At 41.2% G+C, this 288358-nt stretch overlaps 1 protein-coding gene across 1 annotated transcript; it reads left to right on the top strand.

The window, feature by feature from the left end:
• Window positions 1-74403: 74403 nt before the first annotated feature.
• On the top strand, window positions 74404-279329 carry csmd2 (CUB and Sushi multiple domains 2; the record flags this gene model as incomplete). The annotated part of the gene is made up of 71 exons (XM_083900294.1): window positions 74404-74578; window positions 93105-93321; window positions 112193-112305; window positions 135872-136066; window positions 140442-140649; window positions 173869-173981; window positions 175539-175616; window positions 177680-177767; window positions 178472-178596; window positions 182559-182680; window positions 185180-185283; window positions 188105-188217; window positions 192758-192940; window positions 195095-195285; window positions 195513-195648; window positions 197931-198125; window positions 199244-199382; window positions 200579-200766; window positions 201428-201616; window positions 202117-202233; window positions 202587-202802; window positions 203563-203751; window positions 205210-205379; window positions 205507-205663; window positions 205815-206006; window positions 209976-210102; window positions 217873-218075; window positions 218233-218424; window positions 219303-219441; window positions 219523-219710; window positions 222407-222601; window positions 223268-223384; window positions 225016-225129; window positions 230854-230949; window positions 231314-231517; window positions 232177-232301; window positions 234775-234871; window positions 235494-235598; window positions 235817-235935; window positions 237518-237587; window positions 238609-238725; window positions 238852-239061; window positions 241120-241308; window positions 243521-243698; window positions 245108-245253; window positions 245338-245418; window positions 245902-246015; window positions 251763-251951; window positions 253211-253357; window positions 255530-255718; window positions 256317-256502; window positions 256915-257109; window positions 257429-257602; window positions 257711-257884; window positions 258220-258393; window positions 262044-262232; window positions 262474-262647; window positions 263652-263834; window positions 265823-265999; window positions 267522-267701; window positions 267803-267976; window positions 268077-268250; window positions 270445-270518; window positions 270893-271004; window positions 271277-271456; window positions 273129-273194; window positions 273849-274010; window positions 275807-275919; window positions 276532-276619; window positions 278559-278691; window positions 279170-279329. The coding sequence occupies 71 exons, from the start codon at window positions 74404-74406 to the stop codon at window positions 279327-279329; spliced, it is 10806 nt and encodes a 3601-aa protein (XP_083756420.1).
• Window positions 279330-288358: the final 9029 nt, after the last annotated feature.

The raw sequence follows: 288358 nt of genomic DNA, 5'->3' as shown, positions 1-288358 counted from the left end.
TGTTATTTGGCACCAAAACATCTGATCAAAATGTGCTTAATTTAAAGATAAAGCCAAAAGCTATTTTAGTTTTCCCTCTTGGAGGAATCCAGCTGTAGAAATTTCACAGACATTAACTAAACACAATAAACACTATTAGTGAAAATTGTTAGTGTTTCTTATGTAAATGTCCCCAAGTCATATATAACTCACATTTAAAAGGACCTACCATATTGTATCTCAAACTTTTCTGGAGAATAATATATGTTTTATTTTACTTCAAAGTTGGAGTAATTCAGTGAAGAATGTCTGTCTGAATACATTTAAAATGTAAGCCTATTGTTAGAACTCCCCTGGGTGTTGTTCAGAGTTTGTGTGAAAAGGACCATTTTTATGTAAATGCGGACAATGTGAGATAATGGTACATAAAAAGTAGACTGTGTAACTTGAAACTTGAATCTTGACGATTCGCAATTCGTCTAATGGTGCCGTATGCGTTCTTAACGGCAAATTCAAGGACTTCACCAACCATGCACAAGGTCACAGGACTCATATCTACTACTACAATTCTGCCTCTTCCTCTTCTCCACGAGTTTTAAATGTAAAACAACAATGATTTGACACCACATCACGTGGGACCGCGCGCTCCCGTCTCATCACCATCGACTTCTGGCACTTCTTAACTTCACACCCCATTTCTTTTAAGTTCCTTAAACCTTTATTTTTAGAGGATTGTTCACTATTCCAGTTTCCTGCCTCCTTGATTGATGTTATGCCTAACACATACCTATCAATAACTAAAACACTAAAAACAACCCCTTTGCACCTCGCACCTCACATGTAAACAGCATAAGTTGAGTTGGAGACACCCTTTTGCACTTGAGATCATCGAAATAGTGACCTGAGTTGTCTTGCAAACCAGTGGTATCGCCCCTTGGTGACTCTTCAATAAGCTGACACTTCCTGGTTAGACTCAACCTGTAAAGACAGATATTTGTCATGTGGGAGTGTTGTTTTGATATGAGACGGCACTGTGCAGAATTGCTGTGCAGTTATTGCACCGTCATTGCATTTGTATCACTTTGGAAATCTGTCTTCTGCACTGGTCCAATTAAATATCTGTTCAAGGTAGGTGATGCAGTGTGTTGTGCTGTAACATTCTGATGAAGAGGAAGTAAGACGCGTGCAGAGGAGCTGTTTGAGGAGTGTCCTCTGTTGTCGAACTTAATAGACGGTCTCATGCATACTATTTAGCTTTTTTATTATTTGTGCTTTTGGGACAACAATCGGAGGTCTTCCCTCAAACAGAAGAGGGGTCACCAAAGTGTCACCACAGGCCTCCTAATGGTTCACGCTGTAGTCAGAATTGCTGTGAGCATTCATGTCTTTAGACGGTCGGCATCATATCTCGCAGAGATTCCATTATAGCAGCAGACTGGAAGCTCGGACTAAAACTCCAAAGAGGTCAGACAAACGTAAGTGAGGTGAGCGTCAGATCAATGTGATCAATAGGAGGCAATGATTGCTTGTAATCAGTTAGCCTCTCTTGATAAGTCAAGGACAAAAGCATGACTTTGCTGCAGTTAACCCGATTATGCTATGGGAAGGGATAATTTAAGATATAGCAGGGTTCTGTATTCTCTCTGTCCCCTACTGTCTGACCATGGATTATTTGTTTTGTTTAAATGTACACTTTGGAGAAATATAAAGATGTTCAAATCAGGCTCTTTTAAAAAAAAAAAAATTGTCCTCTCTGCTTAACATAGTCCTGATAGGATTAAGCATAGGCTGTTTGCTTTGGTTCACATATTTTTACACGTCTCTTTTGTCTTCTCTACTTAGTCCTGTTTTCTTTGCTCCCACAACTGCCAGTAAAGCTTATTTCAGACTTTGTAGTTTGCTAAGCAATTCATCTGGCTATTTTCATACTTCCAAAGCTGACATTTAATGTGCAGCTCCGACCATATGCATATCTAAAGACTGGTATAGATATATATTCAGCAAATTATTGCCCATTGGTGTAATGGTGGATTTAACTGAGGCACAATTTATGTATTTTTTTTCCTATTTAAAAATACTTTATCACTTATGCAAACATACTTATGGGTATTATTATGGGTAATTTCTTTAATAATAATACCTTGTACTGCAGTAAAATGTGCCCAACCCTACTATGATCCTTTCCAAACAACCCTTACTCACTTTATTTACCTTAATTTACTCTATTTCTCTGCACACACATAAATGAAAGCAATTACTTTAACAACAGTGGAATTGGATGTGAAAGTAAAACACATCTTATTTTATTATGTATTATACATAATTTATATTCCATACTGGTATTCCTGTAAGATTTGATGAATTACTCCTGTGTGTTCATGTTAAAATAGAGTTTACTTGTGTTGATCATGAGTGATGACATGATTTACAAAAAGGGAAAGTTTAACAGAGCTGTTGCGTTTGCCCTCCGATGAAGTTGTATTTTTCATGAGCCCGTTTTTTTCAGAAATGTTTCGTGCAGAATTCTTACCATCTGTTGCTTTTCTCTCCACCTTTGTTCTCTGCGTTTGTCCCACTGTTATTAATTAACTCAGCCTTGGATAGCTGTATTTTACATGTATTCACAATATGTATCCCATCTGCCTTGTTGTCTAATGTCAAACCGTGACTTTAAACAACCAATTAAAGTCTTATTAAAAAGAGGGAAGGAACAACACTCACAGTTCTTGTTCATGGGCATGAAATGGCATCACTCTCCCAGAGGGGCCTTTTTTTGTTTTTGAACAAATAAGTGTGCTTCAGAGATCTACAATTCCAGAGTACAGTCAAAAAGCTCTGGTGAGGGAATAAGAAAGTGAAGGCAGTAATGTCTTTTTTTCATTTTTTGGGGTGTGACTGTTTGTGTTGGAGGCAGAATGAAAGCAGAAGAAAGATGATAAGAAAAAAATGTTACCAAACCTTTTCCTCTCCATGAACATGGTTATTTTTATTTGGAGTGTGTGAAAAGAAATGAAAAAGGTGGCCGTTGTGGAGGCACTGAGCTGTGAATTTTTCATCTGCTCCTGAAGTTTCTTTTCTTTTGGTCATACAGAATGTATTGCAAGTGTAGTGCAGATGACCAAACTAATGATGAAAAAAAACCTTCATCCGATCAAACATGTTGTGCTTTTAGTCAGACTCTGACCCCTTTTCTTCATGGTTGTTTCATCTTCCATCCACTCAACCATCTCCCTTTATACCCCGCCAATGAAGGTTTTTCAAGTGTCCCACTTCCACAGGCTTGTTTGTCTGGTAACCCTCAGAAGTTTTGGTTTACTTTGTCCATCCTTTGCCTCCCAGTTATTTTTGACCATGGTGTTTGTAGGGAGTTAGTCACGGCACACTCCACCAAGAATCTTTTAGTCCATACTTCTTGTATTTGTCCTCCTTTAATATTGTGACCCAGCGCGGATGCTGACTTGACCTTGGTAATGACGAGTGAATGCAAACAATGGTCCACGGTATCAGTGGTAATCAAGTGACAATTAGACTGTGATGGTCCGTAATGTAATACTGATGCAAAGCTGGAGTGCACACTCCTCTGAAGGGCATTGTACAATGGTAATGAGGAAATGTAGCTCTGGTTTGACAGTTACTTATGAGTTATGATACAGTGTCAGAGCAAAAAATTAAAAACTGACTTGTTAAGCTACTGTTACAGCTTCACCAGGACATGAGGAAGGATACCTGCCAAGTAGTCAACATTTTGATGTATAATTCATTATTTTCCTCTTCCTAAGATAGTGGATATCTTTGGGTTGTCACGCTTGAGAAGGCTGCGGTGATGACAGTTCTGTCCGTAGATGGGCAGGATGGTGACCTGTGTATATATATATATATTTTTTTTTTATCAAGGAACTGGAGGCAATGTTTTTCAAGTACTGTGGAATCACAAAAAAAGAAGCTGCTCTGTGAAAACAGACCACAGAATAGAAAAGTACAAATGCCCTATAATGACCATGTTCACCAATTTATTCTAATAAGGGGAATGTCGGAGTCAGGTTTTTTGGCAGGCGATGATGACAAGTATGGAGACTGACCTCTGGTCACACCTAATTTTCATGAATGAAAACCCCGTCCATCTGTGGTGGATGTTCTTAATTATTTTTCTGGAAGCGGTCATACATGGTTGGAGTTAATGATAGTTAACAGTGAGAAAACTTAGTTAATGCAATCTGAGCACCAAGAGCAGAATAATACCTGGATGGATTTGCCCCAATTTGGTATACAATTCAGGATTTAGTAATGAATAATGCACTAAAGCCTCAGGAATTGCTAGCTATTATGCAGCTAACAATTCCAGTTGCACCAGACCAACTTAAGCAATCCCGTAGCTAGTGAGTTCATAGTTACTAGTCGCATGAAGTGAACTAAGCTGGCAACCCAACCAGCATGCAGAGCAGAATGTAAACAGTGGTCGTGGATGCTCATCAAGCTGAAGTAAACGTTAAACTATAACATTGCCATTTTGGATGGAATGCATAACATTACCTTTTGAAAACATCCTTGGTGAATGACGGTAGCGAACGAGCGTACTATTCATTTAGATGCTGGCATAAAGCCAATTCCACCTGATGCACTGCTTGGCACAGAGTGGTATTGTGGACTCTGCCTGGACCCCATATCAAAATATCTCAATGACATGTAAAGTTGAAGAGATGGAGGCAGAGCCCCCATTCAGCTCCGATCACGGTACAAGGAATAAATCTAGGTAAAGAGTGGTCTCTCAGAACTCTCTTGCAGATGAGGCTCCTACTTCTGCAGTGACATCATCTCTCTTTATGATCTATTATTCTTTTTTGTGTTTATATCATGGGGAAAAAGTCGAGCTGAAGTAATGTTAAAAGACCTTGTATCATGACCACGATCAGCATACATGGTAAGCAGATCTAAGGTATTACTAGAGAGAGTTTTCAGTAAACACTGTGCTATGAGTCTTTCTCAATCTCTTATATTTAACTTAAAATGTATTTTTTAAAAATACATTAAAAAGTAAATTACCATGAATATGAACAGTAAACTGTAATTAAAGAATGTTTGACACATGCACTGTGGCCTAATGTATCAGTGGAGGATGGTGTAATTAGTGGAAACATTACATTTGTCATCAGACAGGAGATTACCCTGTGAAGAACACTTTGGTTAACTCAAATACCATCTAAGGCCAAAATTACAACTGTGTGGTTCCCTCATTAAGTCATTGCCAACTTGCTTTGACTGCTCATCCTATCTTTTCTCTCTCCTTGTCTCACATTCTCATCCTTTTTATCCATCCCCCCATCCCCCCCCCCCCCCCCCCTTAACTCACTCTCCCAGAGAAAATGCATCTTATTAGCAAAGGCCAAGCTGTAGAATTAGCAGCGTAATAGATGTGATCTGCTTGCTAACATCAACCAGCAAACCTGCACCGAATGCACAAGTAAGTTGTGTCGTGTCATCGGTCCAAGAGTGTTGTGTCACGTGTGCAACAACCTGCTGCCGTGGGACAAAATGTACAGGAAATGGTGTGAACGAATTACATCACCTACAGGCCATACCTGCTATGTATGTATGTACATACAAATGTTGGTCTCAACCCATACATATGTTATTGTGGTTGGACTAAAGCCTCAGCTTTGCAGGATTTACATTTTTTCAGAATCCGTATGAGGTCATTCGTTAAGTACAAGGATAGAAACGCAGAGTTAATAACATTCTCAAGCAGGATGAAAGTCAATTGCCCAGTAGTGGCAGCTGTGAGGGCTGACAGGTGCTCTTGCCCAGCTTGAATGACATTGCTCCTTTTCAGATACATATCAAATTATGATCAGCTGAGGGCTTGCAGTTAAAGGAACCACAATGTGACTTTCAGACTTTCAGTGTGTCTACATGCAGTGGATTACTGGTGTGTCTGTGGTTTTTTTTTTCATCTGACCGTGTCTGCCTACATGTGTGCTCTAAAAAGAAATGCTGACTCGCACGTTCTGAGGGAGCAGGTATTCATATGTTTGAGGTCAGGCACGTTTCCAAAGCGGTGCAAGGCCGTGCGCACCGGTGCATTACAAAAGCCTGTGTAAACCATAAGCTGACAGATAATGAGAACTGTACATTCAGTCCAACGTGTCTCATATTTACTGATCTCATTGCCTCTGTGTGTTGCTTGTTTCTGTTATCTATCTAGCTTCGACATCTCTTAATACCAGAAATTTGGTTTTACTCCAGAAGCACTTAGAAATGCAAGTAGTAGAATGCACTCCTACTTATTGACTTCTACACATTATTGTCTTACTGTATGCCTTTGTGGTGCTGCATTTTTACTAGTTAGGCAATAAGTCCTTGTGTATGTCATTATTTTATATTGTTTTTATGTACGCCTTTTCCCCTTATACATCCGCATCGCCTCTTCCTCTTATCTTCTCAAAATGTGTTGGTTATTGTCTTACACCATCACAAAGCAACAACAACCACAATGTACAGTAAGCTTCTTTGCAAGTTTCAGATTGCTGCAGTCGCCTTGTTCTTGTCCAGGGACCTGTGTCGTTTGTACCCGTTTGAGTATGAATGGTTGTTTTGGACTTTAAGTGGGGGTGTGGTCACGCTCATCATCACTTCAGTGCTATTTCAAGAAAGTGGGAAGCTGATGGGACTTATGGCCAACAAAAACCTTGTTAAAATAAACAAGATGGCACAGTATTTCATTGCTATTTAACCGGCACATTATATAAAAACCTTGCTTGCATAGATGGATGCACAGTGCATACACACTCTGCCTGTTACTGTCTGCAAAATCTGCTCTCATAACAATAATCTGCCAAGGTACACCAAGTGCACCTGGAAAAGGAAATGGAAGGTGACACTCTTAATTAATTCTGCTATTTTACAGGTTTATAATCTGTTTATATGCCAAGTGCAGTAGGGCATCTTACTCACAGAGCTAATAGACTGAGCCATCAGAAAAAAAGAAGACACGAGATTGAAAAGAGGGAAAACCTTGGCTGCCATGGGTATTATCAATTTTCCTTAGTCATTCCTAAGCCAGATATACTAATTTATAGTAATAATAGATTATAAATAATAAGAAAGAGTGGAATAAATGTCGAGCAAAAAATGTAGATGTATAAAAAGAGGAAAGTGTAACTCTAGAGTACTTTGACTACCCCCTGTTGGTTTGTAGCTAAAAAAAGTGGGAGATTTGCATAGATCTGCAGACTTTTTTTTTTTACTGTGCTCAATGCTTCTAGACAGATTTTCACACCACAGGTCGTGGGGTTTAAATGATCACAAAAAAGTAATCAAGTGGATTTCAGCAGGACATTAGCAGTGTGTTCAGAGTACAGATTGTTGGCAAAGGTAAAGAAGACACTTGAAATGCTGTCTTCCTTGTGGAATAGCTAAAAGTTGTCATCTTCCATCTACCAAATCAGCAATTGATCAGTTTTACACAATAATTATACATATTTTCTCGATTCCTAGTAACCTACTAAGCCGTTTCAACAACAACAAAATAGATAGAAGAGAGAGGAGTTGGTGTTGTTATCTTAGGTGACCCTGGTTTCCCCCTGCAGCAGGCTCTCTATAGCTTCTATAGCACAAAAAAAAATAAAAAGTTGCCCCAACCTGCAGGCGAATATACAGCTAAGGCCATGAAATCATCCATCTATATCTATTCTCCTTTTTTTCTCTCTTAAATGTGTGACAGAGGTCACCTTGTAGTGAGTCACTTTTGCACAGCAGAAGAGGCAGACACTCGCACACAGGCATGCTCTCAATCCTTGTTCTGCCTTTGTTCATCTCTAACCCTTCCTCTCTCTGCATCCTCAGATATCCTCTTCCATCATTCTGGCTCTGACCTTCGCTGTCACTACTTTAACCTCGCGCTCATCTCCTCTCTGCCTCCCCCGAGGAACTATTATGGCCGGTAAAGCTTTAAAATACCACCACATTACTAAAAGTCCAGAGGGTAAAAAAAACAACTATTATCATTTAAATGTCCAGGTTTTTAGAGAAGACAAATAATTTTGACCCTACACAATATGAATTGTTCATAATTGAAGTAAATTTGTTCTTAATGAAGTTTAACTTCCATTTCCAATGTCACTTGGTCACCCTCAAAATCTCATCTTTGCGTCCCACCGCAAGTCTCCATGAATGACTGTTACAGTAAACCAATTTCTCTAAGTTAAGGTTATTTTTAATGGACATTTGTATCGTAGCACATCTTGAGGACAAAATCCCTGGAGAAGAACCGCACCTTGCCTTTTCCGCTAACATCCCCGCCTCCTGGGGGAAAACCTGCTGTGTCCTCTGTCTCTGACTTATCGCTTGTTTACAGCTAATATAATGATATCATAATGAGGACGCGAGAAGCCTCTCACAAAAATCTGGTTTGTCTTTATTATCACAGTAAGACCTTCCCCAACATCCTGTGGCTCCACTTGTACTTGCTCCAATACCTGTGTGTATCCCATTAAAATGAAACATTGCATTCAGGAAAAATGAACTAAATAAACCTTTGCCTTGGCTGCTGTGTTATTGTGGAGCCACTACTGTACGAAGTATCTATAACTAAAGTCATACATTAATTAAATCACTTTAATTATACATTATTCAGCAGAATACTCTGCTGATTATGTCCTCTGATACATCTGCCCGACTCGTGACAAGTCAATGTTACCTGTTAATCGTGATATATCAGTGTGTTTTTATAGCATTTATTCAAACTAAACTCATCAGAAACAGTCATCGGTGTGACGGTAACATCTCAACATGACAGAAACCGTCTTAAACTTTAGATTTTCACTTATTTCAGTGATGTTGGATAATAACATGGTTAGTTATATTCAGTGATGTTACACTGATGCATGTACTACAGTACATGTATGTGTAATTCATAGATCTCAACAGTGGAGATAAACAGTATCAGCTTTTGTAAACACAGGATCCAAACATCCACAGAGAATTCTCTAGACTCACAGTCAAAACAGGAAAAATGAGACACACAGTAAATATAGAAGTCTGAAATCACCCTCAAAAACTGCATCCAAAAAAATATTTGTATCTGTCTCATTCCCCCTCCTGACCTTCATTTTTGGGCCTAAATGGTTCATTTATTTCTGCATAGCCCTGCCGACAACATAAACAAACACTGTTTTATAGACACAGTGAATAAACTGCCTGATTAATTGATAGACAAAATTACCACGACTGTCAGTCCTGGAGGAGGCTTTCACCCCATTTGACCTCAATTTGACTTTGTACTAAGCAGCAGGACCGTAAAAATACAAAAGTGGGTTGTAACGAGCCGAATAGCACTAGGACAACTAAACTGTTATTGTTACTCCCACCTCCGCCACCGTGGAGTCTACATCAATACTGTGTAGTAGCAGAGGGAGTAGCGGGGTCAGAAACTAAATATCTATACTCAAGCAGCATTCACAAGCCATTCCTCCCAAGATGGCTGAGTTATAGATTCTACTGCTCTACTAACAGTAGTTTTGTGTCTAATATCATGGACGATCAGGAAAATTCCAACTCTTTCTGAAAGCTGAGAAGTAGCACGTCAAAGCCAACGTGTGGTAATTACGGTAATTTCACTCACACTTTTGCAGGAAGCCGGCGAATCGGCGTCTTTCACAAGAGAGCAGAGAGTTGGAAAAAAAACTCCTCTACAGTTGACATTTTTTGGCCTGGTTTTGGACATTGAGACAAAGACTCAAACAAATGTTATATTAAATATGTTTTATATTGTTCAAATGCTAAATTTAACACACAAGTCCTGGTGTCCGTGTAAAAAACACAATTTTAACATGCAGTAAATTTTAGAGAAATGCCAGATATTGTAAGGTATTTTGGAAAAATGAGCAAAAGCACTTACTCTGGCCCATTTAAGGTTAAAATAAGCAACAAAAAAAGTCCAGACGGGCATTTTGAGGCTCAGTTGTTAAAGGGTTAAGGAGGTCGCTTATCAGCAAATGCAGGGTGTAATTGAATAATCATATTAGTGCATGCTTGTACATGTAGGTGCTGCATTTATGTCTTTGTCTATCGTCTTCTATACCATCGCTTCCCTTTTGCCCCAACTTAAATCACACATGCTCGCCCACTGTAATAAATTGTGTAATTGACCTCTTGATTAATTGGTCGATTGCTGCAAATAAAGGGAGTGCAAACTCAGCAAAGTTTCCACCGGTCATACAGTGCATGCATCCGTAGGAGCAGACACACACAGACAGACACACACACCACACCCTGGGATCTTACTGGGGAAGGACAGATGCCCTTATTCAGCATCAGTTAACAGGCGGCGTGTGAAGACATTTAGAGCAGCACATTTAACATCCCCACCTTGCTCTCACCCTATCTTGAGTTGTTTATCTTCTGGCCTTGATAAAGTGAAGGGCCCATTTTCTGTGTGTTTGTGTGTGTCTGTGTGTGTGAGGGCTTGCGCACACATTTTGTGTCATGAACAATCAGATGATACATTTTCAAACAGTCCCAAACCAGATCAATTGATCTTTCACAGACGCACAAACAATGAAGAGTGATGGACAAAATGGGAAAGGAGATCGGCGTCGAGGGAAAAACGGGAAAAGAGAGGAAGTCAAGTCTGTGAGGAGGAGGAGGAGGAGGAGTGGTCATCCATGGAGCAGGAAAGATGACCGGTAAGACTTTCTGTGTGTGATTCCACTGCATTCGTTTATGTTCAACTATTAAAAATAGTATAATCCATTCTATTTTAACGGTTTAACACACTTCACTGTGTGGAGACAGTGTTGAAGTTTCAAAAGGTAAACAGGATTTTAAATATGCCTATTTGTTTTTCCAGACATAAGTTAAGTAATAAGTTGATATAGTGAACTTGTGGTTACACCTGAGAATTCACTCCGAGTGCAAACCTCCGCTAAGTTTCCCAACAGTGTCAATACACTCTTCTATTTTGCAAAGGTAAAAGACGAACATGGCAAAATAACATTACCTCCTTGGGGGTGTTAATGTTTGTGAAGCACACGCCGCTTACTCTATCTCAGCACAATCCAACAAATATTAAGACTTAGTCGGGTCACCAAAATCAGAAAGTGTCATCCTCTGGGCTCTAACCACATCTATACAATACTGAGGTATTACATTAATAGCAGTGAATATTTTATTGATATTATGGCACGTAAATCAAAAGTTGTTGTGATATTTTCGTTTTTTTGCCGAAGGCAGGCACGCTGAAATATTAATTTACAGCACAGAGAAGGAAAGAAAACCAAAATAGAGAAGAAGGTTGTAAGAAGAAAGTGGAGGGAGGGAGGGGGGGGGAGGGAATATGAACCAAAACAAACCAGTACCAGCATTTTTCAAACAAACCCCGAGGACAGTCAGATTTCTTGGCGCTCACTCTCTGAAATCCCTCTAAATCTTTCCCCGATCCGTCCTTAAAAGAAACTGTGAGGATGAGAGTCTGTATGAGCTGTGATCGTCTTATTTTGCCCGTCAACATTCTGTCCCCGCAGTGCACAGGTCATGTGCTCTGAGAGCAGTGTATTTTTGACTCCAAAATGAATTCAGTTAAAGGTCCCATATTATCCTCTATTTCTTCAAATTAAACTAGTTCCCTGGTGTCCTTATGAACATGTCTGGGACATGCTCTGGTCAAAATACCATAAGAGTGAAGGGACAGGAAATTACATCAGGCACAGAACCTACTGGAAGCTAACAGCAGTTAGCATTTGGAAAAGTGATCATTTGCCGGCTCTATCAGGCACATTGCCGTCATATATAACATGTATCCACTAGACAGATACATCCTCTGAGGCTGGAAGTTTGTGTAGAACTCTGTTTCTGCACTGTGGAGCCAAGAATAGAACTTTTCGCGGACCTCCGGTTTTCCGATGCCCTCGTCTGTACTCTCGCGTGTTTTACGGACAAAGCGGAGCTCCGTGAGACAACAATTCCAGGAATTTAATGCATTGTGACGTCCCAGTGAGCGCGGAAGTCAACATGGCGTGTTTTATCTCCTGTACTTAGACTGAGGAGGACCACAAAAACATGAGTCATCTTTTTTTCACGTTTTGGCGACTGGTAGGGCCTCCAGAGTCCCAAATATAAGGATTAAAGTGATTAAAACGTTGATTTTGCATAATATGGGACCTTTAAATAAAACATCTACTCAGTCAAGGTTGCAACGGTTTGCATGTGTGAGTACATGTCCTGGCCAAGTGTCGATGTATATACATCTCCATCAAATTCAAAAGGTGTCGTGGCATATCGCACATGTCAGAGAAGGGTGTAGGAAAACTCAACGCTGCTATTTTCATTTCAAAGATTGGACTTTTCTGTCAAATAAGAGATTTAAAATGGTGAAATAATGAAAGGCAAATGACCCTGGTGTCTCCAGGTGTCTCCATGTGTCAAGCTGCACAGCAAGAAACATCTTTTTTAGGATTCTTCTTTCATAAACCTTTCCTCTCAGACGTGGAATTAAAGGTTTCTGTGTTTCTTCTTTGGTTGGATAAGTTTGATCTCGGGGTGTTAGTTCTTCCTCTGTGGTCCAGAAGCTTTTTCATCTTCAGCTAAATCTTCATCGTTAAACTCTCCGTCAGAGATGTCAGAGTGCAGACATTCTTCTTCTCCACCAGCACAGTGCAGTATTTATGCTTTCTTCATGCATGGCTTTAGTTTCAGCAGTGGTACAACTAGTGGAAATATATTTAAGTATTTAAGTGTGGGACATTATGATTTTGCACTTAAAAAAAGATTGTAGCTCACAGTGTTGGATTAATGAGGCACTAAGCTGTAAAATGCATTATAATGCCGTATATGTTTAACAACTCTATGTTCGGTAGTCTAATTTTTAACAATGCGTCATATTTTACGAGTTTTCAGCAGAATATAGCAATTTTTCTGTGTATGGGTGGAAAAAAATCCCTTGGCTAAGATTTGTACTGTAATAATTTTTGGGTTATTTTTCCCCGAGTAGTTCTCACAGTTTGCTACTCAATTAACAAAACAAAATAAAACAAACTCCTAATTTACACTCTCTCAGAATATTTACAGCCTCAATTTCTGTTTTTCAGTTATAAACACTGGAAGTGATATTCATAAAGAAAGTAATTTTAGAAACACATCAGGCTTGAGAGGATTATTTCATAAACCTGAAAGGGTTTGGAGGAATTAAATCATCAATTTTACTGCCTGCAACTATCATTTCTTTCTCTAGTTGTGCAGTGCGTCTCCTTTAACACCATCTTGGTTTTATGTCAGTCCTGGGGACTGAGGTCATTGGGCAATGAATAGTTTGACTGACTTCTATGGAAAGGACGTTGTGAAGCACTCAACGTTTGTGTCTATAAAAATACTCACGTTTAAGACTTTCTGCTGTTAAAAAAAAAGAAAAAAAAGAAGTGGTATTGTAATTAAAATTCAGAGGACAACCTGCACTTGAAAACTTAAAGTATTACAATTAACGCTCTTCCTAACCTGTCCTTGATAATGAAACGCAAAGGGCAGCTGTGTCATGTCATATGTCACAATAGTAAACTAATAATTCTGGAATTATCTGGAAAAAAAAAAGTTTAATCTTCATCTCTCTTTATTTAATTGCGTTACAATATGACATTTAGGACTCATGGGTGGTCAGTATCTGCAAAGCTTCTGCACATTAATTATCACTGCTTGGATAAAATTATCATCATTTAAGTACATTTTAGTGAATGATCCACCATCATTGGACGTCGTTTGTCTGCCCTCGATAAAAAAAGAAAAAGAAAAAAAGACACCAATGAAAAGATCTTTACAACACACTAGGTAGTGTTGCTTTCACACAGTGCCACACCATCAATCCACGGCATCCATAAATGTCCACATTTCACTGGGACACGTAGCACATATGAACTGTGCTTTGACGTTTCACAAATGTTCATAAGCTACAGTTGGGTTTTTATTGTGTCGGAGTGATCGAGCGAGATCATACGTCACTGTTGCCAGGTGTTCAGTGGCCTTGTGGTTAGGGTTTACATCCATTTATGTTTTGAGATAATGGGTTTTTATTGAATGTCAGAAAAAAAATGTTATACAAGTTCTTGAATAAAAAGGTTGTGTTTACAGCAATTTAAGTAGAATGTTAGATCCCTTGGCTGGTCAACCCTTAGTAAATTTACCCATGGTAAATTGCTGTGTGAATAATTCACAATTCCTTATATGGGCATCCTGGGGTGTGTGTTTATAGGTCAGGCTTCTTCTGCTTTAAAGTATGCATTTTTTTGGCTTCTTATGTGTTAAGTTAAAGTTATGATTAATGTCATATCATTGTTTTTTTGTTTTTTTTAAACAGAGTTGCAATAAATGTGCACAAGTCACAAAATATTAATTATTAAGATTCCCTTATTAGTCCCGCAGTGGGGAAATTTCCAATTTCTGCATTTAACCCATCTGTGAGTTAGTGAACACACACAGCACACAGTGAGGTGAAGTACATGCTAACCCAGAGCAGTGAGCTGCCTGCATTCAGCGGCGCTCGGGGAGCAGGTGCCTTGCTCAAGGGCACTTCAGCTGAGGACAGGTCGAGGTTCGAACCGGCTACCCTCCCGTCTCAAGCTTGAAGCCCTAACCACTAGGCCACAGCTGCCCAATAGACTGTTTTTTCTTTTTTCTTTTCAATTTCTTTACATTTTAAATACTTTTTGCTCAGGTTTGTTGGTGAAAATGAAAACAAATATTTTTTCCTCAGATTTCCTATAGGTTGTGCTGCAAAAAAAGGATATAAGACACTCATTCTTATAGTCTCTGTATACGTCTTAACATTAATCATGGAAAACGCAGTGCTCAATGCTCTGTGTTCTAAGAGTTAACACTGACTTCATTTCCTTGCTAAATTGACTTCACCTTTGGCTCACGTGCTCCTTCCAGCCTGAGGAGATCAACAGGTGCAGCACGACTATCCCCAACAGACACACACACTCAAATGTAAATGGATGGTTTCGCGCCATCCATCTTGCATCCGACCTGGCCGCAGCCCTGTCGGTATCAATTCCAGGTCAAGAAATCACGAGCGCTGCCCTTCTCTGAGAACACTGCTCACTGCTTTATGCGAGCAGGGGGGGGAGACTTCAATATTAATTATTAACATTCAGTTAATAAAAGCTTGACAACTCAGCTGCAGCTGTGGTGTCAGCATTTATACCGTTGATGCGATCTGTAACGATTAAGTCGCTCCTCCTCATGTCCGTGGTCTGTTTGTTTATAGTGTGTTAATGGCTGATGCACACAATGACCTGCATTTAGCACCTCATTAAAAAAATCTCATTGGCAAGTATAGAAGTACCTTGGGGGAGCCTACAGTCATGATTCCTGCTCACATTTACACTCCTTTTACACAGGACGCTTCTACTGCTCTGCAGGGATTTAGCATCTAATATTAACATGGAGTAATGTTCTCAGTCACACCCTGCATTTGTGACACTGTATCTTCCCACATCCTTGTAATTTATGCTATCATAGGGACTTGTGGTAGGGCAACCTTTCAGTGATTTACATAAAATATGAAGGCCGCACGGTTGATGTAGTGGTTAGCACTCTTGCCTTTGCAGCAAGAAGGCCCGGGTGCGCGATACGGTCGGAACAAGGGCATTTCTGCATGGAATTTGCATGTTCTCCCTGTGTATGCATGGGTTTTCCCCGTTTCCTCCCACAGTCCAAAAGCATGCAATATGGGGATTAGGCAAATCGGCCACTCTAACTTGACCGTAGGTGTGAGTGTGAGAGTTGATGGTTGTTTGTCTCATGTGGAGGGTAAAGCGGTAGAAGATGGAGAAAAGGCAATAAGACAATATTTCATAGAAAACACTTAGAAGTTGAGAGAGAAAATATGTTTTCAGTGCAGTGTAAGACATTAGTAACTTTATGAAAGGCAGTAGCAAACAAAAAAGTCTTTACCCATGCTATAAAACTTTTGTGTAATTGAAGAAAATTTAGTCTAATCCAATGTGATTTGTTCAGTATACTTGGTGATTTTATGGAATTATAGTCAAATAGTGATAAAGCGATTGCACAGTTGTTTCACTGTTTCCTATAATCTGAGCTCGTAGGATGATTTAGATGTTGAACAGAAGGGGCCCTAGACGTGATCCTTGGGGAGCACCATACTTTTGGTCCACCTAAAAGTGTAATTACCTGAAGTATTTCCTATCCTTTAAGTCACTTTTCAACCTGTGTAGCGTTGTACCAGAAAGTCTTACCCATTTTCCCCAAGTGTTTTTATGGTGCGGTCAACTGTGGCAAACGTGACTCTGAGATCGAGTACAACTGAGACTGGAAGTCTTAAAACTGTTCATAAAGTTGCATCACTGTAAGCTCATGAACGCTAACATAATCTTAAAGTGTTAACATTTCATTAGCTTAGCTTTTCAGTTGATCTTATCAGTAACATAATATTTGCCTATATACGTCTGTTGTACAGTATTTGACAGATGAATTCATATCTTTAAAGAGAAAGTACCACTGTTGCTATATGATATGATAAAAAAAAAAACCAGAACCATCAATGTCATGTTACACTACTGCCTATATAGTATGTCATTGTCACAAAACGCACCGTGGGATTGTGTAAAACATGTACTTCTACCATATACACAATCCAAATCCTTCACTAATCATAAATCACAGGCCCATGCGGGAGCGATGATTGATTCCATTGCAGTGGATAAAAGGCAGAATCAGCCTCAAATTCGCTGTTTCTCACAACCCCAGCACCTCTCTCTCTCTCTCTGCTGAGCTCGAACTGCCAATCCACGCAGCTACACGGTAGACACCAGTGGTGTGTGTGTGTGTGTTTGTGTTTGTGCATTTCTACATGTATGTCAGTGAGAGTAATGAAGCAATGGATGAGGCTGACATTTGGTCTATCGCATGGTGTCAGCTTGGGTTAATCCTGATGTTATCCTGTCAATATGTGCAATGTGTTACACACTCACACACTCACTCACTCACACACACACACACAGTTGTGTCCAGAGGACGTTGCATTGACGTGCATTAATTTTCCGGCAATTTCACATTATATGATTTTCATTATGGTCGATTTAAAGAGGATTATGGTGTGCGATACCTGGACCACAGCTGTATCTCCTACACACACACACACACACTCTTGCATCTCATATGCTTGACATGAATGTAATTGAGGAAACCACTGCCAATTAAATTTATATTCCTGTTTTTAAGATTAATTATAAGATTAGATTGCCATTTACTGTTTAGAAACCCCTCAAAAACCACCCAGACGAGAAGAAAACATACTTTGTACAAGGTGTCATCTGAAAACGTCAGTAGATTTTGATTTTTTTGTTTTTTTTTACTGTAGAGACAGGTGAGATGTGATAAGCATTCAAATGTGGGGATTACACTGCAGTCGTTAGAGTCTCTCTGAAGGCACAAAGCAAGTGGAATAGTTATGTAACAAAAAGTGAGCCGGTGTCTCTGCCACGTCGGTTGCAAGCGGCCACAAAATTACTCATTTACTCATCCCGCTGAGGTAAATCTCTTAAAATGTCCGACAGTCACATTTGGAAAGGTTAAGTGGTTTCCTAAAGCAGATGAATTTTTAAGCAAATGCTTCTCGCGAGGGAAAACAGTGCACTGACAACTATTTTTAGCCGCAGATTTTGTGCACTTAAGACAGCAATAGAGTATCGGTGCACTAAAGCCATTAGCCGTATCAGGCTTTCTGTCCGTAAGATACTTTCACTGATGGCTTACATTGTTTTATTTCAAAATAAACCGTCCCTCGCTCTTGCAAAGTCTTACAAAGTTGTCTTGTTTTTCTCTCAAATTCATCTGCTGCTGATGGCCTTTCTCGGCCTCTCTGAGTCTCCCCCCTCTCTCTGGCCTGCAGCCTTTCCCCGCATGGGTCGACATTTCCCAGCAGTGCTTGATGTATATCTGACCTTTGATGTTGTCGCTGCATGTCCCGGGGCCTGAAGCCCAATTAAAACTAACAACCTCTGAGGCCCTCCAACCATCCCTCCAACCAACCCTGAGTCTGGGTTTTTCCCCTCCATCTTTTCCTCACTTACATACTTCCTCTCGATCGGTCCGCTCCTGCACTCCTGCACCTCTCCTCTTCTCTTCTCACCTCATTTCTGATTCTAACCCTCTCTCTCTCTCTCTCTCTCTCTCTCTCTCTCTTTCTCTTTCTTATCCTTCATCGGTTTCTTCTTGCATTTGCAGTCCATCCCTCGCATGGGGATTTCTGCCTAGGTTTACAGTCTCTTCTCTCTCTCTCTATTTTCATATGAGAGTTTATCATTTGTGGGCTTCGTCCCATTTGGGATTTGATAGTTGTGCTGGAAACCTCAGAGCTATAATTTCAGTGTGTAGAGTGCAACATGCTGATGCTGTCGCGTCCTATGGGTCAGTTTGTGAGGGAGATTTCCTCTTTTTTCTTTTGTCTTGGTGTCAAACCCAACCCAGGATATCACACATGCACATACTTTGTATTCATTAATAATAAAATAATGCCATTTATTAAACTAAATGAAGCCTTGTTTCCGGACACGGTATATAGTCATACGCCTTGGCTGTAATCGTCTGACAGCCAGTTGACCGCAATCTATTTGTCATGCTCCAATCACAGCCACTCTTATACTTTAATCTGGTCTATATATAATTCACATATAGCACATGGAGATATTAAATGATGTGTATAGCATATACAAACCCTAACAGAATCCAAAATGGTTTTAAGACATTTTTTTTATTTTTTAGGTATCCATTCTGACTGGATATTGATTCTGAATGAAAGGCAGTAAATAAAAAGGCGATTTATTACATTTCCGTTTACATAAGAGACAAACTGAGTACTAAAATAAACCTACATTTCTGTTTCTGGCCAGAGGAGGGCGACCACTGGCGCCGAGCCGAGCCACGCACAGCGTCAGGTCTTCCTGCACCAGGTCTTGACCTGCTGTCCGCCTCTTTGCCCCAGGCTGTTCAATAATGCATGCAGACGGGTCACCTCCCTGACTCCTCCTGACAGCCGTGTCTCTGTATCTGGCTACCACCTGTACTTACACTTTACTGCTGGGAGAGGGGGTGATGTATATGGGGAGTACACATGTAAATGTACAGATATACTGAGAGGTATGGAGATAAACTCTTCCGCTGAATAAACAACACACTTCTTACAGTATAGTGCGGCACAATAGGTTCACGTCCGTCCTTCATATGTTATAGTTTTGCAGCATCAGAAGTGAAGGATTAAGCAGTCTCTCCTTTTTTTTTTGCATGCCCATACACTTTCTCTATATCCGTCTGCCAATCTCTTTTTCTGCATCTGGTCCTTGGGGAACAGTGGGAAACGAGGTGATTACAACCTGGATACGTCTCCCGCTGAAGAAGCTGTCAGACATGAACAGGGTGTTATCCCTTTTTATACGTTTTATTCTGGAGATTACCATAATTGTGTAAGTGAACACGGGCCGCCCCTGCCTTTCATGTTGAAATGTACCTGCTCTGCAATTTTGACTGAACGTATGAGTTGAGTACACTTACTCAGGATTATGGGATTCTGCGTGTCACTAAATCGCTACGTTCACTGTGTTTCAATTACATCAGATTACATTCAGTGCTATAGGCAGCAGCGCTGAACAATTGCTATCAAGTTTATGACAACATAGTTAACAAATTGCAAAGGCTGCACCTTTTTTACATATTCCTTTTCTTTTAATTATTTTATGCCTATTTAAAAATACACTTTTGGAAAAGTTCACATCCACATCACATTAAAGAAGGATCACATAGTAGTTTTGCAGTGTCATGTGGCAATACTCTATCTTGCAATTACTCATTTTACACAAATTATGCAGCACCTTTTCTAAAAAGTCACCTTTTTCGCTTTCTTTTTGTGTTGAAAGTCAAACAGCGTGTCATCTTCAGTGTACCGAAGTCTGTGCCGTATGCAGAGCCCACAGTATCTAGATCTCATACATCACTTGAAAAGTTCCAGGCCATTGCGGGGCCAGAAGTTGCTTTGCCTAAGTGTGGCTGCTCATAGGATTGTCATCCACCCTATGGAGCGCTACGGCACAGGTTCATTCATCTTGCCCCGTGCTGCATTGTGGGAAGGTGCTTTGCATCAGCAGGGGGGTCAGCGGTGATAAATGCAGAAAATCTCAGGGGCTGTCGGGGAAGAGAGGTGACAGTCTGGGCTTTGTGGGACCGGGCATGATGGCAAGAGCTGAGGGAACATGTTGTGCGGGAGCGCGAAGGCTTCCTGCCTCAAGGGCGAGAGGGGAATGTCAGTTCGGCACTGCTCGTGTCTCCTCTGTACCCTTCTCTATAAAGGATGCAACACCCCACTAGTTCTATTTAACAGCCTCGTTCCAAAAACAGAACACAAACGTCGCTATCTTGCCCACATGCACGCAAACACATGCAGTGCCAGCATGGGCGAGAGCATGCATAATATACACCGACAGAGTCTTTCTACCATCTCACAGAAACCCTGCTGTTAGTCCCTTCCCGCTCTGTGACCCCCGGTGAAGGAGTTTCACAGTAGCTGGCACTCATTTACATTCAAGATTGTGTGCATGTGTGTGTGTGTGTGTGAGAAAGAGAGAGTGGTGTGTTTGAGTGATAGGCCATCACATCCAACTACAGACAACATTCACTGGTATCCTTATGGAACCACTCCTAAACCACCGATTCACATCAGCAATGCTAATGCAGTGAGATGCAGGCAGATGGATTCATCATGTACACTCACCAATGCCCACCCTCCCCCCCACCCCCCAGCATTTGCTCTTTCCTGCACACACACACACACACACACACACATAAAAGGGAGGGAGGGTTGTTAAGGGAGAGTTGTTTTAGGCAGAAAAAAAAGTTCAAAGTGTCTCACTGTCATCATCTTTAAATGAAAATAAGAGAGAGAGAGAGAAAAAAGCCCTGCTGTATCTAGATACATGGCCATCATCTGGCACAAAATGACTATTTTTCAAACAAGATTTGAGTAGCTGAATAACATTTTCTTATTTCACGTTCTGCACCAGGAATGCTGCAAGGACATTTTCACATATCAAATATTTTGCAGGAGTAAGTGAGTGGGGAACATAAACTATCGAGCGAGAGCGATGGGTCACAGAGAATGACACAGTTACTTGCCTTTCGAAGGCTTATTGAGATTTAATGGCTTTCACGTAGAATTTGGTATGGATCACCGCTCGTGTAATAATGTAGCCGTGTTTCTTGTTCTTTTTTCGCTGTCCCAAAGTTGTGCCGCTCGCCTCCTAACAGAGTCCTCTCTTTACAGCCTGATATCTAAACCTTTCGATTTGAATCAACATCTGCTTTGGCTGTTTATCAAACCACTTACTGTACTTCATCTACGTGCCTTCATTTATCTATTTATTTATTTATCTGTGCATGGGTTGCGTCATGCAGCACATTGTGTATTTTTTTGGGGAGAAAACTGGAATCCCTTTCTTCATTTTTGAACATTCCGTCGTAAGACACCTCCAGTAATTGAGCTCACATTCGCCAAATATTTTGTATGAAGCCTGGCAGATGAGCCCATGCAAAAGTAGATGTGAAATGTCACGAGCGCACAGATGTCAGGGATGTGCAATTACTTTTGGGTCGCTCACCAGTCGGAAGACTTGAGCATTGTACATTGAAATTCAGCCTGCGAGGATAGCGACCTATGTCGTCAGATGCTGTGCGAGTCTAATTTCCCAGTCCTCATCAGAACTCGGCAGACTTTGGAGGCCTCCTGCTGTGCATGGTATTGTAATTATCAAATACTTCAATTATAGCACACTTTTAATTAAACACTTTTCCCCATAATTACTTAAACTATTTTGGACCACCGTTGCTTATTTTGTTCTTCCACTCTGTCGTCATAACATAAAGTTTCCAAATTGCTTTGTAACAAAATGGTGTTTCGGTGCTTTTTTTGGAACCTTCTTTTTCATGTGTTGCTTACTTACTGTAATGTTTTTTGCTTGCCCACTCGCTGTTTTGCTCTCTCGTGCCCATTGGCAGCACCATGAGAAATCCCACTGTGTCGGTGGGCCATCAAAACATTCATAAAGTTTTTACCGTTGTCGCAGACAGCCAGACCTCATCATAATTTTAGCTGTAGCCGTGCGTCTGCTCATGTGCAGTTCCCTCTTTCACTCCGGGTACCTGTCCCCTGGGCTCAGTTGTGCATTACGGCAAACTGCGACTCCTTTCCATCTCCTTCTACTGCTACATATTGAATGGAATTTTGTGGGTTAAACTGCAAAGTCAAATATAAATCCAGTCCCCTTCCAATTCTCCAGTCATGCTTCCAAATGACAGTAAAAACAGTTCTGTAGGGAGGTTTTTTTATGTGCTTTTGAAAGTCAAATGTGATGCATAATTAAAAAATGACAAATAAGCAAGAAGGCTACCAGAAAAGGCAATTACAGAATATGTGTTTTCTACTTGATCACAGAATAATTTAATGCCCCTTCGCAGCCTGAAATGGTATTTGAACTTTTCCAGCATGGCATTTAGCTCACATTAACCTGTGGTCAAGCAGATTATGTTAGTGACCAGAGTGTGAACATAGATCATGTGCAAGTATAGCACACAATATCTTAGAAAAGAAATATGACAAAAGGTTCATTCTCTCTCATTTTCTCCACTCACTATAACCACGGACGTCTACCTTCATTTTCACATCCCTCTCTCTTTTCTTTTTGCTACATTACTCCGTGGCATCTTGTGCTACTTTGAATTCCAGAGTTGGTAGAAAAAAAAACACCTTTGATGTTCCATTGCAAAACTTCAAAGTGGAGTACTGCTGTAATTGACCTTGAAATAATTAGGCAGTGAATTGTTGATCCTGACATCAGTTTTTCTTGCAGCATGAAGCCTGTGCTGGTTAATGTGAGAGTCACATGGTCTCTGTGATGACGGGTCAGAAAAAACACATAGGCTTTTATCTCTGTACACATTTTAACTCAAAGGAATGTACAGGCCGTGTGTGGACATGAAGATGTGTGTGTGTACTTATAGAATCAGTAAACTGTGTCTGTGTGAGTGTGTGTGTGTGTTTGCTCTGAAAGTGCTGCCCCTATTGAAGTGGCCTCAGTGTCACTAATGAACCTTCAGGCACACTGACAGGGATTAGGGCCAAAGCCATTGTGTGTGTGGCCCATGCGCAGCAGCACGTCACACACAGACTTGTGTTTTTGTGCATGTGTGTGTGTGTGTATGTGTGTGTTTGAGCGATATCTTGTGTAGCCAGTGGGGATGAGGAGGCTGCAAGCTGGTGATAGCACTGGCCTCTGTTGTGCTCCAGCTAATCTACTGAACAGCAAGGCAAGGGGGGGGGTCAAGGAGAGGCCTTGTCCTCTCAGGGCTCGACACAGCAATCTAAAACGCACTCCATGGCTTTGTGTACCCCTCCTTGACTTCCGCCACCAATGTGGAACAAAACATAGGTGATATGAAGCATGTGGGTTAAATGTTTTTAAAATGTATGTAGCCTGGCAAACCAGACCTACGTCAAGATGTTTGGTGTGGCCACACACAATTGACAGGTCTCAATCCGAGGGGCAGGATAAACGGTTGTCTTTCAAATTCCCTCTGCACGCATTAGAGCAGCACTACAACCAATCAGAGCAACGAAAAGTGGACCATCTTTTTGCCGTATGTCGGCTAGGATTGGCACCCGTTCCCTCTGTAACCCTCACGTGGAGGATGAGTGTGAATGAGTAACTTTAGATCTTCTGGATATACCTTCGTTCATAAACAACAACTTCTCACAAACACACACAGACACTTGTTAAGCCCCATCTTCTTCTTCTCTTGGGGAGTAAGCTCCATATCCTTCTGCATGCTTCAAGACAGCCAATCATGGGCATGGTAAGATCTCGGACATAATTGTTTTCAGCTCAGTGACGCTGATGAGATTAACTTCTTCGGTATTTGAAATTTAACATCAAATGACAACAACCTTTTTGATATTAAATAATGTAGATTATCTTATTTAGATACCACATAACTATTGAAGTTTGATACTGATACCTAGTGCACTAAAAGATTAAAGGCTGTGTTCTTGTCAAAGACAGTATATATCTTTGATATGTGTGTGTGTGTGTTGCTTTCCAAAAGAATATATTATACCTGGAGAAATAAGCCGTTTTACTGTGTGATTGGGAGGTAAACAATACAAACTGCATAATTGCTTTGAATAAAATGTGGGTCTGATTAGACAAATTGACTTCGATTTCTTTAATTCAGTCTTGTCGTATTGCCCGAGTCTCAAACACTGGTATTATTGCCTGAATCCATCAAATAACCTGGACGGTCTTACGTCCCCGTGTGTCATTAATTATTCCTCAGAACAATGCAATAATGTATTCAGTTCATTTAAATCCATTTCGCACATCAAAAGAGCATCCTTGCCCGTGACATAATATCCTTGATTCTTCCGTGGCTCCATGAAAGGAAAGGGGCATCTGCCATAATAGCTGCAGCAAAGTATTCAGGCTCAAACCGAGATCATTAAGCCAAGGTTGAAATCAGTCAAGGGCCTTCACTTGTGCCTACTCCCTGCTACGTCTGCTGTGCCCCACAGGAATAGAGTTCAGTGATTAGAATGTCTGTAATTTATCCACTGGTGTGCACACAGTCGCGTTGCGCTTGTGTGTTCAGAAATATATTTGTGTGTGTACAAGCGCAGTAGGTGTGTGTGTGTGTGTGTCCACGCAGCGTCGTTAGCCAAAGGACACCTTCGGTGTAGCTCCTGTGGGAAGACGGTGTAAGTGCTTCCTGTGTTAGTGTTGGATAATTTGACTCCAAGCATTGACACCCATAGGTGTGTGCTGGCAGTTTGTCACACGCCTAAGTATCTGCAAATCCTCTATGTGTGTTCATGCTTGTGTGTGCATACGCACTATGACTATATAGAATGTAGAATACATGAATATGCTTGAATTTTTAAGTATATGTTGGAAGAAGTATGTTACATAATTGAAGGAAATTTGACTAAAGCATGCAAGACCTGGGTGAAGATGCTAATTCCTTCTTTGCTTAGATTTTGGCAGTGATGCATATTCTGAAGAAATTTCCAGTGCAACGCTTGAAGGCCTTGGTATAATTCTGCGCGTCACATTGCACGTTGCATATTACGGACCCTGGTATACTCGCGCGTCAGGGTCCTGTAGTATCCCACTTCACCATCAGGTGGCAGCACGCGCCTGGATCCAGGGAATAGGACGCATTCCTACCAAAGTTCGTAGTCTCTAGTCTGTAGGTCGGCACAACGAGGCTCTAATGACTTTCCTTGGCGACTACTACTGTTTTCAAAATGTTATTTTGTGCTTGGTGGCCATCATGTTATAAATGATATATTTAAGTATACCAGGCTTCATCTTCCAGCCATTACAGTAACCATTTGTATAAATGGTTTTAGCAAACTTTACTTTTTACTAGAGCTGAAACGATTAATCGATTACTAAATTAATCGCCAACTATTTTGATAATCGATAATCGGTTTTAAGTTTTTTTTTTTATTATTAAAACAAGATTTCTGATTGTTTTAGCTTCTTAAATGTGAATATTTCCTTGGTTTCTTTGCTCCACATAACATCCTCATTTCCATGTTTGACAAACACTGATCAACGTTTTTTATAATTTTCTGACATTTTATGAACCAAACGATTCATCGATTCATCGAGAAAATAATCGACAGATTAATCGATTATGTAAATAATCGTTAGTTGCAGCTCTACTTTTTACAGCTTGGGACAACACTCGATAGTATAGAGTATACTCACTAGTTTTAGTGTGAAAGAGATGATAGAACTCCTCACTTTTAATTTTCCTGATCTTCAGCTACCGGACGTGCTGCATATAACTTAGAAGTTTAACTACATAAAAAAAAGTCACTCGGCTCATAATTATGACAGTGTCTGTAAGTCTTTGGGGCTGTTCTGTGCCAAGGCCTCCTGGAGAGCTGACAGTGTGGCAAAAGACAGACAAAGACACCTTGATTAAAGAGGCTGAGCAAACACAAACACAATGTGATCCAAAGGTATTGTGTAGAGACTGCTCGTTTGTGTCAGGGTGCATTAAGATGCTCGTTGTTGGCTTCTTTTGTCTGCTAAAATTACCCATTGCCCGTGTGTGTGAGGCGGCCTCGTTATAGACTGACATGAGCTGTGTGACAGTACAGCAGCACTATGTACCTTCTATACCTGCTGCTTTGCTGTGCATTTATGTGTGTGTGTGTGTGTGTGTGTGTGTGTGTGTGTGTGTGTGTGTGTGTGTGTGTGTGTGTGTGTGTGTGTGTGTGTGTGTGTGTGTGTGTGTGTGTGTGTGTGTGTGTGTGTGTGTGTGTGTGTGTGTGTGTATGTGCCTCTTGCCAAATAAGTCGGTAGCGTGCAAATGAAAAGCTGAAGAACCGTATGAAACATCTGTAGCTCCCCAGCTTCACATTTGTAGACTGTAAATTTGTCATTTCACGACACATTTCTTCTTGTGTCGTGAAACTATTCGGTGAAGTGTGGAAGGAAAGCTTTGTGTGGCGAATTAATGTCGCGGCATAGTCTTGGACATGCATGTAAAACTTTGAATATATGACGCTTGCATGAAGAATTGTCGCACGTTCACAGTGTGCTGTGTTTCAGTTACAATGACATTGTTAATTATGTCATCTTTGTCTTTTGTCTTTGTCAAAACCATAGAACCAGATTATCAAAGACACACATTCACAGACACTTCTCCGAGTATATGAATAAATGACACTCATTAGAACGGAGTGTGCTCCAACAGACATTACACCTCTGCACGTGTCTTCACTGCAGTCCTGTCAGTGGAAATTAAAATTTTTGCATACAAATAGATGTTATGTGCTATATTTAGAGCTTCATCAGTTCAGATCAGATCATTAAGACTAACATAGTCATGCAGTACACTAAAATGGAAGGTCCTCATGTACATGTGGAGACAAATGAGTCGATATTGGTAAGCAATGTGATAAAACAGAATTATAGTTTTGCTCTTGTGAGAGTTGAAGAAACCAGTTAATTTTGGAAGTTTGAAACCACAATTAATTTTCCTCATGTATTATTTATAGTATATTGCACAGCCCTAGTGGTAGTTTTAAGACATAGGTACTGTAGATACTTTTTCAAAAAGTGTTTGCAGTTTGCAAAGACACTTTATTCTCTTTATTGTTATGCACGGCCTGTTTTTTTTGTTTTTGAAGGATAAAGACAGAAAATGTGTTTTTTATAGTTTTAATGCAGTAGACAGTAAGGAGACGATAACAGCAAATCAATTAGTTAAGTATGTTTTAGATAAAGCACACAATGTACTACAAAACCAATAAAGCAGATAAAATCCACATTGTGGCCTAATTACGCTCCATGCAGTAGTTAGTGTGCAGCGCAAAGAATCATGTCGCATAGTGGGAGGAATTAGATCTTCAATAAAATAAGACATTTCAATAAAAAAAAAAGTTGTAAATTGTGAGTTGAGGATCAGAGTATGGGTCAGAAACTAAAAAAGACAGAGGCTGGAGGGAGGGAAGGAGTGGAAAGATGTGAACGATACGGAGTGAAGATGGCCCGTTGAGTATAGGAATGAATGTTTTGGGAATGTGCATAAGTTCAGAGAGGGCATGAACGATGCAGTGCAGTGAAAGTGATCACACCTGAACACATGGTGGGGATTAATGTCTAATTGGACCGCCAAGAGATGGGGGAGTGCAGAGATGGATATCAGTGAATAGGAGATGAGATCTGTTTTAAAGGAATAGCTGAAATAAAGTGGCTATTGGAAATGATTGCAGTCAAAACAAACAAGTCTACTTGTGTGTTTTCCTGCATATTTAAAGATGTACTTACACATAATAGACACGGTATGTAAAAACGTGTAGTGCTGGGATTTCCTGTGGGCCACTGCAGACTCAGGTATGAGACATCAAAGCCTTAAATTCATCCCTAATTACTGTCTCCCTGGGTTGTTGCTGTAACTTCTCTCCTCCCTCGATTCCCTCTCTTCCAACACCTCTGCTGCTTTTGCCGCAACTGAAGAAGATTACATCACAGCGGACGCCGTAATGTCACATTGTAATGAGGCAACAGATTAGAATGGAGGGTAATAAAAGGTGCTTTAATGTGAAGGTTTGCAGAGACTTAGTCGGAGAGATTTGTGTCAACCTCAGGAAACCTGAAACACCAACAAGCAGTGGTTATAAGTGATCCCATAATTACACTCACTATTTTCCGTCAGCCTTACCCTTTTTACTTCCTCACCAGTCTTACATCATAGTCATCTACAACATATTACATTCCACTGCTGCTTTTATGCACATAGAGGATATAATATCTGAACCCTTTAACACCAAAGCCTGCTTATTTTAACCATAAAAGGGCCATAAAATGTCCTGTGAGTAAGTGTTTTTTGCCCAGTTTCCCAGAATAAGTTTCAATATCTTGTTGTAGCATGTTAAAGTAGTGTAATAAACCAAAAATAACATTTGTTTTTCTTTGTCTCAATGTCCAAAAACAGGCCAAAAAATTGAAATTATGTACACGCGATTTTCCAACTCACCGGCTTCCTGCAACAGTGCGAGTGACATTACCGTAATAACCATGTGTTGGCGTAGTTAATGCAGAGTGTGCTTGAACAAATGTGTCGCCTGCGATATATGCTCGGTGTTATAGGGTGAAGTCAACTTGTGACCATCTGGTTAGTAAACATCATTATCCTTCTCATGTTCAACTCTTCATTTTTCTTGTTTTCTCTGATGCGGCGTCTCACCTTAGATCGGATAAATTGAGCTACAGTTGTAGATTTCAGTCTAATTTTAGTTAGGCTAACAAAACTACTTAAATTATCTTCTCAAGTCATGTAAACATACGTAGTACTACTAAGTGATTAACCTTCTCTTTTGCCTCCCCCCCCCCTCTGTCTTTCACCCTCATCATTCTAATGTCCTCGCTTGGTGTGAGAGGGGAAATCGGGGGAAACATTTAACCAATGTCGAGAAGCAATTAGTGCCGCTGACCTGCTGAGTTAGTGTCCAACTCTGCCCTTGACAAGCTCTGACCACACTGTGAACCTCGCTGCAAAACAAACAGCGGGGGGGAGAAGAAACCTGGTGTGAACGATGCGACGCGGCTATGAAGGTGAACGGTTGAGGTGTTGATTCACCTCCTCCTCCCGCAGAGGAGAAACACCGGCGTAGGCAGTGCTCCTTGCACAGATGCTCGGTGGAAGTTGCAGAGGCACCAGCATGCATTAGCGAGCCTGACAAAGCTCATTTAGGTTTGCTGGTGATGAAAGGAGTACACGGCCCCTTCCCACTGAGCCTCGTGAAAACGTTGTGACATCGCAGAGTGATCCACTTAGGTGGGGTGCAGTGGCCCTCAGGGGGTGGCAGCCCTCTATGGTGGCTCTCTTTGCCTTTGTGGATGTAGTGCAGTGCACTAATCGCTCCAGCCACATCCCTCCATGTTCCTCGATGAGTGCACGGAGGACACCACGTTGCGCTGATGGAACCGTGCGGCGAGCAGTGACAGCAAAGGTGGCGGTGGATCGAGTTGTTTGTGTTGTCATTAGTGTGCGTGCAGTAGTAGCGGGGCTTAAAATAACTATAAAATCAACATATTTGTTCTTTGCTTCTATTTTTTACTCTTTGTGGTCATCATCCATCTGTACTGCTGCTGTTTTGAGCCTGCCGAGGGAGAGAGAGAACGAGGACAGGCATGGTATCACCATGGAAGGCTTGACCAGTGCTGTGTTTGTGTCCATGTCGGTAGACTGTGACCAAAGTGGTGAAAATATTGCTTCCTGTACATGTTTGTCGAGCAGGTGGTTCGATAGCAGGCTCATTTACCTTTTTGTATTCTGTACAAACACTGATGAGGGATGTTGTGACCTCCAGCTACAACAACATTCACCCACTGTGTCCCCCATAGGCGCTGATGAGTGTGTGAGTGTCTGTGTCTGTAGTGGGCTGTGAGGACGGATTGTGATTCAGACCAATTATGACAGGTCTTCTTTAAAGGGCTGTTTGGGGTTTTAATGATAGGGTTAGAGTTGGATTCATGTACTAGTTGGGTTCAGGGTTAGACATTTAATTATAATGGTCAACGTCTATGAGTGTCCTCACTAAGGATGCTGTACAAGAATGTGGGTGTGGATGACGGAGCGAGCCCGGAGCAGCTCAAAATGAAACTTAACGCAGTAAATATAAAATATATGCCACTGGCATAAAGGATCCAGGTGATCATGGTGCTTGCTGATCTCTGTCAGTTCTCAGATTGGCGCTGATCTGATACTTGCAAGACTGGGATTGAGACATCCCTTCCTCTTTCTCTGGTTCTTTATCTGCATAAATTAGAACGTTGATGTTTGTGGAATATGCTTTGTGGCTCAGAATGAGAAGCAAAACAACTGAATGTGCGGCTCTGTGCAAAGGTTGGGGTTTATAAATAAACAACTCTAAATTTCAGTTCCAGATAATGTGTTTAATTTAATTTATGACAAAACTGACAAAAAACCAATAACCAGCAATTATATTTTTGTTTGCTAACAATAACGCGGTACATGACACAGACAACTGTGTGTATGGTTCATGTACAGTAAACAGACCAAATCTATAATTAATGAGTTGTCGAGCAGCTTGTGGGTGGATCGTGTTACCTTCAAACAAAGCTTGGCTTTTCTCATGTTTCCAGTCTTAATAGTGAACTAAACCAAGTGACTGCTCCATGTCAGCTTCTCATCTAACACCTGGCAAACGAGCTCCAAAACATGACATTTATTTCATATTTTTTTTGTCTTTTATGAAACCGAATCGTGGACGTGGACGTTTCAAAGTCTTTTCCTCCGTGTCTCCTTCTTCCAGAGGACAGGAGAGTGAGACGTGTTCTATCACGGCTTTCCGTGCGACGCTTGTCGTGTGCCAGGAGGCACAGCGGTCACAGGTGGTGCAGGGGCACAGATGGCAGCACAGGTGTGGCGATGCCACCACATCAAGCACAGTCATCAGCCTCATCTAAACACACTCTGGTGTGCGTCACTTTACACATACACACACACACACATAAGATTGGATGACTTGAAGGCCGTGACTTTAGAAATCCTTCCTTCCTCGCTTCGGTCTATTCTCTCTGACAGCTGACAGGCAGCTGAGCTGTCGGCAGCGCTGTTGTGTTAATAATTAAATCTACAGTGAAGTTGGTGAGGCCGCTGCTCAGGAACATTAAACATTGACGTTGGGAGTAAATGCATCCTTTACTGTAACACGTAACAATCCACTCCTCCAGTTTGACTTTCTTTCAGCTATGTGGATGACTTCACTTTTTTTTCTAAATTCTCCAGCACATCACTCGTTTGTCATTGGAACTGGCAAGCGTGCAGGCATAAATAAAAGTAAGACGGCTTGAATGATGCTGCAAATTGGTGTCGCTGGGGAGAATTTAAAATGGAAGTTCTTGGTTGACACTTGAATATTTTGTATTCTTCTTTTGGAATAACATGTAGAATAAAAAAACACCCCTGAAACTTCCATTTTTGCATTTCCCCCTTTCCCTCGTTTGTTATTGCAATTCCAATGACGTATTTAAGTGTTAATATATCTAAGAGCTGCTAAACTGGTCTCATTAAACATAGTCTTGACCCTTCACTGAGGTGATGAGCAATGGAGCCCCTTACAGTAATGTGTGTGTACTGAGAGCGGCGTTTATAAACCACTGTGGTGGATTAATTACCTAAAAGAGTGCTCTTCATGCTGAATTCCTAAGAGAACAGGGTGATTTGGTTCATAATGAGGCTCGCTCATTACATTGACAAGTCCTCACGGCTCATCAGCCTGACTTTGAGAAGCCAAACCCGAGTACTGAGTCTGCAGCTTTAATTTAAGCTTTTATCAATATCAAATTAACAATAAAAAACCCACTTCCACCTAATAAGTCTGGGAAGTTGAACCTCCTATAGTTTGAGGCTTTATTAAAAGTGTTTTCTACCTTAAGTCAGTGTTTTAATTCAGACCTTGTTTATATTATGATCAAATATTCTGTATAAAGCAATGGGAGTCTTATAATTTACTTGAGTAAACCCTCCTTTATTCTTGCAAACAGGGAAGTAGTAATAATTTTGGCAGAAAAAAATACGGCACAGAGGTTACTGAAATATGCACTCGGGCGAGTTGAACCGAGTTTGCCGAATGACTTCTAACTGCCTTTGAGAAACAAAGCAAATATTACATGTTCATGGAAATATATTGAGAGCAACAGCGAAATGGGACCAGTGTAAGCGTTGCACTGTTTTTCCTCCATCAGAGCAAAGTGCTCAGGCTGAGAGAGAATCAAGGGGAGACATTCGCCGTAATTGAAAAAAAAAAAAAAAAAAGGCCTGTTATTGTGCTGCTCAAAACCTTCAGCCAATTCTAACTAACATAAACCTGTAAAACTGTCCCACCCCAACTTCATCAAAACTGGATTAACCGTCTACCCGTGGTTAAAGGGCGAGGAACACCAACAGAGGAGATTATGGTTTTCCCGCATCACAATGTTAGGTTTTTGTGTTTTTCTAGTCTGTCTTTGTATTTGCGCCGCAATCTTTCTAACTCTCCTCTTTCTCCTGTCTGATTCATTTCACTCTGTCATGCCTCTGCTCTCAGTAAATATCTCCCTCTGCACCCGGTGTAGTGCACCATTGTGGTGGTGCGTTGTATACAGTCGAAGGCTTTACAGTTGTGTCACATAGCAACTGCAGTGGGCGGTATTTTTTTATTTATTTTTTTCCCTGGACTTGAAGTTGCTGTATGAACTGAAGACAACACTTTTATTTCTAACGCTGAGACAGAACAACAGATACTGTACCTAATAAAGTCTTGGCTTCAGTTTGAGTTTAAGGATAGCTGAGAAAAATGCAAGAATATACGAAAATCACATTGCATTTTTAAGTAAAAACTATAAAAACCAATCCTCCCATTCCCCCCACGGGCACAGATACTGGAAGTGCTGCCCACTGCTTCTCCACTCCACTGTGTTCACTACTGGTGTGTAATAAGGATAACTAAAAAGGTAACTAAAGAATAACTCAAACGTTAACTATGTTTGCACAGTTCTCTACACGGCCAACTGATTTGGAGCATTACTAGTATTTATTCGCCCTCTGCTGAAGCGCTGATTTTAACAAAAATCCTGTGTTTCGTCCTAGACTTAATCGTCCGAACTCGGGTTTTCACAGAAAAGTGTTAAATTACACATTTATCATAAGCACTTTTTTCCATTTTTTATATAATTGCATGTTTACAGTTGTAGTCGGCATGTTTAATCCCTAAGCAAGCATGTCTACGCAAATGCTTACAGTTGATTCAAGAAGATTTATTTATCCTGGTTGTGAAACAGTTAAAACATTTAAAATAGTTACAATAACATAAAATAAGTATATACAATATATACAAATCTGTACTATGCAATTAGCAGCTTAAGTAATATCATTATAATTATTATTTAATACTATAGCTGAATTTTTTAGTTCGTTTCTATGGTAAAGTTTCATGGGCAACATAAGGCTCTAACGTCAACAGCTCTCCGCCCCCTAATGTTCTTATATTAATTTACAGTATGGCAGGGATAAACCGAGAGAGCGACAGAATTAATGAAACATCGCTCCAACAGCTCATGCACTGCTTGTCATTAGTCTGATACATTTTTCTTCTTTTTTTACTCGGGTGACATTTGTTCTACTCTAATTGTGAGGTTTTTAGACGTATTCAGAAATGTCAAATTTCAAACGTGTGTTCGCTGCTTATCTCATAAATGCTGCACACAATCACCTGCAACTAAAACAAGAATAGTTTTAGTTGCAGAAGCTGTAAAATCATTAAGTTCTTTTAAATATTACATTCAGTCCACGGATACTTCACAATTAAATGCTCCAGGGCCACATGCACAAAAAAAATCTCATCCAAACATGCTCCTTTTAAATTGTCTTCTTATTTTGCTTCGTCTTAGGATGAGAATAAGTGTTTATGTAAGTCGATGTGGCAAGCAAGCGCTTGTACTTTTATGTGAGGTTTATTTTTTATTTTTTTGTCTTTTTATTTTGTAACCCACCTGCCCTCATCCCCTACCTGCATTAGAGACAGAATTGTCTGCTGGTGTCTTCTATTAGGTCTTGGCCCTGGGAAAAAAGTAATTTGACAAAACAAAAAAGGATCACATACTGTTTTCCACAAACTTTTTTTCACGAGAGCTTTGTAGCATTCGCAGCATGATTTATAAAAACTGAAATAAATAATCTACATCTAGTTCTTAATTCTATGGGAAAAGTTTAAGACACTATTATATCACCATATATTGATGAGTATCCTCCTCACTCGTCTTTCTGCCTCACCCCCTTCTCCCTTTTTCAATCTCCCCTCAAACCCGTATTGATTCCATCGATTGAGGACGGTAACGGCAGAGCATTGTTTGCCATGAGATAATTGGGCCATCATTGGTGCTGTGATGAGTGTTTCACAACCCACACACCCCACAGCCCCCGCTTATTCATTTATTAATGTGATGTGTCACCTGCTCTCCACACTCAACAGGGAGAGCCAGGCAGGTTAAACAACTGCAGAGCCACACTCCATCGATTAGTGTGTGTGTGTGTGTGTGTGTGTGTGTGAAGAGTGAAGAGGGGGGTGTTTTGGGGTCAAAAATGTGGTGCTCTGAATACATATTTGTAATCAGTGGAATGGAAGACCAATTTGTAGGGGAATGGGAAGGAGCAGCGTCAACACCCCCACCTCTACACCACCACCACCACCATGTTCTCTGGGTTATTCAAGTAATAAAAGTATGGAATGGTTTTATTATCCTATTGATTGGATGAATTGTGCTGCATCGACTGAGTGGAGGAACAAGACACCAAACATCACACTTGTGCGACGAGGTTGTGTCGCCCGCGGGTGCTCCTCGCCGTTCGCTCTGCGGTTAGTCAAGACAGACGGGTGTAGGGTTTCAGCGGTTTATCGGTACAAACTGCACACAGACGCACCCACACACTATGTCGTTTTTTTTTCTGTTTATCATCATTGTAAGACGACCATTGATTTTCACTGTTGTCATCTGGATTTCCAGTCACGCTGGTGCTGTCGCCTTGGCAACACCTCAGAATCCTTAGACATGAAATGACATTAATGTAGGAACATATTTTTCCTCACTGTTGGTCAGTATTATTATTTAATTGTGGCTCACTTATTTGTAACCTCTGCTGCCATGATCATTGAGGACAGACGGGCTACAGGAGCAGATATCTTCAAACATTTCCACCCAGCTTTCCTGTTTCCATCACCTCCATTCTGAGCTAAAGCTGATGAATATGCATGATTACTGTAGAGTCCTTTGACCTGGGAATGAATGGCTAATGGCCGCCGTTCACGCTTAAAACAAGGCACGTTTGTATGTCTTTCTCCCAGTGTGCTCTATTAGAGGCCACTGTGAATCAGTGACGGTTGCCGCTCTTTGAAACAGGGGAAGCTCATTTCAGACCCAGTTATTTATATGCAAACGAACAACAAGGACAAGGAAATGCGATCGTTATGTAAAACTGAAATGCTATAATGTTTTTATTTACAGTGTGCACGAAAATGGGCTATATCGTCAAGCAAATAACACACATGTCTACAGACCTCCCTCGCAGAAAAGGCTTTGCTGTGTCGTATATTTCTGCAATGCTGTAGATCAAAAAATGGTTCCACCTGTCCTCCAATCATCACGCAGAAGCCCAATGTCCGTGCCCGCCCACTGCTCCATTGACTCCGAGAGAAGCTGAGCTTTCGTGGAAGTTACTTTTTGCCGTATTTGTCCAATCATCGAAGTAAAAGAACCTTCTCTGTGTCGTCACATTGAGAACAGTTGAAACTGAGCTTTAAGTGGTTTAATGCTGTTATGTTAAGGCTGTTATGTGAATACCATAATCACGTAAGACGATCTGTGATCCGTGATAAACCGGTACATAGTTGATGAAATTTCACACTCGCCACTACTGCTTTCATAAAACATGAGAAAGATTATTTGTCTTCAGTTTAGTTTAACCTTTAACCTTAGGAAATATTTATTATTATATATTGTGTGTGGTTTGGTATGGATGGCCATGAAATGAAGTTATTATACAAATGAAGCTAAGTTTCCCATCTGCTCCTCTGAAATGTGTTCCTGCCATCAAACTTCCCTGATTAAAGCATTAAACATCCCGAAACGGCAAATTCCTTCAGTGCCCTGCAGCAAAGTGCTGTGTTTGACAGTTGTAAAGAAGTAATGACAGTTTCATTTGACACTGATTAGCAGACCATTTTTCGTCTTTGCTGTAGAGTATATGGGTTTTATGACTATAAATACTGTAGAAGAAGCAAAACAAGGGAGGACAAATGACACTTAATCCTGAATCCATTGTCATTTCACAATATACAGCATTTTTGCTAAGCTAATGTGTTCACATGCCACTGATTAATGGAGTACTTCAGTTGAGGGTTTGGCTGAGCTGATTCTTGTCCTGAATTTGATATAAGTGAAAGTTTTGTGCACAAATAGGTTCGATTTTTGTGTGGGTAAATACATTTTTTGGGGCGTTATACGAGGCCTGGGAGCACTAATGATGTTTATACTTGGAATGAATAATGCGGTGAGTTGTCCATCAGCTGATGAGGTTCCCTTAGACACAGATGCTTTAAAGTTGCTTTATGCCTTGGCTCTGTGTAGGCAGAGCTGCTCTTCTTTGTTTGCGTAGGAAGCTTGAAACACATGCTCTGGCTGCTGTATAAGATAGTGACCTCGCCCTGAAGTACCTATAAAAGGCTTATTCTATCGGCCACAAAAACCAAAGATGATCATTTTATAGCAAAGATACATATGTGTAGTATATTCAATTTCTGCCAATACGCCCCCATAAATGTTATGCACTGGACCTTTAAAGACCAAAGCTGAGTGTCTGTGTGTTTATCAACTGCCAGTCAGAGTAAAAGCATTCCCCGAGAGCATCTACAACTTTAGCCCTTGTGCTATTCAACTATCATGCAGCTATAAACCAACCCTCCACCACCAATTCCTGCAGCAGTGAACAACAATGGCAGCCGACAGATAGGTGTGACCTTACAGTTGCTGGGACACAATCTCACGCTGATTGAGGAGATATTACAGATGAAGGTTGGCGGGAGTTGTGCCAGTGCACCAGCTGTTGGAGAGGAACAGTCCCCGGTGCAAGCAGCGGTGCCACCAGTGGCACAAGGGACGACTCGTTCAGTGTGCAGCAACCGGGGATAGATTTCCGCTGCTGTACAGTGCATGCCCACAGTTGTGAGCTGTGTGTTAAATAAGCCGCTCGAAAGAATGAATTCCTTCACTGTGACATCCCTACTTTTAAAACCCCTACAGTCAGTCCCACTTAGTGAAGTAAACTTCCCCACCGAAACACCAAATCAGCCGACCCATTTCATCATCAGGAATGGTTTGAATCAAGAGAGGAGAGAGGGTTTTTTTTTTGCAGTCAAGCAGCTCAGTGATGAGTCCTTACTTCTGTTGGTTGATTACTGGTGACACAGTGGCTAAAAACATTCCTCCTCTCATAATAAACAGTATTCCCTGTCCTTAACACCAGGGGCCTGTTGCATGAAGCTAGGATAAGGGATTAAACCAGGATATGTCTGTTATCCTGGCTGAACTATGCCTCAAGTCCGTAAGAAATAAACGTGATTTACAGTTATTCATGATCTTCTGCATGTTCAGTTTCATTACCCTGCTTTGATCAAAGCATTTTTCATGTATTGCAGTTGTTGAGAGGAGTAGAAGTGTCTGAGGTGGCAAAGGTGGTTTCTGTCACAATGGTGTTCCCATTTTTGGACGATGATTTTGATGATGAAGCTCTGATATTTAGACGGCCTTTTTGACAGGAAAGAGAGTTTCGGTACAGGTCAGAGCCCTTGGCATTTCCTCACAAGTACCTGCATGAGATGTTTTGATTATCTGGAGATGGTATCCAAAATACAGCATCATGCAGCACGGAGCCATGGACTCACTATGTTTTCATAGATAGAGATGTGGAAACTCTAAATAAAGGCATGATTGGACACACTATCTGAGTTGGTTGCGATAAACTCAGTGGCATGTGTATTTGTGATATCTTTGGATATCAATAGACGGGTGTAGAACTTTTAACTTCCATTCAGTTGGCTCAATAACTGTATGTAGGGTACCCTAGCTTCTTCTACAGGCCCTGTAGCACACAAAAGTCACCCTGTACCATTATTAATCGCCTTTCTTGGCCACTTAAGTCTATCCAACATTTAAGAAGGAGATTGCCAGGACAGTCACAGTAGAGAAACTTGTGTTGCATTACAGCTTTCCCTCGTAAACAGTGTATACACAGTATTAAACTCAAAATGAGCTCTGTATGTGTTTATATTGGGCTAAATTTACATTCAGTCACTTCCCCAATTATCTGGCAGACTTGTTCTCTGATCTTAATAACAGTGGCTGTGTTGCCTTTTTTTTTTTTTTTAAACATATGAACTGTTCATCCTCTTCATAAGTTTCCATTATAAGCAGCTGCTCGCTTGGCAACACACGTCTTCTCCGTTTCTGCATCAGTAAATGTGTGATCGACCTCTGCGTCTACTTCAAAAAAGCCCTGAATGTGCACGCGCCAGAATAAAGTTAAATTTCGTTCGACCAAGCCTGCATTCTTGTTTGACGTTCATGCAGTGGACTAAGCTAGAATGAACTTAGTAGCGTAGGTTAAGGCACGCTTTCTCGGATATCACAGATTTATTTAAGGCTAACTTAATGAGCAACCAGTGAAAGCAACAAGGATGGGTTAATAATCCTTTGCTTTTTTTGCCTTTGTTTTTCCTTCCATTTCCTCCTCGACTGTCTTTTTCCTCTTTCATCTTTGCCTTGCTAGTGAATCAGTCATTGTCAGTGGAAAGCTACAGATGATAATGGCTGTCAAAGGGTTGGGTAATATATAATTTTCACGCCAGAACAGCAAGAATCAGCAAACAGCCGAGTTTGGAAATGGCCCGCAAGAGATTTGTGAGAAAGAGACAGGACGACGTCAAACGAGACCCACCGGCAAGCACTGATGCTGTAAGGAATGTGCCGCTTCAGTGATAATGAAAAATTATTTAGGCCGCCTACGCTGAGGTCAAAGGTGGGAGATTTAACAAATCAATCTCGCTGGTTCAATAGGTCCCATTAAGCACAACAGATAGCGTGCATCATTGATCATTTTACACTGAGCACTTAAGTCATTTATTATCTTGTTTTGTCACTTGCCCTCCTGAGGTGAAAGTGATAAATATTCTCAGTGCTAAAAAAAATATATTTTAAAAGTTTCAGAAATGCTCTTCAATCAAAGTGTTCTGTCAGTAAGACTGTTGTGATGACATGGCTGTGATGATTCGCATCATTTTTGGATGTTGCCGTTTAAAGTTGTTCGTTGAAAATATTTCCTCTTTCATCCACGATTCTTCTTCAGTTATGACCGTAGACCGAATATTTTACCAGTTTGCCAGTTGAGGCCAACTCAAAAAAAGATTACGCTGAATAGCCACTAGGGAGGGACTCCTAACCCTAACCCTGTTACTAAAAATAGCTCTGTTTGAATGGAAGTCGATGAGAAAATTAGCCTACTTCTTAATTCTGAGGAATGAATGGTCTCAGTTGCTCGTTTCAGGTCTTCTTCAATATCGTTTTGTAAATAATATTCATATTTAGGGTAAAATAGATGATAATGCACAATACAGATGATATCATCCAATAGGAGCCTGGTTCCTTCCTCTTGGCCTCGACATGCCACTGGCCAAATCACAAATCTTGGGGATCCATAAGGATTGCCAGTTGGTTCCAACTTGAGACGTGAACATTAACTCTACTTAGACACAGAATATGGAGATGAGGACTCTTGACATGTTATAATAGGCCATAATGATTTGGAATAAGTTCTTAATATCCATATTACCATCATGATTTGCGTGCTCGTCAAGCAACATGCAATTTCTCAGATATAGTTCAGTGTGCTACGCATTCAACCTTAACAGGTTGGAATCAGAAAATGAGGCCTCAGCTGGCCTTAATTTTCAACTATTTGAATACTGTAACTTTTTTACATTAACTGTATTACCCCTCTATAACTTATTGCTGCAGATTTGAAGAACGTGAGAATTTCAAACCGAAAAAAACATTTTTGTTCACCACACACAAACACAATTCCCATCTCATCTCAGACTTCACCTGTTCCATTGCACAGCGAAATTGTGATGAGTATAAAAAGCAGTCATGCATAATAGCAGTGTTTGGTGTAGCAGCTTTTGAGAAAAAAACCAACACCTTGAAGGCAAACTAGAAGTTTTCAGTCAGCTCAAGAAACTCAAACCTGAACCTCACCTCACCCGTAGTCCAAAACAACTTACTTCAATTTACTTTAAGTGACCCGTTATAGTACATACATGAGTATGTGAATATATCACCATTTTAATTGTATGTACATTCATGGGTGCACTGTTCCTTGGTGCGTATATTTGTAATTAAATTATGCAAGAGTATACTTCAGTCAGTGATAGCATCATTGATCAAATACTTGAATGAATCACTCTTTTTAGTGTTCAGTGGAAAATCCGGTTGATGGTTGGCCTCCATTACATCCAGTTAAAGGGACACTGTGTAGTATTTATGGGTTTATATTACCCAAAATCCAAGAGAAAGACAACGAGGACGACATTTGACCAGCTGCGGATACCGTATCGCTCAGGGAAAGGAGGGGGTGAGCAGAGGAGCAGTTCTTTGTTGTAAATTTCAGCCTCTCCTCTAGATGGCACTATAAACTACTTACTTCACCTTTAAGTAAAAAAAACTCAACCATACGAACATTGTTCAGAAGTTACATTAGGAATTCAGGACCAGCAATTTCCTATGTTGTGTTGTCCTAATTCTGGAAATTAGAGAGCCATATGGATATGTCGCGTTATCGACTCTGTCATATCACGTCTGTTTGCTCAAAGGTATCGAAACTCGAGAGGCTGATGCTCTCCAGTTGAGATTGTGCGGGGCATTAATATGAAATGACGAACGCAAAATGTCACCGTGTACAAATGTCACACAAATAATGAATGAGTCTCTCACAAAAAAACTATCCTAAAAAAATGTTAAGGAAATTCCACAGTGCCTGTGTAACTTTATTTTCCTCATACTGATATATGAATGTGATACTCAGCATCTAGCCTTTTAGTCGTCTTCCGGTTTCGTCTCCAGTTTTGACAGATCACACGTTAGGAAGGGTAACTGTCCCAAAACTCCTGAGCCATTGATGCAGTAAATCATTAGTGTATAATAGAATTGATTATTGGTAGAAAGCACAGGTACGTCAATAGAAAGCTGTGCTAATTGGCAACACAAGAATGGGAATAAAGCTTTATTTTGTTGAGCATTAAAAAGATGCTGCATATTAATAATAGTAGAAAGACTATTAAGCATAATGTGGTCTGAGCAGCGTGGTGGATTGTGCAGCCTACATGCGTGCGAGTGCGTGTCCGTCAATGTGTGTGTCGGCGTGAAATATTGATTACTGATGCCCATTTATTTTTTGGGTTATCCTCTACTCGTTGACCTCTGTATAATTACCTCTGGATGACTGGGGAATGTTATTTAAACACATTACACTTGTGATGCTGTTTACCTCAGCTCCAAATGTTGGAATTGCAGTACATTGGGCTAATTATTGACCTGGAACACCATTAGAATGTAACATGGGAGATTTTCTCTCAATGTGCCACTGCCAAATGAACTGCAACCACCTGTACTATGTCCCACGTCACCTCTTATATACACTATAAGAGTATTATTTCCAATTTCCTGCTTACTTTGATCGCTGAAGGCCAAGCTCTCCCTAGTTTGATCAAATTAGATCTTGAAGACAATCATCTCCTGTTTGTTCTGGAACTGTGACAGTCATTAAATTAATCATTCCGTCTCCCATGACATTAAAATATAACTGCTAAACACATCTCTCATTGATGGTTCAATGGGTAAAGTAAAAAGACTTTATAGAGATTTAAAATGCGTTTGCTCTTCCATTAATAAGTATGTTTTTGCAAATATAATTATTTGGACAGCTCTACTTTTAGTAAATAATCTCAGAGCTTTTTAGGGAATGCGTGCCTTTGTGCTGCACTTTCTTCTTGACTGTTAATAGTCTTTTTAAATAAAGTAAATATGCAAAAGAACGTCTGGGGTGAGAGAAGAAGAGGCAGCTGAAATGCACTCTTCACGCTTCCTTTGTGAATATAGTTGCAGAAACAAACACATTTGGGATTGTTGGTTTTTTGCTTGAAATGAGAGTCAGTAACTCCACATTTGAGGGATTTGTGGTGGAGCACAAGTACCTCAGGTCCATGTAACGGTCCCTCTGTGAAGCCACAGTGTAATACTTTTTGTATACTAAGCATCCAGATACAAAGACGTGACATTTAGAGAATACTAATTGCTTTGCTGGGGTTCCTAGTCACATTTTGCTGTTAAATACAGTCTTTTATCATTAGCCCTGCAAGGCAATTAAAATGCAAATACCACAGACGCAAGGTAGCCACTGATTTGCTTTATATTTTTCAATTCAGGACACTATATAATTCAGTCTGTTCAGCTAAAAGTTCAAAACTGTAGTCACAGAAAAAAAAAATCCATCGATTGCCATCCTTCCATTGTGCTAAAAGGACAAAAAATGTTCCAAGGACTTTACGGCGTGAATGAAGTCGACACATAGAGGCATATTTGAGTCAATAATAAAGTAAAAAGAAGCAGGAATTGGTCCACAATGTGCCACCAAGAGCCGGGAGTGTGCAAGCTGACAGCCGTCAAAGGTTGAGTCACAATCCTTTTCATGGCTGAAGGCTTCAGAGAAAACCAGTGAAATCATCTGAAGTGGTGTTTGATATTTAAGCTGGCACTGTCCAACAGAGTGGTAATTTGCAGAAACACCCACTGGTTTCTAGCTTGATTGTAATGCACTTAAACGTCTATTGTTTCTAATATACTGATGTTCCTTATGGAAACATGAACATGCAACCATCTAATCCAACTTGTGTGGGCGTGTAGCTGATAGGTGAAAATGACGTGCTAATGACAGTAACATGCAATTTAATGTGGAGCAGCCATTCGTTTCAAAGCGTCACTTTAATAATTACAATGCCAGGCTATTCCAAATATTTGCAGATCATTTAAATTTACCTGCTACAATATTTGCGCACAGTGCGTGTTGTTAGAAGGATAATGGTACAGCGAGGGCAAACACTGCAGGTCAGTGACAGAGGACGGACAAATTGTGGTCAACTAGATTTTGTACTGTATTTCAGAGGCCTTACACCCTTTATTTCTATCTATCTACATAAAGGGAATAGCACATCTTGCAGTTGCACTGTGTGTTATTTCCATATGTGAGTCGAATGTGATATTTCATATAGTCAAAGTGTGGGTAGTATACTTTAAGAGACAGGCTGTGGAGACAATGGAGCTAGTTTGGGCCCGTTTATGTTCTCCTTTTCTTGGTTATTAAGAATGATTTTGCTGAGCTGAACCGACTATGACTCTTGTTTTTTTTTTGTTTTTGTAAAATCATCCCTTATTTAAAAAGCTTCTTCTGGAGCAAACATATTTTAACTTTGTTTCCCCCCTGAGCACTTAGAGGGATGCATTTAAAAACTAAAAAAAAAGAAAAGGCACATCAAGTGCATGGTGGTACCACACAAACAAAAGCCTCACACACAGATAAAAATACATATACAAGGACACACAATAAAGTACATAAAAGGAACCAACCTGACCCATATTTTACTGTAGGTACTTTTTTAAATCCTCATTTTATCCACTTTAACAGACAGGTAGTTTTGTCTGCTGCAGGTTTATTTCTATATCTGAAGCATGTATCTGAAGATAAAAGACGAACGGAGGAGATCTACAAAATATGGAGGACTTGCTTTCAAATGTAGCTGCTGTATCCTTTTGTAAGAATAATCCTCACGTTTCAGAAGACTTTTTCTTGCGTGTGCTGCCTAGGGATGACCCAATTCCACTATTTTTTGTGTTTGTTACAATACCAATATCACAACCTAGAATTTCTTCCAATTCTTATCAGTCTGATTTACCTCATTTAAATAACTTCACTGTTAATAAGTCATTTGTGAATAACGTTGAATTGTAGTTAGGTTATAGTTACAGCTTGATAATGTCATTTTTAATCTGTTAGTGTACATGCACAATGCAGTGATTGGAGGTGAGTGTACAGATTCATCTGTGGTGCTTTTATTTCTGTTCTCTATCTGCCACTTTTTATATACTCCTTAAAACTTAAACTATAAATTTAGGCCCGTTTTAAGAAGCCGTTCAGTGAAGCTAAACACCTTCGCTTCACATTCACCCTCCTCTCTCACAGCAGCACTTACTTCATGCTGGTGAAGCAGCTACAAGTACATTTCATTTTATTTTTTAAAGCTAAAAGTCTCCCTCAACATGAAACAAGAGGTCTGATATCAAATCGATATGTGACTCCCATCGGTTTGGACTGCAAATATAACTTTTAGTGCTTTCAGTTTGCGTAAAATGTCATACAGGAAGGGGATGAGCGTGATTGAGTTGTATGAGTGCATGCCTGCATGAGCTTTTCAGTGCTGCCACGCCACTCTCTCTTGATGGATGGTCATTTTCATTGGCTTTCTCATGCTTAATGAACCCAACAGTTCATGTCTTAATTGAATGCTTTTTATGCCTTCATGTTCTGAGCCCCCCCCTCCCCCCCTCCTTCTTGTTTGTGAAGTAGGACGCTGATGGCTGGTAATGAATAAAGGTTCTCTTATGTTTTATGAGGCCACACTAATACATGCATACATCGACTGATGGGAAATGGAAAACAAAAGAGAGATGAGTCACTGTTGCAACTTCACTGCTGACTTTTATTTAATTTCCTTGGCGCACAGCTCTTTCCGAGGAAAATCCTTGAAAACCATTAACAAGTTGCGACAACATTGTGGGAAAATCATGCTGGAAATGCTATGCTATTTTGTTCGAAGTCGCTGCTTCTATAGTTTGTGGTATTTCACTGGATTTCAACACATACACAGAGCCCATGACACAAGTGCTGTCATCTGCAACAGCTAATTTTGGTGTCACTTGTCACGGTGGCATTTTTTTGTCTGCCTTTATCGCTTTCCCATTTTTCTTCTTGCCATCTTCCTCGTGTATTCCCTCACTTTGCTGTTTTGTTTTCTCTCAGTGAGTCATTATACTCAAAGCAGGTCAAACAGGGTTATTAATCATTCGATTCCAAATGATGTACAAGGACATTCATAATCATAAATGCTGCCCTTGCAATACTGGAATCTTGTTCTCAGTGATTTTAATGTTAGACTTTATGAAAGTTGAGCTTTATTAATTCATTTTTTGATCAAGACATATAATGTTATGTTAAAACATATGGAGCAAATATGGGCAACTGAACCCACAGTGTATCATAGAAATAGTGGATTGAGCCGATACATTATTCAGTATCAGTATGAGTCTGATACTGGTCACAAGCACTGGATGGAATATTGGAAAAAGAACAAATTGAAATCCAGTATCATCCAGAAACCCTATATGTCACATTAATGGTTCATTAAGCTGATTGTAAAAAGAGACGTGTACACCACCAACATTGTGAATGTGAGTGAAGGATGGATTATGGATCACTGCTTTATGGATTTGCTGTACAGTTTTACATTTTTAGCTTCTAACATTCCTGCCAACTTCCACTACTATCTCATCAGCAACTTCTCAATGTGTCACTACACAACCACGCCACTCATCAAATGGCAAAACTGTAGTGTAAAGCAGCTTTGAGTGGCCATCAAGACTAGGAAAGTACTATATAAATACAGATAGGTTGAAAGGAGGGGTACCCTGGACAGGTTGCCAGTCCATCACAGGGCCACATAGAGACAAATAACTTTTAAATCTCAAATTCACACCTACTGTGTTTTACCTAGAGTAAACCCACACACATGCAAACTCCATGCAAAAAGGTCCTTGTTCCGACTGGGTCCCTTTGCTGCAAGCCAAAAAGCGCCAACCACTACGCCACTAGCAGAGTGCCAAAAGATAGAGAGACAACAGCAATTGCATCACAAGTAAACTAGGTGTGTGCGTGACAGAAATGCAAAGATAGAAGATAAGACGGCACAAGTAAGTGCCTTAAGCGGGGGCTTTGTGTTACAGCCTTAATGAAGGAAATGCATTCTTACTGATGACTTCATATCCAACTACTAATGTCGCTCACATCATAAAAAATGAAATAAAAGAAGGAAGTAGACTGATAATGTGCATCATTTTTTCATGATGGATTTGATGATGCCTTTTTTTTGTCAAAATGTTTTTGTCCAGATTACTTGAGTTGATAAAAATGCCCCTTCAAAAAGGTGCCAGTTTAAAAGGATTCTTAATCTTTTTTTTCCCGTAGTGGTGTAGTGGCTTGCATTGTTGTCCTGAAGCAAAAAGACCCAGGTTTGCGACCTTGTTTACATGTTCTCCCCATGTGTGCTTAGTTTTCCTCCAGGTTTTCCTCCCACAGTCCAAAAACATGCAGAGGTTAATTGAACACTCTGGATCGCCCGTGGGAGTGAATGGTTGTTTGTCTCTGTGTGTCTTGGCTCTGCCATGGACTGGCGACCTGTCTGCGGTTGTACCTCGCCATTCGCCCTGTGTCGGATGGGATTGGCTTCACCATCCCCACAGCCCTCATGTAGAGGATAAAGCAGTAGACAATTGTGTGGGGAAAAAAAAATGTCTGATGAGGATATAAAAGCTTGAGTATGAAATGGATTGTTGTTTCTTTGCAAAGAGAGTCAAGATGTACAACACCTCAGAGGTAAGTCAATGTGGCTCTGAGGTACAGAGAAAGATACATGGTTTTTATAGCCAGTTGTCACGTCATTAGCTTATCTGTGTAGCACACAAAAGACGCCCGTAGAAGGGAAAAATGTGGCCCTGGGCCTCGAAACAGGAAGATTAGTAAATCAGTTTTGTGTGGGCATTACTCAGTTTGGTGTGAATGGTTAGACTAAAGTGTTTGAGCTAAACTGTGCAGCTATACGAGTCAATATTAGGAATAAGTGAATGATGACCAAATGAAAATCTTCATAATTCAAATCTGATTTTTTTTTTTTTCGTTTTTGGAAGTTTACAAAAAAACATAAAGTCTGTGCCTATAACAGAAAGTTAGAATTAAAATATTTTACACATTGATATTCCGTGAAGAAAAACAAAGACATCGTAGGCACACCGTCCCTACCTGTTTCTATCTCTATGCAAAGAGCGAGTTCCCTCTTTAAGTGCTTCAGTCTCACCACGTCTTGTTGTTACTCAAATCAGCTGCACCTGGGCCAATATTATCAATTTGAACACCTGCCATGCTGTTGGCACCCTAGTATGTGCGACAACAGCAGCCTTGTTGGCATTCAAATACCAGAGTGTCACAGTAATGAAATGGATATTGCCAAGATGGAAGACAATTTGTCAGGCGCTTACTCAGAAAGTACAGATTTTATTATGGAGATTGGTCTACAAACTAATTGGAACAATGAGGTCAATCAGTAAGTGTCAGACATTTCTTCTGATGGTTACTAATGGTGTCTCGTAACTTTACGTCTTCCTCCGAAATCTTCCTTGGCCGCCTCATATCCATATTAAAAAACGGCTTCTGATCAGATTACGCGGCTTCCTCATAATGACAGGTGGTAATGATGCATCGTGCGATAAGAGCCGCACAAAAAGAACAGACTGAATATCACAATAGATCATTGTCCGCCACACGGCGAAGTGAGCAGCTGTGTTAATCGACCATCAGACGTCGCATCTCGGGTGACACCACAGGCCTGTGAGTGAGTGATGAATGATGTATCTGCTCTGTGTTTTTGATGTTAAGAAATACAATATAATAATCACCCCGAGGGTGTAACACTTGTTAAGTTTTATTTGCAAGTCTGGAACATACCGTATCCTTGCCCTTATCTATTATTCTAATTTATAATTTTCGTTTAAAATATGATGACAATCATTTGCAAATGAAGTCTCAATTGCATACACCGTGAATTATCCCTTCAGTGCCCCCGGAGCCGGTTCTGTCATGAAGGTGCTGAGAGTGACATCACTGGCTCATCAGCCGCGGGCTGATTTCTCTTTAAGTGACAAAAACGTTTAAGACAAAAGTCAGATATTAACCAGGTCCTCTTAAACTTTTACTGCCAGCAAACTTTTCTTATTCAAAGAATAACACTTGACATTTTGAGCGGAGATCATTAGTTGAAGATTATTTTTTTTATGACACGACGGCGCCGTAGAGATGAAGCACAACACTTTTGAGACAGTGCAATTAAATTACATGAGGTTTTAGAAGGCTATATTCAGGTGCTTCCATAGAAATAGACTAACCAAATGAACTCTTTTCATTCTAACATAAAACACTTAGCATATATGTTTTTCAACTTGAAGGCCTCCTGTACAGCTCTTTCCATTCGTCTTCAATTGCTCACCACTTTCCTTCACCTAAATCAGCCGTTTGGCATTTGACATCCTAGCGCAGGGGCGGAAGGAAGAAGAGCCACACAGTTTGAGCCTCTCTAATTTGAATCAAATGAATTGGGATGAGCCCAACCTGCCATTTAGCTCCGAGTCCTCTTATGAATCAATGGCGCCTGAGCCTTGATAATCTCACAAATTGATTGGTTGCCTCATTGATCATTACCCCAGCTTTAACCAATCAAACACCTCTTCAGTAAACAAACCCACCAAATAAAGACATCCCCGGACGTTTCCTCCCAGAGGAGATGCAAGTGATGTGAAGAAAATATATAAACTGAATATCCCCCTTGGAAGAGAATAACAAATCATAGGAGTGCTTAATATTTCACTGACTTGATGAAATATGCATTGTAGCCCAGAATGGAGGGAAATGCAATGATTTGGATGCATAATGTATGAGACGGTCCGCTGGCGAAAATGACACTGCACTGCTGAATAATCGCCATTTCACTATCACCGCTGCACAATGAGATTTTGTTATTACAACGCATCGCTCAATTCATTTGGAAAGTGCATACAGTTTGCATTTTGTATTTAGGGCCTAACTTGTGTGTGCACAGCATACAGATGCTCGCTAATGAATTAGAACACTGCCTGGAAATGTGTCCTTTGCTTCCGCCTCACTTGACAAACTCACTGTGGTTCAGCCCCCCAAAGAGCAGTATAGGTTACCCGGAAGAGTGAGCCGTAGCTGAATGGAGCAAATATTTATTAGGCTGCTAACAAGGACCGAGAAGAAAAAAAAAAAAAGACACCAGGGAATTTTTGTATGGTCCAGTGATGTCCCCAAAAAATAAAAAATAAACTAATTTACCTCTGCCCTGAATAGCAGAAAGAGGGCTGTAAGAAAATTAAATTAAATGTAATCAGTTTTACACACAAATGTACACAATTGTATTTATATGTAAACAGTAAATATCCATGTCTATTTAAGCTAAATGTAGTACACTTTACTGTTTGCACATATAAGGCCACTTGTATTTTAGGTAAGGGGTTTACTTTACAGAGGATACCATGTAGGGATGGGGCAGTATTTAAAATATTATTTTATAATTTGTATTTTATTGGGATGATGATCATATTTTGTGTCAAAATACTTACTAATAATAATCCAAATAACACTGACCAATATGGATTGGGTGCCTTGCTCAGGGGTACTCCCACCCCTCAACCTGAGAGGAATTTGAACTGGCAACCTCCACTTGTACTTTCACCACATGGGGCTTTTATTTTGATACATCGTGTGGCGGCTCTATTTGTATTTGTACATTCATCAGTTTAGGTATTTGTTGTTTTATCCATCTTGCACCAAGGAGTTGCGACAGCTCCCCAAACGAGAATGGTCGAGAGTTGGTAAATAATTGTATTTTTTCTACATAAAATGAAATTGGGATTCACCAGATTTTACAGAAATAGCAGCAAAATGTAGTATTATGCACAAAAGTTGGGGGAAACACTACTTTGAAGCATAGACGGTATTTCCCAAAAGCGCTGAAGAATAACAAGGACAGATTTACACAAGAGGTGCTTGTGTTAGTATTTCTGTTTGCTGTTAAATCTATACTTTTAACATGATCGCTGAGTCTTGGTCCCAATGTCACACGGCTGACGAGCTGCATACAATACATTGTGTTTAATTTCTGTTTTGCAGAGTTTCTCTGGGACTGAATCTGTGACCAAGTGACCTTATTTGACCACATTTAGTTGCATTTTTAAACACTGGCTGTCGAGCCGCTGTCCAGCAGACAGCGTGGCCTTCGTAGATAATTGCAGGTCTTACGAGGGAAGACCTAGTCCAATTGCAAGTGACAGTATTTATTCCACTTTGGATTGAACAGCTCTCATGTCTAGAAATCTAACCAGGTTTATTAGACGGTCAAATCTAAGTCAGAGCTTTGCAGAGTTGCAGTCTTCCACGGTTATATGGGCTCCTATTAAAGCAGTCACCCACTCAAAACCCCAAAGAGACTGTGAGTGCCCCTGACTGCTTATTAATTAAGTCGAAATTAAACAGAAGAGGAGTTGGGAATTAATATAACAGAACCAAAACATAAAAAGACAATTACAAACAGCCTGTTAAATATGTGGTCATCATCAGATTTTTTTGTATACAGTATATGTAATGTATGGATAATGAATCAACAAGTCCCACTTATATGGATTGTCATATCCCTTCCACTTCAGCTTATTAATCAGCCCCATACACTAAACATAGTTATTTCCCACTTAAAAGACCAACTTCCAAGCTGCTTGACACTGCTGCACCACAAGTATCGTCCACAACTCGGAAAGATTATATTTTTCCCACATTAGCTTCTCAGCATTGGCTCCCTGTAAAATCAGGAGCAGAATTCAAAATCCTTCTCCTGACATAGAAAGCCCTTAATGACCGAGCTCCATCGATCTTAAAGAGCTCACAGTACCATAATATCCTAACAGATCAAGCTGCAGGCTCACTTTAGGGTTCCTCGAGCTGAGTTCAATGGGAGGCAGAGCCTTGAGTTGCCAGGCTCCTCTCCCGAGGAACAAGCTCTCAATTTGGGTTTGGGAAGAAGACGCCCTCTGTACATTTAAGGCTGACTCAAACTTTCCTCTTTGATAAAACTTATTGGTAGAGCTGGATGAGCTTTGCACCATTTATGTTGCTGTAGTCCTGGACGCACCGTGGGAACCTTTGTGTTTTTTTTCTGTCAAATCTTAAAAGTGTTGTGCGTAACTTTAAAATACAACCAGTTAGATTCAGACCACCATCAAATGAATTTGTTTTTTCGCAGTACGTTTAGTACGTTTAGATCTCGCGTCACCCTGCGACGCTCTCACACTGCACACAGGAAGGGATTTTTCTTTATGCCAAAAGGAAATGTTTAGCCTCATGTGTATTTGCTCATTTATCATGGCTTTGTTGTTGGAAATGTTTTGGTGCCTCTGTGGGCAGTAAGTCCAGTCTTTGGAGGTACAAGGTCAGAATGTTTGGACATCCTGCCATTTCAGAAACAAGCCAATTTGTGAGTCTTGGCATAATCGAGAGTGCCACGAGGAATAAACGTGAGACGTATGGCAGTGATTAAGAGTCTACAGGTGTAAGCCTAAGGTGCAGTAAACTGTGGCATACGCTACTTTCTTTGGATTTAGAAAGTGCAATCGGAAAAATTCAGACGGTTTTCTGAACGCTAAGAAGTTGCACGTCAAAGCCACCATGTGGTTATTACGTTTAGTACGTTTAGATCTCGCGTCACCCTGCGACGCTCTCACACTGCACACAGGAAGGGATTTTTCTTTATGCCAAAAGGAAATGAGGCAACAGGGAAATTGTGTGAGTAAAGCAATCGTTCGACCAAGTTATGTTTGACTAAAAATACAGGGAAGAGTCCGTAAAAAGTGTCAGAAATGAATGAATGAAACAGTTTAACAGGATAAACCAGTTCCTCCCCCCCATACACTGCTGCTGTATACATACAAATGCTCCCTCAATCAGGTCTGATAGTATTGCTTGACAAAGCCTGTTTTTAGATGGACACGGTGTACAAATAATGTTTTCAACAACAACAACAAATTGATCTGAACTAAATTTACGTAATTTGCAGCAAGCATATACCTATTCTACTGTACGCTTTTCAACAACCCTACCCGCGTATGTTCTTTGTGTGCTCTATTTGCTATACACACCATTAAATGCAATCTGTTGCTTTTAAAGCGTATTCAGCATCCCCTTTAATGCCTTGGAAAGCTGACAGTAAAATGCTCACAACAGCAAGCTCATACACGGGCTTTGGCCATAAAAATGTCTGGAGCACTAAAAGGGATTCGGAGAAAAGCTTCTGAAAATGCTCCTCACTCCAAAAAAATCAATCATAAACCCCTGAAACTGTGCCCCTCTCTAGTCCACAAACTGTCTGTTCACTCATTTATCCAACATGAATGTACTTACCGACGTGATATGTTTTATCTCTAATGAAATTGTTGTGATAAAACATACCAAATGATCATATAAAGGTATGATACTAAACAAGGAGTCATGACAGGGTGTGCTTGTATTTAGTTTCCCTGTTGCTGCACCTGCTGGGCACTCAGTGCAGAGTTGTCAGCTTCTATCTGAGTTGACCACACTAAACCTTTAGTGGCAAGCAGCCACAACATAATAAAAAAAAAAAAAAGAAATCTGGAGATAAACAACTGGATAAAACCAAGAGATGGATGCATCACAGTTCTCTTCATCACAAGCCACAGTCAGCTGCTGTCACATTTGAGTAATTTTGTACAATAACCACTAGTTCTATGAATAAAAGCAATACAATAAAAATATTAAATAAGGCTAATGCATCCAAACTAAATTAAGAAGTATTTGAAGTCTGCACATGGGTCTTTGTCAGCAATTGATAATCTCCTCCCTCCTGCAACGAGTAATGAGTTTAATGAGTTTAATAGGTAATAATTGGTTTGGTATATCCACTCACAGAGCTCTAAATATCAGAGTTCACAAGAGGTTGACAACTTTATTTGCATCTGCTGTTGCAGGTTAATGTGCTAATCTAACATAATATATGTGTGTGTCAGGATGTGAATTAGTTTGCATCTCTTTTGTTAGTATAGATTTCACAGAAAGGTTTTTTAAGTAAAAACCTCAATGCAAAAACTAAACGTGGTCACATTATTGCAAATAGATGTTGGCGTACAAAACAAATTCCACCGATCGTCCTGACACAAGTACAAGTTAAGGATGCCACACGCGGTGATAATCGGCATTAAAGCTGAACAACTTTCTGACGCATTGGCACACAAATCTTTTGGAGAATAATTTAAAACAACAAGTCATTGCAACAAGAGGAGGCTTGCCACATTTTCCCACTGTCTGCTGTGGACTTCTATGCTCAAACTGTGGGTCGCACAAACAATGAAAAGCTCCAGGCTCAAACGACGCAGGGTGCAGGGAGGAGTGTAATTTGATGTAGCATTTCTATCCTGGGTTGGTCTCTTTAAAGGGGCCAGTTTCCTAAAGTGGAATACTCACTGTTTTACAAGAGTGACTCCATAGCTCTTAGAGTTGAGCCTTTGGAGTCAAGGTGGTATTTTATGTTTATTATTGTAAAATCTGTGCTTTTGCAGCTGCCAGTTTCTGGTTTGATTGCATGGCCCTTTGAGATGAAAATGAGTGATTTCTGATACGAAAGCCACTTTCAAACCCAGCCCCAGTGTAGGCACCACAAACCCAGCGAGCCCCACGCAGACTCTTCAAAAGGCATCAATGAATTCATGAGTTGTAGAATGCTTATATTCAGCCTGAATGATTTGAGAGATTAAAAATATTTCTCTGTGAATAACAGACACGTTTAATAACCACAGGAGCTCAATGGAAACATAGAAAGTACTGAGTGTATAAATGGTTTGGCAAATAGCGAATTGATTTTTTCCAACGGAAACTTAAACACAAAAACGACTGGCGCTCAGCCACGTCCCTAAATATCATTCGGAGGCAGTCTCTTCTGTGCCTGATCTCAGGCCCTCCTGAGTGCCAGCATTTGCATTCGTTATTTCTCTGTTTAGCCTCATGTGTATTTGCTCATTTATCGTGGCTTTGTTGTTGGAAATGTTTTGGTGCCTCTGTGGGCAGTAAGTCCAGTCTTTGGAGGTACAAGGTCAGAATGTTTGGACATCCTGCCATTTCAGAAACAAGCCAATTTGTGAGTCTTGGCATAATCGAGAGTGCCACGAGGAATAAACGTGAGACGTATGGCAGTGATTAAGAGTCTACAGGTGTAAGCCTAAGGTACAGTAAACTGTGGCATTCGCTACTTTCTTTGGATTTAGAAAGTGCAATCGGAAAAATTCAGACGGTTTTCTGAAAGCTAAGAAGTTGCACGTAAAAGCCACCATGTGGTTATTACGGTAATTTCACTCGCTGTTTCAGGAAGCTGGTGGATCAGCGACTTTGTCGCCAGAGAGGGAAAAAGTGGGAAAACCGTGTGTACATATTTTACATTTTTTGGCCTGTTTTGGGCAACTCAACAATTGTCATTTTTTAAAATGTGTTTTATACTGTTAAAATTTCAAATTTAACATGCAAAATCACTGTTTTAACATGTAGTAAGTTGAAAACTGCCAGATATTGAAAGTTATTCTGGAAAAATGGGCAAAAGCACTTCCTCACGTGACATTTTGAGGCTTAGGTATTAAAGGGTTAACAGACCCTTTCAGAGGGCTGTGTTCAGCCTGCCTTTTTACTGGTTTCACTGTCAATGAGACTAAGACACCAGCATAAAATGATGTTTTAAACTGTCTTTCCCCATCTGTGGCCCAAAGACTATAGAGCAAATTTCCCTGAAGTTACAATTAGAGGATCATTCTCGGCACGCCGCGTCCTCAAGCTTGCCTCTACCTATCTTGAATTAAGCTTGACTGCACAATAACCGATCCGTGGACTACGAAGAGCTTCTCAATCTCATCTTTGGTTTCTGAGTTGTTTCTGACTGCAGTCTGTTGCTTTTTCATGCCCAGATATTTTTTTTTTTGTATATGCATGTATGTGTGTGTGTGTGATAAATGGACTGAGATCTGCTTCATTGGCATTCATGTATGCATTTGATGTCAAACTGTCTAAATATTTAAGACACTAGAGGGCAAAGGGATGAGACGTGGGAGCAGTGAGAAGATGCTGTATTGCTGATTGATTGTCCTCAATGATCCCAGTTTGCGCGTAGAGTAAAGGGGCTGACTTCACTTTGGCGCATGCTCCTGTTCAAGCGATTAGCTGCATATGCAGTGCATGTGTAGGATTGCGTATGGAAATGTGATGGAAAAGGCTGAGATCTCATTAATATGTATCTCTGGGTGCATGTCTTCACTCATGTCAAAGTAAAGGAATTTAAACACAAGTATTTTAGGCAGGGATAACATTTGGATGCTGTTTGGGATGACAGGGAAATACTGGCCTGGCAGTGTTGTCTTTAATGTTGTCACTTTGATGGTTAATGGAAAAAAAAGATAGAAAAAGAATCCCCTTTCTTGTTGTAACTTCCTGACAGATAAAAATCCCACACTGTTTTATTCACAAGTTCTGTAGCCAAAATCCATCTCTCTCCAACAAACGTCCTGGACATCCACTTTTAGTTATTGGAGCTCAATGGCATCCACTTCATAAGTTTTTTCTTCCATCAGTTTCAATATAGGGTGATGCATTCGCTATTGAAGACAAGGAGAATGCACCACAAATGCACAGGTGGAAAGGGTGTAATGGAGATTTAAAAAAAAAAAAAAAAGTAGGTCACATGAGGTGAGCAGCCCCGGAAAAAAAAGAATCTAATGCCTTTAAAAAAAAACAAAAAAAAACTATGTACCTCTTTTCATTTTCTTTTTTTCCACTTGTTTTCCCAAATGTCACCACTGAACCATAAAATGCCGCAGTGCTCACCTCTCGCCCTGCCTTGTGTCTGACACAGATCGGGTTGCGACAGTTTGACACCCAAAGTCGCCCTCGCCGTTTGTTGTGTAGTTCTGGTTATCAACTCCCGCCGTCAGCCTCAATCCCACATGCTCACTGGAGGCACACAAAAGGTGGCGAGGGAGAAAATGGCATTTGAAATTCGGAGGAAAATAGAGTGGCACAAAGAGACCGCTGATAAAAGTATTGCAGAATTTAAGAGGGATTGAAAAAGGCCTGCACTTCTTTCCCCCCCCCCCATTTCAAAGGCATTTTTGTTCTTGGTGCAACTGAAAAGAGTCGGGGCGATAGAAAACATAATCGAATCATAGAGTTGCTTTTTCTTGAAACATCATTCTGCTGCAACTAATGCTGCTTTTCAGAACCACAAGGATGCAATGAACGGGACTGTTTCCTCCTGGTCTGTTTATCCCTTTTCCTTTATCTTTAAATACTGACTCCAACTTGTGTGGAGAGTAATTTTTTTTCCTGTTTGATGACAGATTGTTGTACTTAAAGTGATTCATGTTTGGCTAAGATCATTAGAGGCTTTTACATTCCCTTTTTGTAAAGAAACTGTTAGAATGGATGTGATGTCTCTGCGGGTTGTTTAAGAGAAGAAAAGGAATTTGAATTAGCATCAGTCAATCAAAGCGGCTACATTTGGAAATGTGCCTTTCCTTGTTGTCACCACTAAAGAGAGAGATGAGAGCTATTTTTATGCACATTTTACACAACCCCCCTTTTAAACACCAAGGTCTCTGAAGACGTGTGGGTAAATCTGTAAATCGGAACATGTCAGTCTCGCCTTATGGTCTGGACAGTGGAATGAAATTTTGGATGCCGGACGTGCCAGTCAGAAGAGCTTGATCTGGGGATCTTGGATCTGGGAGATTTGACCATGGCACATAATAATTCTGCAGACAGCAGAAAATGCTGAACTTTGTGAACTATGTGTATTCAAGATCTCTGCAATTGGTCCCGATTTCATCCATATGTGAATCTGACGGCCATTTTTGTTCATTCATTGTTCATTCAATGCTGTACTTTATTATCTATTTCCCTCTAAAAAGGCAAATAATACTCAAATTGGACATTGTAAATCAAGTGGGAGGTATAGGCTCATTTCCCCATAGGTTTCCATTCAAACTTCCTATGTGCATGGTGTAGTTGATCTTATTGGAGAGCATTAAGGAATAAATTGGATTGAAACCCAGTAATTACCTTTGTGTTTTAGCACATTTAAGCATCGACATGTTTTAATCTGCACAACCATGGATACAGATTTAGCGTTGACATTTCAAGGCTTCTACTTTCATCACAAAGATAAATAAATCACAATATGTTGTTTACAACCACCCCCAGCCACACAGGTGATGTCTGCTATGGGGATTATTGGTATGTCACCAAAAAAGTCACATTTTCACAGGATGCTTTGCTCCACTATAAGGATCTGCTTTTCTGTTGGAATCTTGATAATAACAATTGCCGGTGCAGCTCTTTAACATTCAGACTGCAGTTGCACTCTGCTTATGATAACCTAAATCAGAGAACCAGATAAACACAGGAAATGCTTTGGAATAATCTATTAAGCCCTGCCCTGCCTTCTGTTCTCTCTCTCTCACCTCCTCCATGACACTCTCTTCCTGTGTCTTTATCTTCTCCCCTTCATTTTTCATATGAAATGGTGGGTGGGGACGTTCCGCTATGCCTACAGCACCACCTTGTACTGCAGGGGGCATGTTTACTCATTTAATATGTCAAAGCGTAAGGAGGAAAACTGTCACCTTCTCTCTTACTGTGGGATCATGCAACTCAGGGAAGACCTGTGAATCCAGATTCTATAAGGACTCAACATGTAGCATAAAGAAAATTGAAAGCCTCCTAATTCCCTCCTAATTTACATTTATTTCTGTATTATTCCTCTCCATCTCTTCTGCAACAGTGCCATGTAAGGTTAAAAAATGAATCGCTAGTTTCATCAACCCAGTCAAATCTTTACTCATTACACCAGAGCGAGGCATATTTCCTTGCTAAAAGCCAGAGCCTCCGCGCCTTGTGGCGCGTGTGTTGTTTGAGCAGCTATTTGACTGTTCTGTTTGAAGCTAACTGAGTAACAGGCCCCGCCGGCAACCGCAGATCACCACACATGGTGAATAAAGCTCTTGTTATGAGTTCTCCCTAACTTTTATTCCTCCTCTAGCAGACAAGTTGTGCACTCGGATGATTCTTAGAGAAAATAAAGACACAACCCCACTGTGGGTTCAGCTTGTAGCTCACAGTAATTACATAGTATGAATATAAATGACTGGAGCTGAGTCACACTTTTAAGGGAAGAGTCATGATTTAAAGAACAATCAGCAGGCTGTGGCTTAGACGGTGGCGCCGGCGTGCAAGATGCATTCGCACTCACACTGTGCCACTGCGGAAAATAAACTGATCCAAAGATACACGCTCAGTATTGATACTCAGACACATTAATAACCGTAAGAGTGTCATCTTTGTCCTGTTGCAGGCTGATAAGCTGCTTATTTAACAAAGCGACGTGAAGCTGTGGCAAAGTCACTGATGGCTGGAGACATTTTTCACCTCTGCTGTCACATCTAACAAGCAAACAAAGAGTGTTCAATCTTTAAATATTACATGGTTTGGAAGATAAACACCATAGTTTGTGCTTAATTTGCTTCTGGCATCATGGTGATGCTTCTGGCCATGGATATTCAATATAAATAATATACTTCTTTTTGGTGGGGGTTTTTCCTGCACAGCTTGAATACAAGGGCTACTTTACCTAATTGGAAAAAAAAAATGTTGGAATGTGGCCTATTTATGGATGATACATTTATGGAATTATACATAAAATACTATTGTCTCTGTAGATTGTGATGCTTGTCCTCCGGGTCACATTTGTCTTCTGTAGTTGGCTGTAGGAAACTTGACTTGCCTGAGTTAACTTTGACCATGTTCACCTCTCAATAGGCTGCTTCAATTCACTTCTGACTAACTGGTGGAAAAACCAGAGAGCTGAAAACCTGTCCAGAGAGGGGTTAAGTGAAACGATGCATCTGTGCAATCTGAGTTTTCACCTGAAAAGAGGGTGGCTAAGGTCATCAGAGATTGTGTGAGTGTTGGAGTTTGAATTTTCCTGTTCTGTGTGTGACTGCGAGAGCTGAGGACAGCTCCTTACTCCAGGTTATGTTCTTCCCTGGCCAGAATGCAAGACTCCCTTGTCCTTCAGATGTTGTAGGTGGACAGCTGTATCATGCAGTGGTTGTGTGAATTCCCAAATGTGGAGATCAGGAAAACACTCATTCCATTGTAGTGCATGAACCACATTGCTCTGTTTGTTTTTTTGTCCTGAGGACGAACAAGTGTCTGCCTTAAGGTGTTTTTGAAGTGTACAGGGATGTGGTGTTTGTTAAAGATCCTCCTGAGTTTCTCAGAGACGCTCGGAATACACGGAATAGCACTGTTGTTCTGTGTATTGCTTGTTTTTCCTCCTTTCTCAGATGTTCTCCTTTTGGATAGCCACAGGTTTTTAAGTGTTTTTGATGCGTTTCTGTTCCTTCACCTTTTGTTCTTTTGTTGTGGTGCACAGATTATTCTGGCTTTTTAAATACAGAACATGCTACATTAAAAAAAACACACATTTATTGTCACTGTGAACTTGTGTTAAAGAAGACCTCCGTAGAAATGGAAGCTACACAGACACACGACCTGCTGTAATCATAAGTCTACGATGTCCATTTTAACGTCCTTTCTATATGTATGGCTTACAGTCTCAGTTAAGTATCCTTCAAAATGTGTTTGCTTTTGTACGTTTCATATGGCCCGACAAAGGGACACAAGTCTGTTACGTTTGCTCATTCACCCTCCATTCCATCGGAATGAACGCTACCTCAACAATGAAGCGCTGCACAGGGAGGGCACCCAGACACAGTGACTTCCATTCAAAGTGTGACATGCAAAATACAGACTGAAAAACTGCACCCACTCTATTCAAACCAAGATGAAATAGTAATGTGGCCTCTCATCTTATCCATGCAGAACGTGTTGTCATTGAAGTAGAAAATTATGAGTGCTGGGAGAAGCTGTCTTTTCTAAAGCTCTGCCATTTTGCGTCACCGTATGACGGTCATCGGGGGTTATTATTAAAGACAGCCGACCTCCCTCTCAATTAGGACACACCAGAAACAACATGTGGCAGCATGAAACTCACTGTGACACCACTCACTACCACTGCCAACAGTGGGGGGGTCTCATGGAATAAAATATGACGGAGGGCGGAGGGGAAGGGTATAAGCAGTAGGAGGAAAGATAAGGAATGATGCCTCATTGTGCTTGTCTTATGAGGAGCATCCATCAACGATGACACGGAGGGAAAATAAACCCGATTTTCTCTGTAGTCGGTTACATATCATGAGACGAGTTTTGACAAACAAATGCACCCACTTGTGCATACATGCAAACAAACAAAAAACACCCTCCACTGATGAAGACACATGCACATTCTCACTTCTGATCCACACACACACAGCATATGAGTTATTGTTAGTATCATTCTCACAGAAGAATCTCCACCGTGGAAGATTTATTGCGGAATGGCAGCGCTATTATTTGTAATACAAGGTGACAGTTTTGTGAAATAAAGTGAGAATCAATGGAGGGCTGAGTCACAGCTGCACCGCGCCAAGCCAGACTCCCATGTAAACTACAGTTGGATATAAATTCAGGGACGCAGATTGGGAACTGGCTCAGAATTTCAGGGTCGTGAGCAAATGAGATTGTTAAGCGGCTCCACCTGTTGGACAACGAAACGGGGACATCGGAATCCCTGAAGGACAGTTGGCTCGATGTGTCTGTGCTTGTAAAATTCTGGAGGGAAGGAAAAATCAAACAAGTGAAGGAAGACTGGAGGGGGAGAGAGAAAAGGACACATTCTGAATATGCCTGCATGTAAAAGAATCAATGTTTAACGAGTCTGAAAGTCAACAAAATGTCAACGAGAAGTAGGTGTGAGGTTTTCTCTCGGTGGATAAACACTCCCACCAGGTCGGACAGCCTTGACTTTGTAAACCAGATGAATAAGTAAAGAGATGAGTTCAGTGAACTGTCCGCGTTGAATATTTCAGATGTACAATGGAAGCGAAAGTGGAAAAAGTGCAGCAACATTTTTTTGGGGGGCGAACAATCCGGACAAATTGCTTTGGAGAGTTTCCATAAAGAGAAGTAACAAAAACACCTTCACTGCAGTGTCAAAGAAATGCCAATAGTGCTGAAAAGGTCCCATAAAGTTGTCAGGAGAGTATGGACGGCTGCTTTGTGGCTGAAAGGTCTGTTTGCTGGTTATTCAAAGGTGATAGGTCTTCTTTTGAACCGCTGTGAAGCTCAACTGAATTTAAAATGATTCTTTGCGTCAAATAAGATAGTGGCCATATTCATTATTTTGTCTGCTAACTGTATCTGAAAAAAATAATACGTAAATAGCATTACCTCGTGTGCACACATGGCATCTGTGGACCTATAAAGCTAAAAATGACATTGGTGACGATATCCAACTGCTTTGCTTGTGGTTTACAAACTTGGTGTTAAAGTTATTTTAACTTTCATTTTGAAAAGTTTCCAACCCCAAAAAAAATGAATGTTGTAGTTACCATTACCATTTCTGTGCCATTGCTAAAAAAGCTGGCACTGGCTTGTAATACATTCTAGAATAGATTAAGCACCGATGCTGGCTGGGTGCCTGTGGAAAAAGGTCTACAGGTGGCGCAAATGTTTGGTTTTTGAAACACAATTGGTGCACCCACCTGCTTCTGTGTGCATTTGGACTCAAGCAAGAATGTAATGGTAATTTGTCAATTTGTAGAAAAACATGACACGTGTTGTCATGTCTACTGACGAGTTTCACAAGTGTCGTATTTCTCGAATGAATACATGAAACAAACGTATTTTTACATCATGTTGCCTATAGTGGTTTTTTTTCTCAGACAAGTCTTGATTTCATTATCCTAAAGCATCCTCTTCTCCTGCAAAGGGTTTGATGGCATCTGGCTGGAGAATTGGCACAATAACATTTGCATAACAACAGTGGAAACATTAATTCACTATTCCTCAGGGTAATTTTCTAAACCTCCCAATCACAACATGCAGACTGGGCTCAGCAGTCTGATCACTTTTGTTTACCATCCACAAAACAAAGACTATTTAGGTTAGTTAAAACTCTTGCTTTTTATGTATAATTTGCAATAATAAAGCTATTTTCCTTATAGCTTATATTTTATCCCCAATAGTGCAGCAATAAACATTTCAGTTACTAGAGAAACTCAAATGGAGCAAGATCCTTAGAGGTTAAGCAGCAGAACCAAAAACTTAAAGGATCGCAGCAAAGCAATAAATGGCATACTGCTTGTAGAAAGCTGTGTCAGCAAGCCATTATAATAAAGCCAGTGTTTATTTATGTATTCTTATTTAATAGCAACTCATACAGGCTTATTATATAGATTTGTTTTGGCTCTATATTACCATTATTAGTCATACAATCTAATATCTAGATAAGGACATTAGGAGGGATCCATTTGACAATTGCCAGAAAGAGGAAATAACAGTGCAATAATAATAATAATAGTGTTATTTTTGCATTTTGGTTGCAGAGTAGCATGTCTGGTGTTGCCAAAAACTCACTCTGCACCATTCGCCATGTTTGAGCATTGGGTAATGCCAGGACGTGGGCGAGGGGCGTGGATCCAGAACAGAGTGTGTGGACCGAAGCACAAGCTCTTAAAGCCAAAATCTCCATCACTTGGCAAGTAATCTTTGCGTCGTTAGTGCTGCTCAGCAACTCCCATTAAATCCCCACAAGCATTATGGTCACCTCGAGCTAAAAATCGTGTCCTTAAATGTTGCAAACGCAACTTGGTTTTCCTCCCAATGTTTTTTCTATATTTATATAGATCATATATCAAGGGCCTATGTGTAAGAAATGTATCATGTTAAGATATGACCATGATGTGTCATAAACCTTCAAAGATTATGTTGTGGTCTCCTGTGTCACCCTCTGCCAACATTCTAAAATTAACCAAATAGGTTAATTGTTCATAAAACTGAAACAGACGGTGGGGCCAGTTGTGTTTGGGCATTAAAGCGGTTATTGCCGTATTTTTAGAAAACCTGGCACCTGTGCCCTGCGCAACGTTTTCAAATGGGATTGCGGTTTACTTATATCACCTTTACACATGCCAGCTATATATAGGGGTTAACACGGGTGCTGGAAAAGAGCGAGATAGGGAAGTGATTCTATGATTATGAACACACAAATTGACTGGACCAATTCTGTAGCTCACATGCCCCCTCCTCAAAACCAATATACGTAAATCTCTCAGCGACTATTAGGCCTGGTCTGTGCAAGCAAGCAAGCTCCTTTTCCACCCCCACGGAAACCAGCCATCAAAGGTACTGTGATCCTGTTTTCCTCGGGGTCTATGAAACCTTTTCCTTGAGACCATACACATCACAACACATCAAACCTCATTCCGTTGCTTATTGCACAACATTCCATCCTCTTTAGCTCTGAAGATTGCATCAGCCCGACGACTAAGAGTCCATACATTTGTAGTGAACTGGACACGCTGCTATGAGAAGACTCGCAGGGACGCAAGCATCTCCTACATAAACAAATCACAAACACCCATTTTTACAGACTTTCTTTTATGTATGTCGAATCATTCTTTTATGTTTTCATCTCAGATTTTGTTGTATCTTTATTTCTTTAACTTTCTCTTTATGCTTTTTAAAAGACATTTGGTGTTCTGGGTTTTGTGTTTTTTTTTTCATTGTGTTGTCTTGTTTCTGTCCCCCCGAGTATCCCATTTTACCTTTGCCCATCAAAGCACCATGTAACTTCTATTTTAAGAGTGCTATATTATTAGGGCCCGAGCATGAAAGCCAAGCCTTAAAGTGCAAAGAACGTATTTGTTTTCCTTCAGAATATTATTATTCTGTGGCTTTGCACCAGGGCTCCTTAGCGCCCCCCTAAGGTGAATTCATGGATGGAGCAAGCCAAAACTAAGTTGCACCAAATTTCAGGAAGTCCATTGGGACCATAGCCTCAACTTGGCTATGTTCAAATTTGGTGTCCATCTTGGTCATTTGCACGCTTTGCTACTAGTTACTACGCTTTTGCTACTAGTCTGAGCATGTTAATCAATCAAAATTATTTTTTTTAAGACACAGCAAAGGCATAGTTTTTGAAAGGTTTCATGGATTCAAAAGGGCGTGGCCACGGTAACCATCGGAATTTTTGGTGAATTTTGCTACGAAACAGGAAGTGCCCTATAACTTTTCCATACATTGACTGATCGCCTTAAAACTTCACATGTGACCAAAGAGACCTACCCTGAACACGTCTACAGACACAAACTCAATTTTTTATTTCGCCCCCATTTTGCCACGAAACAGGAAGTACCCTGGTACTTGGTCGTACATGGTGTTTGCAAGCCATGACCTTAACATGGGAAGTGCCCTGTAACTCGCTTCATTAATGAACAAACTTTTGTTAGCATGATTATTATTATATAAGGTTTCAAAAGGGTTTGACAGATTTCGACCATACGACATTAAACAACAAGTGTCCTATGACTTCGCCATGCAGTGACCGATCGCCTCTGAACTTCACACAAGCGACCAACCCATAATATTATTATTATTATTATTATTATTAAAATTCTGTGGCTTTGCTGCATTATTGTGGGGATTAACGAATAAAAGTGAAGACTGAGGGAGACGGTGAGGTCAGAGAACCACTCCACTCCTCGACTTGTCTGGGAGGGACCTGAGGGCCCTTTCATTGTTATTTTTATCATCTTACGGAAAGACGAAAGAAGTAAAAGGTCATTAATTAATCTCAGTTGTGATGCTCTGATTATTTTTCTTGAGCTGTTTGTCTCATCTTTATCTCTTTATGCATTTTCTCAGTTTTGATATCAGATATACACTAACAAAGCACACGCTACAGAAAAAGCCATCTGCCATATAATAACAACAGACCTGTGTATCCTAGCAACAGCGAGGAGACGGGCTTATTAGTTGGGCGAAGCAAGGCGCACAAATGGGGAAAACTTTGGCCCTGTGTGTCTGCCACTCACACACGTATATACATGCTGAAAGGCACGTGGGCTCAAATGCACAAGTCTCATTCCAGCTAACCGCACCTTCTCTCGCATCCCTCGTGCCCGACGGTCTCACAGTTGCAACAGCCCATCGATCAGGCTGTTAAACCAAAACATTTGGCCCCTCACACTTTTTTCTCCATCTGCCAAAAGATGTTTTCTCACTTTTTTGTCAGTTTTTTGGGTGTTTTTTTGTTGTCTTTTTTTTTGAAAGCAGGAGGACACAATTGCCTGCCAATATATGCAAACTCTCCAACACAATAAAAGGAGCTTCACTTAATTATGTAAGTATCTAATATCAAGGATTTGATTACTGGGACACAGGAGATTTAAATCAATACACAACAATGGCTATATGACAGAGACACTCTGAGTTCAAAATGTAGTTACGTATGCAGGTTGGTTGTTCCAGAATGACCTTTTCTTTTAAGAAATAAAGATAATATACATGTAAAATACATATATAATATTCCCTGTGCATGTGTGTGTTCATGTGCATGAGTGCATATAAGAAAGAGAGGAGGGCTTTAGTATCACTGCATCTGAAATAGTTCTCACAACTTTCCCACTATGAACATTTACATGCGTTTCTATATCAGCTGCCAAAAATAAATATTGTTCATTATGTTGGTCTCCGTCACATCACATAATCTCTCTTTCTCTCTCGCCTCCTTGCATCTCATTTCTCAGCTGACACTGAGACCCCCGTGTTGCCACTTCCACTCCGGGGGGAATGCGCATTACAGCTTCTGTAATTATCCTGTTGGATTGGAAGTGCTGAGGCCAAAGAGGCAAACCTCACAGTGCACCAAGCCTCACTGTCACCACTGCGTAAGGAAAGAGAATGTGCAACTAAAAATAAAATGCACGTAGTTCCTGAGCAGATACTTTTTGTTGGACTTTCTACGCTCACTCCAACTCTGTTTTTGAATTTGCTACTTTGTTGTCTCAGGCGAAAGAAATCAATTTTCTGTTTCACAAAACCGCACAGATAAAAACAAAACATTTACATGATTAGTGTTTTCAATTGTGTTGTTCTCGTCCTGTCAGCCAGACCACAATTTGGCATTATTGTCTCTCATTTGTTTACCATTCCAGGCCAAGTTACTGGGTCCATATACAGTCAGGAAATACAGTACTGAGCATAAATATTTACAACAACTCCCAAATTTTGTAAATATCATCAGCTGCTAACAATTCACAAGCATTTTTCCACTTCCTTTACCATCTTGAGTTGTTTATTTTCCTTTTTTAAATTTTTTTTGGTGCTCAAGTCTTTAAGTGTAGCTGCGAGTAAGCTGGCTAACACATGCATTAATTAATTCAGTGAGGCTGGTCATCTCAGCAGCTCCCAGGTTTTGGTTGCTTAGTAACTGCTGATGCAACAGGACTGTGACCCTGAAACACCTCAGTTAAAAAATAAAAAAAAAACACCTCCGGCTCCTTCCACATCATTTCCATGCATCGTTTTTTTAGCGGTGCATGTGAACTGCTCTTTAACCGAGCCTCACTTTGTGCAGAGCTACGGCGCCCCAGACGTGACACGGGAAAAAAAAAAAACACTTGATGATACTCCACGAAAATAAGTTTTGTGGGTTTAGTATCATTCCCATCAACAACTTTTTGTGAATATTTTTGAGTAATAATTGCCAGTAGCTTCACTATAATACATTCAATGTTCTGTATATAATACTACACCACTCAGTTTGAATAGTAAGTATGCTTTTATATAACTTTATATTAATATATCTTGCAAGTGTTTCAACAATGATTTAAAAATCGCAGACGTTCCAATTATCTTTCTGACTTTACTTAACTTGGGTAGTAATGATTCCCTGCGATGCCAGGTTTTGTAACTCATCACACTATCTCTCTCCATCGTGCAGCTTCAGCTCTCTTGCACCCATTTTTGGCTCCCGTAGCTCGGTAATTCATGCGAATGATATTAATATTATTAATGTATAATTCGTGCACACATTATGTCTATGTTGTGGCCACAAATTAGAGGTTATTTTCCCCATATATTATCTGCTGCTGCTACTGCTGCTGCTGCTGCTGCTGCTGCTGCTGCTGCTTCTACTAACAGAATACAGGGCATTCTCTGTGCAACCTTCAGTTCTGATGCTGATAGAAGGCTGAAGGTAACATTTGTTAAGGTTAATTGCATCAATGCTGCGAGCATCACTTCTAAGAACTTCTAATGTATGCACTAAATCATTTCAGAAATGCCACTCAAGCAGCAGCAGCAGCAGCGGCAGCCAGTCTAAACAAGAGAAAGAAGCATTATTTGAAAAAGCCCCTCACGACAATGGATCCTGAGAAGTGCACTTGTTTGCAGAAGCAGGCAAAGATGTTAGAAATGGACATTGCACTTGTTTTATTGTTTTACCGACATGATTTGGCGCCAAAATTTAAGCAGCAGCATCTTTAAAAAAATAATAATTTGATATATAATTAATATAATAATCTTCAACAAACTTTGAAGATATAATCATGCAGTATGTTTCTCTATCTCCTCTTTGCCCAACGAGGGGCAGATGCCTTCTTTTTGCCCTCTTTGACAGTATTAATCTGGGTCCTGGGATGAACATCCACACCTTCGACTGCAATGTGAACAACAAGAGTAGATTAGACTTGTTTCGTTATTTGTACTATCTTGTCTGGCCTTTGATGAGGATATCAAGGTTCATGCACTTACCTTTTGCTCTAATGGCACCTGTCTGTTGAAAGGTCCTGAGTCTGGGTCCCTGCTGAGGGGCAGCTGCTCTCTTTGTGCCTTCTTTGGTACTAGCCCAGGTCCTGCCATTTATATCCACACCATGAACTGAAATATGCACAGCAAGGAGGAGGGAATAAACACTTTAATTATATTCCACATGCTCGGACGAGACACAATTTCACTGGGTAAAACATGGATAAAGATGTCATGGTATATACTTACCATTAGCTCTGATAATGGCATGTCTATGTTGAAAGGTCCTATGTCTGGCTTCATGCTGAGTGGTAGGTGCTTGCTTTATGCCTTCTTTAACAACACTCGCCCAGGTCCTGGCATTTAGATCCGCATTATGTATAACTGCAAATGTTAAGGAAGGTTAAATTGATGCTATACTAGAATCATTTAATGTCTTTGCTGTCGTGTCAAGTGTGATGCAGGTGACGAGCGTAATGGCATTGTTCTCTTCACCACGTGGTTTTAAAACTGTGGCACGTGGTGGAAAAATCATAAATACTGTTCTACTGTATATACCAAGGTATGTGACTGGAATGGAGTTGAGGAATTTTGACCGGAGTGCCTAGAAAATGAAACACATGGCAAAGAAATATATAAAAGAATAATTAGTCACCTTATCTTTTGCTCTATCTTAATCTAATTTCTCTATACAAGTATATGTGAGGAGGAGGAGGGTGATGACAGAGCCCCTGTGAAAAGTCAGTAGCTTATTTACACCACTGTATTTCAGCATTTGCGACAATAGTGTTAACTTTGAGGGATCAATATTTTCCCATGTGGTACTTGCTATAAACAGTTTGAGAACCACTGCTGTACTCTGACTGCAAAGTGCTGCCCGGCAGTGTCCATGCACACAGATGTACAGATAGTCAAATTAGCAATGACAAAATATTACTGCAGTGTGTGTGTCAGAAGCACTGTACAAGCGATGCTCCCGAACCAAAAGTACCACCGCGCACTTGAGCCGTTGTTGACTTAATTCCTATCTGTGTCCACTGCTCTGTTCTGCATCAGCGGCCAGTGTGGAAGCCTCGCCGTGTAATTCACTTTGCCACAGCACAATAATCCCTTAATTATAAAAAAACAAACATTTCCCCCTCCTCTTAGTCATCCGTGCAAGATGGCACTTTTTTCTGCACCACCAATGCAGAATCGCAGTGTTTTGACACCTACACAGAGAAATACGTGGTGTTTGGGTGTGGGTGGACTTGTCAGAGGATCGTGAATGACACAGAGCACTGTCCCCAGATGGATGACGTTGTTCTGACTTGGCTCCTTTGCTGACCACACAAATTCAGTTCAGGAAATAGGTCTTACGTTGAGAAAAAGTATGCTGCTGATGAGGGGTACATTGCAGGATGTAATAGGCTGTGTGTATACCAGGGACAAGTGCTACTGCGTCTTCTGTCTTTAATTAATCAAGTATGCTGTGTGTATGTAACTCCAGAAAGTATGTATTAATGATTATTCAGGCACATTTTTTTTTTACCTTCTGGAAGCTGCTGGTTGTATGTCTTTAGTTCCTCATGTGTGGTAATAGAAATTTCATTTGGGTTGGATGAGCATAACGTTTGATGATCCAACGCAACTATTTGATCATTTGTCCAAATGGAAGTGACCTCATGTGGAACATTTTCCACACATCTCTGGTGATTGTAGTCCAATGTCACATTGCAGTGGTGTGTTGGGTAAATGTGTCTCTGCCCATTTTCCACTTTTGTCCTGGGAATGTCGCACTTTTCTCTCAGTCCTATTGGGTGCAGGTAACCTGCGAGGTTGGCCAGTGGGTGATAAATGTTCACCAAATGTCTTCCCATCTCCTCCTTTACCATATACGGTGTTATATTCACTTCCATCATTCCAGTTCTGAAAAACTCTGGGTTCAGACGAAAATCTTCGGCCTCCATGTGCTGTTCCATGTCCCTAGACGAGAAAAAACAGTGAGTCTGTTTTGCTATATGAGTAACTTCCTTATGGACATCACAGTTTAATTATCACTGGCAGATTTGTATGTAGTGATTGTAGCTTGGTTAACTGGTTGACCAATAGGTTAACTGCTGAATATGACTGAACTTTTATTTAAGTACAATTTTCAGCCGATTTTCAGATAAACACGCTCACCTCCCTGTATGTGTGACGCAGCATCCCTTTTCAAACCATTAATGAGGCTTTTTTTTTTTACGGCCGCACAGCCTGTCAACTGTCGAGCAGCGATGCGGAACACGTGGTCCGGTGAGACCTGGGACACTTATGTTAACGGAGATGTCATGGAAGCTCCGGGTAGCAAAGGAGCAGATGGTGTATGTACATTATTATTATTATTATTATTATTATCAGTAGGTCTGTGACTGCACAGCAAGCCCACCTGATCTGCACTGCTATGCTGGGATGTAGGTCAGAAAACTCTTACATTCAACTCTCTTTTGAATCGCATCGTAAAATATTTGTTGAAAGTTAGTGAATCTATCCATGGGCAATCGCTGAGTATTATTTCTCTAATATGCACATACAATTTTGAAATCCTTACAAATAAAATGAAAAGTTTACTGTGTTATTAACTCAACCTCTCTTGCATTGCCTTGAGAAAAAAATTGATTATAATAGGGTTGTTTTTACAGTGTATTGCACTGTCTAATCCCTACAAAGGTAAATTATACTCCACTGTAAAAGTTGACCATGCATTTACTTTCATAGACCCATTAGAGAACACATTATACACATTACAGTGAATTAACCATGTGATTGATGGTGACTGATGAGTGTCAGGCCCCTGCTGGTGTTTTGGTCCTTACCAGTGACTCAGCCTGCTTACTGAGGAGGCACCATCTTCATTCTGCGGGGACTCTGGTGCACACAGACCTGTGCCAAACCTCTCCTCGACGTACTGTGCTCTGCTCCAGATGATTCTGCAGACGCGGTCGAAATCATCGCGGGGATAACCCCAGGCAGAGGATTCGTCCATGAACTGCTTCGTTTCGTTGATTTTCAATTTTACCGTTTCTGTGATGTCCATTTTTGGCCTTCCTCCTCTCCGCAAAGCAATTAGTTATGTTGTCGTGATGTCTCCTTCTCTTTTGCGCTATATTCACTTATTTGTCTTAAAACCACACTCAGGCCGGATATCTTCTCTTGCTCAAGGGACAGTTTTAAACTTATAAAAGACATAAAAGGACAGGGTTTTTTCAAAGTTGACGTGAACTATAGAACGACATTAAAGGAAATATTGCTTGCCAACAGCGGGAACTTATAAGAAGGTTCAACGCAACTTCTAAAAGACGAAAGGTAAAAGTTTGGAAGGCAGCCTTAAAGAAGACCCACACTGGAAACAGATTGAAAGGAAGAAGTAGCGATGAATGCTAGCATACTGAATGTGGTATAGTAATGCAGTAATACGGATGCCAATTGCTGTTAAACTCCTTGCACAACTAGATTGGGTGGTTGATGGTGGAGTTTAACTGTAGTACTGCCTTATTCTAGATTTCGTCTAATAACTTCCTGCTTGTTGCACACTAAGAAGTGCAAAGTTGTTTGTCAAAGTTCTCATGTCAAAGTTCTCATTCTTCTTGTCCATCTCTGAAGTGTTGCAGTACTGCCTTCTTGGATCCAGTCACGCATTACTTCTCTTTCCTTGTATTATTCTTCCTGCTTACATCAAAGATTAAAGTAACCATGGTGAAGAAAATTGCCCCCCAAAAAAAGAAGCAAATAAATCCTCATCTCTTATTAATTCAAGGGTCGTCTGTTTGTTGCCTGTCCATCGCTCTCTACCCTCTCAATTGTCCCATGGGGGTAAATAAAGTTATCTGAACCTGTGGTCATTTGATGACTTTGAGAAGTGGCCCGTCTATCCAAACTCTAGAAACATGTGCAGTGTTGGTTGCCAACTGGACATTTCAAGAAATAGGGAGCAAAGATTAAAGGCTGTTCCCAGATCAGATCAAAGGCCAAATTCACTAAACACAAGACAAGGCATGAGTCAAGAAAGTGTGTGTAGTCTCACCTCACACTTTCAACTTTCCCACTGGGTTCACCCAGGCTGGAGGAGCTTTGAGAGTGAGGAAGAATCCAGAGGGTTTTAAGGAATGAGGATTAACGAATGAGGATGTTAAATAACTGAAGAAGAAGAACTTCATGTTGCCTCTCTGAGGTTAAAAGAATTGGAACTTAGAACTGTGGAGGACAACATTGCACCTCTTCGTGTGCATCCTGCCAGAACTCGTTGAAAGAATATGAAAAAAAAAAGAATATGAAGCAACAGAAACTTTTCTAGAAGGATTTTGATTTGCGATATGAGAGGCTTTGAACTTCTGTGCTGAAGAATTTGTTAGAAGAAGAAGTGATCCAGTGATGAAATTCAAGAACTGTGAGTTAACTGTGGTTAAGAACTTTGGACTTTGGAGGGTAGCGTTGTGTCTCTCACTGTCGGAAATAATTAGAGGAAGAAGAAGAAAGATAAACAGAAGAATTCAGGCCTTTGAGGAACGTTGCTTGGTTTGAAGTAGGCATGTTCATGAAGAATGGAAAACAACAGTGTAGATTCACACTACCCAAGAGCTGGCTATAGGATCATAGGAAAACGTCTTTGTCAAGCAAAAATTATTAAGGGTGCCAAATGAAAAGGTAGAAATCAGGCCTTGGGTGACCACTTCTGTTGTCAGTGCATTTAGATGCATGTTAATAGTCCGATTTTAGTTGGACTAAGACAATAATTTGGTTTTCTTACTCGGTCCATTTTAGTCGGACTAACAACTGGATAATGTGATTCATAGTCTGATTACTCCTGCATGTACACGCTTAGTCTGGCTGGAGTTGGACCAACATTTCCTCCCTGGTCTTTGACCCAGAGGTAGAAGAAGACTACTTATGGACTGCAGTACTGTTGCCTGAAATCATAGGCTGGCAGCGTCTTTCTTTGGACAACACATCAACCGCTAAAGAGCTATCCATGCTCTATCTGATTTGACTAACATGTACAGCAGTTGCAAAACGATACAGCGCGATCCATCTCACCGCCCATCTTGCTAGCTAGTAGTATAACAACAATCAGGGCCATACGGTTGGTGTAGTGGTTAGCACTCTTGTCTGTGCAGCAAGAAGGCCTGGTCAGAACAAGGGCCTTTCTGCCCCGTGTGTGTGTGTGTGTGGGGGGGGGGGGAGTTTCCTCCGGATTCTCCAGGTTCCTTCCCGCAGTCCAAAAACATGCAATATGAAGATTAAGCAAATTGGACACTCTCAATTTGAACGTGAATGAGAGTGAATGCTTGTTTGCCCCTATGTCAGCTGAGATTGGCACAGCTCGGCTGGAGGGAGTACATGGAGCAATCTGACCTTGGTAGTGAGGGACAGTGCTATATCTCTATGTAGGCCTACTGAAGGATTTGAGTCTGGGAGGTGGACCGACTGTTTACACTCACGGTGCATTGTGGAAAACCAATTACATTGGTCACATCATGTATAAGTGGAAATGTGATTACATTATAAGGATCACTTTTAGTGAACAGGAAGTGGACGTCCATATTAAGCGTCTGGGCATTCCAGAGGTTGGTCATAATGGATGGAGACGATGGCCTAGTTCTCATGGACCACTAAATCATATCACAACATAGTATTATTATTGTTATTATTAGTATTGATATTATGATTATTATTTGTGTTTGTGACCAAATCAAGTATGACTTGTGAATATGTTAAAGAAGATATTTACTGGTGTTTTCTAAAGCTGTGGGCATGTGATAGCCTCCTACAAGAGAGAGAGAGAGAGAGAGAGGGGGAAGAGAGAAAGAGAGAGAGAGACGCGCAGAGCAGGAGCAGGGCTGCAGTCTGGATCTTGGCGTCGCACAGACACTGAGACGACGCGGTGGTGAGGCGCTGCGATAACGGGAATAAGTGCATCGCCTGTACTGTATACTCCTCTCTCTTACAAGAAGATCGCTCACTGCAGAGAACTTAAGAAGCGAGGGGTTCTCTCTTGGATCTGGATAACCGTCGCTCATCGGTCTATAATGAGTTAAAACGTGGATTATCGGTGCCACAGATGTCACTAACTGGAGATATATCACAGAGAAGGACATAAGTGCTGCGGAATAAACTGAAGGAGGGATCTCCCGTTTGTTTTCTGGTGTTTTTTTTTTTTCTTAATATATCAGTTGCATATCTGGAGTGGACGAAGGATTGACGTGTTTTTTTTTCTTCCTCTTTACGCGTGCGAGGCAGCTCAGTGTCCACTTGAATCACGTCTCTGTAAGGTTCGCCTTCCCTCCTTTCCTCTCCGTAGGTGTGAAATCTATCTTCTCAGACACAGACTCTGAACCCCTCGGTCCCCGCATGACATGGTTCAGTCCAGCTGCGAGATCCGAGCCTCCTCCATGCATTGGGATTTTTCTCAGCAGCGACACCGAGTGAATCTCCCTTTTCTGACCATCTGAGAAACTATCGCGCCTGCCACACCAGAGATACACAGCCCTGACCATGACCGCCGCTTCAGATCGGGACGCAGCACCGGGACTTGGACGGAGACCGGAATGCGCACACAGAAAAGGGAACGGAATACGGATTTTTGCTCTAATGAAGGCGGGAGTGCAGGCGCACCGTTGGAGTCAGGTGCTGTTCATATACATGGGACTGCTGGCCGCCTCAGTAAAGGGTAAGTCCCCAGTCTGTGTCGCTGACGAGATGCGAAATGCAGCAGGTTCATCACCACCACCACCACCACTTTCACCGCCTCTACCCTCCCCGATGCCCCCTGACTGAATGCAAATCAGCAGCGCACGCAAACACCCGCAGCCCGAAAGCCACATCTGCGTTATCCCTGCATCCAAAGTTATTAATAGAGGAGAGGTGCCAGGTTGGGGTTGGCTATTTTGGTGATATAGCGCATCCTCCTCCTGGAAACCGCAACTGAGCTTAGTATATGTAATTGACCGTGGCGATGATGCGCGTGTGTGTGTGTGTGTGTGTTTGTGAGAGAGGAGCACAGGTGTGTTATATGATGTTTGTGTGTTGTGTGTGAGTGGGAAAAAAAGAGGTTTTCTCAGGTGAAGAGACGTTAGTTCAGCTGCAGCAGCAGCAGCAGCAGCGTGCTCTGCTCTCATGATGAGGTGGTCAAACAGGCGGTGGATTATTGTGCAGTTCAGAGTCCATGATGGTGTGTGTGTGTGTGTGTGTGTGTGTGTGTGTGTGAGTGCTTAGACTTTCCTAAATGATAAAGATCCACCTTCTAAAGTAAACATATATGCATAACAATTTGTTTCCACTTGTATTTTCTCTCCTTACTTGAGCTCCCCCTCTCTCTGTGTGTCTTTCTATCTCACTCACTCCATATGTGTGTGTTTGTGTGGAGCCTAGTTAAGTGACTGGCTTTTCTGTCCCTGATTCGTTGCAAATGGAACCAGAGCTGGACATTCAACAGATTATCATTACTATTAATTTGCCTTCCACGTCTCTGTAACCTGGTGTAAAATAAAACTGATCCATTTATTTCCTGTAGTCATGGACACGCATTTCTAAAAAGCCTTATTTAGAGCCCATGCATGGCTTTTCGTGAACAAAAAAAAAAAAAAGCTGCAGCGTTGTGGATTTTTTCCTGAATCCTGAACAGGTCCTTTTTTTTTCTTTTTGGCAGAGAAAGCAAACCGTTTTATCACTGTCTTGGCTCCCACAGCGTGGAACGGTGACTATTTTTAGTAAAAGCCAAGAATACTGGATCTGGACCACAATGTGGATTTGACAGCGAGTCGTGGCTCATGCGCTCGCCCACTCATACCTTGGGTCGAACAGCACATTATCCACGAGTTGAGTGGGCTCATTTTTTTTTCCGCATCCAGAAAAGAAAAAAAAAGAAGAGCCCACGGTGCAATGGGCCGCGTCATCTGTGCATGAGCGTGGTTTCAAAACTCTACTCTTCTTCATCATCGGGAACACAGCTCTCACTTCATCTCCCACCATGTTACTCCCACTCTTCTCTTGATCAAACTTGTGTCGTCAACCACCCACGTGGGTTTGGTGAGATGGAGGTTTAACACACACACACACACACACACACACACACACACACACACACACACACACACACACACACACACACACACACACACACACACACACACACACACACACACACACACACACACAGTGACAAACCTCTCTTGACTCAATCACACTGACATATAAGGCCGGACAGTGTCTCCCTGTAACAACGTTGTCATTAATAAGTGCGTTTGTCGGTCTGGTGTTGCGCGTCCCTCGGTGCCGCTGTCACCAGCAGTTGCCCCGTTCTCCCATTGAGCGGCACCAGAGCCTCACAGTATACGCCGAGTGGAAGGAGATAGAAGACCTGATGGGGGCTTCGTGACATTTCTCTACATATTTAAAACCCAGTCCGACCAATTATAGACCATCCACAGTTGATTCATGTTGAGTGGGGGAAAAAAAAGGAACTGCGTCTTTCCAGGGCTGTCTTCGATAAGCACCACATATGTATGCTTTTTATATCCTCGTCATTTGACAACCAGTCTCACTTTAAACGATTCTCAGCCTCCCTTATAACCTTATTATGGTTCCCAAGGGCCACACAGACAGAGATAGAGATGTGTGTGTGTGTGTGTGTGTGAAAGCGAGAGATCTGAAAAGAGCAGTGTTGTCTCCATGGGATCAAAGCCAGCTGTCCCAGTGGACTCGTAGCTCAATAAGCGGTAATCAACCTCAATTCTATTAAACGCACTGAGGGGGAGAGAATGCAAAAAAAAAAAAAAGGCCAGTAGAAGGAGGGTGGAAAAGGACAAGAGCACAGGGGAGGCAGCAGCAGCATGTCTCTCCTCGCCGGGTTCTTGTGTCTCGACTCTCCTCCGCGCTTCATCTCCACCGCTATTAGATCATTCGTCAGCGCGGCGCATGAGACAGTCGCTCAGCACGTTTCCATTTACAAGTGAGACCACACTCTGTCGCGCCCCCCCCCCCCTCCCCCTCCCCTTTATATCGGGAGGACACAGTGTTGTGGTCATGATGAAACTTACAGCAATGCTATGAGGACCGGAGGGCTTGATGCCGCTTTTATTTTTATTTTTTTATTTTTTTTACTTCCAAGACGTTGGCACAGTCGTGAGGCTCAGAGAGAGAGAGAGCAGCCAATGACGCAGCGTGAAAAACTTCAAACACCTCACCCCCCAAAAAATACATGGGTTTAGTTTTAATATCTCGCCTCTCTGCCTTAGAAGTGGTCAGATCTGGGTCTGGATTTTTGAATAAAGAAGTTGTTTTACCATTCATTGTTCTTTAAGGTATCACTATCAACCTCCATAGATCTTATGAAATCTATTATATATATATATATATATATATACTAGAAGTAAATTACAGTGATGGCGAACCTTTGGAGCAGTGTGTATCGTGACCCTCTGTGACACCTTCAGCACCACAGACAGCGACGGGCGCAGCCGAATTCGCCTCTCAGCTGAAACCATGTTCAGCACTGTGGACAGCTCCCCCCAGTCTGCAGCGTTACACAGTCCACTTTTCTCATAATTTCCCTGCCTTTTCTTTGTATAACTCTAATTTAGGGATGGCTTGAAAACACGTTTTTTTTTCCTATGTTTCCAATACAATACCAGTATCACAGCTTTGAGTAGCCACCAGTGTATCACATGTCAATACATTCAACACATGCTTTTGCTTCAAAAACATTGTGGCCCGTGTAAATGGATGGAGAAGAAATAAACAGCCCACAGCATGACTTTGGTTAAAGACAGTTGCTGCTTTTTATGGACATTTTCTTACAATCTGTGCTCAGTGAAGCATTTGATGTTGTGTTTTTCTTGCTGTTGCTCGTTTGTTTTAATTGGATCAGATTGTAGATATGGAATTTTTTCACCAGCATAGACTTATATCAATGTTGAGCGCCAACATGTGCTATCAAATAGTTTAGTATAGTAGTAGTTATTATATACCATTCCTATTTATTTCTCCAAACTCCACTCCATGAATAACTATCATGAAGACATGTGGACGCTAAACGAGTTAGTGAACACAGCTGTTTTTAAAACCTTCATGGAAACAAGTCCGTTTCGTATGTTGATTGTTGCTCATGTGTGTTGATTATGCGTATGTGTCTCGCTTTCCTCCCCCTCCCACCTTGCCTGCTACTCTCAATCTCAAATCCTCTACTACCTGAACGCTCTGTTGCTTCCTGTCTCCCATCTGCTCTCTATATTCACAGTTGAGCAATAAAGTAGGAAATGAGAGCTGAGGAAAAAAATGACATTATCTATTTACTCAAACCTGGGAAATGTGTGGAAAGCAAAGTGCACCATTGGCCATGGTGTATCTTTTCCTACACGTGCATAGGAGAAGCAGCTGTGGCATAGGAGGGGAGTGGTGGTCGAGATGAAGATGGGAATCATGAATAGGTGCCACAGGGGAGATTATAAAAAAGCAGGATGGAACTTACTATAGAAGAGATAATAAGAGTCACAGTAGGAAGACAACTGTTGAAGTAAAGTGGCGATAAGCCGACGCTAGCTGAGAGATAATCTCGACCCTGTGTTTTTGTGCCATTTTGATTTTCTTCTGCTTAGTAAATGACCCATTTTCAAGGCTCATTTTCTTATCAGGCATCAACCAGACTCCTATTTCAACATGTAACAGCATGTAAGTGAGATGCTCGTGGGCACTTGTATCGGAGTGTTTGGAAGAGTGTGTGAGTTGAAACCCCCCCTTTCACCCGGGGATGATTAGCCGGAAGTGTTGACAAACAGGTCATTAGCTTGCTCAAAAGGGACCACTGAGAGGCACACACACACACATGCCACCACGTATGTAGCTTTCAAAGTGCTTTGTTCTTACGAGCACCCTTTATTTCCCGCTCCTACCTGCTAATGTGTCAACCTCCTCTTCTCCCTGTCTTCCCTTTGTACCTTCGAGGCCTCTTCCAGTACCTCCCTCCCTCCCTCCATCACTCCTATCACCACCTCCTTCTTTATCCATCCTTCTCTCTGGTTATTCACACAGTCATCTGTCTCCAGATGGCCAGAGCACCATCACTGTGATGCCATCACCACTGACACACTCATGCACACATTCTTCGTGAGGACACTCATGGACATAAATCAGTCCCGAGTCCATTACCCCAACCTTAACCATCACAGCTAAACTTAACCCATAACCTTAACCTTATTCTAACCCTTACACTAAAACCAAGTCTTAACCCTCAAAAAGCCCTTTAAATATACATTTCAATCAACAGTTGTTCACAACCTAATTAACTAAATCATTAAATGGTCTGTATTTATATAGTGCTTGTCTAGTCTTGATGACCACTCAAAGCTGCTTTGCACTACCGTTTTGCCATTCAGCCATTCATACGCTGCCGGCACAGCCTTCAGGAGCAACGTAGGGTTGCCCGGGGACACATCAGCATGCTAGCAGAGCCGGGAATTGAACCCACAAGCTTCGAGTTGGACGACAACTCGCTCTGCCATTGAGCTACCGTCGCTCTTGAACAGAGTTCCTTGATTGAAGGAACAACTCATTAATTCCCAATACCCCCATAGGATATTGGACAGATTTAAAATGTGCAATCCTATACAATCCAAATATCCTACGTATTGTGTGCTTCACTCAGATAATTTGTTATTGTTATCGAGTTTGTGATGTCGGTATCGGACACCAAAAGTGGTTTTGTGCCATCCCTAACAGAAAGTGACACAGTGTCACTCTCATGTCAACATAAGTGAGCGTTTGGTCAGGACATCATGTCGTCGTCCTCTTTATCACACTGGGTATCAACATTTGCATCATGCATCACCATGTGCAAGGGTGCAGCGGTCTGATGGACGTCCAATATTATCTGCTGAAAGTAAAAAAAAAAAGAAGTGACACACAAGTCAACCGCATTGCACAATATTGTGGTTTTAAAGTCACATTATTCTTTATTTAATGCACTGTAACCAAGTGAGGGCAACACTTTCATTACATTTGAGGCTAACACTTTCAAACAGAGGCATTTATATATCCAGGGGCTCAGCTTGTAAAGTCAGTAGTTCAAATAAAACACAAGTAGGGAAACAACTTGGAGGAAAACAAATGAATAATGCGACATTTTTTTTACCCCCCTTCAACTGTGACTTTCAGTGTGTCCCTGAGCCCAACATTAAAATAATAAATGTATATATTGGCTGCATGACTTATTCCTGGAGTATAAATCTCCTATGAATTCAGCACCGTTGCTCTGTTGAGGTTTGTGCTCGTGCTTCATCTTCATAATGTACTTCTGTGAGCTCTTTTGTTCAAATGCAGCCACTACGTATCGTTAGCATTTCCCGCTTCTTTAAATACACATGGCTGGTGGATTGAAGGTTGTGACAAAGCACATCATCAAGGACACGTTAATAACTCTTGAGGTGGAAGTGGTTTTTATTTGTTTTACCCCTGCTCCCACGTCTCACTATCAGCCTGGTTGTGCATGCATTCCCCGACTGTCGCTGCTGTGAAGTCGTCGTGAGGCAGGATATGTCGGGACCTTGCTTGGATGACTAAATTCTGAAATGAATGATGCAATGATAAAAAATTCAGAGCTTACATCTCCCCAAGTCAGGTGTGTGATTCATATTCTTTTCCATCTGGTGTTGTAAGACCTGAGAATTTGCTTTTACAGTGACCGTAATCCCCTCACACTGAAAGATGGATGTAAATGCCATGTTTGCCTTGTGTAGACACAAAAGCTCTGGCAGGGGGTATCTTCAGCTTCCTGATTTACACTGTTCTTATCAGATATCAGTGATCCTTCGAGATTGAAGATTAGATCCAGGAGGTATCTTTGCCATGTCCTTGACTTTTTTCTCTTCCACTCCCTCTTTAATGTACTGCATCTCTCCTTAGTCAACATATAGGTAATCTGTCAGTAGTCTTTCTCTGAAACAGGCAGAGTCATCATGTGGGGGAGGAGGGGGGGACGCGTTGTGCTGTCTTTTCCCACGTTTTGCAAAGTCCATTTTGTGTCTTGCATTAACTTCACGTTTACTTCTTTCGTGGCATCTCTGGTGTCTACTGCAGAGATGGACCTGGTGAAATTATTCAGAAAAACAGACAAGCAATGAATGCAGGGTCATGGGAAGTCAGTTTGCCTTTGTGACACATGATCAAACATAAAACTTGAAAATATGTGACAGGTGCATATGCCTCTCTGGTTGAACTGCATTAATCGTTTTGCCATTGGCTATTTTAGTCCATGCTTTTGTCACTCTCTAATCAGTGCAAGGCTCATTGTCCCAGACTCCTCACCTTCTTTAATTGATTTATTTATTTGTTTTCCTATTTTTAAAAAAAATAGATGCTGTTGCTCTCTCACCTTTTCTCTCTCCACCACGTGAAGCACAGTGTGAGCAACACCTTGTTAGACAGCCGCAACTCACTGTCAGATTTAACGACCAGACCATTGGGCAGAGTTAGCTGCAGAAGACGGGGGTTTTTGTTAACACTTGTATAGCATTTGCATGCTTGTCAATGAATATTATTATGATGCTTATTGTTATTTGCTGTGATGACCCCCACAGGGAGTAGCCAAAATAAGATTATTAAGATATTTACATGAATTAAAGCGGTATAAGAGTAGTGCGTGTCGCCGATTCATCGTGATATATCCTACATCTGACGCTTCTGAGTCTTCCTGGGGGAGCAGTTAGGATCTGGGTTGAAAGGTTTAAGTATACCACAGTAAGTTGAAGTGGGGCTGATTGATAGTCTGCGAGGATAGCCCTCATGGGATGGTCATGACCTGACCTTTGGATCAGTGCTTCCTCTCAGGTTTAGTATGCACTGCTAAGGCTATCTGACCACACTTGATGCATGTGCAGTGTGTATATATATATATTTTTTTTTCAAAGTTTGGCACAAGTTAGAGTAGCCTATATGTTGGCCCTGCAATGGACTGTTGACCTGTTTAGGATGCAGCCTGCCTTTTGCCCTATGTCAGGCTGGGATTGGCACAAACCGGCCCTGTGACTCTCATGTGGAGGATAAAGAAGTAGATGATGAATGAATGAATGAATGAATGAATGAATGAATGAATGAATGAAACGTTCACAAACACAGAATCTGCTAAAGCCAGGATGCCTAGCATGTTCAGTTAAAAAGTTAAAAAGAAGATAAATTATATACGCAGTGCTACATGAATGAAGAAGTCGGCTTGTGTTTTTAAACCCCTCCTCCTATTAAAAAAATGAATCAATAAAACATGAAAGGAAGAAATTAAATAGTAATGGCATATTTTTCATCCAAACATATGCAAAAATATTGTTTAAAACGTGCAAAAACATAGCTAAGGGTGGGATGTCCAGTATAATCACCTCATTTATTAAGCCACTGCATGACCTCACCTCATGTTGATGAGTCAGAGTCAGTCAAGTTTGTTTGAAAGCTCAAACACACAGCAGGATGTGATTAAGAATGGTTTGTCAGCATAGGCAAGGTTGAATGTAATTCCACACGCTCAGCTGTGAGCGGAATGAAAATGAGGCGGTAATTGACTTTCACTGTATCACATATTAGCATCACACATGATTGTGTTGTTTTTTTTTCACCCCCCATGAGTAGTGGAGAAACTGGAAAAGGGAACAGAAACAGTGTGGGGGCTGTAACATGCACATGTGTGAGATTAATAGTAAAGGCAGATCCATGCAATAATAAGTAACTTAAGAAACCAATTTGTCTCCATATGTGTTCTCCTCTATCCCCGTTGTCATGGAAACACCATTCAAACTTGTGTGACAGGAACAGTGAATGAGTTTCTTTGAACTGCACTCATTTCCTCCTCCCTCTTTCCTTAAAACAAAGCTTCTCCTCATCATTTCAAACATGTACACATACAAACATGAAAAAGGATACACACACACACAGCCGTAAAATTGCATTATCCCATAACCATAACAATAAATGCCCTAAGCACAATTCAAATGTAAATTTAACCAGTTCCCTAGAAATGAGGTTCTGCCTCATTAGGACCAGGTTTTGATCCCCGCAAGGATTACTGTTTCTGATGAGTACACACACACACACAGAGAAACAAACACCACTTTCTTCAGGCATTCTTCTTCTCTGTGTTGTGTGTGGGAGGCAGGCTCACCTTTATTAGTGCTGAATAACCTCTCTCTCCAGCGGAAAAAACAATGGAAGAACATGACACGTCAAGATTCCTTTGAGGGGCGGCTTTCTATTGATCAGCGTCTGTGCGTGGGCTGCTAAGGATCGGCAAAACAGCAACTTACAACGGGATTATTTGAATTTATTGACGAGAAGGGGCAGAGGAAGAAAAGCAAACAAAGAATCTGTATCACGGTTGAATCAGAGTTGTGTGTGTGTGTGTAGCTCCAAGGCTGAAATTGTGTCAAAGTAAGTGGGTGTCTTTTTGGGGGTGGGTGGCTACGTTGCAGGTCCTGTTGGCTGGCAGATAATACCACTGGTTAAATATGACCCAGCTGGAAGGAACTGCCTGCCTCCCCTGCTCTTCCTCTCTTTTTGAGAGAACAAATACTCCGTTGTGCTTTTTTTTTTCTCCAGCCCCGATAGCAGGCGAGGAGTGTGTGTGTGTGTGTGTGCTTGCAGTCGTGCAAGTGTGCATTCCTGCACGTTCGCCCTTTTTTCGTCTTTTAGCAGACACGCCTGTTCTTTGACGGTTCAAACTTTGCACGTGGGTGTTGTTTATGTTTGTACACTCGCAAATTTCACCCCCCAGCGATGTAGCTGCACTTTTTGCATTTGTATGTGCGTAAGTATGTGCCAGTCACAAGTGTGCGATGGCCGGTACATTTTTCCATACGTGTTTGTTTACTCATTCATACAGGAGGAAGCGTCCAATGCGCTTTGTTATGCAAACTCAGCATTTCTGCCTCTTAGCCTTGTAGAAAATGACCTGAGATGATAGTGGTGGGTGGAGAGAGAGTGTGGGTGAGTAAGTGGGAGAGCAAGCCTATCGCCCGTGCCTTCCGCTGCATTTGACTTGTCTGTAATGGCAGACATTGTAGTCCCCGGCCTAATGTGTTGAGGCGAGCAGGATCGCTGAGCTCGCCCATTTCCATTTTAATGGTGGCCATCTCGAGGTTAATTTGTATATGATGCGGTCAAGGCGCACTTATGAGCTGACACATCAAGAGACAAATAGTGGTATTGAGAGGATCTATGGGGCGGAAGAGTTTATCTTGCCAGCAAGGAGGCAGTTACTGACACACACACACACACACAAAATAAAACATCCCCTTTGTTTGAAGTTTATTTGTGGGGGGCACTTGCATAGCTCTGTTATTCAACCCTTTGGGGAATCACAAATAGTTCCTTGTTTGTTCCCAGAGGATGCTTTTTTGCTGTTGCCGTAGTCGCCAAAGGGGTCACACGGATGAAAATGAGGGCTAAGCTGAGCACTGTATTTTATCTTTGTGATTTTATTTATACAGCGCTGCATTATCTTGAGACACTTAACAGGTCAAGACCTTGCAGTGCGATACAAAAAAAAGCAATCGGTGACAATAAAGACGTAAAGAAAAAAAAACAATCTCTGTTCTCAACCCGACCTTGACCTGGAGAAAAATGTTCATCTGGAGAAAAACAAGAAAGAAAAGGAGAGAATAAGGAGTTATATAATAGTAGTTGTATTTGTAGTTTTAACAACTACAATAATTCCCTGTTGCCATTTGATTATTTTTAATATTTTCGCGAGTGTTGCCATGTTGCACTTTCCATTTCAGAAGCAATGTCGCAGATGCTGCGTTGTGTTTAGAAATACTGAGACACGGTGGGACCTCGCTTTAACTTCAAACAATGAGTTTCCTTCTCTGTTGTATTCATTGTGCGCAGCATGACGTTGGACGCATTTCTATAATTGAGTGCAGGAACAGGACAGTCTCTGTCCATCGTCCAAAAAGCAAACAAGACTTGCAAATAAGGGGACAAGCACAGACACAGGAAGGAATAAAGAGAAGGGAAAAAAGGAGATTTTTCAGTTCTATTTCTCCTTCTATTGTTTGTGTCCTTATTGTGTGGATGTGATGTTGGGATTATGTTCTCCGGGAGGGAATGTTCTCTCTTTGAGAGCCTCTGTAGTCAGTAGAGCATTTACATGGGGATAAGAGACACCATACTCACTTGGGGTATAAGGATTACACTCATGCATACGTGGCCAAGTCCTCCGTACACAGATGTGCACACACCTCACCACACTCGAACTTAACTAGAGTTTAGATAAAGCTCAGTCTTACTATGAAAGTCTCACTGGCTGTATGTGACCTCCACGCAGAAGGGCAACAAGATCCATATAATAGGTAAAAAAAAAGAAAGATCTCCTTTAGCAGAGCCTTCGTACCTTTTCCAACGCATTTACTCCCAGTGGCTGTTGCACTTTCTCCCGTTGACCTTCTGACTTCTAGTAAACTTTAATACGACCTCGCTTTCTTTTCTGCTGCTATTTTCTTTTTTTATTTTATTTCCCCCAGTTTGTCCCTCGTCTTCACCTTTTGCTTCTTCACATCACATTTTTCAAATCCATTTTCTCATACATCTATTTGTCTGGTCAGTCAGTCACTCAGCCTTGTGTCTCGCATCGCGTCCACCTCTGCCTCTTTCTACTCTGGTCTCTCCCCCCGTCTCCTTCCTCCGCTGTGAGGGCTTGCCATCCTACCGGTGTACAGCACTGTGACCATCGATTCATCAAAGTGTCACAGCGCACTGCAGCAGCTCTTGTACGGCTGCTACTAAACAAGTGCCCTGGCGTGGCAAACAGTAGCACCCACACACACACAAACACCTGAAGCTCTGTTCCAAGCAAGGTCATATTTTTCCCTCGTACATCCATTTGGCAGCATGCACACACCAGAGGTGGTTCTTGCCAGGTTGGACTCTGCAAGTGGCACAGTGGACTGAGCAGTGGACAACATATCTGTTGAACATCCACAGTTACCATACCGACACATTTTTTCTTAGGTCGCACTGGTGCGCCCGACATTTTGTATATGTAAGCTATGGACTCTCATCTTCCAAAATATCTTTCTGTGAAGCTGGTGTTCTCTATCCATACTTGCCCAAACTCACACTCAAGGAAGGATGACATTATGGCCAAAACCAATCAGAAACAGAGAAGGGGGCAAGTCTTTTATTGGCTCTAATCCAGATATCCCTATGTGTGTGTGTGTGTGTGTGTGTGTGTGTGTGTGTGTGTGGAGCAGTCTCAACGAATGAGACACACGGCATCATTCAAGATGATGAGAACTAGATCATAATGTGATACAGAGTCATGTGTGGCATATAGCCACCAGCTTTACCAATGGAGCTATCTGGTGCCCCATATTAAAGTATATTTAATAAGTTTGACAACCTTCTCAATATTGGACTGAACCTTATCTCAGGGAAGTTATCAAATATCAAATTGCAATGTCTGCCAGAAAAAAAACAAAAAAAAAACAGTTTTTTTTATATTTTACCCAAAATCTTTCAGCAACTAGAAGTAGTTTTCATTTTTGCTGAAACACAGTGAACCCGTTCTGTTCAATATTCATAATGGATTCACCTGAATGTTCACAATTATGACCTTCTGCTCTGATGCGGTGGCCTCGCCGGGGCTAAAACAGCACAGGCAGCAGTCTGTTTACAGGGTCTTCACAGTGTGTCACGGGGTCAACTGCAGGATGGGCTCTGTCCTGGCGGAGCTAATTTCATAATGTACCCTGGGCAAAGTAATTTAGCCCAAGCTCCAAGTGCAGATTAGTTCCCATGTTTTCAAAGCACTGAGAGTATGTCAAAATGGACATAGCCTTCCGGTCTTGAAAGTGAAAGCTGAGGAAGCAGGATAGAAGTGGCAGTTAGTGACTCTAGTGGTTGCAAAAACAACACTTTCTTCATGATGATGGTCTTAATCACTAGTTTCAGGTCTACTTCAATAGCACAAGATGTTATTTTTGAGGAAAATAGATGATAAAGCAAGTATTGTACAATAGGCGTCTGGTCACAAACAACATATAATCTGTTTTGCTGCATTTTATATGCACTGTATATCTTTACCTCAAACCTGTGGTGTCGTTGATGGTGGAAATGGAGAATCTGAGTTAATGTGACGACGACGACACAGTGCAGTGGAAAACATCCGGCAAAACAAACCTGTGTAATGTGAAAATTAAAACCTGGTGAGGCTGTAAATCAAGTCACTAATGCCCACAAATGTGCATCTTCGAGTGAACTACGACGTGCCTGCTTTAGTTCACCTCCATTTTTTTTTTTCGGCAAAGATAAAATATTTCATGCTGCTGCCTCTCTGATCGCACCATCTGAGTGTTTTATCCCAGATTGTGTGTGTCATTATCAATTTAGGAGTTGGTCACTTGGCACAGGTGCTCCCACTTCATTTGGCCTATAGCTCTGGCACGCACGGTAGATTCTTTGTCACAATTTTTTTTTTTTTTTTTTTGCTTAATTGTACTCGTACAGCTTGGCGTCTGCTCTCCTGCTTGGTTGATCACCTGTCATATATCAATATGTGCAGCATGTTCTGTCCCCTTATTACACATGTACTCTGATGATAGGAAACACCTTTTTAGCACCGAGGTGTTTTCACTTCGGCGGCTAACACTTTGGGGGCTTTTAATAACAAAAACATGTTGGTTTTTAACACCTCGCGGGGTCATTTCATAAACCTTTCATTACTATTCAGTCTCAAAACTGATGAGAAATTACAACACTGATAAAAAATATCATCAAAAGTTTGTCTCCTTAACCAGGATTTGTTTTGTAATCCAACTCAGCCCACATTACCTAACTCATTGCCTATGTACAAGTGGTTCACAGTCCACCGTGACCCCTATCAAGCGCCTCTATCATGAGCCATTGATTGGCATTTGTCAGATAGATGCCTTGTAATGAAGGAGATGGTGAGGCGATCATTGACCAGGCTGTGTGTATGAAAATCAGGTTGGGAAGGTGGAGGTTTTACTTGTATATTAGTATTGACCTGATCATAATGACAAAGGGGGGGATACTCTCTTGTTGGGCCCACTTAAAGGCTTTAATGAAAGATCTGATGGAGATTGCTTTGTGTTCTCTTCGTTTGTCTCTGGTAATTAGTTGAAGATAAGAGGGCAGAATAAGAATGAAGTGGTGACATATGAGCATACACTTACATTAACGCAGCCTACTGCATTACAGGTATGTGATAATGGAGCGTTTTGGTCGGCTAGTTGCTGTTAAGAACCTAAAAGATCACAGAGTGTTAATTAACTGACCAACAGTGTCCGTTTCCCTTTGGTTCCATGTCATTTCTTCTTTCGTTTTATACCAGCAGAGGGGGCAAAATCTGTGCAACAGCAACTTTTAGCATTGGAAATAGTTGTAGAGCAGGGGGGGTCAAACTCAAAATGACCTGAGGGCCATCTAGTCTGGTCATGAGTGTTTACAGAAAAATGGGAGAAAAAATAGCAGGTGGTCAATAACACAATATTCCATCATGATATCGGAATAAAGATATTCACGATGATATTCCACAGAATTTCAAAGTAAACATACTTTTGTACTTTTTTTTTTGATATGTTATGATGTGTACTACACAATAAAAACATGTTTATGATGCAAAAATATCTATTAATACCAAAACGCTTTCATTATAACTTGATTTTAAGTGGTGGGCTGCATGCAATCCATTAGGGGGCCGCATGTGGCCCGTGGGCTGCCATTTTGACACCTCTGCTGTAGCATTTAACTGCCAAAGTGTTCAAAACATGGAAAATTACACAGTTACAGACAGTAAGTTGTTGTGGGAAAGGAAGGTGAAAATAAAGGACTGTAAAAACATATACAGTATATATATCCACTAACAATCTGTATGAGAGAGGGAGGAAGAACCTCGCTTTTCTTCTGCCCTGGTCGATATATGTTTTTTAGATTCAAGATTCAAGATTCAAGATTCAAGATTCAAGATGCTTTATTTATCCCGAGGGAAATTATTGTGCAACAATTGGGAGGTAAAAGTGTAGATGTACAAGAGTTAAAAGATACATAAAATAAAATAAAATAAAAATAAAAATAAAAATAAAAATAAAACAAAAAAATAAAGTAAAATAAACAAGTAAGACAAATGCAACAAAGTGCCAAACAGAAGGAAAAACAGTAACTTACAACAGTAACTTAAATGCAACAATGCCACAAAAAGAATCAAAAAAGAATCACAGTCAACGTAGGTATATATAATATACAGCAGTACGCACGGAAATAAAATAAGTACAACTAAAATATGGTGAGCAAAGGGAGTTCCGTAACATTTAGCACAAACCCATAGCTGTAGCTCTCTGTGTTTGACTAACTCTGCTTGTGACCCGGGTGTGAAGATGCTCCGACAAAGCAAGAGTCTGCGTCCTACAAACTTAAATTGTGCTGCCTTTCAATTAAAGGTTGAGTACAATTCACATTTTCTATTCAACAAAACACTAAAGCTTATAGTTACTGATTCTGAATCTCACTTTGCACCATCCCGTTCTGTCCATTGTGCAAAGAAAATCACTTACACACTCAATAGCAAAGAAAAAAAAAAAAAGCTGAATTCTCAATATTGCACGGAGCATACGCTTATTCAAGTGGCCCGGGGTTCAAGTACACACACATTAGCATCTTTTGGAAGAAGTCAAGCACATATGAAGCAGTGAAAAGTGACGGCTGAGAGGCCCCTGTTGTTTTTTTTTGACATGGCAGGCCCCGGGGAGTCAACAGTGTCATGATGGATATACTGTGACTGTAGACGCTGTTATCCTCCTGCTGCAGCCTCTGCCATCCCAGACAGTGTTTACCTCCCTGACATTAAACCCCACACACACCCTCCACAAAAAAAAAAGTAGAGCGATACTGATTTGCTGCCCTACCGGGAACAAAGTCATGATATTGGATTTGTTTTGATGTGGCTCAAAGCCGCTGGAATCTTAAACAACAGGTTTGATTATTGCTGTGAAAACAAATCCAGTGTTTGCTCGTCTGGTTAAACAGGGATTATCCAGGTTCCCGCTCAAGTTTTTTTCAATTTCGTTTCATTTATTTGTCATTTGTTTTCCTCTCTGTACTTTCTTGAACAACAACAAACATTTCATTTATGACTAAGACTGAGAGGAATAATAACAAAAAGACTCCTCATTTCATGTCTTCTCACGCACAGTGCCTTTTTTTTTTTTACCTGCCCTATCTACCCTGCTGCTTCTTTAGTTTCAGAGGGATTTTGATCTTTGGAGAGTGCACACAAAGTAGCAAAGACTCATCTTTCACACACACACAATCAATATTTCAACGTTACATGTACACCTGCAGGGATTTTCACAAAGCAGGCATCACTCTGACTCTTTTGTTCCAAAGCTGCAGCGTTTATATGGCCTCAGGTACTTTATCTCATTTTCATACGCTGATACACTGCAGACATTTTACAACAGTGAGTGTAAGACGGAAAATGAACTGAGCAAAAAAATCACAACAGCAGTTGTTTGTGTTTTTGAATAATGTGGGCCATGCAGATATAACAGATGTCCTCTGATTGTACTCTTCTAATTACATTTTAATCAGGTAGCATAATGATTCAGGTTCATGGCTGGAGCAAACAAAAGGGAGAAATGCACATCATTTGTATAAATTACGTGTATTTGTGCATAGCTTCCAAATTTAGTCTCGCGTGACAATGTTCATGTATGTATGTATGTATGTTTCCTTTGTGTGAATATAACACTACCTTATGCTCGGTTTCTTGTTGAAATGAAGACTTTCCTGCTGACGTACACATGGGCTTTACTGGATGCTTCTGCGATGCATTATCGCTGCACACGTCAAGAGATCTGCAGGGAATTTCTCCACTATTTTACAAAGGATTTGCCTTACTTTGAAAGAGGCACAGAAAGGAATGTGTTTGTGACATATTTGACATATATATACATTACGGCTTGTAACTAAAATGATGATGGGAGTTGAGCTACTATTGCATACTCTTTGTCGAATTTGAGCTTAGCCTGGACACTCGCCGCAATCCCCTGCTAATGCCTGGCAATAATAGAAGTCCACAGAAGAATAAGACAACAGTGATAAAAGCATGGCGAAAAATTCAGGCACAAGACCAATTTTATGCTGTGTCAGCTTTAGGTATTGGATTTTTTTTTTAAGTTAATGGATGGTAGGGAGCAAACTGTCCAGGGTGTACCCCGCCTATCGCGACCCTCCGGTGGAGGATAAAGCGGTAGATGATGGATGGATGGATGGATGGAAGGATGGTAGGGAGACTCAAAATAATGCTTGACGTAGCAGCATGCTAAACCAGAAACGGCCTTCTCATAGTGTTTCGCCCTCTAGTGGAGCAGAGGCAGATGCCACCACTAGGGTTGCCAATGTCCCGATAAGAAAATAAGGAACGGGAATAAATAAAATCCCATGTCCTACTCTGTTGCACTGTTTACATGTTGCACTGATTACACAACCAAACATGAGTTTAAAAATTGATATACTCATATTATTATATTTTTGCCAGCAGTTTGCTTGTGTCACCATTTTACTGTTACACCTCGCCGCGTCGCCATTACTACGATACACAGGACTCTCAGTGAATCGGACGACCAATTAAAAGTGTCCATTTTCTGTTGGGCACTAATGAACAACAGAGATTGAGAGGATGTGACAGCAGGAGGAGGGATTTTATTTTCCCGCACACAAATCGGGCAATCTTCATTAGTGGACTAATCTGTAATTTTCATACTTTTGACTTAATAATCAATAAATAAGCAACAAAGTAACATTCGTTATCTGTTCAACACAGATTTATTTTTTCAAACGTGGAACAAATCCTTATTTTACAGAATGGTTGGCAACCAGATTCTCCACTACTGCTATTATACCCGGGACAAGGGCAGTCTTTGAATTAAATGGCGACTTAATCTGATTACTTTAATCAGATCTGATGAAGATTAGACGCGTTGTTCATCTCCCTGCTTTGTTCCCCACCTGTGTGGCAGACTGAAAACAGCGACTACAGCGATGGAAATTAACCCCCGTGTTACCTACATTCACCTGTTTTGATGAGATATATGAGATGATATGCCAATGAGTGTGTTATTAGTTACCCATACTGCTATTCACGCACATTTTAATTTCTGTGCCGTCAACACTGAAAATCCACACCGACACCGCACTGGATATGCAAGTGCAACGACACATCAGTCCACATTAGTGATTAATTATACCTAAATGCCTAACATTGATTAAAACTCTCGGCTGTGCTCAGATTAGTGGGAGACAGGTCGCCGCTCGCGGAAGTGAAACACACACACACACACACACACACACACACACATTTGCCGCACATTCAGAACTGATAAATGGCAACACATGCAATTAAAAATGAAAGACTGAAGGCAGTATGCCTGGCTGTGAAGAAACATGCAAGATGAGTACAATTAATAAGGCATTCAAGTGTGGGAGTGTGCATCTCACTGTCTCTTACTTTCTCTCTGTGTGTGTGTGTGTGTGTGTGTGTGTGTGTCCTCTCCTCCCCCACTGCCCCCTCATATTCTCACCTCCAGCTATGTCGTGTATAAATGTGGGAATCTATTACTAATGTGGGGAAGGAGCTGGTGGGTGTGTGTGTGTGTGTGTGATGATGGAGGGGGAGAAAGATGGGAGAGGGTGAGCCATTTAGCTCTGCTGTATTAATGGCTTGTGCTGCACACTGTAGGTGATAATGGATGTTGGAGCACATGGTGCAAACTGACTGCAGGTGTGTATTGGTTTGACTTTTATACAGAGATGCAGAGGTTTTTTTTTTCATTATTTTATACAAAGCACTCTAATATGTTGAGTGTCCATCCATCATCTACTGCTTTATCCTCCACATGAGGGTGACATAGGGCAATAGGCGGGATACACACTGGACACATTGCCAGTCCGTCACAGGGCCACATATAGAAGCAAACAACCATCCACCCTATAGATTGTCCAATTTACCTAATCCCCATATTGCATGTTTTTGGATTGTGCAGGGAAGCCGGAGAACATGGAGAAAACCCATGCAACATGCAAATTCCATGCAGAAAGACCCTTGTTCCGACTGGGTCGCAAACCCAGGTCTTCTTGCTACAGTGTGGTGCTTTATGTTGAACATATATCTAATTAATCTTTTTCCTTTTTTCTCTTTACAGCTCAAAACTGCAGTTACACACTTCACAGTCCCAATGGGACAATAGAGAGCCCAGGCTACCCTTACGGTTATCCTAACTATGCCAACTGCACGTGGGTGATTGTGGCGGCGGAGCACAACCGGATACAGCTGGTGTTTCAAGGATTCGCCCTGGAAGAGGACTTTGACCTCCTGTCTGTGTACGATGGGCCGTCCAGCCCGGGAAACCTGCGGACGAGGTAAAGCTGGGCCCTAAATGTTTTACATTATGTGTTTGTGTCCAGAGTTTTACTTGATGTGAATGGCGACAAAACTGAATTGAAAGAAGTGTAGGTTCAAGGTTTGACTGAGCAGTTGTTATGGAAATGATATCTGTTGGTAATAACCTCATTATGGCAAAAATGCCTCTATTGCAATACATAGCAGACACTACAGCAGGGATAAGATTGAGACAGTTGAGCTGCCCCAAAGGGAGGGAAGCCAAGAGAAGAAGAATGATTACATAACCATCAGACTGGTAATACAGTATTAGATATAGAGTGAGGTGTGGAAACACTGTGATATTGCTAAAACTGATCAGTCATTTGGAAGAAGGAATCAATAAAAGCAGTGAAGTTATTATCTAAAATGTAAATGGTAATTTAAATAGTTTCAGATATGACTCACTGTGTGTGTTTGTACTCACTCTGTCCGAGTTGTATTGGACTGAATCTGTTCTTTTTTGGACTGAGTTGGACCCAGAGGTATTGATGAAGGTTACTGGACTGAAAATGAGAAAAGAGGGGAAGCTATAATAGAGATAATAACCGCTGATGCATTCACAGCCGTTTAGGCCAGATCTTTGGGTGACAACACGGCGCCAGGACACAAAGATATTGAATTCGATTCTGGGCACATTTCGTCTCTCGCAGCAAATGTAAATGAAGCGCGCATGGGTGTAAAACCCCCAAAAAATCCAATTCAAAAAAGCAATGTCATCCTCTTACACAAAGCGCTGCCTTGTTCTGTCTGGGAAATTGAGGCCTTGTCCAATAATAGTTGAAAAACACTGTGTTTTTCCTCGTAAATCACAACTTATTTTGATTTAATTTCACCTGAAATAATGTGAGTAACATAGTTAGATAGTGGTGAGCTACCAAGGATGCTGACTTACTGTTTACAGTGACCTAAAACCCAGTTTGTGTGAATGAAACCCAAGCTGCATTAAATAATTTATGAACAAATAAATAAATGAATACCGATGTTCATGTGAACTACAGCATGAACTACACTTCACCGTGCAGGATTGTTTGAATACTACCAACTAGAGTGATTACAAACAGGCAGAGAGCCGATACATTTATGTATTTTGGGATATTATTGCTCACAGTCTAACATCTATCCGAGCCCTTGGCAGTCCCTCTCACACACACACACACACACGCTAACACATTTAGTATCAATTCTTGCATCCGATTAATTGAAACTGCTTTCAAATTCCTGTCACCTTCCTACTATGAGCTTAGCCTTGCAAACGCAGTGCTTTAAAGCGCATGTTGTGCAATCCCTGTGGAGGCAGATGACAGAAACATGCTTAAAGGCTTTTGTTACTGACGCCGTTCTGAGACTCTTGCCAGCCTCTCCGTGTCCTCCAGTCAATAACCTCGCTTCCTCACCTCTTCTCTGCTCCCCTTACCACGTTTCTCACACTCTGTGCCGGTGGTGCCTTCATTGCATCGCACTACTCAAAGTGAATGAAAAAGAGAGAGAGAGAGAGAGACGTGGATCCATTATGGATTGATTGTTTTGCTGTTCTCCTCAGCCCGTCTCCTCTTTGGACCTGTGGGCTTTGTTGGGAAAGCATGTATATAGAAAAATGTATAGGAATGTTGGTAAGAATGAGAGCAAGTGCGAGTGCTGAAAAATTACACACAGATCTCATTTGGTTTCTCCTCTTCTAACCGAGGCATTTTGTAAAAGCCCGACTTCGAGCTTTTATCTGCGAGCAAACACGAGAAGGCTTGGAAGAGGCGCTCCTTTTGCTCTCATTTCCCACTTGTGTCAAATGTAATTCTCTTCCCATCTCTTTCACTCCCCTCACTTCCTCCTCATCTGTTTTTTTTTTTTTTTTAATATCTTAATTTTTCTGTCTCTTTTCCATTTTGTATCCCCCAAATTCAGCATTTGTTGAGTTGCATCAGCTTTTCATGTGTGCAATACTCTATGTTATGTAGAACTTCTTTAATCTCAAATAATAGACAAAAATACTATTTAGCCTCAACGCCTAATACTTTTTTTTACTGATTTTAACCATAAAAGGGCCAGAAAATGAAGAAAAAACAATTTATTGAGGAAAAATAACTGTAGTTGCACATGAACACCAGATATTGCGTGTCAAGTTTGACATTTGAACAGTAAAACACATTTTAAATAACATTTGTTTAAAGTTGAAGTAAGTAGTTTATAGTGCCATCTAGAGGAGAGGCTGAAATTTACAACAAAGAACTGCTCCTCTGCTCACCCCCTCCCTTCCCTGAGCGCTACGGTCTCCGCAGCTGGTCAAATGTCGTCCTCGTCGTCTTTCTCCGTGTCAGCATATGAGGTTCGTGAGGTGAGGGAGAGGGCGAGCTACCGCGGCCGTAGCAGACGAAGCGGAGAGAGAGGAGGTGGGACTTCCGATACAAGTAAATCGACGCTTGATTTGTTCTCTCGCGTTTGTCCTTACAGGCTCCGGTAGAAACATGGCGTCTCGCTGCTAACAGTGGCAATACAACCACGGCCCGCGACCATATTATTTTACATGACTTTTTGAAACACTACGAAAATGAAACAAAAACTATTATACAACGACTAGACAATGCAGGAGCACATAATATGTATAAAAGAGTGGATTTTTGGTCATATAAACCCATAAATACTACATATTGTACCTTTAAGTCTTTGTTTAGATGTCCAAAAACAGGCCAAAAAATGGTAACTATGTAGATGTGCTCTCTCCTCTCTGGTGACAAAGACACTGATTCGCCGGCTACAGTGCAAGTTAAATTACCGTAATAACCACATGTTGACTTTGACGTGCAACTTTTCAGCTTCTCAGAAGGAGTTGGAATTGTACAGATGTCATTTTAAAAAAAAGAAGTCATTTTATTCAGATTAGTTCATCCACTGCCGTCACTGAAAAGCTGACGCGCCTGTATCCAAACACACCGAGCAGTCCACTTCTGTACAGAATGGTGCACAATTACGTGTGTTTCCATTGTCATATTTTGAAAAGGGGACCAAAAATAAGCAGCCCCCTTGCTGTTCCAGTGTTTGGCACCGATCTGTTGGGGGCACCAAGCATGTTGGCCCAGCTCCTACAGGGTGGAGCTAAACACATTGCAGTCTATTGAATTGTGGGGAGACAATCATCAGTTGCGTTCCACTTTTTTTCCGTGCGGCCTATAACCTTCATTCAGAAGGAAACATGACTTCCTCTTGTGATCAACATGGGATACTGAATGTACGTCCACAGTTGCTCTTTATTTACTGTGTCAACTTCTTCTTTTGTGTAATTAATTTTTGCAGCTGAGCTGACGCGTATTTCGTAAATAGCTTTGTAATTTACGTCTTTGCCCCCCCCCCCCCCCCCAAACCAAATGAGGGTAAACTATTCCAAACTGCACCATGGTGACCTGAGCTGCACTGCACAAATTAGTGGAAACAAGACTTGTGTGTCTAAGTAAAGAAGAGTGTCTGTGTGTGTGTGTGTGTGTGTGTGTTCTCCTGCAGTGGTTTATGAGTCACAGTTGCTCATAGGAAATGCATGTATGAGTCAGTTTGCTGTTGCAGCACCACTTGATCCCGAATGACACCTTTCGATGCTGAGAAAGAAACTTTTGCTTGTTTAAGAAAGAAAAAAAACATATATATATATGTATATTGGTATATCCCAATACTAAATCACAGCACGTACCTCCCTTTTCCATTGCAGTTAATGTATTTGTGCTTTAGTTAATGTTCTTGTCGCATACAGGATGGCAGTCATCCATGTCATCCAGCCTTTAATTAAAACCACATAGCTTGATGTGTAGTGTGTGTCTGATTGCTCAGTAATGAGAAGAAAAGGAAACTTTTATTGTTAGATTAATTAGCCCTAATTATTTTGCAGTGCAATATCATTATGGTATAGTTCAACTTACTTTTTTTTAGAGTTTTAAGAATAGCCTTGACTCAATAGCGGTTTGACATGTGTCATCCTTCACAGTGGTGGTGATGCAGCCAAGAGAACCTGGTATATAAACTACCCTCACTAAACTTTTCTTAACGTTAGAGACGTTCACAGCTGCAGTCCCCATGTTTTTTTTTTTTTTTACTTATTCCCTGTCGAGAGGAAATGATTTTACATCAACACAGTTTATCGGTGTGAGGCTTTACACCATCTGGCCCTCAACTCTTTGATGAAGGGGGTACTTAATATACATCAGCTGGACGGACAGTTTTGCACAAGAGTCCAGCTGCATTTCCACATGGCCCCAAAAATGTTCCCTAATTTCCGTTTTAAATCCTCTTCCTGTAACGTCCTCATGTCTGCCGCCATCGCTGTGTTTGCAAGTCTTAATTGCATTTATGCAGATGCATAATAAGTGATTGCCTGACTGTTGAATTACTGTTACGCTATTGTTACCAAACCATAGCTCAAGGCGCCGTAACACAGTAACCTCTCTGTCTGGGGTTAAAAGCAGCTTGTGTTGATGCGAGCACACTCGTCACAGAGACCTACTTACGACTATAGCGCTTGACCTTAAGCGAAACACTGAACCCTCACCAGCTCACTCACTGTCACTCCGAGTGCACATTTCTTACTTGTAAATAGCTGTCTTTTTTCACTTTTCTGTCACATTTCACCTTGTAACTGCCAACTGGGGAACACTGAGTGCATTTCAGCAGAGGGGAAAAAGCTACTGGGGTGTGCGAAGGCATTGCTCTCCACATGCCTTCCTCTCCGTGATGGAGTGATGGAGGGACTTGAGGCACGGGGGGGGGGGGGAGTCTGGCAGGGGCGGAAAAGTGTGAAAGAGGAGGAAGCGTGGAGGAGACAGATTTTCAGCCTGGAGGCTTGGTAGGACCTAAATAAGGAGCACTAGTGCATGATACTGGGAGTGGCACCACTACAGTCAGCCCTCAGGGTTCTGAGGTGTGTGTGTGTGTGTGTGTATCACAGCCATGATATAGTTGCCTTACAACATAAATCATCACGTTTTAAGGAGAAAGAGCAACAGTCGTGATGTCACTCATAAGAATTTTAAAGCCTCGAGATTAACCATATGACCAGTGCTATATGCAGGTTTTGCATCCAGAAATTCACATCCATTACACTGGTGTCCACTCTTTGAATTTTCCTCTAAAAATCGAAAGCACGAAACTAAGGAGTATATAACATTATCAATCAAGTCAGACTTGTTTTCCTATAGTCTTCCAAACTGATTTTTTTTCGCCCCCTGGTGGCTATTCAGTATTCTGATTAGCTTCATCTGGCAAACATTTTATATTGGTGAAGGGATGTTGAAAAGACACAAATCTCTCTCTCTTAGTGTGTGTGTGTGTGTGACCGTGCTCCTCGAGTGCACAAAGGGAGATCTGTGTGTATCGCACATCCCAGCAAAAATGAAAAAAAATAAATCTACAGCTAAAAAGCACACCAGACTCACAGGCACACACTTTTAAGTACTGAGTAAATGGCAGTGTGCTGGAAAACCGTTAGCCCTGTACTTCTTCACAATTGCAGCAGCTTCCGAGAGACGCCTGCTTTTAAGCAAGCTCTTGAACGTGCACGTGCTTTGCGTTTCGCACACGTCATCACACCTCATCTTTTAACGTAAAACTACTAAACTCAATCCCTCCCCAAAGGAAAGTTAACCTGTAGTAAATAATACCAAAGCAGGGTTAGTGTTGAACATAATCTAGACGACACTCACACTCACTAACACAGTCACAGATTAGGATATATAATGGGCTGGGGTCCGCAAAATGTTTCCTCATTGTTTTTCCAAGATTTGTCTCCTTTAAGCTCTGCCGTTGCTCTCTTCCTCCTAAAAAAATATATGTGGCTCTTTAGCTTCTAAATGCTCCACTTTATCAACTAGTTAACTAATTTGTCTATTGTTTATGTGCAGAGCTAGTGAAGAACAGCTTTTTTAGAGCCCCCGGTTTTTTTTTTCCTCTTTCAAAATAGCCGTGTTTTCGTCTTAAAGCAACACTAATTAGAGTGATTAGACTGATTGAATTAAAAAAGTCGCAGACCTCAAGTGCAAATGGGTGAAATAAAAGATGTGAGACACCACTGCGTTGACATGTATGTAAGGGAGGTTCTGGTGATGCATCTCGTTAAGTGTGACCCCTTTATAATTTTAATTTTACTGTGAATATAAACAGTAACGGTTATAGCTGCATACAAAGAACACCTGATCAATAATATACCGGCTGAATAATTTTAATTACTTAAGACAAGGTTGTTTTACCGTCCTGTTAATCCACTCGTTTCCCGCTTTTTTTCCTCGCCGCCGACACCAGCTGTTTACATAAAAAAATTAGATGTATGTGTATTACGTGATATAATGTTGCTGGTGTTTAGCTTCAGAGCAGCTATAATTACTTATTTTTTATCACTTCCTGAGTTAATGCTGCCGTCATATATACAGTCCTTACTGTGATTGTGTATATGCTTCACAGCTTGGGTTTATCACTCGCGGTGCGTTCGATGTGTTCCTGTGCGTCCATGTCCACTGTGTAAAGAACTCTGCAGGTCAGGATGAGAGTGGCTGACGAACAATGGCACCTTCCGTATATATGAGCTCTCGCCAAAGCTATAACTCTTCGTCACTGACGGCTTTCGGGGCCGTCAATCACTCACGCGACGCATATACTTTGCAAAATGACTCCGGTGTCGAGAACATGTGTCTGCAACAACACGTTTTCCCCCACCGATTCGCCGCGTGTTCGTCCCAAACCTCCACGTGTTTTAGTGTTGAAACGTGTGCCAGGAATCCATGTACTGTACATGTGGAGGAGGCGGAGAGCGTACTTGTTTGTAGTTGCCATGATTATACGTTTTACTTAACAGCTTCCGCGTACACATCCATGTACTCTCTATATGTAGATTTGTTGGGGTTTTTTTTTTTTTCCATACACACCCGGGACTGACGCAACCACGCAGACACATTCTGCTGGATTTATGGTTCCTCTGAATCTGGGCTGCTAATGGAGAGACTGCCACTTATCAACGCCAGCTTTAACGACATACTGCTAAAAACAGGGGGAAGAGTGATAGTTTGTTTTTCATCATCTTGCACTGGGGGAAAAAAAAGTGAAATGACGTCGGGATTTATGGCGTCTGCTCACCTGTGAGGCAGAATTATTAGACCCCCGTAACCCCAGATTAGAGAAATAATCAACTAGATGGCTGTGAATTTATACCCTACATCCTGTGCATCGCTATCGATATCCTCCCATCCCTCCCATGTTCTTTACAGGATGCACTTCAGCAGCAGGCATGAAATGGAATTTTCTCCTGCAGAGATAAACGATTAAATCATGCACTCCACTCTTGAAAGAGATGTCATTTTCAGCCCTTTGCTACTCACTCTGCATTATTTCGAGTCGAGGAAATGCACTGGGTTTTAGTGAAGCCGGTCTGTTTGAACCCTGGAAATATAATTACTAAAAACGAGAGGTATAATTATGCCCATGCCGTGCTGCCTGCTCATATTTTAGCCAGTTTGTGTCCTAAAAAAATCCCCAAAACAACAAAGAACATAATTGTACCTTTTACCTCAGCCAAAGTTAATGATCTTTGAATGTGAAGATTTTTTTAATATAAATATATATATCAGACTTAAGTTGGATCTTTATTTTTGGCAGTTGTTTTGAAAAATTCAAAATGATTGTGACAGATTATGTGAGCACTTATTTTGTAGGATGTGATTATGCGGCACGTCAACGGGGGGATTTGTAAATGCATCTGTGCAATAGCTCCAGAATTAGACTTAATCATAAGAATATTGAATTAATTATGTCGTGTTTTGAAAATGTTGTGATCTATGGCCAAATAATACAATTTCTTCACCGCTAAGGGCATTTCCTGTCCTTTGGATAATGCATGCATGAGTCAAAATGTGATTTTTCTCTCTTTTTTTCCTATGTATGTGAACCTAATAAACAATTTTTGTTGCTTATTTTCATTTTTATATAACATTTTGTTTTTGAGAACTTTATACGTATGGTGCAATATGACAGAATCCCATGATATAAATTGATAAAAAAGAAAAAAAACTATCTTATACAGGGATTATGGAAGGCAGATTTTATTGAATGCTTTTCTCACTGCAGGTGATTCATATCACGTCAATCGCAATTGTCCATATTATTCCCAGAGACACGGCTCACATGTGCAGCAGGTTTTAACATGTGCAGCGTGTCTCGATTTGAGTACTGAGTGCAAACATCTTTTGTAATGATGATCAACAGTGACGTGACGATCCATTACATATCTGTGAAAAGTGCTAATTTGTCTGCTGTGCCCTCGGAAAACACAGCACACAACAGTAGCAGCTTTTTACTGTTGATTTGGGTGGAACACTAATTTTCCCCCATTTTTTTATTATTCCCTTTCATCTCTTTTAATTTTTTCGTGCTACACTGGCTGTAGCTCGGCCTACGGTTGGGGATTCGAGCCATAAAAGCGGAATCATTTCACCGACGATAGTTGACAGCCTCTCTGCAAAACCTTTTAACCCCTTTTTTTTTTTTTTTTTTAAATCAAACAAGTGCACAAAATATTCAGGAGACATTCTGCTGTGCATCTGTCGATGTGGAAGGATAATCACGACGGAAAAGTCTTTGAACCATCGCTCTGGGCCACATCGTGTGTTCGTCTGTGTGCTTATTTTAAATATGCTTTTTCTTATTTTCCAGAGTGATTTGCATTTGTGTTCTTTAAACTAAAAGTCGGAGGCGACTGTTTATGCATAATGCCGTCTCTAGTGCACGTCGCGAACACACACCATGCCCTCAAGCCCTTTGCAAACATTCACAGACAGCCATGCAGCCCGAAACAGAAAAGTGACAGTCGTAAGAGCTCAAAGTCAAAGTTCCTTTTTTGTCCCCCCGTAGGAGAAATGTGTCTTGGACAAGAGGACCAACAAAAACCATAAGCTCTTTGTTCCCACAGCATACAGACAAAACAGTTACTCCACATACTTCACTGTATGTGCTGCTGTTTGTCGCCGTGCGTGTCGTTAATGTGTTTCTTTGACGATAAGTGGCACGTTGACATGGAAAATTCAACATAATGATTTCTGCAAAATGTCACAAAAAAAAAAAAAAAAAAGATAGTCTGGGAGAAAACAGTCGGCAAACAATGCAGACTCTTATACCTGCTGAGCAATTGCATTCAGATTCGACGAAGAGCTTTGGACCTGAAGCCCACCTCCTGTGTTATTCTCCGCTGTCTGATATGTCACAGCCAAACAAGGAGACCCCAAATGGCATAAGAGCATCGACAACACCACAGGAATATTCAACAGCCATTAGGGAAACTGCTAAATTACCCAGATGTGTGTATAATATCAGTGTACACTTGACACTTCCCCAGTCACCTTCAAAATTAAAGTCTAATGTCTGAGATTTCAGTTGAAATGAGGACAAATGGAATGGGCATAAATCAACATAATATAAATTATGCCAACAGATTTTGACAGATTTGAGATTAGGAGTTAACATTTTAAGTTTGAAATGACCTTCCTCTTCTTTTTTTCTTCCCTTTTCCTTTACAACAAGGAGTTCTATTGATGCACCAAAGGCAGCGTTGGCAGATTATGCCAACAAAAAAAAAAAGTTATCACAATAACAGATTTTAGAATTAGCTGATGATAATTTTTACAGACAGAGAACAACAAAATATGGGTGAAACATTTCACATATCTGAGATGAAACATTCGTAGCGATTATACCAAACCTTTGTTGTTTTGACATAGATATTGCCTGGCAGAACAAAATGTCTATCTGGCAAAACACAGAGTAGATATTTTGGACTCTTGATTGCTGTGTTTTTGTGAAATCGTTTTTTTCAGACTAATCTGAAGGTGTGAACTGTCAGCAGCCGGGTGTTTTTGACTGCCTCGATATAATTAAAGAACAACTGTTGGTATTTTCTCTTCTAATACTAAATGGCCAAAAACAGAAGAAATACAGTCTGAAATGGACACAATCATGTCAACCCCCCCCCCCCCCAGCTTATAGGTAAATCCCCTGGCAAATTTTCTTATCCAGCCTTTGTTGGTTTTGCTTTTTTTCTCCTCGGTGTTGCTGTTGTTACAGTATCATCCCTTTTTCCCTTTGTTTCCCGCTTGTTCATCCCTGGGAGACACAGAGCATAACGGTCTAATTAGTTACCCAAACACCTTGTGAAATGAATAAAACACACACACACACACACACACACACCACCAAACTGTTGTTTATATCTGAGTGAGGACACAATGCATTCCCGTCTTAACCCTGAAAATATTTTGGAGCCAAGACAAAATATCCGTTTGTCCTCACACACAATATTTGACGCATGTAGGAACAGTTGCACTTTTGGAAACCTCTGAAACTGTTCTATTCCATAGAATCAAAACCATAGTAGAGATGTTGACAACTGAACTAGAAAACATTAATTGTGTCTACGTTAGGGTAGGAGGGAAATCATTATGGACTGAACGGGCCATAAGGGGAGACGGTCAACAGCACACAGACACAAGGCAGATTTCATCAGAGTACATGTACCAGCCTGTAGCTAAATCTAGATATTTTTTTCAGAATTTCAAACACCCTCCGCCCCCACACTCTCCTCCCCCTCCTCCTCCTCCTTATTTTCTCTCTTTTCCCTCTGTTGCTCTTTCATCATCCTTGCCACAGGAACGAAAGAGGACAACAGCATTGGCCGGTCGCTCCAATGGTTGGTCACCGTGTCAGTATTAGCCCTGCTGGCTAAATCAGATCTTCTGCCCGAACCTTTTGTTTTTGCCGTTAGTTAGTGGCATCCCTCAGTTGGTCATATGGGGACTTTACCCAATCCTATCCGATTGAAAACCATATGTATATACTGTTGAGTTTGGAATCGGAAAGGCCCCCTTCCTCCAAACACTCCATGTGCCGTATAGAGTAAGATCTCACAACATCATCTACCGCTTTATCCTCCACGTGAAAGGGTCACAGCACTGCTGGGGCCAATCCATCACATGGGCCACATATAGAGACAACCACACACTCACTCACTCACTCACTCACTCACTCACTCACTCACTCACTCACTCATTCACTTACACATATGGGTTGTTTTCGAGTGTTCAATTAACCTCAGCATGTTTTTGGACACGTGGGAGGAAACCCACGCACACACAGGGAGAACTAAGAGATTATATTTATTGCATGTGTGGGAAAATAGTGACAATCGGTGGAGACTGGTACGACAGGTTGTCGCAGTCTCACACCAGGTGTTTATTTTTTTCAGGTATTTATAGCCCCCACTTCTATATTTCATGTTTAGAAGAAAGAAAATACAGACAAAAAACATTGACACTATTGATGTTGTTTTTTTTTTTTTCCCATGCCATACCACTTCTGTGGGCAGTTTTTTTTTAATCTCACATGATCACAAAGTTAGCCTCAAGTTTGTTCAGTAGGGATTTGTACATTCAATTGTACAAGTATAATCTAGCATGGAGTACATTTACATACTGTATATTTAATCTAAAATCCAATCCTGATCGTCATTCTGTCAGAGTTTCTTTGACTTTGTTTCATGTTTGCTTCCAGTTGAGCCTGTCCTTATTCTCTCCTTCATCATTCATTACACCCTTGTATGACATAATTGCTACACACACACACACCACACACACACACACACACAAACTGGCATCTCTTAGCTTCGTCACGTTCCTGGGGTTGCGAGTGGCACGGCGTTGAATTATTATTATTTTCCTAATTCCTAATTGTTTCCTGCCCGAGGATTAGTGCAGAGCGATTTGTGTAAAGCACAATGGACATGGCGACGTCACCTTGTTTCATTTGTCACCCTTGATTTGTTTGCTGTAAATGTAATTGACTTATTCCCCTACAAGGCAGCAACAAATGAACAAAGAACTCAGTTGTTTGTTTGTTTGTTTGTTTGTTGTTTTCCTCCCCCCCTCTCTCTCCAGTGTCAGTGCATTTATGGTGTTAGTTTAAGCGTCTTGTACCAGTAATTATAATCATCCATTATTATGCCACATATCACGTCTATTAATGCATATTCAGTACGTCAGGGTCTTAGTGGAGACTGCGTTGAGTCTTGAGTCCTCAATGTTTGAATCCAATTAACCAAAGAGGAGATTGAGTCAAGTTGGAGTCTGGCTATGGCTCTTTATTTACATATATTTATTTATATAAAAAGTCAGGGATTTGATTGGAAAGGAGCGCTCCGTGGAGAGGCTTGCACTTGTAGCCTCCATTTCAAAAACGAAATAACGCTCGGTATGTAAATTCTGTGTGTGGGATCATGGGATTTGTTGTCCTGATGTCTTATTTGTTTCCTCTGCTTCATGGAGGGAGGGAGGGAGGGGGATAGACCTTCAGCTGCAGAAAGCGCTGCGAATGTGATCTATTAATGGAAAATACACACAATAAAATTCTGAAAATGACCTTCCTCCCTCTGACATTTCATAGTAATACAAGTACGCTGCTCTCAATAGACCACACTTAACAGGTTACTCATCCCACGTGCATTATATATAATATACTTTACATAAGTGCAATGTACATATACACTATCTCATGTTCAATCCTATTTATACTATAAATACGAAGCCCATACTGTAGATATTCTGGTTGTAGTTTCACTTTTATATAGTCTTATTGTTAATATCTTCCTATAATGTACTTTCACATATGGAAATGCACATTTATTATGTATTACCTTTATCTTTACTGTTTTTTGCTGCCGTGACGACGTAAGTTTCCCCACTGCGGGACAAGTAAAGGACTATCTTATCGTCATTAAATTGTGACCCAACTGAAACAACCTCTTAACCTTAGAGTGTTGGAATTGTTTTGCACACTTGCTCAACAACATGCTGTATGTAACGCGTAACTAAACATATATCTATCAGCAGTATTTACTTTATGTTATGTATTATGTACATACTAGGAACAACAACAGAGATGAATCAGGAATTGAATCCTTCACTGGCATGGCATTTCACTTCTCGTCTCAATGTCCAAACACACAAGAGACGATCGTGTTGTCTCACTGTTTTGCCTAACGCGTATCTATGTTGTCGGGCAGATGCAGATACCATCGAGACAATGTAATTCACTGTTAATGGAGTGCAGATAGGCCTGCAGATAAAGCAGTCACATCATTCACTCACAGGCTGATTGGTAGACACTTTAGAGAAAGTAAGTGTGTGTGTGTGCGAGCGAGCGTGTGAGCCACAACTACACATTTAAACCAACCCTCAGGTAGAAATGGATGGAAGGAATACATATAATTTAAGAGCAGGGATCACGTAGCTCTAGTAAAGCTGCCCCGTACACTGTTCCATAACTCGTCCTCTCTGTCATACAAACACATCCTTTAGTTTAACTGCTGATGACTTTGGTAATTGTGTGCAGCCAGTGACAACTAATCAGTCCCCGTGTTGCCGCCTGTATATTTTCATGGCCCGAACGTGGACACGTCATTCAATCACTCTTGTGTTTTTTTTTTTTTTAGAAAATCATTCACTCTCTGTGATTTCGCTCTCCGCTCAAAAGTTCATGTTCAATTATTTTGCCGATGTAATGTTTGACTTTTTTGGCTTCATCTGATCCCTTACTAATGTTCCTTCTTCCTCTCTCACGCCCTTATATCAAACACTCCCTCTCTCGCTGCCTCCTCCCGAGACACTAGGTTGTTAATGACTTCACTGCGGTTCGTCTCTCAGTTGGCGCTGACTGCGGTTGATTATCTCAACATCAGCATTCAGCGTGAGAGACATCTGAGAGACTCTCCGCCATCGCTGCTCAACCTCAATGTGCAAATACCTTGTGGTGTCGCACACACACACACACACACACAGACACGTGCGCGCGCGCATGAATATTAACAAGCCGTTTGTGATATCTACTCTCAGGAGAAAGACACTGCAGTTAGCCTGTTTGATTCAGACGGATGCCGGTCCTGTTTAAAATGTTGATGCTTGGGTGGGATCTGATTTACAAATTGTTGCGTCCCATAGACCTTCCGGTTTGAAAAATGAAGCGGAGGCAGCGGGACGGAAGCAGCAGTTAGTCACCGGGTGCCAAAAGAACTCCATTTGAATGGAAGACTATGAGACAATGTGCCTCCATCGCACTTGATTTATAATGTCAGGAAACATTTAGTTGATGGTTTCAAATGCTATTTTCGGGTCTTGCCGACACCTGGAAGACGACTTTTCAATGTTACAGTAGGACAGACGGACGAAAAACGAGCAGCAATCTGTGACTCAAACTGTCACACGCACGCTTTTACAATGATGAACATTTTAAAGGGTTGAGGTCTTCTGCTGCACACACTACTAACAAACCACTAATGAATACATTTGCAAGCTTTCACATTTAATACCATGAGTTTTAACCGAAAGAGAGAGAGAGGAGAGAGAGAGAGAGAGAGAGAGAGAGAGAGAGAGAGCGCTGAATGCCGGCCATAAAAAAAGATCACACCCTTGAGGAAAATGATTTGGTGCATTTCAGCTCACCCAGAGAGAAAGGATGGGAAAAGCTGATGGAGATGCAACCTAATTGCTCGCAAAAGTCTTCCTCTTAACTGGGGGAATCAAATCATCTGTGTGGGAATGGAATGACATTTTAACCTCTGCCAGGCTTCACAGTCGGCTTGTTTTTGCCCACTGTACGCAGAATAAGTCGTAACTCATGCATTCACACGCATATATGCAACCTGTGGCATTATTTTTTTTTATGTTTGTGTGTTGGTCATTTATTGAACCAATGTATGCATTAGTCCAATTTAGCATTGGGAGCATTTTCTTTCGCCAAAAAGTAAATAGATGAAGTGGAACTGCCCTGTCCTTGACCAATGACAAGTTACATCCTTGTAGGGTTTTGTGTAGAAAGAGCACACACACACACAGATTTGTGCAGCTATTCTTCCATTAATCCTGACAGCCTAAACACAGAGTTCTCCCTGATTTTAAATGCGTAACCCTAACCCAACCTCAGTTCAAATAAAAAAAAGCACTAAACATAACCAGTTCCTCAGAAGTTAGGTTCTAATTAGGACAAGTTTTTGTTCTCCATGAGTGCAGGTCCTGACAAGGTCAGAAAAAGAAGAGTTAAAGAGTTAACAAATAGAATTGCACACACACTGACTCTCTCTCCCTCTCTTAGCACCGTACATTTATCGGCTAACGTCTTCTCTTCTACTCACCTATCAAAATGTTGCCACTGTATCAGTTTCTCCCCCCCGCCCTCCCTCCTCCCTCTCTCTTTTCATCTTCCTTCCTTCCTCATCCCTCCTTCTGGTGGGAAATCAGCTGCATCAGCACAATCCTTATCCAACACCTCAAGTGCGCACACGCAGAGATACTTATTTTTAAGGATGAACGACCTCATTTAGTCTAAACTCCTGCTAAACTCCTACATTTTCGCGGGTTGTCGAGGTCACAAACGCAAGAGCGTGCATTGGGAAGCGCTCACAGGAACAAAAGGGCGCGTGTTTGTGTGCACACTACGTAAGCATGAATCCCGGAGTGGCCGTGAAAGCCTTTATGATGGAGGTTTCTCTCCGTGAGTCACCCTCGCGCGCTCAAAGTAGCCTCGTGGTTTCTATTTTATCACACACCGATGTGTCTTCCTCACCACCCTGCGTCTCAGCGCCCGCCGTCTCCTCATTATAATACCTCTGCAGAGTTCCTGTATGACCATAGTTCTGCAAATATACTGTCTGTCTCCCCCACCTCCCACCTCCCACCCCTCTTGTTCCCATGGGCATTGGTTGGATAATTGGAAGCAGAGGTTCTTCATTGAGATGATGCTGAGGCTACTCAGGTGGAAAGCCCTCTTAATAGACCTCTGCTCTTTTCACACACACACACACACACACACCTACAGCATAATATATAATCTCCAATGTGAATGCACCTGTTCTTCTTAGAGGTCCCTATTGCTCAGATTACTCAGCAATCAATCAATCAATCCAATAAATGCAATCTTTACTTTTTGAACCAATAATTACACACATAGACACAGGATCGATGACATGAAAAAGGCTTTTTTTCCCCACCCCCCAAAACTGTTTTCCCTCACTCATCTCTCCCCTCCTGTCCGTCACTGCCTTTGATTCAACCTCTATCAATTTACCCCTCACTTGAGACACCTGCGCTGCATATCCGTTCTTTTGTATCGCTCAGTTGCAATCATATCTCGCATCTTTTTTCCTCGATGGCAGCAGGCAATCCCCCCCCCCCCCACACACACACACACACAATACAGGCCATATCACATGGCAATATTTAATCTCTCCTCCACATGTGAGGCCTGCTCATTTTGTGGTTTCTAGAGAGTATCCATCTCGTTTGCTCCCTATAGCTCAGAAACATTTGGGTCATATCTGGGTTTTACTGGATGATCACAATTTCAAGGCGATAAGAATCCCTTCGCCCCAAAAACAAGATGGCTGCTTCCCAACTCAATTTGCGGTCAGCGAAGGGGCTATTTGCATGAACATGTGTCCCTTCGTTTAGCCGATATCCCACCGCGGCAAATCTGACAGAGGGGAGTGAAATCACGCATACGTTTAAGTCTTCTTCCCTTTTCGGTCTAATTCATCTCTCCCACACTGGTGTTTTGCAGTTTTTTTGCTCTCCACCTCCAGTGCGATGATTAATGTGTATAAGTGAAACATTTAGGGCCCTCTCAACACAATTGGATTAAAGGGAAGCATGTAACAGGCTGTAAAGCGACGGCTACATATGCCTTGAGGTGGCACCATGTGGGATCAGAAAATGAAAATTAAAGTGACACTTGGGAAAGGAAATATCGAAGATGAGCCAAAAGTAATGTGAACAACACTGTCCTTTATTAAAATCTGTAAATTCTTCTTGATACGGATGAAACTTGGCAACGAACGGTTAGTGCCTACTTCGCTTTATTCGCTTCGTGCTTGTGTGTGTGTGTGTGTGTGTCTTCCAGTATGTGGCAAACATGTTAAATGGATTTAATATCTGAAAGTGGTAAACGCCGCTGCAGAAAGCTAATAAGACAAGACTCATTACTCAAACTATGTAGCTTGTTCCCAACATAATTTTAGTACACTGTTTATTGGTCCCTCAGAGGTTTCATTTGCCACACACTAGTTGTTACAGTGTTTTATTAAGCATCTTCTCTCATCGTGAGGCCTGCAATTATCTCAGGAGAACCTCATGTGACTGACGAAGTGATGAACAAAACATGAAGCAAGAAGGTGACGGTTCACTGAGACCACATGTTCTGTTTCTGCACATATATAAGGATTTAGAAGGGTTTGTTCACAGAAAACAGAATTTAACATCCAAAAATAAAAATGACTTGCTTTTCACAGCATAGTAGAATATACTTTTATATATATTTACAGTGCTGTCATCTTCTGCCACCGTGTTTCTCCAGCTGCCTGAACACATAAACCAGCCAAAGCATCCTTTCAACACTTTTTTACAGGAGGCACGAGCACTTTTAGTCTTACATACTGCACCTTTAATTAAAGATGGAAATAAAATATGTGCGAGCCACTAGGGGACACTGACATCCATGACTCACTCACTCATCGTCTACCGATTTATCCTTCACACGATGGGTCACGGGGGGGCGCTGGTCCCCTGCCAATCCCCTGCCAATCCCAGCTGACATAGGGCGAACGGTGTGGGTACATACAGTCCATCACAGGGCCACATACAGAGACAAACAACCTTTTACTCTCACGCTCACATCTACAGTCATTGTAGAGTGTTCAATAAACCAAATCTGCATGTTTTTGGACTGTGAACCCTGAGAAAACCCAAGCATACACAGGGAGAACATGCAAACTCCAACCAGGTCATAAAAACTCAAGGAGTATCCATGACTTTACCCAGTAAATTAGAAACGTGTATTGTTACTGTATTGTTAACAGCTCATTCGTTTGAAATAGGTTAAATGACTGTATCAGGCTCATATATTGGTACAGGTCAGTCTCGGTATCGGACACATACAAGTGGTTTCCAGCCACCTCCTATGTGACCAAACTTGAAGTGAAGAGAGGCACGTTGTAAATGACCAGCATTAGACTTCTACAACTGCTTCAGAATGAAGTTTCATCAAATGGAGGGACCAGCTGCAGCACAAACAGCGGGAGACCTGATTCAGAGGAGATAACATCACATTACTGAGATGACATCCATAGCTAAAATGTTCAGTCGGAGATACCAGCCACTGCCGGCCACCCTGCTATTTTATGAGCTACTGTTAGCTTCTGGCCAAATATGTAGCACCACTTGTCTGAATAATAATTTCAGACAAGTGGAAGATTGAGGGATTAAGTTTGAATGAAGTAGGTTGTTTTTACTGATGGACCAACAGTGAAGTACATTGGTTTTCAGGAGTGAAGACAGACACTGCACTGCACTAATCTACAAATAGCAAGTGTTTACTGTTCAAGTTGATTCCACATCTAAAAACAACTGGTTGGTTATGAGTTTGGTTCGTCTGTTGACTCAGAATTTGGCAGTTTTATGTTTGTTGTCTGTTCATCTGTGGGTTCTTTTCCCCCACATAAGCTGCTGTGTTTGTAATCCACTGTGGATTTATGATTCTGCTTTCTTCACTGAGGGAGAGGAATATTTTTGAGGGTTTTTTGTTCCTCTCCTCTTTAGGTCTTGGCATTTTAATAATTTGTGGATGATTCAGAGTCTCGTTACACACACAAAAAAAAGTCCTCCCCGAATGCCCAAGGGAACAGCTGGCCTGATAGAACGAGCAGGGTTTCGTACCTGACCTTGCAACCAACTGTGCAGTTGATTGGCCCCCCTTTTTTTTTTCTGACTGACCATTATTGTCCTTCTGTCCATTTGTTTTCAGGTTAACGGGGTTCCAGCTGCCTTCACCCATTGTGAGCACAGGCTCCAGGCTCACACTGTGGCTTCTATCCGACTACGCAGTCAGCGGGCAGGGATTTAAAGCTGCCTATGAAGGTAACACAACCGCACTGTTTGTTTTTTTGGGCAACATAACCAATTATAATTGTTGCGTATTGTTTTTCCTGCTGCACAAGGATGTGATGGATTCAAATTACTTAGCCAGATAGGGATCTGTGACTGTTTGACAGAAAGTTAAGGCATCCTTAATTTATCTCGACTTTGTTTTGCACTTATGTTGATGATTGACCGTTATTTTGAGCTTCTCCTGCCGAGGTTTGACGTGCCTATGAAAATGAAAGAAAACAAAGCACCAAGGAGAGAATACACTGAATACTGAGATTCATGTCGTGGGCACAAAGGTAGAAGTGCACTCCCAACTATAATTGCATCATCAGATGATTTAATTGAAAGCCATTCAATCCTGCTTTCTTATCATCTCCTCCTCCCCAGGCCAGGACAGGGACCTTTATCACAGTGACGTGGAATGCTTTATGACCCATGGTGGGATGATATTAATGATGGCACTCTTCAAGCCCACGCAGGAGGGAAAGGCGAGCCCAGGGAGGAGAAAGGAAATACAAGCCAGTGACTAATTAGGCTAATTACCTGACAGGGGTTTGTCAGTCTTTTTGAGATATTGTGAATGTGGGGATGTGGCTCGATGGAGCAACGTGGAGCGACTCGGGAGGCCTGAGACCGCGTTGCGTGACTAAATAAAACCAACGATAAAAGCACAAAGAGACATTTTGTCAGGAGTTTACGGACTCCGCCGGGAGCCAATTGGTGTGTTGTTCCTTTATTTCACACCAGGTAAAACAAAACTCTTAGACTTGAATACGTTCTGACCTTGAAGTGGTTTGTTTTTGCAGTTTAATGCTGTCATTTATTGATTTTGGTAGTGTTTTTATACACCGTACTTAGCGTGATCTGCCTGCGATCAGGTCACTCGTGTTTTTTATAAAGGGAATTTGTGTATATCCTGGATGCCAAACTAGTCTATATTGGACTAATTCTGGGACAGTTCCTACTGCCCTGACTACAAGAAACTAGCTTCCTTTTCCCAGTGCCAAGGTTTGTAATTACGTCATTTTACGTGAACTAGTAGATCTCCAAAGACTAGAAACTTTTAAAGTAGATCTCGATTTAAAAAAAAAAAAAAAAAAAGCTTGGGCACCCCTGATGTGACTCTTCAATCCAAAAAAGACAGAAAAACAGAGAGTGTGGTGGTGGCGACGGGGGGTGGAGGTAGTATCGAGCGACGGGGGAATAATTGCGAAGCCGTTATTACCCATCAACCACTTCATATGACGCTCATGATGCATGCCACATGGGAAAAGAGTAAGCCCCCCCCCCCGTCATGTCAGGTGATACTGCCTTGTAGATTACAGGAGATAATGCAAAGCACAGCATCAGTGCACTTATCTTGATGCAAGACCCCCCGCCAGTTACCTTTTATTTCACTATTATCTTATATATATACGGCATCCTGCACTGCTATATTCTCTTCTGTTTCCTTTTATTAATCACAGTTTTATTTTTCTCATGGATATATATAGGTATATAGTTCTGTGAGACTCATGTGCCAACAAATTATTTCCACAAGGACTCCTGTGCTGGAGGTAGACCTGTTAAAGAGCCATGAAGCGTTGGTCAAAGTTAGTACTCGATATCTCCAAAAGTCATTGAATCGGCACCAACCGGACTTCAATTTCGTGAAGATGTCTCATCTCTTAGCCGAGAGGCTTCTTCAGTTCTGAGTGCTGCTGAGTAATATGTCACCAGGCCTTCAGTGATATTTGGAAATACCACCGATTTAATGTCAAGATTTAATTTTTTTTCCGAGTTAAGCACTGTCACGCGACGAGTTTGCTCAATCCACTTGTTTGTGTTGAACAAAAGTCACCGACACAGAGCCTCTGTCGTGCTTTGATTTGATTAGTTCACGGCTAGAAATAATTCACATTGTTCGGCGAAGAAGTCTGAAAACAGGCGACGAGATTGTGCACAATTAGAAACCTCGCTGCTAATCTTCTCAGGAAGTTTCTGGCACCTGGTGTCTGTCAGCTGGTGATCTGAAATGATGTCCCAGTTGAAGCTGGCATCCATTTTCCTGTACTCAGTATTCAACCACAGGAAGATAAGAGGTCTGTTTCACCTTTTTTTTTTTGTGTTCTCTGTTTTCGACAACTGTTGTTTATACGAGTAGTTTGTTACACTCCATTTGAGCCAAATATTATTCTAAATAAATGTTATTGCACAATCATTTCCTCCCCCTAACTACACAATGTTGCACCGTTTTGCAGTGATAAAATTCAATGGGGAGAGCAAAGGAATGAAATTCTACAGTAAATGATATTGTTTATTGTCTGGCAGAAAGCAATCGTCAATAAGTCCTCATCGGTTGTCCTCCTTTATGAACCAAGTTATGCCATAAGTAGCCTGTCACCTGAAGTTTACTCCCGTGCATCTTTGTTATCCCCGTAATTTCCCATTTTAATGCCGTTCAGTGGCATAATACGCTCAGCTGTCGTGTTTGCTTCTTTTCTGCTCACACAAATGTCCCAAGCGGTGTGTGTAGCATTTGTCCTGACGGAGGCAAACGTCGAAATAATGTCCAGAAGAGTGAAGAACTTGGAAGAATAAATTGGGTTGCCTCACAGCTGACCATGCATTTGGAAATTAAAGAATATACACGAATGCAACACAAGTACATATACATAGTTCTGTATGTGTTCTGTGCAGAGGGACAAGCTTTTTTTAGTCATGACAAATGATTGTTTTCCTTCAGTCCTTCATCCTGCTTGAAGCATAATGTCCCCGTGATTGGACAAGAAACCACTGCCCTGTCCTTGGCTGTTTTGCCCGCCCATTAAGTGTGAGCCACCGCATGGTCACAGACAATAACTGCTATTCTTGGCTTAAATAGAGTGGCTGTACTGTGTTTGCAGTGTGGGAGGGGGGATAAATGTAACACTGATTATGCCCCTGTGCACATTATGTGCATACATTTGTCTGTGTGCCTTCTGCGTCGATGCCGCCGAGGATCCCTCTGATAAACTGACTCACTCTATAAAATAAATGTCTTTATTATTTCTTTTTTCTGCTCTCTTTGACTGACCAGCTTCTCTCAGTTCAGCTTCTGCTGAAAAACCTCAGCATTTTCTTTTCTGCCCCCTCGTTTTTTATTAGGCCTGCGCTAACCATCCACCATTTTGGTGTGAGCCCATCTCGTCTATATTAGATATCTGCTCTGTTCCAGCCCACACTGCAATAAGTCTAAGTGCTGCATAGTCCATCTCCTCAACACACCGTGTAATGGCCGAGACCACTCTGGAATTTTTTCCCCTCTTGTCACCATGGCAACCACCAGACTCCTTTTTTGGTCTTATTCTTCTCCTTCTCTTCCCCATCTCTTCACAAAAGTCTTTATTCATGTTTAATCTGTAGCTACAGAGGAGGAGTCTAACAGAAGCAAAGGGAATTAGAAACATGTGCTGAGCTTCTGAAAATATCTACTGGGAATAGAAGCTTTATCCCGTCTTACTGCATTCCGTGTGCTCCACCATTGCAGCGTTGTCTCTCACAATCTTTCTCTCTCTCCTCGCTTATTCCTCCTCTCTCCCCCCTGTTTTTTTTTTCATTCTTCTTCACCTCAAATCTCAACCTCGGCGCCACCAGTATTTCTTTACCCCTATCCGACTGTTATCCCTCACTCTGCCGCCCTCTCTTGAATATTAAAGTACCACAATGATTATCCAGTCATGTGTTGCCAAGTTTCTCCTCTGTCAGTGTCTTAGTTGCATAGTCAATGTGCCTCCCAACTGGGTCAGCTGAAAAAAAAAGAAAAAAAGAAAAACAGCCAGCCTTGCAGCACGACTCAAGCAGCTCTGCCTCCCTAGCATTAAATCTCTGCAGGTGTCTGACATGGAAATCGTTTTAAATTGTACTTCTGCATTGTAGTCTATGTTTTTGTTGTACTGGGCTTTTAATCGGAAATCACGAGGATCATTCTATGAATAAATATATTCTTTAGCAATTCACCATAGTTAGTCACATGAGAGTATAGTCTACACAGTAATGTCTCGATCTGTTCCTCTTCAGCCACCGTCCCTCTCTTTCATGTTCATATCGGCATGGGCAGGATGAAGGTGGGGGCCGAGTAGATGAGCGGGTACATTGAAGCTTGAATGAGTCTTGTGCTTAATTGGAGAAAAAAAAAAAAAAGGAAAGGAAACTCCACATCTTAAGTGGAGGAGAGTGCCACACCAAAGTGTGATGACCGTGTAAATCAAATTTCCTCTCCCCATGATCTAACAACACACCTGCTCTAAGGGGGGGTGTATTAAGGCCGCTTTATGCCTTTAAATGAAGGGGGTTTTATTACCTGCTAATTGTTTGTGCAAAATAGGATCGTTGTGAATCATTTTAAATAGCATGATGCCTTTTTTGCAATATTATCAATGGCTGTTAGGCCTGCTGTGTAGTGTATACAATGAGTAGCATTTGCTTTGTCAAAGCCCATGGCTGCTTTGAAGATATTCTCGCTCATTTGACATGTCCGTGTATTCACCACTTTAGAACATATAATACATACACCCATACATCTTCTACCGCTTTATCCTCCACATGAGGGTCGCGGGGGGAGCTGTGCCATTCTCAGCTGACAGGGCAATAGGCTGGGTCACACCCTGGACAGATCACTAGTCCATCACAGGGACACACACGTAGACAAACAATCACACACTCTCGCACCTATGGTTAATTTAGAGTGTCCAATTGACCTAATCCCCATATTGCATGTTTTTGGACTGTGGGAGGAAACCAGAGAACCCAGAGAAAACCCACCCGGGTCTTCTTACTGCAAAGCCAAATGTGCTAACCACTACGGCAACCTCATATCAACTTAAAGACGATGTAGGAAAGTCACCGTAGTGGCAGTTAAGTGATTTTGAAGCTTTTCGTACTGCAGTCATCGAGCATTAGGTAGTTGCACAAGTTGTTGTTTTGTTTTGTTATGGAAATTCAATCTGTTACATTCTTGAATACATGTTATTTGAAGGAGCCTTTGTTTTTCACTTTACCTTAAATGTCTGGCGAGCTCTTGCTGTCATTGTAGACAGTACAACGTAGCTGGAGTGATGTTTGGAGGGTTTAATGCTCACTGATCCGCATCATCGACTTAATCAAATTGAAACTGTTGTGCCGGAATTTGTGTAAACACAGCAATGACTCTACAGAAATATGAGCACATGTAAAGGAGCGTTCATAACACTGCGGTTTATGAATGCACTGTGCTCGAGCTGCGATAACCAGACATCCAATGCTGCCTTCCGCTCGCCACAGCTGCACGGTTTTAAATAGAGCTCGGCTTTTAAGATCGGCTGGAACGTCTCCGATGAGTGAGGCAACACTAAGTGACAATTACTAATAATCATAATAATTTACAATTTTGAGAGAGGCATGGTATACTGGCATGTTGTGCTGTCGTGACAACTCAACCTCTAATTATGATGGGAGATTAAAAAAGGGATGAGGAGGTAATTTTCTTTTAAGCATGATCATAAAAAAATATTTTAGTCTTATTACTCTGCTTACTGGTTATGTAATAACTCTGCAGGAAGCAACTCTCCAGTGCACTCTAATGCCCTGCCCATGCCCACGAGGACACATGGAGACATTGTTGGAAATTTAGCATTTCTTTGAAATCGGTTTTTACAGATGTGAAATATTGCATCACATGGATGTTTTTGCATTCAAACAGAAACCTTTAAAACTTGATATTTTTGTTTCCCAAACCATATCCCGCTGAGAAATATCACTGTGTTCACTTTGCATGTCATCTGAAATCAACGGGGTCTTATTTCCAGCTTCAAAGAAGGTAAAACCTTGGCCTTGTGAAAGATTTTCATCAACATCTTTCTTTATTATTACCGAGAAAATATTATTTGACGGTTAGCCTTGCAAGCCTCCGATAAAGTCATAATAAAACATGCACGTACACAAACACACAAGTCATTTCTGCATCTTTTTTTCCATTAGCTTTTTTGAACTGGATGAAATTCTCATTTATTTTACCGAGCCTATCCTGATTTCGAAATGTAACCGTCAAAAAAAGATGTAGAGATTCAGTCAACAACAAAAAAAAACCCACAAACAAAACGGGTGATTCTCACAGGAGCGTATTATTGCACACCTGCTCTGAGAGCAGAGTGGCATTCTAATGTCGCCATGAAACTCGCTGCACAAATTAAAAAAACTGCTCCCAAACAATAATTGGGTCCGTTTATGTATACTGGATACATTTCTTCACATGGTGCAGGGTTTACTCCCAATGGAAGGCCAGCTGTTACGGCCGTGATTTTTTTTTTTTAACCACATGTATTTTCTCCGAAATTATGGATGACCTGGCACATGTGTGTGTAAGCAGAGCAATCCTCCGTGGCAGATTGGAGATGTTGTTAGTGTCTGGCATGAGAATTGGCTGCCAGCATGTCTGACCGTTAAATGCTTCTGACGCGCAATTAATCGGTGATTGTTGAGCGGCAGTTCCGCGTCAGCCTAATGAAGTTTGTTATGGCTCGCTCTCTCTCTTACCCGTACACACAACTCTGCACAAACGTGCACGAGCGCACACGTCAATCTCCAACATCAGCATGTCATTACCTCAGAAAACACAGACAGCTCTCAAGAAATGTTGATTAGCACAGTTTATTCATTTGAAAAAATGCATAGTGATACAAGAAAAAAAAACAAAACCGTGTATTATCCGCACTCCACAGACGCAGTAAAATGTATTTTGCTGAATAGAAATAATTTATGTGCATGCTCATCGGGGGGGGAAAAAAAAAAAGGTCAAGTTGAATCCCAGCTCCTTTGCACTTAGTTGAAACGTAAATTGTGCGTCGTGTTGTTTCCCAACCTGAAATCACTGCTGTGGTTGAGCTGAGATGATAGTGAAGCCGCGGAAACACAAGCAGCTGCTTCTCTCCCCCGCTTCATATAATGTTAATATTTGATGCTGGAGCCCACATCCGAGCCATTTTTGGGATTATTTTTTTATATTTTCTGTATTCCATTTTAGCTTTTTATAGAACTGACATGAGCTAAGAGAGCTCTTGACAGTTCCCATTTCCCCGCAAGTCATCGGCAGACAAGTCTGCTCTGTAGAGCACTGCAAGATGCACTTTGTTTTTTTTTGTTTTTTTGTTGGTGTATGTGTATGTGTGTGTGTGTGTTTGGTCTCTAGCCTTATTCCATCTTTGCCCTCTATTTGTTTTTTGGGTGAACGGGCAGCAAGACAGGGTCCAGTCTGTGGTCAGTCTGTGCTCCCCAGATAAGGGAATGCTTTCACAGCATCTCGAGACACACGGGCAAATTTGCACACAGTACACATCCGAGCAGACCCACTGACACACGTGGTCAGAGGGGTTCCATACTCAAACATGGCCTCTACTGCTCGGTGGTGCATGTATTGAAAGGTCACGCTTCCTACGTGAACCCGTGGCTTCAGGTGAGTTTTGTTTGCGGGGCAAACATTATGTCTACCGCCTATATGACACCAGTTCTCCACAGCTGCCTGCGTACGCAATTAAACATCTTGTTTCTCGCAGGGCATGACAATAATCAATATGATTGTCAATTCATAGCAGGCCTTTACATCGCAAGTAACCACTCGCGATCCATTTTCACTCTGATGTATCTGTTTGCAAATCAAAACAATGCCGGCATGAATGAGAAACTACATAAACACCGACACAGGCGAAGCAAATCGCCAGACATATTGGATGCACTCGTCATATAAATATATGTATAGGGGTTTTAAAATTATTCACAAAGCAAGCCTACAGTACGTGATCCGAGAGCTAAATAAATGTATGTGTGTGTCTTAATATATGCGTGTGCTTCTGCAGTGGATGCTACTCAAGTAGGTGTGATTCGCCCCAGGACACGGTCATGTACACGCTGCTCAAATTCAAGAAGTGATATGCGGTCCAGACATCCGTCAGTCTTTCTGAGCGATACATATCTCATGTCATTGAGTCTCGGTTTGCTTTCAGGCATGTATCCTAAGGTTGTCTTCTTGTGACTGGGTTAACCAATTTTTTTGTATTATTTATGTATGTGCTGGTGCAGCAGGAGGCGTGAGTATGTGGTTTCTACAGTTAAGTCGACTGAATTGCAGTAATGGGGTGGTTGTGAGATCAAGTAATCATAAGCAGACTTGTGCATTCAAGGACTGGGATTTTATAACTGACCATGTAGAGAAGGGACTAGTTGTGTATCAGTCTGTGTGTGCGGTTCTGCAGCGGACTTCTATAATGTGCATACCGGTTGCAGAATATTGTGTGCAGTATCGACGAAAGTGAACACTAAAGGGTTCCTTGCATGTCTGTCTTTGTTTGGCTTCTGTGAAAGGCCCAGTGCGCTCCCTGCTGCCTTCACACTGACAGGATGCACACTGGCAGACAGGGCCTACCCTCACTGCATCCAAACAAAGGCAGAGGGAGATGTTGAAGAAGACGTGGGGTGGGTTGGGGTCGGGGTTGGGGTTGGTGGGGGTGACGATGGTGGAGAAGGGAGGTTAGCTCAAAGGAAGAGAGGCAGATCAAAAGATAGAGAGTATGGCCGTGTTAATCTTTGAAACTAATTCAAACAAGAAAGTCGTTTGATCAAACCATGTGTTTGGCTCTTGTTACTTTTAAACTCATTCCTGTTGTACATCGTTATTTTATTTTTTTCCTTTGGTCACCGTGTTTGTGCTCGATTACCGCAATCAACTGTACCACTGAGATCTGCATTGATATGAATGATTAATTCACCTAAATCCACTTAGTAATCTGATCTGACTTTTTTTGACATCAGTTGTTTCTGCTAACCATCATTGCTGCAGCCACTGCACACCTGTGCTACACACTGCAGAGCAGTGAGTCATTCAGGGGCTGAATTCGCTCCCTTGCTGATTCAAACACTGCTCATTTCTAGAGTTTAGTTTAAAAGACTGGGATTTTTGTCCAGCGTCATATAAAGTATAGAGCGTGATTCAGGTAGATGGACAATAGCAACACTGCCGTCTGTAACTTTAACATGAAAAATAGATGTCTGCTACCTTAAAACCATTATCAAATGAGTTAATATAACACTCTCTTTGTGATACTGAGAATTTCCATCTTGTGTTGCCCAGTTAACTTCCCACATTGCACACAAGAAATGATTGTGTCTTCTAAAGGATAGATGTTTCTTGTCCCTGCATGTCCCTGTGCGACTGGGCTAGAAACACTCCCTCAGTCATGTCTGGTAGTATTGCTTCACAGAAGCAATTTCTCCTTTCTGGTGACACATTATGAAAACAAGGTCAAGAACAAACGACATTCCCTTTCTTTCATGACCCACACACAGCCCTTTGCCCTTTTGCACAACTATTGTATGTTTTAGTAAGGGAGCTCATCTGCCAAATAAGCACCAATAACCTAAATTGCTCTTGTTTTGACTGCCTAAAATGTCACCCAGCTCACATCATCCCCTCTTCTTGTTTTATTTGACTTCTCCGAAAGGTTGCTAGTGTTGTTTTCCCTCCACTGTTTATTGTCACGTACCGGTCTGGCACACTTATTCCACCACTTTATGGAAGTGTGTAATTAAGCACCTTTGTAAATGTCATCTCAGCCCACTGGGTGATAGACTTTGATGTAATTATTTCCAGCCCGAGGTAACCCCCATCAGGCATCTTGTGTAAGGGTGATAGTTCCCCTTTTAATTCGCTGCCCCCCTTTTCAAAGACTGGCTTTTTTTTTTGAGGGGGAATGAATTCAGTTCTGTGCACGACGTGTTCAATATCATCAATAAAAGTGAGTTCATTATCCAAATGACGTACTTTATTTTTCAGTCACAGAGTAAATGAATTACTTTGCCGAGCTTTTGAAGTTGGGCCAGTGTGAATTGCAAAAGCCAATAAACTTCAGATAAGTCACCTTGTGTGTATGGATTGTACACGCATGCATGTGTACGTTGTGTGGAGGATTGTCATAGGTGCATTGAACCTCCTTCTTCCTCTCCTGCTCCTCCTGTCTTGCCCTTCCTGTTAGTCATTTTTTATTCCCCTCTCCAGGCCTCTATCTCTCATCAGGATTAGCCTCCATTGCTTGTTAGCGTACTCACTCTTTTCTTACCCATCCCTCCCACATTTGTCACACCGAACAATCCCTTTTTGTGTGGATTAGTGCCTGTATTGTCTTCGAATTAGGGTGTCATTGTTTCTGAGCCGGGATCTGGTAGAGACGTGCCACTGCATACGCATGAGTGCGCGCTCATGTGTGCACAATATGTCGAAGTGTGTGATCGCATTTGAAACCAAGGTGATGAATCTCATTTATTGTGCATGGTTTTTTTTGGTTTTTTTAATGACACACACAAGCAGCACAGAGTCAACTGTTTGCTGTGTCTGACAGGAAGCTGTGTGACCTACTGTGTTTTCCATTTTCTTTGAATGTGTAACTGGCGTTTTCTTCTTCAAGGATTATGTACCGAGTGTAAGCAATATGGCAGAAAAGGTTCAGACTTTGGAGTGAATTTTGTGTCCAATCTCACACAGGCAACAACAGTGGACATACTGACAATTAAATAACCTGCGCAATAATAGAAATTGTAATTTCCAAATCAAAACACAACAATTATTTGATTAGGATAAAATGTGTGATGACAAAACATGATGGACTTCTGCAGTGGATGAGAAGATTTAATACTACAGCATCAAAAGCCCAACATATACTGGCATGGACTTTGGCACCAACCACCACTTATCTTGGTGAACAAATGTCTAATATTTTTGCTTGATGGGAGTTGATGGAAACACATCAATGTGCGTTTTCCTTTTATCAAATAAATCCACTTCAAATTTGCAATACAGTTAAATGAAAACACATCTATAGAGAGAGAGAGAAAGGAGGTGGGTGAGAATAAAGCACCTAAAGGGTTCAGCAGGTGGGTGGCCGATATGTTGTTATTATGGAGATGCACAGGAACGTACAGGCGATGCCATCATACGTTTACATCTAAAAGTGTCGAGCGGTATCGTTTATAACGGTACATTCACTCTCTTCTCTGCAGTGGCAGCTCGCTGACCTAGAACATATTCAGCTGTTGAAGGGAAAAACAGTGTAAAACCCTAATCTATAAACTCGGTTTATCATGAAGCAGTAAGTAACTTCGAACACCATTAAGATTCCCTTGCAGTGCATGTTACCATCTAAGATGAAATACCATTTTGAAGAGTAACCAGTGCTTTCTCTCGCTCTCCCATCACTTTAATTGATATCAATCAACGGGCTCCTTCTCGGCTGCTGTGTTTAATCATTTCTCCATTTACTAGGCCGGTGTAAATGTGCAGCCATACATCAGACCAGACTTATCGATCAGCCATTACCAATTCCCTCCACTCATCCCTCTCAGACCTTATCGACTGTTGAGCAGTCACTTGTTAGCCACCTAAAAGTCAAAGTTCAAATGTAAGGCTCTGGGAAGTTGTGAGTATAGTCGAACCCAAGTGTCATCGTAAGGTTGCTACTATGTCTCTGCCGATATTGTTCTGTGTTTCATTGTGTCGGATTGTGTCACTGCGATGATAAATCTTTAAATGTAGAATCTCAAAACACACACACACACCTGCAAAATATCATTCCCTGAACACAATCATATGGGTCAGCGTTGTTTTGTTCTTTTCCCTCCTTCACTTATAGAGAATCAATGTTTGCTGTACTCGGTTGCATTTCACGTTGTTTTGACTCGCAGCCACAGAGACAGCTCGGGTCATTTCATGTTGATTTACTGGAGGGAAGCGGGACAATGGGGAGGTGTCTTCGAAAAAAAAAAAACAGAAACAACAACAAAAAAAACAAACCTTGCTCCACAGACTGTTGCAGGTGTAGACGAAATACTTTCTCGAGTCACACAAAGATGCCATGTTTCCTTGCGTGTGCCTGACAAGCCCAGCTGCGGAAAAAAAAAACACGCCATCACTGAAGCGTGGAGTGAAGGCACACCTGTTTTTTGTCTCTTACCCATCATTTGACATCACAGGGTGCTTTATTTGAGGCCTTAATTCATGGTTGCTGCACGGTGTAATGATGCAAAGACTGGGAGCAAGCTGAGGTGTGTGTCAACAGGAGGAGACGCGGAGGTTTTCTAAGCGAGCCGTCGCTGTAATAGTGGGTGGGAGGCAGAATTGGCATTTTTTTGTGTGCAAGTTTAAAGGGGAAGATTTACATACAGAGATAATGTGATGTAGTTTGAGTGACAGTGGGATGAGCATGTGGTTTATTTATGATGTTTACCATGGGTCTCTTTATACACACCCGGATTCTTCAGAGCAGCCTTTAATTTGTCTTGCATCATTGCTGATTTGTTTGCAAAAAGCAACAGAAAACAGAAACGGGTTTAACAAAGTTTAAGGATAGGATGATTATGTTTTATAAGGCTCATGGGAAATGGAAATAATGCCAAAAATAGCTGTGTGTTTGGGGAAACCCAATATAAGAAGAGTGTTGACTCGGGGGAGAGGAAGGCATGCTTTGACGGATTATTGTACTGCGATTATCAAAGTGAGTCAAAATTGTGGGAATCGGTCTTGCTACAGTGCATTAGCCATGTGTGGGAAAAACAGCAATTCAATGGATTTTGTAATTAAATGACTCATCCCATAGAACTGCAATTCAATAATTAGCCTATTATAGTCTTACAATAGGTCTTGATATGCTTGTTGGTGGTTGAAGGGCTAAATTCAAACAAACAATCCAAATAAATCCAGTGGCACCATTTAAATTACAGGTCGCAGCGTCCATTCAAATTGGGAATCATCACTCACTTATTTGCTCATATGGTGGCACAGACAACCTGAGCCCCTATAAAAAAATAAAATAAACTGTAACGTATCGCCGGCTGCCATACAAACAGATCAGGCACTTGGTTTAAAAAATGTGACCATGGGAAATGAGGATGACAGGATGATTTAAGAAGGGAAGCGGAGCGTACGGACTAAAGGCAACGCTGTGAGTCGGAGTTGAGCCAAATACAGAGCTGCGGGAAGTTAAGAGGCTTCATCTGATACAGAATGTTTACTCCAGAAAGACTTAAGATACTGGGAGACACTGTATTCGTAATACATTTGTATTGATTGTATATCAACGGGTGCCTGTCTTTAACGCAGCAGCCGCAGCCGATAATGAGAATTTGCGTATTATATTATCACTGCAGCACATTGTTAGATGAGTATCAATAGCAATGTCAGAGAACAGAGTCATTGATGGATTAGCTTTTGGTATTAAAGTCCGTGGATTTGGAGTGAATCAGGACTTCCCTCGCCTCACAACATAGAGAGAGAGATATTACGGGTGAACTTTCTCCAGTAATTCAATGACATCTCTCTTAAATCTGATCCTGGAGTTTTAATGTTTCTGTTTTGTTCTGTTGTACTTTGGGAAATTATTTATTATTTTAATGTTTGGTGACATTGTTTACTTTTCTGCAAATAAAACACATTAGAATTCTGTGAAAGGAGAAAGAAAGCATAGAAGATTAAGGGGGGGAAGTCAAGGTTAAATGGAAGTATTGATTCATCTTTCCAATGCACCTTTTCCTCATCAAGCCATCACTTTGTTCTTTCTCTGCACAAGTCAGATAACAGAACTGATGGAAAACTAAAGTCACTCAAAGGGCACAGGGTCTGAATTGGCGTTTGACCACTGACCTGATGACGAGCAGTGTTTACTTTCTAAAGTATACAGGCGTATTCCCAGCTGCTTGGGGGGGGGAGCGTAAAAAAAAAAATCATAGCAGCCAGCAAAAAAATCAAGAGTCATCATAAAAGTGACAGCGGGAAGATGCATTTTCTCCTCATGTGTACGTCGAAGGCTTTACCCCCACATCCTTGTCATGTGACGCATGAAATGACATCATAAACCTGTCATCGCCAGGAGATGACCTAGAGAGGGAGAAGTGCACGTGTTCAAGAGGAACTGAAGAAGATTTATAGATTTTTTTTTTGTCCTGCTCTCTAAGTAAAGAGATTTGTTAGTTTTATTGTGTTACCCTTAAACCTGCATATTTTCACATCAACGCTCTCCCTTTTCCACTGTGTCCTCTCTGGTGGGCACAGTTTCCAAGGCAACCTGCAGAGCAAGGGAGAGAGGATTGGCTGAGGGGAGACAAAATGTGGAGAGACGATAGGAGTAGAGAAGGCCTTTCGTGGGTTTAAGACCTTCTCTAAGTGCATGGATGTACAGTAGGGTTGGTCGTCTGTACATCGTGTTGACACCTGCTGGCTTACCACGAAATTTGGTGTTGAAACGATTATTATTCATGTATTTCTTTACTCTTTTTCTCCCCTGAGGATGGGTGTTTATTTTTGTTGATGAAGGCATCAGGCTGGAAGAGGAACAGAGCATCAACTGATACCGTTACAAAGCTCTGTTTTCTCAATTAAATTTGAAAACTAATATCTGATTTTTAAAACGTTGCTACACTTCAGTTAAATGCTATATTTTGGTCACACCGACATTTCCTCGGCAGATTTTAGTTGCCTCATTCATAGGCTGAAGTTTTTACATTGTAATTAACTGTGTACCATTGTTTATAGTACTGTATGTACAATAAATCCTTGCAGTGCACAATGTAAGCCTGAATCTACTCATTTCGTGCATTATCTTGGACAAGGCGCTGTGTTAATGCGGTGGCACCAGCCAGCAGCTGTCTCAGTGATGCAATTTGACAGTAAACAATTGCAGTTACCGGTCATTTCAGATGCGACCTGCCTCTGACCATGTCCATGTTAAAGGGACTTTGGGATTTCGGCGATTTTTGTTTGCAAGACTCATGTCATTGCAGGGATAAGCCCATAAAAGCCAGGGAGATTTAGATGCTTGGAGTCAGACAGAGTGAAGGCTGTGCACAGATGTGTTGATCTCTCCTCCTCGCACCTTCCACCCCATCTCTCATCTGTCTCCTGGCTTTCATGGTCTCCCGTGCTCCCTGATCCCTCTTAGTTTAGTCTCATATATAGTGAATGGCTACTGAATGGCACATTATTCTGTTGTGTAGACATTGTCGGCAGCCATCAATTCTGTATGAGCTCCCCTTCACAGCTCAAAGCCTCCCACACAGCAACTGGCTTTTTTTTTTTTTTGTTTACTGCACCTGCTGTATTGGGAAAAAAAGGAGGATATCTTGGGGTTCATTCACACACGTCTGTGTTTGTATCCATGTTTGATCATGTGTGTGTACAGAGGTTCAAGTGCTCAACTCCCACTGTAGAATTTAAGACGCTGCTAAGCTCTCGCTCAGATAATTCCGATAAGTCAAAACATTTCAAATTTCAAAGTTGAATCTCTTGCCCCAAACCATTCAGACCGTGGCTGGATGGATATGTGTCTGCCTCTTTGAGTTTAGACATTATAAGGTAAACAGTACTGGATATACTCTTTTTTTTTCACTGTCCCTAATCTGTAAAGTGTGTGTGTTATAATCCCAGTAGATCAGCAGTTTCTGAAATACTCACACCAGCCCATCTGGAACCAAAAGCTATATCAAGTTCAAAGTTACTTAAATCACCTTTCCTCCCCATTCTAATGCTCATTCTGGACTTCACAATGGCTACATTCCTAAAAGCATTGAGCTTCTGCTGCTGCTGAACAGGTTTCCCGTAATAAATTGGCCAGTTGGTGTATTTGTACACAGTGCATATATTTATTTTGTATTGTACAATGCACAAAGTATGCCTGCATACACACACTCAGCTGTGAATTGTTGGAGGGGTCTATTTTGCATTCCTCAACTTCTCTAACCAAAAGTGAGGGGAGTTTCCAGAGGCCTTTGTCCAACCCGTGTGTCGGAAACAGGAGGCATTGATTGAACCGGTGCTTGACAAAGCAGAAACGGCTTGTTGAGCTAATGTACCTGCACGTGTGTTGAGATCGATTTCACAATGTCACTTCCACATACATATCAGGATGATAGTGGGTGGAACGGAAATGGGAAGAAATAGAAAAGCTGGGGAGAGGATTGAGAAAGGACGATGGGAGACGAGTGAAGTAAGATGTACCGAGGCCAACGTTTAATCTTTAAACCCTGAGATCGGGCTTATTCAAAGTCTGCTTTTCACGCCACTATCTGAATGTTCATCTTGGCTTTTCCTGTCCTGCTTTCTTCTGCTCTCTATAATCTAATTTGGTGTCAGGTGCTGCAGAATGAAGCTGCTTCCTGTTGATGGCATTACTGTTTTCTCCTGCAACTATTTGTTTCTTACCATCAGCATTTTTTTTTTTTCCTCTGCCTCTTTTTTCTACTTAAAAAAATATCCCCAGACGCCGGCATCCTCCCCACATATTGCTTTGTTTTTTAAACAAAGCTGGAACTTTGACTGAGTGGAAAATATGTACCTGTTATTATGACGGAGTGCAATTAAACGAGACAAAAGAAGTCAATGAAAACAACAAAGGCATTAGTTGGTTTCTGTATTTTATTCTCAACCTCTAAGGTTCCTCCTCACGGGGCATATTTTTGTGTAAACAGTTGCCATGCTGCGTTACACTGTCAATCATGCATTGTCTTCCATGACTTCATACATGGCAGATGTCGCGAGTGCAGCTGCATCGGCGGCGCCGCGATTAGCTCGTCTCTGCAGCTGCTGCGTCCACATGCTCGTCTCTCCGACACTTTATTATTTCTTTCCTTCCTTTGCGCTTTATCTCGAACGTATTACAACTTCACTTCAGAGACTGTGTTCCTCTGTCTTTTGCATCTGCGTGCTGAATACATATTCCCTTCATAGACTGCATTTAAAAATGGACATACTTTTTGAAACCTTGAGATTTGCAATTTCATCAGCAGTACCATGTACGATTTTTGCAACCAGAAAAGGATTTGTAACCAGGCTACTATTGGACTATACCAACTGTTGGTAACACTTTTCAACACATATTCACCATTGACTAGGTGATTATTAACAAGGAGCATACTAGCCCTTAATGCGTAAAAAATTAACCACATATTAACACCTTATGTAAATTTGTTGGGCGTCTCCGGCCCAAGACGAACAAAAAATCCTCTTGACACCATGACCTCAACTCAACAGGAAGTCGGCCATCTTGGATTTGGCGTATATCTTGGCATTTCGCAAGTTTCCTAACTGAGCTTGCTAGTCTGAGGGCGTTTATCCTAGGAAGATGAAAAATGGCGTCAAATTGTACTAGACCCATTCAAGATCAAACGTTATCAGAATCTTTTGCATATTCAAAAGGGTGGGGCCACGGCAGCCATCGGAAATTTTGGCGAAATTCGATGACTCGCCGCGAAACACGAAATGTGCTATAACTTTGGAGCAGAGTCGAAGAAAAAATCCTCTTGACACCATGACCTCAACGCAACAGGAAGTCGGCCATCTTGGATTAGGCGTATATCTTGGCATTTAAGGTTATGTATAATAAGGTGTTAATACGTGCTTAATAATTACTAATAAAGGGATAGTGTACTACTTATACATGTTAGTAAGCGCCCAATTAATGGTGAATAAGTGTTCCCTAATCTAAAGTGTTACCCAACTGTCTTATCACACTAGTGTCCTTATGTGCCATTGTCCTTTTTCTTCTAAATGTCAACATGTTTCCTAAAATCGACATCATGCGCTATTGAAGAAGACTCGATGCTATTGCTACTGAGAACTTTGATTCCTCAGGAGAAAGTCCTTCTCATATCTCACCGTCTACCCCACTTTAAGCAGTGTTATTCCATTGCCATATAAAAAATACAAACTTAAGTGACAAAAAGCCTCTCTTTATGTCGCAGCATTGGCTTTATTTTGTGACAAATGGTTTCCACGGTATATGCAAAGGTGCAGTATTTCCCTTCCCTTAGAAAGAGGGGATGACAACTTGAGGACACCCTGACAAAATAAAGCACCAGTCACAGATTAGCATGAAAGATGATCACAGAAGAGATGAGCTTCATACTTTCTCCTTATCCACTGTCCTTTTTTTCCCAGTCACCATGCAGGTATGAGAGGGGATGAGGCGGAAAGGGAGGATAAAGGAATGCAAGTAGATGATGTAAAGGATGGATCGTGTGATGAATGGCAAGGCTCCTTGTTCCAAACGTTTGTGTGTGTGTGTGTTGTAAGAATGGCTTTACTTTTAGCTAGTGTATGTGTGTGTGAAGGGTGTGTGTGTGTGTGTGGGGAGGGGGGGTTCATTGATGGACGAGGAGCATCCTTTGCCATTTCAGCAGTGGAAGAGCTTAAAGCATCCAGGCCCCAGGGACGGGCCATGTCACGGTGTCCCATCCCGGTGACATATGGACCTGCCATGACAAACACCTAAGTTCTGCTGTTGTGGGCTTGGAGATGGGGGGGGGGGGAGAAGAGGTGAGGAACAATGGGATCTAATATCATGTGTGATGGCAGAAGCCAGGCTCCTTGCAAGACCCCTCTTTTTTTTAAGACATAAACTAAATGTTGCTATGTTCCCCTGTAAATCTGGCAGAATGATTTTGTGTTATTATTCTGACGTATGAAAGTCTGTGCAGGAGAGGGAATTAACGGAGAGTAATGCGAGGTCTTCTCACAAATTTTGTTGGAAATTGTTTCTCTCAAGCTTTGTGTGTGTGCATGCGTGGGTGGGTGTGTCTTGTGTTTCTCTTTCTGTATCTCACTTCGTCGTACTGTTTAGAATTTAGCCTGTGGGGGTAAATGGAATAGGTTGTGATAAATGTGTTTTAAAGCACACAGTGTGAAGAAGAACAAAAACACAGTTTGTTTTCATGCACTGTGCAAAGCTTAAAAAAAAAAAAGAGGTTTAGTTTTTTTTATTCATGTGAGGTTACCTTGCTGTATTGTTTTTAAGAGACATTAATTTGCATGCATTTAGTTGTTTTGTCTGCTCGAAGATTCCAGGTTTATCAGAACTGCTCGAGAGGAAAAGCAGTTCTGACTAAAAAAATCCAATTTGATTTTCAAGTGTATTATTCTCAATGAATGTCGCCGCCTCGATACTTAGTATAAAATACTATAGATGTGTTTTACTCTTGATGTTCAGTGGTGACACATAAACTCACACTGTGGACATAAAAAGGGTATTGATGAGTCTTAGTCATGTCAGAAAAAAAAAAGGGAAAGAAAGAAAAATATATTTGCCACATCAGTGCTCCCGGCATAGCCCTGTTCTGGGGTTTGCACCAGTAATGGCACTATTAGACTTAATTTACTGCCAAAACTAATAACCTGGAATGGAGAGGGGGGGTTAAAATATCACGTACATGCACAACCACACGCACGCACACACACACACACTCAAATATAAAGTATATACGTGGATATACTTGCTCACTGTCTCGGTGCTAATGCAATGAAATCATTAATTAGATTATCTCGGTTACTTTACCATCTTCTTTTATTCTTTCTCACTGCAGATATTTTGACTTCTCATAGTGGAAAAAGCACAGGTATAAATGGCAACATTCCATTTAGTCATTGCCAGTTAAACACATGGCAATATGCCAGCATGTACAATTTCAGAGCCCTGGCGGCAGCAGCAGCAGCAGCAGCACCAAATTTCACCGCAATGCAACCGGTGTCAATACTGTTGGTTACATGTGTGGTTGAAAAAATAAAGTGATCGTGTCTAACCATAATCCAGCTTTACTCAAAGTGATCTGTACCCACACACAAAACAGTTTTCCAGAAACATGGCACTGTAGTACATATGCCAGACCTGAATGTGGTGCTGTAACGCTGCCACAGAAATGCACCAAATACAGAGAAGAAGAAGAAGAAGATGTGGGGCATCATTTATGTATTATCACACTGTTTACACAATCCAAACAATAAGATGAAGATGATGACAGCAAATGATATGATACAGAACTTCTGCAGATTCTCCTAAACTACTTTTTGTGTCTACAGTGCCTAAGACCCTTAGGGACCCTTAGACCCTAAGACCTGATATTAACTTATCTTGAGTGAGCCTATCAAGTACATATTAGGTCCAAATGTAATTAAGACCAGTTTTTTAATTTCAGTATTACATTTATTTGCAACGATTGTCACAAGAGCTACAAGAAGAATATTCAAATCCTATTTCATGTTGCAGCGGTGTTAGTAGAGCTTTGATTGACTTTCTTTCTCTCTCTCACACACACACACAGACACAGACTCACAACCACATCAACTCTCACACACTGTTCATTCATTTGTCCAAGTGTCACAAACACAACACATCCTGTCCCTGTTTCAAAGTAAAAGCACTGCAGCATTTCAGTTTCTTTTTCTCCCTTTTTCTAAATTGTGAACATTTCTGAAGAGTCCTCATATTTAGTTCAGCACGGAGGAGTATTTTCGACTATTTCAAAGGATATTTTATGATTTTAAATCACAGCAGTGGCTCCGCAGTAGGCGAACAGAGGAATTCACACCCGCTATGAACGTTGCGGCAGATCAGTGCGAACCGCTGCCATGCGCTGCATGTGAAACTGGCCTTACTCCCGGTGGCGAGTATGTTAATCAGTACTTATGTTTATGTTAATCAGGTGGTGAAGGGAAGGCAGGGTGGTAAAGACGGTGGCCTTGGCTGGTCAAAATAAAAGCTCTGGAAAAAGTGGAACCTGTAAGTGACAAGTCAGTCTGTCATCAGAGTTTTGCATGAGTGCCAGAGGGAAGAGTACCTGAGCAGTAACTGGATATGTTAAACACTCATCCACCACTGTGTCATTTAGGCCAGAATAGTCAGTGACTGTGCAGCACCTGCTGTGAAATCAATGAATGACATGCAGCTGCAGTCTTATGTCGATGATAACAGTTTTGCTCATGTTTTGCACTTCAATAATGCTGACGCTGGATTCTAAGGTTGAAAGTACTTCTTTTTTTTCCCTCATTTATTTTTAGCCTGGCAGCTGATGTCACAATGCAAAGTGGTTACAATGCACTGTGAAACGTTTTGGTTGATTGTGTCCGCTGCTGAACACGGGGAGAAAAAAAATGGACATTCATTAAAAGGCCATTACCTATAAATATATTTCGTCCAGCTGGCCAATTTTCAATGTAAAAAATGGCAAATTGCAGTAGGGAGGGGTGCAGCATTTCCTTTGTTTTTCACCTCCTACCTCCCTCATCAATGGATAGAATCTTCAATATGAAACCATAAAGTGAGAATTCATATCCAGGCCATTATATACAATTTAAAGACCCACTTATGTGCTAAGGTTACTTACTGACGGACTTACAGTTCATGTTATGTGACACACAACCGTTTGCAGTTTATTTACCAGTCAGTGACTCCCACAGCTCAAACTCTGGAATGTACTGCTGCGTAAAATGACTGATCTGTCCTTGCTTGACTTTGCTGTGAGGAGGCTTTAACTTACTGAGGTAGAAAGAGGCAAAAAGCAAACAAAATGATTTGGTCAATTCAATATAAATATAACATCGGCAGTACATACCAGCTTGTGACACCGGGAAATAAAAAAAAGTGAAGGACAACTGGGTTATTTTGATTTCTCGAATAGGACAATAACACATGATTATGTAGCTGGAGACGTCTGATAGGGAGTTAGATCGGGAGTTTTGGCAAGGTGCCACTGAGCTGTGTCACTGTACAGGAGCCAGTCGCTCTTCTCTGGGCTTGAGCCCGGTCCCTGTGGAGAGACTGAGTTTCATCCAAAGTCCAGCACATGCTCTGGCCAGCTCCCTCACCGTATGGGGGGGGGGGGACTACAAACTAGATAAAAGGGTGCACATGTGTTTGAGATTCAACAAGAACCAAACACCCCGTCGTACATGGTTATTTGGCCATTGTTCTGTTTTTGGGTCACCCACTGTGCGCCATTAAGGAGAACAGAAGCGACAATTATGTGCCGTTCATTTAAAAGGGAAAAGCAGCTGAAGCAAGAGGTTCAGGATTGAGAGATTGGCTGAACCTCTTTTGTACTCGATTTGCATATATTAACACACGATTAGACAATGTGCTGTTCATAGTGACCTCACTCATTGGCAGAGTACCTTTGAAGTCGGCCATTACTTGTTTTTCATACAGCACTGGCCATAAGTATGTGGACAAATGGAGTTTACACTCAAATGTAGAGCTGAAACGATGAATCGATTATTCATCGAATACTAAATTAATCACCAACTATTTTGATAATCGATAATCAGTTTGAAGCTTTGATTAAAACCAGATTTCTGATTGTTTTAGCTTCTTAAATGTGAATATTTTCTTGGTTTCTTTGCTCCACATAAACAAAGAAATCATTAAAACTGAATCATTTTGGTTTGTGGACAAAACAAGTCTTTTAAGAACATCATCATTTCCAGCTTTGACAAACACTGATCATATTTTTTTTAACATTTTCTTACATTTTATGGACCAAACGATTCATCGATTTATCGAGAAAATAATCGACAGATTAATTGATTACGAAAATAATCGTTACAGCTCTACTCAAATGCCAAGTATCGCCTTTGAGCATTTTTGCTTTTGAGCATTTGAGCATGTTCACGTCAAACAAAATGCATCACGTTGAGCATATTGTGAGGTATCCTTTGCAGGTAATGACTGTCTGAAGCCTTTCACCCACAGACGTCAGCAGACACATTGTGTCTACCCATGTGATGCACTCCGAGTCCTTTACTGCAGAGTGTTGTGAGGTCTTGCTGTTCTCACTTTAGGCCTTCACCCCCAGAAACACTGCACTGTCAGACTGAGATTTACGTGACTGACGCTTTCAGTGGAAAATGATCCACCTCTTCACTCTGAAGAGCTCTTCGGTTGCTTGGGGGTTAGATTCTTCTCTTACTCGTTGAAAGAAAAAAGGTTTCCATTGTGTTTTGGCAGATTTGATTGAATGTGAGCTCTGAGAACTCACGCCGACCTCTGTCCGTTCGTTCTGTTGCTTCTGTCGGCAGAGAAACCATCTGCAATGATTTAACATTGGCAACTGCACAACAAACCAAAGTCACAATAGAATCATCGCCACGTTTGACAGATGGTAAGATTATATAAAGTATATTAATAGAAGTGAGATGATAAAAGATAATGCAACGTGATTAAAGGTGTTGGCTTTGGGTAATGACTCCCTTTTCTCCTCTTTCCATTTTAATAGTTGCCACTTGATAGCAATGTCTATTTCCACCATGCAGTTACCTTGTTACCTTTGAATCTGCAACCTTGCGTATCTATTTTTAGGGCCACATAATCTTGAGGTCATACTCAGTACGTCTTCTTTTGACAAATGACAAAGAAACATGTCTGTCTGGAGAGCTTTGTTGATTCAAAAGTGTTTTTCTTCTCCTTAACTTTCTGCTCATTCTCTTCTACACTGTACTTAACTGTTGACTTGGATTTGAGCTTCATCACTTTGAGCTTCCGTGATTTGCATTGTCATTCCTCAGTGGGAGTTACTTTTACCAGCTCTACCAACAGCTCTGAGTTAAACGTGAGACAAATTTAGCCACCAAGCATCCAGGGAAAATCAAAAACCTGGATATGTCCTTTTTTTTGTTTGTTTTTTTATGTACTTTGTGACGCAGTACCACAGACTCAACCACAAATTGCCTCATGAACTGTCCCTTCTCCCTTCTCTCCCTCTCCAGCTCTGCCCAGCTACACTTGTGGTAATCCTGGACAGCTGCTCAATGGCCACCAGCAGGGCTCCACGTTCAACATCGGGGACAAAATCCGCTACAGCTGCAGCCCGGGCTACGTGTTGGAGGGTCACACCACTCTTTCCTGCCTTGCCACTTCGACTGGTACTGCTGCCTGGGATTTCCCTCTTCCCTATTGCAGAGGTATGTAGGCGGGTTATTGGACATCAGTGTATGTATATAGAAACATGGTGGCACGCGATGGTGGCCTTCGGAAAGGAACACCCTTGCCTGAAGTACACGCATAAACGCTCTTTATTTTCAAGTGCAAGCAAACCTTCTTATTAAACAATCATTTTCCCTGTAAAGCACATTTTATGCTACAGGTATAGAATATTCAATATCTCCTCATAACCTCTCCTGAATGTTACACAACTGATCTTTCAATTCATTGAAAATAACTGGTTATTTGAAAGAACTCTCAGCTGACTCTCAAAACCTTAAAGCAGGATATTGCGCATGAAAACTTTGCATGATTATGAAATGAAGCTTTTTGCTTCATTTTGCTTGATGCTTTTTTTGTTTTTTGTCATACACACACCCATATATAATTGCATTTGCCATCACATGACCTGACAAGAGTTTCTGTGGTTCAACTGATATCTTATCCGCTCACTGTTTGCAAGCTCCCCTGCTGCAACGACACCTGCCATTGTGTGTTGTCTGACTCAACATGACATCGTTTCTTCGTTGTTTTTTAAAATAGTCCACCATGGGCAAACGGTTGTATTTAATTTGACACAATTTTAATTTGCGTACAAGTGTTTTTTTTGTTTTTTTTTTTGTACGTCATTGCATGTCCGTGTGGCCAAAGCTTTGTGTCAGTGTGCCTGCTGAGCGGAGCGTTGAGACACTGTACCATCTGCAACAATGCTGGGAGTCAGGAAGCCCACATAGGAGCACACATGGCAGGGCACCATGTGCCAGCACAATCCCCGCCTACTCCATCACACGCTGACATGTGCACATGCCTGTACTCTAGATCGAGACGGTAAATCATCATGCGTGCGCGTCTCGTCCTGCGTTCTCCACAATTCCCCCACCCTCTACCGTATAAGTTTCCAGATCCAGTCGAACAATGTGCTCTTATCCCCAATACTCAGCAGTTTCAGACTCCCCGTCTTTGCCTACGAGGCTCGTTCCTGAAATAGAAAAACTGCCACCTTTTCAGCACAGATTACATGCCAAAAAAATGTTGGAGACTGACAGTTTCCCCCCGAGAATAACTGAGATCTCGGAGTGCGATCACAATCAATGTGGACACTTGAGTGCCGCTTTATATTGCACAAGTGTATTGTTATTGCCCAACCAATTATAGAGTCTACCTATATGCAAAAGAGCCAAACTTGTGCTGCACTTTGGGAGCCAGGGAGAACATTTTGGCACATTCACAATTCTGGACATAGGGGAAGGCAAGTGTGCCAGTACTCTGCTGATACTGATGATGCAGATGGTTTTACAGTTTATGGATAATATCCACACATTGACTCTCTTACCTGGAACTGCATCACTTTTCTTCAGTACAGTTTAATGTCTGTTGTACTGTTTTGCCACTCCAACACTCCTTTGTTTGCACTTTCAAAGAAAGAAAATTATACCTTTTTTTTTTAAACCCCACATCTTTTCAGAAAAAAATGCCTTACTGCTGACAACTTCTAAATGACACCAACTATTTCCTACATTTTTGTGACATTTATCTGTCCTATTTAAAATAGTTTTTCAGTATTACTGTGGGCATATGTGCTGTAGAAAAAAATGATCCACAACAAATGTAAATGTTTTCATAGCTGAGGAATCAAAGTGGCTTCTTACACTTAATGGAGGACCATGACATCCTAAGTGACTGCCTGTGAATGGATGCTGTATTATATAGCAGCGGGGAAGCATCTTTCTGTCATCAACTGACTGAAAGGGGGAAAATAAAATGTGAAAATGTTTCTGCACACATTGAATCCAGCATATATTTGGTATAATGTGGTCCATGTTTCCATTTTCAGCTTTTCCATTGCAGTAGAGTGCCTTTATTGGCCAGCAGCAGGCACAATATGTAGAGAACGAAGGTGAAGGGTAGAGTTAGGAGAGAGTCAGATATTTCCCTTCAAGTGTGAAGGAACAGCCTTGTGTAGAATATCAATTCGCTTTCTCATCCTTTCTTCTGTCTGCCGTACACTTCCTGTCACTCCCACTGCAACGATCACCTGTCACCCCTCTCGCCATCGCTCTCCTTCTTCATTGTCTAACCTCCCTCTGCACTTTTCTCTCGCCCATGCCCGCTTGTCACCTGTCATCCTCTTCATCTCCTTCTTCTCACCCTTCTGTTGTGGTTTCACTTCTATTCAAGTTCACACCTCACAGGTTCCCGCTCGCCCGTACCTTCCCTTGGCCTCCCTCAGGGGGGGGTTGCCGAGGTGACAGGTAGGATGGATGATAGACGGAGCCTGGCACCTTTTGAGCCCCCCCCCCCCCCTCCCTCCACTTCATGAAACACCTCACTAGCTCACCGTTAATGGCTCTTGCACACAGAAACTTCTTTAAAGTGATCAAGTTTGTATTTTGCCATATAAAAGTAGAGAGTGTTAAAAAGAGTAACGGCCTCAACTGTTACATTTTTCAGTATCCTTTCCCTGGGGTACCAGAGTAATGGTATGGTAAGGTACGGGTGGAGCTAGACCCAGTACAGTCAGCCGATTGGGCTTGACGTCTTGTTGAGACAAACGGCCACAAACCGTTGAAATACAAGCCTGACCGAGGGCTTTACCATTCCAAACCGTACCGTACAGTACCCAACTGAAACACGCCTTATGGGAAAATGATACTACTTCTCACTTGTAAACATTTTTCCTAGATTATATTCTCAATCAAGAATGCATTACTAAACTAACCCTAACACAAGCCCAAAGGTCCAAGGGACCCTGAAGCCCAAACCTTTTTGCTACTATCCCAATATCTACGCCGTTCGACCTGAAGCCAAACAACACTCAGGCTATGTCATCCACCCCCGACGTTTTGGCGTTGCCCTCAGTCAATTTGAGAAGGTTTAGTTATGCGACATGTCTGATCGGGCCCCTTAATAATATTTTATGAACTGCCTCAATCCCTAGTTTAAGGTATTCTTCGGTCGCACATGATTTCAATCTTGTAAACCATGTTCCCATTTAAAGAAAAATAGATGACAACGCATGGCACATACGAGTAGATACAAGTGTGACTGACAACTGTGATCATTCAATCAATAGATTTCAGATTGACACAAATTCCGCTCAAGAATCGCAGAAACACTATCGATGCAGGATCACAGAGAGCTGTGATGAGCATGTCAGAAGATAGCAGAAGAATTATTTGGGCAAGACATTAAACGCGTGCCTTATTATTTAATGGTCTCCTTAAAGTTCTCTTGAGAAGGGGAGGGTTGCTTTGATTAACAAAATTATGCATTAATCAGAGTTTAATCACCCCCCCATGTTGCATTAGGTTTGCGTCATGCTCCCTCCACTGCACCCCGCTGATGGTGAAAGCAGAGCAGAGCATTTTGAGTTGGTATGACTGGCCTGTGGCAAAACATTCAGATGGAGGAACAATATGCTGTAAGTCACTGCACATTCTCAAGCTCCTGAATTGGACAATCTGTCTCTCGGGGTGATGGCAAAGCAGAAATTGTGCCCAGGAAAAATTGTTCCTCGACAGACTCACCTTACAAAGTTCCCAGTATATGCAATAGAGTCAAGGCAAACTATAGCCCATATGCAATAGTTTGCCTTGACTCTTCTTTCTGGATCATAATGTCTGCGTCATCACTGTTATCAGACATCCAGGTATATCTCTCTGCACCATATCTCACATGGTTTTAACTTCAGTTTAATTTATATATTTTTTTTATATTATTTGAAATATTTAATTAAGGTCATTTCTATGTAAAACTATATGACTAAATTATCTTTATTCATAAGTGTTCTGCAGTTAGCTATTCTCCACAGCAGTGACTTCCTAATATAATAATGATATAGGGAAATTACAATTTCATGGTCCCACGGTGGGCTGTGAAGGTACTGCAGGTGGGACCGTGAGACGTCATCAAAGGAAGTTTCATAATTGAGATTCAAATAACGATAAAATAATAATGAATGATTGACTGAGTTATTCAGAATTTCACATCATATTTTTGTGAACAGTTGCTCTACAATTATTAACTCCTTGCTCTCAGTTTGAATACATTTTTCTGCTTTTGCAGATGTTTTTTTGTTTGAAATCTTGTCCCTAACATGCAAAACTCTTTGCTAGTTTATTAGAACCAAAGAAAGACAGATTTTGGTTTGACGACTTCACTCTTCAAGCTTTGACCTGTAACTGCACTGATGCTGCAGTTTGTCTAATTAGCCTTTTTATTTACGACAGTCTTGCTCTCCAACTGTTTCTATTTGTCTGTGCGTCTTCAATTACCGCTGCACCACCGGGCTGTGATTGTATTTGTTTTTACCTTTGACAAAGCCCTTCTCTGTTCTGTCCCCCCCCCCCCCTGCAGCCGATGATGGGTGTGGAGGCACCCTGCGAGGCCAGAGTGGGGTGATCACCACTCCCAATTATCCCGGCGAGTACAACAACAATGCAGACTGTACCTGGACAGTGCTGGCCGAGCCAGGAGACACCATTGCCCTGGTGTTTTCTGACTTTCAGCTGGAGGACGATTATGACCTGCTGGAGGTTAGCGGCACTGATGGATCCTCACAGTGGTGAGTACCTACTCTACCTGCCTTTTGGTTTTTTTTTGGGGGGGGGGGTTGGTCAAGGAAGGAAAGGGGAGTTCACTGGTACGTCAACCACACTGCACATGTTCACATAATAACTTATGCAACCAGCAGGTTAATTGCCTGAAGATGTTGAAGAAGCTGATGAGGATTTGTTGTATTAAGGGTTCACGTTTCCTGGTGCTGCTAACATTGCAGTTGCACCGGGGGGACTATTCTGTCAAGCTCTGAAATACACTGCACTCCTCAGCCGTCATATATTTGGTGTTCCGTAGGGTGTTTCCTCAAGCATTGTCTGTGTCTATTTTGGTAAAGCTGTGACTGCTTTTGACTCACCATTTGCTCTTGCTCTGAGTCTATATGACTCATGTCACATGACTCTCTTCACTTCGACACGGCTTCAGGTACCTTAATTTGGCACTCATCATTTGGTACTTTCCGGTTCTAACATAATTCCGTCAGTACCAGCAAAAGTACCGAGATAGGTACCCATCCCTAGTTGTTGAAGTATGACTGGAAGTGTGTGGGTGTGAGGCTTAGGGAGACTAGGTGTCGACCTCAGCTGTCTGAAATATTGCTTGGGAATAACGGGGGAATAACCAGTTTGGACTCAAACATCACAGAACTGGTTGCGCATTATTTGATATGAAGTCCAAAGGCTTTTCCTATTAGGCTGTCTATCGTGTTAAGGTTTAATTTGAACACTCAATCTTGGTCATTTGCTCGTTCTGTCAATTACTCGCTCTCACACAAACACACATGCTCAGCTCTAATGATGAAGAGCTAGGATGTCCTGGCGTCAATGTGGGTCTCTCACCATCTGTAGCAGCTCCTCCTCTCTCTGACAACTCTCTCGGCTTAGGAAGTAATTAGTGAGCTCAATTACCACCGCCAGCAGCATAGTGTCATTTTACCCTCACTCACTCTCTCACACACACACACATTGTGGAGCCCATATGGACACAAATGGACATGTGCACATTAAGTTTTCACACTTTCAGCAACACTTCTATGCATTTGTGCCGGCACTTATAGAACTTGCTCAAACAGATGCCTCCAGACACTCTACTCCCACAATATTCAATCACTCTCTGACCACGAAATGCTAATGTTAGCGGAAAACTGGAAATGGTAATGGTATTTCTATAGCACTTTTCTAGTCTTAATGACAACTCAAAGCACTTAATGCTAGTGCAGTGTGCAAATAGTACATGGTAATAGTGCTGGTTTGTAAACTGTTGGAACTTGGTTGTTTGTTTTTTTATATTTGTTGGTTTGACTTAAATGCGAAAATGTGGAATGTTTGGTTGGAACTGGATTTATAAAAGACAACAAAGAAGACCATAGGCTGTTGGGGGGAAAGGCACAAGGGGTTGCACTGGAATAGCAATTAAACCCTTCAATATCAACTGTTGACAACATAGATCAGAATAAAGTCATCATCTCAAAGTGAGATGGCCCCTTTAACATTAACTAATTCACTCTGTAGATACTTCCTGAGAAGAACTGGATTGGACTAGTGTTCTTAAAATTGGAGAGTTATGCCTTGATATTAAACTCTCTTTGAATGTCTCCTTGGCTGAGACTGAGGGTTGGACGCCCAGCAACGGCAGCGTGACTATGCTGCTTTTACACATTTTTACAATGTCATCAGCTTCTTGTTCCAGACTTTGATTTGCTCTCCGTTGGTGTGTTTGGCGTCCAAAGCTTTGCTGGCTCTGTCATCTTTGTGGCGAGTTTTTGCCACTGGGCACTTATGGCAGGACACCTGTGGGCATAGCTGCAGTATCTTAAAGCAGCGAGGGAAATCAGCGAAGTGAAAAGTGACTTCAAAGATGGAAGAAGGGCTATTGGCAAGCTTTGCCGGACACCAGTCACAGTTGATCATGCACATTGCTGGGGAAAAACGGCTGCACAGGGGACAGGGGGACACAGTGCAGACATGCTGGCTTGCCTCTGTTGTTTCATTTTTTTGAGTTTTATTTTTGACTTGAAATGGCCCAAAATATGAAAGCACACCAGCCTCTTTTCAACACAGTCACTGTCTTTCTAAGTTGTCTAAGTAGCTGGGTATGCTATAACTTTAGAGCGAGTAGGGAGCAGTGGGGTGGACAAAAAGGAATGATGCAGTCAATCAGTGAGGAAGAGAAGACTCTTAGGAAAGAGGTGGAGAGGAGGGCAGGACCTTTGGCATAGATGGATGGTTGCTCGGTTTATAGCCGTCCAATTGGTGGATAATTAGAGAGGTTAGGTGGAGAGCCAGGATGGTGGTGACCTAAAACTCTAGTCTTTCTTTTTCTCCTCGCAACATGAAATCAGGCTCTTTTGTGATTTAGTCACTCTGGTCTCTGCAGGGACAAATCACTATTATACTTTAAGGCCTTATAACTAACTGTGAAAATGGCTCTTGATTTTCTTTGAAGGATCACTTCTCTACTTGGGATTTGCAAGGATTTTTTTTTTTTTTTTTTTTTTTTTTTACAATTTTGCAGCAATGGATTGTGGGAGATAGGGTTGGCATCCCGTCCTCTCATTAGTTACCTGATTAAAACTTGGTTTAACAAAACAATATGTGGGGATTTCTAGGGACCACACATGTTGTTAAACCAGATGGATCCACAACAACAGCTCAGTCAAGAGCAGGTTGTGTTGTGTGTCTGAGTTTTGAAGGGAATGAAGCAGAATAAACACCATCATGAACATGATCGCCCGTTTGCATAAGCAAACCTAATTTTGCTCACCTGGGTTTTTTGTTCACCATACCACCTAGCGGTTTGATTGGCAGCCTTGCGGAGTTTGCATTCTGTAAAAGCAGCGGGAAATGTTGGTGTTGATGGGCTGAGATGTGCATGGTAATTTAATATGGCAGCGAGATTGGCCGGCTTGAATACACCAACAGTATTCCACCTCCACTCTGCGAGGACGTCTTTGGTGTTGCTTGCCCAGGGGAACATATTACTCTGCAATTATACTGTTTGTATCCACATTGATTTTCTTCCCCATCACGATCCACTTTGAGGCAATGTAAATAATGCCTGACGCCCACCAATTGCCAGATGCTCATTCTCCGGCTTGCTCCTAAGTGGAACTCGCAGCTATTTGACTTGTAATTTTCTCTGCCGTTGAATTGTTTTGCAGAGAACCATAAAACATTTTCATCTACCAGCAGTGTTCCCAAGAGATGATGAAAGCAACTCCTGCAGCACCTTGGATACTGTAAATAGTATGAAGTGTCTGAATCTACACTTGAAGGCAACATTTACATTGCTCCCTTGGTTTTAAAATTGAAGTAAAAAAAAAAAATCATGTGATCACCATTCAGTTATCACACAAGAACAAAATGTGTATATTTGCTTTTTCATTTCACTCACTTTTGCAAACTCTCTTTTCTGCGTGGGTTTCCTTTTCCTCCATCTTATTGTATTTATTTATTTTTTCTATGCATACATTGCTGACTTTGCTGAATGTTGGTTAAATGCGACTTACTGTATGTGTTCATGTTCTGAGAAAAAGAAAAAAATTGATTATACCCGCAGTGCTGATGTGTGTCAACTTGTCCCAAGTGTGTGTGTGTGTGTGTGAGTAGGACAGAGAGAGATAAAGAGCTGTTGTAGCAAAATGGAAAACACTGGATATATATTGATTGACTCACCTGAGAGTGAGTGAAATGTCTGCAGCTTTTTAAGTCCAGCGGCTGTTTTCTCTTGCCTCTGATGGGATTTACAGCAATATAATATTGCTTGTTTTATTTTTCTTTGTGTTTTTTGAATGCCTCAGCTTTTGTTTTTGGGTTTTCGAAGACATTTGTTTTTCATTTTATCATTTTGGCCTCATGAGGTTTAAGTTTTGGTTTACTGCGGCTGAAATTGAGTTAAAATTTTCATCAGATGACCCAATTACACAACCGTGTACACACACACACTCGCTTGTACACTTGTTCCACTGCTTTGATGACACGGTTACGATGCCCCACTGAAGTTCAAACCGAGCATCAAAATGGCAACGAAATGTGATTTTCATGAACATGGGGGTGGTTGTTGTTGTTGGTGACAGTATTTCTACTCGATCAACTGCTGTTCACCAAAGGGATAACACATTCACTCCACTTTCTCTCCTAGTGGGAGGTATTGGCAGCCAGTCAGGTTGTTCTTTTCGAAGTATTAAACAGTCCTAGTGAGTCACAGACTGACCACTGTGTCCCTGGCAGCGCAACAACGGATGGTTAGCCACCTGTAATCCACAGATTCCTCTGCTTGAAAACACAATTTGTTGCATGTTTGGCCACTTATTTGCTGCATGTGAATGCAGAGCTTATACCGGAGGGGGACTCGTGTTGCTGTGTGATAGTTGAGTGAGCGCATATTCTCTGTCAGAATGAATGTATTCATTTTCTACCCACTTCTTATGCCATGGCCTGTTTCTCACAACTTAGAGCTGCGGCGGGGGTAAAAGGAGGCGTTTCGCTTTGGAGCTTTACTTGTAATTCACTGTCTCATCACTATTCGGGTCACGTCTAGGAGGGTCTGTCTCTGGCAAATCTCTCCTTTTCACTGTCTTTCTCCATCTCGCTTAGTCTCCCTCCCTCTTGCGCACTCTTTTCCCACTATATGAGTATCATAAAGCATCTGAGTAGGTAGTTTGGTCTGATTGTCTAATGAAAGTCTATAGTCCACCATTAGGCGTTCTGAAGTCATTTGCAATAAGTGGCGCTCTCATCATAAAACCCACATGCAAATCATCCAACACAAGAAAACTATATGCACAATGAATCGGGTGCATTTTATTCAGTCACGGTTTTTCTGAGATACAGCCCAATGTATTTGTGTTGGGCATGTTCAAAGATCATTTGATCCATGAACGCTAAAATCCCCCCAGTTACTGCTGACTCATGTACTCCCTTACCATTGGATGTCTTCTGTGGACGGTGTGTGCAGGTCTGTAGCTACAACCTCTATAAACTTTTAAGAATGGAATAATCTCATGGCACATATAAACTTTCAGCTGAGATGGAAATGTTTCCCCGCTGCTGATGAAGCTCTGACGCACTTCGAGGATAATACCGTCAGAGACGGCAAAACAAAAAAAAAGAGCCCCCCCCAGATTGTGCTATACTTTCTTTACCAGCTACCTTTATCCAACCCATCGTCTGCCTCATTGTCTTTCACATTCTTCCTTTCTTCGTCTGTCTGCACACCATCTCTACTGTATACTCATCTACCACTTCAACGTTCACTGTTTTGTACACCACACATGCTCCCGATGTCAGACCCTAAACTGTCCTCGGTCAGTGTCATAAAAAGTAGACGCAAACATATTAACTTGGGTCAATAGAAGGTTCATAGTAAAGCGTGACTGATTGCATTTTCATCATGTCTTGACTCAGTCTATGTTTATTGGAATTCAAATAAATGCAAAGAAGGTTTCTTTATGAACTCGACTCTTACATATGTCAGATTATTTCAAATCAAAACGTGCAATGAGCCCCGAGGAAACACACAATGTCCACTTGTGTTTCCACTTTGCAAGAGTCCCAATTTAGTTCCCTCCTGTTTTTACATATACAGTCTAAAATGATATAGGCAGAGTGATTCTGTAACGCAGAGCTGAAGTTTCATGTATTTATTTACTTTTTTTTTGATTAACTGATTGATCTGCAGCCTTTTATTCCACGTTTTTTTGTAGTTACATATGTCACACAACAATCATCCACTCACTCCCCCCCCCCCCCCCCCTCTCTATGGTACATTTCATAGTTCAAGAGATGCTGCACGCGATTAATGGGATTCTTAAAAAAAATTACTTGCTAAATTTGACCCTCAATTAATCGCGATTAACACGTTAATGCTGACAGGCCTGCATTTAGTGCTATAGATTTGGGCCCGTGTCCATCAGTTAAGAGAACAGTGATTCATTATTTGATATTCCATTAAATTTGGTCTTTAAGTACGATGACGGTCAGATTAACTGCTTTTGTGCCATTTTAACCTGAGTAATGGATATGTATGACTCACCTTATTATATGAGGTCATCTGAAAAACTGGTATACCAATTTTAATTTTGTCAGATTGTTAAAAATCATCTTTTATTATTTTTTATTTTATTTTATCTGCAATGTCAGGTAAATCCATCCAATAGCTTGGCTTACTGGCGTGTGCTCGACCGCTGGATCAATAACTGTCGCTCCACCGCTGCTCCCTCAAAGTATGTTTGTCTGAGTCAGGATTTATTAACAACAGCACTTGGTTGAGGACTCATTCTGCAATGTGCCATCAATAAAAAACTGCAGTCATGATGAACTTTGCGCCACCCGCCAAGAAATGCTCCAGCGGAACATTATCTCCAACACCTGGTGCTGTGCTGCAGATTGGCTCACCCCGGCACACCACACTTTGTTACTCACTCTGTCACATTGCTCAGGCTGAGAGCAGAAAAGAGGGGGACTTCAGATGCAGGGCAAGGTTAGCAAAAAAAACAAAAAAAAAACAGGCCCAATGTCGACCTTCAACGCTTGTTTTTGGTTGTTCTTTTTCTTTTTCTTTTCTTTTTTTTCAAGCTACTTTTGCTATTTATATGCTTTCAATTGTCACCGATCGTCAATGTTGTGGTAAGAAACAGCAGGGTGCTGCAGTTTACAAGGCAATATTTAGTCTAACCCATAAACCAGCTTCCCCCTGGTGACAGCAGGCTGTGTGTAAGCATGTCTGGCCCATGTGTTGCCTCACCCCCCCCCTCGATCCCACTGAGACCAGAGATGCAGAGGTTAGAGGTAATGGGCCAGATCACTGTGCGCTGACTGTGTGTCTCTTTAGTTGTGTTTACTAAGCACTGCACCGCTGGGATCCAATATGTCGCTTTTACAAGTCCCACAAATGGCTTTTGATTTGTACACACAGATGCATTTGGAGATGGGTACATTGGTGCGCTTGGCATGCAATTTCTTTTTTTTTTCCTAAGTTTCTGAACTTGTATGTAGTATCTAGCATGTCTAGACTTCAGTGTAGTATGTCTCTGGCAATTATATAAAGAAATGTTTGCAATATATAATCCTCTTATCTAAATGTTTTCACTGCTTTTTTTTTTTTATTATTTCATTTTATCTGTAATCCCCCACACTCCTAATTGTGCCCTTGAGGACATGTTTATCTTCTTTACTTAACTGTGTCATCTGTCTTTCAAGTTGTAACATTAGATTAATCATATTAGGAAATGAGCTGTGGAACAGTTTATACTGTAAGTCTAAGACCAAACCCTCAAATAATCTCTTTATCTTTCATCATCTGTCACACTGTTTGTTGTACATTCACGTTTGGTTTAAAGATTCCACTGATGCTGCGTCCCACTGTTCACTTTGATCCCTTAATTTACTTCTTGGTTCACATGCAGCTAACCTAAAAGACGTCTTGCTTCAGAGGCTTCTTTTTTGTGTGTGATCAAAAGCGATTAATGGCCACATGGAAATTGTTTTCAAGTGCCTTGGTCAACGTCGCTGGTTCCTGGCAGATTGTTGTGCCTTTAAGCTTTTTGTGACTGTGAGGGACGTCACACCGGTCGATTAATCAATCACAGTAATTAGCTGAGAAAGATTAACAGGAAGAGGGAGGGCTGAGAGGAGAGGCTTAGGAGGGAAGGTGCATGTAAAATCAATTGGTGCCAAAAGTACAGTAGACTGCCATAGAGGACACTGGATATAGTGATTTAATTTTTAACACCTTAGCCTCAAAATGACCATCTGGACTTATTTTAACCATAAAAGGGTCAGAAAATGTCCTGTAACTAAGTGCTTTTGCCCATTTTTCCAGAATATCTTTCAATATCTGGCAGTTATTTACAATTTACTGCATGTTAAAAACACTGTAGTTGTACGTAAACACCAGCTTTTGCAGTTTAAAAAATATTTAAAATAACATTTGTTTGACTCGTTGTCTCAATGTCCAAAAACAGGCCAAGAAACTATGTAAACTGTGTACAGGCGCTTGTGCAAATGTGTCGTCTGCGATATGCTCGGTGTTAAAGGGTTAAAGAAGACAGCTCTTTAATGCTGAGTCACTGTATTACATCAACTGAAAGTGATCTAATACTGAACCCATAAAGCTAAGCCACAAATAGAGCAGCAGTTTTGACTATAGGGTGTTCTCTTATAATAACAGTCTCTGGCAGTGGATACCAATCTTTTTCATGCCAATTTTTACCACTGTATACACCGAGGACCCCCACTGACACACACCCATACTTACAAAAGAAAGAAAATAGCCTATTGCATCTGAAATATACATACAAAAACATTCAGAGGGAATTCTTTTTGGTAGATATTTCAAAGTATTCCATGTTTTCCATATATTAGAAACATTTCCTTTCTGTATTATTAGTTACTTTAAATTTCACTGTCATACAAACATCTTCAAGCAGCTTCTGATGACAGCTCTGAGTATATATTTCCTGAGCTATCATTTCATGTATTTCAGCATTCTTCTCGTGCTTCACAATCAGCTTTGTTTAGGTTTTTTTTTTTTTTTTTTTTTACTTTGTGCCTCCGAGATGCAAAGACCAGCTTACTCGTTTGTCTTGCTCTGCTAACTTTACTCTGCGAATACTGTAGGCGTTCATCTTTTCAAGTTTATTATCTCTTAATGTTTTCCTCACAAAAAAAATTAGAAACAATTACATGGGGAATCGTTTTAAATCCGTAATGCATTTTAAAAATCAAAGCCCCCTGTGGAGCTTTGGCATCCCCCAGAGATGTGGATTAGCCCTTTACATTTGCAAACCAGGAAATAAAAAGAAAAAAAGATGCACTTAGCTAAACAGATCGTGCATGTCGTCGTGTCTTGTGTTGTGTGACAAACGCAAGATTTACTGTAAAGACAAATACAAGACAGACGGACTTTTATGGTGGCTCTTTGCAGTGTGGTCATGCTGCAGGAACAGCAGAATATCTTGTCCCTGAGCTTCCCCTGAGTGGATGGACATGACACCGTCTGATCTGGGTCACTGTTCAACCACAGCACACCCCTGTTGTCCGTCTGCAAACTCTGTTTTTTCTCCCTCCACAGAACAGCTTGACAATATAACAACAACAACAACAAAACACAAACTAACCACAGGCGCAGCCTACCTCTGCTTTGAAAGACAAGCCTTCTTGATTGGTAATTTCATTTGACAACATCAGCCAAAGGCGTCCGATAATTCCACTTCTTTCCAGTAAAAAATTAGCACGCTCTTGTTAAAATCAAACGCCATTGTGCCGATACTGGTGGAATGACATGGTCTTTGCATGTGCGATTGCTTGTTTCTAACAGAATTGGGGAAAAGTCAGATTTCATAACTGAAACGTGTCTCTCAAATCTCAAAGCTTGAGATTATACACAGTTGATGTAATCAATTGTTTCAATAGCAATTGACTTTTTCTTACCTTTGAGGCCACACAAGTCATAAGAATCTGTTTCAAACTCCTGTTTCAAACCATGGAATTTTCTCAGACGTCGCCAGCAACAAGGCTTTTATTGACTGATACCAGCTGTCAGGTGTCCGCTCACACGTCTGCTTTATTGTGTATTTTCCTCTTTAAATGAGAACATACATCCATTGTCGGCCACTTTATCCTCCACATGAGGGTTGCAGGGGCCGCTTGACATAAGGCAAAAGGTGGGGTCACACCTCGGAGAGGTCGCCACTCTGTTGCAGGGCCAACACATAGAGGACCAACAACCATTCACACTCACATTCACACTTCCACGAACTAGCAGCCTTATTGTTGACGACAGTGCTAGACCTGTGCACCACTTTGTGGCCTAAATGGGAACATCATTTTCTTCATTTAAACGTTTAAAACATGCAGGGCAGTGGCTCCCCAGGACCTGGATTGAAGAACCCTGGTGTAGTGATTAGCACTCTTGCCTTTGCAGCATGAAGACTCGGAGTTTGCATGTTCTATATGTTCATAATTCAAGTGAAAAGTAGGCTAATTTCCCCATAGATTACCATTCAAGCAGAGTTATTTTTATAACCAGCTGAGTTGCCCCCTAGTGGCTATTAAAGATATTCTTAATTCCCGGTTGGCTTCAGGAAGAAACGGAAAGACTATATGAGACTACATAATTCACAGTTGTGTTAGCTCTCCTATGTGCTCCTGTATTTTGGGGTCACAATTGTGTCCAGGAGTGAAAGATGAACAAATTAATCAAAAGAGAATTCATGGTCACTAGTTTAGAATGTGATTTCTTCTAGATATTTGACTAGTGCCGCTCTGAGCACGTTTGTGAGCAGCGGTGGTGCGATGTGCCCTCCTCCTCCATCCATTCATCAAACAGAGGTGATTTTTTTTGTTCTATGAGGTCGCCCTATAGGCCAACCTGAATATATTTATAGAGGAACCTTTATGAACTGGTGAACGTGTCATGACCGACAATTACAGGCTGCACAGCGGAGTGCCTCCATAAAAAAAAAAAAACTCTTCCCATACGCATCAATAAACGAGGAGAGGTGATGGGAAGCGATGTCGTCTCTTACCATAAAAAGTCAGTGCCTGAGTTCAAAACTTGTGTCTGTCAGTTTGTACAGTTGCTGGCTGTAAAAGCATATTTTTTTGGATAATAACGTGTGAGAGTAATTATGTGAGAAAATATAATTTATACAAATAAATTACAAAAAAAAATAAAAAAATGTCAATTAATGGAATTCTCATTTTCAATAATAATACATGGCAGGTAAAAAAAAGGCATCACATTATGCTGTCTGCATTTTATTGCATCATGTCACATAGTAAATTATGATTTTATTGCATTTTTATCGCAGTATTAGCAGTTTCTCCATTATGAGTTTCTACAAAGGTGTTTTTGTGGCTTTACGAGAGGCTCAATCTATTTTATCTACTTTTTTTTTTTGAATATCCAATTATTCTCACTGCACACTGTTGCCTCTTCACGGGTGACGTCAAAGCTGAAGTGATGTAGTGGTTATGTAATCTTAAAGACCCCCCACTCTGTGAGAAGTTTTTCCTCTTTTTTTTTTTTCTCCCCCACTCGGTAGAGATTTTTGGAGAGTGCCAGAGAGGTGTCAGCGCCATATTGATCCTCCAGCACTGCAATCTTTCTTAATCCCACTTTCTCCACTGACAGAAAGAGACAGAAGCAAAGACGGAGAGAAAGAAACAAAACTTAAATCTTGACAAAGCTTTAACGGTTATGTCTGCGATGACAGGGGCTTTGTAAGTGTCTTGTAACTACAGTAATCCAGAATGCAGGTTGAAGGTTATCCTACAGTTGAACGCTCAAAGTTGTTCAAACACTGACATGGATGATTGGACAGAAATCACGTGTGTCAAACTTACACACAGTAAAATAATGGTATCCCATTACACACAAATACACGCAATGTGATTTTAAGGCAAATGGGAAACCTGCTATTAATAGTTCAGATTAAGGAAGCATCTATGAATAATCTATTTAAAGAAGAACAACAGTCAATTTGACTTAAAGCCGTATCGTGTAGCATTTAAAAATAAACGCAGGTCCATTACATTGAATTGATCCGCACGACTCTCTCTCTGTGTGCCTCTCAATATCGGAGTGTTTTGTGTGTCTGTGAAGACACGGAGTGATGCATTTCACATCGTGACTGATGGAGGGAAGGCACAAGCAGAACAGCACCTAGTGCCAGTAAAGCGAGAAAGCAGCAGGTCAGAATAGAATTATCGCCCCGCTTCCCCTGAAACATGAGTAATGTCGAAACAAATGGTGAAAGAGAACTTGTGGCAGCAGGTGATCTTTTTCCTTTCTATGTTCACAACACCTTAGAATAGGTTACAGTGCAGTAACAACATGACCATGTTGCTCTGCTATAACACGCCACAGTGCCATGGCCCAGTCAGAGGCATCGATGCAGCCCACTCGCCACCCAATCCCGTTTTTTAATTAGATGGTCTGATTAGAGAACATTGACAAGAAGGGTATAGGCAGGGGAGCGAGGAGAGAAATGAGGATTAGTCCGGTCTGGGGCTCATGCGAACAGCATAAACGGCGAGGGCGGCCTGCCTCTATCACTTTGCAGATCAGTGTTGCTAATATCACAGCGTTATTAGCTTCACTATCCTCCCCAACTGTGTGATAACGGAGGATTACAGAAGGTGCTGTGGCCAGTGAACCAGGAAAAAAAAAACAGCGTGATTTGTCTTAGCATGGCTAATTAGTGCGCTGTTTGCACGGATGAAACGGATCAGGGGGATGAAGCTGTTTCTTTGACGGAGGGCCAGCGACGGTGGCGTCGTCGTGGCACCGTGCATAAATAATTACATGTATCGACACGCGGAGCTGCTGCAGTCTCGTGTTTTTAACGCGTAAAGTAAAAAAAAAAAAGCGCGTTAAATCAGGTTGTTTTGCTCGGTCAGTGTGGTGGGAGGAAGCGGAGCAGTCGTGGCTGCAGGCTGTGCCTCCAAACAGTGACGTGTTAGTCTGTTTGCTTACACTGCTCTGTCATGTTAATTACTGTTGCTGATGTGCCCCAGGTTAAGAATACCGCATGATATATTTATAGTGCTTTGTTTGATCTACTTTTTTTTTTTTCTTCCCCTCCTTACATCTCTGTTTTATATTAAAAAAAAAAATAATAATTTAATGCATGTAGGACAAGGATGTTACTTTGAAATACTCGCGGCTGATTTTTGAATCTTTAAGATGCCATTGTGAAACGACTCGGTCCGCATAATAGAGAATCAGTGTTCTTGGATTACGTCTAGTGTATCCATAATTAGCCGCTGTAATGTGGGAAACGTTTTTGATCCCTACGTATTATGAATTCCTTTTGCGGTGCAAATTAAAACGAGACTTGAACTTGAACGTATCTATTGCGATAAAGCAAAGCCAGTGTTTTATTTAAATACAAAAGAATATCTTTCTGGATAGCCTTTGACTCCGATAGCTCACTGTTCCTCCCTGAGTTACCTATACTTGATTCTATTAGAGGGGCTTTTACTTTGAAAGTTTTTTTTCTTTTTTATTTCTTTTTTTTAATGTATTGCATTTGAGGTGAAAAAAGGTGTACTGTATTCACCCTTTTCGTGTGTGCTATAAATATCGCCGTCAGAGCAGGCAGATAAATGGTGCTGCTGAAGGATTATTCTGCCTTTTCTTCTGTTGGTGTGGAAGCCGTGGGGATGGAATTGGAGAGTTGCCTGTGTAGGTTGCAGTAAAACTAATGAATTTAGTGCCTTATTAGGATCCTTCTCGCAACTCGGTGACACAAAGACTTCCTCTCCTGTAGTTTCCAAGTCTCATAAGCTCATATAAATCCCATCGTTTTTTTAAAAATGATGTATCCACCCTTCATGTGAAAACCTCGCCTCACACAACGTTCTTTCCCCAGGATCCTTTATCGTCCTGCTGTATGCCATTTCAGTGTATTTATCTGTGCATGAAAGCTTTTCTGTTGTTGTTGCCTCTGTTTGGTCTTCATTATCAGAAACAGTGTAACATTATTGGTATGCCACGTCCATCATCAGAGTCAGACACCCAGTACTGAAGGAGCATTTGTATGTATACAGCAGCGTCACAGGGGCGGTCAGGGGAAAAAGCTTTTATCCCTTCAAACTGCTGAACGGCAACTTTTTTTTTTTTGAGCTGTAGAATTCACTTCTTGAACTTAGTTTTGAGTCGTACTCCAACCTGTCTGCAGCTGTTTCGCTTTACGGGCTCAAAGTCGGCGTACAAATAAATCATAAGTCGCCCGGTAACGCAAGATCTAATCAGCATTATGCAATCTTATTTGGCTGCGGTTGGAATCGAAACAGACGTTTGTTTGAGATTAATGTTACACACTTGTGACTTCACGCTGCCATTGTGCTCGGCTTGTTTTTGTTTCCATTTTTCAGGCTCGGTCCTCTCGATGAAATATGCTCGGATCTATACTTTATTTTGAACCGTCATTTATCTTGAAATGAGAAGTTCTACCATTGATGTGAAATAAGCAGTGCTTTGCCAGTGCAGCAATCTGTCTTTCTCAAGGTAATTTCAAGATGTCGACACTTCCACTCAATTATGGATTACTTTAAAAAAAAAAAAAAAGAAGAAGAAGATCGAAAATGGAGCAGGAACAACACAAAATGAAACCAGCATCGAGTCTCAATGTAACTCATCTTATGGGGTTTATGGATAATATTTTTGCAGTGTCCTTCTGTCCCTTCATTGTTCCCATGCCATATGTTCCTGATTCCAACCCATTTCCTGGTCGTGGCTCGGGAAGCCCCACAGCAGATTAGCTCAGGCTTTAGCTGTCCTCCTGACATCAAACGTGTAAAGGAAAGAGGAGGAAAATGGCAGAGGAGCAGAGACAACACATGTTGGCATCCAATAAGAAAGGGAGAAAAGGCTGAGCTGGAGATGTGAAGGATGAGAAGCTGCAGATCTGTTAAACTGAGACTGTTGAGCATCAGTAAAAAAAAAAAAAAAAAGGTAAACAAACTGGATAGAAAGGAGAAAGGTGAGCTACAGTATTTGATGCTGGGTTTTTAAATCATACCAAGGTCAAAGAGTGCTTGTGCAGCAACATTTCATTCATTTATTTTATTTATTTTTATTTTATTGTGTCTTCTGTCGCTGCCAAATCAGATTGATTCCCCTCATCTAATAACTCCAAAAGAAAATTGGGCAACTGCAAGAATCTAGTTTGTTTATCCTTGGAAACTCTTCTCTTCGCCCTGGTCTAGATCCAGACTCAAGCCATTGTGTATGACAAGCTGATTTGAAGCTGAGTTTATTCATTTATTAAGATTTCGTGCATACATAGTGAAATATAAAAGCTACATGGGCATTAGCTCAGTTAAGCCACTGCTGTACCTTGTCAGGAATAAACTGGATTATGAAACATTAATGTTCCTGTGGGAGAATCGTACTACGTATGATGAATTGGAAAAATAAATAGAAGTTTATATCTACAGTTGTTTGTTTAGCCAGTGTACACATGTGGTCATCGTAGAGGAAATTACAGATAAGATGATGTACAATACAGGCCGCACCGAGATTACAGATGCAGTAATTGAACTTCTATTATAAATAGCCTCTGCGAGCACAGAGCACGGGCTCTAAATTGTCCACCTGCAGTATATAGACAATCCTTTTATGACCTTATGTAAACCCTACACATTCAATCTGTTGCACAAATCCATGCCGTTTCTTTCCCTGTACACTCAAATATTAGAATTTTTACTAAAATAAGACATTACCCTTTTGAGTCTTAACTGACATATATCACACGCTGCAATGCCAGAATGTCAGTGTATTTTTTTATTATATTGTCTGTGAAACGTTATTCCAGTGCGCGTGAGCCGACAAAATCCAGTGCGAGTCCTTTGTCATGCACGGTACTTTCTCAAATTTGGCTCATCGCCTCCAATAATCCCACTTAAACCCTCTCTGAGCAGCTGCACCATGTTCTATGGTCAAATTACTGTGTTCAATTCATAGTTTTTGGTCAGGCAAAAAAATAAAATATATTAAAAAATAAAATAAAGAAAGAATGCATGCATGAGTCCAGTTATTATCTTTCATTTCTCTTCATATTCCATGACGCTAGTCCTCGATCGATTCGTTTTGTGTAACGTTTTTATTCCTCTGTCTCGTTCATATTCCTGAGAGCAACACAGTCTTTGGCTAAATACAGTGGAGCCGGCTGCTCGCTTACTTAATCATCTGCCTTTTTCATTTTCTACTCATGGGTTTGTGCTTAGTTTTCATTAGAATGCCTAAACCTAGGCATTGATCAAAGTCTGTTATGGACACGAGCTGGAACTGTAGCCTTGTTTGCTGAGGGTTCACACACACATATATATATATATTTACAGTATATGAGTACTTATATGTGTATATGTATACATACATATGTATATCTGTGTGTATATATATATGTGTGTGTATATATATGTGTGTATATATATATGTTTATATATATACATATATAAAAGTATATATATGTGTGTGTATATATATGTGTGTATATATATATGTTTATATATATACATATATAAAAGTATATATATGTATGTGTATATATATATGTGTGTGTGTATATATATGTATATGTGTGTATATATATGTGTGTGTATATATATATGTATATACAGTATATATGTGTATATATATATGTTTATATATATATACATATATATATAAGTATATATATGTATGTGTATATATATATGTTTATATATATACATATGTGTGTGTATATATGTGTGTATATATATATGTTTATATATATATATATATATATATATATATATATATATATATATATATATATATATATATATATATATATATATATATATATATATATATATATTTGTACATATATATGTACATATAACTTTTTTCCCACGAACAGAAGGGTTCATTGTTAGTTGTGTCTGGATACGGAGAGTGGATGATAGTCACTCATAGCATTCACTCTTCCCCGAGGCAGCCCTCCCTCTGCCAACGCAGGCGTGTGTTCACAGAAGTGGTGAATTCGAGGCTAATTATCAAGCACACGCTGCTGCTCGGGGAGCTCAGTGGCAGATCCCAGGACAGAGGAAGTGTGAACATTAAGTCACACACACACACACACACACGCACTCCCACCGACACCTACACACACTGGAGATATATTTTTTGGCAGAAATATAATTTGGGTGCTCATGGGCATGGCTTTAAAGTCACACCATTTATTTAACGCTCGCTAATTGAGTCCGGTGGGATTGTTTGTTGTGATTGAGTTTTACTTATGAGACAAAGAAAAGGAAGAGGAGGAAACTTTATATGCATAGCTGTGTCCTGTACACTGCACTGTATCTCATGCATAGTCTCATCCGATATCACGACCTGTTTCCATTTTCACTCTCCGTTTAAATCCATGGCAAATAAACGGGATTTATGCTCACACCTCTCACAGCATACACAGTAAATGATCAGTCTGGCATTGGCAAATGAATATCATTGATTTTAACTCAAACTATAAGCCTTGCTGCTAAAAATACAGTATCTGTCAGCAGTGGTAAATGATCTGCTTTGGGTATTACTTCTGGGATGTCATATCATTTAGAGATGTAACATTTGTCTTTCTGAGACAGAGACTTGTTTTACCCAGGGTGATAAAATACCTTTTGATTACCTTTGTTCAAACAAACAGGCTGGTGGTGGTGGCATTTTTTTTTGTTGCCTTGCTTACAGACAAACCATTGTCCTTGTTTGACATCCTCACAATACATGTTAACAGTGAATTCTGAGAGTAAATCCATAAAAAAAAAAAAAACATTATCTAGGAAGTTTATGCAGCAATAACAAAGTATTAGCTCACACTTCTTTTACTACTTAACAGGCCATTTAAACTCCCTGACAGACACTGAAAAACATCTTTGCATGTCTTGAAGTTGCATTGCTTTTTTGCACAAGGCACAGACCGTGTTGTTTTTGGGCAACACCTCGGGTCAGTACAACTCCTGTAGGATTAGAGCCTCCAGGAAACACAAAGTCAGTTTAAGCAGAAAGGATTCACCGGACTTCAATTTTCTGCACTGTAGGTGAGAGGTGGGTGAAATGCAATCGTGAGGCAAATCATTACTGCCTCGCTCTCGTTAATTACTCTCTGGTGACTTTAACTTGTTATACTGAGCCAGGGAAAGGGCTTTATCTCAGGGTCTTGTTTCTTTTTTTCGGAAAAAGCAAGATTCAGTACAGCACCGTGTGTGACTGTGTTACCACAGGCTTTCCGCCTGTCAGGGGAAAAGACCGATGCAGATTGACAGCTAACACAAGGTTTGTGTCCCGGCGACTGTAATCACTTTCACCGTGGCAGAGCTGAAGCGTGCTCAGGCTTTGATTCCTTGCTGGCCTAAAGGTAGTGAATGCATGGACCTTTTTACACAACTGACGTGCTCAAATATGGTTACTCCTACTTTACATACTTTCTGTCCTGGTTTTCACAGAAAACCCAGAAGAAAAATACCGTCGTTTTCAACCTTATTTTGCATTTGCTTTCCCTTCACTCACTAGTGTCAAGTGACCAACTGGCTCTTTCACTTGATGCTGCGGAGAAATAAAGACATAGTACAACAAACTCATAAAGTCATACAGTGTAAGCTGAGTGATAAAGGGTTTAAATGGTGATATATATTACCGTTTTGTTCCTAATTCCACAAAAAGGTGTCCAAAAAAAACAGACACGTCCACCCCATAACCTATTTTCATTATTCTTAAGTGTTTCCTGCTTATCACTCCAATATTAATGAGAGGGAAATTAAGGACAGTGCCAGCGGTGTTGCCTCTGTCACGCCATTAGGCTTCTCCCATCCCAATTAACTGATGTTACTGCTGTCATTCTTATTACTGGTGCTTTACCATTTTGAAATGTGAAGTTTTGAAATGAATATCAATTAGCGGGGGGCTATTTGGAGAGAGAGAGAGAGAGAGAGAGAGAAGAGAGAGAGAGAGAGGCTAATGAAATGTTGTTTGTTCCGCAGACGGTCGCCGTGACGTTTCCCTAACAAAACGGAACAGTCAGAGCGATGAGAACGGATGTTGAGTGATGACGTGCGCAGACGAGTAGACGGCTGTCAGTAAAAAAAAAAAAAAAAAAACGTCTGCGTACACAAACGGCTGCTGTTCTACCCGTGTGTCTCTATGTGTGACTGCATTTTGAGATGTGTGTGCATACAGGGTGATGTGTTTAATTTGGTGTTTGGAGTTCTCGTCAGGGAATTTGTTTGCATTTGCACAAAAACTGACTACAAATCGACTACAATCTGGAATTGTGAGAGCCACAGAAGAGATGTTTGAAAATGACCGTGTCTCGTAGTTCACCTACAGCAGGGGTGTCCAAACTTGTTCTAACGAGGGCCAAATTTGATAATGTAAAGATTTCTGGGGGCCAATAGTAGTCTTTTTAACAGCCAAATTTACACACAAAGGCCATGTTTTATAATAATTTTATTGTCCTTGAGTGAACAAAACAATTCTGCATTTCTTTCACATCTGGAGTCAGATATCATAATAACATAATAAGGTAACAGGAAATGACATGCCATTGAGGCCGATTTTCTGCCCCAGTCCCTCCTGGGCCATAAATAATACAGTATAGAACTGAAGCTGCGGGCCGTACAAAATCTGACCGAAGGCCGTGATTGGCCCCCGGGCCGGACTTTGGACATGCCTGACCTACAGGCTTCATCCGTCTGGCTAAGCGTTATGATAGCTTGCAATGCTACCGCTGTACCAATAGGTCAAAGGTCACGGCACCAGTGCGCTAAAGGACCATACAATAAGCGTTTAGCGTCCTACACCTATCACCTCGCATCCACTCCCCAACATCCTCTCTTTCTGCTTGGCATGCCCACACATGACTGGCAGACATGCTACTGATTAATGTGTTCATAATCACCGAAGAGACAGAGCAGCGTGATTTATACTACTCATTTAACATTGTTAGAGCCCCTGTGAGTGTTTGTGAATGCGTTTGTGAGTGAGTCCCCCAGGTTTTTGGCTGTCTCTGTGTGTTTGTAATGTATACGTCAAAGGGATGATTTATGTGTCCCCCACCCAACAACAACTAGAGGGTAATTGTTGTGAAATGAAGGCTTGTTTACACTTCTTTTTTTGTTGTTGTTGTTGAATGTCACTGTTTCAGCCGATTGCAGCCTTTTTTTAGATTGAGATGGAATTCAAGGGTGAACATGCAAAGCTTGGTATAATTGTCATTTAATGGTTTCCATGGAGAGTGGCACACATGCCTAAATTGACAGATCCTTTTGGGACAGAAAAGAACAGGAAATGACACAATGAAATGTGTTGGCTGTGGCCTGAACTGACACTTTTAATGTCTATATACTGGCCTATAGTATATTATTATTATTATAAAAAAAAAAAAAATCCCCAGGGTTTTGCAGTATAGTCACTGTCCACCCATCCTAATGACATGGGCTATTGAGGCTTCATTAATCCAAACAGTGAGGGGACGAGGATAATGCATCTTCCTGCAGACTGCATCCACTGCAGTGTCCTCCACACACCCATATCATTTATACATGTATCATGCAGCAGGGTGTATCTTTATCTTCGTCTATGCTGCGTGTTAGTGCAGACACATGTACACAAACATGTCGCAATAATCGTTTCTCATCACCATTCTCGTCTTCGTCTTCGGCAGTAGTATCATATTAAACCAATGAAAAGATACTGTGCATTAAAAGTTGGAAACAAGCCCAGAGAGAGAGAGATGGTAAGAGAGGGGGAGAAAATGGCTGAAGTGCTGCAGTCATTCACAGTGTGTGCAATTTTCTTTCCCCTCATCTTCTTGACGGGTTATTTTTTTTTAGAGCTCCAGAGTTGATTACAGTTGAGAAACATCAAGAATTGTTTTTCCAATGACCCAGTGCTTAGAACATGAGCAGCGCTCATTTCCCAGCACTCTACATTAATCAAGAAATATCAATTGGATATTTATTGTGTCTTTGGTCTTGATGATGATGATGGAAGCTGTTCTGCTGTTTTCAGTTAGTGCACAGTTGGATTTCTTTTTTTTTTTTAACCCAGCAGAAATATTTCTTTAGTCATGAGACGGGTGAGGTTGGACACTATATAATGTACCATATGATTACAATCCTTATATAATGCGGTGTCACATGAGTAAGTCACTTGGCGCGCTCTATTCTCTATAATGTAACACACACCTGCGATGAGCAGCGGCGGCACATATATCATGGCTGAGGTGAGATGGCGGAGGGTGAAAGGTCAGTGCTGACTCAAGAGTAAGCAGATGGAGAGTTCTCTTTTAATTGGAGGGTACTTTTTTACAACAAATCGGTCATGGTCACGGGTAATGTATAAAAGACAGCCTCTTCTTCTCCTCTTTTCCCTCATACCTCGAGGTGTTTCCTCCCCCCATTTTCTTCCCACTTTACTCGATTGATGACTTTAATACTTACCTGCAATCATCCTCTCTCTACTTTGGGCAAATGAAAAAACAAAGCACAGGGTGGAGATAAATATATTTAAAAGCTGAATAAATAACTGGACTATAAAAGACTACAACAGTATGCTTTATCTTCCTTGAATAGTTTTCGACTTAAAGACCAATAAAGGATAATGGATGAAGAGATGAGGCGCTATCAGTGAGGGTGAATATAATGGAAGAGAACTTGTCCCACTTCTACTATACACCTTAATATCCCCTACACCTTAATCAGTTTCCTTAGCTTTATTTAAGCAAATAGCCCCATTAGCTGCTCTAAGGGGTTGCCAACAAACCTCACACCGCGGTTCCCTGCCAAAACACAACAGTTGTTTGAGTGCTTTTATTTCACCATTACTTTATCAGCGGTGCCATCTGCTTTTGCTTTGAGATTTTTTTTGTCAGTTCGCCTCCTTGTTTTTTACCTTGACTATCTGTCACATTCCCGTCCACCTACAAACAGGATTCCTTTGCTTAAATTATTTACAGCACATAAATGAACAATTCAACAGCGACACTGCTCTTGGCCGTTTCATCCCCCCCCCCCGTCCTCCCTCTCACTCATGTTTTAGAAAGAGAAAGGACAGAGCACATTTATAGTGACTGTGGCATCCATTTGCACTGTACATCATCCCAAAAGTAGTGATGGAGCAGTGGAGGAAACACAAGAAAACAAGAAGTGGCAACCGGACTATCTGCTCATGTACCAGATCTATCCATCCATCTATTATCTACCGCTTTATCCTCCACTGGAGGGTCGCGGGGGGTGCTGTGCTTATCTCAGCCGACATTGGGCGATAGACTGGGTATGTACCAGATAATTTCAGTTAAAATAATTTTAACTTTTTTCAAAAGTTTCCTGTAAACGCGGCATTGTTTCAGGAAATGAATCAAAACGCTGTAGTACATATGCCAGGCCTGTGAGTGGTGCTGTATTGCTCCACCAAAAACTTAAAAATGAAGATGTTATACAAAATAAAAGATGACGACAACAACAGCGATGTAGATAGTGACAGTGAATGCCAGCGCAAGAGAGAGAGGTGGGACTATGACACCATCTATTTCTTCTTTGCAAGGGGCAGCGTTTTTACATTCCCCCCCCTCTGGTGCCCATTTTCCAAAAAAATGCTATTTCAGGTTTCCCAAAATGCAGTGGACAAAACAATCAATATGATAAGAAAAAAAACAGACACTGAACACACACACACATGCGCGCACTTGTTACCTGGCTGACTCATTCCCTGTGTCCCCTGAAAGCTACTTATCTTTGTTCTGTCCTTCCTCCCACCTTCCTCCCACATCTGCCATTCTGCTGGCCGGGAATCCTCAGAACTCGTGTCACTTCTCACAACCCAAGATGCCGCGGTATCTGACAGATCTCGGGAAAAGTCAAGGTGTATAATTTACAGGGACATAGGAAGGTAATGCACAGCATCGTCTGACTTTGAGTGAGTAGTGAGTCTGGCTGAGATTGTGAACTGTTGACACCAGTTGTCTAGCTGAGGTGCATCAACCACTTGTTTCCAGCTTTGTCTCACTGGCTTATTAAAACCATGCTGGAGGCAGCCAAATGTGTGGCCTTACTATTGGGAGCGGACAATCATTTTTGAAAGGGTGATGCTAGCTTCAAGGCCTAAATATACACCTCAGATATAGCAAACCAAAAACCAAGGATTCACGTTTCTGGAGACTATTTTTGCCCCAAAGGTCATCATCATGCACACAATAGGGAAACATTGCAGGATAGACTGCATACTGCAGGTGATAGTAGTACAGTTTCCTTTTAACATAATTACTGATATCTCACATTGGTTAAAGAGAGGAGAGCACTATCTGTATGACGCTAGACTGGGAATACTAACTTGTCCAACATTGACTGGCCCTAACTCCTCTTACAGCTGCACAATATGGTCAAAAGATAATATAAACGATATTATCGTGTTGATTCCGACAGATATTGTGGTTGCAATATGATTCAAAATTAGTATGACACACATGCTCATTTATTATTTGGAGTCTGTTGAAAAACAAAGCTTGTTTTCTCATCTAAAGAGTAAGAGTTTTGGGCCAGTGTGTATTTTCGAATAACACCACAAAGCTGTTTTGTCACAATATTTGTCTTTTGATTTGTATGTTGCACTTAGTCACATTGCAGTTTCAATCATTTTGCTATTCTTGCTGCAGCCCTGGCTCCACTCATGGCCTTCAAAGGATAACTGACATGGATTGGATGAAGGGATAATCATAAGAATCTTCTGGATTGTATTTTCTATCAGAATAGACTGTGTGCAATTCAACACCCGAGTGTTTTATGTTTATTTTCTTCATACGCTACTGAAATCCAATATTTTCCATGCTGTTTTAAAACAACTGCAAGGCTTCACCTGATCTGCATCATCACACATCTATTTACTTCACTTTACCCATGGGAGATGGGCATTTGGTGCATTTGGAGCATCGTTTGGATCTTGGAACAGGTGCATGCATAAAAAATTGACTTGAGAAAAATGGCCATTTATCTGTGTTGGTGTTATCAGCAACTTTGTGCTGGCACAAAATAGAGTTTTAGTCTCATTTGCGTAGTTACAAACAATCCTTAATAGATAGTCTGGAAGTTGCCAGAACAAGAAGTGGTAATTAAGAGAGAGAGAATCACTGATAACTAACAATGTAAAAGATAAGGAAACCATTGCCAATGGTAGATGTGTGTATTTTTCCCCCAGTCACTAAAATATTGCTATTTAACCCATTGCTCGTATGTTTTTATAGTATTTGTTGATTTGTGTATGGTGTTGAGTAAAATGGTGGAGGAAAAAAAGAACAACCATGAAATGGCAAAAAACAAATGAACTATTTAACCTTTGAATAATTCACCAGGAGTTTCTTAAAATGTACATGCATGGATTTTAAGGGTTGTTATTACAGTGTGTATATATATATATATATGTTCCCCACTTCCAGTTAATTAGCTGGCTTCATACTTTATTTCGACCTTTATTTACTGCCTTAAATGCGTGGGAGCCTCGGGCCTTATTGTTTTAAAGGGAAAATTCTGACGCTGCACTTTCCAATGGCTTCATTATAAAAACTGCACATGAGCAGATTGTATAGCAACATAGGTTTAGATGCCATTAAGTTTTATGATTGCCAGTTAGTTGCTGTTACTAATGGTTTGCTGTTAAATCATGCATGCATTTAATATCCACACAAACCTCAAGAAATAATAAAAAAAAAATGATGCCTATATTTCCTTAAACTAACAGCACTCATCTTTGCTGCACATGTTAAAATGATGCATCATCTCATCGACGTAATGCGATGCGAGCGCAGCAATACGAGTGAAAACTCCACACGATGAAAATCCTGTCCTCACTGAAAGGTTGTTAGTGTTGGATGTTGTGTCTTAAGATAGGATAAGGATAAGATAATCCTGATAGAGGTTGTTCACCGTAGATACAAGTTTGGCTATCATCCTCCTCTGTCACCCCCAGTTCTTTATTTCCCCTACATTGGTCTGCAGGCACTAGTGTCTGCAGTGTAGAGGTGAAGAGGAACGGAGCCAGCACCGTTCCCTGTGGGGCCCCTGTACTGCAGACAGCCATGTCAGACATACAGTCCCCAGTTCCTTGCATACTGGGGTAGATTGGTCTGGTAATCCACAATCCAGGATGTGAGGTGGAGATCCACTCCGGCATGCTCCAGTTTGTCCTTCAGAAGTACTGGCTGAATGGAGTTGAAAGCACTGGAGAAATCAAAGATCATGACTTCTCCTCTTGAGGAAGAGCTCTATCGTGCAGGTAGAGGACAGCGTCATCCGCCAGCAATGTCAGTCTGCTATGTGAACTGCAGTGGGTCCAACGCTATAATCATCATGGGGCGGAGATAAAATAAGACCAGTCGCTCCGGGGTTCTTCATAAGGTAGGATGTTAGTGCCAACATCATGTATCTGCTGAGGACTTTGGGGTTTTGGCATACCGCATGGGAGGTCTTCCACAGCTGTGGTCATCTCCCCAGCTTCAGACTCATGTTAAAGATGATCCCCATAATCATGCACAGCTGGTCAGCGCAGGATTTGAGGAGCCTGGAGCTGATGCCATCAGGACCAGCAGCCTTCTTCGTCTTCCTAAGCTTGTTTCTCATCTGGGTGTAGGTGTGAAAGACGGATTGGAGCGGGGGTGTTGTGCTGGTGGGGGGTGACCTGGGGACTGCAGGAAGAGGGTGGGGCAGTGTACTGAGGGGGTAGATGAGGGAAGTTGCAGTAGACTCTCCAGACTCCACTGACAGTATTCTGCTGCAGCCGACCCTCCATTGTCCTCTTGTAGCTGCTCCCTGATCTTTTTCTGCTCCTCCCGCTCTACAGTCTTCAGCTCCTCCCTGTTTCGTGACCTTAAGGGCCCTCTTTTGTCATGTCAGGATTAATCCAGGGTTTGTTGTTGGAAAAACACCATCTGCCCTGATGGGTACAGTGTTCTCTACTCAGAAGTTTGAGGAGCGTTTCTCTTTTGCATTGCGATTCACAAACACTCGTCTTTTCCTCTTGCCACTCTCTGCCGTCCTGTCTGCCCGTATCAGCTGGAATCCGTCCAGCGCGATGGCCTCGTCTGGGCCCCTCGCTCTGGCTAGCCATGTCTCCATAAACAACATGACACTGTAGTGCCGGTACTGCCTCTCATGTCGGGTCAGCGCCGATAATGCATGCATCTTATTATGGGGAGATCTTACATTCCCCATAATGATGGACAAGCAGGAGAACGGTCTGTCACGTCTCCTTCTCACACGCTGTGCGGCTCCATCACAGCTTCCCCGTCGCCTCCTCCTCAGCTCATGGGGAATACCACGTTGTTCTTCAGGCAGTATTGCTGTGTACCGGAGCTCTTAAAGCCGATCCCTACTGTAAACAATAGGGTCATGGCTCTGCGTGGGCTCTTCGGACATGAAAAAAAAAACACCGGTGAAAGGGCCACAACAAGCACAGTGCACTTGGTGCCCATGGTACACAGTTTAAAGGAAAAGGCACACCTAGGAAAGGTAATTGAAATAAAGTCATGGAAGAAATAAGCTATAATAGTTGTCAGCGCTTCCACTACTGCATTTTGAATTATCAGGTATGCACTGGAGATAGACGTACAATCACACACAGGATTTATGTAAACCTTTAAGTGTGGTTATTTCAGGATGTTCTGGTATCAGGGGATTAAGTGTGCTGGCTCCGATGGGTGGGGATTTGATACTGATAGCTGTTTCAACATCATTAGCAAGGTTTTACCTGACCCCCTGCGTCCTGAGTCATCCGAGACTCACTTTGAAAGTAACAGCTCACAAACCACAAGGGAAGAAAGAGAGAGAGAGAGAGAGAGAGAGAGAGAGAGAGAGAGAGAGAGAGAGAGAGAGAGAGAGAGAGAGAAGGAGACAGGGAAGTGTGGCATAATGTCCATCTTAAACTGACAGGTCATCTGATTTGTTTTTATTTATTTCTACACTTTGTGTTGTGGTGATTAAACAAACCAGATGTAATGTGTTCACTGTTGAGCCGTTGCAACCTATTCCTAGTCTATCGTTCCCCGTTGCCAGCCTTCCTGTTAGGCTTATCTAAGCTACAAGGCTGCTGTACTTTCATATTTATTGTAGCAATAAAAGGTGGTATTGATTATCTCATCTAACTCTAAGCAGGAATACAAATGAGCTTATTTTCGCAACCTGTGAACAAGAACAACAACGAAAAAATAAATGTTTAATGTAAACCTTCTGCTCGTGTGCATCAAACGCTACACAGCGTTACAGAGGAGGCGAAAAGTTAAACAACTGAATTGTAATTGTGAATCATTCAGAATCATGATTTGGGGACTCTCCTCTTTAACTACCTCACGCTCTTTATCTCCTGCAGCCTCCTCGAGAAGCGAAGGATGATGTTCTTGTAATCGGCCCTCGGATATTATTGGCATTTTTTTTATTACTGTTGTGTTTGACTGATCTGAAGGAATGGTTCTATTATCACTGCCACTAAGACTGACCTTGAAAACTCATTTGGTTTTTTTTGTGTGTGTGTTTTTTCCGTCTTTTTAACCACCAATCCAATACCCTCAGCAGACAATTACGACCATTGAGAAGTGTGCAGATTTTGCTTGGAGTAGTGGGATGTGATTAATGGTGTTTATACACGTGTGTGCGTGTGTGTGTGTGTGTGTTAGTGTGTCTCAGCCAACCTTCTTTGGCAACGAAGGTGAAGCATCATGTCAGCTGTGCTTGAGAAGATATTAAACAAAGGGGAATAAATGGAGAGAATAGCCTCCCGTTTGTCAACACCTGTATTTGCCTTTGGCATCAGCTTAGTCAAACAAGTAAATGGTGCCCGCGTTGGCTGATTTGTTGAAAGCAAACACCCAATAATCTCAGGCAGTTTTGGTTTTTCCTCATTTGCATTGTCCTGCACTCCATTCAGAAGCTATTCAGTCCTGCGTCCTTTGCTCATTGTGACTTTGTTTGCATCCATCTTGACTTTTAGAGCCGCGGTAATAAATCACATTGATATTAGGGTTCAACTGCCCTGCATTTTTTCATTATTCGAGCCATTTGAGTTGATGTTTCTGCCCCATTTTGTCTCGTCTGTGTCCTTTGTTTTTTTGTCAGTTTCCAAAATATCTCCCGAAGTCGCCGTTGTATTTCATGGGTCATGGTGCAGGAAACAGATTAACTCTCCAGACACATACTCTCAAAATTGGTGGATGAAGTAATGGGGTCACCGTCCTCTCTTGTGGGTCACTTGTTTTTTGGGGAGAATGTTGCATTTTAACACATTAGCATAGAAAGTATCTTCATAGATTGACTGAAACACACCAAAGAGATTATATATATAAAAAAAGACATCACTTTGAACTATGACATACATTTTTGTTAGTTTTTAGCATGAAATAAAACTGGTGCAATGTTCGTAAACACAGCAAACCCAACATCTAAAGTTGAAATTATTTATCGGCAAGTCTTTGAACTTTTGATATATTCCGAATTTCATTTAAGGCACAAGTATTTATGAGTGCAATTCCAGTCGTACTTATGCTCATTGACATTAGCTTGTTGGTGTTTACGTCATTATTCACACTGTTAATGTGAGAGATTATTGCCATGGATTGAACTATGTCAATGTTCTTCTTCTGTGTTTACTATACATGTATTTTAGATGAAAATGAAACCGTATGGTAGAGTTGTGAATAAGGTTAATGTTATTTGCAAAGTTAGGTGTTAAAATTAGATAAAGCATAAACAATCAAAGCAAGATTCCCCTCAATGTGTCTTGTCCTTGAACAAGAGATCTGAGTCAGGATCCAGGAGCCATTTTGCTTTATGAATGACAAGTTATTATGCATGACGGATGTACCTCAAAAAAGCAAATCTACATCAATTGTTTATGAAATTGCTTTGTAGAAAAGCTTGAAATATTAGGGAGGGAAAAGTATACGGTAAAGAGAGTCAAGACGGAGGCTGGTGAGTTGTTCTTCCACCCCCCAAATATCTTTCAATCAGTTCATATTATATGTTCTGTGAGGGCAGAAAATTAGTTGTGGGAAAAAGAAGAAAGGAATCCCTCAGAAGATTTAACAAGGCTTTCTGATGGGGCCAGAGGTCTGTGTATGAATAAAACATGAGGGCTTAGAAGAAGAAGACGAAGAAGAACAGACATTTTAGCTCTGTTGGACCGGGGAGTTTAAAGGAAGAATGAGCATGTTGGGCCTGGTGGGGCTGCAGTTTTACTGGCGAGGCCAGAGCTGCTCTCATTCTCTTCTGCAGCACCGTGTTTGCTCAACTTGGTGCAGCACAAACCCAGGAGACATAACTGCCCAGAAGCCCCTTATAATGCTTCACCATAACGTAAACTGTAGGCTTGATGTTTTTACTGCCTGAGTAGTTGTTGTTTGAAGAAATTAATTGGCTCTATGGCAGTGTTGTTTCAAAGCAGGGGGCTTTGGTTGTTCATTTAAACCTGGAGTGCAAGTCACATCTGAAGGTCAGCGTTACAGCACTGCTGCCATCACAATAATACTGCCATTCTGGACTTAAGGGTCTTCTACACTGATTAGTTTCTACCTCAGAAAGATGTCTCACGTGCATGTGTGTTTGTGAAAGCGGATTTTTTTATCCACAGGGTGGAGGAGACTGATAATTTATGGATATTTGCATATACGATGTGTTTATATGGTGAACATATCTGCAAGAGGTTGTGCATGTGCGTGTGCTAGTATATCTGGCTCGCGCTGTAATTCACATGGCCTCATTAAAATGCTAAAACTTTTGGCTTTAAAGTCACTGTGACCCACAGCGTTTCTGATACGAGCCCGGACTCGCATACTGAGCAGAGCTGTGATTGATGAGCTGTAGTAGCTCCGACGAGCAGAGATGCTCTTCACACCGAAAAACAGCCCTCTACCCAAATGCGCGCATGCAACCGCCCACACATGAGCACATCATATGCTGTACGGGATCATAATATTTATGATTAAACACACTTCATCCCAAGCCACCTATGACACCCCTAAACTCCACCCATCACTGATTGAGCATACATAGTAATTTGACACGTCGCCCCACGACCAGAAAACCAATGACATGAAACAATGTAATGTATATGAAGTGCGGGAAAAAACCCATTTCACTCAAGTAAGGTGACTGACTTGCCTGGTGATGACGACCTTCGTTCAGAATCCTGAAGAGCATTAACAATTTAATGAGTCACATCACATCAGTATGGGAACTATCTCTGGGCTACTGATGCGTAGAATGGAATTTGACTAGTCATGTCTATTCTTAATACCTGGGATCATAGTATGATGGTGGAAAGAAAAAAATCTGCCTTTTTCAAGTCTGATTCATTTTGATAAGTGTACCAAGATGTTTTCAAATCTATCTATCTACGGTAGCAGACTGATAAGGCACCTTTTAATGACATCATCCACTCTACCCAACTGTACTTTTTATTCAAAATAAGGGATTTTTTTTTGATTATGCAAGTTGAAGTTTCAAAGAAACCACTACATGCTTAAAATCACACTAAAGTGGGTCATAATCTTTGTATTTGACTTAGGGTTGTTTGATCGTTGTGAATCAATTCCTAATTGGGGTGTGGTAGTGATTTTGACTCCCAATCTGTGGGCTGCAGTCAGGGGCTCCTCTGCTCCTCACTGTCACCATGCTTCAAGAAGCTATGTGTGTTCACCATCGAATGAAGATGGACAAGGTAAAACGTAGAAGAACTAAAATCGTGGCTGTGTCAGCACATATATTTGGCTGTACTTCTAAGACAGAGGCTTCTGGTAATGCCGACGCCGATCTCACTTATGCGATGCTACGCATTAGCATTTACGCTAGCGGACTTTATGCTAACACATTAGCACCTTCAGGGCGAGATGACAACATGACACCAGCGATGAAAATTAAGCACTGCGAACCTCTTATTAACCTTCTATCTTGTTTTGGCGTGAGTTCTCATTAACGTCGTAAATCTACGTTACGTTAGTGTTCATTCGAAGTCACATACAGGGATTCAAAAAATGTTTTCTTAATGCTAGACACTGTCTTTTAATAATATGCTGTGTGTTTCAGAACGTTATGTGGCTACATTGTTATTAGCTAGCTCAGTATTGTTGTTTTAAAATGTAACTCACATCGAAACGTGTTTTCGATCATGATCGTATTATAATGAATAATAAAATAGCTGCATTAAATCTAGCTTTTTCCCCAAATATATGTGTGGTTGAGAGCTCAACACCCTCAGTTAGTGACCTTGCCTTGTCCAAAATACACATTTCTTGGACAATCATGAAAAGTTTGACTCGGTCTTAGGAGCCCTGGGAACTGAAAAAGGAAAAGTGATTTTGTACTGCTCTCTCAAGACACTAGCATAATATCTAATATGGTCAGCAAGAGTGAGTGAAAAGAAAGAGAGAGAGAATGTGAAAAGGAAGTATAGAAGTAGCCACATCACCCTTCAGGAGACCTCCATCAGCCTGCTCAAGAGTTTTCCTGTTGCTCCCTGTGGTCACTTTCACACTACAACATCAATGTCTCAAAATAAAGTCGGGGTTAATGAGGAAGTGAGGACAGGCAGAGGTGACAGAGGTCAAAATTATATTTATGGTGGCCTTTTCATCCATCATCCCATATGTATTAATCTCCTAATCCTTAGTGGCATATCCATCAGTTCTTGATCCCCTGCCACTGCCACGTTTTATCAGAATCTGAAGTCTTTAGTGTTGCATGTTAATGAAAGTTGATTCTGGCTCAAATTGCCCTTTAATTCAAAGGGACAGTTTCATTCGTCCCAATGGTAAAAAAAAAAAAAAAAAGAGGAGAGGCTCAATACAAGAGAACAGATTCGCCTGCAGCTCTGGGCTTTTGCAGCATGTGTGTGCACTGTAATTCCTAGGTAGAATCGGCTACCAAGGATATTGAGCCACTGCAGTTCCCAGAGGTGACTGTAGATTTCTCCGTCCCGTTAGTACCACTCTGAACAGATATGTTCCGAAAACCCTCTTGAGCTCCTTTCCTCTGTTAAGTGATAAAACTTAAGCTGAGGCATGCCAGCTCACTTTATTATTTGCCTTGTACATGCTATTGTAAATCAAGGTCAGTGTCATTTTACATGGCCTTGCAATATATATAATTCATGTTTCCTTGCAGCCTTGGGGGCCATGTTAAAAGGAAACAAAAATAATCATTATATGTCCATGTTTAAAGGTATATTGGCAATGAAGAGGCCAATCCAATGACGATAATAATAAAAAAAAACATGTGTAACGCGTGTTTATGTGTGTGATATACTGTATACAGCTTATAGTTTGTCAGGGAAAAGGCCACGCCATAATGTCGAGGTCAGACTAAATCAATTGTTGTCCGTTAAGGTGGAGATTGTTTCAGATGAAGTTATTGTCGTCATAAATTCTTCCCATTGGACATGACGTGACACTAAATGTTGCACCTTGTCTTTCACAACGTGCCGTGTCACCAGAAAAGAAGCGCTTACAACTGACTTCAGGGCACGACAATGTACACCGTACGGTGCACACGCAATCAGTAGTAATCTGTTAGTCAGCATTATTGAGGTTAAAAAAATATAAACATTCTAATCTTTCTCATAGTGATGCAGTCCAAGGGTTTTCCATTTAAGACACAGTCAGCCGCCATATTGGCAATCAAGTCTAAGCTGCTTTAGTGTGTTTTCTTTTTCTCCTGTGTAATAATATCTGTTTAAAACAGGTAATGAATACTTTAAACAATGGATAAAATATTTGCAAAGGGCTACGCAAGGAGCAGCTGCATTCATCCATGTTGCTTAGTATGTGGGATGTTTAATGCATGTCACACCCACTCACGCACTTGTTTACCCTGGCTGTGCATCATCCTTTTTGTTCAGATGAAAGAAAGACGAAGGGTCAGTCATCTGTGGTTTCGGAATATATATTCAACCTCATCCATGCGCTCGGCCCTGACCTTAACCGTTTGAGGTCAGCGACGTTCGCTTCAGTGGAAATGTTTTAACCAGGTCGATGGGAGTAGTGAAGGGATGCATGTTGCACATTGCATGAGGGGAAAATGGAAGTCAAGGCCGAAAAAAGTTTCACAATCGACATAATCGTTGTTTTGTTGTTTTTTTTTTACACTCAAAACCATTTGGTTGTTGTCTGCTTGAGGAAGCCAAATGACTCACATTTTGATATGCCAATTTCCTTTTTCTCTTTTCCACGCTTTGTAGCTCTCTCTGTGACCATGTTCAACTGAAATAATATTTTTGGTACTTTGCAGTGCTACCTTTTGCAAAGCAAAACACGGAAACAACCCTCTTCTCCAATTTCCTCTCTATTTAATGATTTTATTTTTCTTGTATTGAGGGCTCAGTGGAGTGAGTACCCATAGTATGTATCCATGTTGCAGGCATATGCTGCAATAAAGTTCCCTTTCTCTGCAAATGCCTTAGCTGGTCGTCCGCAGTCTTGTTTTTCTTGAGTGTCAGAACGTCTCTTTAATAGCTCTTAGCAGCCTTTCAACACCTCTCAGTGATGGCCATGTTAATTGTGAAACATTAGTGCAGTTATCAAAAGCAAACAAGACAAGCGATGGGAACATTGGCCGGTTCTGCACGCCTGTGAAAAAACAGGAATGTGGGAAAAACAAGTTTCTTTTTCCCATTTGCATGGTAAAACACCCATTTATAGTCACTCTCTCTTTTTTTCCCCCTGTCTCTACAGGTTCACTGGCCCCAACCTCCCCTCGCCCATCATCAGCAGCAAGAACTGGCTTCGTCTGCACTTTACTTCTGATGGCAACCACAAGCTGAGAGGATTCAGTGCTCAGTACCAAGGTAAGACAGAGAGAGGTAATGATTGTTAAGATGAAATGGAATTTTCACTTGTGTGTACACTCCAGATTTGTCAATCTGTCTTGGGTCTCTTGTGATCCAAGAGTGAGGTGATCCTGAAACCTTGTTGAGTCTTAATAGAACAAAGTGCGGGACTCTTACTGAGACATGTTCTCTTATTTACATCAAATTCTACTTCAGTACCGACAAAACAAGTATTCAGTAGTAGTCATGTTGTAATAGCTGCAATTGGAATCTTCAGTCGTTACCTGTAGGCGAATGGACTTGTTGTGTTTAAAGAAGTCTCGCCTCTTGTCCAGAGGCTTCTTCAGTTCTGACATGCTGCAGTTGGAAATAATTTTCTATTCTGACTGCTTCAACTTCATAATTGTGCAAACACATACAAGAGGGTAGTCATAACATCACAGCCAGTTATTGGTTTTTGCTGTGGCGCACACAAACGCACACACATGCACAAAAGCCCGCCCCCCCCCCCCCCACGAACCTATTTCCCTTCCCATTACTCTTAGCGGGTTAAAGGGTCGATATTTAGACGGGATGAGCGGGCGAAAAAGGATTAGTTCATCCAGAAAAAAAAGGTGATCTCTAAGGATCTCACCTCCAACCAGGTGCTGGAAATCTTAGAGGTGATGGGAGATGGCAGAGAGAGAGAGGAAGAGGCAGGGATAGTATGGAAAAGAAAATAGAGTAAGCCTGTGGGATTACAGGTTCAATGTCAGATAAATATGTTTAGAAGATCAGAGAGAAATGAGAGACTAATACTTTAATGAGATTAAACAGAGTCCATGTCTACCATCCCCCACTAGGCATTTTCATGACAGTTCCCATGATTCCACAGTAGCAGGCTGCTCTCGTGATGATTAAACATCTCCACTGGCATTGTTTCTTTTCTTCTCCAGTGTCCTTCATACATGGCACAGGAAACGGCACCACATGGTGTACCTGAATGCTTAGTTTCCTCACGAGAAGCACGATTATTTGTCGGTTCCTAGTAACAAATCTTTGAAAAAAAAAAAAAAAAAAAAAAGATAATTTTATTTTTTTTCCCCAGCATTTTTTTTAAAAGTCAAATTGCCTTTTGAATTAAAATACAGCAGAAACTGAGCACATCAAAACACATTTGTGCAAAACAAGACAAAGTTCCTTTGTCAGGAACTATCAAAGTAATAAAGCAGGCCGAATGTGACGGGGTACACAACAAAAATGCTGATGGTATTTCTTCAACAGATGAATAAATATGCATTTAGATGAGCCGGTATTTTGCAGTGATTACTTCCTCTTTTTTTCCCCCCTTTATCCCTGACAATTATCGTGAAACTCAGCAATTTAAACCCCACGCTGTGTGAAAATATGTGTTTTTTTGCCACTCACTACACTTATCTACAGTGCACCAAAATCACTAATAATGTAATATGTTTATTCCCAGCACCCTTACAAAACACATTAGCACTTTCCTGCATTTTAAACTAAATATGTCAAAGGACCGTTATGTATAGTACAGTATATGATATGTGCAATCTGTTCTTTGTGCCTCCACAGTGAAGAAGATGACTGAACTGAAGTCTCGAGGTGTGAAGATGTTGCCAAGCAAAGACAACCATCACAAGATATCAGTGTGTAAGTGAGCATCTTTGATTGCAAGACTGGAATCAATCTTTTTTTTCCACTGCCATGACCTCTGGGTAGAAGCTCTTGAGATGACTGTTTGTCTTTAGGTGTCTGGCATGAAAAGCGTGGACATGGCATATGATATCCACTTTTATTTTTCCCCTCCACTGCACCGCAGAATGACACTTGTGTTATGTATTACTCGGGGGAATAAGCAGCAGCTTCCACTGCAATAGGAAATGAAGAGTTGATTGTACTATAAAAACAAAATATAAAATACACTATTTCAGGGGACTGAAGTGACTCAAAGCTCTGTAGAAAGGAAAAAAAACAACAACCTTGACACATTAGATGTGCCACAATATTGTGTTTACCAATGAGACACTTCATAGGACTATTCTCTCCGTTTTAACTCCTTCACCAGGAGTAAATGTTGACTGTAAGAGGCACAAACAAAAGGACACACCGGCTGTCCCGAAGACTCATTTAACCGCTTGACGGCTGCAAGTCGCGTCACTCGAGTGGCACAAAGAACGTCTGGGGGTTTAAGAACAACCTGTAGAACAAACCGAGAGGTGTACTTATGGTAATCCTGCCTCAAGGCCATTTTTGATTTGCACTTCTGCTTTTAACCGTCACGTCTCGGAAACAAAATCTGCTTCTCGTCTTTCGCTTCATTTGTGTTGCTTTAATGGCGTTTTATTTCCACTATACCGCTCCTTCCGATTCCACTTTACACTTCCATCTCTATTTTATGGCCCTGTTATTTGACTGCGTGTTGTGACCTTTTAATGGAAAGACGGGCAGATTGTTTCCAAGTATACAAGGTTTAAAACTGTATTCATACTGTAACACATTAATAAAAGTGAAAACATGTCTTAGTTTTGTTATAATTTGTTATATATAGTACAATAACATATGTCAATAAATCCCTCCTCCACACTTTAGCAATTCCTAGATCTGCAGTTTCTTGATAAAAACCAAACAATGAACCCGGAGAACAGAGAATACACCTCTGCACTGCATTTTTTTATGCATTTAACAGTAATCGTATACACATTTAATCCTTGCTGTCTTTTTTTTTTCCCATTTTCTAACAGCCGTGAGCCTTGTTTTTAATGTATTATATTATTACTAAATCAAACTTGGAAAGTGTCCAATGAGCAGGTGTCACGTTGGTTCGGTCCTGCAGACCTTTGACACGTTTCAGTCGGTTAGATTGGCTCTCCTGGTCGCCCAAACCCCTGCTGGCACTTTGCCCTCCATTATTCCGTGCCCTGTGACATGATTTAACAGAGCACCACCAGGACTGTGCTCGGGGATAAAACGCTGTCTGTGAAAAATGTTACGCGGGTCACAGTGTTTGCTGAATTAGTTGATATATCCAAGTGCGGTGCAAATATCAAGCTCCCTCCTTTGACAATAAGAAAAAATCAGAGGGAGATTTTTAGTGCTTTTTCCGCTAAACAGCCTTTTAACCTTACGTTTGTTTTGTAGCGATAAATCAACTTTAAGTGACTATTGGTCACAAGCGGGCAAGAGGTAGAAAGCAGACGAGCTAATCATGCTGGGAACGCTGTCGTACACTCAGTGCAAAGCTTGTTTTATCACTGTGTAGTTTTGTAATCTTTAACACTTATGCTATTTCAATAGCACAAATAATCTGCACATATATGTGGGTACACAATGGACAATCTACCTACAGATCTGCTTGTTCAAAAAGGTAAAATGCAAGTTCATACCCCTTCACACGCTCAAGGACGCATATATGCACATTCCCCCTGCAGAGAAACTTTTTCTTTAGTCCATTAATGTGAAAGCTTGCCGTAGCATGCTATAATCAGAACACCGCCACAATTAATTACATGGAGACTTAATGTCAAAACAGGCTCTCTTTTTTTTCTCGTCATATTAAACTGTATAAGTGGAGTTGAGTAAACATTTACTTTCAACTTTGTGCTTGGATTTCCCATGTTTACTACTGTATATATATATATACACATAGATATATGAGCAAAATGAAAGTCAGTGTCTCCTTAATCGATTTTTTCTCCTCTGTCTTTACCAATTAGTGTCTCAGATGGGTGTAGCCCAAGGACACAACATGTGTCCAGACCCCGGGACCCCAGACCGAGGAAAAAGAAAAGGCTCGGACTTCAGGTAAAAAAAAAATCAAGATTCTTGAAGAAGAGCAGGCTGATTTGCACATTTTGAATCACAGATTTTGATTTTATGACTATTGTAAAGTGATTATTTTTCAGTGTTAATGCAGTTTTGCAATTTGAATGTTGATACTGAGCGCAGGGATAATGGATCAGTCCCAATTAATATCTGGTTTTCACAATGACAAAATTGAATTGGGCGTTAAAAGTGCAATCCAAAAATGATCCCACGAATTATCTCCCGCTTTCTTTGTTAATGATGTGAGTGTAATGACATACTGGGGACACTGTTGGCTGACATTATCTAACTTCATGGCCCATGAAGCCACTGCAGACAAACCAGGTCGAGAAATGCGAGGGCTAAAACAAATATGCCACCGTTTGAGCCACTGCACACCAACAGGCTGCCTCTGTGGGACGGTGATATGACCGGTGGGATTATGGAGTTTCATTCCTGTCAGAGCCATTGTTTCTATCAGTGGTCAGCTGTAACACAGACAAATGGGAGCCATCCATCTCCCACAATGCAGCACTGCTAGAAATCACAGCCAGGAAGTCAACAAATATATACATTTCCTCCTGTTTTTTTACGCTGTTTCTCTTACATCACCTGCACTCTAGCCGCACAAGTTCTTTTTCACAGAAACACTGATGTTATTTTTATTTTTTTTCCCTCTCTCCCTGTGTGGAATCTAACTGCAGGCGAGGAGCCACAGTGCATTTCTCCTGTGATGAGGGTTATGAACTCCAAGGCTCAAAGAGCATAAGTTGCCTCAGAGTGACCGACAGCTATGTCGGCTGGAGTGACGAGCGGCCTATTTGCAGAGGTAACGATTAACGTTTGGTTTTCTCCATCAAAGCGCATGTGTCAAGGAGGTATAGTCTCATCATGACCCCTATTTAAATGTCTATATGATGTTGTTTGCTTGCAGTTTTTGTATAAAGTACCTTAAAGGGTATCTTACCAGAAAGTCTTATGGTATATGACATAAAATGTACTTAAGTTTTAGAAGTAAAAGTATTAAAAATAGTGCTGGGCGCGTTAACGGCGTCGACGTTAACGCACGTTAGCGCACGTTAGCGCATTACACGTTTCCGTGACGACTGACTGGAAAAAGACGCGTGTGACGTCATGTTAAAATGAGTCTCTAAAGTAACGCTAAACTTTAAAAACAGAGGCACACATACGCAGTACACAGTTACGCTGGTTATTTGTAGCGCTGTGCTTTTCGTTTAATAAACAGACCCCTCCAGTTCGACTGTAGGCGCGCTAACCTGGCGCTAAAAGGAGCTAATGGAGCTAACTGGTAAACGGTGCCTGGACTCTGGTGTCGCGGCACGTAAACATGACGTCATGCGCTTCTTTTTACCATGTCGTTAAATGTCTTTCAGCTAGAAGGTTGTGTGTTCAATTCCCTTCTCTACTAGTCTATATGTGTCCTTGAGCAAGATGCTTAACCCCATGGTGAAGAGTGTGAATGGGTATGAACGATGTGTGAAGGGCAAAACTACAGAGTAAAGCAGCTCATCAAGACTAGGAACGCTCTCTATGAATACAGACCATTACCAACTCTTCTTCTTCTGATTTTCTTTGGTAGTAACGAGTAACAAACAAATACTTTTTAGTTTAGCTTTTCCAGATCATTTTTTTTATTCTCCCCTCCACCCTGTCTCTCCCGTTTTTCACTCTCAACTGCCCTCATAGCTCACTGCACAAACAGCCCGACCCACTGGGAAGTGCTTTGCAGCCAAGGGTGCAGGAGCAGATCCGTCTGCTCAGCAGAGAATCGTTTAAATAGCAAAATTGGAGCCGGACGCGCCCTAACGCGCTCGCACCGCGCACTTTAGACCATGCAGTTTAGATCGTCTAAGCAGGAGTCTTCTGTCATTGAGTGCAGATGCCCGGTCTATGTTCTGACTGGCCTGACTTTGACCTTCAGCCAGCATATATTTTCTCCCTGCTGTTAAGCCGTGCTGGCATCTTGCAGCTCATCAGTCATACCTTACTTACTTCTGACGACTTTATGACATGCAGGAGAATTGGCCAGACTCCCTCTGCGATATTCCCGATGTCCGTGCCTTCTTCCGTTTTAGTTTTTGACCTGACTTAAATTCACTTGATGGATTATTCTCCTTTTCGAAGATGAGAGAACCAAAATGTCAGGGGAAATGTTTATTTCTTCTTATTAGAAAACTTTCTTTTCTTAATTGTCCTGTGAGAAACAACGGCCTGTGTTGTATTTTAATGATGATATACATACTATGTGATAATGCTCCAAAAGTGCACATTTTCACAATGTGCAATAGCCATTAGATGTATGCCACACACCACTGAGTAATTGGGGGATGATACATTTTAAATACTATGGGATTTTTACAATACTGGGCCTTTTTTTTCCATGTACAGTAGCAGTAAATCATCTAACAACTAAAAAGGATCAAACCTGCTTTCTTGTGTGTCATCTTTAAACACTCAATACAGAGAAATAAACTGTCAATTTGTGTTTCTTTGAACAAAAAGGATAAAAAAAAGCAACAGAAATAAAAATAAATCGTATTTTTCACTACTGGGAGTGAGGTGTTCTAAAGGAAAGAGTGTAGTACTTCACACAAGCCAGGTATAATGTCCTCTTTTTAGTTATTCTAACATAAAGTGGCCGTTATGAATGTATTAATAATAGTTAGTGTGAATAGTTAGTTAATAGATAGTGAACAAGGTTGCCAGAGAGACGTATCACTGAGCAACAGATTGTCAAATTAACTCGACGGGTGATGAAACGACAGTGTTGTGTTCAAAACGTGTTTTTTTTTTCCCACGAGAAGCCAAAAATGAAAAAAAATACAAATAAATAGTCAATGCAGTGTGGAGTCAGTTGATTATGTGTTTTATTGATCCAACAGCACTAAATGCTCTGTCGTTTCTCCAAAAGGCCCATGTGATTGCGAATTACTGAGTGATAAAGTGATTAAGCCAAACAGATCTGCATCCAGTGCGATTAGCATATTAATTAAGCATTACAACCAGAATCCGAAAAGCTCACATGACATTTTTTTTTGTTCGTCATTGACTTAAATTCCGGTTGACTTTTATTAACCTTAAAACTATATATTTAGTTACCGTCCAATTCATCAATACACTTATCCCCAGTCGTTTTATCTGTGTTATCCCTTTTCCACCACTTTCCCCCATCTGAGATTTTACCATAATGTCTGTGAGATCATCATCATGCATCTCTTTGGCGTTCTAACATTTTTTTTTTGTTTGTTTGCCGCTGCTGCTTCACTTCAGTTAAATCTCCTCTCAGAAATTGAAGAATGTCTTAGTCTCACCGATTCAGTTAAATACCAATAAAAGAAAATGGAACCATAGAGGACAATGATGACCAAGGATTAGTGTCGTATCACACATAGTTATATTGTTTTAGTTCTGATAATCCCCTCTTCAAATTTCCCTTTCATGACACAAAAAGAGTGATAAAGCCTGTGAATGTGTGCAGACCGCACTATCACCTGCCGGCTGATTCCCTGCTTTAAGAAAAGAAACAATCAAAGACTGATATGACGTCCGCAAAAAAATGTCAGCAAAGATGCCCTTTAAAAAAAAAAATAAAAAAAAAATATTGGCCTCGTTTAACCTTTGCTATAATACCTTTCTTCTGCCTCACTTTGCTTGAATGAAGATCAAACGTACAGGAGTAATTAAAGATCTGTATCCTAAATTAGAACCGGGCATTGTTTAAGCCAACAGCTCTATAATTAGGAACAACTCTGCAGTGCAATTAATTCAAAGTTCTCTGTCTGTCCATACTTTCTTGCCGGGCACTCTGATCTTAAACGCTGGATAACTTGATGTACTTTTAATGTCTGTCACCAAACGCGCGGGGTTATTGGACACAGTGATCCTCGTGATTTAAGGAAACAGAAGTGGATATAATATCTTCACTAGGCTTTCATCTCGGCTGTATTATTTTCATTAAGGTCACCCTCAATGTCGGAACAACTCAAATTAATTACTTTACTCACCCTTAACTTCAGCAAAGTTCCTTTTATTTTTTACATTTTAATAGGGGTGATTTGGTGAATGAGGGGCGGCGCATGGAGCCACCGTGCGGGGCTCCAAACACCCGAAGGTCCTCTTTTTACAGACATAACTAATTAAAATCAGTGTAGCTGGTTCGGACCCTTTCAAATACTCCAGGTTATCCCGCACAAATGTACACGCGTACACTCTTGCTTCCCTTATAGTGCTCATTATGGATTCTGTTTTAATTGTTGGGCAGTTCGCCCTTGGGGTGGGGGGGGGGACTCGATAAGAAAAGTCACATTGTCCTTACAAGTTTGGTTCGCAAACATCTCAACCCCCTTTTTTTCAATGAGGGTATTTAAGTGTGATACTCAGTTGTTTGCATTCATTTCACGTATTTTGAGTTTTAACAATAAGACAGGTGAAAAAGACCGATATTATCTAGTATCAGTCAACAATATAATTTAGACTTGTGTGATTCATGGATTTGATTGAATGTCCTTGTGATAAGTCATGTTCCCCTTTTGAAGTGATGTTTGCTTACACTTGAATCAGGGACATTGAAGGTCATTGTTTTTCCTCTCGCACTCTTCAAATAACATAAATTATAAATAGATTTTTAAACACCCCGCCACAGGTGGTTGTTGAAAACGACACCTCAAGCACAAGAAAAACGTGATATACTGCAGGATTGCACGCACAACATCATCCAACCACGCTGTCCTTAACTGAGCATGTGTCTTATCTCTGTGTCCTCTCCTGCAGCACCGATGTGTGGGGGTCAGTTGAGAGGACCCGGTGGCGTCATCACATCCCCAAACTACCCCGTCCAGTACGACAACAACGCCAACTGCACATGGGTCATCACAGCCACAGACACATCTAAGGTAAAAAACAAAAAAAATTGACATTCAACAGGTGTGGAGTGCTAATTTAGCTCCAGTAATCACCGGTGTTGTATTAAAGGTCCCATATTATGCATAATCAAATTTTTATTCATTTGAATACTTTTTTTTTGGACTCTGGAGGCCCTACCAGTCGCCAACGTGTGATAAAAGATGACTCACTCATGTTTTTGTGGTCCTCCTCAGTCTAAGTACAGGAGATAAAACACGCGCACTCACTGGGACGTCCCGCGGAGCTCCACTTTGTCCGTAAAACAGAGTGCTGGCGAGGGCAACGGCATCCGAAAACTGGAAGTCAGCGAAAAGTTCTATTCTTGTCTCCACAGAGTCCTACACAAACGTCCAGCCTCAGAGGATTTATCTGTCCAGTGGATGCATGTTATATATGACGGCAATGTGCCTGCTAGAGCCTGCAAATGATCACTTTTCCAAATGCTAACTGCTGTTAGCTGTCATTTCCTGTCCCTTAAGGTTTGTTTTACTTAAAACAAACTTAAAGCGTTGTGTTGAGCTGCTAGCAAAAAAAAACAACAAAATTGATTGGTGTGTTTCCACCTGTTTTGGTGGCACTCCAGGGGAGGCTCATCTTTGACGCACGTGACTCTTTCACTACGTCTGCAATCTGCCGTCTTTTGAACGCACTAATGCAACACAAGCTCTCACTTGGACGACAAATGTGGGAGATAAGGAAAATACAAAAAAAAGGGAGTTAAAAGAACACTGGACCTGAGCCAGCAGAAGACAAAGAGAGCTGTTAGATTCACCTGTGGTGCGGGGGGAGAAGAGTATAAATGGACAGAAGACTAATGGAGAGGTTCTGAGAGTGTGCTCAGAGGGTATCATGAAAGTGTCATAGCCATTCTGTTCAGACCATTGACTTTGGAGTTGTGTTCAAGGCCACCCAGCTGCTTTACTGCCAAATATCCCTCTCTGAACTCAAAGCAAAATGGTTGGACAAATCTGGTCTCTTATTGCACTGCGCCAAGTGATGAAGAGGGCTGTGTGTGGGCGAGAGGCAGTCTGATAACAGCACATCCCCCCACTCGACCCCACATTTAGCTTGAATTCATACATTCATACACGCGTAGACTCAGACGCCGTTGTGTATACCTGGCATTCAGCCTGCTGAAAGCCACAATGCTACTCTGGGAACGTCTCTCGCTCTGTGTCCAGATGAAGATGGAGCGAGGCTGTTCTTTCCATTCAGAGATGTAATGGCCTTCTATTCCTGCTCGTACCTTCGCAGCCAGAGGAGATGTTTTTTTTGGTCAGACTGGAGACTGAGGCAGAGGTGCTTTCGGGAGTGGGCAGGGCCATGACACAGCTTTTTCCAGACTCCAGAAGCGGGACATCATGACTAATGTTGCTCCTTCATAATGTCCTGAAGGTCATTACTTTTACTTTATCCGCAAGCTTCAGGAACACCTTTGGGTCACTGTTCCAAAACAACAACAACAAAATAGTGTAGATGCTGTTCAGAGATTGCAAACAAAACTCCAGCGTATAAATTCAGTGCCTCCCCCATTTGTGGCTCACCTGTTGATTTGCCGATGCGAGATGAGTTTGTGGTATGAAACTCTATTTATCGAGTGATCGGACCTGTTTTTCCTGCATGCCATCCATCTCTCCTCTCCACCTTGGCAATTTTCATTAGGCACCGGGTTTAACATAGGACAGAATGCAATTTGCATTTATATAAGCTTTTTCATTAGGCCCTGCTCTCTCGGCCCTCTCAAAACATTAGGAATTTGGCGGAAATCAGTGGCAGCTAATTTAAAATTGGAGACAAAGCAAGTCCTCCCCTGATTCGCTTTGTATTTATTTATATTTCTGTTTACCTGCTTACGCTGCATTCTTGTCTTTATTTATCAACATTTTGCACTATCATAATTAAATCTTATTTGTTTGCCTGTATTTATTAGACTTTCTTTCTTGCTCCCTTCAGGTGAGGCACACTCGTTGTTTCCTCTTTCTTTGAAATGAAGAGTCTTTTTATAGCTGTCCTTTATTAACAGTCAACACCTTAACCTTTTAATCTTTTGTATTCACCTTGTGGACAAACATAAGGGCTCTGGCCACGTCTTCCTGGTGTGTAAAGTCGGTGTAATGTGTCTGCAACCTGCTGATTTGATGAGAAAAAGAGTCTGGGGCACGGAGACCGTCTGGCTAGCAATCAGATCTCCGATAAGAGTTTCTAATCAACAGACTGGACGTCACATTTAGCAAAATACATGCACTGCCTAGGTGTTTGCTTTTGATTGCCAGGTATAGGAACTAAACCACATATTTCATAGAATACATACAGCTGGTATATATAATACAGAATATGCAAATGTGCCAACACAAAAAAAAAACACATTTGATTGATAGATGGTTGGCAGAGGATGAAAAATTTTATTCCACCCGCATACGAACGCTGCAGGGAGCAACTAAATGTCTGTCGCTTACGGTCGTCTCTGCGATGTCCCTGCTGTTGTCTAGGTAATCAAGCTGACATTTGAGGATTTTGACCTGGAGCGAGGCTACGACACTCTGACAGTGGGGGACGGCGATGTGGTGGGAGACCAGAAGACCGTATTCCACGTGTGAGTGACTCCGTTGACCTCCATCCTTTTTGCCCTTAATCGACTGCCTGCTCCCCTGCCTCGTCTTGCTTTTCATCTCTCCCACTTAGTTTCGTTTTTTTTCCGTTCGCCATGTTCCCTGTGATCACATCCTGATTTTTTTTCCCCTTCCCCTTTCTTCTCCACCTTTCTTCATTTTGACATTCATGCCTCTCCGCCTTCATCACTTCTATGTACCCAGCAGCACCCTTTCCCTTTCCCTTTAGCCTCAAGCCCCTTTTCTCTCTCTCTGTTGTGCTCTTTCGCTTTTATTTCATCATCACCTGATGCAGTAGCACATGAAAAATAGATGCCGCACCACGTTGTCAATCATGGCTCTTTTCATTGTTAAAAACATGGAGAACTGCATATTGATGCTCCCTAATGGACTTTTGCGATAGCAGATGCTCCTTAACAATTCACAGGATGCTGTTATTAATTGTGCTGAAATTTACCACATTAATAAAGTTTTTATAGATCAGTTTTAATGTGAGGCTGCCTCGCCCTGGTGGAAACTCGGAGAAGGGGGCGGGTGATAAATTAGAGAAAGGTGTGCGGAGGAGGGGTTTGTTGACGTCTTTCTCACTTTAATATTTTTGGGCACCCCAAACTGAGGGGCCTAATCTATTCAATTAAGAACCACCACCCCTTTTATGGACCTTTTTATGATGTGAAAGGAGAGTGAGCAATTCCATCATTGAGATTGGATATGCTCTCGCACACAAACAAACTACAACAATTTAGAGCCGGAGAATATACGGCAACCATCAGTGCAGTTTAACTCGGGACTATATTTTTGTGAATCGGTGGCGCAGGAAAGTGGGCGTAGGGAATTATTTATTTTGTAACTTTAAGGTCATGGGCTCGTAACACCCCCTCCCCACAGCAGCACAGTCATAAATGTGTTGGCTAATAGAGAGTGAGTCACAACCATTCAAATCCCCGCTTTCCCTACACTTGAAAGACACTGTTCAGTGACAGTCAGATAATGGAAAAGGACAATTTAATGTGAATCTTCCACAAATGTGTTTTTTTTTTTCCCTCCCATCAGGAAAAATAATGTCCTCGCGTGGGAAGAAGATAATTGTAATGAGCTGATAGACTACCTTTAAACAGGCCATCATGAAAGATAATGTTTTAGATTGCAATTAGCTCGGGGGTCAATTATATCACATTATCCAAAGTGGTTAGATTGGATGTGGGATGACAATCAGTCACACAAACCTATGATTATAGATACGGAAGAGGTTAGGAAACGATTTGAATGAAACGTAAAAGTAAAAGAAGTCATATAAGCTTTTGGTAGATGAATTCCAATCCTCGTCCCTGTTTCAGATACGACATTCCCACACAGCTGCTCTGCATTTTCTAAGAAACATATGCAAGGTCGAATTTTCACCCTGAGAGAAAAGAAAAAAAAGACTCTGTGGTTGCAATATGTCGATTAAATGTCTGCCATGCAGGAGACCACAGTATGAGTCCATTTAGAAAGCAAATGTTGGAAGATTTGTCGAGGATAATTAAGTTGCCAATAAGACTGTTTTTCTGACTGATATTTTTGCAATGCTATGAGAGAAATCATGATTTTTTTTCTTCGTCTTAACCAGGTGTTTTTTTTGTGACGCAACGCACACCATTTTTGGTTTGGAAAATAATGCCTTTGTTTCTTATGAAACTTAATTAAGAATTCCGTTTTAATGGTAACGCAAAGTGTACATTTGCATAATCGTCAACAAAAAAAAAACTCCCCCTCCTACAGTCGTGTTTGAATGAACGCATTACATGTGCAGTGAGGGGTTCACAGAAACTCACCACATTAACAAAAGGCTTCAGGGCCACAGAGCCACCTAATCCAGACACGACTTCCTCACGACTCCCTCCCTTTTTCTTGTACCATCACTAAAAGTAGAACCCTTAATTACCAGCTATACACTTACTAATTAGAGCTGGGTGGAATTACTATTCAGATAGGACTAAATTACATCTGTGGTATTGACTGATTCTGCCTCCGTTTCCCCACTTCCCTGGCACCGACTATTTAGAATTGAAGTGTCATAGAGTATAATTGCCTACAACAGTTTTGAGCGTTTGATAAGAATAAAGTCTATGAATCTTTTTAGGAGGTTAAGAGAGTATTCAGACCCCTTCGCTTTTTGGTGTTGTAGATTAAATTGTTATTAGATACAATTACACTTTTCCCCTTTTCTATCTGTTCTATTAATTTTCTACTTATGGCTTCAAATGAAAAAAAACTTTATTTTGTGAAAGTATTCAGACCTTTAAATCACTGCATTGTCAGAACTCCTGGAATTGTCTCATAAATGACCGTCTTTATGAGCTTTTGTGCACCTGGAGTTGGGCAGTTTATCACATTCTCACTGGCAAATCTCAGGCGTTGTTAGGATGTACGAGAAGCGTTTGTGAACTTAAGGTCTCTGCACAGATGTTCTATAGGTTTTTACGTCTGGGTGCAGCCTGGGCCACAGTTGGACTCCAGTAAATTTGTGGCGACATCTGAAGCATAATTAAAGCAAATGTCTCCTCTGCTGCGAAACGGCACAGACTGACAATTGATTTTTTAACAAACAAATGAAATTGCAACACAATAAAACAGTAGCAGGAGTTTTTTTTTTTTTTTTTTTAATGATTGAGTCAAAACAGTAACTATTCAAAAGACACCTCCTATATCACTGCAGTAATTGCAGTAGCCGATCTCAATTTCACAGTCAATGCACCTCACAGTACTGAATGTAACGCTGATTTCTTCTCTGAGGAGACTCACCCTCCTCTCTTCTCTCTGTAGCCTGTCTGGTACCACCACCCCGGATCTTGTGGTCAGCACCAGTCACCAGATGTGGCTCAATTTCAAAACAGATGACACCAGCGGCTCCCTCGGCTTCAAAGTTTCCTACGAAGGTGAGGACCCTTCAAACTGTCCGGTTGCCGCTGCTTCGCTCGCTGAATTTCAAATAGGATTGTTTGAGGTTTTCAACTTTGTTCTCCGACTCTTGGGTTAGCATTAGATTAGAGTTGCATGAAGTCACGGCCGCGTGACAACGTTTTTTTGACAATCTTTGTCAAATCATCTTAAGGTTTTTCATCATTTCAATATGACTTGGGAGTCTAACAAAGCAGAACTCCCTCATGGACAACCTGAAGTTGAAAAGAAATGTTATTTTGGGTATTGTGCCCTTCAGCATCGAGAGGCAATGCTGAAGGCTGACATCATTGGCTCTGACAGTTCACTGTCACACTGTTGACATTCCATGCATTGATCATCCTCAGCTTGGATTCAAGAACATAGGGACTTGACTAGATGTGGTACATCTGTCTCATGGAAGAGTTTTAAAAATAAAAAATAAAAAAGGCACGGTGCTCTAAGCTGTGCCACGTGCCATGTTGCGATAAGAGTTTCAGCACAGAAAATCAAAATAACAAAGACTTGAGTTCTCTTTGAAAATCTACACTCAAGCCATGCAGCTGAGTTCTATATTGTTTATAACATTGAGCGGTTTGGCATTTATTGGTATGCACCACTATGAATTTTTAGTGTGCACTATTTTGTCTTTGTGTGTCTGTTTGTGAGTTTACCTCTCAGGAGCGCGGGGAGTCTTCCCTTTGCCCACGAATGCTTGTTTTTCATCAGTGAAAAAAACATCAGAGAAAATGGAGCAGCTCGCCCTAAACAAGTGTAATTAAAACAATGAGTTCTATGTAATGAATTGGGAGAAATGCTTTGAACCACTTTACCCCCAAGATGGGAGCGCCAAAGAATCCAATTAGCATTTTCAGTCGCTTGTATCTTAAACTCGATCATCAGGTGTGATTGCAAAAACATAGTCATACCACATGTTCTCTCTTTGCCCATGAATCTTTCAGCTTGAGTCCTGCTGTTTCCCAAATAAAGTTAATGCAAATGTGTAGGTCTGAACTACGTGGACTATGCAGTATGTATATATATATATTTATTTTGGCCTTTCCCTGTCTATGGGTCGCCAAAGCTGATGACCCGCATACATGATTTGGCAGAGACTTGTATGCTGGATGCCCTTCCTGGCGCATTTATCCGGGCTAGGGACCAGCACTGGGAGGACACTGAAGGTGGCTGGGGTCAACGGGGGATTGGGGCAGGGGACTCGAGCCGATAACCTTCCGGTCACTAGCCAAATTCCCTTTCCGCTTGGCCATTGGCTTACTCTGTCAGATAAACAGTTGTGTTGTGATTCATACTTTATGTGACTAAAAATCTGAGTCATGATGATTTGACATTTATAGGAAGAACAAACAAATCATCATTTTTGATTCATATAGTCTCTGGGTTATGTCTGCGGTGTTATGAGCCTGTTCATACCGCAGTGAGTGTCACATAGAGAAATGACTGTTGTTGTGTCGCGTGTAAGTGTGTTGACAAAAATGAGCTTGAATATGACCAGTTCCCACAGATGCGACAAGGCATGTACACATACAATGAGGTCTTTGTGGACATGTGGGCCTGTAGAGGCCATGGAATAATCATACGTTATATTGTGTAATACAAATAAACTTGACTGGTAGCGTCCCTTTGTCATCCTGGACTCCACGAGGTTGCAGTGCAACTGTTGGCAGTAATGTGAGTCTCAGGACCGTAACAATGGCCCGGGATTACTCTGGGATGTCAAGGAGGCAACGAATGTGCATTTTTTTCCCCCACATCTTTTCCATTATTCATGAGAATTGGACGTTGTTTTATACACTGCCACCGCTGCGTATGTATGTGCATGTAATTTTATACATAGCATACGCAGTGAATCACAGATGCATTCACAAAACATGTGTAGAATAGATTTACTCAGTCCACAAAAGTCATGTATACACACTTCAAAAGGCCCCTGCATATAAGCTGCATTTTCCCTTGAGGACAACTTTAGGTTTTTTAGTGACGCTGTTACAATCAAGTGTCTGTGTAATTTAACGCATTTGCATTTTTTTCCCCCCACAAATAAATGGCTTCTCCTTCTAGATGTTCTTTTTCTTTGATCCTATATATTGCCTTCATTCATTTTCATTTCATTTGCTCTCAGGCGCCACTAAAACCTTGCTTTCAGCATTCCCCTCTTTTAAAGGTGACTTCTACATAAGATCAATGAGTTGTCTTGTGAATGAGGTTGCCTCGGGATAGCCATACATCCAAACAGCAGTGAGCTCTAAATATGTGTCCTAAATGATGATCATCATTAGGGCTGGGTATGGATTTATACCCTGCATCACTCCGGGTGCGATTTAAAATCGTATTAGGCCCCTGCCATCATTTCCTGGATGGATGAGCTTATTCGCGTGCTGTGTTTCCCCATCTGGATGCCTCGATAGGATGCCTCAGCATTCCTGTATGCAAACTGCACCCTCTTAAAAGTAGAAGGGAGAGTGAGTGAAAGAAAGAGACACCCATCAATCTTTCTGTAATGAAAGTGGCATGTGTGTGGTTTTAAGGGCAAAAGGTGGTCATGGACGTGTGTGTGTGAGAAAATGCTGACGTGAGAATGTTTGTCACTCAGTCAAGGGAGGGAAAAATTTGCATGGGGGGGGGGGGGGTATATAGATTAGTGAGTGAAGTTTTAGGCAGGGAAGGATAAAAGCTACATCAGATGGGGGAAAAAAATAGTCAATGTTGGAGCGTTATGTTGATTGTAACATCATGGACTGCAGAAGCACATACAGTATTTCCTGCCAGACATTAATGAACTCTGAACACCGAGTCATTCATTGTTAATTGCTCACGTGCATTCAGTTGTGTGTACTCGGGCTTAGCCACACTATCGAACAGGAAGAGCGTGTCATGTCAAACAAGGGGCTCTCCACAGCGTAGGAAGCGCTACTTAACCTTAAGGTAATGTCAAGGACACGTGTGCGTCCAAACGTCTCATACTGAAAGCCTCTTTATCTCAGAAGCCAGACAGGTTCCCGTCCTCCCCGAGTCTTGCATGTAAACCTAAACAAAAGCCGGTCCAGTGGTTTTTTGAGGCCGCGACGGTAGCTCACTGGTAGATGGGAGTCGTCTTTCAAGTCGAAGGTTGTGGGTTTGATTTCTGGCTCCGCTAGTCGACATGCCGGTGTGTCCTTAAGACTGTGCTGTGCCATAAGTGTGTGACTGATGAGTAAATGTGTGTGAATGGCAAAACTGTAGTGTAAAGTATCAACATAGAAAAGTGGATTGGCTTGCTTTGTGTAAATGTTATTTGCTTATTTCGGCTGTATACTGTAGTGTAGGGCTAAACAATGAATCAAAATGTATCTAAATTGCAATACAGCTTACTGCAATTTCAAGACACAATATTTATAATATAATATTTGTTCAAGCCAAAATCTAATTTTAGAGGAATTATTATTACACATCTTATTCTACAGACTGAACCACCCTGGCAGACAAACTAATCTATGTTACAGGCTAAACCTGGTATGTGTAACTTTTAGTGTGTGTGTGAGGAGCTGTGTATGTGTGTGTGCTGTTGGGGGTACGAGACGTTCGCGTGTGACGTCAGAGAGGTACGTAGGTGAAGCAGGAAGTAATGTGTTCCATGTGGTTTATATAAGCGAGCCGCAGGTGAATATCTCCGTCACTCTCTGCATATTCTGAGTTCTTCCTCTCACTGTGAGAGCCGCACAATACTAACAGAGGCGGTGTATCAGCCCGCAGTTCTGTGAATAAAGAGACGTTCTTCAACGCAGACGAAGTCCCGTGGTTTAATGTGTTGTTGCCGTAACGAGCTAACCCGAGCTGAAGGAGCTAGCGGAGAAGCGCGCAGCGCTCGCCGTCCGCTCAAAACGGAACGTTTACTCTTACTTACGCGAGCCGACTACTCTTTGGCCGGCGTGTCTGTTGTTTTGTTTCCGGTGTAACTAGATCCGGTGTGGTGTTGTAGTTGTTCTAACGTTACTAGTTGCTGCAACAGCATGTGAAAAAAACTACAAAGTTTGCTCAACCAAAAAGTGCGTTAATCGCGCAATAAAAAAAAACAATTGACGCCGTTAAAATGGGTTGATTATTGTCCTGTTGCGTTATTGCAGTTGAACAAATAGTGTCACTAACATAGAGACTGAATGTTAATCAGCTGGAGTCAACTTTATGTTAACCAGCTGAACTGACATTTGCCAGAAACAAATCAATGGCACATGGGGGATTTGTTTTGGTTGCGTGATCCTGCATCTCTATATCATGTAATATCTCTGTAGTTGCATCTTGTCAATATCTGCTGCAGGCGACAGTTTGTCATAACCTTGAGTTGAGATTAAATTTGCCGCCGAGGTTTAAGTGAGAGGGCGCTGAGGTGGATTGTGCTAATTAAAGTATGACCTTTAAAATGCATATCTGTATCATGTTAGGTAGCATGAATCCGTCTAATTACAATTATTAATTCATTTAATATTCATCAATGCATTGTAATTATGCTGTGTTTGTGTTTTTTTTTTTTTACCTGAACAGAAATTGAACAAGGCAGTTGTGGAGATCCTGGAATCCCAGCTTATGGCAAGCGGGAAGGGACGGGATTCCGTCACGGCGATAAACTCTACTTTGAGTGTCTTCCTGCCTTCGAGCTGGTCGGGAAGAGGAACATCACTTGTCAGAAGAACAACCAGTGGTCAGCGAAGAAACCCAGCTGTGTTTGTAAGCTGTTTAATGCCTTATTCGACTGATGCTTTTACACACACACACACTCATGAGTACAACACCACTCATGTGGGTGCATAAATGTAAGCATTTGTGCAGGGATGGCTGCATAATGTACAGTCATATTATCCCCACAGTTTGCCGAGCAGAGGCTGTGGATTTTGAAACAATAGGGGGGCTTATTAGCTAATTAACACCATGAAAGACAAACACAGTGAATGAGAGTATAATAGAGGATGAGGAGGGGGAAAGGAAGATGGAGCTGCTGACCAGGCAGATGATACCCACTGTTGTATTATTGATGAGATAATAGGGTGGACAAAAGGCTGCAGTATCTGGATAAACATCATTGAGCTGACTGACGGAGGGTTGCTGGCACAAGAGTCGATTTGGCTGCATAATAAAAAGGGGAACATTATTTACTTTGTTACAATTTAACAAAAAAAAATGTTTTAGTCACGAAGACACAATGCAGCATGTCTGTCGACATTGCCAAGATGGACAATAATAAAAGGCTGCAATTAATTATTGTATTTTTGACAGTTCTATCTTCTGTCCAGAAAAAAACAAAACAAAAACACAAGTTATAACCCATGTGTTTGAAACTGTTTTAACTGAAGCTCAACTGAACCTGTATTAAAGTCGCAAATCAAATCACAGTTGCCATGTCCTTCAGGAAAATCATATTTGCATATTTTCCACAAATTATTCAGCCTTCAGCGTGCGTTAGGTCAGAGAGATATAACTTTATTCAAAGAGACATGGTAATTTTTGCGAACATTTTCAAGTGAGCAGTCCTAATCTGGCCAACTTTAAGCTACTTTGTTGCCTAAATGTCCACCTGACAATTCAAACAGCACAGTTGCTACAAACTTTGATTATGACAAAATACGGAGAAGAAGACATTAAATCCCCACAAAAAATCTGAAAATCCTTGTGCTAAACCCTAATAAAAATGTATATAAAAACACATATGTCAGCATTATTTCTTTATAATATTCACCATTTACTTCTTAGACCACATTTATGAATATACATTAAGTACTTTACATTTTCCGTGAGAAAATGCAATAAAAGGGAAAATAAATCACGTTCAACTTATGAGTAACGCATATGAAACCAGGTTTTTCATCACTGTTGATGTTTATTTCTTTGAACTAAAGGCTATATAGAAACTAAACACAAATGTATTTATTGCACTTGTTGCATACCGTGTCTTTCTGTCTTATCGTAATCAAAGTGTGAGGTCTTGAAAATAAGTTCTTTATATGTCCTTCACAGAAAATTATCCAAGGCCAGTGAGTGTGGGGGTGAATAAATCTTAAATTGCATAATTTTTCTTTTCAAACATTACCCAAACACCACACACAGCCAACCGCTGTCATTCGCAAAAATTTGCTAATTAATTAGTGGGTGAAATCTGACAATATCTTGCAGAATCACTCCCATGCCCCCTTCAAACAATGCAGGTTCTTATTGCAACTATCACAACTACCCCAAGCACTGGCCCTACATCCCGCAAACTCGCTCTTCACAGTTGCATTTGGATATACTTGAGCTGCAGTGACAGCCAGAGAGAGAGAGAGAGAAAGGTCTTTTTTTTTTTGCTCCCGGAAAGATAGATATCTGAGTGAAGGAAAGCACTGTCATAGTAGGCCGGCTTTGCAAAGAAGACGACATCTGCTCTGCTCGGTAACATCGCCCTCTATCCATTTGAATAACTGGGGTGTGAATGTCAGCTCGCTTAAATGAGATTTGTTGTGCAAGGATTATGCCTCTGCTCATAAATCTCACTCTCCCAAACTCCAGACTTGTCAATACTGGTCGGACTGGCCAATCGAGAACAGGATATATCGTAAAACTATGTCTCAATTTTTTTGTTTGTTTTTATGTCTTGTGTTTTTGACAACTTTTATTCAATTCAGTCCGAAGGTTAGTCCTTTTTTTTTTTTAATTATTACAGTAGTATGGCTCCCTTGCTGGTTGGTGCAGTATATCTGGGTTATAAGATTTTGACAGAATCATTAAAATGAATTGTAACATTGTATACTAATCAACAAAATGAAATGTAATGTATAATGTATAATAAGAATCCCCTCAGCTTCTTGAGCGTTCATTTTTATGTCCCTTTGTTTATTGGTCTCTTTACAGTTTCCTGTTTCTTCAACTTCACCACTCCGTCCGGGGTTCTGCTGTCTCCCAACTACCCCCAAGAGTATGGGAACAATATGCACTGCGTGTGGCTGATTATCAGCAACCCTGAGAGCCGGATCAATCTGGCCTTCAATGACCTCAGCATGGAGAAGCAGTTTGATTTCCTCTCGATCAAAGACGGGGGAAAGGTATTGTTGAATTAGCTGTTTTTTACTTTGAAAAGCTCTTTGTGTAACTTCATTGCTTTGGCCTGACTTTTAGTAATTGTGCTTGTTAGCAGGCAAGGCAAAAAGTATGTGTACAATCCAGTCTGCCGCCTTCCTCATTATAGGATTTATTTAACTTTTCTTTTTTCTTTTTTTTTATACAGTGGTTCATGACATATCAGGTCTAATTAGAATATTCTTTCTTTCAGGCCGAGTCTCCGATCCTCGGCACCTTCTCTGGTGACGCGCTGCCTCCTCCCATAACAACAAGTGCCCATGTAGCACGCCTGGAATTTCTCACAGACCACACCTACACTGACCGAGGATTTAACATCACATTCACCAGTAAGTAGTGATACAGCGCTACTGTAAAGGAGATGAAGCGAAGCCATTAAAGTCTGCCACAAAAGCCCACTCAGACTGAGTTTTTTCCCTCAATTGTCTGTGTGCATGTGCAGTATGAATCACGGTTGCGCGCCCCACTTATCGCTGTGCCGGTCTCCCACAGATTACATAAACTCGTTGCATCCATCAGCAACACATTCCTTTATACAATCACATGCACGGTCGCAAAGAGAAGTGATTAAAAAAAAACAACAACAACAAATAAAAACATCTTTATCGTCTGAGTTGACATTTAAATAAAGCTCGCACAGAGATGAGGCTCCCTCACCTGACGCATGCATTGCAGCTCTGCTCATTAAATTCTATTCCGGGGTAGCTGCTGACTTCTGAGGAAATTCTAGATGGATTTTTGTAGTTTTACCCAATACATGTTGGCTCTATGGTAAGCCATGTACTGCTCTGTGATTGGTAGACGAAGGTGTGAGTGTATAACCTTCTAAACATATAAAGTATTTATAGATTGTGAAGATGCTGTTGTAATTTCAGTGAGTCACTTTGAAGCAAAACTAAACTGTTATGTTTAGTTTTACATTTGACATATTCATGTTTTCAGCTGTAAGCAAAATTGAGGAAGACATTTAGCTGTTTGGCAATATTAGTTATTTTGTTAGTTGCAGATGTGTCCAGTGCATTATGGACTTATAAGACACCAAATAATCATCTACTGTCAACAAACGACTGCGAACCCCAGAATCTCTCCAGTAAATTTGGTAATGATATAAAATGAAATGCCTTTATTTGTCACCGTCATCTTTGTACAACATAAAACAGAAACTAACAGAAAAACCACATTGAAGTAATGTCTAATGCTGGATTAAAAACAGTAAATACAAATAAATAAACATAAGACTTTGACTTCCTTAACCAGGTGAGTCTCTTTTTAAAGAAATCACAAGATCCCATGTGTCCTATGTACAAACTTTTATAGTAAGACCGTGCTCAGGTGTAGGCTGTATGCATTTACCAATGTATATCCTGCAGTAACAGTGGCGGTTAAATTAATTTTAAGATTATTATTATTATTTTAGCACTGGGGACATTTTTATGCTAAAATATCCAAACAAAATCTTCTCGTAGTTTTATTTGCGTGCTCATTTTAGCAACTACACCATGGTGGCATGGTTCTAATTGTAACATTTTGACTCCGTCTGCATTCTGCTCTTAGTTCTCAAAACTTGTTCGAATGTACTTTACCCAGAATGCTCTAGGGCCCTGGCTCCGGCTCGTTTGCAGACACTTAATTGCCTCTATAAAGCCAGGATGTGGACCACACATGGTGGCTAATACAATAATTAGCTAAATTAGATGAATAAATAAATAACCAATGCAGCATGGTAAATGAGTGTCGGGGGCAGTTAACTGAAGATGACTGCAACGCCCGTCATCTCACTGCAGGTTTTTTCCGGGGGTTTGTGAGCACTGAGCGGACAACTTCTATCATTCATGTTAATTAAAAACGTGCCAAACTGTATTGAGGGGAGTCTTGGCCCGTTAATAAATGGGATGATCGTGATGGATGAAGTGTGCCTGGCACTCTGTTTGGGTCCGACGGATACAGAAGAGGGATTTGTCAACACCTACACGTCGCTTCACACAGCCGTGTGTGTGTGTGTGTGTGTGTGTGCAAGGGCGAAAGATTAAGTAAGAGAGATAGTTGCACAGGTGATGTATTTGTTTACATGCCTTGTTCTAGGGTCATGCCTCTTCTTGTGGGTCTTCTAACTTGTACTGAGGCATTAGGAAATCTGACACAGAACTTTTAGAGGATGTATGAAAACAAATCCCCTTGTTTTGTTTTTTTTTACTCCACGTATCATTTCGGCTGTGTCATCTGGCACTGACGATTTGCATATGGTGTAGTTTCCCACCTGCCAGACTTCACTGCAGCGGGGTGAATCAATGTGACTCACTAAGTGAAACTAATTTCTCCTTGTTAAATGCTGGCATTACTGAATGCTGACAGTGGAAAGAAAAAGTTTGGTTAAGAAACTTGGGTAATTATTTTAGAATCTCCATGGAAATGAGCATCTCTGCGCAGGAAATGCCATGCGATACAAGGAATAATACCAGCACAATTATATGTTATCCACTGTTTTTCATAACAAACATGTTTAATCAAACAAAAGGGTTCTTTTTTTGGCATTCATATCTTGTCTTCTCATCCACACTGATGGCATATTCTCTCTGAATTTTCTCTTCTTTTTTTTTTTTTTTTTTTTAAGCGTTTCGACACAATGAGTGTCCGGACCCAGGTGTCCCTGTTAATGGGAAGCGCTTCGGTGAGAGCCTTCAGCTGGGCAGCTCCATCTCATTCCTGTGCGAGGAGGGATTTGTTAAGACCCACGGCTCGCAGACGATATCCTGCATTCTCAAGGACGGCAACGTGGTGTGGGATAACGCTGTTCCTCGTTGTGAAGGTAGGCAAGGCGGTGGAAACAAAAGGTTCTGAAAGAAGTATGACATTTGAATATTCTCCTTTTTGCCAGCCTGTGTTTTCTCCTAGCACTCTAGCTACACCCCACAGTCTGAAGACACACAACTAGCTTAAATTAGCTTGTTTATGGGACTTGTTTTTAGCTAATTTGGCTACTATAAATGGGTGTGAATGGTTGTGTGACTCTATTAGTGATTCTATTTCAGACAGGCACAGCTCTTTGGAGCCTCAGAACCATCCCACGAGGAAGAATAACAATTTTTTTGGTTCTCGTTTGGTTCTCAAATTTTCAGGTTCCAAACCATTTTGAACAAGCCCGGTTCAAAATAAGGTTGAGAAGGGCTAAGTTTATGTGTAATGCCTCACGACAATAAACTGCACAGCAAAACATAAAAGGCTAATTTACTGTACCTGGTTAAACTTGATGCTAACCAGCTAAGGGTCATGGACCACAGCAGTATACTGTAGCACCTTTATTCACAATGCCGTTAGGAGTCTGAGGGGCCTATTCACTATTCATGATACGCAAAAGAGGGATCCATTATTAAAAAATGTCACTTCCCCCTCTGTGCCGGAGCAGCTTTGTATTCCCCTGAGACCATCTATCACACCGCTGCGTTTGTAGCGTAATGCGTTTTATAGATGTCCTTCACAATGCTGAGTTAGCTGATTAAATCACTCCACTTCAAAGAGTGTGGGGAGCTGGCACTGTAACTCAACCCTCCACTGTGCATGGGTGTCCGGGTTAAGGATTGGCAGGCACGCCGCAAAGCGAGTGGTAACAGAGATGAGGGTCGGTGGTGGATGGGCTCAAGTGTCTTTTGTGCGGTGGGGTTGACAGTGGTGAGGTAAATGATAGATTTAAAGACAAAAGGATAAAGGGGGGAAACCTGGTGCGTTCACATGGTTAGATAATGTATGCAGTAGTGTTCATGCACATGTTCTTAGGTGGAATGTTTAACCTTGAAGTGCTGTCACCAATTTAATTTAGATAGGCCTTGGCAGTAAAAGAAATGGGATGGGCCCGAGCTGATGCATGTTATCCTATATGGACTTTGTCATACATCAACAGTTTTTTTCCGTCTTCTCTTTCTCCTTCAGCACCGTGTGGAGGCGATCTTAAGGCTCCCAGTGGGATCATCCTCTCCCCTGGCTGGCCAGAACTGTACAAGGAGGCTCTCAACTGTGAATGGATTATTGAGGCTCCTCCAGGCTACCCCATTAAGATCATATTCGACAAGTGAGTCCCCTAACACCACTTTTTCCCTTGCAGAAGAAGTTGAAATTTGTGGGGGTGGGGGTTGAATTTCAACCTGTGTTTAGGATTATTTATTTTTAATATTATTAATATTTTGCAGCACTTTTAAACTGTTTTCATCTGTCCTGACAGTGCCTAATGTAGTAGATCTAATGCACTTTAACGCATGTGCCCAATTAGGAAAATACTATGTTTTATTGAGTAAGAGGCCATAAGTATTTCATCCTTTCATTTGATACCCTGCTCCCTGCAGACCTGGAGACGTTCTCTCCATGCAGACGCTTACACATCAACACACTGAAACATTATACACGTAAAAGAAATCCAACTTAAACCTGCTCGTATGTAACAGGAGATGGTCTGTCCTGGGAAAAGGAGAGATGGATGAGGAGGTAATTTGTCTGATGTTAGAGAGAGAGGGAGAGAAGCATACATATAGGATCAAACGCTACATTAGCGTTCCACTAAGGTTCATCCTTAGACGCTGTCTCATCACCGTCCCTGCCGCGATGGCATGCCATCCAAAATGAAAACAACATAAATGTTGTTGCGCTTTAATTTTCATGTAACATCAATAAAATATCGCACATTGCTTCATTTTAGATGACATGGTTCTGAAACTGAGTAATTTATTCATGGCTTTGAAGATGAAGTGGCTCTGGCAACAAAGGCGTACACACACACACACACACACACACAAACACAAGCACACGGACGCACCAAACCATGCCAAATGTCTGAGTATTTCCCAAAGCTGAAACGTGTGCAAATTGAAAACAATATACTGAAACCCTCATGGTTTTAATATGTTGATTAAAAGCTGACATGTTTGTTAGAAATCTAATATTTGTGCATTACAGTTAAGAGAAACCAATATAGAAAAAATACAATACAAAACGACAATACAACAACAAAGAGATATCACAGTGATTAAACGAGTGTCATTCAAACTGAATAAGCTGGTGGCCAGTGCCAAAATGTACAAATCTACTTCTTTGAGTTCATCCACTTGGTTTCATAATCAGTTGATTTTCTTTCTTTTTAAAAATACACTTTACCATTTCAAAATTAATTTCTGCTAAAATCCACAGATACTCTCTTGCGTGTGCTTATTTCCAAAGGAATCTGCTAAATGAACATCCACACTGAGTAAGAATGCTTTGTCTCCTGGTCCACAGGTTCCGCACAGAGGTCAACTACGATGTCCTTGAGGTGCGCGATGGCCGATTCCCGTCTTCGCCTCTGATCGGAAGCTACCAGGGCACCCAGGTTCCCCAGTTCCTCATCAGCACCTCCAGCTTCCTGTATCTCCTCTTCTCCACCGACAAGAGCCACTCTGATATCGGCTTCCGTATTCGCTATGAAAGTAAGGGTCGATTTGCAAGCGCACAGGATAGATACAATTAAGAACAAGAGCCCATTCACCCATGATTCACTGAATATCATGGAAATGAATCCATTACATACAGGGAAATCAGAGACAGAGCAACACTAAGCCGTGTTCAGCATTATTAGTAAAAGCTATTGAGCTATGTCTGTCAATACAATCTCCACCGGCTTTTAATTTCTCCACAAAGCCATTGTTTCTGAAAATCCCTATTATTACAAAAGTTTGAGATTATTGAGTCAAATATCCATTCCTTGAAACACATTGCTTGGTTAAACTCTTAAGACTGTTCTACCTTGATTTCCTCCTGGGTAACACTGTATACACTTAAGGCAATTTCTCTGTTTGTAAATCACTGCAAAGGTTCAGTAATTCACTGTGCACACTACCTACTGCTATGCAATGTACACAAGGCATATGTTAATTCATGTTGATATACTGTAGGATGATTGCTTGAATTATTAATGGGACATACCTAAGGATTGCAAACAACCTTTTCTTTTTACACTGATTTACCTGTTTTGTTGAAAACAGGATAAAAGTCTGGTGACGCTGTTAGCAGGGGTGACTTTCTCTTCATGTCTGAGTGTGTTTTTGAACATGTGGTTATTCATCTCCCTCTCTCGCTGCCTCTCTGTAGCCCTGCAGTTGCAGTCGGATCACTGTGTGGATCCCGGTATACCTGTCAACGGTCAGCGACATGGCAACGACTTCTACGTGGGCGCGTTGGTGACATTTAGCTGTGAGGCGGGGTACACGCTTAGTGACACCGAGCCATTAGAATGTGAACCAAATTTTCAGTGGAGCCGCCCCCTGCCCAGCTGTGATGGTATGTCCCATAATGTTGACATAAAAATGAATAGTTGCCTGCCAGATCTCCTTCCACTCATGAATGGGATTTAAGCTATGTATTGTTGTGTGGTGTTACTTTTGCAAAGAGATTTGAGCACTTTGCTTCATATAGCATCACATTTCAATTTCTATATGTGTCTGACTCATTAATAAATCCATAGAAGCTGATAGCTTTCCTTTCTGCGCCTCTTGTTTTAAACTTTAAAATATTCTCTTTTCATCATAAATGTTTTGAATGTATGGCAGTGAATTTACTCTTTGATGTTTCACTTCTCCTCATCTGTAAATTCCTTTTTATATAAGGACAGTATTGATTTCCGTGCACTCTCTAATGATATGGATAATAATTTTTTCGTCCTGTTTTTTTCTGGTGTGGCACTTTTATTTCCGTCAACTATGCCCTCTCTGATTTTGTCCCTTCTGCCTTTTCCTCATCCCTCTGCTTCATCTCTCTTTTTGCACGTTTCTATTCCTCAGCACTGTGTGGAGGTTATATCCAGGGCAATGTTGGCACCATCCTGTCACCTGGCTTTCCGGACTTTTACCCGCACAACTTGAACTGCACATGGATAATCGAGACCTCCCATGGCAAAGGTCAGTGCAGACATCCAGTGTCAACACAGGCAGCAGTCAAATTCAATTTCCCTTACAATGTCATTTACCCTCACTGAGTGGCCTGTTTATTTTGCCGAACAAGCTGTCTTCGAATGACTGGAGTGCTGAGAGGTTTGCCTCGAGCTAAAGCGACACAAGACAACACTCGAGTCATGTCATCTTTTATAGAGCGCTCATACCAAATTGACATTATTTGCTATTCAGATGCTCACTCTGTGTGGCTCTAAGGTGTTTGAAAAGTTGTATGGGAGGAAGATCAATGCCTCTAGTGGATTAAAAGACTCCATATGTATTTGTTTTAGCACTGGATCTTTCTCTCCCTCTTTTTTTAGGTGTCCAGTTTACCTTCCACACTTTCCACCTTGAGAGCCCTCACGACTATTTGCTGGTGACGGAGAACGGCAGCTTCTCTCAGCCTCTGTGGAGGCTGACGGGCTCCACGTTGCCGCCTCCTCTCAGCGCAGGCCTTTTTGGAAACTACACTGCTCAGATACGCTTCCTCTCGGACTTCTCAGTTTCCTACGAGGGATTCAACATCACCTTTTCTGGTGAGAATAGTTTAAGTGCTTCCAAGACAGGTGGGAGCTGCTGAAAATGCTGGTTTCAGTTATGACTTATTGTTATTTAGAAGAGAGTGAGCTTGTGGGTCAGGAAGGATCAAACATTAAGCATCTGTGATTCATGTTGAGTGTGAACGTCTCAGGCGTGTGAGTCAAGACCACACATTTGACCTGACCTTTTAGAGACAAGCATCTGAGTAGGTTATTGATGTACCAACCATGCATGCTTAAGCAACCAAAAAAAAAACATCATAGTATAAATATGACTTGTACTATGCAGGGCCCCTGATAAAAAAAATAAAGCATCTAATAAACTACTGCTGACAGTATAAAATGTCACCCATCTAAACAAAAAAAAAACACCATTTTGATTTACTATGTGAAAGAAAAAGCAGTTACTAAACAGATTCCATTACTCGCAAAAGACCCCAGTGGCACATGACGCTATAATAAATGTACTATATGGCATTTGGTCTTCTAAGTTTAAAATGTGAAATTGGTTTTAGAGGCGATTAAACTTACTCAAACATGGTTTACCCTCCGTATCATTTCGTGGAAGCGTTTTCTTGACCTTTCGAGCAGCACAGCAGAAGCCGTAATTGGCTTAATTTACCCATTCGCACATCACGGGAAGTTGCACCAATGGTGCGATACCGTCTGGATAAAAATTACGTTTAAATAATTATGGGAAAATATATAAAATAAGCACCTGCATTACTAATACTATTGTTTTTATATGATTTTTCAGAGTACGACTTGGAGCCATGCGAGGATCCTGGAATCCCACCTTACAGTACCAGAAAGGGCCTTCAGTATGGCGTGGGCGATGCCCTCATCTTCTCCTGTTTCCCAGGTTACCGACTAGAGGGTCCAGCAAGAGTGGTATGCTTAGGGGGCAGGAGGCGGGTGTGGAGTTCCCCTCTGCCAAGGTGTGTTGGTAGGTGGTCACATGCTTTATTTTTCACTTTTTTTTCATCCCCCGCCCCCCTCCCTGTGATCTCTTCACAGTTATACCATTCCAGCCCTTCCACACACGGCCACTGACAGCACAAAAGCTGTCAATCACGTTGGGAGTCGAGGCATTTCCTCCTCATTATCGCCCCCTTCATCCGCCCACCTTTTGTCTACTCATTGGACAGCTTCCCAGAAACAGACATTTTGACTTTGTCCAAATTATATAAAGCAGCAGCTCTAATGAGGACAACATTAAGGGGCTGAAATATGTTAATTATTGATGCTGCTCTTTGCTGGTGCCAGGGAAAAACATGACAGCTCAAACTGCAAAGATTTAGGTCAGTGTTTTAATTATCAAACGGCTGTATGTGTTTGTTGAAAGGTATACACAATTTATCCTCATGAGCCAAATGATAGATAAAGCACAGGCTAATAATGATTGACCTACTTGCATTTGTCTTTACTGTTGAGCTTCAATTGCATTTGGGAAATTGCTGTGAGCTACTTACTTACTGGGAATATTTTTTTCATAACCTCTTACAGTTTTTAAACTTACTTTTTAAACTAATTTGCAAGCAGTGAGGTTTTCATAGTGTATTTTAAACATAGACAGTATATAAGAACTAAAAGTAGTCTTCCGGTTTTAAAAGTGAAGACCAGGAATAAGGGGGTTGAAAGTAGCAGGAGGTGACTCTGCTGAACACTTTCCTCATAACTTAATGGTCTCAATTTGTAGTTTCAACTCTTTTTCAATAGAACTGGTATCAGTTATGTAAATTCACAAATTGGTGTGTGTGCAAAAATGACTAATTCTAATTGTTTTATAGTCTGATGATTTACCTACCAACATTGACATTATTCGATTGTTTTATTGAACGTTAATTCATATGTGAAGTAGGTCAAGTGATTTTCTTTGCCTTTTGACAAATCAGACCTTAAAAAAATATGTTTCAAAGCATTGACGACATTCATATTTCAGACACTTCATACACCTCCCAGGCAGCCCCATCACCCTACCTCATCTTACCTCACTATCTTCATGACGTTCAAATTCTGCGTGCAATCGCACTCAATTTAAATCCTGCCTGCGAGGTCTTCTATAGAACCCCACTCCCCTTATCACTCTCAGTGATTTGATACAGAAAAGGCAGCGTTCAAATAGAGCTGGCATTACTGTTAATCACATTCGGATTGCAGTGTGATTATGATGATATGCCACTCAACGTGCAGGTATTGTCACTTGAGATGTTCCTCTTCCCATCACCTCCCCAATCTCCCTCTATGCATGACGGCATGAACACATACATGCTCAGTTTCAAACATATAGCAACTGACGTGTCTTCTGCTCTCTCTCCAACACCACCACCATCTTCCCCTTTTATTTCTTTCCTCCTCTCTCTCTTTGTCTGTCTGCTCTCTGCTCCTCCCCCTTTTTCTCCAGCTGAATGCGGGTCATCCGTGACTGGCATGCAAGGGGTGCTGCTTTCGCCCAACTACCCCGGGTACTACGGCAACAATCACGAGTGCATCTACTCCATCCAAACGCAGCCTGGCAAAGGCATCCAGCTGCGAGCACGAGACTTCAGGCTGGAGGAGGATGACATGCTTAAAGTGAGGGCGGGTGTAGGCAGATATAGCCTCTCTGAGCGTGCATGCAGCCTTGTTTGCAGATAAGTGTGCGTGCACATAATGATCATCTTTATTCCTCCTACTCCCTCTCTTTCATTCTCCCATTCAGGTTTTTGACGGCAGCAGTAATAACGCTCGTCTGCTAGGAGTATTTACAGGCAGCGAGCTGCTCGATGCAACTCTGAACTCCACCTCCAGTTCTATGTGGCTGGAGTTCATCAGCAATGCAGATAACACCAGTAAAGGCTTTGAGCTGCACTTCACCAGTGAGTAATACATTTCTTCCCACAAACAAACCCACCCACCTTACTGTACATTTCATATTTGCAGCTCAGCCTCAGTTTTCTGTGTTTGCTAAGCCTTCTTGTTGTCTCACATTTGTTCTTGTATCTCTCTCTATCTCTCACTCTCTCCAAGGCTTCGAGCTAGTGAAATGTGAGGACCCAGGTGTTCCCCAGTTTGGTTACAAGAGGGAGGACAAAGGTCACTTTGCAGGGAGCACTGTGTCATACAGCTGTGACCCGGGCTACACTTTGAAAGGACCTGAAGTGCTCACCTGTCTGAGAGGGGAAAGGAGGGCATGGGACAGCCCCCTCCCACTCTGTGTTGGTGAGTCTAACTCTCTGATCCAGTATGAATGTTTGATCATGTGTAAAATTACTGGTTTATTAGTTGAAATCTTATTCGTGGCTCACATTGTCATCGAAATATTTTGAAGCAGGATTGTTTATTAGCATAAAATGGAAATGCTAAGCCATAGTACTTTAAAATGGATGCAAAATCTGACTAAATATTCTCATGTCAGGTTCCTCATGGGATGTTGTGTCAGTGTCATTCTGCTCTATTACCTATTTGCTACACTACAGTGCTGCGTTGTGTGACATTATAATACAATATTTATCAGTAGTCGCTTTTCTCTCTGGCACAATGCTAATCCAACCCTGTCTATTTTTTTTTTGTCTCACTGAAAGAAAAATGTCTGACCTCATTTCTCATCATAACAACAATCTGAATCAGCGAGTGCAGTTTATTTTAGCTCTGCTATTTTTAGCATTTGGGTGATTTCCCATCACCTTATCCTGTGCATTTGTCTCCTTGGAAATGACTGTGCTGTTTTGCATCATGGTGGCAAATCTCTCTTTTGCTTTATTTTTATTACTGAACTAACATTTCCTGCATCAACAGCACACCCACGCCTGTAGACGGATGTTTAACCCTGAGCTGTCTGGTGGGAAGACTTTGAAAATGTTAACCAAATATTTTCCCATAAAGGTTAATGAGAGGATTATGTGATCTCTTTTTTTATGTCTAGTTTGACTCCAGGTAACCTGTCACTGGTTGCTAGTTGACACATTATATGCAATATTTTCAAAACTATTGAAATGGCACACATATCACATATCTATGAAACCAAAGTGACAAACCCGAAGCAGTTTTTTTGGATCTCCTTGGTGACAGATTTGACAGAGTCTCTTAAGAACCAGCTAGCAGCTCAGAAAATAGAGAACGGGTGGAATTGTGTCCTGTGACATCAGCCAAGGTGATTAGAATAATATTGCTCGGCTCCCCTTTCAACCCAAGCTGACAGGTAATTTCATGTCGAGGCATAAACAGCATTTGGCGTTCTGTATATCTCTGAACATGTTTGTCCTCCCTATGCCCCTTTTCACTGCAGATGACACCCTAACAGCGAGAGTAAATTTGGGAATGCTTCCGTTTGTGACGGTGAGATTATTTTGCAGCAGTGGGGATGCACTAAACGCAGGAGAAAGGGGTGTAGTGTGCAGGAATGAAGGAGAATGAAAGTCGGCTGAAACCAGCGGGAATAGTTATTGTCCTGAAAGTCACAGAACAGGAAAGTTACAACCTGCTGATCTGCTCTAGGCTGGACACTGAAGGTCTTAATAAAGACCATACATTATTTACACATGCGGCACTATAATAATAATACATTTTATTAATATAGTACTTTTCAGAAACTTAAATTTGCTTTACATTAAAAAGCACAAGAATGAATATGGTAGTAATTCATGAGAAAAGAAAGAACACCATTAAAGATTAATAGCCCTTTTGAAAAAGGTAAGTTTCAAGGAGTGATTTGAATAAGGAGAGGTCAGAAGAGTCATGGATGAGTTGGGGTAGTGAGTTCCAGAAGGAGGTGGCTGGAGCGGAGAAGGCTCCATCTCCCCAGATTCTCTGCTTAATCCTGGGTGTCTAAAGGACCGGAGGCTGGGGGATGGTGTGAAGGGCCGGAGCAGCTCTAAGGAGCACCTGAGGAGGAGAACTTTGAACTGGATGCGTTGTGAGATGGGAAGCCAGTGCAGGATCTGCAGGACAGGGGTGATGTGGTCTCTGGAGTGGATGAGTAGGAGTGCTGAAGAGTTCTGGATATGTTGATGTTTATTGAGGAGCTTTGCTGGTGGACCGTAGAGGATTCCATTGCAATGGTCTATTCTGGAAGTGATGGAAGCGTGGATCAGGGTTTCAGCAGCAAAGAAGGAGAATGATGGGCGAGGCGGGCAAGGATGACTCCGAGGTTGTGGGTGTGTGGTTAGGGGGTCATGGTGGACTGGTCAGAAGTTGTGGCCCAGATTTGGTGAGAAATTTGGGTCCAATGATTAACATGTCAAATTTATTGTGGTTAAGTTGTAGAACATTGGGGAATGCCTTGGGACAGAGGAGTTGTTGATGTGGATGAGCTGTTGTCTGTTGGAGACATATGACTTTAGCAAAGAGCAGAGTTGGTGATGTTGAGGGAGGACTCCAGACGGAGTGGTTGATGGTGTCAAAATGAGGAAGAGGACACTGGGGTGTCCAGAGTCAGAGGAGAGGAGGAGGTTGTGGTTTGCACCTAATAGTGTGTTTTATTTGTACCCACCTGGTGAAAGTTTGATAAAGCTCAAATGCATTGTGAGCAGAAATACCAATAAGTCCCTGTTCTCCCTTCTCCTCACTGTGGGATGTGGATGAGAACACCAAGGCTGTAGTCGTAAATACTATTCTCCTATGTGATGGCTACAGATAGTGTTCACACCAGTAATGAACTGCTTAAGAGTTAATTTGGACAGAAGACCACAGTCCAGTTCCTTGGTTCGCTTCAGAGGTCTTTAACTTTGTTCATTAATGCTCCACGGGTTTGGTTAAACCTGAGTAAACAAGGCTGGTGTGAACAAATACCTTGAGTAGAGATTGACAAGAGAGTGAGGCAAGAAGCTTGGTTGACTTTTAGAGAGATGTTAGGAGAGACGGATTGAAGGGAAAGAGTAGCTGAGGGAGTTGCACTGCCATGCCATTGAGCAGTTTTCTTTAGGTCATAAGGCCAGACGAAAGAGATGGCTTTGTCCTGCTATGATAGATCACCGCCTTTTTTTTCCTCTTCATGAAACAGCAAGTTTTCTTCAAAAAGGATAGCACACTGAGGGAAAAGCTTACAGAGAGAGTAAAACCTGATGGAGACTTTTCTTTTTATATCGCATTTTTTTTCTTTCCAAAAGTATGTGTTTTTATGCTGTGACAGCAACGCTGATCTGAACAATAAGGAAATATTCCCCGTTCTTCCCCTGTTAAAGCATATTTGAACTTTGTTGAGTTCCTCGTGCCCTTCCTGCTCGTCCGTGCGCCGTTTGTGTCAAGCAGCGTAGTTGTGTTCGTGCACAGAGCTTATTGTCACTGATGGATTTCACAACCATCACCATCATCATCAGTGTGACTCCAAGACACCCATTTTTCTCCTGTTTTAAGGAGCTATTTTCCTCTCACTAGGGGAAGACAAGAAACACTTTATCCTCCTCTTGTCACTTAAGATGGCCTCAATATGTGAACAAAACACTTCAAACCTGATGTTGGGAAATATTTCTCTTATTGTTTCCTTTCACGTTTTTGATAAGGGTACATGGTGATAATTGAAGGGGTGCTTTTCAGCTATCCATCTTTTCCGATGGCAATTTATTATGTGTGACTGGAAAAACCCTCCCCCTTCTTTGCTGTGTTCTTGACAAAATGGTGTCGGATTTTGACATGTAGTGTCACAGATATATTAGTATTTGTGTTATTTTTAAGAGATGGAGGTAATGTGCATAAAAAGCCTATAAGATAACTGATATCAACAATATCAGCATCTTCTTTACCCACATAGTACATATGCTGGTTCATTTGGACATAAAGTAAAATACTGATAAATCATGGTTGAGATAAGGGATTACCTTTGCTGGGCCAAGAACATGTACTGTATATATATATATATATATATATATAGTACATTGAGTTGGCTACTTTCCCTCCTATTTTTAAATTGCAAACACAATGATAAAGCACATCACTGAGCAGTATATGACTGCTCTGTCGGTAATTATTGATTAATGGAAAGTGATGTGATGCACTTTACTGGCAGCGGCGCGATGCAGTTTCTGTTATGTTAACATGCTCAACCTTGCAGTATTCATTTATTAATTTCACTTTGCAAACATCGATGAGCTTGCAATTTTCGTTTTCTTTCCACCACACACACACACCCCCCCCTCTCCACCGACCATTATTCACCTTTGTAAATCTGTCTTTTTGTTGTCTTACTCTTTCTAGCGGAGTGTGGAGGCACCAGCAAGGAAGAGCCTTCTGGTCGTATCCTGTCTCCGGGCTATCCAGCTCCCTATGAACACAACCTGCACTGTATGTGGACCATTGAGGCCCCACCAGGAAGCACTATTAGGTTTGAGAAACACTCTCTGTTTCCTTTTTCATGGCTTCTCGTTTACTGATTACATTGGGTTTTTTTTCCCCATGCCTTTTTTTTTCCAATCTACCACCTTTCAGTATACTTCCAATTTAGCCCCCGTTTTTGCAGTGGTATTCATCACTTTCACAGGGTGCTGTGTAATCAATCTTCAGTCAGTTGCAGTTGGCCAGTAGTTGAGTTACTACTGAGCGAGAGGAAATGCCACATTACAGCCTCCAGGTTTTAGACTACACCAAAGCAAGTCAAGTGCTCCAAGTTAACTCCAGCTCATAGATGTTAAAGCCTTTACTTTCAAGAGTTTGCTAAAACATCCTGCAAACATTTATTTTTCCTCAGGGTTTTAGTTGATGTCTTTCTAGCCAATTTAATCTATTTCAGTTTGTGCCCTAGCACAGTGGTTCCCAAAGTTTTCACAGTCTCCTTCAGACATTTTGACCTCCAGCCATGTACCCCCTACACGTCTGTCTGTAAACTCTATGGCACAACTGACCAGAGGGGCTGGGATCATTTCAGTGTCAGAAAAACACTGTTTGGCATAATGTGCGTTTCCAACTCAATAATAATAATTACCCATAAACCCCTCATTGAAGAAAATGTCACTTCTATCCTTCTCTTTAATTTGTTCCCCTCACTCTCCATGCATTTATGCATTTTTTTAATATAATACCAGATTGTAGTACATTCATTGATGCAAGTATGTGGATGTTTTTTTGTCATGTAAGACAACGGTACTTAACTTTTCCTATGTATTTATTAGACAAGAGTCGGCATAATCGGGGATGGGAATAGTTTTTGACTTTAATTATATTTAATATATATATTTAATCATCTGATATTTCTTCTGGTAAATGCAGCCAACTTGTAAAAATTGTTTAATCCATTGTGATCGTCTATTCAAAACATTGATATACTTGGCTCTGGATCATGGTGATGATGAACGTAGCAGACAAATCTAATAATACTGGATTGTGTCAGTTTCTTACAGAAGACAACTAAAATACGTGTGACAGAGAGAGTTATATAGGTATGTACAGCTGCTGGGAATTATTAAGAAGAAGAGGAAGAGGCAATAACAAGATAAAAGGAATAGTGATGATAATGGAGGCAACGAGCCATTCTAGCACGGGCACATTCACTAGTTTCTGCTACAGAGCTGAAATGCGGGATCCAGGTCATATGCGCAATGAAGCCATATTTATACTAAAAACCAGTATTTAGTATGATGTGAGAAGCACATCCCCTAAGTTGAGCTGAAGTCTTCTGAAACATGGTGTACTATGCTTTAAAGTACCACACTGTGTTGTTTTGACTGGCTCTTGTTCACAAAGCATCAATAGGACTAACAGTGTGTGAAGACCAGTGTAATTAGGCCCATGTTGAACTTTCACAATGTGGCTTGCAGCAGAGAAAGGCAAACACTTGACTGCATAATTCCTCAATTATTGATTTGTTTCTTTGATTGATTTATCTTTTCCACACTCATCCATTGTACATTAAAACATTTGCATGTGTTTATCCTTGAGCCAATTGATGACGCTGGGTGGAAATATATGTGTAGGACTGGTATTGTACTAATTAGGAACCACTATACACCAGGAATATGCAATCGGGGAATAATGTGGCAGTGGGAAATGATTGTTGTTGCCTCATGAAAAGGTTAGAGAACTTCCAAAAGTGCTGATCTCGTAAACCTGGGTTGTTGTTTTTTTACATACGGTGCATTTTCGGTGCATGACAAAAAGGCTATGGTAACTAAGATAACCCTCTATATCTATAAGTAGGAATAAAATGTTGAAGCTTGACACAAATGGGCTGCTACAGGAGAAGCCCAGTTGTGTCAGGTTTAATTCCTGAAGCCAAGAACATGAAATTGCACTGGATCCAGATTGAATAACACTGGACAGTTCAAACGTAGCCTGGTCTGAAGAACAATATACGGTCAACTGATGAATGTGCTGTGATGTGATACAATCATTGTTGTCAAATGGACTTTTTTTTTTAAAACATTGTATGAAACCAGGCCACAAAGAATTGCAGCTATTTTGAGATCAACTCTGCAGTATTAGTATTAATGCTGGCCATATTACTCTTCTTGGTGCCAGCAATTGCCTTTCAGAAAATGTCGACCTCTATGATCATATACTTAAGTGCACTAGAGACCTGATTTGCATGAAGTCCTCCAATCTTGTTGAGTCCCCTTACTGTGGATTTGTTATCTGGATTTGTTCCCTGATAAAATTAGGTAGTTTCTGCAAGGTCAAGGCAAAAGAAGGGAATTTTAAAAGATCACACAATTACAGCCCTCAAACATTTATTTGAAATTATCGTCATCTTATCACTAAAATACCCTCAGTTTCAAAATAATATGCACAATTGTTATCCATTCTTTACCAGAAGTTTGTATAGTCATGCAGTGGGTGTGTTTGTATCTTCCTGAGAAACTTTGAGTTTACCAAAATGTGAATTATTTTATCTTTCTACATAGTTCTTCCAGCTTGTCTAATTTTGAAAGCCAGGTCTTTGGTCGTTCTAAATTGGATGTCAGGCAAATATTTGAGATTGGATTGGGATTGGATTGTGTGTGTTCTATAAACCTCTGCTTTTATCTCTGATTCCATTTCCCAGTTCCAAACCTTCCTGTCTGAAAAATAATTGTGAAGTGTCTCGTATCTGTATGACAACTCTGCTTACATGTTCTTACATCATGTTCCTCACAAGTACTCTATCTGACCGAACACTGCTGCAAGCACAAATTCAGGTTCTGGTGTCAGGAGAAACCAATGTGCGTGTTTGGTTGTACCCTCTGTTTTGCTTCGAGTCGTTTGAGGTCCATGGTGTGAATATGCCTCGGTTTTGATGTATTATCCCACAGGGACAGTCCCACAGAGGCCACGTCCACATGTATTGATGAGGTTAGCTCTCAGTGTGACATTGCCTCAAAATGCGCAATCTCCATTAGTTGTGAGCATACAGGCAGCTACTCGACTGTACCTCTTCCTTATTCCCTCACATCGCGCACATATCTGCGCACACCCTAACATGTATGCTTGTTTATCATCTTCATGTGCACATTCACCTACTCCGGAGACTCCCCACAGGACTCATGATTGCAGTTGGACTGTTTTGTATTCTTAGGAGAGAGTCTCAGCACTTCCAATGTCTCTTATATGAATACAAAATAGTCGAGGCAAAGTCAAAAGAGACCCGAGTAATCTCTTCCATCGAAGTCTTTCCCTGCGTCTCCTTGCAGCATTTCCTCTGACACTTGATTGAACCGTTTCATCTCATTAAGAGACGGCCAAGTGAAAAGGAGAGCCGTCAGCTGTACACGTCAAAACATGAAGATTCCAGAAAATACACATTGAGACTTGAATTCCCTTTCCCTCAATGAGGAATACTGTATTTCATCCAATCACAGCATTTTGTTTTAAGTGCACAAGTAAATTGACTTCCCACATTGGAAGCAACCACGTCTCCCCTTCTTTCCTCTGAAATGAACACAATTTGAAGACAATTTGTGAAGAATTTTGCTGACATTAGTGTGAGTGTGAGTGAGAACACATTTGCACACAGTCTTCTGTAACATTCGAGACATAGCTGCAGCAACAGTGTCTCCATCACATAGCCCTGGTCAAAAAAACAACAACAGAATAGTATAATTCCAGGTTTAAACAGGTTTTTCACCACTGGGAATGTCTGTAATTGGTTTTCACTCCAGGGTCAAATAACTAAAAGAAGGTGCAAATTTATTTTTCGTCTGCTCTATTTTTTTTAGTTGTCAGTATAATTTATTTCATCAATTGGATCATCTAAATTATTGATTTAAAGATGGAACAAAGTAAAGGGCGCAAAATTGGAGCTGCTGTAACATTATCACTGAGGGCTATTTCGTTTCCAGCATGTCATTTTCACACATGCGCGACAAAGGGGTGGAAAAAAGACACCAAGGAGCAGAACAATAATCGGCAGTGGAAATTATGTTAATTGCCTTTTTTATACCTTCTAAGACTGAATGATTTCTTATTGTGATTTTTCGGACACGTATTGCATTTGAGATTTGACTTTGTGATTACAGTTCAATATTTTGTGCCATCGATTCAAAGCAGGATGGAGCGTTCCCACGTGAGATGCTGTCAAAATATGAACTACACTCTTAGAAATAAGGGTTCCAAAAGTGTTCTTCTACAAGGGCTGGGGTTCTACTTGGAACCATTTGTTTTTCAATAGTTCTTGGTAACACTAATGGTTCCAGTAAGAACCATTTTGATCCAGAGCACCCTTTAAAACCCCTATCCTGAGTAAAGGTTTAAAAAGGGAACCAAGGGTAAAAATGGTTCTACTTAGCACTTTTATTTCTAAGAGTGTACTGGTTCGTGGTTCAAATCTAAACATACTAGCATGTATGTATTGTAGTTTTTAAAGTTGACATTGAACAATAACAACTGGATGATTAAATCGCAACCTTCGCGATCCGGTAAATATGTAATTTCAGATTGTGAGATTTGTCAGATTTAACAATTTATCGTTCGTCCCCATTACCTTCCTACATCTCCTCTTTTCATCTTACCACGTCTGCCTCCCAAGCCTTTCCTCTCACAAAGTGAAAAGGAGAGATGGACTATTTAGATCTTGTATAAAAGGAACCAATTATCCCAACAGTCAGCCGATGTTCTTCCTATCTTTCTGACCACCCAGCGCAAATCCCTTCATGCTCTAGATGTTCCTCTGCTCTACATCAACCCCTTATCCTCCTGCCATCATCCTCTTCTGGCGGCCATGGCAGTGGTTGATATTGGTCTTGTTTTATTGCCTTCTCCACCTGTGTGCTTTTCCTCCCATCTTCCAACCTACCTCTCCATCATTTCCGAAACATACATATCTGTAAATAGAACATGAGTCCAGTCTTGTCTGGCAGTCATGAATGTTGCATTAAAACATCAGACCTTTCAGCATGTCAATGTCAACAAACATGTGACTGCTAAGAAGCTATAGACTCTGACATTGTCGATGCAAATCCCAAGACGGGACTTTCAGCATTTATATTCCCAATACTATACACATGCTGTCCATTTGCACATTAATATTCCACACAGTAAGGCGCATAGCTGTACATGTATTTGAAAACAAGCCGGAATTTTATTCATGTTGGCAAATCCTGTGAAACACCACCGCAGTGTCTCTGGAACTGGAGTATGGGGAGGTGGAGTATTGATAGAAGGGTTGTAGTACCTGAGGGCTTTTATTAAAGCATTTGCATGACAGCCATCTGACTGCCTGGGGCGCTTACATGACACAGATGAAGGCTTTGAACATCACCTTTGGTTGGTGGAAGAGCAGGAGAAACCCTGGAAAGAAAGGGTAGGAAATCATATCCAGCAATATAACTAAATGTGTGGAATTTAGTTAGTTAGATTAAATTGAAATGCATCAGATTACTGGGACTTGTATTTTACTTAGAAATCGTGGTCTTGACTATTTTGACTATGAATGAGCCAAACATTGTGTATTTAATTAGATAGTGTTTTGTCATCTATTCCATTTTTCTAACAAATCCACCATGACATAATTTTCTGGCACACAAAACGGCCTCAAACTATGTAGTTTAAAACACAAAATATTGTATGTTTTTCACATTTTTAAATGTAGATGTATTATAACAGCATTGTTTTAAATTATTATTTAAGTGTTTTTCAAGAGTGTTTTGACATTGTTCCAAACTCAACCACACAAAACAAAAGAAAACAAAAGGGATAAGTAAAACTACTGCCTATCTTCTTTAACCTTTCATTTGTATTTCTCTTGTTTTATAGGTTATGATCGAACATTCCTAAGAGGAATGATTGCACGTATTGGCATTGTTATGTTTGCTAGCTGTTTAGATAAAGATATTCATATGAGCCCTGTATGTGAGTATATCCTTGTTCCATCATCGGTTTCACAGATGTGAATGTTTACGTGCGACCTTGTATTACAGCATATGCTGCACATATGCACTGTACAATGCTCCCTGTTCCTCTGTGTGAGTATGTGCTGAAATCGCCTATGTGCATCTGTTTGTTTTGCGCACACTTTGTTCACAGGCATCACAACAGGACTTGTCGAGGAGGTTATGTACAGTATCCAGACACACACACACACACAGCACATTGTTGAGTAGCCTCTGGCTGTTGCTCACACATCAGACAGTATGGAAATCACAGTCTGACACCAATTATGCAGAAATAGTGGGAACTTGTTGCTAAAGCCGACATATCAGTGAGTTGCTGCTTCTCCTCTGCATCATCCTCAGCTCTGTGTATGTGTGCAAAAGAGTGAGGATCCTTAAAACAACCACTGCTATAAGCTGTGAAGCCACCATTTAAGATTTTTAGAAAATCTAAAACAAGATTAAAAAAAAGAAAGAAAGGGGACATTAGTTAAAAGCCAAATTAAAAATCTGGGTCTTTCAATGGACTTTTAACCTCAGGGTTCAAAAGGGTTCATAGGATAAATCAAGTCTGCGACATAAGAAGGCGCAAGACCATTAAGACCGTTAAAAGCACCTTAAAATCAATCCTAAAACACACAGTGGGAGCCATTGCAGTGATTTTGAAACCTTTCTGGTCCACACAAGCAGCTGAGTCCTGGAGTAGCTGAAGGTGTGAGAGTGGCTGCTGATTGATAACAAATAAGGGAAGCTTGAACCTGGGGATGACATAACTGATTTGTTTCAATCTGTTTACTCGCAATAACGCAATTACATTGTCAGCAAATGCATTTTACTAATAAATAAATGTTGTTTTTGAACTGCTTTTATATTATATCACTGATTCAAGTAGATGCAAATGGATCTTAGCCACAGTAACTTACATTTACCATAACGTTTGTATATTTGCAGAAAACTACTTTGCTCTCCTAACGTCCTACAGGCATTCACCAGAGAGAGAGAGTTAGAATATCTTAATGCCAAATGCAATGTGTGAGATGATGTGAGATGTATCAGAAGATAAACAAACACATAAATTAAATGAGCTGAATAAATATCACTGTTTACCACCTGTAATAAAACACTTTCTTCTTGCTGAAGAAAGTTGTACTTACACATGCCCATATACAACAGCAGTATATAAGGAGTCGAATGCATAGGCTAACACACAGTGCATTCCACATAGAATGGACGGCCCGCTCGCTGACAGCTGTCTTGGCACAAGTGAAGGGTAGATACTTTGACAGCATCAGTGTTCTGATGTCTAGACTCGCACTATTAAATGCCATGGCAGACATGTCTGCTTGACTGACACTGTGAAACATCCGTTCAGTGCTCTGGCTTTGGATTCTGTTTCACTTGAAATGTTATTTGTTTGGTTTTATGGTCTCCTTCAATAACAATCATTTTCATTATTTTAATCTTTTTAAATCAACCTCCTTGGTCCTTTTTTTTAAAAAAAGCAAATGCAATCCAAATGCCCTGATCTATGTATTTTGTACCACCAGCTTTATGTTTAAGGAGCAAATGGAGCCTAGACTTTTCCCTTGACTGAATATTTTAATGAGAGCACTGCAATGCAATCAGCTTCTATTAAAAGACCTAAGATCTATTTGAGCAAACTGAAATACAAAGCAAAGATAAGACAAACTTTTTTCCTGCCTCTCTTTGCTTTTTTATAAAGGCGGATTCAAAGGGTGTTAAGTCTAAATCCGCAGTCAGTGTTATCTACCAGCTGTCATGGCTTCTAAAGTCTCTTCTCTCTATTTCTTTAACAGTCTACATTTCCTGGTTTTCCACACGGAGGAGGTCCACGACGTGCTCCGAATCTGGGATGGGCCTCAAGATGGAGGGGTTCTGCTGAGGGAGCTGAGCGGTTCAGTGGTGCCCCCGGACGCCCACAGCACCTTCAACACCGTCAGCCTGCAGTTCACCACGGATTTCTTCACAAGCAAGCAGGGCTTTGCTCTGCAGTTCTCTGGTAGGGAGAGAAGGGGATAAATAATTAGGTAGAGACTGGATGTAGAGGGATAAAAACCAATTCACTCCTCACTGGTTTAACTGAACTTTGATGAGAATATCCCTTCATCGTCCTTGTCACGTCTCGTCGATATAACTGTCTTGCCTTTCTTCTCCAGTTTCCACTGCAACCTCCTGCAATGACCCGGGCATGCCTACTAATGGTACCCGCGGCGGAGACAGCAGGGAACCTGGGGACCATGTGGCGTTCCATTGTGATCCCGGCTACATCCTGCAGGGGGCCAACAGGATCACCTGTACTGAGATTAACGGCCGCTTCTTCTGGCAGCCAGACCCTCCTACATGCACGGGTACTCTAATGATGATAAACTACTCATAATGCTGTCACTTACATACATTTCCAAATGCCACAGACTCTTCCGTTTTTTTTTTTTTTATGTGAGTAATAAGAACACTCCTGCTTAAATAAACTAAATAAGATTCCAAATCATGTAATGATGACATAAGCCTTTCTAAAACAGTAGGCAGTGTAACATCTCTCCTGCCGGCAGCACTTTTTGTCAAAAAGGTAGACTGTGCTGATTCCTAAGGTGATTACTTAAAAGACTCCTCAAGTGAATCTAAATTGGCAAACCAGATTGTTGTGAAGCCCAGACGTTTGCTGCAGAGACGGAGAGATCCGATTATCCTGTTCTTCAATAACAACACAGACCTCTAAGGCAGACTGACTTCTACTCTTTTTTTACAGTATCCTTTCATATGGATCATTTCCTGAATTTCAAAAAAATATTTTTGATGGATCCTTGATTAGGGCTATGCCGACTATTATGATGGTAAATTTCAAGTCATTCTGAGATACTTTTTTTTTTGAGACGAAAGTCAGCTCACTGTCAAAGTGCATCAGGGCAAATGGGTCATTTCCTGAAATTCAAAAAATCATTAAAATTATTTCTTAAGAGGTTTGCAAATATTTTCAACGGATCCTTGTTCAGGGCGATGCTGAGTGGTAGGATGGTAAATTTCAAGTCATTCCGAGACACTTTTTTTTTGAGAAAAAAGTCACCTCACTCTCTATAAAACAATGTAAAGTATGAAGCAATAGCAGCCAATACCTTGTAATTATTTACCTTTTTATTGACAGCTACTTCAGTGGGGGAAATGTACATAACAACATTTTTGGGAGTGGATTTACTACTGTGACTTTACATCAGTTGTTCCCTTTTCATAGCTCCATGCGGCGGGAACCTGACAGGTTCTGGTGGGCTGATCCTGTCTCCAGACTATCCTGAACCTTACCCACACGGGAGGGAATGCGACTGGAGAGTTTCTGTCACACTGGACTACGTCATCTCTCTGAGCTTCAACCAGTAAGTTCTATGAGTCTAAAAACATTGTATGTCTATTAAAATGGAGTTTGTCACAATACCAATACAAACTTCTGTTCCCAGGTTCAGTTTGGAGCCCAGTTATGACTTCTTACATATCTATGATGGGCCGGACTCCCTCAGCCCTTTGCTGGGAAGTTTCTACGGCACAGATGTTCCAGATCGCATTGAGAGCAGCGCCAATACGCTCTTCTTGGCTTTCCGCAGTGATGCTTCCCTAAGCAGTAATGGATTTGTGCTGCAGTACACAGGTGCGTTACTTTTTGCTTGTAGGAGTCACAGTTTTCGGCTAATTGGATGAAACATGGCGTTAACATTCTGGAGAAAAATAGCGAGTTTTAAATGGTCTATGAGCTTTTCGTTTCCTGAGCAATTCGTATTTTGAAATTCTTCCCCTGGCTGAGTGAGAATAGATTAACCCTCTGCTGCTTATCGACCTGGCAGATTGTTTCTTTTTTAACTTTGTCTATTGTCTAGTCCAGAGCGAGTGAGATTAGTGGTGTGAAAATTGCTTCTGACAAAGAATGGGGGCGTTTGGGCTGCAGCGTTGTGATCGCCGCCCTGCCATTTGTGCCGTGGTCTGCTTTGGCGTCATTATTGATCCGTGCCTCCTCTCGTAGCTGACTAACACCAGAGAATCGTGAAAATGAGAAGCTGACAGCATTTGTGCCTAAAGCTCTTTGATTAGTGCTTAGCAGACCCACAAAAGGCTTCTTGTGAATTAGAGCAAACTGTTTCTTTGTCTCATGTCTGAGCTTAGCTGACCACGGCATGTCGTTCGGGGAACCCTAATTTACTCGCTTACTAATTTATGTGCAGAATTTTCCAGAGCAGAGTTTAATGAACAGCACAAGACATATGTATTTCTGCATCTGTGTCTCAGACTGTTGGGACTCAGTACTTGAATGTTAAATCCTTCACCTAACAAATATACAGATGCTCAACAACCTCTAAATTAGACGGAGCATCTTTGTTAAGGGCTTTGCTTGAGAGAACACTGTTAAATCTTCTTAAATCTCCTCTCCTCAATTAGAGCTGTTAAGGTATCAGGCATTTAACCAATTCCACATCGACCCTGGGCTTTCTTTCTTAGCTGATATCCAGAATGGTTTTAATCTTGACAAGCAACTCAACGGATTTTCTGTTTATGTGATGCAGCTCTGTGATTCATTCGCAAACAAATGATGGTGAAACCCAGGGTTTTGGTGAGCCTGCGTTACAGAGTCTACCTCTTAACTGACTCCCAGCGATATTTACTCCAGTGTGTAATATGGTGTGTGATACTGTACAGCCAATCTGGTGGAGCAGATGGACTCAGTGTGTGGCCCAGAAAAACTCCCTCTCCTGACTTTCAATTCTCCACACTAATGAACCATAACCAAATAATACATAAATTACCTCCTCAGTTTCAGACAAAAAACATGGCACAAAAGCATGTTTGGCTGCAGGTTTGCATCTGTTTGGTGGGGAAATAGCGAGTTGACGAGTTGGCGCAGTAAGAATTTGGTCGACATGCCGCTTAATATTGCATTACGAATTCTGCCTGAGGTGCTGTCAGCCTCTTTACCAAGCAGTCGTTATGTCCTTCTGTTTCCGCGTCTCTGACCATGTATGAGTGAGCAATATGTGGGGAGAAACTGCTTGTGCCGGAGCCACATTTGAACACAAAGTTGTGGATAGATATGAATGAAGGAATGAAAAAAAATCAAAGGTCTCAGTTGACAGTTGATGTCTCTTGTCATTTTCTCTTGGACCAGTGTGTGACAATTAGTGACATCTGACACTGAGAAACTCAAAAACAAAACTTAGTCTTGCTGGTTTGTCCAGTGGTGCTGCCGTAGAAACGCACTGTAGTGGCACAAAATGGCTGACTCTGTAAAGCAAGACCCTCGCCTAAAGTCTAAACAATTATTACCTCAAAGTAATTAAACATACAGAGGTAATTATGAGGTGTAAATTTAACTTCTGCCATTAAAGCCTTCTAAATGTTACACACTGGACCTGGAAGACCCAGTTCAGACCTAATGTTTGATCCATTCATCACATCTCGTGGTCTCTAGGTGTGCAGACTTAGCGAGGGTTTTCTTTGGCATTCTTATTGACCTTTACAAATGGATGCTTCGGGAATGTGTTACCTTTTGAAAGTTTGCTTTTTCACTAGTTGGTACTGGAATACTTCAGGCACTAAATTGCGAAATTGGACGCTTTCCTGTCAAAAGAAAACATTTGACCCCCCCCCCCTCCCTCCATGTGTGTTTGTGTGTCAGTGTGTTTAGACAAAATGTTTAAAATTGGCTGGTAAGAGCACAGCAGACTGCATCTAAGACTGAATCAAATTGCTTTGGGCATTTTTCCCTGTGTTTATTTGAGCTGTTAAGGTGTAAAGTATAAAGTGTGCCACACTGACATGCTTCCGTTTTCCCCCTAAGAACAATGTGATGGAAGATTGAGCAAGACATTATTTCTCGTGACCTCAGGAGTGCTGATTGATATGTGGTTAGATACAGTGTGTGTGATTGTGAGAGCGAAAGAAAGCTTGTGCGTGTGTGCGTCGTCTTGTCGGGTTGAGTGCACAGCCAAAGTGTTGTGTGAAAAACCAGTTGTGTGCAGTCAGCAGACCTTGCACTGCCACTCTCAATCAGCTGCATGTCTGTCTCCACAGCCATACATACCTCCAACAGCCTCAGATGAGAGAGCCGTGTCAAAGATTAGGAAGAAAAGTGGCAGTCAGTGAGATGTTGTATATTTACTGAAGGAGGGAAGCAAGGGGTTACAAGAGGGAGGGACGGGTTGGGGAGCAAAGTAAGCAGCAAAGGCTACAGGAAACCTTACACAGATAATGACTGTATTTCTATTCCATTTTTGTATTCTAGTAATAGTTCTTATTGAATACCAACAGGTGCTCCCTCCGTTTGTTGATTTTCCACCGTGTTACCTCTCTCCACAGAGAACCCCAGGGAGTCTTGCTTTGAGCCGGGTCTGGTGCGCAACGGGACGCGGATGGGCACCGAGCTCAAGCTGGGCTCCTCTGTCACCTACCACTGCGACAGTGGCTACACACTAGAGGGAGACTCAACCCTCACTTGCATCATGGGGGGAGACAGCAAGCCGAGTTGGAACAAACCCAAACCCATTTGCATAGGTAAATACTGACACAAAGACCTGCATCACTGCTTAAAGCTTGATCTCATATAAACATTTGCATTTGTGATTATATGGGTGCAGGGTGTAGCTTTGATATGTGGTGTGAAGAAAGCTCAAGTTTATTCGATCTCCTCCTCGCGCATTCGCAGCAAATCCTGCGGCATCCTGTCTGTTACGTCATTCCCATGACGCCACGAACGCTCACATGTTGAAAGCTGGTAAAAGCTGGTAAATCCCCCTGTACCCAATTTGGCTCTGACAGCGTGATGCTGCGTGTACGGCTGAATACATAATACACAAATACAGATTTTCACAAAACACATACAGTACATGGATTCAGCACTTGTGCAAATAAACAAGCCCACGCAGAGCATTTTTATGGGCTTTGCGCAGGTGAGGAGATTCAGGGCCTCATTGCATCCAGGCTTAACCCTGAGGGACACTTGGAAAACATTGCAATTTCACTGTGGCAAACACCAGGGACATGTTCCACCCAAAGCCCAATCAGACAAGAAAAGTAATTTAGGAGTGATGGAACAGAGGGGCTGGGAAACAGAAGGTGGTGGTGGTGGTGGGGGGCGAGAAATGGAATCTTACAATATTGGCTTCAGACCTTTCTTTTGTGTTTGACTTATCTCGTCATGTCTCATCTTTGTCTCTCCAGCTCTATGCGGAGGACAGTACTCAGGTTTGGAAGGAGTGGTTTTGTCTCCTGGTTACCCTGGCAACTACAGCAGTGCGCGGACATGCTTGTACTCTGTGGCTGTGCCCAAGGATTATGGTAAGCCCAAAAAGAAGAGTATTTTTTTGTATGGATTTTTAGAATAAGCTGCATGTTTGTTTCTGCCTTTAATTAAGATGTTATTATACTATAGCTTCTCCACAAAATGCCCTATTTAGGTTTAAACTGTACTTAAGTTCCACCGTGCGTTTTTTCCAATTCTGAAAATAATGAAGCAAAGTAAACATAAATATATTCCTAAAGACAGTGGGAGAAGAAAGGAAGTCTGTGAAAACATGGTGAATTTCTCACACATGGTCAATTGAATTTAGTAATTGAACTGCCTTTGTCATTTTTTCCTTTACAAATGCACTTTTGTTTCATATTTGCACTATTAAGTCACACAGTGATTGATACTTCCCATATCCAATTATCTCATTGCCATGCACAGTTTTACATTACTTTGGGGGAGCGAGAGCTATTAAATCACTGTCTTGTGGAATGGGCATACAATATGTCTGTCTGACACACACACGCACACACACACCAAAAATAATTGGTTTGTGGAAGACACTTTCTGGAGTTTTGCTTCTTTGTGGCATTTCCGTCTTAAAGGTCACAGATTGCATACAATATGGCATTTGATACTGTGGGAGCAGAAAATTATTCAGAAAAAGCAAAACAATGCAGGAGTGTGACACAGCTCAGTTACAATATGTCTCTGCTTTACTACGCCGGACATTTTTCTCTTCACTCTGCATCTTTAATGGCTCACGTTTCCTATGATTGCCACGTTACACCACACAGCAGCAGACAGCATTGTGGGGACGGGGACGGTGGGCTTCACTTCAATCTCTCGAATGATGAGGTCATGATGCCCGTGTTCTGAATAGACACTTGTCTTTGTCTCCTTGGATCCTGTCAGCAGCATATTTCACTTCATAAAATCAAAGAGGGAGTTGAAATCATTCCGCTACTGCTTTTTCCGAGAAAATGACACCAAGGCCCAAGGCAGCACAGAGGCAACAAAAATGCTGATTTTTTTTTCTCCTTTGGTGCATAGAAGGTGTCATTAAAGTTCCTTGCTTTTTCCTTTTTCTTCAAGAGGACAAAGACACTTGCTTCGTCATGTTGAAAAAATAGCAGTCGGAAGACAAAGTCCTGCCACCGAACCTAATGGAGAGTCCTTTGTCGCCCACTGCCCTTTTATTCTCCCTCACATCCTCTCCATCCTTCTCTTTAATCTGAGATATTCATCTCAAGTAAAGTAGACATAGATGATATGTGAAAGGCCTGAATATATTCAGGCAACAGCAATAGAATGAGTAGTTTCAAAGGGATGAAATCACGGTGGAGCTTAGGCTGCATATTGTACAACAGATTGGCTGTCAATGCCAGAACCTTTCATTTACTGACAAGCTATCAAGTCCAGACAAGATTGCTGATCTCCTAGTGTAATATCACTTTTTGCTTGTGTTGTCATAACTGCGGACGCTATCCACCTGGCATTAAGTTGACAGTTTATCTGAAATAGCTCCTGATAGTATTCTTTTGAATGTGGATGTGACAAAGTATCGATTTGCTGTGCATCATTAAACAGACGTGATGGTTTTCAGTGCGACTGTGATGTATTCACTAATAAGATCTTATTCCCGTTTCCGAGTATTGAAGTCAATTTCTGTCTTTTCTAGTGGTCTTCAGTCAGTTTGCCTTCTTCCAAACGGCTCTGAATGACATTGTGGAGGTCTACGACGGAGCGACGCAGCATTCCCGTGTCCTCAGCTCCCTGTCTGGAGCGCACACAGGTAGTGAAACAAATCCACACGTGTGCGACTTTTATTTTATTCAGTACCCAGGTTGGAGCAAATAAGCAGACAAAATGTCATTTGCCTATTTGATCTCACAGCCATTGTTTTGTGACATGACAGGCGACTAAATAAAATGCCGTACTGGCCTGATGCTCCTTTAAAGATCCAGTTTACCTCGTAGACAAATTGCTGACACAGGCTGAGCTGCCATGGCTGTAGGTGCGTTCCAGTGAGCTGTAAAACAATTCAGCAGTGACAACAGCGACGCACAGGATAACACGCCAGCAGACAGGCATAACACGCCCTGCATACACTCACTCCTGCTGTGGGTAGGAACACACACACACACACACCACATTCTTCTGTCAGTGTCATGAACAATTGCATTTATGGTCCTGTGTGTAACATTTAGGAGGGTTTTTATTGACAGAGATTGAATAAACTACCTATACGTATGTTTGTGTTAGGGTAGAGTAATAGCCTTAGAACCGTTTGATTTTTAGTCTTAGAATAAGTCCTTCATATGGACTTATGGTAAGGAGACTGCCATCTTGAGCCAACATGTTTTTTTTGCAGCTGGCGGGAACAGATGTGTGTTTCACATTTTGTAGTACGCGAAGGCTACCACATGGTACAGATTCAACCATTATACCAGTTGTTAAAAAATTCATGTTATACTTATTATACACTAATATGACAGTGAGAAGCTCTTTGCATCCTCATCCCAAATCTTCTTTCTAAGTAGTTGCAATTGCAATAATCTCCTCAAATCAGCACATACAGTAGCAGTGTTGTAATTATGTTAATTTAAGTGTTTTTAAAATGACATGACATAATCAGGCAAAAAAAAATTCTCATTCATTTTGTAGCCAATTATTCACAGTTGAAACGTCAATTACGACGATGTTTTGACAAGAAATCCCACTTTGCCATTAAAGTAATGATATATTCATTGAAGCAGTAGCGTGTGGCAGTGTTGTGCAGTGACTTTTACAAATAGGAAATCAGAGCCAAGGAATCATCTACACCTTCCTGCACTCCTTCCTGCCTGGAGAATTATTAGGATTATTCATTTGAACTGAAAACATTACACATGTGCAGTGCAGTAATCATCACTATCTTCTATTTTAACACTCAGTAATAATCTTGTATTACCTGACAACCCCGCACCTTCATTGAAAGAATTTAATTAATTATTAAGACACGGAAACATATACAAAATGCTTGATTATGGTGAAGGTTAACTGTATACATTTTCATTTTTAGTTGAATTATTATCTTCAATACACTCTTCATTGCCATACATCCTGGACAAAGTGACAATTAAACCTCTGAGCAATAATTAATCAGAGTGCAATTTGCTCATTTACTTGCTCCAGTTATGGAAACAACTTTGTTGATGTAAGAAAATACGCTGAGTCAATGGCAGTGACATTTAGCTATAACCTGTCACACATCAAAGATTCCAGTTCTAACCATAATGAGCAAAAGTCGAGCTGATCTAATAAAAAATTATTTCTTTTTTCTGCTGTGACATAAACCCTGGCCAGAGAACACCTTACCTTAACTGAACCACTGAATGGAGAGCAGTTGTACGTTTAACAGTGAGCAGTTGAAGGAGAACCAATGATATCTGATCCAACAGCTTTGTAAAATCACAATATCATGGATGAGATAAATGCCATAACTGTGTTGATGGCCCACAAAAGAAATATCTCAAGTTCGGGGGAGGATCTGTGTTTAAAGTCTGTGTGATGCGTGCGAGTTTGGGGGCAGCTCTTCATCTCAGCCTGCCACAATCTGTGGCATGACAAAAGAAAAATGATTGGTTTGTATCCAGGGCAGCCTCAGAAAATCCAGTTTACAGCTCAATAAACAGGATGCTATATTAACTGAGGAATCCTGGCGGCAGGTTCAGAGAGCTCTCTAACCAGGCATGGCAGAGCAGAGCAGCCTCACTTTGGCATGGGAAGACAGACTTTAAGGCCACATAGGAACTGTTGCTGCAGAACAAGCATGAATTAGGCATAATCCCAAGATACACACTCCCAAAACATACACACGTGTAAGTTTATAAAGGCGCGATATACTGAGCAAACCGTCTTAGGTTGTTGTTTGTCAGGCAAGTTAGTTTGTTGGGTTTAAACTGTCCTTGAATAGCATTATTACCTTATTCTGGTCTGTTTTTCCAGCACTGCCCTGGTATGTGGGGCAAACCACACAGACAAAAAGACAATTATCAGTGAAAAGAAAGCTAAAACGAGAGAGAAAAGTGAAATTATGTATATGCATGATAAAAGGTGGGAATTGGAAAAGAGAGGGAAGGGAGGTAGTGGTGCGGGCAAAAGGGACGATGGGACTGAATCCAGAAATCAAGGAGACTTATCTAAATGCTAATTTTTGAATACATTAAAACAAAAACTAGGAAATGTCACTCTCTTGGCCATCAACTGTGACTGGGGAGTCCATATTTATTCAACTGTTTGTAGGCTTGACCACTTGCTAATTCTGTTTCGGTTCAAGCACGCTGGTCAATCAATGCACAGCATGTGTTTTTTGATGGTAAAATTTATCTCCTAAAAATCCTGCTGGAAGGCCTTTATTTATAACGGTGGGTTTACGTAGATTGCATAGAGAAATGGACATTGTACTTTGGTCGCAAAAATGAATTCCATCACCTGCAACCAGACACCTATTGAACAGTACCAGCTGTCAGTCACACTGATGTCATCATCCATTATCCTCTGAATGGGAGCATCATTTACTAAATTGACCTGATGTTCTATTGAAGAAGACCTGAAATGTAGTCATTTAGATTATCAACCCCTCAGTAAAATGTTAACCATTTTTTCCCATTGACTTCAATTCAAACTTGACTTCCATTCTACTTCCTGTGCCTCATGTTTAATTTTTCAAAATATGTCCAACTACAGTCTAACTGATTTTTTGACTATTGACTACAAACATGTCCCTGTAAGTCTCGCACATGCCATCGTAGAGGATTTTTAAGGGCAAAGTGGCGTAGAGCTGGAGAGGTGCCAGCATGCTGACACATGTTTGAACCGTCTCGGTGAATACCTTCATCCGCAGAGCAAATTATGAGAGACTGTCACCATGACATCATGCAGCAAGGTCTTCCTTTTAATAAACTACTCAGCATGCCTTGGGGAACCTATGGTGGAACGTGAACGATCTGGTGATGATGTATTTTGAGCTGTCGCAGGACACTGCACTTAAATGAGCACAAACATTCACAAACACAAATGTGAGCAAAACAGTGCAGAATAACCGACCCACACACACACAGACGCAAACACAGATGTTGCCTCTGGGGTAAGGCCACGTCTGCCTCCCACTACAGTTTGACAGCAAACAGACACAGAGTAATGACATCCACTGCAGAGAGGCAGACCGCAGCACACTGAGAGGAGGACAGAGAGACGGAGACAGAGTTGCTCACTTCATATCAGGCTCCGAGTCAGCTGACAGTTTCCCATCACAGTATATACATGGGATGTGTTTTTCCTTTTGTCTGATGACACTGTTACACTGAAAAAGCTGGTGGGGGATAATATCAGTAACACGCTATTCTCTTTCTGAGAATTTCGTAATGTTTTATTGATGGGAAGATGTTCTCTGGGGATTAAAGCTATATGAAGCATAAAGCAGTCAAGAAGCACTGGGATTTAATGTACATTGTTGGTAATGTAATGTGTAGTTTTTGGATATCTTTCCCAACAAACACAAATTGTATTTGAAAATAGACTTAGGCCCCGTCCCATTTCTCCCCCTTAATATTTCCACTTGGTTTGGAGTGCCCTCAACCGTAAAGTCCCCTCGTTGAAGGAAGTGCCTTCCCTATGGAATTGTGACACCACTATATGCAAATTAGCGTAGTGAACCTAAAGAACGTGCCGGCGGATCCAGCTGTCCAAAACACTGACAAAACTATTTGTAGCTATTTACATTTAAATCGTCAGTTTTCTTCTGACATTAGTGCTCAAAGCTCAACGGTCCTTTGGATGTATATCAAACCAACATATTCCAACACATTTGGACATTGAAACATGCTTATTTGAGAAAATATATTACAACAAACTTTTTGATAAAAATCAGCTGGCTCGCTGAATTCGCAAAGCATTATGGGTAATTTAATTTCCCACTTCGTTTTAAGCCCGCATCAGAGCTCAATACATTTTGAGGGTTGATTTTAAGGGGAAAATCGCACTCCCCCTTGCTCCCCCCTACACGAGAATGCGCAAAATTTAGGGTTAGGGTAAACATTTAGGGTTAGGGGAGGTATTGGGACGGGGCCACGGCCTCCTGGTGAGTCACTTGATTTACAACATCAGTAAACATTTTTTCCTGAGGAGTTAAATGTCTCAATTGTGAGCTTCATGTCTTCTTCAATAGAACATGAAGTCAATTTTGTAAATGATGTTCCCATTTAGAGGAAAGTAGATGACAAATTGTGGTCGACACCAGTGTGGATGACAGCTACTATTGTCCAATAGTTTCCTGGTCGCTGGTGACATTTGTGAACTTCTAGTTTAAAAAAAAAATGACATGGCGCCTCGCAAATGTCAAGCCTTCAGAATATGAGTCAATTTTGCGACCGGGAGACTATGTGCACTTTTTGTACATAGTCTATGAGCAAGCGTCACAAAATGCTTGTAATCAAGAAGAAAAAAAAAACAAAAATCTTTTCAGCTCCTAACACATTTCACACACTGACCAAACAAATCTCTAATGCAATGCCTCTCTGTGCAAACATGATCTCATATCCCATTTAAAAAACCAAACCCACGCCTGACAGTTGGAATGAATAATGGCTTGTTCGAAATCCTGGCCGCCACAATAACAAAAGCTTCATCACCCTCGGTTTTTAAATTTGACAGATGGACAGCCACTAAGCCCTCGTCAGGTGACCTCAGACTCCTGTCTGTACGGTGTGCCTTTACAGCTTCCTGCATGCAAGCAGGAGCTTGATTGCAGCAAGCCTTAAACAGCGGGTGATGATTCCAACCTTGGATTTGATTCTGTATATGATCCAAACAGTCAATGAAGTGAAATGAGGGAGGTGTGAACCCTGCTGGTTGTTCTGCTGCATTAAAGAGCATCGCTGCACCATTTCGGCAGCTGCTCATCCTGTGGATTTGTTAATTGGGGAATGTGAACTACAATCAGGTACAGTGCTCCAGCAAGGAGAAGTACAATAATTAATTCCTTTGCTGGGAATACAAGAAAAGAAAGACTTTTTTATAGGCAGACTCTTTTCAGGCGTTCAGCTCAAAGAGCCAGACCTCCCGTTTAGTCACAGTTACAGCTGAGGAAAATTGCTAGCAATCAAATAAGCAGTGCAAAATATTAGAATAATCTTACTCGCCACCTTGCATTTATGTATAAGCCTCATGATGCATACCACATAAGCAATGTTACAGTCACACAATAGGTTATTCTGCTCACAGCATAGAAATCTTGACATGTTTCACACAATCATTAGCAGATTCCCCATTGTTTGCATTAAATATTCTTACTGGCCCATAATCAAGTCCTTTAAAAAAGTCTGAAATCCACATTAACCTTTGTAATATACATCAGAAGGCATTGGTGATTGGATGGTATGGTATATACACATTGCTTTGTACACGCACACACAACACTAAAGGCAGCTCTTTGTCAAAAACATGACAAAGTGTCTTTAACTTTTCTCCCTCTCAGGCGAGTCATTGCCACTGGCAACCACCAATCAGATCCTGATCCGCTTCACCTCCAAAGGCCAGTCCAGCTCAAGAGGATTCCACTTGGGGTACCAGGGTGAGTGTGACACAAACAAACAAATCCTACTGATGCTTGAGTCTTTTGGGTATTGTCTGTTCTAAATGACTTCTGTCTCAATTTCAATGTCTCTTGAAATTAAACTTGGCACTTGGCCTTTTATCCTAAAGGGACTTTTCTCTATCAGTGTATTTTTTTATTAAACAATGCACTAAACCCACGTATGTGCATGTGCATGTTATTAAAAGTATGCTGAATGTTTGAGATTTTATAAAAACCTGACAGAATTTTTTTTTTTAATAGTTTTCTCAATGAACACAGACTCATATTGTCGTAACTTGTGCGACATCAAATGAGTCATCTCAAATCACCCTCGTTTGTTTTTGTTTTTATTTCCCCAAAGCTGTGCCTCGTACCAGTGCCACACAGTGCACCTCAGTCCCTGAGCCCCGGAATGGCCGCCGCATGGGCAACAACTTTGCTGCCGGCGCTGTGATCCGCTTTGAGTGCAGCCCAGGTTACGTGCTTGAGGGATCTAGTGCCATCGAATGTTTAACAGTCCCAAATGCCTTGGCACAGTGGAACAGCTCCATACCCAGCTGTATAGGTAGGACATATACTGTATATCCAAACACAGATTACACCCTGATTATTGGCGTTTCTTTGTTTGGTGGCTTCTTACTTTCATATTTAATTTTTCCTTTCAATGTCCTAATGGATTTTTTGAGTGTAAAAAATCTTGTTAGTCTGACACAAATGACGGCTGTCAGCCATAGCCTGTATCCACACGGCGACTTGCAATCCTGCAGTGCTCAGGTGGCAGGAGCTGCTGAGGGTCACAAATACACACCGATGTACACACATAAATATGCTTGTACACAGAGACACACACGGGTGTCACACGTACACACACACACAGCATGCAGCTGCAACAGATGCTCCTACTTTGTCGGCAGATGTGTAAGTGTGCAGGGCAAGCTGGGGAAACAGGGTTTGAAGAAAATTTGCGTGCCAGGTGGATGAGTTCTGGTGTGTAATTATGGAGTGCACTTCTATTTTGATTCAATTTATTAAAGGTAAACTATTTTAAATGTGGCAGAGCATTTTTTTCAATCCCACTTGCAAAAGTCACAATGAAACAGAAACCGATTAAGTTGAAGATTAAATGGTTTTTTTGTGCATTTTATTATCATTATTATCATCATCAGACATATGGTTCTGTAAAAATGACTTATGAGTTTTCTCCTTGCTCCTTCCCCCCTGCAGTTCCATGTGGAGGTAACCTAACCCATCGAACTGGCACCATCTTATCTCCTGGCTTTCCTGAGCCTTACCTCAACAGCCTCAACTGTGTGTGGAAGATCACCGTTCCTGAAGGATCAGGAATCCAGGTTTGCACGACCTCGTTTCTACCATCGCCATATGATAAATTGAACATAAATGTCGAAGAATAAAATGTAATGACAACTAAAGGTCACTGTCACACCATGAAAAACACTCACCCGACATAACAACTCGGGAACAAAAGGGTAGATTGTGATGATGTGTAACTGTGAAGGTTAACAATCTAATGATGGTAATTCTGGTTAAAACGGTCTCTGGCGAATTTATAGATTTTATTTATATTTAGCCACTAACCATAATGACTCCACATGGTTTCAAAAACAAGCTCCTGTGCTGCTGTGTTTTAAGTGTGCCAAGGGCCAAATAACAGAGTGACTCAAAGTATAGCATTTACAGTTCTCATGGTACAGGAGAGCGACTAAATGATAGACTATAGACTTTACAGGGGCTCAGAATTTAATTTGGCTGATCACTATACCAGAACGCTAAGATTGCAGAACCTGAAATAAATTTGTACATAATTGCCTCTTGAATTACTTTACTTTTTCTTTCCTGGGACTTAATTCAGTTTGCATTTTCTTATTCTTTGATGCGTGTGTGATGGAACTAGACCAGAAACCTGTGGGGAAGGTCCCTGTGGATCAGGCTGAGAGAGAGGTTTTAAGCTTATGCTTCAGCCTCTGTGGCTAATGACCTGAGTGCCATCCCTCAGTTATTAGCTCATCCACATCAGTGGACTGTCCTTGCAGGTCAAATATATGAGATGACCCAGAGGCACGCTTAGCACGCTGCACACATTGCAAACGGACTGGAGGTGAAATGGAGGAGGAATAAGAACTGGAATCCGGATTTAGCACATGTCTCTGAGACGCTAACAGCATGCGAGCCAAATATAAAAACACCAGACTGACGGTGGTAAAGAAAGCTAACGATATGTGACAGTTTGTGTTCTTAGGGCAAGTAGGCACACACATTCTGCATGTGATACTACAATGTGAGGTGTCAACTCCAGAGGGTTTCCATTTTTTGTCTGTACTCTCTGCAGTTAAATCCTCATACCTCCTGTTCTTACTCTTCTTTATCTGTTTCACACCTTCACCCTAGCTTTATCTGTCTGCCTGTCTTTCTCACTGCCGCTTCCCCCCCCCTCTACCAGCTAGACACATTAGATCAAAGTGTCACGATCCAGAGGAGAACTTAGAGGAGCGAGGTGCCTTGCCGGCACATTTGCCATGGCCCTCTAATGAAAGATCAATCTGCGATCTGCCTCATCTCCCTGGGATGTGCCAGAGCCCCGACTGCCCATTTAATTGGCTCGTATCCGATCTGTTACTATCAGAGGGAGAGGAGAGGGCCAAGGAATGGATGTGAGAGCAGAACTGAAAGGGAGGCTTGGGGAAAGTAAAAGAATGAAGGAGGACACATACAGTGGCATCAGGAGATGAATGTGGAGGACAAAACGATAAAAGAAGACATGCGTTCAAACGCGCGCTGTAATTTGTTAAGTGCTCTGGCTGTTTTACATATTACATCTTTGGATTACATTATATTTTATTTTATTTTTAGATCAATATGTCTCATATAAGTTAAAATATAATCATCTCCAATTGAACTAATATGTTTTAAAATGTATTACAATCTTATAAGCGCTTGCTAAAAATCTCAAAGCAATAATTAACGTGTTAAATACATTTTTATCGGCTTATTTATGTTAATAACCATCTTATAATGTCTTAACAGTGGCTCATTACATCATTACAAGGGACATAAAAAGTGTTAACACTCTGTCTTTGGTCAGAATTCAACAGCAATAAGAGGCCTTTGAGAGAATCCTGAGTATTATTTTATTATTATTTTTTTAACAGTACTCAGGTGTCGTTTTTAATCTCGACAGTTGTAAGTGTTGTTAGAATAAGTTTGATCTCGACATTCCTTGAACGACAGTCACAGCCTCTGCAAATGTCTCATGGTTTTTCATCTTTTCAAATCCAGTGCTCATTCCTTGAAAGCAGCCTTCTATGAAAGTGTTAAAATCTCATTTGTGGCTTTAATAATTTTAATGTTTTACCCTTTATGCATTTTAAACTTTAGAAAAGCGAGGGAGGGAAAAAAAACAAGTCTAAACTATCTTTGTTCACGTCAACACTGGACTGGAGCCGAGGGTCGGAGTGAAGGTCGTTAACTTTGGGATGTTGCTTTGCAGAATTTCACAAATAGCCTTGTCGTGATGGTGATGATGTAACACTTTAACAAGAAGAGTTCACTGCGTCAGGGCTCAGACGAGGCCTTTCTCCTCCCTTTTTTTCTGTTGTCTTCTCCCACTCGGTTATCTTGAACTCTTCATGCTGAGTTTTCTTTTCACTCCACATTCGCACTCTTTATCTGTTGTTATTGTTCTGCTCACGACATCCCACCCTTCTTCCTCTTGATACACTGATGTTGTTCCTCTACCTCACTCATTGTGGCCCTCTTCTATTCTTGTATTCACTCTGTGTCTTCCTTCACCCCCCCCCCCCACAGATCCAGGTAATCAGCTTTGTCACAGAGCAGAACTGGGATTCACTGGAGGTGTTTGACGGAGGAGACAACACCGACACCATGCTTGGCAGCTTCTCAGGTACTGCTGTGTTTGTTTGTATGTATGCGTTTGTATTCTGCTTGTGCTTTAATGCTAGACCGAACATGTTTGGAAAATCACCCGACCTGCAGAAAGCAAAGATGAGGTAGCCTCATAGCCCAATCCTCTCAGATTATCATCCGGCAACTGGAGTGAGACTTATTTGTTGATCAGTGCATATGGTACAGAAAATGACAACCGTAACACTGCATGAATGTCTAGATGTTTTCTATCATAAGCTGAATATATACACACTAGGTATATACAAATGTTTTGTTTCTTGAGAAGATTGGAAGGAGTGGTGCTGCCAACTAATGGTTGGAGGCTTAAATGCAACACAAGACTCTCACTTTCAGAAAACCACTCTTAAGAATATTTTCATGTTGATGCAGTGCCTGTTACATAGACAGATAAAATATAGTCTCCTATCCACCCCAGTATATCCTAATACATCTATATACACAGTCATATATTTTCTGCATACATACACACACACACACTGTCTCTCTCAAATGGCCCAATGCAAAAAAAAGGTACACTTATTTCAGTTCATACACTTGGTTATAGTTGGTCTATGCTGGAGACGCTTTTGCTAAACTCCACGATTAATCTTGTCCCAAAGGCACCACAGTTCCGGCGCTCCTCAACAGCACCTCCAACCAACTCTACCTCCACTTCTTCTCTGATATTAGTGTGTCTGCAGCGGGATTCAGGCTGGAATATAAAAGTAAGTGTAAAACACTTTTTTTTACTATCTGTGCCAACACCTTGAGGACAAGTATTACATCAAATAAAAGTACATTTCTTATTAATAGTCCGAGGTTTTATTACTCTCCACCTTTTGGCATTGTCGTTTTGAAGTATTTGAAGTGTCCTATTTTCGTTTCTGTGCTATGAGTCTTTCCCTTCACACTCATCTTTTCATAATATTCTTTGTCTCCTCAGCTGTGTCTCTGACCAACTGTCCAGAGCCCGTGGTTCCTATGAATGGCATTAAAGTTGGGGAGCGTCTTCAGATGAATAATGTGGTGTCTTTCCAGTGTGAACCTGGATATACTCTACAGGTAACATTGCATCTTCCACCTCCAAAATAGGATGACAATAAAGCCACATTGATGTTTATCCTTGTCTGGCCTTTTGCCATTTTAACTCCTTTTTATTCTTTCCTGGTTGTAAGTTATCTCCTTAAGCCATGATCACAATTCACAGATGTGGATAGGGCAAAATGTCAGCGCAGGACAACGTTGAACAGCATCATTTTTTAGTTTATTGAGGAAGTTACCCTCTCACTTTTCAGCCTCAATGAACTTTATGCTCATATTATGTAAATGTGATGAAATCAGTTTAAACATATTATTTGCAATAATGTTTTGAGTCCTGTGTCCTGAACATTTATTAACACCAGACAGAGAGTGAATATGTGCTGAGCTTAGTGTTTTTTTGTGTGGCAATCCTCCACATAGATTAGGGGGTGATTTGTTATGATTCATCTTTGTTATACACCCTGGATGTAATGATGCATGATGTAAGCCCACCCAAAGGATAGGATGTGTGACTCCGACAGGTATCCACCATATGTCGGTTCTATTTTAGAGGATGTGGTGCCGGTTCGCTGTAATCTGTAATTCGGCTCAGCCTCCGAAATTGACTGTGCTCTGCACATCCTCCGGCACTTCCACTGTCATCATTTGGGGCTGCAGGGGACAGATGGTGACATCTGGGGAACACATTGGATGCAGCACTTCACACAAATTCGACTTTAACATCGTCTCTCCACTCCACATTACAAGGTCTATCAGAACTGTGTGTTCCCATCAGTGCTCACAGCCTGTCCGCGTGATGAAATGCCGGATTTAGTTTACGTCATCATATTTGAACACCTGTTTTACTTTGCATTTTATAGAATAGAGTGGAATAAAATTGGTCCGCGGACTGTGATTAATTATTTTTTGTAAATCATAATAGTGGAACAGGGTAAACTTCATTTTCACAAAATGTACAGTAGTCTGAGAGGACAATCAATAATTATTTACCTTGTATCATGTGTCACATTCAACAATACCACCACATGTGTTTTTAACGCTTACATTAGCTACCGTATAGTTACACATCAGTATCCCTGATATAAAGAAAAGTCAGACGCACAGGAAGATAAGATAGGGAAAAAAATTACACTATCATCCGCAATTCTGAAGCCATTGCAGTAGCAGCCAAAAAGGACGAAATTCTGGTCTCCACTTAGGGCTTGGCCACTTTCAGAGAAGCCAGGTGAAGAAGTATGTTCTTTTTTTAAACATCTGTTTTTAATCTTCGCTGTAAGTTAGTGTTGTATCCAGAGACCTTTATAGAACTGCCTGTTGTTTCTCATTCTGGCAGCGCATGAATGAATGTGAGGTGCTTCTTAATCTTTCCCTCTCTCCCCTCCTTCTGTATAATCATCTTAATATGCCTGTGATGCAGCCTCTCTATTGTTCTGTCACTTCAGATGGATTTAGTCATTTAGTTGCCACGTAGTCGTGTGGAGACAGCCATCAGGTTCAAGTCACTGAAGCAACAGATGAGTGACAGTGGGGAGAGCAAATTAATTCATTGCCTGTTCTTTGTTGCACTTTCTTGTCTTTGTGTCTGTGCTGATGCTGCTTGAAGGGGAACTCACACATCACTTGTATGCCTGGAACTGTCAGACGATGGAACTACCCACCACCTCTCTGCATCGGTAAAAATACCTTTGACTGTGTTTGCTTCACTTTTCTGCATTATTTTCTATTTTGGATTCGCATCATACAGCACATCATAGGCAAAGGTTGCACTATACATACTGTGTGTTTTATATCATCATCAGCTTTTGAATTAAAGCAGAATGTGTTTGCTCTGTTGGTACATAATGCAGTTGACTAATGGTTACGTCCAAACTTGTGTTTCAGCTTCATTTTTCATTTCATTTGACAGACAAGGTGAAAGTGAAAGTTACTGTTTTAAAAGCTGTTTGTTAACAGCTGGAAGCACAGCCCCGGAGTTTTCATATGAAAACTGAGGCACTGGGTTTTTTGAACTGTAGCAGAAGAAACACTTAATTCCAGGGTTAACTCATTGTTATAAATGAAAAAAAAAGTATTTGTTATATGAACAAACCATTGTTGCATTTGATTTATTTTGGGAGGCCTATAGTTCTCTTATATGCAATGTGGTTTCTGCTTTGAAAGCTAAAAAAGAAACTGCTGTGGTTCCCTCTCCTCTCTCCTCCTGCTTGTGAGTGTGTGTGTGTGTGTGCCTTGACAAACGGGCTCCACTTATTGGAGCAACCTACTATTGCCTAATTAGTTCCATCTCAGACCGTGATTGGTTAAAGTTGAGGGAAGATTCATGGTGTTCACAGGCATCAGCAGTTTCCTGATTACCTCAGGCTTTTTCTGCTGCTACAGGGTAACATTTAACCCCTCATTTATTACTTATAGGAAACACAATGGTACATCACCCTGATCTTTCCCAGCGGTTTCATTCAGACGTATTATTTTCATTGTCTCCTCAAGTCAGCTAGTGTTCTTTTTTTTCTTTATTGTTATTTTGTTGGCTTTTTGCTCCTTTTAGTTTTCTTGATCCCCATCCCCTCTTACACTTAATTTCACTTCCACTATTGCGTTTTGGCAAGCCACCCACAAAATGAATTTAATCTGTGAGAACAAATGTTTGGAGATGGTAATGGAAATATTGGAAATATGTGTTTGCCCTTTAACCAGCTCAATGTGGTGGAATCCGGGAGGAGATGGAGGGCATGATTCTCAGTCCAGGTTTCCCTGGGAACTACCCTAGCAACAGTGACTGCACATGGAGAATCTACCTGCCAGTTGGTTTTGGTGAGCATCTTAAGAATGTAAAACCTTTGTTGTTGTACATTTGGAAAATTTCATTAGCACTGAGAAGGCGTACCTTATTAGTTTTTCCAAAAAACGTCATCATTTTGCTTTTTTTTTTTCTCCCAGGAGCCCATGTTCGGTTCCTCAACTTCTCCACTGAGGCCAACCATGATTTCCTTGAGATTCGCAATGGGCCCCTTGATACAAGCGCAGTGATTGGACGATACAGTGGCCAAGACGTTCCCTCTTCACTTCTCACCACCTCCCATGAGACCACAGTGTATTTCCACAGTGACCATTCACAGAACAAACCTGGTTTCAGATTCGAGTACCACGGTAAGCATCCACACATGATGTGTGAATCAGAGTGTCCTCAGAGCCCTGTTTTAAAGATTTGAAGATGGAGACATTCAATTATATTCTCCCTCCTCTCTCTTGAGTGTCTCTGGCAAAAAATAGACTTTGCTAATATATGTTTTTTTTTTTTTCATAATGAGCATAATTGTTCAGGCAAATATTTCCTAATTGTAGAGCTGAGCCAGTATCAGTATGAGAAGTTATTTTCAAACTAGTAATTACTTCCTGAAGCTTTTCGGCTGCTTTGAACCACCTGTGATGTCACTGAAATGTGGTCATGTAAAAGTTCACTCAATTTAACCATAATGACCAGAGCTATTTGCCTGAAATGTCCCAGACATTTTAAGAACTTGCATCACAGAGATGATTTATGTCTTGTAAAAGTATAATGAAGTATAATTTTGAGGAGCATTAACTCTTTCCCTTCATGTTCACTTATGTATTATTAAAGTCACTTCGCTGTGAGGTGTGTGCAGTAAAGCCATAACATTACTGAGTAAGCCCCGGAATTGAGTGTGTCAAACTAATCAGCCCACACAGCCTGTAAATTCCCAAGATCTATAAATCTCTGTATATAAAACTGTTGATCCCCTAAAAGATTTCTTCACTATGTACCAATAAAAAGCGTCAGTGCATATCTGTATAAATTGCCCTTGTCCATGAATGCAATAGGCATACAAAGTTTATATTTTGTGATTCAACAAACGAGCTGACAAATCAAGAGGTGGCATTGTGCAATTACATAATTATGTGTACATTAGCATATAAATCAAGCATTATATTTGCAAATAGCCCCCCTTCCTAGTATATATTGCCTCCTATGAAGGGAAGATATGATCCATAGAAATTATTAATATCTTTAGTAATATTTATATCCTGGCTCTTCAAGGTTCACTGCCTGCTCTGCTTTTGTATCTAACAGGGGAAATAAGGTGATAATCATTTACCCATACTGCATTTCATACTCCTCCAGAACAAGTCAAAACTGCCCTTGGCTTTTCTTTTTTTTTTCCTCTCTAAAAACTTCTTTCCGAGGCGAAAGAGGCAGAAAGAGCGAGTGGGAGGACTCTGCAGATAGAGGAAGAACAACACAAAAATGAGGAAGGGGAATTAAAAGATGGAAAGTAAAAATAGAGGATGCCACACTACTGTTGTCTCCAGTCGAGCATTCATATTTTGAGGAAAATCACTGCTGGTTGTGTGATTTGCTTGCAGGCTCCAGCAATGGATCTGCAGCAGTCATTTCCCTTATCAACTTTTTGGACATCTCAACATCAGGGCACATAATATGTGCTTTTAAATATAATATGCAACATTTCTGCATTGGAATATCTTAAAGTATGGGAAACTTAACATCACACATGTTGAGTGGTGTAATTACAAAAGTTTACAGCACCCTTTAAACCCATAATCCTTAAAGATAGTGGATGGAGTCATCCCCTTTACATGTCTCTGCTATATCTGCTGGGGGCAAATCCCCATCAACACATCCGAGCGAGGAAGGAAATAATCTCTACTAGTCATTAGCTGCCGGGCAGGAGGAAAAGAGGAAGACCACAGAGAAGGTTCATGGATGTTGTGAAGGAGGACATGAGGGCAGTTGGTGTAACAAAAGAGATGAGGCAGATGATCCTGAAAGGAGACGTTTGATAGAGGAAGAAGAAGAGATTTGTCACTCAGGGATTAAGACAACTCATTGCCGTTTGCTGTGTCTTCTAACTCTAAGCTTAGCTCTCCATGTGAAGCACAAACACACAAGAGAACCAACAATTCCCATGAACTCATGCTGCTTCTTTTTTATTGTTTTGATGAAGAGACTCCTTTCGGCAGAAATGACATACTGTGCCTTTTTAAAAGTATAAAGTAATCCACATTTATTTCTTTGACATGTGGCTTACTTACTTATAAGACTTATATGATTGCATCATTTTACTTCATATTATGTTGTTCAATAATATTGTGTAGAGCCTTAATGGCAAAGTCATTCCTGATTTTAAATAACCGATAATGTCGCTCTTCCCTTCCTCCTTCTCTCAGCGTATGAGCTGCAGGAATGCCTTGATCCGGAGCCTTTCCACTATGGAGTGGTGGTGGGTGCTGGCTACAATGTGGGCCAATCCATCTCCTTCGAGTGTCTGCCTGGTTATCAACTCATGGGTCATTCCATCCTCACCTGTGAGCACGGCACCACCCGCAACTGGGATCACCCTTTCCCTCGCTGCGAAGGTACGGGATATATGAGATTTATCTCATCAACAAGTGCATCCAAATAACCTAAATAACACAACAACAAGTGACCCAACTGCACAATTAATGTCGAACTAAACTAATAGCAAGACAACTTCCTGTTTAAGAATGTATTGAGCTATTACATCATTAGTGCAAAGTGCAGCCATGGAGATAATGATTATCTATTATGAATAATGCAATTAAAGTGAATTATCATCCCCCATTAATGAAGCAAAAGAACTCCACAATGAAAATCAATACTCTGCTAAAGAGGAATGGAGACAAATAAAAGTTCAATGAAATGGGGAGGAAAATTGGAAAGAAAAGTAATGGGCGCTCCTTGTTTCGCCACGTCCTTGACCCACATTCTCACGCTCTGGTTGTCGATGATTCAATAAGGCAGGGAAAATTACTGAGAGGGGAGGGCCGTGACACTCAAACTTGAGGAGATAAGAGGGAGTAAGAGGAGCAGAAATAAGCAACAGAGAACAGCAATTTTTGTTTGTTTGTAGTATTAACAGACATCTGCTAAAGTCTTATCATTCCCATGTCTTTTTGTGTTTTCGTTTCTATCTTTGTATAGGACGTCGTCCAGGAGCATTCATGTGGGCGAAATTGCATAAAACACAATATCATTTATATCGCAGCATTCGCCATCGTAATACTATGCTCACATGCATCTGTAGTCTTAGTGTTTATTTCAATGATCATATACGGCAATTCCGTTGCAGCCCAGTGATGTGCTGATGTAATATGCGGCAATAATACTGTATTGAATATTTTACACGCCATTAACATTTCTTTATTCTCACGTGGGTGCACGTCTGTTGCTTTCTAAAATGAAATGGAGAATTAGGCTGACGCTTCTGACTGTGAATGTAATTGAATTGGCTTAAATGCTGTGACCCGGTGTGAGGAGGTGAATTAGCAGGAGATGAAGTGGTACCTCAGTCTTGATGGAAAAACCCCTTCATCATCGTATTGCCATTTCTTGCCAATTTATATAATTGTGTCACTATATGCCTCCAAGCAGAGTTATGTGATGAATGTTATTTGCATGTGCATTAGTTGGAAATAAATACCCATTTCATTTCCTTGTTCTCCATGGAAACGTGACAAGGGTTTGTTTAAGGGTTGAAATCTAGATGATTCGCTGACAACAGGCCCATATTATTTCCTGTATTTTGCTTAACCCTTTTTTCTATGACAGCACATACATTGCACTCAAGTATACACAAAATATGAAATATTAAATATATCAATCGGTGGTTACCTGTTCCCATTTAACTGTCCAAGCAAACATAATTTTTATTTATTTTTTTACACATAAGGCTGAAGTACCTTGCTTATCGATGGTGTCACCCAGAGGTTCAGCTCCACAGTGTGTTCAAGGTTTAATCAGTCAGTCTGATCAATAGCTCATTTAACAGATGGGGGCAGCAGCAGCAGCAGCAGTGGGATGCCACTTTCCACAGGGCTACAACAGGCAACTGTATTACATGAACATACATAACCTTGCGAAGGGAAAAATAGATGCAGCCTCTGCTTTGGGAATCATCTTAAACCCCGAGGCGTCCAAGGGTGTGCCGTTAAGCCGAATACCCTGTTTGGTTTGCTTGAAATGCCTGCACTAGTGCGATTACCACTCCTCCCTGATTTTCCCTGCCTCACACCACTGTGAATATTGGGTTTCTCTTTGGGCACCAGTGGGAGTGTGAGACTTCATAATCACCATGTTAGTGAGAATCTCCTGGGTTCTTCAGGAATGTTTGAAATATAGTTAAACTTTTTATTAGTGTAGATTTGAGGCTGGTTATCGATTCTGCTCAGCTTTTTTTTGTAACCTAAGGAATAAAAGGCATGTCAGCAGTTTCAGTGTTGTGAGTTTGGGCATACATAAGGACCACAAACTGTAGATGTATACCAACACACACACACACCTAAAGCCCAGAACTTACTAACCCCTCGACTCGTCTCTGCACATTCTCTCTTCTGGGAAAGGGTTGAGGCCTTATCAGAGCAAAACATTCTATCCAAGTCCTCACTTGCTAACACGCTTTACTGGCTAATCTTTTGCCCAGACAAGTGTCGAGCCACTAAATGTAGAGTGAAGACAGGACACTGAGAGGAGAAGATGAATATAATAAAAAACAAAAACACGTCTGTTTTCCATCCAATTGTTTACATTAACTCTCCCTCCCTCCCTCAGTGCCCTGTGGTGGAAACATCACTTCCGACAACGGGACAGTCTTCTCACCGGGATACCCGCAGGAGTATCCAAATTCAGCCGACTGCTCCTGGTTGATCACCGTGTCGCCAGGTTTAGGCATCAAACTCAACTTCACCTTGCTTCAGGTTCATGGGCCTCATGACTTTCTCTCCGTCTGGTAAGTGATCACTGTTTCCACGTAGAACTCCTTTTAATGAAACCTTCTGAATAATGTTTTTGTGTGGACTAAAATAAAAAAAACTACAATAGACCCCAAAGCCATCTTAATGTCACATTTTTGTCACAAAAACTTCCCTCTCCAAACCTTTTGCCCTCAATGAGCCTGGTATTGTTGCTTGATAACACAGTCCAGTTGACTCGGCTTTAAGTCCACTGCCTCTTTTTCATTCACGTGTGTGTGTGGGAGTAAACAGACGTAGTCAGGGCTGGCTTTGGCTGCTGGAAATGTTTATATTAGGACATTTTATGTGGTAGGTTTGTTTATTTTTTTCCTGACTGAGTATTAGTGGATAAGGTCTGCTTTCATCACCTCCATAATGTGCAGCCGGGCCTGCCATATGTGTGACCAAACAGGAGATTTTGCACGCATGATGGCTGCCAATCCCACTTGATCCTGCTCTCTCAGAGACAAACTCCAAAACCAAAGGTCCCAGCACTCAGTGAGACCGGATATTTGACTGCCAAACTGGTAAACTAGATGACCTCATGAAGAGTGTATATATAGAATCTGATGATATGTTTTGAAGATAAGGCTGCTCGTGAAATGTGTGCGAACATTTTTGAGTTCAAGATACTCAGGCAACATGGCGAGAAAACCAAAATATGCTCTTTCTATCTATTGTTGCTCTTCACAAACAAACAGCCCCCACTGTGTCGATCTTTCCCAACAAGCTCCCGCAGAGCCAAAATTGGGCCTATAATGTTCCCCAGTTTCCAGTTACTACTGCTTTGTATCAATCCACTGAACTACTGATCCAAGAAAATGGGCCCCATAATGGTGGCTTGGCCACAGTGCTGTCAGGCAGCAGTCCCTAGCCAGCCGTTTCCAGAGCTGCTTGTAATCGCCCATGCCCAGTCTGACAGCCAAAGACAGATGGTTTTTAAGCTGAATGGTTGTGGCAGGAATCTGGGAGCTGGTTTAATCGGCCATGCCCACGCCAGGGGACTGCCACGACTGGGCCACAGCTTTCAGGGACACTCCTATTGGATGGCAGTTAGCAGAAACTGTACGATCCAGACCTGTCATTTCATACTTATCTGTAATTTCTACCTTATTTCAACATAATCATCCAGAGTAGCCCAAAGTAATTGGTTTGGGTTTGATGAAGTGGGAGCAGCTTGGTCATACTCTGCTCCTGGAAGCTGCATGACAATAATCTGGCATGGGGCTTTGTTTGGTTTTCTCATATATGTGTCACAGAGTCTTGGTGTACTTCATGGTTAAAGACCAAAGTGACCACTTTAGTAGAGGCTACTGACAGAAAACCCGGCAGTTAATGATCACTGTGTCTCTGGGGTGCAGTTATTTTTGAAGTTTTAGTAAAGTAGTGACATTTTTTCCTACAGGGATGGTCCACAGGAGACCACCAGGAAACTGGGAGTGTTTACTGATGGAGAGCCCTATGAACCACCAAGTAGCACATCCAATCAAGTGCTAATACGTTTCCGGAGTAACACAGAGAAAGCGGGACTTTTCCGCATCAGCTATCAAGGTATTTAAATTGTCTTACCTGTTATTTCAATTCAGACATTTTTTACATATCCTGTCTTTGACTGATTCTGTCCTCTCAATAAAGCATATAGGCTCCAGCACTGTCTGCCTCCCCCAATCATCCCAAATGCAGAGATCCTGATGGCAAGCAAGGAGTTTAAAATTGGTATGTGTCACAAAAGGCACATTTACACACTTGAACACATGCACAATCCTTCACTGACTACATGTCCCATAAGTCATGAGTGCCGAATGCAAAAACCAAAGGCTACATCAACTGTGGAGATGAGGCAAAGGTATAAATTAACGTTTCAGACAAAATAATCAAAAAGCCAAAGGGATAATGAGGCAGGTGTTGTTTCTCTCACTTGCAGAAGACAATGGAGATGTATACTCTTTATCTGTTTATTTGCATATCTCCTCGACTCATTATCATTCAGAGACAGAAAGGCAGTGACACTGACATAGTGTTTCATCTATAGGATACCCAGTGGGTGTTTATTATGTACCTTACTCCACTGTTAACTTTTTCTTTCACTGAAAAGACACAATGGATCATGATTAGTTCTCTACGTTTTGGCTTGTTGCCACATCTCTGATTTGTCACTGCCTGTATCTCTTCCTCCTTTATCTCTCTCTCTCTCTTCAGGTGATATAGTGCGCTATAGATGTCTTCCAGGCTACCAGTTAAGTGGAAACAGCATCCTGACCTGCCGGTTGGGGACACACTTGGAGTTTGAGGGACCTCCGCCCTCATGTGATGGTGAGTGAATGATGGAGGGTTGAGAAGGAAGACCCTGTTGACGCTCACACAGGGGCACGTTCACAACAGGAGACTGAATACAGTCTGTGCAACCCTAGTCTGATTTGCTGACCACTGTGAAGTTGCACCTGAGCAGTAGGGAGATAAGAGGCTTATTCACAGCTCTTAATGAGGGAGAGGTCAAGCACTGCTTTTCCCATTTTTCTTACCTCTAATTGTGCAGCAGTCAAACTTCCAGGCATAAGCGCTCCCTTTAAACTCCCTCCAAACAACATTAAAAACATCTTAAACATACAAATATGGGCTCAAAATAAACAAAATCTCTAAATTGTTGCAGTTAATAGATTAAAACTGTGACAAAATCTAGCATTCTCTAAATGTTAGTTTGTGGTTTGGTTGGTAATCTCAGGAGAATTATGGGCTAACATTATTTGAATGTTGTGTGTTCGTAGGGCTGTTATGTTGCTATGATTGACAGTTACAGGGATATAAGTATCCCCCATCATTTTTGCTCTAATCACAGACTCGTTTTCTCGGTGTAGTTTGGCATTTTTATATCTGTCTCCCATGGGCCTCTTTGCCTTTAGTCACGGAACAGCAACCACACATCAGTTAGGAAGCACTTCTTTCTCTTTGGATGATACTTGGCTCCCATGAGGCTGAGGGTGGCCACTGTTGTGCTCTCTACATGCTGAGATATCCTCACTCCCAGAGGACTCAATGACTGCAGTGTTTCCAACACATCATCATCATAATACTGTATGTGGTGTGCAGTACGTCCCCCCCGGGAAAGAAACTGGGTGCGTGAAGGGGTCTCAGTGTTTTGTTCCGCTTTAAAGTTTCTGAAATGCCTTCCGTCCCCCGTCCCTCCTTCATCTTGCTTTGTCATTGTCACTTTGCATCCCACACTGTTAGTGGCGGAAGAGGAGAAGTAGGCAAAGCTTGATAATTTTGTGTGCTAAATAGGAAAAATATGCAAATGCTCTCAGCATGAGATGAAGAGCTATAGAGATAAGAAAAATACAAGTTAGGCGAAAGGAGGGCAATGATAGGGGAAATTGATCTATGAATAGGCTAATGATGAAGATGTTGAACAATGTGGCAAGGACACCCAGTGAGGCAGAGTAGAGCCTGATTCAAGTAAAAGAAAAAGTTTCCCTGCTTCACTTATAGTGTACCTGAAAGCATTTGCACCTACACATGTTCATGTAATTGTGTCGGCTTACGCTGTCTTCTAATTGCATTTTTAAAATGTCATACTTAATGCTTGGTTTGCCTTGCTTCAACAAATCAAATCTGCGTGCAATTTTAAAACATCCAAATTGAAATTAGTTACCGTTTAGTTGTCAATCTGCTCATGGCTTACCTTCTCTGTAAATTGTTCCAATTTATCTGGAAGACTGAGGACATACAGTTCCACCTTACTCCTACTACCTGTCCCCTTTTCTTGTACAGAAGAATACTTGCAACAAGAATCCCTTTCAATGAAAGCTGGAGGATTTAAGAGCTGAATGAGAGGAATTTGAGAGAGAGGAAACGGATGCTGCTGTAAAAGAAGACTGCATGTGAAGAGAGGAAGTTCAAAGAAAAAATGTTTGCAGGATTCTCAATTAAGGAGAAAACAAATGCTAGAGGAATAATTGAGCAGAAGAATGGGGTTTAAAAGTGAGAGGTAAGGAAGAGAGACGGGGAGAGACTTAGTGGGGGAGTGAAGAGAAGAAGTGTACAACTCATTGAAATGCAGGGGACATGCAGGCTGCAGCTGCACCTATCAAATCACCACTTCTTGCTTTGACAAGCGCAACCCTCCCTTCACATCAAGCTGCCGTCGCCACAAATACACTGTCGCGCGCTTGTACACAGGCAGTCTAGACACAAACAGTGGTCAGGTATGTGTTTGGGTTACACAACAGTGGAGGTTGTCATTGAGAGTGTAAAGAGCAACACTGGAGCTGATACAGCCGGTTCTGCAGTGTTGCCTTCCCTCTGTGCCAGTATCTTCTCTCTTCCTCCGCCTCTTCCCTCTGTCTGCACTCCCTCCTCCTCCTCCTTCTCTCTCTCTCCTCCCGTTTCTCTCCCCACCGCTGGCCCTCTAGCATCACGCACTGTTCTCACGTAACACCATACCTTTTTTTTTTTATTCCCTGCGCTCTTTTACTTTGTCCTTCACTGAGACTTCTTCAAAACATAGTGCAGTGTACTTTCACATACTTGAATGCACAGGTGGCCGTTAGTCCACGGATCTAAGTCTTTCCCTGAAAACTGGAGCGCAGGCAGAGGAAAATCAAAGCAACCGCCAAACACGCGTATAAACAGACACACACTTAGACTGGTTTTATATTTAGTCACAGAGGCAAGAGGATTTAGCCTCCCCCGGTGTTTCCGACCACTGAGGAGCCAGGTAATTTATATAATATTTGATGTTGTATATGACTCCTAACCTTTAACTACATCTGCTGTCTCCTGAGACTACATGACGTTCCAGCATCGCATACACAAAGCAAACAGCATTAGTAAAAAGTGGTGCATTAATTCATTAATAATGCACAATGAGTCCTGGTAATCCAAAGTCCCCAAGTTTATTCTCCACACTGATTGCTGGTTTAAACCCGCATAATTGCCCATCACATTAATTTCCCAACTCTGTCTCTTTGCCTCACCAGCTGTCTGTTGTTTTTTGTTCCCTAGAGTTTTTTTTTTTTCACCCACCATCTATTATCGCAGAAGGGATTACAGCTGCCCGTATGTTTTTGCATAGTCATTGTCGCCCATGATTTTTTTCATCCAGTTTAAAGCGCATTTTGAAGCCCATCCCCTTTAATCATCTTATGATCGCTCCTTGGCTTATGCTAATTAAACAAAGTAAATTGAGTAGAGGCAGCTCAACTGTACTGCAGTGATACACGCATGATATATTGCGGATTCATGCACACGCGCTGCCATCCTTGTACACTGGAGTGCACAAACGTGTATAGATGCAGATGTGTGCGCATCTGTGCTTGTTCGCATGGAAACCCTCCAATGTATCTTCTTTTTTTTTTTTGTTAGCCGGGGAACTGTTTATACAGTTTACACTGGAACAGGAAAGGATGTCTCGCAGATTGTCATTCCACCAACCTGTTCATTTCAACCCTTGTCTCATTAAAGTGAAATTTCATTTCGAGCCCTTATCAGCACTCATCTCACCTTGTGCGCTGAAGCTGCCTCTCCCAAGGTGTCAGATTTGTCCCCTAATACCCCCCTTTGTTTACAGCCAAAGAGTGATGCTTCATTTCAAAGTGGAATCGTTTAATAAGTAGCAGACCACAGATAAGAGCCAATGCCTGTCTCTTTTCATCAGCTCCGAGACAAGCTGAAGGCAGTTTTGAAGACACGTTGGCGCTCCCTGAAAGGTCACTGACAACACACATCTCATCCTCAGAGAATTGATTGTTTAATGAACTTCACTCTTTGATTTTATGTGCTACTTCCAGGTACAGTCAGTTTCAATACGAGTGAAGGATTTAAGCCCTTTGGTTCTCATCCGCTGAAGACCTCCAGGTCGTAAATAATTTTACAAACTGAGCTGAGTAACTTAAACATGGTGACACTGTTGCGTGCTCCTGTGTTGTTGTTGTTGTTGCTGCAGCTGATGTCCCAAACGATTCTGTCACTGATATTTCACGTTGAAAACATGGCTTGTGAAACCAAACATTGTTTGTCCTTCGGTAATTTTTTCAATTAATTATAAATAATTTATCATGACTTTTAGTTAGTGGCATTATTTGACATTTCTTGAGGTGATTAAGGAAACGTACAGTGAGCTGGTTATTAATGTGAAAAACTCCAGTCAGGGGTTCCTCATAGCCCAATGTCCTGAACTATTACGCGGCTACTTACTAAAAACCAAATAATTTGACTCAACATAATTTTTTTTTTTTAAAGTTAGTTACTCATGATTAGAAATGATTATATTGCGTCCACAGAATGAAATAGTCCATCTGGTTTAATGGGGGGAAAACTGCTTATTTCACTACTCTCTCTCTTTCTCTCTCTGCATTTAAACTTTCTTGCATCTTTTGCACTTCCTCATTCTTCTGAGCCGCTTTTTTTAATTTTCCCTAAGTGTGGCTAAATATCTGTCATTAATTAAGAATTCAAGTTCCACTCTATTCTTATTAATGATAATGTTCGACAAGTATTCTATGGTATTTTAGGTTTCTGATCCAGATGGCTTTGGCAAACGGTTTCTGCCAGTGAGTTGACAGTGATGGATTCACCAAACGTTGTTCCTCACTACTGTACGTTATACACTGCAGTAGTCTGGTATACAGAAATATTACTACTCAAACACGCTGTGCAATAACTGCACCTAGTTGACACCAAGCAAGGTAAAGCAAATACTAACATAATCATTTGCGAATGCTGTTTAACCCTGCCTGTTCACCATAATCCTCTCCGTCGGATTTATTAATTCCTTCCTGTGTGAACTCAATGAAAGACGGGTGAACAAGCCAAGCCAAGGCAAACACACACACACACACACACACACACACACAGTTGTGTTGACATTAACGGATAAGCACATACAGAGACGCAAATATATGCACACGCACTGTCCCACAAAGGAGCCGCTGCAAGAATGCAACTCGGAGCGTTCAATATTTCACCGATGTAATGAAGGAGCTGCGAGTGCCCAGAGCTACCTTGCCCCGAGGCAGAACAGACACGGGTATTCAAATTGCAGCACACAGCAAGCACATTTGCATAAACTTTACATTTTCTGCCAGTGCCACACTTGGCCGACGAACACACACACACATGAAAAGTATAATTATGCAAAAGGAATCTGGTCAAAAAGCAGGCTTTAAAGTGTTATTTTAAAGTTATTTCAATGACATGCGCATGATCTTCATGCTTTTTTCTTAATTTTTAAGACGAACAATTGAGTTGACTAAATCATCTATGTTCTGTCAAAGTAGACTATCATTCTATATTATTTAAGAAACTGTGTGTATACCCAGTGTAACAGCAACACCCAGCTAAAAGTAATCAAGTGTAATGCAATGATCCTGCAGTAAATTCTGCCTTCTTCTAAGTTCCGTTTAATGGTCACTATTTTTGTTGAAATTGAGTTAAAGAGGCGCTGATTTAACTGTGCAATCAAACAAGAATAACAAATGTACATCTTGTCTGCTGTGGAGAGAGTCATTTCACGGTTTACCTCCTCAGTGTGCAGTCCCATTAGATAAGCAGCTAAAACAACAGGAAATGTGGGGAAATGTCTGTTGTCATTGTTGCAGCCCTGGCTTCCTTATATGTTGCAGCTTATAGTTTCACTGTGTATGCAAACACCTCTGGCAGATAAAGAGGTTGGCATCGAAGCACTGCAGCAAAAGTGCAACAGACCTAGACAGAGGAGCTGAGACTGAAACAACTTTGAAAATGTTTTTGAGGGGTGTGGTGACGACTTCAGGAAAAGAGGAAACCGTATTCACCAATTCCTGGACTAACATAGACAGCTGTCTTTCCCGTGACTGCATCAGAATGACAATTAGCTCAGTTATGTCATTTAGTCACATTGAGTTGCCCTCCAACTACAATATGGACGAAACCAATCCAATTTGTGTTTCAGGCTAAATTGAATTCCCCTCCAGGAAAGAATCAACAGCCATTAAAGTTGTCGCCAAATTCCGAAGCAACAAAGACTACAACAACAAAGTTATTCCCGTCATTACAATAAGTTTATTTTTTTTCTCTCTCAACAGTGACTTGTCCCATGAATGAGGTGCTCACAGCGTCCACAGGTGTCATCATGAGCCAGTCACCAGGCAATGGTTTCCCCCATTTTGAGTCCTGCTCCTGGGTGGTCAAAGTGGAACCGGGCTTCAACATAACCTTCACGATCGAACACTTCCAGACCATCCGACAGTTTGACGAGCTGGAGATCTTTGACGGTGAGTCGTTGCATCTACATGTAAAGGTGATATACAATTTTCAAAATGCTATTTATATAGCCAACAATTTACAAAATACAGTTTGTCTAACGGGGCTTCACAGTGTTGGTAACATCCTCTGTCCTTGGACACTCAGACATGGTAAGGAAAAACCCCTTATAATAGGGGAAAAGAAAGAGGTAGAAACCTTAGGGACAGACGTGCAGTAGATGTTACCCAAAATATAGACTATTACAAAAAGTAAAGCATAAAAAGTCTTTAAATGCCAGTATCCATCTGGATCACTGGGTTTGTCGCAGCCTGTATCGAAGGCTGTTGTGATCAGAGACTTGGGGATGATGGAGTCCTCGTTTCCGTCCTGGCCTCTCCCTGTTCGCTTGTGGCAGCAAAACTGTAAGACAACATGTCTTTCTTCCATATTACTTTATAGGATACTATTTATTACATATCAGTTTATTTGAACATATTTCATTGTCTAGCAATATAATGTCCTGTTTTTGACATTGCTGACATGCACACAGCATATACCGACTTTTCAAACATACAGTAATTGTGGATTATTTCCCAAATATCCACAATTATCAGCCGAAATGAGCCAGCCTGAATTTACTGTAACAAGGCGTCCACTAAAAGAAAATGGCACGCAGGCTCCCTTTCATGTTGACAGAACAGCTACATCTATCTTGTACATTTGCATGTGATTAGAGGCTCAGTCAGCAACTCTGCCAGGCTGCTCTGAGAAAATGGCTGTCGTATACACTGGTGTTGCTGATTAGTGCTTTTTATCCCCTGCCGAGTGGAGGGGAACACGCATTTGCTAACCTTAGGGCTTCCGAGCCAACTGCGGATTGAAATCATTATGTCAATAATAGGAAGCTGAGCAAAGTGCATAATCCCTTAAATGCCATAACTCAGGATGATTTGATTTGCTTCATAATGTCATGTTTTTAATTACATTTTGTTTGCAGTACAGACATTTTAGAAATGTGTTTTGTTGTTTACTTAGTTGGAATGTAATATTATTGCTATTTCACAGTTACTTTTATATCATCAGTTATTAATTCATTCATCTTCTACCGCTTTATCCTCCACATGTGGGTCGCGGGGAGCGCTGGTGCCAATCCCAGCTTGACATAGGGCAAAAGTCGGGTTCACACCCTCGACAGGGTCACCAGTCCATCACGGGGCCACATAGAGACAAACAACCGTCCACTTTCACACGATCAATCATTTCTATTTCTCTCCAAATGTTTACGCAGGTCCATCCAGACAGAGCCCACTCCTCATCACCCTCAGTGGTAACTATTCCAGTCCGCTGAGTATCACCAGCTCCAGCAACAAAGTCTTTCTGCACTGGTCCTTTGATCACACCACCAGCCACAAAGGCTTCAAAATACGCTACTCAGGTGAGTCAGAAACAAGCATGAGGTTACATTCTTTAACGTTCTTTTTTATACAAAAACGATTTTTCATTGCAGTGGGGTATTTACACCTGACTCACTTATATGACTCATATTTGCTTTTTGTTACTCTTCATTTTTGCACTCACTGGATGTGTCGATGTTTGGACTGCAGCTGAAAACAGCTAGAAATATGACCCGTCTCCATGACAACCTAGTGGGGGTAGCAAGCATCTGCGCTACTCTATGCTATACTGCACAGTCCTGGGGATTTGGAGAATGTGGTTTATTGTATTTCTTAATTTTATTTTTCTGTCTTTTGTCCTGCTCCCCTGAAAGATGTGTTTGTGTCTATGACACCTGCGTAACTCGCTGTGAATCATGACTGTGTAAATATTTAAAAGGCTCCCTCCGCGCTGTATCAACACCACTCAGCCAGACTGACTAATCGTCTCTCCCGTCCTCGCAGTGGAACGCTGCGTCTCCTCGCCCAGATGTTTTGTCATTTCACTGCCTTTTACTGTTTTCTTTTCATAAACATGATGGATTTTGCCATCGTAGGTGAAGTGACAGACGGACAAAGTGATTGCTGAGAAACCCCACAAGTTGCCTTGGTCAGTGTGGAGTTGCCTTCTGAAAGGGAGGGGAAGGAGAAACAGATGGCGCAGGGAAGATTCATGGCATTCATCTGTGATCTTCATCAATCCGTCTTTTTTTTTCTCCACGGGCCACTCTTCCGTCTCCAACTTGCAGACTTCTCCTCCTCAGTTTTCTCGACTTTCTCTCCATCCACGGCTGCAGTCTGCCACTATTTCCCCCTACTGTTTATGCTTATGTTTCTCATCCTTTGTCTCTTTTTACCACCCTCCTATTTCTTCTTCTCTATCATGTAATCCAACGCAGTCACCTGCCTGTGTCGAATCTGTTAACTCTGAGCTGTAGGGCTGATTTCATTGAGACAAGCTGGATGCCGTTTCAGGCAGACGAAGAGAGACAGAGAAAGGAACACAGGAAAGGGGCAAAAAGATAGAAGAACTGCACTTGAGGCTGACTCAAGAGCCGCCAGTCACAGTGACTGACAGGTGGCCTTGTCGAGGAACATAGCTCTGTCACTGTATTATCATTTGATTCAAATATTGGGTTTGTTCCATTCCTTATCCATGTAGCCGTTGAGGAGGACACTCATCCTTTGATGACTGGGGAGATGACAACCTTTTCACACTTGAATGCTACATTTAACAAAAGCCTGAGCAAACCCAACATCTTTCTTTGTGGATCTCAATGTCAAATTTCAAACAAAGCCTGTTTTATCGAATACCCCTTCAGTGCCCCTGTCAGCTCAATTGAAAATTCTTAAATTCTCTTTCTAACAACAGACATTTATGAGGCAGCAATGTCTCATATGCGCTGAATACATACATACACTGTGCAGTCTACTGTAAAGGATTGCTTAAAATTCCCACTAACCTAAATGTGTGTGCTTTTTCATTGCCTCATATGAGCAGTTTCATTCAGAATTAACATTTTTATAGAAATGTAATGTTGACATAATGGTTAAGTGTAAGGGATAATGTGCATTTTTGTGTCCATGGTCCACTTCCGTCTTAATCTCTTCCCTGACTGAGCAGCGTTTTTCAGCGTGTTCTTTCACATTTAATTTTTTTAATGCAACCACAGTCTTTTGTGCTTTTTCATTGAAACCATCCTTCTCCTGCAGGTACGTGGCGACGCCGTGTTATTGTTAGATCTGCAAAAATGCAATTTAAGCCAAGAGAGTCTCCCAATTTTTCAGAAACCACGGAACCTGTTGCCGACACTGTTTCGAATGATGAACAGTTATTGCAGCCACCAATTTAGCCAACAAACAAAAACAGATACTTCGCTCCTGTTATTATGTATCCATCACTTTTATGATCCTCTTCTGCTGCTGCTGACAAACTCCTGTTTCGCTTTGCAGAACATAACTTTGCTTTTATCAATTTTCCGTGTCTCTAGTCTGCAGTTTTTCCCCTTAAGAGATTGCATTGTACCGCTGACGGTGGAGACACATTAATCCTTCACCTCCTCTACAACAAGTTGCATCATCTTGCATCATTTCAATTTTTTTCCAGCTTGTTGCACTCAGTATTGCTGTGCATATTTGTATCTTTATTTTTTATTTTTTTCCCTTTTACACAGCGGCTTACTGCAGCCCTCCGAACAACCCTGTAAACGGCACAGTGCACAGTCTGACTGGCACTAAGCTGGGCAGCGCTCTGCGTTTCGGCTGTGACCAGGGCTTTCGCCTCATTGGCCAGAGCACTGCCTCATGCACCCGGACTGCACAGGGCATCTACCAGTGGAACGCTCCTGTGCCACTTTGCCAAGGTGAGGACCCATGATGGCAGCAGGTGTTGAGAGATGATGGAATGGTGGAAGTTGTCAAGAAAAGTGTGAATACAGACATCTAAAAGGCTGCATTGTCTTGTTTCTCTTACTTCAAATCATATAATCTTCATTATAATTTCCTCACTTCTATATACCTTTCAGGGACAATCAGAATGTTGCAGGGAATGTTCAGTAATGGAATCAACATTTGGCTGACAGTTTTAAAGTATTTGAAGCATTAAAACTACATACATGTTTCCCGTATTTACCAGAAACCTGGCGTTTTCTTTAAAAGAATAATAATTTTAAGTCTAAAAAAAAAAAAATCTACTAGGTTCCAGCCTTAATATAAGTTAAAGCAGCTAACCCTGTTCATTGTTTGGTCAAGTCTGCACAAGGTGTAATCTCCACTTGAAATGCATGTGGTCTCTGGAGATTGATTGTTTACTACTAGGCAGATGGCTGCCTAAGCAAATATTTGCTCAACATCAGTGCTGGCTCTGCATGTGCAGGAAGCCTATTGTTGGGTCGGCACGCTGCACATTTTACCAACCACAATGCCTCTCTTTTTCCTGATTCATGCGTTTGCTCCTTGCAGTGATGTCATGTGGAATGCCAGTGCCTCCGGTCAATGGAAGTATTGCTGGCCAAGACTTTTCTCTAGGAGCAAGGGTCAACTATCAGTGTAATCCCGGGTTTCGACTTGCTGGGCCCATCACAACCGCAATGGTCTGTCAAGAATCTGGGAGGTGGAGCCCCATTGAGGCCCCACCCAGATGTATTCGTAAGTATTGCACTCTATTTGTACTAATTTTATAAGTTTATGTTAATATCTAAAAATGGAATTGTTAAGTAGTGTAACCATATTTCTCTACAAAGTAGAAAACTGTTGTGTTGTTGGTCACCTTTTAATTTTCCACTTTACTGTCTCTGCTATAACTACCGGGGCAAAATTAAAAATCAGAGAGAGGAATGAAGTTTTCACTACTACTAGTTAACCAGTGAATTGTGTTTTTCATAGTTTTTTTCTTTATTGTGTATATTTGCTTCTAATGAGGAATAACTGCTCATTGGTGTTAGCTGTGCATGATCCACGCTGCTTCCCGACCTCATCAAAGGAGGTCTTTTGTTTGTGTATTAACTGAGAGAAATTGGAAACAATGCCTTGAAATTAATTATGTTGTTTTGACCTACAGCTGTGACTTGTCCTGACATCGGCCACTCTGCTGTGGAGCACGGGAGATGGAGACTGATCTACGGAACTCAAAACCAATATGATGCTATTATGATGCTCATATGTGACCCAGGATATTACTACAGGGGTCAAAGGATCATTCGCTGCCAAGCCAACAGCGCCTGGAACTACCCGGATCCACGACCAGTCTGTGGAAGTAAGGGCAAAACTGCACATCTTACAGTCTAAATTTCCTGATGTTATTTACCTCAACTGCTTCATCGGCAGTAAAAGAACAGAAAAATCCGAGCCAGGAAAAGAGATTTGCAAGACTTGGAATATAATTGCATCCAAATCAATGTTATTTCCACTGTGATATTAAGAAAACATCATTACAAAACAGGCGCAAACCTTCCAACCAAAACAAAGTGAATGTAGACTAAATAAAAACATATCCCAAACAAGACAAATGAATATTGATTTTACTTTTGACCATATGGAGTTGCAATATTATGTTGTTGTTTTTTCCATTTCAGTCATCTCCTGTGGGGACCTTGGGACCCCACCAAATGGCAACAAGATTGGAACATTGACTGTGTATGGAGCCACTGCCATTTTCTCCTGCAACACAGGTTATACCTTGGTGGGCTCTCGGGTACGAGAGTGTATGTCAAATGGGCTTTGGAGTGGAACACAGGTCCAGTGTCTCGGTGAGATCTGCAGCTGGAAATAAAAAAAAAATAAGTTAAAAGTTGTGCACTTTAAAAGTTGAAGACTGATATCTGACCTTGACTGTTTCTTTATCCATTCATCCATAGCTGGCCACTGTGGCACCCCAGAGCCTATCGTGAACGGACAGATAATTGGGGAGAACTACAACTATCGAGGCAGCGTTGTGTACCAGTGTAACCCGGGGTTTCGTCTCATCGGTGTGTCCGTGCGGATTTGCGAACAGGATCACCGCTGGTCAGGAAACACTCCTGTCTGTGTCCGTGAGTATCCAGGGATAATTAAATTATTGAAGCACTGGGTGAAGTACGTTGGCTAGAATTTTTAAAACCTCTGAAAGAAAAAGGCACATCAGGGATTTGTAGTAAGTAAAAGAATTATATTAGATCAAGCTAAGATCACCATGGATCACCACTTTAGCAATATTAAACTCGACACTGATCAGTAGTGAACATTTTTATAAAAAAAAGCTCCTGTATTAAATGAATCATGGAAGCTAATGATGATCAAGGGTGAAAATATTGAAATGCGGCTGCTATGGGACTGTCAGACCATTTCACAATTGTGTTTCAATTTCTTTCTCCTTTGACCTTTCCAGCCATTACCTGTGGACATCCTGGCAACCCCACCTTCGGTCTGACTCAAGGAAACCAGTTCAACTTAAATGACGCTGTGCGGTTCGTCTGCAATACGGGATACGTCCTGCAGGGGGCTGTGAAATCTGCCTGTCAGGCAAACGGGCAGTGGAGCAACTCCCTTCCCAGGTGTAAAAGTAAGTGTCAAGTACATCACTCAATGCATGTGTCATGTGCTTCTGCATACAGATAAATGGACTTCGATAAAGGCCACAGAAAATGGACAGATTAGTTCAAAAATGGTGCATCTCCATTGAAAATTGGAACTAACAATCAGATGTATGTGTCCACATTGACAGAAAAATTGGACCTGAGTCACTTCAGTCTGATAATCTGAGTTGTGCCTGGAGAGAGAGAGAAAAAACAGTTTATTCAAAAACGTTTATGTTAGCAATTGCTAGCCAACTGGGATGCGGGCAAACTTGATGTACCATAACAGGAGGAAATGAGTATTGCGGTTGCAGAGGCCACAAAATCAGCGATGGCAAGACTCTTCATCATCTCAGGCTTAGACGACACAAGAGTCTCTGCCAATGCCAGAGCTGCATTTTTCTGCTTTATGCTAGAGGCGTACTGGCAGAAGATTTGAAGACCATGCATATGGCGAGTCACCTCATTAAGTTCCTCCGCACAAAAAAAAACAAAAAACTACGGTCTGCTGAGTCTTTAGTGGGACAGCCCGCTCTGTCACAGCTGATGGAGCCAGCAAAGACAGGGAGGACCCAAAACCAGACATAGGTATGCAAGTTCAGTGAATGAACTTTAATTGAAGTAAGCCAGGCATACAGACAAATGAATGAACAAGCAGGCAGGTACCAAAAAACATGTTACTACTTGCAGGAAAGAAGAACCGGGAGCAACGCACTGGAGAATTAGCTGACAATCTTAAAAAGGAGCTGGTGGAAACAGCTGGTTTAAATACTGGTTGAGAAAATCAGGAGGTGGTGTAGAGAGTGTGGGCCTGAAAACTCATAAGAGGGAATAGGAAGCACGAGCCATCATAAACAGGACTGAAACAGAAATCCAAATATTGTTATGTACTGTATATTTACACCTCAGCAGCTTTGTGCACGCCAAATACAAAAAGGTTGGTCATTCTCAAAAAAAAAAACATTCTCATCATTTGCTTGTATTTGCCTGTGGGCATATATTCTCTTTGTGTATAGTCCTCCTTTTATTTATTATCAGGTATTAAATAACCTATTGTATTCCACAAGGTCAGACTTTCTTTGACCACAAATGACCCCAATCACAGAGAGCGGAGATGGAGCGCAGGGATACACAGAGGGAGTTTAAAGGAGTCATTTTCTGGGAAATTAAAATGAAAAACCAAAGAAAAACTTGGATTATTTCATTAACACTGTCTCAGCCGTGTGTCCCGTTGACGATTTGAAATTATATTTGCATGTGGTGTTATTTCCTCTTAGTCTTTAAGGCTCAGCCGTTTGTCAAGAATTCTAACTTAGTTAATAACCTTGCAGAGATGGGTAAGGATTATCACAGGATTCTTCAGAGACCTGTGTTGTGTCTTTCTGGGGAATAATGAGTACTGCTATAAAAAAAAAATGTTGGCAAAGCAAGGACTTTGGCAGTGTTTTTGTGACAAGCGATGGATCTCAAAACCTCCATGTGAGGGCTTCATGACAGGCACAGGAAGGGGCCTCACACAGGGACGGACCCAGACTCTGACAAGTTAGTGACACAGCCAATGACAGATTGACTTATGAATTTGTTTTAAATGAGGAGAGAAGAGATTTTACCTTTTTTTTTTCAGACACAGGGATGAGGAGGTTAAGAGTCCCACAGGAATCCTCAAAAAATGAGTATGTTTGACTGCTGCATGCAAAAGCAGGGACATTTTCTCTCAGACATATGCCTTGGATCTCTATGCTCTAGTAGTTGCATCATATTAGCATTGGCCCCGTTTCCATGCAGATGCTGACTCTGAGACGTGTTGTGCGGCAGACTGTATTTGTGGATGTGGGTGCCTTTTGCAATGGTGCTTTATCCTCACTGTAAAGACATAAGTTGCTTAGAAGTCTTGTCGTGAGTCGGATTTATCACCTTAATTACAGCACGCAAGACATATTTGGTGAATTGTGCTTTCCTCTCTGTCGTGTTCTTCTTCCACTAAGTAGAAAACTTGGAAGTTCTTTGACATCTGCTACAGCCGTCTCACCTTGGCCTTAGCAAAGCTCAGCCAGTGGCTTTTATTTTAAAGGGAGAGTGGGAAATTGATGGGTACAGAAGGCAGGAAAAGAGGTGAGGGCAAGGCAGGAGTCAGTCAGACAGAGTTAATGATTTCTGTGGACTAGATTTTAACTACAAGAGTCTGTAGGGTCCATCAATAATGCAGGAAGCAGGAAAGTACCACCAGCCCAGCCAGTTTTCTATCCCGCTCTAATCACTACCAATTTGAGTTACAGCGACAGAGCCACAATAACACCTTCTTTGGAGGACTTGAGCGTGTTTATTTGTCTTCCAGCAATAAAAAGTAAAAGGCACGGAACAGAAAAAAAAGCATTCACTGACATACCACTTTACAGGACCATTACTTGGCAGGAGACCAAGAGGAGGAGAGGGTGACCGGGGTCCCCACTTCTGAGTCGCACAGAGATGAATTACCTCAGCCCTTCTTCCGTTTTCACTTTATTCTTTTTTTTCCCTTCCTCTCATCCATTCACTTTCTCTCCCACTACCACACACACAAATGTACTAGAAGGTCAGTTGTTTTAGGTGACTGCTGGATCACTTTTGAGCCTCTGCTGCCCAAGCACATTTGTACAAAGCTGAATTCCAAACTTGGAAAGTCTCACACTGAAGCAGGTCCAGTGCTTTTACATGCACTTATAGTGTTATTATGCAGTGAGTTGTAAATGATGGCACCACAGGTCAGCTCTCTGCTGAAAGGAATACATTACATTGGTATGTGGGGGTTATTTAGCTGTGCTGGCCTGTGGGAGCATGCAATAAGTGAGCTTTTAGGCACATTAGCATACAATGGGTTCATTCTGGCCGTGGCAAAAGGAAACTCGAGGAGGGGGGTAAGACTGGCATGGCAAACTGGGGCATAATGGCTGTGTGGGCATAGTCAGAGAGTGTTTTAGAGGCCATTAGAGTTTTGGCATCATAGTACACATTAAGTTGCAGTTCACATTATAGAACAGAAATTGTTGATCATTGTACTCTGACTTTATTGAGGTGATGCAAAGTTGTGGTTTTGTGTCTCCGTTTCTGAAACATTTGTGCTGGTAGCAGTCACAGCCTGACATTCTGTCATAAATTTTAATACATTCTGCACCATCACGGTCTCTTCCTCTGTAACCCTGTATCACCACCTCCCCTCGCTGCTGTCCCTGGCTCCTCACTCATCCCTCATTCTCGTCTTGCCTAACTCTCTCCATCTGGTGCTAAACTGACATGGTGCCTCTTCTCCCGTGAGCTCTCCATCCATCACCATCTCTGCAACACTGCGGCCAGCAGGAGACTGGCTCTAATGAAGCAAATGTTTATTTCCGGAGTCTGCCTCCTACTTCATTTAGAGTGGATGGATGGATGCTGGATGTTTGGAAGTAGTAAATGAGAAAAGTAACGGACACACCGAGTAAATGCAAAAGGAAAATTGCTTCCAAAATGAGCATTTACTTTAAATCTATATCATGGATCGGGAAAGGGACCTTAAAAAATCATTATATCATATCATATATCAAAATGCATAAAATTACTACACAAAATGCCTTTCTTCTTCTTTGTCTCCCTCATTTTCCCTCACCCTCCCTCTCTTCAGTTGTGAATTGCACAGACCCAGGACACTTGGAGAACAGTATTCGGCAGGTACTGTCCAGCGGGCCACATCGCTACAGCTTCCAGACCACTGTGTCGTATCGCTGTAACCCAGGCTACTATCTGCTGGGTACCAGCTCCATCTCTTGTCAGGGGGACGGCACCTGGGATCGCTCCCTGCCAAAGTGCCTGTGTGAGTACCTCAACTCATGAGCCACTAAGTGATAGATTAAATAACCGGCGAGCCCAACTGGCTTAACTCCCACTGCTAAAAGGAAATGTTGCACTCCATTTTTAACTCAAGTGATAATAAGTCATGCTGTTAAAACTTCTTAATAAGCTGGATTTTTTTTGATACAATACTTTACAATGTGTAAAGTACAGAACTTATTCACCTGTTCTCTTTTTCACATCTCTCCCCTTTGATTGGACAGTGGTGCTGTGTGACCGCCCCACCATGCCACCTTACACCCAGATCTCCGGCGACCGTCGGACAGTCGGCTCCGTCATCAGGTATAGCTGCATGGGTCCGCGCTCCATCATCGGCAACACGACGCGAATGTGCCAGCTGGACGGCCAGTGGAGCGGCTCACCCCCGCACTGCTCCGGTATGGAACACTACACCCAGACAGACTGACTGATTTGTAGCAGTAATAATGAAGACAACTGCGTTTTGAGATGTAAAGTGATTGACGATTTTTAAAGAAAGTAGAGGTGGAAGATGGGATGGATGGATGTTTTAACAAACAGCATGGGGCGGCTAAGATTTGGTGCGTACTGCTCTTTAGCCCATCTTCTCAACTTGTTCTTCCCTGTCTGCCTCTAAAACATGAATAATTTAGGTGTAGTACCACTATTCACTACATGGTTTAGATCTTAATGCTAGGCCAACAAAGACAGAGTTTGGGCGGCAGCTGTAGGTTGATGCCTTTCTGCTCCATAGGCCTCAAGGGCAAAAGGAGTGTCCCCAATAAAAAAAAGTGCTTTAATCTGCTTATTGCACTGAAGAACTGGATTTTCACACCTCAGCAGTGTTATGAAGCACGATAAACACATCGGCCCACATATAAGAGTACATCTTCCCTTACAATGACTCACTTCAGGACTCCAAGTACCTCGGAATGTTCACAAAATGCAAAACGCATTCAAAAAGATGTGGCAGAGAAACTCATTAACTAGCACTCACACATAGGCTGCCTGACTATAATCTACAACAGCGACACTTTAATATCACAATTCACGACACAGCCTATTTATAAAGATTTCCCTGGCTTAGTAATATTGACCAACTCTTTGTGAAATAAGGAGCAACAGCAGTGCCCAGCAGTACTAAACGGTGTGGGATTGTTTTACATTGAAGACATTTGACAGCAGGATTATGGTGTGAGGTGCAGAATACGTGTATATGGCAGGTCGATCAGTTGTATTGATAATTTTCTACTGCTTAAACAATTAGATATAATGACAGTTAATATTTGGTAAGCCACTCAATATTATATTCCTCTTGGGTGGCAGTCACATCAATAATTACATACTTAATTTGAAAACTCAACTCATACATCAGTACCTTGATCTCCACAGGAATTAAATCTTTTTTTTTTGTACTTCTCAGGGGAGTCTGCTGGACTGTGTGGTGATCCAGGGGTCCCTGTGCATGGTATCCGTCTGGGCGAAGAGTTCACAGTGACCAGTGTTGTCCGCTTCAGCTGTGAGCCGGGCTACACATTGAAGGGTTCCCCTGAGAGAACCTGTCTGGCCAATGGTACCTGGCTGGGAACACAACCCGAGTGTCATGGTAAGGGATAAAAAAACAGTCCATTCTGGTAAAACTAGACTGGACAATGGTAGTGATGCTATTTCATAAAAAAAAAATGGCCTATTTATAAAGTAAGATGATATTGTCCATGATTCACAAGACAGATTTTTACACAAGGAGACTCCGGCCAGTTGAATTTAGATAGATAGAATAACACTCCATGTGGTTGTAGCTAGGAATATGAGACTATGAGCATTTCCTGTTATTTGGTACTCAAAACCTAAATGAGGGCAATTTGAGAGTGGAAGTAGAGTCGAGTAGAGTGACCCATTGTGTCAAACTCTTTATAATCAGCATCTTCAATATGAAGGAAGAGCTTGAAGTATAGAAAGATGTTTTTTTGTGGAGAGAAATAAAACAGCCAGAATCTTGCCCGGAGGATTTCCCTTGTTTATAGTGGAAGTAATTCTGGACACGTTCTTATTAGATATCGCCTCTGACCTGGAAGGTCCAGAGATTCATAATGATAATGAGGACTGAGGCTACACCTACATGTCCAAGTTATGATATTACACGTGTTACTACACTGAAGTACTACATTGGGCATTTTAAAAATGTCCTTTACGCAGATTTGTGAAGGTGTATTATCCATTATCATTGCTAAGATAGAACAAGGACACTAGCCTTCTTTTTGTACGGACAAAGCAACTGCATTCAGCAAAACAAAACGAAAGAGGCTTTTATAGATTATCTAAGTGTTTGAATCACCATTATTTGGATTATTATTAAGTCATTTACTCAATAATAGCAGGCCTGCTTTATGTTTATTATCCTGCCAGCTGTCAGGACACTCAAAATTGAGCTTATTGCTTTACCTCCATTTTCCTCTCATTGGTTATGGACGTACAGCGTGAGCAGTGGTATTTACTCATCACATAGTGAGACAAAAACAGGAAAAAAACATGTACACCGTCAATCTGGCGATCTCTTCCATCCACAAATCTATCAGTTATATTTTATTATTTCTGCTTTGCCCCGCTCTTGCTTGTAATGAATATGTAGCGCTTACAAAAGTACAGAATGTATAAACTCGGACATTGTATTTACCTATATACTTCTGTACATCCACACATTCAGCAGTGTTCAGAAATCCTTAAAATTCCCATATATTTGCAGTACTTATTGCGTCTCAGACAGAGAGGAAAACGATGTTGCGTTTTTGGTCCATTTATCACAAATTTCCTTAAATGATTTTTATTTCAAATTATCAGTGTGAGTTTCTTTCATTCGCGTCCTTCCCATTTGCGTTGATATAAACTGTAATTCGTAAATAAATGTCTCATAGATTGTAAAGTGTTATTTCTAGAAGCTTCTCTCTGTCTAACATGCTTCACTTGTGGTCTTAACACCCCCTGCACACACACACACACACACACACACACACACACACACACACACACACACACACACACACACACACACACACACACACACACACACACACACACACACACACTCAAAACCCTTTCTTCTCACAACACCACCGCCACCACCTCTCTTCTTGGCCTCACTCAGTCTCACTCCCTCTGCGGCGTGGGGTATGCCTTCTAGCCAAGGTTGCCCACCTGTTCTCAGTTGGCACAGACTTCAAGGGCCAGGTCACATCTGGTCATTACGGTAAGGCGATGCCCGGAGGTCTCTGGGGGCCCGGGGCAAGCTGGAGACTGTAATGAACAGAGTCGTTGCTGGCGGATGGAAAGACACGACGGGATTCTGTGAGCAAAGTATTTGTCCATCAAAGCAGAGTTACGTAATGAAGGTGGTGCTCCTTTGGAAGCATGAGAAACAGAGAGAAATGGGTTAGACAGGTTTATCGAGTAGAAGAAAAAAAGGATTTACACGTGAGGTAGAATCTGCAACCCCCCCACTGTTCTCCCCCCAACTCACTTCATGACATTTTACCTTTGGTCATTTGGAAAACAGTCTGTCGATGAATATTCACTTTTTTCTTCTTCTTGTTTTTTTAGTTATATCCTGTGGAAACCCAGGAACTCCCCGGAATGCCCAGATCCTGATCCACGATGGCCTAACGTTTTCCAGATCCATCACTTACACTTGCAGGGAGGGCTATTACTCTACCGGGCTGCTCACTCGACACTGCACTGTGAACGGTACTTGGACCGGGAACATGCCTGAGTGCTCAGGTAATTAACAGCTCTAACTGGAACGACCTGAAAAGTGTTTCTATTTGTAGCTCTTGTCTTTTTTGGTCCCTATCTTAATGGAAATTTATGATTCAGGATTATTTTCACGATTGCGTGGGTAAGTCTGAATACATCATTAATGGTTACATAATATCAATAAAGTCAAATAAAAAGGATATCCAAGTTGTGTAAGACAGGTAACTGTGATGTGATGTGATGTGATGTGAAGGCTAGCACAGGTGCCATTTTGAAGGCAGATATTTTTAGCATTTCATGTGTGTTTTTTTCCTGCATCAGTAGAAGGATATTGGTTTGTGGCATGATCCACTCAAATGGCACAGGCCTGACTGACAGGCCTTTATCATCATGTTTCACAAAAGACACACAGCTGCTGCACACAGCCATGAGACCCTGGCAAATAGAGGTCACCACAAGAACCTTTTTTTTTCCCCTGAATGGAGAGGATGAAAACCTTTTCCAGCACCATTATGGTGTTCAGAACTCAGTAATGCACAAAGGCAAAGGTGTACATGTTGAAACGTTTCAAGTGGACAGCATCACAGTCATACACACAGAAATATTTACCCAACAAAGCCTCTTATGCATTGCAACTCTAACTTAATACTGTGAGGCGAAAGTTATAGCCCCTTTTATAGTGTCCTCAGTATTATGCACAGGGTGAGGTCTAGGGTTGTGGTTGTTCACCTTCGATTATCTAAAACCATATAAGTACTGTTACAGGGTCAGGAGACATTGTAGCTGTAAGCAGTTCACTCTAAACAGGACAGTAGGGAAAATAAATGCGTTCTCACTCAGGGGAAGACCCAGTTTCCTCAGCCGACTGGGACTCTAGCTGAAACACCATGTCATGTCAATTTTTGAGAAATCATTCACACAAAGCGGATTTTACTTGTTAGGAAATCAACAGCTTAATGTTGCCGCTGCAGAGTCGCACAGTGGTGTTCTTACTTGTGTTACTCAATCACACTGTTTTTTCCCCCACGGGACATAAAAGAATAATTAAGGGAAAATATGGTACATTTTTGGAGCTACTCTAGCGGGATTACCTGCATAAGATTTAGTCTCTCTGCATCCTAAAAGCTCTCAGCTGTAGACAATCAAAGTACAAGGGCATGTCTTTCAGATAAGAAGCATTAAATCACAGCATGGGTGATTGTGATTGAAAAGTCTTTTTAGCATATACTGCTGGTATAAACATATCATCAAAAAGTGGTTGTCTATAAATTAAGTGCTAATTGCCCGTGGCGACGCGTCAGCTGCGTTGCTTTTTACATTAAGTTTTGATGGTGAGGTGAAATGCTTGGGTCAAGTGCATATAACAGTCCATTAATTTTGCGGCTCCATCCAGTGTGTATTTCAGAATAGTGTGTTTACTTGTTTCCTTTAACCCTGTGTGTGTGTGCCATTGATTTTCCAAGAACTGTAACATGATGGCTTACACGTGATTTTTTTTTTTGTCTGCTTGCATTAGCCAAATGAATATGTTCTTACATTTTGGCAGTAATCAACTGCGGTGACCCTGGAGTGCCAGCTAATGGGGTGAGGTTAGGGAACGATTTCACTTACAACCACACCGTCAGTTACCATTGTTCTCCTGGTTTCACCATGGACGCTGACCGGGCCTCCACCCTTGTCTGCACCAAGGATCGTACCTGGAATGGTACCAAACCACAGTGTAAAGGTAAAATTGTGTGAAAAGTAATATGATGACAAGATAAATCTGCTGTTCTGAGAGTTGTTATGGAGGAATAACTCTCTAAATCCATCTGTGTCTCGTTTTAGCAATCATTTGCGGTCAACCGCCCACAATCCCAAACGGACAGGTCGTCGGAACGGACTTCACCTGGGGCTCAAGCATCAGCTACTCCTGTAACCAAGGTTACCAGCTGTCCCTGCCCACCGTGTTAACATGCCAGGGCAATGGCAACTGGAGTGGAGAGAAACCTCAGTGCTTCCGTGAGTGTTCCCATGCTTGAACGCCCAATAGCATTACATGTCATTGATTTGTCGGCGACCACACTCACATTCCTCTTCCCTCCCTCCTTCATCGTTGCAGCTGTGTTCTGTGGAGACCCAGGCACCCCAGCACAAGGGAGGAGGGAGGACAGAGGATTCACCTACCTCTCCTCTGTCTCCTTCTCTTGCTACCCTCCTCTTGTCCTGGTGGGCTCTATAAGGAGATATTGCCAGTATGATGGCACATGGAGTGGCACGCAGCCCTCGTGCATAGGTGAGCTGTTATTGTCATTGATTTGTCATCTGCATACCCAGTGCACAGAACAGTGTTGTATTTAATTACCTTAAAAAAAAAAAAAAAAACTCAATGTCAGTGAAATCATGCATTGAGTTTGCTTACATGTCAAAACTTTATTTCTTTTGCTTCTTACACTCAAGAAATAATGAAGGCAAAGTCATTTAACATGGCTAACAAGGTGTAACAATTGTGTCTTTTGATTGATCCGGTCTAATTATTTCAAACAACGTGGAGCAGTTTTTCAGGGCTGTGACTTGACTACAACTAAATAATTTCTTCCCTCTGTACACAGAATATACTGAATAAACTGAGACAGTTTCTCTAACTTTGCGAACCTGTCCCATGTACGCTTGCTAAACACTGTGAATTTTACATAAGAAGTGCCTGTATCCTTTTAATGAAGGTAGCACTGGCAGCCAATTTCATACAAGTGTCGGCATAATATTGTTTCTGCAAAAACAAAACAGCAAACAACTAATTTAATGAGTAAGCTTTTCTAACACTGTAACTGTAACACTCTGCTGAACCATTAAAGGAACTGGAAAATCTGGTGCTCCAGCCTCAGGTCCATGGTGATATTTGGAGTTGAAGTAAAAAGGTGTAAAATATGCACACACTTAGACCTCTGACCCAATAATTCGTAATTGTCATTATAGTCATGGGTCACCAGTAATTGCTCTGCGTATGAGTCATTTTGTTTAGCCCCTGATTGGAAACAGTAGTGCCTGACATAAGGGAAAGGTTTAACTTAGTATTTAATCAATTACAAATTTGAACCATCGACTAGCCAGTGGTAAAGCAGCTACAGAGCATCACTTGCAGTGACTCTGTTACTCTAAACACCTTAGAAAGACTGGCCTCTTGTGGCCTCTTGTTCAGCCTCTCAAATCAAAGATGATTCCACTAAGACTAATTGAATCCTCCTTGAGAAATGAGAGGTGCTACTTTTCAATTTAGGGGATTGTGAAGCTTCCTTAATCGTTCCTTATGAGGACAAAAACATGACAAAAGGTTAAATAAAGAAATAAAGAAATGAATGAACAAAAGAATACATTCATATGGGAATAAATGAATAGATGGATAAAAGAAGAGAATGAAGTGCAGAAATAATTACATCCATAAATAAAATAAAAGTTGTATTTATTTATTTATTCATTTCTGTTCTGAGTAAATTAATAAATACATTAATAAATAGAGAAGTAAACAATTCAATTATTTAATAAATAAAATGATTATTTTATTGAAAGAAAAATAAATGATGGGAAAAAGAGACATTAATGAATAAATGAATGAAATGATGCATACATTTTTTTTTATTTCTGCATGTATTTATTCATTTTGTTTTCATTTATTTATTTTACTGAAGGCTGTTTGTGAGAAGCATTATGATTAATGGCGTGTGGCCTGATATCAGGGATGAGTATGTTGTGTTATAAGCTGCTTCAAGCAGGGACTGAGCCTATACATTACATTCAAATCACTAATAATACTCCATTAGTTTAAACAGGTTTCACTGGGAATGTGCTATCCTGACATTCACTCCTGGGTCAAAATGGCTGCAATACAAGCAGGACATTTAGACCCAGGTGAACATGCCGCATTTGTCTTTAATCTGCTCCAGCACAAAGCTACTATGCAATTCTACTTCTTTTTTTAGAAGGATTAGAGCTACGTGCTAATGAGACAGCACTCTATTTAATGTGTTTATTCATTTGGATCATGTAATCGTAGAGAGACCAAAGTAAACGATGCAAAATAGTAACCACCATGACATTAACACTGAGAGCTCTGCAGTTGTTTCTTTCTTCGTCGTTTCTGGCGCACCCATGACGTCACAATGCATGGGTGACGACAACAAAATACACAGGGTGGACCAACCCACTGTGAGTGGGAATGGGAATCACCTTTTTTTTAAGTGGCTGCACCTGGGTTTTAAAAATCCTGGGTACACCTGCTAATTTTAGTGTTAAAGAGGCTCAAGAGACTGTAGCAGAGTGTGTGTAATGAATATGTCATGTCAATTTATGGCCTTGTCTGTCACAGTCAGTATTTCATACTTTAATTTTTAAACATTTCCCCACACAATGTCTCTCAAGTGATATATTGTGGACATAATAAATGTGTGCTTGCTTTAACATAGTAGTTATCATGTGTGTATGTGTGTTTACAGATCCCACCCACACTACATGTGGTGACCCTGGCTCTCCTCTCTTTGGAAATCAGAACAACAGTCAAGGCTACCAGGTATGAATATGTCTTTTTGCGAAGGACATTTTATGATATTGAACAAAAATCAAATTAAAAACCTGAAAGAAATAGTATTTTCTTCTCCTGTGGGTTAAATTTCCCACACTGTATCTATACTGTAAGTTAAATTCATGAGTTAAATTCACAGCACACAGTTTCTGTGCCTTCTGATACCTCAAATCCTTTCAGTATTATTTAAGTTGACATGATGTAGGATAAATATTGACGATCAGCCTCTCATTCAGTATCCCAGAAACGTCAAGACAAGGCTGTGTTGCTCCACAAATTCAACACAATATGCTTCTATTACTATTTTATCAAACCCAAAACATATGATCATTAACAACAATCTGTTGTTTGTCCCCTTGCAGATCAGCAGCACTGTGTTCTTCAGCTGCAGAAAAGGCTACTTACTGCAGGGCTCTATTTCTCGCACCTGTCTGCCCAACCTCACTTGGAGTGGTTTTCAACCCGAGTGCATTGGTAAGCACACTGTCGGCCAATAACTCCAGAAATATACAGCACATGCTGTATACTTGAAAGGGAATCAAAACCTTGAGCCAAAGTTTTTGCATTGCTCAAAAATCTGACATATGCTATATATTCTTCCCTGACCCTCACACCTCCGCCCTCAGTGGTATTTTTCCACATTTTGCTGTCTTCTGATCCCCCATTTTACATAATCTCCTCATCCCAATTTTAACCCGTCTCTCTCTAAAACCCACTCTCTTCTTTTCAATCCCTCTCCTCTCTAGCTCACCATTGCAGTCAACCCGAGCTGCCGGCTCAGTCTGACGTGAGAGCCATTGAACTACCGTCCCTCGGCTACACGCTCATCTATACATGTCAGCCGGGTTTCTATCTGGCTGGAGGATCAGAGCACAGGACCTGCAGGTCCGATGGGAGCTGGACAGGGAAACCACCTCTCTGTGCAGGTATAAACATGGTTCTCTTAAATCAACATAAGGGAATATTAGTTAGTTGTCATCTGTGTTGCTCTGTGACACTGCCAGATGGGGTTATACTGTCATACTTCAATTAAATTGAATACGTTAAAATACTTCCTGAAATAGTTACTTGCAGTCACAAATTGTGAAATCACCCAATTAAAATGATTTAAAAAAAAAATTAGTTACTGATTTTAGTCAGAATCTGTTTTCATGGATGAGCCTTACTAGAAGTGATAAAAAATGTGATTTATTGGGGAGATATGGGTTCTGTCTAAGGGTAAAGATTAAATGGCAGGTTGCAGAATGGACCCAAAGACGCCTAAGAGGCGAGTGTGGCTGGATGAGTGGCCAGTTGGCAGAGGGATGGATGTGCTGGGCATCAGCCTGGTGAGGCAGGGGGTTAAGTGAAGCTGGAGGATGACAGGTGAAGGAAATTTATGGAAATGTAGCATATACTGTAACTTAAAGATCCCATTGACCGGAAGTTTTTTTGTGTGTATCTGCGGCCATTACCTCGTTTATGAAGCCCTAACCCTTTCGAAAATGGCATGCTATTGAAGTGCTCACATGACCCAGTTTCCTAGGGAAGGACACAGGTGTGCTAAACTGAAAACTTTTCCCCACTTGTTTATAATGTTCATTTTCTCTCTCTGCCACATTTATTATAAAACCAGTGGGGTCTACAGTACTCTGTACTGGTGCTGGATATAGTGGTGACTCACGTTGGGAAAGTAGGGATTTGGCTAATGTTGATGAATAGCTCTGCCAACTGTTGCTTATTCTTAGACACATGCCACGGTAGAATGGCCCATCCATCACAAAATGACACTGCCTGGACATGCACACACAGCCTACACACACACACAGACTATCTAAACCTGATTAGCACAATGCATCCCATTGATTAGGTTAGCAGAAGTACCTCTTATAAATGGTGCAGCAGTGTTAACAAGGTCTAGCAGAAAAATAGACTGCCATTAAGTCACCCCCCCCCCCCCCCCCAAAGCATTGGCCTAAATACATATAGGGAAGAAAAAAAAATAGAGTAATCGACACACAATTATCTAGGGCAGACAAATGCTAATGGTTTGAAGAGAAAGGTACAGGGTGATGGCCATGCCATTAAAGTGAAAGGCAAGAAAGAGAAGTGGCCTTAGAACATATGGGATATTAACAGCGCCTGCGGGGGCCACCGATGGAAGACTGTCAGCTAATAAAGTTGAAGGCTGGAGCGGTGTGTGCATATGTGTGCTGGTTCGTGTCTATACATTCATCCAAGGTGATGTTTGCGCTCGTAAACCACTGGTCGGTGTGCCTGTCTTTGTCTGTCTCTGACTGTGTGTGTGTGTGGGTGTATGTTTACTATAATGGAGGAGAGCAAAGGCCCTCTGTGAGTTGTAAGGCATTATTAAACTGCTTCCCTTGAAGCTGCAAAAACTGTGTCTGTAACTTACCTGAAGCCCTGCAGGGAGACCTGGGCTGATTTTTGTCAAAATTAGTCAAGTCCTGTTGCAGGGCGCCTTCAGTTTGGTTGTGTGGAGGTTGACAGGAGGTGCTTTTAGTGACATCCAGAAGTTAAAACTAAAAAGTTTGATCTTTTCTTTTCTTTTCCTGAGACATGTTTACTCGTGTTCATGTCCGGTTTTGTGCTCTTCAGCTGATAATCGCCCAAGTGGTAAGAGCCCAGTGGGAACTGTGCAGGAACCACCCTCCAAATTACCAGGTAAGACATAATCCTATTTGCATTTTAATACACAATAGAATAAATCTTTATTGCGATTGTTCTGGAAAAAACTGTGAAAAATAGTCATTGGCAGCAGCCATAAAAAATACAAGCATAACAACAGAACACTAAAATAACTACAAAACCTTTTGTATTTAAAGCGCACTATAAATAATAAATAATTAATAAAGTGCTGGTATTTAAGGGTTATGGTCAGGGCGGTGGAGAGGCGGAGCTGCATTCAACATCTTGTGTCCTCAGTACTCAGTGGTACAACACAATTCATATCCTGTGGATAGAAACTGTTAATGTATTTCAAAATGTTTGTACTTTTTCCCAACCCAGACTTATCACTAAACTTTGATATTAATCTACAATACACTATGTCTAATAAGAAATACTCTCTTTGCTTCTCTCTCTTCTTATCTGTAGTACTTGTATCACTGATTCATTCCTCCTCTCAGTGTAAATCTACTCTCATCAGCAAAGTGACTTAGCAAATGATTTGGCAGCCTCGGTTCACTTGGACAATTTAGTGGGACACTCTTGGTCTCTGTCCACGGGTCCTTCAGAAAATAAAAAAATAGTATTCTAATATTTCTTCAAGTTGAAAAAACCTCACACTTATATATCTCTTCTTCTTCCCTCGAACAGTTCCTGGTGGTGTATTTGCAAAGAACTCTCTGTGGAGGGGATCCTACGAGTACCTGGGGAAGAAGCAGCCTGCCATGCTCAGCATCACTGCCTTCGAACCCTTTAGCAACCGTGTTAACGGGACGCTCATAGACCACAGCGGAGTAGAGCTCAAACTAGCTGGTAGGTATTTTTTTCGTCAGTGGAAGTTAGAGAACAGGGAACATTGTCACACATGTCTATTTTTTGTCTTATAAAAGTCCCCCTGTGTTTGTTTCAATTCAAGTGGCATATCTGTGAGACTAACTCAAGTGAGGACAAGAAGCAGCGAATGAATGTGTTCCCTGCATGAAGTAGATTATCGCTGCGCTCACAGAACAGCAGACATTTTATTTTTTTTGTTGTTCCCCTGTGGCATAATCACTGTGCAGCTGTGATCATTAAGGAAGGATTTGCATCTGTAACAGTTTGGACACTTCACTCTGCTGTACCTGGGCGCTATCAATCTACAATACGCTCTATTAAAAATTAGTTTCTACAGCGACACACTGAGTACCACGCTCTTGACTTAAAGTTAGTCAGTGTAGTTTGTTGTGAAATTTAACATGAAAAAGTCCAGTGTGTAAAATGTAGGAGGGCTTATTGGCAGAAATGTAATATTAAGTATAATATAAAGTGTATTAATTTTAAGTAAACACTGTTTGGTTTTTGCAGCCTCAGAAAAAGCCTTTTTATTTATTCATGTTTCACCAGCAGCCTGAACAGATCAGCTTATCATATCTTGAAGGGGAAGACTGCGCAAATGAAGAGGAACGGCTTCGGCCAAATTCATTAGCCGATGCTTGAATCAGCGAAGAAGAACGAGTAAACGGCAGAGATAAAAAAAATAAATGTAAATGTTTAAAAGCCCATCTGTGAGTCAAGTGACACGCTCTCAATTTACCACGAATATAGGCAGTGCGGTTTGATTTGAGTCAATCTCATAATATATTCTGTCGTCTTGCTGTGAAACCCTCCGTAATGCACCAAATACACAGCTGAAGATGCTTTAAATGTCTCTATTTGTCTACTGACACTTGCAATGTGTGACTCAAATGTGCAGACGGAACGAAGCCGCGTTGTGAAATGTGGTGTTTGCTCACACACAGACAGTTTATGTACCAAAGTTGCGACTAACATCTTTTTTTTTTTTAGACACACTTTAATTTATTTGAGCTTCAGACACAAATACAGTTCAGAGCTGAGAACAATCAAACACAGCTTTTAGATACAGAGGAAGGAGTCGACACAGGATGGTCAGACGTTGAGTCAGATGTTAAGTGGAAGCGAAGGAATCTTGCTCATTACTTTTTTGTTGATTTGTGATAAATAAATACTATCCTAGTGACGGTCAAACAGCTTCTGACTAACTTGTCAACAACACTTCCTTCCAAAATGTTCTCTGTAAACCCTGTTTGTGTATCAACACTTCACAGCCGAACTTCTGTTTCACCTAATCCTCCCTGCAGCTGTCCTCCAGTCGTGTGGACCTTTTACTTCTCTCTCTTTTTCAGCAGGCTGCAAACTCCTCTCATCTCGTTTTGTTTCTTCTTATTTCCATTTTCTGTATTGAATGACAGTTTAGTGAATCAAACCCTAATCCTTGTTACAGTAATAGCTAAACAATGGCTAGGAGACAGAGTCTCCGAGTACAATAAAGACATGCGATGCCATTTCTTTTTATTGACTTTTTCTTGAGATTAAATTATCTCTTGTTCAGTGCTTATTTAGTAGCGTATAATCATGTCAGACAAGTCTATTTTGTATTAAGGAGGACAAAGTGTCAAAACACCAGTGCTGATGGAAATAATTCATAGGATTCTTTTGTTTTTGAAGTCAATAATAATCATTTAATTACATCTGTATCACACATCCCATTAGGTTTCAATGCAGCTGTTGCTCCCATAATACTGTACTCCGGTTTTTTTTTCTTCCTGTAGGTACATATAAGAGGGAAGAGGCTCAGCTCCTGCTGCAGGTCCATCAGATCAGAGGTCCTGTGGAGATCTTCGTCAACAAGTTCAAAATAGACAACTGGGCCCTGGAAGGACATGTAAGTGCAAGCGCAGGGTCAGATTCAATACAACACCTCTCTTTGTTACTGCAATGCTATTACATCACACTCTCACTCACAAACACAAAGTACACATACACACTAACCTTGTCACTCTGGGGAGATGGAGAGCCCACCAAGAGTTTTCTCTTTAATTAAAATGTCAGTTAAATCATTGCCTGGTAATCAGTACTCGACAGACCCTCGCTCCACTCCTCGCTTCCATACCCCCCCCCCCACACCCCCAACCTCAGGCACCACCGTTGCACAAACACTATGGATATTATTAACAAAGCAGGTCACAGTATATACAGTTTTTCATGCACATTTCTGAGTTGTGAGCTTTTGTACAAGATGGGGCCGTGCAAACTGGAGCATCCCTCTTGTGTAACATCCCTACGTTGTTTGTGCTTCGGCTGAGTGTGTTTGTGCTCTTGGGCAGAAAAACGTTATATTAAATGTCAGCCACAAGAGCACCTCTTAGTTCCTTTGATATGATATTTCGCTTTCTGCATGTTCCACCTCCCGACACTTTGATGATACACTCTTTTTTTGGAGCCGGGATATGACAGTTAAAGTATCTGTTTTCCGTTCCTCTCTCTATCTCTCTAGGTGTCCTACATCTCCTCATCCAACTCCTTTGTTTACCAGGGATTTGTAAGAGGAAAAGGATTCGGCCAATTCGGTCTCCAGAGACTGGGTGAGTGAAAATCCATTTTGGCCAAGTGGTCTCCTGACTCTTTACCTGAACACAACATGAAAACCTAGCAGATGACAATGGTGTCTTCAGATGGAATCACAGGAGTGTAGATTGCACTAGGGTGGGACCAGAAACCAGAATGGCTAAATAAAGGGCTCATAAACAAGAAGCAAACACCCAACAATGATAAGAAATTCCTGACCACAGTAAAAACTCCTAAAGTAACTGTTTAGATTGAACAGGCTTCTGTGAACAGAGCTGAGCCACAGAGGAGCTTCACTATACACAGAGCTGGCCACCAGACGCTTCATTTTCATAATATGAATATGAGTCCAAACAGATGAATGGAATTGTCTCCAATTAGCCCCTAAATATGAAATGATTACAGCAAAATAAATAATATAGAAAGAAACAAGAACTGGGAACTCAGACAAAAATAACTATCCTTGATTAAATATGCTTCTTCTTTTTTTTTTTTTTTTTCTTCTTTCGGCTACTTCCTCTCTAGGGGTCGCCACAGGGGATGAGCTGCATATTTGATTTCATAGAGTCTGGGGTCCATTTAGAATGTCCAAGTAACAACGAGCAATAGAGATTACCTTGCTCAGGGGTACAAGCCCAATTCTCTTCTGCTCAGCCATGCATATTTAAAGATCAATAAATTTGATTAGGTATATTATTGTCTCTGTAAACGGGTGTGTTAAAAACAGGACGAGCATATAATCACATTACGTTTTTGCTTGTTATAGAGATGATGCTATCTGTAATCAGAGTCTGGCTATATCGTAAACAGTACGATGACAACATAAAACATTGCTGCTGAGAGGTGAGATAATCTGGTAAAATTACTTGCAAGAGTGGCTGGAATCACTTGGATTAGGACAAAGAACCATGAAGATGGTCCACACAACATGCCAAGAGAGAAACACGTGGGAAACTATAAGACGCAGAAACGTTGTCTCTTTAAAATACAGTGTCCTCATATGGGACATTGACCTCATGTCAACTCATCAATACAATCACTTAAGTGGATAATGCTACTGTTTTTTGATGTGGTTTTTTTCTTTTTGACAATGATGTGAGTGAGGAAGACAGATTTCTCCGGAATTCATAATCTTTTAAAAAAACCAAAGACCCAGTTCGAATGGCCATATTCCAAATTGGCTGCGGAACAGATTGAAGAGCAGACGCGTCGGTGCAGTAACGGATCTAACATAAGCAGGGATGTGGAGTTGAGCATGGTTGACATAGATTAAATGTGTGTTTACAATGAGAAAGTTGCCTGAAAGTGGATGTGAGAGTGGTAGCTGAATGAACAGCAGGTGCAGGACCCTCTCCTCCTCCACTTCCACTCTGCCACAGCACACCGACTGAGCAAACAGCTCTTTATTAAAACACAGGACTGGGGATGGTGCCAGGTTTTCATGTGTGTTTGTGATTAAGTGCGTGTGAGAAAATGGAATATGAATCTGGGACTTGGGATAGATGTCATGGAAACAATCCTACTCAATCTGTCAACATTTCTGTGTCGTATTTAAACTCAGCTGCGGTGTAACCGTGAGTGTGGTGTTTGTGTGTTTGTGCATCTATTTTGTGTGCCCAAGCTTGTACAGCAGGGGGTTGATTGGCAAACACAGCAAAACCCACTAACTGAATTCCTTCTTGTTTGCAACTGGTCCTTTATTGGAGCCTTTCTTGGCACTCTGTGGCAAACAGGTGGACCGTCACTCAACCACTGCTGCTGCAGAATCATACTGTACCTCTGTAAATTAGAGAATGAACCTGGAATGAGTGAATAGCTTTTGGCTTTTATAAAGTATCACTGGTAAGATACGGGAATATGACTTAACAGCTGTTTGTTATAGTTCTTAGCAGAAGGCTGAACTTAATTTAATTTCACTTGTGTTTTAATTGTACAATTCTCTCTTTTTTCTTGCAGAGAGTTTAGATCCCACCGGAGACAACCCAGGATACAACTTTGCCTCCAACAGCAGTTCAGTGGCGGCAGCCATTTTAGTGCCTTTTATAGCCATGATCATTGCAGGCTTTGCCCTGTACCTCTACAAACACAGGTAATTTCTCCACACTGCTGCCTCGCAAAGTGCCATTAAACAGCTTCTTCTCGTTTCAGTCTTCTCTCAACTGGAATACTTTCAATTCATTCAGTTAGGTTTCTTAGAAATACCTGTCTTTCTTTCTTTCTTTCTTTCTTTCTTTCTTTCTTTCTATCTATCTATCTATCTATCTATCTATCTATCTATCTATCTATCTATCTATCTATCTATCTATCTATCTATCTATCTATCTATCTATCTATCTATCTATCTATCTATCTATCTATCTATCTATCTATCTAGTTAGCTTTCTAGCTAGTATCCTCTTTATTATTATAATTAAAGATAAAGACTCCTGGCATCTAGTATAATAATAATGTACATGTGAATTATTGCTAAGAAAAACTGCTCTCACATAAGGTAGTTGTACGTCCGAGGCTTAATATGTTGTCCACTCGTCGCTCACTGTTAATTGTCTTAATTAATGTCTCTTCAGGAGAAGACCCAAAGTCCCCTTCAATGGTTATGTGGGCCACGAGAACACTAATGGACGAGCTACGTTCGAGAACCCGATGTACGACCGCAACATCCAACCCACGGACATCATGGCCAGTGAGACAGAGTTCACCGTCAGCACAGTGTGCACAGCTGTATAGCAACTGCTTCCTCCAGAGGTAAAAGTTAAGACTTTACCAGGCCATCTGGCTTTATGAGCCAGTGAGAGCCTTAGGCATAATTAGGTCTACATATCTCTAAAATGAGCTAAAGTTATCACCTTGTGGCTTCCATGAATTAGCTGCACATCCCCGACATTAGAACTGCTGGAGCAACAACTCGCATCCAACTTTCTAAGTAAACATTTTATGCAGTCCTTCAGTCGTCCTCTGCAGATTATGATTCGATTTCCTCTGCTGCGTTTCCTTTGATCTGTATCTCCCGTATTAATGATTCCCATGTGGTTTATTTACACAAAAGATAGAATATATATTTTTAATTTTAACACTGTTAGAAAAATATTAATGCATAATGCTACACTAATGCTTTTATCTTCCCTCTTTGTGGTTCCCTCATCTTAATCATCTCCATTTTTGGTCTTTCCTTATCCCTTTTCTTTTACTTACATCTGTTGCCCTGCTTCTCTATGTGCATTTGCTTCCATTTACTGTTTTCCTCCTTGGCCCTCTCTCCCCATGACCCCCATGTCTCCTTCTCCTACACCCACATGCTCTGTTAGATCTTTTCATTCATTGTTGATTCATTTAGGGGAGGAGAAATGCATCTCATCTTTGTCTGCCTGCCTGCCAACACTGGACAACCATAGTCCCACAAGCAGCGGGCAAGATGAAGATTATTTTATTTGCTCAAATACCTTCAAGAAACACCACCAGTGGTGGAGGCTCTTACTAGTGGGGGATGAGACGAAAAAAAAAAAGAAACCATTTGAAGAAAACAGCAACTGTAACAAATGCCAAAAGCAAAATTGCTTTTTTTTTGTAACCTCACATGGTTTCTGGATCATTATCCATATTTCGAAGACACGCTTGAGCCTGAAACTGCAGCGGACTGGAACACTGCTGGAAGGAAAGCTGTGATGACTTTTCTCACCGCCCTCCGCCTAAACCCAAAGGGAATATAATGGTCAACTTTAAGTCAAGAAATTGACCTGTAGCTAACAGAGATCTCTGTGCAAGCGAACTGTCAGGCAGGTGTTGGCCCGTCGTTGGCCTCTGTGAGTCAGGAAGAGACAGTCTGGACTGTTTCGATTCACACTTCTCTCCGTTCTCCATTTACGTTCCCTTTTATTTTTTATTTTTTTTATATGCTGCTTGCTTTCCGTGATGAGTACTTGAGAACCTTGCTTTTTCCTCTAACTGTGTGCTCCTGAGGTTGTTGAAAGGTTTCATCAGAGGCCCCAGGTCTCTTGCTGAGAGTGAATTAAAAATTCAGTGAGTTTTGAAGGCCATGTTGCAGACACACACATATCCTGTCATTACTTTTTTTTTCCCCCCAGCTTCAGTCCTTTCCTTTTTTTGTCTTGAAAGCAGGGATACAAATTCTGCTAGCCGAGGCAGCTGCGTACAGAGCGGGGGGTAAAAGGTAGTGAAAGCTGCTGGTGAAAAAAAAAAAAAGCACTTAGTGAAAATTTGTAGAGTGACTTCACATGTATATGCGGGTAAGAGGAAAAGAGAGTGTGTGTGTGTGAGTGCAAGTGTGTGTGTGTGTATGCACACATTTGTGGTGGCTGCAATCTGTCTGAAATGATCTCCTGTGTGTTTCCCAAAGAGTTAACCAGGTAATTTGATGACATTTCTTTAACGTCTCACCAGTATATGAAACTATACAACGTCAGCACACATTCAAAATAGGTTACATCTGTGCTTCCTCTTTCCATGGTTTGTAGGGATACAAACTGTGTCATTGTTTTTTGTGTCCGGGGAGGCTGTGGAGAAGGCGTGGCTGGACAAACCCACCTTAAAATCTAACGCCGAGTCAGAATGTTGTTTATTATTGTCAGTTTTGCTCCACCACAGGCGTCGATTACAGCTTATCAGGTCGTTCTGTGGTGCTCGAGGAGAAAAGAGGAAACGGGAAACGATAGACAAATCCATGTCTTTGGACTGAATCATAATGTTTTGTGATATCAACCATAATTTTTAGTTTCTAAAAAGACACAGTTTTAAGTCAAATTCCCCACTTTTGACTTTACTTTTATTTCTGGATCCACCTTGGCGTGTTTCTCTGATTGGGAGCTACATGCGACAGTATTATGTCTTGTGCATGAGCTCCAGATGCAGCACAAGCTCCTGAAACGTGGCCACAGGAACACAAAATCTGCAAGTGTGAAGAGTGTGAAGAAGCAACAAATCTGTGATTTCACTCTAAATTACAGTCAGGTCTTTTCCTTCACCCAAGTGTATAGCTGCTACCCGTGTATTTAACTGGAAGTGATTGATATGAAATGCTCCCAACTCTAACGTTCTTCACATTTGTGGCAAACGGGGGAGTGATGTAAAGAAAATAACGCGAGGAAAGTTTGACATAGGAGGAGGTGGAGGAAGTGACAGCAGCACTCCACCTGAACTGCTGAATGACATTCATCCCGGATGAGAGAAGGCGATTGAAAATATTAATGCTTGTGTGACCCTCGCAGTGTGTGTGCGTGCGAGACCCACTGCATTTCTACCAGCTACTCGCCACTTACCGTACCTGTGTGTCCTGTGGAGGCTGAGTGGGGTGAATAGTGCAGCAAATTGAGACATTACATGTCATTTGCTTTAATTTAGCGCTGTGCCTCATTGTCAACATCCACACCGGATCCCAGAGGCAAACCATTACAGGACAGAACCCCCGTCTCAAAAGCAGCATCAAAACATCCAAACTTTGCTTCGAGGCCATGTACACGTAAAAATAATATATGGGCAGAGACGGAGAAGCAGCTTTCATCGTCAAAGTCCACCTCCATGTCACCTCCTTTTTTTTTGTTTAATGTCACTTACAGCGGTTACCTACAGCCTAATTCAGAGATTCAACAAATGAAACAAATCACTCTATTGTTCCTGCAATCAGTTCCGCCGTGGGTCAGTAATTGCTTTTACAATTTTATTACTTTTAAAGCTCTTGCTTATCTCGACTCCACAGATAGAATATTTCTGGCCCTTGCCTGCACTGGCCGTGAATTGATGAAAAAGGAAACGATTGAATTACCCTGGAGATTTTCACGGAGCGGTTCAAACCCTCCCCGGGCGCTTTTCTTTCACCTACAAGACACTGGCACTCACTTCACATAGTTTTAATGCGGCCTGTTGCATTGTGTGTTTATTTCTTTTTATTATTCCCGAAATCGTTCCAAATGTTTAGGAAAGCGTGAATAGCCTCATTACATTCCGGCTACTTTCCGTTAAGGCCACTTCAAAGTGGTCTCTTCCCTCCTGCGAGTGGCTCCTCCCATGGCGGCGTTTAGCACACATTGCTCGACACTTTATTAAAGTGCAGCGAGTATTAAACAACCAAATGTGGTGCAATAGGACATGATGCCCCCCCCCCCCCCCTTGATCCCTGGATGGAAGTGATCCAATTAAATTTGAATATACTGTGGATTTGGCCACAACGAACAAAAGCATAAGGAGCGTACTTTGCTCACACAAACTATGATTGTTCATACCAACAAGGGCTTTAGGAATTACAGAAATAATTGTACATTTGTCAGAATCATACCTTCTTTTTTTAATTTCTTTCTTTTTCTTCATGTTGTTGTACCTCTTCTGCTCCTCAGCACTTTAGAATTATTATAGTGCCTTGGTACAACCCATGATGTGACAAATCAGCTGCTAAGTCGCTGTTTTCAACAATAAATCCAGACGTAAATTCTTTATCGAGCTTGGGAAGTTATGTTTGCGGCGTGAGGATCGGTTATTGTTATCAGTTCCGCCTCGAAGTCTTAACGCTGCGGTGAAGAAACAGGGGCTCTTTGCATTTTTGTGTTAGATCTTACTGGGGGGGAAATAAACGAGCTTGTCAGAGTAGCCGTATGATTTTAGTCATCCTCATTTATTGCCCTTATTAAAGTTGTTTTTTGGTGTGTGTGTGTGTGTGTGTGTGTGTTAACCAAAGAAAAGAAATGAAATCCAACCAAATTTGAATGAGGCTAAATTTTAAAGAGTGAGTTTTCATGAGTTGAAAAAGGAAATTCTTGAAGGAAGAACTTGAAGATTATATATATCCATGCAGGTAGTTTTCTCAGCTGATGGGGATTATTTTAAACCAGGCTGGCTTAATCCAGAAAGTTCTCTGAAGAAAGTAAGAAAATGAAGATCAGTGAGTCCAGGATGGATCAGAAGTTTGAACACAGTCCTACTCTCTGCATTATTCTAAGACATAACTTCATTTGCATCGTCACATCTCGCTGTCTCTTATTTAATGAAACAACACACAGCTACGATATATTTGAGTCACAGTTTGGAGGATGTGTCCACATTCTCACCGCGCTACATGGACTGCAAACCCCGACAAATCCATCAGTCATGCTGTTTGACATAATTCTGCATCAGCTATCATTTATAATCTCTTCCATTTGTCACCACGCCGTTGACAGCTACGTGAAAAAGCCAGACTACCCCTGTGTGTGTGTGTGTGTGTGTTCCAGGTCCATTCCCTGTAATTTGCCAGATACTATTCAACCCCGTGGAGTAGTCTTACCAATGGGGGAGGGAGGTGTGTTTTGAAAAGCTTTCAGAGCCTAGATGAATTTTATTCTATAAACGGAGTGGATTCGTATGATTTGTAGACGCAAAAAAAACAAAAAACGACTGAATGTATTTCATTTCACTGAGTGCATCAGAATTATACCGTGCTACATATCTGTCATCCCACAACTGCTCCTTTGTTTGTGTGCAGTAAAGGGAAGGGGAAAAAATGGAATTTCAACAGAATGTCCAATTTATCTATATTATAGCAAAGATATTTACAGAGATTCCTCTATGTTTGCCATGGCAATGAAGTTTTTTAAATACGATCCCTTATTCGTTTTGTCGTTCGTCATACATTAATTTTATGCCGGGCGAGTCCATCTTCACTTTGAATCCGTGTGAGATTAATAAGGCAAAGCAACCCATTGCGCCTAAAAACTCAACATGGCCCTTAAATGCCTCAATGATCCAACATGACGGTAAAAAATAGCGACGATTGCGTGTCATTCTCTTGAAGGAAGACCTGCGACGGTCTGTGCGTGACGACAAAGAAAGCAACCGCAAAGGGAACGCGTCTCTACGAAAAAGAGAATATGTTAATGAATAAAAAAAAATAAACTTTTTTTGTACAGAGATATATTTTTATGGAAATACATTTGTAATATAAAAAGGGAAAAAAAATGGATTGACATATAATGTAAATGTTTTTTTTTCTTTTTTCTTTTTTTCTTCATTGTAGTACAAATGCTAGTGGGGAGTATATGAAGAATCTATATATATAAATATATATATAAATAAATATATATACAAAGACAAAACAGAAACAAGGCTTTTTGTATAATGTAAAAAAGTTTGTAAATAAAAGTTTACATACATCCTGTACATATGTAAGACCCACCATGGCTTGTCTGCAATATATAAAATGTATTTTATCCGTCTGTATATGATGCTTTGCATTGTGTCTAAGCTTATTCTACTTTCTTGAACTTGAAACTTATTTTGAAGGTTTTGGAATAAAATATAAAACCTATGTTCAGTTTTGTGGGACTCGATGAATGCATTTCCTATATGCTGCACTGTTGTACAGACACATAGTTTGATATTTTGCTAGTAACACAGTATGTAAACAATGTATTTTTGTGGACGCACCTGCAGATCTGACTATTTTTAACCCTTTAACGCCTAGTGCATTTCTCATTGCGGTAATTACACGAAAGTTTGGGCTGTTGGAAGAATTCCAACTGTTTCTGGAGCTGAGCAGTAGCCAAAATGTGGTTATTACGGTAACTTTACTCGCGTTAAAATTCCAGACACACATGTTGACATTTTAGGTGTTAAAGGGTTAAAGGTAGGATTTACAATTTCCTTTTGATTAAATTACTATAAATAATTACTGAGCTGTTTAATGTCAAATAACAACTTTCTACTGCATTTCTGTATGGCATTTTCAGAGTACAATTTAAAACAGTCCTTCCTGTCGTAGAAGTACTCCGCATCCATACTAACACGTCAGAAAACGTAAGTCATGTGTCCATTTATGTGCATTTCTTCACCGCATTGAATTCTCTGAATACTTCCTGCCGAATAGAAGCAACAGTCAGAGCAAGGATTTCTTTCATCAGGTGATGGCGGAGTTGCAAACTGATGAGAAGCAATCAGGAAGCAAACGGAGGAAACTGCGTCATCATTTTCAAAGGTCTCCACTGTTCAGAGGCTCCAGTGTGGACGACAGGCGTATCCAGAGCAGAGGTGATGCATTCTGAAAATGAAGTACTGTGGTGGGTGTAGCTGTTGTTCATATTTCTCTTGACTATCCCAGAGGCCTTTTTTTTCTTCTTTGTTTTTTCGTTACCAAAGAAACTGTTGCAAATGCGGCTGAATTCCAGTGATTTGCTTTGGTTACACGGTGCAGTTGTGTTGTTTATTCTCCCTCTCAGCTGCACGTGGTCACGGTTTACTGAGACGCTTCGGCAGAACAGTCGGTAGAAATCAAATACTGGACTGATTTTTCTTTTTTTCTTTCAACGCCGCAGAAGTTCGCACTCCTGCGTTGCTTTGATTTCTCCTCCATGGAATTGAAGTCTGGATACTTCTCTTCCACCATGTAAAGCCTCACTTCTGGTTCTTTGCTTTTGGTGCGTTTGGGCCCCCCGACCAACTCCTGACGTTCTTTTGTTCTCTTGTTCTTTTTTTCTTGAACCTTTGATAACACATATACTGTACCACGTCCTGCACTGCAGTGTTGTCCAAAGAATACTTCAAAGAGTGTTGCATAACCTTTTTTTAAACACGGCCAAATAACCTGTAGACGACTTTTTTACGTCCACTTAAAATATACAACCCCGTTAATCAGAGATGTGCGTCATATTTCCATTTTTGTTGACCTATACCCGTCTTTTATTAGTTCTGTGAGTAGCAGTGGTATTTAAAACCCAGCAGATGAGAGGGAAATAGAGCTTTAAACATGAGCAGTAGTTAAATGAGTCTCAACATTATAGTCATAAAAATGTGTTTTGGGTGGGGTTATAATCAGTGTTTGTGTATATTGTGATCGTACACAAATGAAGGCACCCTTTAGTGGGTCATTTTTTTTGAAGTTCTATGATATCCTCTCATAAATTGACAGCTTTAATTGGAGAAACACATCATATGTCGTTTTAAATCTGAGTACTATATGACCGTTGCGTCATTCTTTCGATCACTTTTGTTATTATTAATAATAATAAGCTTTATTTGTATAGCACCTTTCACACAAGGATTGCAGCTCAAAGTGCTTCATTATAAAAGGGAAATACAATTTGAACAGAGGGTGGAATGAAAAGGGAAAGGCTCAAGTCAAGAGGTTAAAACACTGTTTTAACTTTAGAATAAACTAAAAAATGCTACTTGAAGGCTAGAGTCGTCTTTTGGAACTTCATGGCTTCAGGTTCTGGTTAATTTTAGTTTTGGATGAGCCGAAGTAAAAAGTACATCACACTTGTCAAGTCTGCTTGAGATCAAGGCGTGTTTTAGTTTCTCAGCATCTTTTATGATGTCAGGATGTACAGGTGGACAGTGTCCTTTCTGTGGAAATGCTGCAGAAAAAAAGTAGTAGCTGCTCTCTCTCTCTCTTTGTGTAGGCAGCGCTGTAGAGCCTTGATTAAATGAAGTGCCAACAGGTCATTAGTCACTCCTGTTCTCGACCAGGTTTCCCACAGTGATTAATCAAACTTTGTCCGGTTGCCCTGACCTGCGAGTGTTTCTCCACAAGCTGCCAGACATGTGCGTCGCTGCCCAACGACGGCAAATCAAATGCGAATCAAAAGGATGTTTCGCTTTAAAAGGAAGAGAGTAATTGCTCGCCGCGCTTCCCGATACTCATCAAAATGACCTGAAGAGTAATTTAACAAAATAGACAAGGAAACAAGGTTTTGTCATGTTTGCTATTACAGCTGCTGGGGTTAGTATACTACTATCGTCTATAACTATAGGTGTCACATTTAATAATAATACTGTACCTGTCTACATCAGACTTTAGCACGTGGGGGATTCGGACTGTTTTCTTCATGTCCTGATGATGCCATTTGCGTGTTTTATTGTCCTCCACATGAGGGTTAAGGCCACATTATACTTCTACAACTGCGTAATGCGTTATCCTGCATAACCACAGAGACCCCTCGAGCCCTCATAGTTTTGCCAGATACGCACTGCAATTTTTCTGTTTTCTTTCTGGTAGTTGTGCTTCTGGCTACAGTGAGCAATGGCATCCGAGAGAGAAAGACTGTTGTTGTTGTTGTTGCTGCAGCTGAATAACATAGATACGTTTGATACAAAAATGGAGACGTGGAAGACTGACGGGGGGGGCGTGTCCGGAGGTGGTACGCATGTACGTCCACTAAATGTACCGAGACTGATGGCAGGCGAATTTAACAGCATTGGACCAATGAGGGACATGGACGAAGAAACGCACTTCTGAATGTCGGCTGGCAAATTTGATGAACTTCTACGCCGTGTGCTACCTCATAGGGTTAGGGTTAGACGACGGCGAGTCTATCCGGCAAGGTAGAGGGCTCTCCGTAACCAACATAGAGCACTTTACGCAAGAGTATAAGTTGGGCTTTAGCCCTCAGCAAGAAGACCTGGGTTCACACCCCAGTCGGAACAAGGGCCACTGTATTTACTTATCGTAACATATGCCATAATGTTCCAACCAAAAACTGAACTGTGACTAATACCTTACATCAACCAGTATTCATAAGCTTTTCTCCCCCCCCCCCCCACTGTGTCACACAAATGTCTCCCTCAGGCCTTTTAACAGCACTGAGAGGAGTTCTGAGGAACAAAAAGAAAAGAATGGGAGAGAGAATACAGGCTCCGAGTGCTCCGCGAGTTTCTTTGAGTTTGCATTTGCATGGACGACAATTAGCTTTGTCACTTTTATCGCCGCGCCGAGTCTGACACATCACGCTGACACTGTATACGCTTCCTCAGTGTCGACCGACGATGACGGCTCCCTGCAA

The sequence above is a fragment of the Microchirus variegatus genome, assembly GCF_963457635.1.
Source record: "Microchirus variegatus genome assembly, chromosome: 13".
Taxonomy (NCBI): domain Eukaryota; kingdom Metazoa; phylum Chordata; class Actinopteri; order Pleuronectiformes; family Soleidae; genus Microchirus; species Microchirus variegatus.
The sequence above is the reverse complement of the archived record's forward strand: the minus strand, read 5'-3'. Positions and strand labels throughout refer to the sequence as shown.